The sequence below is a fragment of the Vigna unguiculata genome, chromosome 2, assembly GCF_004118075.2.
Source record: "Vigna unguiculata cultivar IT97K-499-35 chromosome 2, ASM411807v1, whole genome shotgun sequence".
NCBI lineage: Eukaryota > Viridiplantae > Streptophyta > Magnoliopsida > Fabales > Fabaceae > Vigna > Vigna unguiculata.
This window is the reverse complement of record NC_040280.1, coordinates 27,013,045-27,287,285: the sequence shown is the minus strand read 5'-3', so window position 1 is coordinate 27,287,285 and position 274,241 is coordinate 27,013,045. Positions and strand designations below refer to the sequence as shown.

At 30.2% G+C, this 274,241-nt stretch overlaps 28 protein-coding genes, 1 non-coding gene and 1 pseudogene across 46 annotated transcripts; 17 read left to right on the top strand and 13 right to left on the bottom strand.

Annotated features, from left to right (window-relative positions):
* Window positions 1–15,516: 15,516 nt before the first annotated feature.
* Window positions 15,517–17,601, bottom strand: LOC114174740 (40S ribosomal protein S14-like). Its single transcript, XM_028059590.1, has 6 exons — window positions 17,454–17,601; window positions 17,222–17,341; window positions 17,089–17,134; window positions 16,466–16,551; window positions 16,072–16,201; window positions 15,517–15,828 (listed from the first exon to the last, which is right to left on the bottom strand). Exons 1-6 carry the CDS (start codon window positions 17,454–17,456, stop codon window positions 15,761–15,763), a joined length of 453 nt encoding a protein of 150 aa, XP_027915391.1. The 5' UTR covers window positions 17,457–17,601; the 3' UTR covers window positions 15,517–15,760.
* Window positions 17,602–29,994: 12,393 nt separating this feature from the next.
* LOC114174068 (cell number regulator 13-like) lies at window positions 29,995–35,512 on the top strand. 3 transcript variants are annotated; one of them, XM_028058809.1, is made up of 9 exons: window positions 29,995–30,281; window positions 30,621–30,798; window positions 30,999–31,423; window positions 32,076–32,491; window positions 32,756–32,856; window positions 33,900–33,971; window positions 34,423–34,529; window positions 34,906–34,999; window positions 35,189–35,512. In XM_028058809.1, exons 3-9 carry the CDS (start codon window positions 31,016–31,018, stop codon window positions 35,239–35,241), a joined length of 1,251 nt encoding a protein of 416 aa, XP_027914610.1. In that variant the 5' UTR covers window positions 29,995–30,281; window positions 30,621–30,798; window positions 30,999–31,015; the 3' UTR covers window positions 35,242–35,512. The 3 variants fall into 3 exon arrangements, with proteins under 3 accessions (XP_027914610.1, XP_027914613.1, XP_027914612.1); XM_028058812.1 differs by having other exon boundaries at window positions 31,011–31,423; window positions 35,189–35,510; XM_028058811.1 differs by having other exon boundaries at window positions 30,054–30,374; window positions 35,189–35,510.
* A 6,200-nt stretch (window positions 35,513–41,712) lies between these two features.
* Window positions 41,713–44,649, top strand: LOC114174069 (SKP1-like protein 1B). Its single transcript, XM_028058813.1, has 2 exons — window positions 41,713–42,114; window positions 44,215–44,649. The coding sequence occupies exons 1-2, from the start codon at window positions 41,821–41,823 to the stop codon at window positions 44,386–44,388; spliced, it is 468 nt and encodes a 155-aa protein (XP_027914614.1). The 5' UTR covers window positions 41,713–41,820; the 3' UTR covers window positions 44,389–44,649.
* Window positions 44,650–45,726: 1,077 nt separating this feature from the next.
* Window positions 45,727–47,746, bottom strand: LOC114172450 (pentatricopeptide repeat-containing protein At3g51320). The gene has a single exon (XM_028056926.1). The coding sequence runs from the start codon at window positions 47,557–47,559 to the stop codon at window positions 45,838–45,840; it is 1,722 nt and encodes a 573-aa protein (XP_027912727.1). The 5' UTR covers window positions 47,560–47,746; the 3' UTR covers window positions 45,727–45,837.
* Window positions 47,747–49,951: 2,205 nt separating this feature from the next.
* Window positions 49,952–51,618, top strand: LOC114174025 (UPF0434 protein ERGA_CDS_01260). 2 transcript variants are annotated; one of them, XM_028058759.1, is made up of 4 exons: window positions 49,952–50,121; window positions 50,200–50,254; window positions 50,589–50,726; window positions 51,367–51,618. In XM_028058759.1, exons 1-3 carry the CDS (start codon window positions 50,033–50,035, stop codon window positions 50,715–50,717), a joined length of 273 nt encoding a protein of 90 aa, XP_027914560.1. In that variant the 5' UTR covers window positions 49,952–50,032; the 3' UTR covers window positions 50,718–50,726; window positions 51,367–51,618. The 2 variants fall into 2 exon arrangements, with proteins under 2 accessions (XP_027914560.1, XP_027914561.1); XM_028058760.1 differs by lacking the exon at window positions 51,367–51,618 and adding an exon at window positions 50,827–50,950.
* Window positions 51,619–55,047: 3,429 nt separating this feature from the next.
* TRNAE-UUC lies at window positions 55,048–55,119 on the bottom strand. The gene has a single exon. It is a non-coding gene; the product is annotated as a tRNA-Glu (tRNA).
* A 3,492-nt stretch (window positions 55,120–58,611) lies between these two features.
* On the bottom strand, window positions 58,612–60,113 carry LOC114174732 (protein FD). The gene is made up of 3 exons (XM_028059578.1): window positions 59,523–60,113; window positions 59,199–59,279; window positions 58,612–58,988 (listed from the first exon to the last, which is right to left on the bottom strand). The coding sequence occupies exons 1-3, from the start codon at window positions 59,940–59,942 to the stop codon at window positions 58,917–58,919; spliced, it is 573 nt and encodes a 190-aa protein (XP_027915379.1). The 5' UTR covers window positions 59,943–60,113; the 3' UTR covers window positions 58,612–58,916.
* An 11,892-nt stretch (window positions 60,114–72,005) lies between these two features.
* LOC114173505 (la-related protein 1C-like) lies at window positions 72,006–77,042 on the bottom strand. Its single transcript, XM_028057956.1, has 6 exons — window positions 76,311–77,042; window positions 75,463–75,943; window positions 75,229–75,391; window positions 75,033–75,123; window positions 73,218–73,289; window positions 72,006–73,067 (listed from the first exon to the last, which is right to left on the bottom strand). Exons 1-6 carry the CDS (start codon window positions 76,722–76,724, stop codon window positions 72,768–72,770), a joined length of 1,521 nt encoding a protein of 506 aa, XP_027913757.1. The 5' UTR covers window positions 76,725–77,042; the 3' UTR covers window positions 72,006–72,767.
* A 4,491-nt stretch (window positions 77,043–81,533) lies between these two features.
* On the top strand, window positions 81,534–86,923 carry LOC114170446 (methyltransferase-like protein 23). Of its 6 annotated transcripts, none has more exons than XR_003601070.1 (8): window positions 81,534–81,737; window positions 81,829–81,933; window positions 82,009–82,095; window positions 82,686–82,736; window positions 82,977–83,070; window positions 83,162–83,246; window positions 83,344–83,995; window positions 86,612–86,923. XR_003601070.1 is itself a non-coding variant. In XM_028055921.1 (8 exons), exons 1-8 carry the CDS (start codon window positions 81,618–81,620, stop codon window positions 86,671–86,673), a joined length of 711 nt encoding a protein of 236 aa, XP_027911722.1. In that variant the 5' UTR covers window positions 81,534–81,617; the 3' UTR covers window positions 86,674–86,853. The 6 variants fall into 6 exon arrangements, 5 of the variants coding, with proteins under 5 accessions (XP_027911722.1, XP_027911740.1, XP_027911750.1 ...); XM_028055921.1 differs by having other exon boundaries at window positions 83,344–83,450; window positions 86,612–86,853; XM_028055939.1 differs by having other exon boundaries at window positions 83,344–83,501; window positions 86,612–86,853.
* On the bottom strand, window positions 84,242–86,027 carry LOC114170435 (peroxidase 64-like). Its single transcript, XM_028055912.1, has 4 exons — window positions 85,643–86,027; window positions 85,345–85,533; window positions 85,045–85,207; window positions 84,242–84,941 (listed from the first exon to the last, which is right to left on the bottom strand). Exons 1-4 carry the CDS (start codon window positions 85,844–85,846, stop codon window positions 84,547–84,549), a joined length of 951 nt encoding a protein of 316 aa, XP_027911713.1. The 5' UTR covers window positions 85,847–86,027; the 3' UTR covers window positions 84,242–84,546.
* Window positions 86,924–92,416: 5,493 nt separating the features above from the next.
* On the bottom strand, window positions 92,417–96,283 carry LOC114174219 (aspartyl protease family protein 1-like). Its single transcript, XM_028059012.1, has 10 exons — window positions 95,668–96,283; window positions 95,156–95,288; window positions 94,683–94,918; window positions 94,109–94,333; window positions 93,723–93,858; window positions 93,546–93,631; window positions 93,375–93,468; window positions 93,223–93,280; window positions 92,868–92,939; window positions 92,417–92,785 (listed from the first exon to the last, which is right to left on the bottom strand). The coding sequence occupies exons 1-10, from the start codon at window positions 95,991–95,993 to the stop codon at window positions 92,586–92,588; spliced, it is 1,566 nt and encodes a 521-aa protein (XP_027914813.1). The 5' UTR covers window positions 95,994–96,283; the 3' UTR covers window positions 92,417–92,585.
* Window positions 96,284–103,767: 7,484 nt separating this feature from the next.
* Window positions 103,768–106,236, bottom strand: LOC114167240 (NEP1-interacting protein 1-like). The gene is made up of 5 exons (XM_028052266.1): window positions 105,568–106,236; window positions 104,980–105,158; window positions 104,670–104,753; window positions 104,206–104,373; window positions 103,768–104,098 (listed from the first exon to the last, which is right to left on the bottom strand). Exons 1-5 carry the CDS (start codon window positions 105,710–105,712, stop codon window positions 103,976–103,978), a joined length of 699 nt encoding a protein of 232 aa, XP_027908067.1. The 5' UTR covers window positions 105,713–106,236; the 3' UTR covers window positions 103,768–103,975.
* Window positions 106,237–120,761: 14,525 nt separating this feature from the next.
* LOC114172994 (aconitate hydratase, cytoplasmic) lies at window positions 120,762–128,957 on the top strand. Its single transcript, XM_028057176.1, has 20 exons — window positions 120,762–120,931; window positions 121,060–121,167; window positions 121,423–121,583; window positions 121,698–121,790; window positions 121,895–122,080; window positions 122,264–122,425; window positions 122,612–122,756; window positions 122,864–123,006; window positions 123,078–123,134; window positions 123,223–123,302; window positions 123,715–123,790; window positions 124,507–124,692; window positions 125,219–125,286; window positions 125,376–125,494; window positions 125,586–125,707; window positions 125,795–125,893; window positions 127,121–127,600; window positions 127,959–128,057; window positions 128,143–128,385; window positions 128,507–128,957. The coding sequence occupies exons 1-20, from the start codon at window positions 120,928–120,930 to the stop codon at window positions 128,579–128,581; spliced, it is 2,706 nt and encodes a 901-aa protein (XP_027912977.1). The 5' UTR covers window positions 120,762–120,927; the 3' UTR covers window positions 128,582–128,957.
* Window positions 128,958–130,603: 1,646 nt separating this feature from the next.
* LOC114174357 (probable prolyl 4-hydroxylase 10) lies at window positions 130,604–133,988 on the bottom strand. The gene is given in 9 exon segments (XM_028059195.1): window positions 130,604–131,000; window positions 131,537–131,626; window positions 131,732–131,919; window positions 132,014–132,143; window positions 132,430–132,459; window positions 132,462–132,526; window positions 132,643–132,740; window positions 133,413–133,497; window positions 133,579–133,988. Coding segments are annotated over 8 exon segments (870 nt in total). The 5' UTR covers window positions 133,779–133,988; the 3' UTR covers window positions 130,604–131,000; window positions 131,537–131,552.
* A 5,241-nt stretch (window positions 133,989–139,229) lies between these two features.
* On the bottom strand, window positions 139,230–141,693 carry LOC114169146. 2 transcript variants are annotated; one of them, XM_028054188.1, is made up of 4 exons: window positions 141,431–141,693; window positions 141,052–141,346; window positions 140,637–140,785; window positions 139,230–139,663 (listed from the first exon to the last, which is right to left on the bottom strand). In XM_028054188.1, the coding sequence occupies exons 2-4, from the start codon at window positions 141,292–141,294 to the stop codon at window positions 139,519–139,521; spliced, it is 537 nt and encodes a 178-aa protein (XP_027909989.1). In that variant the 5' UTR covers window positions 141,295–141,346; window positions 141,431–141,693; the 3' UTR covers window positions 139,230–139,518. The 2 variants fall into 2 exon arrangements, with proteins under 2 accessions (XP_027909989.1, XP_027909996.1); XM_028054195.1 differs by lacking the exon at window positions 141,431–141,693 and having other exon boundaries at window positions 141,052–141,423.
* Window positions 141,694–149,398: 7,705 nt separating this feature from the next.
* On the top strand, window positions 149,399–150,974 carry LOC114174611 (annotated as a pseudogene).
* A 1,575-nt stretch (window positions 150,975–152,549) lies between these two features.
* LOC114166880 lies at window positions 152,550–162,257 on the bottom strand. The gene is made up of 2 exons (XM_028051758.1): window positions 162,136–162,257; window positions 152,550–153,116 (listed from the first exon to the last, which is right to left on the bottom strand). The coding sequence occupies exons 1-2, from the start codon at window positions 162,254–162,256 to the stop codon at window positions 152,728–152,730; spliced, it is 510 nt and encodes a 169-aa protein (XP_027907559.1). The 5' UTR covers window position 162,257; the 3' UTR covers window positions 152,550–152,727.
* Window positions 162,258–165,226: 2,969 nt separating this feature from the next.
* Window positions 165,227–173,641, top strand: LOC114173362 (DNA-directed RNA polymerase II subunit 1). Its single transcript, XM_028057698.1, has 15 exons — window positions 165,227–165,548; window positions 165,683–165,946; window positions 166,183–166,482; window positions 166,578–166,736; window positions 166,893–167,054; window positions 167,161–167,381; window positions 167,468–167,609; window positions 167,693–168,028; window positions 168,136–168,422; window positions 168,784–169,042; window positions 169,132–172,214; window positions 172,389–172,460; window positions 172,591–172,644; window positions 172,748–172,851; window positions 173,321–173,641. The coding sequence occupies exons 1-14, from the start codon at window positions 165,465–165,467 to the stop codon at window positions 172,848–172,850; spliced, it is 5,526 nt and encodes a 1,841-aa protein (XP_027913499.1). The 5' UTR covers window positions 165,227–165,464; the 3' UTR covers window position 172,851; window positions 173,321–173,641.
* Window positions 173,642–174,789: 1,148 nt separating this feature from the next.
* Window positions 174,790–175,819, top strand: LOC114173136 (uncharacterized protein At1g76070-like). 2 transcript variants are annotated; one of them, XM_028057374.1, is made up of 2 exons: window positions 174,790–175,388; window positions 175,632–175,819. In XM_028057374.1, the coding sequence occupies exons 1-2, from the start codon at window positions 174,910–174,912 to the stop codon at window positions 175,768–175,770; spliced, it is 618 nt and encodes a 205-aa protein (XP_027913175.1). In that variant the 5' UTR covers window positions 174,790–174,909; the 3' UTR covers window positions 175,771–175,819. The 2 variants fall into 2 exon arrangements, with proteins under 2 accessions (XP_027913175.1, XP_027913176.1); XM_028057375.1 differs by lacking the exon at window positions 175,632–175,819 and having other exon boundaries at window positions 174,794–175,465.
* Window positions 175,820–179,866: 4,047 nt separating this feature from the next.
* LOC114173302 (phospholipase D delta) lies at window positions 179,867–188,028 on the top strand. The gene is made up of 10 exons (XM_028057595.1): window positions 179,867–180,817; window positions 180,917–181,033; window positions 181,831–182,025; window positions 183,144–183,446; window positions 183,550–183,618; window positions 183,792–183,939; window positions 184,352–184,500; window positions 185,951–186,103; window positions 186,884–187,084; window positions 187,480–188,028. Exons 1-10 carry the CDS (start codon window positions 179,867–179,869, stop codon window positions 187,774–187,776), a joined length of 2,583 nt encoding a protein of 860 aa, XP_027913396.1. The 3' UTR covers window positions 187,777–188,028.
* A 5,498-nt stretch (window positions 188,029–193,526) lies between these two features.
* On the top strand, window positions 193,527–196,502 carry LOC114173898 (serine/arginine-rich splicing factor SR45a). Its single transcript, XM_028058565.1, has 8 exons — window positions 193,527–193,634; window positions 193,742–193,761; window positions 194,527–194,661; window positions 194,766–194,789; window positions 194,945–195,044; window positions 195,126–195,275; window positions 195,855–195,924; window positions 196,018–196,502. The coding sequence occupies exons 1-8, from the start codon at window positions 193,632–193,634 to the stop codon at window positions 196,251–196,253; spliced, it is 738 nt and encodes a 245-aa protein (XP_027914366.1). The 5' UTR covers window positions 193,527–193,631; the 3' UTR covers window positions 196,254–196,502.
* Window positions 196,503–197,559: 1,057 nt separating this feature from the next.
* LOC114169971 (ankyrin repeat domain-containing protein, chloroplastic-like) lies at window positions 197,560–201,337 on the top strand. The gene is made up of 7 exons (XM_028055399.1): window positions 197,560–198,513; window positions 198,997–199,073; window positions 199,374–199,472; window positions 199,554–199,652; window positions 199,838–199,936; window positions 200,029–200,127; window positions 201,045–201,337. Exons 1-7 carry the CDS (start codon window positions 197,754–197,756, stop codon window positions 201,159–201,161), a joined length of 1,350 nt encoding a protein of 449 aa, XP_027911200.1. The 5' UTR covers window positions 197,560–197,753; the 3' UTR covers window positions 201,162–201,337.
* Window positions 201,338–204,341: 3,004 nt separating this feature from the next.
* LOC114174361 (ankyrin repeat domain-containing protein, chloroplastic-like) lies at window positions 204,342–209,530 on the top strand. Of its 4 annotated transcripts, none has more exons than XM_028059200.1 (9): window positions 204,342–204,521; window positions 204,606–205,343; window positions 205,467–205,549; window positions 205,906–206,004; window positions 206,089–206,184; window positions 206,407–206,505; window positions 206,595–206,693; window positions 208,072–208,429; window positions 208,538–209,530. In XM_028059200.1, exons 2-8 carry the CDS (start codon window positions 204,635–204,637, stop codon window positions 208,168–208,170), a joined length of 1,284 nt encoding a protein of 427 aa, XP_027915001.1. In that variant the 5' UTR covers window positions 204,342–204,521; window positions 204,606–204,634; the 3' UTR covers window positions 208,171–208,429; window positions 208,538–209,530. The 4 variants fall into 4 exon arrangements, with proteins under 4 accessions (XP_027915001.1, XP_027915003.1, XP_027915002.1 ...); XM_028059202.1 differs by having other exon boundaries at window positions 204,342–205,343; window positions 208,538–208,637; window positions 209,298–209,530; XM_028059201.1 differs by having other exon boundaries at window positions 204,342–205,343; window positions 208,538–208,637; window positions 209,264–209,530.
* A 1,557-nt stretch (window positions 209,531–211,087) lies between these two features.
* On the top strand, window positions 211,088–213,967 carry LOC114166785 (bifunctional nuclease 2). Of its 2 annotated transcripts, XM_028051616.1 has the most exons (10): window positions 211,088–211,496; window positions 211,722–211,916; window positions 212,016–212,068; window positions 212,184–212,240; window positions 212,641–212,706; window positions 212,787–212,858; window positions 213,028–213,137; window positions 213,265–213,356; window positions 213,451–213,515; window positions 213,659–213,967. In XM_028051616.1, the coding sequence occupies exons 1-9, from the start codon at window positions 211,223–211,225 to the stop codon at window positions 213,501–213,503; spliced, it is 972 nt and encodes a 323-aa protein (XP_027907417.1). In that variant the 5' UTR covers window positions 211,088–211,222; the 3' UTR covers window positions 213,504–213,515; window positions 213,659–213,967. The 2 variants fall into 2 exon arrangements, with proteins under 2 accessions (XP_027907417.1, XP_027907425.1); XM_028051624.1 differs by lacking the exon at window positions 212,184–212,240.
* Window positions 213,968–231,534: 17,567 nt separating this feature from the next.
* On the top strand, window positions 231,535–240,783 carry LOC114173010 (serine/threonine-protein kinase STY17). Of its 3 annotated transcripts, none has more exons than XR_003602443.1 (16): window positions 231,535–231,983; window positions 232,349–232,463; window positions 232,737–232,837; window positions 233,001–233,120; window positions 233,592–233,646; window positions 234,379–234,489; window positions 236,047–236,097; window positions 236,491–236,666; window positions 236,752–236,859; window positions 237,645–237,718; window positions 238,116–238,291; window positions 238,912–239,007; window positions 239,770–239,872; window positions 239,969–240,022; window positions 240,112–240,246; window positions 240,323–240,783. XR_003602443.1 is itself a non-coding variant. In XM_028057197.1 (16 exons), the coding sequence occupies exons 1-16, from the start codon at window positions 231,784–231,786 to the stop codon at window positions 240,389–240,391; spliced, it is 1,716 nt and encodes a 571-aa protein (XP_027912998.1). In that variant the 5' UTR covers window positions 231,535–231,783; the 3' UTR covers window positions 240,392–240,783. The 3 variants fall into 3 exon arrangements, 2 of the variants coding, with proteins under 2 accessions (XP_027912998.1, XP_027912997.1); XM_028057197.1 differs by having other exon boundaries at window positions 236,047–236,091; window positions 239,770–239,850; XM_028057196.1 differs by having other exon boundaries at window positions 231,536–231,983; window positions 239,770–239,850.
* Window positions 240,784–242,867: 2,084 nt separating this feature from the next.
* LOC114173488 (thiosulfate sulfurtransferase 16, chloroplastic-like) lies at window positions 242,868–245,284 on the bottom strand. Its single transcript, XM_028057930.1, has 7 exons — window positions 245,070–245,284; window positions 244,887–244,964; window positions 244,446–244,553; window positions 244,269–244,342; window positions 243,720–243,790; window positions 243,568–243,621; window positions 242,868–243,167 (listed from the first exon to the last, which is right to left on the bottom strand). Exons 1-7 carry the CDS (start codon window positions 245,159–245,161, stop codon window positions 243,093–243,095), a joined length of 552 nt encoding a protein of 183 aa, XP_027913731.1. The 5' UTR covers window positions 245,162–245,284; the 3' UTR covers window positions 242,868–243,092.
* A 981-nt stretch (window positions 245,285–246,265) lies between these two features.
* LOC114173487 (thiol-disulfide oxidoreductase LTO1) lies at window positions 246,266–250,181 on the top strand. Its single transcript, XM_028057929.1, has 6 exons — window positions 246,266–246,718; window positions 246,819–247,075; window positions 247,168–247,280; window positions 247,886–248,033; window positions 249,714–249,851; window positions 249,942–250,181. Exons 1-6 carry the CDS (start codon window positions 246,403–246,405, stop codon window positions 250,014–250,016), a joined length of 1,047 nt encoding a protein of 348 aa, XP_027913730.1. The 5' UTR covers window positions 246,266–246,402; the 3' UTR covers window positions 250,017–250,181.
* Window positions 250,182–253,837: 3,656 nt separating this feature from the next.
* Window positions 253,838–255,596, top strand: LOC114166815 (protein GDAP2 homolog). Its single transcript, XM_028051658.1, has 3 exons — window positions 253,838–254,125; window positions 254,212–254,476; window positions 255,105–255,596. The coding sequence occupies exons 1-3, from the start codon at window positions 254,002–254,004 to the stop codon at window positions 255,325–255,327; spliced, it is 612 nt and encodes a 203-aa protein (XP_027907459.1). The 5' UTR covers window positions 253,838–254,001; the 3' UTR covers window positions 255,328–255,596.
* A 3,270-nt stretch (window positions 255,597–258,866) lies between these two features.
* Window positions 258,867–263,881, top strand: LOC114173811 (protein S-acyltransferase 10). 2 transcript variants are annotated; one of them, XM_028058436.1, is made up of 11 exons: window positions 258,873–259,247; window positions 259,409–259,523; window positions 259,700–259,774; window positions 259,897–259,968; window positions 260,093–260,230; window positions 260,302–260,335; window positions 261,014–261,123; window positions 262,068–262,154; window positions 262,476–262,559; window positions 263,040–263,105; window positions 263,379–263,881. In XM_028058436.1, exons 1-11 carry the CDS (start codon window positions 259,157–259,159, stop codon window positions 263,551–263,553), a joined length of 1,047 nt encoding a protein of 348 aa, XP_027914237.1. In that variant the 5' UTR covers window positions 258,873–259,156; the 3' UTR covers window positions 263,554–263,881. The 2 variants fall into 2 exon arrangements, with proteins under 2 accessions (XP_027914238.1, XP_027914237.1); XM_028058437.1 differs by lacking the exon at window positions 259,700–259,774 and having other exon boundaries at window positions 258,867–259,247.
* A 2,694-nt stretch (window positions 263,882–266,575) lies between these two features.
* LOC114173535 (lysine histidine transporter-like 8) lies at window positions 266,576–270,684 on the bottom strand. The gene is made up of 5 exons (XM_028058001.1): window positions 270,149–270,684; window positions 269,383–269,519; window positions 268,710–269,137; window positions 267,900–268,031; window positions 266,576–267,334 (listed from the first exon to the last, which is right to left on the bottom strand). Exons 1-5 carry the CDS (start codon window positions 270,586–270,588, stop codon window positions 266,846–266,848), a joined length of 1,626 nt encoding a protein of 541 aa, XP_027913802.1. The 5' UTR covers window positions 270,589–270,684; the 3' UTR covers window positions 266,576–266,845.
* Window positions 270,685–274,241: the final 3,557 nt, after the last annotated feature.

Below are 274,241 nucleotides of genomic sequence, written 5' to 3'. Positions count from 1 at the left end.
CCTGATACGTGGGGATATTTTGAGGTTATTGCTGGATTAAAAGAGATAGGACACGTATCTTTGAAGGAGTTGTGGTATTGTGTAGGAGGTGGGAGTGTGTTAGAAGATAGATTAGAGCTCCTTTGTGATGATAAAGGGGCCACTCATATGGCAAATTTAGCAAGGTTAAATGGTGTCGTTCATTTGTATGTGGTTCATGAAATGACAGAACCTGAGATAATCAACATGCTAGAGGGTGTTGGTATGGGGGAGGTTGGTCCTTCTGAGGTTAATGATGTACTGGAAAAAGAAGGTGGTCCAGGTGAAGTACTGGAAAAAGAAGGTGGTGAGGGTGAGGAAGATGTTGCAACTGAAAAGGAAGCTGAAGTTCATGGCAGTTCTGATGCAGTGGCAGGGGACGAACCTGAAGTTGATGTTTGTAATGATACAGTGGCAGGGGGGGTTACTGAATGTGAAGTTGATGTTGGTACTGATAGAGTGGCAGGGGGGATAATGAAGGTCCATGGAGTACAACAAATTGTAGGAAAGAGAGTGTTATGGGTCATTTCCTACATTTTCAATGCCAAAAAAGATGGATGAATATAGATGGGAAATAGGAACTTATTTCACAGAGAAACATGAATTCATTGAAGCGATTAGGACTTATGCACTTGCAAACGGGAAAAGTTTAAAATTCTTAAAAAATGACAATCAAAGGGTTGCAGTGAAATGTTTGGGAGCAAATGGAGAATGCAAATGGTATGCTTATTGTGGTTATATGGGTGCAGTCAAGTCATGGCAACTTAGGAAAATAATAGATGAACATACATGTTCTAGAGATTTTAATGTGAAATTAATGAATGCAAAGTGGCTTAGCAAGAAGATGGAAAAGACAGTGAGAGAAAACCCTGATATGAAGGTCAGTGAGAGCAAACTGGCCCATCACAGCAACCATCACAGCAAACTGGCCCACCACAGCAACCATCACTGCAAACTGGCCCATCACAGCAAACTGGCCCATCACAACAACCATCACAGCAAACTGGCCCATCACAACAACCATCACTGCAAACTGGCCCATCACAGCAACCTCACCCAACACAACAATCAGGCACAGGAAGAGCAACAGGCCCAACACAGCAATCTGGCCCAGCAACAGCTCAATCAGCACCATCAGGCCATTCAACGCAAACTGGTTCTGCAGCCATTCAGTCCCAACCATGCCAAGGTCAATCTCAACGTGCATCAAGCAACCAATTTGTCCAACCAATGAGGAACAAACTCCAGGCTAGAAGGGGACGTATTTGGAAGCTCTGATGATTTGTATTAAACACGTTCGTTGTGCTTTGTAGTTGTTGTGGATACTTTTGTTAATTTAAGACTCCTACTTATGTAGTCTTTTTGGGTATTTGATAGGAATAGACATTGTCTTTTTGGGTATTTCATAGGAATAAACATTGTCTTTTTGGGGCAGTCCACTTTAATGTATTTTGAACAACTCATGCTCATGCTTTGGCCGTGATCAAATTTGACAGTGGATATGGATATAAATTACCATTTCTTATAATCTGTGTGATGCAGTGGATATGTCCAGATTTATGTTTTATATCACATTTGGTGTGATTTCCTTGTCAATTAAGTTCAACATAGTATATTCCAATATTTGGATTTCATATATTGTGAATGATTACATCATCAAGTTTAATAAATTCCAAACACAATGCTCAAACATTCACATTCATTTCGAATTATTACATCAACAGGTTTACTTCATTGTGAAAAGGAAGATGTTTAACACATACAACAAACAAACCATTACAAACAACACTTTGACCCATTTTTCCAAACTCATAATACATTTCTCGATATTCAGTAATTTTCTTTCTCCATCCCTTTCTACCATCTTCGTCGCAGTGTCATCACTATCATCATCATTCTTCATACTAGGACCACATTTTTGTTCAATTACATTTTCACTGCACCATGAAAAAAAGTTGCAGCCAACAACTTCTTCACTTCCACCCTATCAAACGAAACAAAAAACCCCAATTGCAAAATTAGGTTTTCCAAAACCAAAATACAAAAACAACATCCACCAAAAAACACAACTAAATTCATTTCCATATCTCATACCTTGAACTTTGGGCATCCCCAAAATTTTCTCCCCCTGTTCTTAGCAGTTCTAGCAGTTCTCATGATTGCCTTCTCACCGCAATAGCAAATAGGTGCGAAATCGAACCTCCTCCCCACACCCCCATGAGAAGAAACGGTAGAATTTTTCATTCCCCAAGTGCAGGACGAGCAAGAATGAGAGGGAGACATTACCGGTGCAGGACGAGCAAAACAGAGGAGACCATAAACCTTCCACACCCTCTTTCAAATTCAAACACTTACCCTCTCCCAATATTACCTTCTTAAAAGAGAAGACAACAATGGTTGTTTACAGTGCCAACCAGAACTCATTGACACGTAAGAATGAACATTACAGTCACATCATCACATATAAACGCTGTTTGCCAACAGTTAACGATTGCCCTGATTTAATACTCAATTACAAAAACGAGGACGAAATTGAGACCAATTAAAATACGAAGACCAATTTGAGATTTCTGAACCAAAACGAGGACCAACGGAGTATTTTAACCTTTAATTTTCTTAGGTTCATTGATCGATCTATTTTATGATTGTGTTTTGATGGCGGAGGAAAGGGAGAATGTGTGGGAACTTGGTCTGAGGAAAAAACAGAAAGAAGATTTTACTGTAAACATACTATTTCGTTTAAGAAAAGAGGGAAAATGAATTTTATTAGAAAATCAATCAATTGATTTATCCAAGGAAAAAGATATTTTAAAATATATTTAATTTGACCGGATAATAACCATATGTAAGCTATTAAATGAATGCAACATACTTTTAATATACTTGATTTGTTTTTTGGTTTTCATATATACTTAATAATTCTAATACATATTATATTATATTTGAAAAATAGAAAAGTTAACTTTATTGCACAATTAGTTTTATCATAATGAATTAAGGACAATATTTTTTACTATTTTCAACTTTTAAAGAACCATTAGATAAAACATATTTAAAATAAAACATTATTTATATATTTGGACTAAATTGAGTTATAAAAGTGTCATAATTAATTAACATTGATATCACATTTTCATTTTTTTCTCTTCTTTCATGTGGGTGTCGTGTGAGCTTCCTCACCATGCAATCTCCTTGAACCCAACTAGAAAGGTCCCAACAAATGTGAACTTTGCACGAGTGTATATTACGCGTTCACAAATGAGTGATGAAACACTTTCGGCCGAAGCAATAAGATACTATTTTTAATATCAATTTAACCTTTAATATTTTTGTGTCAATTTTTAATACTTAAAATATTATAAAATATCATAAAAATAAAATAAAAGAAACGATTGAATCGTTAGTATTTTTTTTTTCTTTTTAGTAATAATACTGGTGATTATATCGTATGAAATTGTGAGGATATTTAAACAGTTAAAAATTTCATTTATAACTATTTTTAATTCCTAAAACATATTCACTCTTTTTATAGTATGATACTAATAATATAATAATATTAATATTAATAATATTAATAATATTGCTAATGTTAATTGTAATGCTAATAATAATATTGATAATAATAATAATAAAAATGTTAATATCAATACTATTATTTCTAATATTAATCCTACTAATATTAATTCAAAAAATAATACTAATGATACGAACATTTATAATACATATATTAATATAATACTAATACTACTCATATTAATAACATTATTACTATAATAATGATACTAATAATAATTATACAAGATGTTAAAATTAATATTAATATTAATATTAATAATAAATACTAATTTTAATATTAATATTACTAATAATACTGATATAGTGATATAGTACTAATAAGTGGGAATGAAATGATAAATTTTGACAATTTTCTCTTACAATCTTAGGTGTTATTTTTTAAATGGTTTTTCATTTTTTCATTTTTTGATTTTCAATATTCCAAAATTTCTTAAAAGATATTACCTCATATTATAAGAAAAATTTGTCAAAATTTAGTAGTAAAAATATCATTCTCTTTAAACCTCCAACTTTTAAATGTAGCACACTTTATAATTTAGCCTCTGACATTGGTTCAAATACACCAGGTAACTGTGCACTATTAGCCCTCTTCCTTTTTCTTTTAGTCCTTTCCTTTCGTACCATATAATAAAAAAATAAAATTGGTATAACGAATTGTCCTATGCCAACAATCTAACTCTAATCAAACCAAACCCAATAATGTGTATACCTTCACAAATAAAAAACTTATATAAAATCCAGGTTAGAATAAAATGATCCGGAATAAAAGTTATTGTACTGTATGTTCCATCGGACTATCGGCAACGCACAGTCCTTCGGTCCATCGAACAAGTCTGGGAGGACTTACATATGAAACAGAACCATCAGTCAATCGGCCCACTGAAACCATGTGAACACATTGACCATCGGTCGATCGGTCACTTAAATAAATTACACATGAACGTCACCAGGAACCATCGGTCGATCGGTCCCACTCATGAATCACGCGTCACCTCATAAGGGACCATCGGTCAATCGATCCAAATATAAACCACGCGTTACCCTATAAAGGTTCATCAGTCGATCGGCCCCGTAGGTGATTCGCGTAGTCTTACATATGATCATCAATCGATTAGCCATATAAATTAAGTATTCACTTAAGGTTGTTAAACTCATAGAAGATAACCCACATAGCCAAGCGGCCATTGGTCGATCTGCCAAACAGAACCAGTCAGCTGGATTAATTAACATTAAACAAGTCAGTAATATTGATTAATGGATCATTGGGCCGTGATTAAGGAACCCTAATTATAGGCCCACACAGGAAACTATAAATAGGGCCCAAAAGTAAGTTGGTAAGGATCTTTAATTCGCATTTATTACCGCAGTTATACTTATACACCGATTGGTCCATCAACTTACTTAAGCATGGAGTTTTTTAGACAGGTACCCTGATCGTCTGTTCAACCGATCGAACAAGGAGGAAGATTTCTTGGCGAAGAAGTTACAACAGATTACGAAGAGAGGAGACATAGAGAAGAAATGAGTAAAATTAGAGTGATCTTTAGTAGGTGCCGGTTCGCTACCCCGAAACAGTTATCAACTAACACATAACACAAATCATACAATTTAATCAGCAATTAAACATAATCAATTCTTTCTTTTATCGTTGCTTCCAATTTGGAACACTCCAACTAGTCTCAAAACACCCTGTGAACTTCATCGGGTGGTAGAATTCCAACCTCAATCACAAACACAAACACGAGTTGAACATCAAACAAATGGAGGCCGTGGCATCGTAACCCTTCTCAGTTAAAAGCATAAAGAAAACAAGCATGACAGTTATCCTAGCTCAATCAAATATAAATTCCATATTAGAGAATTCTCACCCAGATTGAACCAAAATAACATAGCATCTAATATTTATATCTTCATAACCAAAAATCAATCGTCCAAAGTTTTATCTGCAATCATTCAAACAGAAGGAATCCAAAATGAATGTAATCATTGAAAATACAACTACATCTCCATTCGAATATCAATCCCGAATCAAACCTCAAATTATCCCAAACGTCCGAAAACATTTTATCATTCAATTACATACCCACACTTCACTCCAATTCGTTTAAACCCACAAACAGATTCAATTCAAAATCAAACAGGACTGAAAAACAAACGATCACATAAATTACATTATTAGTTCAACACCATAATGAATTTCAAACTTCAATCCCAAGGCTAACCAGTAACCTCTGCATCAAATCTTGGTCTCAGCACTCCACAACTCAAATAAACTCACTCATTCTTAATATAAAATTCAAATCTAAAAATAAAGAAGAGATAGAAAACGTGAAATACCTCAATAAATGCGAACACAATCTCGTGTAGCTCCTGCTATCCGAAAAAGAAATCACCGAATCGAAGCACCAGCGATCCTTAATGAAGAAAGATGAATGCTAGAATTTCTCCTAAACAGAGATTTTGGTAGACGCTTGCCCAAGAAACCTCTCCGTTACCTCCCTCTTTTGTTCGCCCCTTTGTTTTTTTCTCTTCCGCTCCCCTTTTCCCCCTTTTTTCCCTTTCTCCTCTTTCTCTTCTTTTTTATATCTTTTTTCTCTTACGCTTATTCTCTCGTCTTTTCACTTCCCGCTCCCTCCTCTCTCTTCTCATTCTCTTCTTTTTAATATCTTTTAGAAGCAACTGGAGCGTCCAATTAATTCAGCCCCATGGGTTTCGTGATGCGTGTGTTTTTTTTTTTGTTAAGTTAGTTAGTATTGTGAGGTTAGTTAGTTAGTTAGTTAGTCGGTTTAGGTTAGCGAGTTAGTGAGTTTAGGTTTTATTTGGTTTAGTTAATGAGTGAAGTTAGCGTGTAGTGAATGGTGAGTGAAGTGTGTGCGTGAACGGTGGGAGAGTTTTGTGTGCAGTGAATGGTGAGAGTGTTTTGTGTGCAGTGCGGTGTGGGTGAGGTGCAGTGGTGCGGTGAGGTGCATTGAAGCGTGAGTGAGGTGAGTGCAGTGGTGCGGTGTAGTGTAGCGTGAGTGAGGTGAGTGCAGTGAAGTGTGAGTGAGAGAGTGTGTTGTGCGGTGATGAGAATGAGTGTTGTGAGGTGAGAGAATTAATGTGAGTGTGATGTGTGCAGTGAGAAAAAAAAAAGAAAGAGTATATGCATGGGAGAAAGTGGGTGTTGGTGAAGGTGTGAGGTTTGTGAGAAGAGTCTTGAGTGCAGTGAGGTGTTGTGTGCGTGATTGTGAGTGAAGTGAGAGAGTGGTGTGTGTGAGTGAATTGTGAGGTGTGTGCAGGGAAGTGAGGATGTGAGGTGTGGTGAGAGAGTGAGTGGAGGGAAGTGAGGTGCGGTAAGAGAGTGTGTTAGTGTTGGTTAGTGGGCCGGTGTAGGTGTTTTGTGAGACGAGTGAATAGGTGAGGGAGTGTGTTAGTGGGCTGTGGGTTGACGTGGGTGCAGTGAGGAGGTGAGGTTAGGGTTGGTTAGGTGATGAAAGTGTGAGGATTAGTGGGCCGTGGGTTGATGTGGATGTTTTGTGAGATGAGTGAATAGGTGAGGGAGTGTGTGCAGCGGGTGCAAAAGAAAAACAAAAGCTTTATAATTTTTAATTTCTAATTAAATAAAACAATTAATTTTCCATTCGAATTTTTAATTATTTTATAAACTTTATTTCAGTTTTTTCTATTAATTTATTATTAATTTTCTATTCATTATATTTTATTTTTGAGAACACATTTTATCTGTCGGGACGAGATTGGGTGTTCACAATCTCTTATCTTGTATATCTTAACTAATATCTCATATTTGATATCTTATCTCTTATCTCTTATCTCAAATCTCTTATCTCATATATCATATTTGATATCTCTTAACTTTTATCTCTTACATCTCATATCTTATCTCTTATCTCTTATCTCCTATCTCTTATCTCTTATCTCTTATCTCTTATCATTTATCTCTTATCATTTATCTCTTATCTTTTATCTCTAAGCTCTTATCTAATATTTCACATATCTTATCCTCTTATCCCCTTACTGTTATGTCTTACCTTTTATCTTTTATATTTTATCTCTTATCTCTTATCTCTTATATCTTAAATCTTATCTATTTTCTTTTATCTCTTATCTCTTATATCTTATAACTTATAACTTATCTCTTGTATTTTATCTCATATCTCAGATCTCGTATGTCTTATGTCTTATGACTTATCTCTTATCTCATATTTAATAACACTTAATTCTTATATTATATTTGATATCTCTTATCCTTATCTCTTATCTCTTACCTCTTACCTCTTACCTCTTACCTCTTACCTCTTACCTCTTACCTCTTACCTCTTACCTCTTACCCCTTACCCCTTACCCCTTACCTTTTATCTCTTGTCTCTTGTCTCTTATCTCTTATCTCTTATCTCTTATCTCTTATCTCTTATCTCTTATCTCTTATCTCTTATCTCTTATCTCTTATCTCTTATCTCTTATCTCTTATATCTTATATCTTATCTCCTATCTTTTAACTTCTATCTCTTATCTCTTATCCCTTATCTCTTATCTCTTATCCCTTATCTCTTATCTCTTATCTATTATTTGATATCTCTTATTTCTTATCTCTTATCTCTTATCTATTAATTGATATAATTATTCTTCGTTACCTATTATCTTTTTTATTCCAACAAAAAAATCAAATGGAATTATCCTAATTTTGAACAAAACATCAATCCATGTTTAATTCGAATCTAAATTCAAATTGGATTTCGAATTTTTAATTTCTATTTTTTTTTCTTAAAGGAGTAATTTTAGCAGTCGACTCGCTTTTTTCAAATTTTTTTTCGTTATTAAGAAAAGGTAACGAAGATAAAATACGAGCTTTTTTTATAGCAACAGTAATTAATCGTTGTTGTTTTAAGGTCAATCTATTTACACGTCTAGATAATATTTTTCCTTATCTCTTATCTCTTATTTCTTATCTGTTATCTCTTATTTGCAATCTCTTATCTCTTACTTGATATCTCTCACCTATTATCTCATATTTCACACCTCTTATCTCATATTTCACATCTTTTATCTCTTATCTCTAATATCTTATCTCTAATATCTTATCTATTATCTCTTGTCGCTTATCTCGTATCCCTAATCTCTTATCTCTATTTTGATATCTCTTATCTCTCATTTGATATCTCTTATCTCATCTTTCATATTTTTTATTTCTTATCTCTTATCACTTATCGCTTATCTCGTTTCTACTATCTATTATTGATTATCACTTATCGCTTCTCACTTACTACTTATCACTTATCGCTTATCCCTTAACACTTATTGCTTAACACTTCTCGTTTAGCACTTATCACTTTTCGATTATCACTTATCACTTATCGATAATCTTTTATCACTTATCAGTTATTGCTTATCGCTTATCACTTATCCCTTATTGCTTATCGCTTATCGTTAATCGCTTATCATTTATCGCTTATCGGTTATCATTTACACTTATCTCTTATCGATTATCACTTATCATTTATCACTTATAGTTTATCTCTTATCGCTTAACACTTATCACTTATAACTTATAACTTGTCATTTATCTTATCCTTTATCCCTTATCACTTATCGTTTATCACTTATCACTTATCACTTATCGCTTATCGTCGATCGCTTATCGCTTATCGTTTATCACTTATCACTTCTCGCTTATCTTATCGCTTATCACTTATCACTTGTCGCTTATCTTATCGCTTATCGCTTATCACTTGTCGCTTATCTTATCGCTTATCGCTTATCACTTATTATTTATCGTTTATCACTTATCGTTATTCGCTTATCACTTATCATTTATCACTTATCGCTTATCACTTATCACTTATCGTTATTCGCTTATCACTTATCACTTATTGCTTATCGCTTATCACTTATCGCTTATCACTTATCACTTATCATTTATCGCTTATCACTTATCGCTTATCGCTTATCCATTATCACTTATCACTTATCGCTTATCGCTTATCACTTATCGCTTATCACTTATCACTTATCACTTATCACTTATCGCTTACCACTTATCACTTATCGCTTATCACTTATCACTTATCACTTATCGTTTATCACTTATGACTTATCACTTATCGCTTATCGCTTATCGCTTATCACTTATCACTTATCGCTTATAACTTTTCGCTTATCACTTATCGCTTATCACTTATCACTTATCGCTTATCATTTATTACTTATCATTTATCGCTTATCCATTATCACTTATCACTTATCGCTTATCGCTTATCGCTTATCGCTTATCACTTATCGCTTATCACTTATCGCTTATCACTTATCACTTATCACTTATCACTTATCGCTTATCACTTATCGCTTATCGCTTATCACTTATCACTTATCACTTATCACTTATCGCTTATCACTTATCTCTTATCACTTATCGCTTATCGCTTATCACTTATCACTTATCACTTATCACTTATCACTTATCACTTATCACTTATCACTTATCACTTATCACTTATCGCTTATCACTTATCACTTATCACTTATCACTTATCACTTATCACTTATCACTTATCACTTATCGCGTATCGCTTATCACTTATCATTTATCATTTATCACTTATCGCTTATCGCTTATCACTTATCAATTATCGCTTATCACTTATCACTTATCACTTATCACTTATCGCTTATCACTTATCACTTATTACTTATCACTTATCGCTTATCACTTATCATTTATCACTTATCATTTATCACTTATCACTTATCGCTTATCACTTATCACTTATCATTTATCACTTATCGTTTCTCACTTATCGCTTATCACTTATCACTTATCGTTTATCACTTATCACTTATCGCTTATCATTTATCATTTTTGACTTATCGCTTATCGCTTATCACTTATCACTTATTGCTTATCACTTATCACTTATCACTTATCACTTATCACTTATCACTTATCACTTATCACTTATCACTTGTCATTTATCACTTATCATTATCACTTATTGCTTATCACTTATCACTTATCACTTATCACTTATCACTTATCACTTATCACTTATCACTTATCACTTATCACTTGTCATTTATCAGTTATCGCTTATCGCTTATCACTCATCGCTTATTGCTTATTGTTTATCACTTATCGATTATCGTTTATCACTTACCCCTTATCACTTATCGCTTATCGCTTATCACTTATCACTTTTGTTTATCACTTATCACTTATCACTTATCACTTATCACTTATCGCTTATCGCTTATCGTTGATCGTTTATCTCTTATCGTTTATCACTTGTCATTTGTCGCTTATCTTGTCGCTTATCACTTATTACTTATCGCTTATCACTTACTTATCATTTATCGTTTATCACTTATCATTTATTGTTTATCCCTTATCATTTATCCCTTATCGCTTATTATTGATCATTAATCTCTTGTCTCTTGTCTCTTGTCTTTTATCTCTTTTCTCTTTTCTCTTTTCTCTTTTCTCTTTTCTCTTTTCTCTTTTCTCTTGTGTCTTGTCTCTTGTGTCTTGTCTCTTGTCTCTTGTCTCTTGTTTCTTGTGTCTTGTCTCTTGTCCCTTGTCCCTTGTCTTATATCTCATATATATTTTATATCTTTTCTCTTTTCTCTGTTTTTTTTTCTCTTATCTTTTATCTCTTATTTCTCATCTCTCATCTTTCATCTCATATCTGTATTCAAACTTCCCTTTTAATAAGAGATAGACTTAGTATGAAACCCCCCCCCCTATGTTTTTTTTTTAAATATTTTCAAATTTATGTATTAGTATTTTTATTTTAGATTCTTTTATATTTTGAAATTATGTGTAGTATATATTCGGAATTGACGAAAATTACATCAAATATTATATAGAATATAATTATTTATTAAAGTTTTTTTCATTGTTTTTTGAGTGTTCTTTTATTATATTCATCTCTCACTTCCATTTTTTTTTTTCAATAAAAAGGTAAGTTTGACACAAACTCATTGTTTTTGTTATCATTTTTCTTGTGTTGTTTTTCATTTTTAAAGAAAAAAATATAATTCAATCTTATATGAGTAATATTAGTTTGATATTAGTCCTCTCGTAAACTTTGAACCAATTTAGTTTCTATCTTTATAAATACATAAATTTAGTTCTTTAAACTAATTTATTTTAAGTTTGTTTAACGTTTCAAACACGATTCTCAGCTAACTTTGAAGCGAACATGTATCAAATGGTGTAAACAAAATAAAATACTATAATGAAATAATTTTGAAAGGTCAAATAAATTTAATAAAATTTAATTAAAGGAACTAAATTCACGTATTTACAGAATTAGAGGACTAGATTAGTTCAAGATTTCCAAGAATGACTAATTTCGATTTTCACTAAAGATTGAAGGATCAAAAACATATTTAATTTTTTTCTCCTGATAACCTCTTATATATATATATATATATATATATATATATTATTTTTTATTAATATAGAAATGTATTATATTTTTTTATAAATAATTTTTAATTATAACTTGATTATTATTAAGTTTGTTTTCTACTTCTTTAAAATCTTAATTAGATTATTAATATTAATGAAGGATTAAATAATTTATTTATTTTCAGAAGTGATTAGAGGAAATTTATCATGAATATTAAAACAAGACAAATTTTTAGTTGTGAAAAATTTAATATTAAATTTTTATAACATGATACGGTAAAATATTCCCAAATACAAATATATTAAATAAAAGAGATAAAACCAAGGGAACTCATTTAAAATAAGATTGATATCAAATACAAATTTAAAATTATATATTTGTAGTGTATTATGTTGACGTTTCTGTATCGCCACTCGTCCTCTTCCTCAAGGGGTGACGCCGGCGGCTTCTTCGCCCTCTGTTGCGTTGCGCGTTAGATGATGAAATGAAACCAGGGGTTGAGGGTTCAGATGCTGAAATGAAATAAGATGCAGAGGATCTGAAAAAAAAAAAAAAGTGCTCAGCGGAGAAGAATGTCTGAAAATGTAAAAGAGTGTGCTTTTGGTAATTTGGCAACTCCAGAGCATTTTGATCGAGTGACAAATGCTTTTCTTTATTCCACATGTTCCTCCACAAGACAAGTTCACAACTAGGGATGGCAACGGGGCGGGGTGAGGACGGGTTTCACTATCCTATACCCATCCTCGTAAAAATAATTCATCCTCATTCTCATACCCAAATCTAATGGGTATTAAAGTTTTATCTCATCCCCATCCCCACCGGGTAACGGGTATAATCTCTTACCCATACCCGTTTCCTTATTACTTCAATATAAATTTTAATTAATTTTTATAAAATAATAAAAAATTACATTAAAGGAAACATAATATTATCAAATATTCAATATTGTTTCTTCGATATCAAATACTTTGAAATAAATTATAATTGTTTACATTTTAGATTGGAATACCAAATAAAATTTCATGAGAACTAAAATATTTATTAAATTTGCAAATTGCAGACATTAATGAAACCTAGTTGATAAAATTTAAAAATATTTTTAAAAAAATTTAAAGGAAAACAAATATTCAAATTAAAATATATTTTAAATATTTGTTTACTTCAATTTTTTAAATTATAATGAATCTCTTTTTTTATACACTAATAAAAATGATAATACATCACTTAATCAAAATGACGCAAATAAGAAATAATAAACATAATAAAAAAAATTTAACATGGATATTGTATCTTTTGAACTCCAATATATGTTGGATGATAATAAAAAAATATTCATGACAATTACATTAAATTTTGATATTGTAATAAATAAAAGAAATTTATACAATTATAATAAAAAAATTACGATATGATTGATATAATGAGTTAGAAAATAAAAAATAATTAGATAAAATATACTGAAATACTATTCTACATGATGAAAACAAATAATAAATAAAAATATTAAAAAATTAACAAATGTTTGTCTTAGAAACAATTTGTGAAACTATTGAAAGAAATTGCACAAAGAAAAAACGAATGTATAATTAAGGGTATGATAAGATGAAAAATACCCTAGACATCTAAGAACACTTTTCAAATATCAACATACTCAATGGTTGAAAAATAATTGTTTTAGCCAAACAAAAGAGTTCTTTAAATGAAACAAAAATTAATAAAAATAAGTATTTTTTTTTATATTACCTAGTAAATGAAAGGTTTATGCTATTAAACACTTAAAGTGAAAGTATTAAACATACTCATGTGAAAGAAAAATATACAATAAATAAAAATATTAAAAAATAATAGAATTATTCAAATATGAGACATAATTTTTTTTTAATCAACATACATCATTTTAACATAATTACATAAGATGAAAAATATATTAGAGATGTGAATGAGTTTCATGACAAATCAAATAATTAGAAGAAATAAATAAATAAATAAATATATATATATATATATATATATATATATATATATATATATACGTATACATATACATATACACATATACATATATATATATATATATATATATATATATATATATATATATGTATATGTATATACATATACATATACATATATATATATATGTATATATATATATATATATATGTATATGTATATATATATGTATATACATATATGTATATGTATATACATATATATATATATATATATACATATACATATATATATATATATATATATATATATATGGTTACTTAATTAATTGTGAATATTTTAATAATTTAAATAATGACGGAGATATGGCGGGGATATGTACATCCCATAACCATCCCCATACCCAATTGAAAAAGTCGGGGATTCCCCATACCCATACCCAGTCAATGCGGGGATTCCCCGTCAAAATGGGGACGGTTCAGACAATACCCACGGAGACGGGTTTATTTGTCATCTCTATTCACAACAATATTAAAATTATTATTAAATAAAAATTGTTGAAAATCAAGTTACTATTGTTAATGTACGTAATTTTTTCAATTAAGATGGATAAGAGGCAATCCAATACAATAAACATGTTTGCAAACAAAACAATAATACAGCAATAGATTATTTGCAAGGTAAACATGGAACAAAATAACATAATCTATATTTACCGAAATAATTCAATTTTCAATTATTTCTTGTATTGGTTAAGGAAATAAAGTAATAATTATTTTTAGTTATTGAGGTAGAATTTTAATATTCTTTTCCAGGTTATGCAGTATCTTTTAATTTGAAAAAATATTATTCATTTTCAATAAGAAGAAAACAAATTTCTTCTTCTAGTTTTATTACATTATTCTATTTTACTTTTATTAATGGTATTAAGAGCCTAAAACTTGTGAAACTTGGTAGTCAAAACACATGAGCAAATGAACTTTTGAGAAACAGGTAAAAACTTTTCATCAATCATCTTCCTTTCCGTGTTAACGTATCAATGGCCACTTATTCAATGCAAAATGTCATATCTCTTGATAATAGTTATTAAAACTATACATCATGTTTGTGTTTTTACAGTAAAAAAATATTGAATAATTGTTAAATCCAGAATTCAATAGCCACCAGCTGCTGAGATATAATAAAAAATGTTATCTTTTTCATTCTATTAATTGTCCAATCTTAGAGATTATATTCAGATATAGATGGACGAACATTTGGGATTTAATGGAAAGAAGATCGCATATTATTGCTAGGGTTAAATTAATAGAACTTCAAATATTGTAGTTGTTGAAATATTCAATTATTTCGATTAATAATTTGGATAAATTATATAATTCAAACAATTTAAAGCTCAACAATAAATTCATCAATTTACACAACCCCACCTAAGCAGCCAATTTTCATTCCCAGCAATGCCATAAAGCAATATTCAACTAATTAGCAATATTCTAATTTCTAACCATTCTTGCACGCTCAAGGGTAGATAAAACACGAAAGGGGGAACCAAATAAACAAACAATAATTAAATAATAAAATACGAATGTTTTATCAAGTAGATAATTAGCAGTTTTCTAAGACACCAAAGTAACATTCAGAACTTTCAAAAGCCTTTAACATTAATGTCAGCATGTAAACTTCAATTATGTTCGAGAAAGCTTAAGAAATACAATAACAGTTTAATATGAAACTAAACCAAAATTTCGAAACAGCACAATTCTACTTGACATGGAAATAAAGCAGAGCAACTCCAGCCATATAGTAGAAGCTTAAAGCCTTCTACCCCTCCTTCCACTCTTTCTACGCGTGCTGTCGGAAGGAATGGGAGTAACATCCTCTGGAAAAAAAGAAACAAGAATTAACATCATACAATACAAATGCAAATAATACAAATGCAAATGTCATACAAAAGAAATCAATCAGAAAAGAAACCAGAAAAAAAATGAATACAAACCTAGTGTAAAAAAACCAGTTAGCTACATACTATTTGACTTAAAACAACAAATGAAAAAGGACAACCAGACATTTGAGTACGAGGCAACCAAATTGAACTTGAGGTTTTTCTTAAAAAGGCAAATACCTATGCGACCAATTTTCATTCCTGAACGAGCAAGGGCTCTAAGAGCTGATTGAGCACCAGGACCAGGAGTCTTTGTTTTGTTTCCACCAGTGGCACGGAGCCTGATATGAAGAGCAGTTATGCCCAGTTCCTGATAAAATGATTTCAAACAACACAAAATTAAGTTTGGCAGCTTCAAACCATCAAAAAATAGAATCATACTCACTATAGATTCACAGAATAAAAACAGTGAAAGAAAGAAAAGGTAGCCAAAGCAATTGACTAGTGATATTGGCTTAGGAAACAGGGTGATCAAATAAGAATTCTATAAAACCATAACAGCATCATGACAATCACAACAGTTAACATGGTCAGAAGAAAAAAAAATGACAGTACTAATGTGAATCTCACTGACCTTGCATCTGGCAGCAACATCCTGTGCTGCAAGCATAGCAGCATAGGGAGATGATTCATCTCTATCAGCTTTAACCTTCATCCCACCTGAAGTTAAAAAGTAAGGATACAAGTAAAGCACATTAGAAAGCAAAGCCATCAAATACGTAAGAACACCCGTTTTCCTATATCTACTAAAAAAGAAAAGACTTCACCAAAAAAATTTTAATGGCAAAGAATGTTAGCATGGTTATAAAGAAATAAATTTCAACAAGTACAGTAAATAAAAACTCAAAACTCTTCAAGATAAAGCCAGACAAAGTTGTAAAAACTGCAGGTCAAATCACAAAGCTCCCTCCATCTTAAGTCATGGGAATACTTAAGTGTCGAATAAGGATCATAGAAGCACATAACAGTCTAACAAGAAAGGTGATCGGGGATTCAAAAACAAAGAGCATATGTATTAACACTAACTTAACATTCGCTGAAATTGGATATGGGCAATTTCATTATCAATAACATGTGAAAAACTGATAAAAAAAAAACAAGAAAAATTTGTAGCAGTTACAAATACCAAATAAATTGGTTATGGAATAATAGCATACAATCAATTCATTACTATAATGTTAACAAAAGCCACCATACCAGTGATGCGGACAAGTGTTTCCCTCCCAGACAAATCAGTAACATGCTGCAACCACAAAAATCAAAAATCAAAAATCAAACTTAAGCACTTGAAAATTGAAACCACAAAATAAAAATAAACGAAAATACTTACAATGAAGGTGTCATTGAAGGAAGCAAAGATGCGAGCGACGCCAAACACGTGTTCACCGTCTCTAACAGCTGGACCCAGAGTCACATTTTCTTCTTTTGGCTCTCTAACCTTTCTCCTCGACTGCAAAATCACAACAACAAAAACCCTATCAGAATAGCTACCGTAACATCCCTGAAAACACCACTGAATCGGAAAATTTAGGGTTTGGAAGACTGATTAATCAAGTACGAACCATGTTTGTTGCAACGCAGCGTAGAGATGTGGAAATTAGATGACCCTTCTCGGTAGTTTAGGGTTGTCTGCTGCAAGGTGAAAGAAAGACACAGACACCGTTTGGTTCGATTTTATATACGAAAGATTAGGGTTTTGCAAAGGTAAGTACTTCAATTTACAATGTTACCCCTTAACCTTTTTTGTTTTATTTTGTCCTTGGAGTTGGGCTTTGGGCCAATACTGCCACTAAGAACAAGAACTCAGGTTTCTTCCTCCACTCCCAATATTTATTTTGCACCCCAGTATTTTCTAAATTTCAAAACTGACCTTTGACCATTTAATAAGCTGTATTAAATTTTTTAAAATTTGAACTTCACCCTCTCTCCTATTTAATGAAAATGAACTCACCTCCAGGATTTTACCCTAACTTAACGATGTCATGCTCACCTCTAAATCCCACCAAACCTCACACTCCTCTTTCTCCCTTACTTTGTGTGCTTTCACTCGGACGTAGTGGTTCATTCTTCCCACCTTGTACTCTTTCCTCTCTTCTCATCTGCGTTATTCCTCATTTTCACCATTTAGAATTCACATAGGTAATATCCCCCTCTTTTTTCTATGTTTGTGCTTTTGACTACCATGTTTATGAATGTTTTGAAATTGACGTTATAGTTTTAGTTTCTATAATATTTGAGAAACACAAATCCACAAATCTGGAAACAAATGTGGAAAAGCAGAACTGGAAGTCGGTATCCGTAAGCGGAAAAGATATTGGAAGAGTGAACTTCGATAAGCAAAAAAATGTACCCAAAACCAACACTGAAAGTCAACCTCCATAAGCTTTAGAATATGTACCGCATGTCCATTTCCGGTGAAGCAAATCCCAGATTTGGACTTCCGATAATGGAGTTTTGTGATTTTCCATAAGTGAACTTTTGTGAATGTAGATTCTAGATGTCGACATCCAGTGAATAGCGCATACCAATATATACTTTTATAGAGGTTTGTAACTTTCGGATGTGAACTTCTAATTAAGATTGGTTTCGGATGTGACTTTGTTGATTTCAGATATCGACTTCCAGTTTTATTGAATTATATTTTTTGTTTATTATTTTTTTTTTAGATTTCTTGAATATTTTATTTATATTTTTTATTTTTGTTGTTATGTTTAATTTTTTTTAGTGTATTTATTTTGTGTTGTAATTTTTAATTGTAATTAATTTTAATATTGATATGTTTTTAAATTATTTTATCATATATATATATATATATATATATATATATGACTAGAACACGATGAGCGTTTATACCTTGTGATGAAAGTTTTTCTACTCGTATAAGAGGTCAAGGTCGTCATGGAAAAATCCATCAACAAGTCATGGAGAATTTGATCAATCATCAACAACTCATGAGGAGCAATTTAATGTCATCCACCATGAGGAGGTTGTTCCAAAGTATGACGATCATGATTAAGGAAGATTTTTCAAAGGACCCGAGGATACTTCTCTATTGACAACTATGTTGATCATGTCGCATGTGTTATTTAGGATGACCATACTTTGATAATATTTGTTGAACTTGGTGGATAAATTTAAAAAGTTTATATAATGTTTTTTACTAGGACCGAGTGGACATAAATTTGGTGTCCCATGGTAAGAGATTAAAAAGATTAAGAGTGTGTCATGAGGTTGGTGAGCCATTTGTTCAAAATTTAAGTTTGATGCTCTTGTGTGGTATATGTTATTAATATCCTGATAAGGACCTCATATTGGATTTTGTTGAGAGGTGGCATAAAGAAACCAACAACTTTCATCTTCCTTTCAAAGAGATGATTGTGACACTAGATGACATCCTCCTCCATTTATCTATAGTGGGACAATTTTGTCCAAATGAAGCATTAGACTTCGATGCTACTTTGGAAAGTGTGATAAATATTTTAAGCATTGAACGATCGAGGTGTCATATGAGATCATGCAATGTTGTGGTCCCCACGTAAAACTAAGTTGGTTGAGAGATATGTACATTGAGTGTTATGAGAACCAGTCATAGGAGTTTGCGGCACAAACGTATATGTTGCATCTTTTGGCTGCACCACTTTTTAGATAAGAGCGGTACCTACATTAGTGTGTCGTACCAACATATGTTTGCAGATCTACAGTCATGTGGGAGGTACAAAAATGTCAGACTCTTTTATAGGTACAAAAATGTCTTTAACTTTTTTCATGATTATTGCTTGATTGTTGAAATACATTTGTATTTGCTTGCTTGGAAATGCATTTGTCTCCTACAGTGATTTAGACGGATATCCCATACATATTGACTCATTATTTTTTTTTCAAATAGATTTATTTGGTTTTCGTCCCATCATAATTTCCACGACAAATATAATTTTGTTTTTGACGAAATTATTGTGCTATTAATGAATAAGCATTTTGACAGAGAAAGATGAAAAAAAAACAATAATAATGATTCCAAATTAACATAAAAATAGAAACATAATGAAAAAAGTATAAAAATAGAAACAAAATATAGAACAAAGGAATTCCATGCAAAAATTTGTAATTTTGAACTTTATTTTTCATAACAACATAATATACTTTTTTTTATTTGTAAATATACGGGGGAAAGACAGATAAAATAAATAATTTAATTATTATTTAATTAAAATAACCAAATGTTTCAATACTTTTAAATTGTTAAGTTAAAAAAATGAACACCAATAAACTAGAAATATTATAATTAACTTTTTAATGGTATTAACATTTGTTATAATTAAAATATTAAATAGATCTAAATGATGTATTCACAACTATTAAATAGTCATTAATTAATTAAAACGTTGGGTAAAAGCAAAGTCTTTGAAATAAATAAATGAATTATTTTTAATTTAAAAAATACATTTGAATTACTTTTAAATTACTAAATAAAATAAAATAAAAAATAACATGATAATAAAATTATAATTGACATTAATATTATTATTATTATTATTATTATTATTATTATTATTATTGCAACTAAACACATTAAATAAAGAAAAATAAAATAAATGAATTAAAATAAAATTTTCATTTAAATTAAATGAAATTTTAAGTATGCATTATTATTAATAATAAAAGCAGACACGTTTTCATAAAGATTTGAATTATTTATTTTTATTCGCGCAACTTTGAAAAGATTATAATATATTTATTATATTAATTTGTGTTTATAAAAATATAATTATAATTTAATATAAATATTATATTTTATAAAATTAAATAATAGTATTTTTATTATTTTTATAATAAAAAATATTTAATTTTTTATTAAGATTGAGTTAATTAAAACTAAATTTTTAAATAAAATATTTGTTAGAAAATATAAAAAATACAAGTAGTATACTTTATAAAAATAGAAGTGATAAACGATACAACAATCATTGAGTAAACTCTATAAAATTAGAAAGGTTAGATGGTAAAAAATATATTATAAAAAATTTGTAATTAATGATTAATTTTAATGAAAAGAAATAATTAGTTATCACAGTGACAAATTTAAAATTTAAAGTTGTTAAGTTGTTATATTATCAGCGTAATTATTCTTTTAATTTTTATTCTCTCCCACCCTTTTAATTTACATGTGATAAAAGTATTATTTTTAATTAAACGTTACGAATACAAGTTATTTATAACTTATTTTTTTCTGTATAGAAGATTTACCGTTAAAGGTTATTTATCTTTAAGAATAACTATTATAAGTAGAAAATATATATGTATATATTATGTATGGTTATAAAAAACATTGAAGTAAAAGTAATTTCTCTCTTTTCATTCAATCTTTATTCTGCATATGTTTACTTAACATGTTGAAAATCATAATAATTAACTATTGTGTTAAAGAAGATTTTTTTCTAAAAAATTAAATGAGCAAGCTTATTTATAAAAAAAAAATGGAAAGAAATTTTTATTAGAGATGTTCTTAATAATGATTAAATTTTTATTTTACCACTAAAATCTAATATTTAAAATTGTAGGCTCTAATTTATATGTCAATTTTTCTTTTTTACGAAAATTTTGGATAAAAACGGAGTTTTTTTATCAGCAGGGAAACACCACATTGAATATCGAACTAAATTAGAGGCATGGACAAAACATAAGGTAGGAAACAACACAATAGAATGCAAACACAGATTTACAAAGATTTTATAATGTGAGGAAATAAAGAGACCTCAATATCACAGTTGGCTCATTCTCCCACTATTTTTCATTCACAGTAATAAATACATTAGTTATCCATATTTTATTTATCAAAATAAATATAATAATGAGAATAACTATTTAATGAAATCATTTTGAAATAAATAAGATGATATAATTAATGACCTTCCAATCATCCTTTATTGTCAAAAAAATCAGTTTGAGTTAAATATATGGTAAAAAAAAAATTAAATTATAATGTACCAAAAGAAGATGCTACGTGTGAAAAAACATTGAAGATGTTAGAAACATTTTAACAAGACAAGTATATAATTATGGAATTCGCAGTTATAATTCATACAACAAATTTGTTTTATGTTTTTAAGTTGAAAATTATAATATAAAGTCATTTTGTTGAAAAATTGAAAAAAATGTAATAAAAAGTTCAATTCAATTTTCTTATTATTGGTGGTAATAGAGGAGGGTAAGATTGACTTTTCACGTTTTTTTTAAATATCACGGGTGAGAAAAGAATAAAAAGAGGTGTGAGTTACAGTCTCAAACAACTTGCAATGAATATAAAGCCCATTTTTCTTCATGTCTCTCTCAATCCAAAACGGTTCAGTGGTGGTGGCCTGATTATATTTACAGCTCAAATCATATAATTGCTTAATTTTTATTTTTTTACAAAACAAGACAATAATGGATAAACATGGGCCTACATAAATTTTGTACTTTAAGGATTTTTTGTTTTTGTTGAATAGGTTGTTGCGAAATTTATGCATCTGTGTTTGTTGGACTTTATGATTGATTCCATTCAAAAATAAAGAAGAATAAAAGTTGGTAATTGATTGTTCCATGGAGAACAATACATTGATTTTGAATGATGGTTTTCAAGTTTACCTTTTTTGTTCACTATTGTATCTACACAATGGTTGCCACTACACAATCTCATGGCTTAATTATAACACTTCAAAAGTTCCTTAGCCATTTCAATCATTTCCCATTCTCAATGTACATGTCAAGTTTTCTCAAGGTTAATCAATGTCAATGAACTATAATCATTGTTTATATGTTCATACGTTTTTACATCTACTTTTCATTTTCACGTTGCATTCGAACATATGAAATATTTTTAATTTATGGCATTTGAATAAAAAATGGTTAAATTACTCTTTTGATCAATCTATTTGTCATGAAATTTCAGTTTGGTCCTCAAATTTTTTCGTTGTCTCAATTTAGTCCTCATTTTCTTAAAAATAACTCAATTTGGTCTTCACTGTTAGTTTGACCAGACGATAGACGGTGTTAAAATCAATACCACATGTCAATTTTTTGTTTTTTTTTGAATTCTTTTTTTAAAAAAATTATTATTATTTTTTTAATTTTACACGTGTCACTTCACAGTTGTGCCACGTGTCACTTCACAATTTGACACATATAAAAAATAAATAGAATTAAAAAAATTCAAAAAATTCAAAAAAAAAATAGAAATTGGCACGTGACGTTGACTTTAACATCGTCTGGTCAAAGTTAACGGTGAGGAACAAATTGAGTCATGTTTAAGAAAATGAGGACCAAATTGAGATAACAAAAAACTTGAAGATCAAACTGAAATTTCATGACAAATAGAGGGACCAAAAGAGTAATTTAACAAAAAAAAATATTATTTTTTAGAATGGTTTAATTACTTAAAATTACAAAAATGTCAAAAATTTCATTTCTGGATACACTCAACAACATTTTTGGGTCATTGGCAGAATTTTAAAACATACAAATAACTAAAACTGTATACAGTAGCATTTTTTTAGTTGTGCCATGTAAACGTAATGTTAACACTTCATAAAAACCTAATGTTTTGAACAAAAACCATCCAATTGATTTACGTTCATCACACTCTTTCTTTGCTTGAGTATTTACAAAAGATATTTTTGTTTATTATAGAAAATAGAAACTTCAGAGTATAGATGAAAGCTAAGGAATATATATATATATATATATATATATATATATATATATATATATACTAAATATAGATTATGATAGTGCAATTTGCAATTATTATACATCATAATAAAGTAGCAAAAAGTTCTTTAACCTCACAAAGAAATTGGAAAAGTACCTTTAAAAACGATTTCACATAAAAAAAAATAGGGAATAATACTACTAATTTAATATTATTTTTGCATCAACTCTCTAGAATTTTATGGTAAATTAAAATGACAGCTTGACTCGTTAACTTTTTTTTATTTAAAAAAACAAAATATAAACTCGCAATGAAGCATTATTCATTTTAGAAAAAAAAATACAACAGTAGAGATAATTACAATTATTTCTTCAATTGTTTTAGCCACATGAACCAACATTATCTTGTGAATTGAGTATTTTTTTTTCTAATAAAAAAAAATGCAGAGGTCCCATGGCACTTTCCATAATGGGATAAGTTAAAACCCACATCTTACATTTCCCATGCATGTCATCCACACATAAAACACTGTCTTAGGTGTAAAAGAATTTCTGATTAAGACATAAAGTTATAACCACTTTGTAATATTGTCTTAAATGTCATAAAAACTAAGTGCCTAACTAAAGGACCATTTGTGGCTTTCTTCTTATACGCTCATATATTTTTATTCATTTTAGAGTTTTCAAGCATTAAATATTGTTTTTTATAGCTATATCATTACTATTAATATCTCACCTTTTTTTATGAATTTTATAATAATTAGAACTGTCAAAACGAATAATTCGATTTGATCTACTACAGGTTGATTACTTAGTGAACCAATCAAACTCAGTTCACTTATTAGCAAGTCAAACAAATTTCAACCCGTATCGATCCACTACGGATTGGTAGGTTAAACGGGTTGACTCACAAGCTCACTTAATTAAATTTTTTTTTAGTCAAAACTAGTTTATAATTCTAATTAAAATCTAAATAAACTTTAATACAATCAAAATACAAACAAAAGTAACAAAAACACAAATTATCTATGTGTTAGCTAAAAAAACAACTCAAATACAAAGTCCAACCTAATAAAAAACTTGTGTGACTCTTTATTTGCAGTTGGTGAGCCAATCCAACTCACAACGGGTTCAACCCGAGTGAGCCAGGTCAGAAATCAATCCGTATTAAAATTTGTAAAAAAATTTCAACTTAACTCAGACCCGAATCTATGGTAAGCCAAGTTGGTTCACGGATTCCGATCTATTTTAACATCTCTATTAATAATTGTTATTTTTTTTACAAGAATATCTCTAAATTATTTTATCATGATGATTATTGTATTTTTAGTGTTATATACATTACATTGTGGATTTGTTTAGAATTCAAAAGTCATATACAACGACGATACGTTCATCCAAGTTGACGACGGTCAACGACCCCAACTTTAATTAAAAAAAGAAAAAATGTGTGTACGGTATAATTTATATAAAATTATCTTCGATAAATAACTGTATTTTCTGACAAAAAAAAAAATCTCTTTCTATGAGCCGAAGAAGCTTTTCTCCCGTGACTAAAAATTAGACTATAGCATGATGGAGTTTTGCCTGCCAACAACATCTTCATTTGTCTCATGTGAAAGATTATGGTCATGGTCATGTCATCAATTAGTGATAATTACTAAACACAAGTTAGAACATGGGACGAAGTTTCTCTATAATCTTTTAAGAAAAATAATATAAAATAAAAACTGAAATTATTTTTTATTTATCTATGTATAATTTTATTTTTTTAATAAACTTATACAACAACACGTGTAAAGATGAGTTAATACAAAACATTTGTGCCTTTATATATTTTAAGATAAAACCCACGTAAAGCACTTCTATGTGCTAATATGAGATGGATGTAATGTAACGGTTCATGTGGAGGCCACCATACAAATAGCAGAATATACGGTTACAATTATTTTTTCTTAAAAGAATATCTTATTAACAAGATGATAAGAATTTAAGTTTGAGTCTGAATTTTATATTGGTTAAAAATGAGAAAGTAAAATACTATATCATAAATTTACTATTTTAAATTTTTGATTGAAAATAGTATCGATGTTTTATATAATTAAATTTAGGTGTCGTTAGTATTTATTCTCTTTAAATCTAACACAAGATTTTTTAAACAAATATTTTATTTTTCGTTTAGTTTTGAAATTTCCCTTATTGATATAAAATATGCAGTTGTAATAAATATTAAAGTTTGGAAATAAACTTATCTAGTTCCTATATTAGTACAACTGACTTAAAAAGAATATTAAAATAATGGTTGTCTCAAGTAGTCAGATAACTGTGTCTGTTTAACATTTTCGATAAGTTTATTTGATTTTCTCTGTAGCAAACAACCATAACTTTTACGGTATCATGGACAATAAATTATTCATAAAGTATATGAAGAAACTGAAGATTGTTAATGGTTTAGGCCATTGTGCCATATAAAATTACAACACAGACATTGTGGGAAATAAAAAGTAGAAAAACACTTCAATTGCATTTTAATTAGTGTCCAAGACATGAAGTGTTGTTGTTGTTGGGTAAGGGATTTACAAAATTAACTTCAAATAAAATCACTCTTCATTTTTTTTTTGTTCATTCTCCTTCAAACACAACCACGAGTTAAACTATTTTTTTTTTCTGTTAATAAAATAGTATTTCTATTTTTTTAATTGAATATACTTAAAAGTTAAAAGGAATGTGATATTTGTATGAATGTTCTTGCTACGCAAATTATTATTAAAAAAAAAAGTTAACTATATAGTTGAACATAAACACCCAACAGTATAAAAGTATAAAAGTACGCAAGTGTTAACTATATCAAGAGTATTGCTATATGATACCGATTAATAATAATTAATAAACATATAATTTTGAGAAGTATGATATTAAATGAATTATAATTTTAATAAGTTTTATTTTATTTTTAGGGAATTGATATACAATTGTTAATTCATAATTTTTGTATGTACAAGAAAAAAAGTTAAAAAATAATTTAATAATAAAATAATTTTAACGTTTGTTGTATTTTTTTTAAACCATTTTTCTTTTATTTTAGTGTTGTAAAAAATAAAATATAATTAAATGTAAAAAATAACAAACAAAGCAACAAATGAAAAAAAAAACCCGGTATATCAATTATCAAGTGATAAATTTTTAAATATTTGAAATGTTTAAAGAAAACAATTAAAATTATTTAAAAAAAGAAAAACGTTTAAAATGTATCTTTCAAACATTTTAAAATTCCACATTTTTAGTCTTTTCATTTCAAATTTTTATTGAAAGACGATTTTCAAATATTAAATATCTTTGCTTGTGATTTTCAAGTGTTTAATATATTTACTTGTTTCTTGGTACATAAGTTAAAAATTATAAAGTATTTATTTTGTATTTAAAAAACAATTATAAGAATAAAATAAAAAAACAAAATATTTATATTTTTAAAAATTTGTTATATAAATTTATATTATTTTAATTAATTGAGTTAATTATTTCAGATGATATAAATATAATAAAATTAAATATTACTAATTATATCTTAATAAAAACTACCTTAAGACATCGTTAACATTTTTTTATTAATTAAATAGTATTTTAAAATTAAATTTAAAGGAAATATAAGTTACAATGGAGTGATTGAACGTTAAAGAAATATACATTGATTATTTAAATCATCAATTCACATTCATTAATATATTTAATGTAATAAATGTATTTCCAACCACATTTAATAGAAAACAGTTTATCAATTACATATCATGTGAGACTTGTTCTTGACTAAGAGAAAATAAAATAAAATATTTTAATTGTATACTACCATATGAATATTGAGTATTGATACATGCTTTTACTATGAATTTTGGATTATGTTTTAAAATGTAGTCTATATGTTTAAGTATGCAGATAGGAGTTGCACAGTAAATAAATATTAATAAAACTAATTTATAATAACACATAAGGAGCATTTTTTTTTCACATTTTATAATACCAAATTTACTTTTAATCATTATTTTAGAATATTTTTTTGTCTTAAATTATTATTTAAAAAAATTATATATATTTTTTTAATACTATATTTAATAATTATTTTAAAAATAAATTATATATTTGTTATTGATTTTAATTTAAATTTTTTAAAAATTAAAAAATATAAACACGCATACACGATATCATCTGTGTGCTAGTATTATATAAAAAAAGACTATAAACCTTTTTTCTTAGGAATTTGAGATATATATAAACCTTTTCGTTAAGTAAATGTTTGAGAATGGTTAGCTGCAACCTTATAAAACAGTTCGGAAAAGGAAAAAAAATTAATATGTGAAATTGGCTAGTAAACATTTATATAATACATGAAATATCATATGAAAAACTTGTTTTTTTATATATAAATATATAAGTGCGAGCCAAAAAGAGAAAAAATCATACAAGTTTACACATCGTTCTGTTGGAAATTACTACCACCCTATTATATTATAATATCTTTAATTTTATTGGAAAAAAGGTTAATGTGTTGTTTCCTACACGAATATTAGTATTACCATTGCTTATTCTTTTTATATTTTTTGTTCTTGTTAAAGAATGAGAAAAAAGAATAATTGATTAGTAATAACATTTTTATCATTTAGTGGAATTGGTACTAGATACATATTTCATTATGGATAATCCACTTAACAATGTCAAGCATGAAAAAACTATATGATACAGAGCACGATGAATAATAGTAATTTATGAAAAGTAAAATAAATAATTAATGAAGATGTATAAAATTAAATTCGAGTATTTAATATTTATAGGTTATAACAGAGGCATGGCAGGATCTGTAATTGGTGATAATTTGGAAGCATGAAGTTGGGAACAGCGAAACATAAAAGAGTGGAGACCACGTGCACCTCACTACATGGTTTCTGTGTTATCCTCTTTCGCCTTGCACTTGCCTCATTTAATATCAATGAATTTATGTTCAGTGTTCACGGTTCCAATGCAGAAGAAAGATGGAATATACTCCTTACCCTTCTTTCGTAATTGCCTTTTTCCTTTAACAATTAATCTCCTTATTAATCCTTAAATCACGTTATTAGCATCTTCCTGTGTTTTTTCTTCAATGCTGTTTGGTACTGATGATACCTCTTTTTTGCTTTTTGCTTTTTCTCTCTTCCTTTTCAACCTCCCAACTTCCTATCTAACCAACCAACAACACCATCTTTTTGTCACCCATCAAGAGATTCCTTTTTTTTTTTCTCTTGGATAATTTTTTTTTATTTTCTTTAGTTCTTAGATATTTAAAAAATTATAGTTTGGGTATATTCTTAGTTTTATATATTAGTCAGTTTTAAATTTATAAAATTAAATATTAATGCTTTTAAAAATAAAATTTAAAAAATTTAAGTGTTTTTTGTCTCAACTTTTATTATAAAAGTTAGAATTACTCCATTTTCAAAACTCGAGTTCCAATTTAGTCTCTCAATCTTAGAATTATGTGAATTTAGTTTTCTTAATCAAATTTATTAAATTTATTTGACGTCTTAAATATGTTTTATGATAATTTTTTTATTAATTTTAAAATAAATATATGTCAAACTGTATAAACAATTCAAATATTATAATGAAATGCATTTGAAAAGTTAAATAAAATAAAACAAAATTTGGTTGTAAAAAATGATTAAATTTATTTAAAATTAAAAGACTAAATTGAATTAAAATTTCAAAAAAAATTTAATTTTAATTTTCATTATAAATTGAAAAAACACATTTAATAAAAAACCTAATCTTTATTATAAATTTTCAGTTAGTCCATTCAATACTTACTTAGAACTGTTATCTTATTCTGCTAATTTTATTAAAAAAATTTAACTTTATCAAATATATTTAATTATTATTTTTATCTTAAACATACAAAATAGTAAAGAGCCCAAACTGTCCCTATGTTACAGTGAAGACACTATACCATCCACAACAGTCATAAGTAATGGTATGAAAATTGTGTTAATAAGTTAATCAGTGAACGAAATAAAATAACATTTACATATTAATAGAAAAGTTTAAGAATATATAGTTAACTAAAAATATAAAAAAAATAACTTTCAATAAAAAAATCTTAATAAACACTCTATTTATAAATATAAAATATAAAACAAAATTACGCCGTGATTAAATATAAAAGATATATTATCATAATTGATCGTAGAATCTTTTCACATAATTTATATATTACTTACTTAATTTTTGTATCCCTACCTATGCTAGGTCCTATTAAACTTTGGTAAGTGGGTTTCATTTGTTGGCAAACTCAGAGGGCAACTGTTCATGCACATTGCTTCAACTACTTACCGGTGCCAGCTGGCACACCATTAAATAACTCTCTTACATTCATTCCCTACTCTCACTCAATACCTTCTACAAAGGCAACATGTCGTGTGACGCCGTTACAGTTTTACAGTCCGTGAAACCGAGGGTGGCATTGTCGTAATAACAGGTTAAGACGGAGGGTACTTTGGTTGTGTGAGGTGGCATCACATGCGGTCAAGCTCTGCACTGCACAAAACAGCACCGAACCGAAACTGTGAGCGATAAGAGCAAGAGAGAGACAAAGAGTGATTCAGAAGCGCTCCTTTGCGCATAGCAATGTCTGTCATCACCTGAATTCTATGCTCCTTTTTTCCTCTCTTCTCTTTCGTGTAAGTAAGGCTCCTCACAAGCCAATGTTAACGAAAACAGTAACCACTCGCTGCATTTGCGTCTGATTGATGCATTCCGTGAGATGAAAATGTGTAATCATGCATACCAACTCGCTTCTCAACTCAGTTGCTTTATTTCCTTCTTTTTATAAAGTTAATCCATACATAAATAGATTGAACAGGATTTGGATGTGTTTACTATTTTAGTTACAGATTTTACGCTGGAATGTAGTGATCTTATCTCATGTTTCTTCAGCTTCAAGATTTTTTTGTTTATTTGTTTTCTTGACTGAGTTAATTGTATTTGCCATTTTTTCCGGCGTGGCTGTGTCTGAATAGTTGAGATCTCAAAGCCAATGCTATTTTTTGAGGAACATTTTCTGCGGAATGCTTGATCCGGCCTGAAACATTCATTTCCTGTTTCGCCTGCCTCGTCTTGGTTTCCTGTTTCGCCTCGTCTTCGACTTTCGCTGTGGGACTGTGTGAGTGGAGCAGTCAATTTTATTATTAGTTAAAGGTATATTCTCTTACAAGGAATAAATAATTTTCGTGCATGTTTTTTTTTTAAATGATGAATATTTATTCCAATTTTTTAATGATCACCGGTATAATTTGTTCCATTTTTTGATATTATTTTTAAGAATTTATTCCGATTGTCATGATGAGATTAAGGATTGAATTGCATGTTCGAAAGGAACTGATGTGACTGGATTTTAGGTTGACTTGCAGAGAGCATGGCGTCATGGGATCAAATAGGGGATCTTGCGAATGTGGCCCAGTTGACTGGTGTAGACGCTGTGAAGCTGATTGGGATGATTGTGAGAGCTGCAAGCACTGCACGGATGCATAAGAAGAACTGCAGGCAGTTTGCACAGCATCTGAAGTTGATTGGGAATTTGCTGGAGCAGCTCAAGATCTCAGAGCTGAAGAGGTACCCAGAAACTAGGGAGCCTCTGGAGCAGTTGGAAGATGCCCTCAGAAGGTCTTATATATTGGTCAATAGTTGTCAGGACCGTAGCTACCTCTATCTGCTGGCTATGGGCTGGAACATTGTTTATCAGTTCAGGAAGGCTCAGAATGAAATTGATAGATACCTGCGTCTTGTTCCTCTCATTACTCTTGTGGATAATGCTAGAGTCAGGGTATCTGCTTCTATTTTTGTTTTTGCTGTGTTCGATTATATGCTATCTCTAGCTGTGAATGATCTTTTTTATTGTTGATCACTCCTAAACTAAAGAACTTGGCTTAAATAACATTTACTTCAATTCTGTTGTTGAAAGTCATATCAAGATTCACACTTTAAGACATTCTTATACAGAAAAGGGCCCCTGTTTCTTCATTAGATGTATCCACACAATTATGTCCCTTGATGCTGTGTCGTACTATTTGGTACGAGGACAACAAAGCATTTCTTGTAAATTATGGTTGAACTCATTAGTCTGGTTCCTTCTGTATTGTGATCCTGTGAATAGAGTCAAGCAATACTTTTGCTTTTACCTTAGTTTCCAATCAGCACCGGCACCACTATAAAATAGGGCACTAGCCCAAGTTGTAAGCCATCAACCAATTAATCAAATCCCTGTTTCTCTACTGTGAGTGTGTATGTGTATATATGTACATGTGTATGCGAGTGTGGCTGTTGTGAAAAATTTTTATTTCTGGATTGTGCGAATCTCAATATTTATGAGGATTATGAACTGCTCTGTCAATGTAATGGTAGCATCTGCTATTATAAATTTGGTATGAAAATATGGTTAACAATCTATTACTTCTCTCATTCTCTGGAATATTCAGGAGAGACTTGAAGTTATTGAGATGGATCAACGTGAATACACATTGGATGATGATGACCAAAAGGCGCAGACAGTTATTTTTAAACCAGAACCTGACATAGATGACACTGCTGTGTTGAAAAAAACACTATCCTGTTCTTATCCCAACTGTTCTTTCACTGAAGCGCTTAAAAAAGAAAATGAAAAGCTTAAATTAGAGCTACAACGGTCACAAGCAAATTTGGATATGAATCAGTGTCAAGTTATTCAACGTTTACTAGATGTCACAGAAGTTGCAGCCTATTCTGTTCCAGAGAAGTCTTCCCCAGAGAAAAATCACAAGAAAGAGGAATACAATTATTCTAAAGACCACAGTGACAATGAGCATTCATCTGATGAAAAACATCATGCAAAAGTTGATAAGCATTCACAGTCAAGGTTATTCATTTCTCTCTTCCTCGACTTCAATGTTTTTGTAGGTTCACTCAGGATAGCTAGTTTACCAAAAGTCAGAATACATATGTGAATTTTTAACCTTACCCCTCTGTCATCTAGGAAGTCAATTTAGTTTTGACTACTCTAAAAGTTCCTGCTTCTTCCATTCCATCCCTTTATTCCAGTCGGATGCTATCAACAATAGCTATTTCTAATAATTTGTATATCTTTACCATTCTTATTACTAACTCATATTGATCCCAACAGATATTCAGTTGCGCAAAAGGATCTAGTATCAGCTGGGGGTTCTTATCAGGAAGAAGATTGGCACACTGATTTACTTGCTTGTTGTTCTGAGCCTTCACTCTGTATGTTCTCTCTTGCTTGATTTTTTTTAGGTTCTGTTTACCATTTACTCTTCTGAGGTTTATTACCTGCATATTATTGCTCAGTGTTTTTGTAGCCTTATCAACGAATGGTAATGCCTTTTCTTGTTCATTTCCAATATGTCAGCGCCACTAGTTTAGTAGTCTGTAACCCTTTATCATGCATGGTGCTACAAAATCCCAGCCACAAATCCGTGTTCCTTTTGCCATCAAATTGAGGTTTATTTTTCAAACTTTTTAAACTATTTAACGTTCAGCATGTCTCTGTTGAGGTAAAATGTTTCGGTGGTCCGCCTTCCTTTGTTTGGGATCTACTCAGTTGAAATACTTGTTTAATTTGACTTTCTTTCTCTTTTACAAAATTTTAATTTTCTCAAGTTACACTAATAGGAATGTGGTTTTGCATGATATGCTGCTCAACACTAATTGGATGAAATAGACAGCTGCATGAGAATTAGAAAATAGGATATATAAGACTGAAGCTTAAGTCAAAAGTTACCGTATAGTTATAAGCATGTTAATGTTTTATACAACTGAGTATTGGGTGGTAAAAGTATAACGACAAAATAGGGTCGATTTAGCATAGAAGAAAATGTTGGGTTAATCGGTGCTCATACTAGACAAGATAGGACTATGAATGAATGAAATATATGGACACTTGGGGTCATACCTACTCAAGAAAAAAATGGTAGAAGCTTCTCTTTGGTAGTTTGGACTTATGTGGGTATGTCTTGAAGAAACATCAATTAGGAGAATAGATTAGATAGAGGTTACACTATCTCTAGTTAGAGTAACCATTTAGAAAGAATTAGAGGTCAATGGTTTGTCAAGGGATAGCGTCATAGAGCTTTGAAAATCTCTTATGTTGTGATTGGATAGAAATTATCGTAAGAACTGGACATCTGTCCTTTGAATGAAAAAAAAAAACGTGGAAATAGTACACATAAAAATAAGTTAGCTCAGGAGAGCATCCAATACCTGTGTACTTCCAATTCCTAATAACAAGTATAACATTTGCACTGCAGGTATGAAGACATTCTTCTATCCATGTGGAACATTTTCAAAGATTGCTTCTGTTGCAAGAAACAGGCCCATATGTAAGTTAGCTATGATATAATGTGTTACTATTAAATGGATCATGAATCTTTCTTATGGGCCTTTAATAGCTGAAGTCTTGTGTGCCCTTTCTTTTGTTGTGGAGACCAAAGATGATAAAGACTCAGACCACCCAGGCCCATGCAGACCCACTATTTGGAAAGCCTTAATTTTAATAAATTTAGTTAAAACATTGTTTTGAGGACAGCCTCTGTAGTATCATGGTGACATCTTGTGCCACATAATCCCATGTTCATCTAATTTGACATAATAATGACATGCTTTTATGTAATTGAGAACTTTTCCATAAGTTAAAAGTTAATGCTAAGGGTTCTCAGTTACAAAACTTTCTCTTTGCTTGTTATTCTTACCTTCAATCTGGTTGGTTTGAAACACTATGAGCATTATTGAGGCTTTGTTACTACGATTTCAGCTTCTTCTTTTTTTTTTCAGCCTCTGGAGAAGCATGTAATGACTTGATGGCATATTCATTAATTTTGTCTTGTTGTTGCTATACTTGCTGCGTAAGGAGGAAACTTCGGAAGATGTTGAACATCACAGTAATACTTCCTTCCTTCTCTGCATAAATATGACATCTCATTCCCTCTTTTTTGGTACAACTAGTGTTTGGGATTTTTGGATATCATAAGCTTTTAAGATGCACATTGCATATTCATTGTAAATGTCTCATATTCTACTGGACATGTTCCATAGTGCCCACCTTTTTTTAAGCATGGTCATATTATTCAGTATTATTAATCCATGTTTATGCAATTCGTACCAACTCTTATTATTAAAAGTAGGTTCTGTTCATCCAATTTTCAAGTCGAGTTAAAATTATAGATGTGTCAAAATTTGAGCACTGGAATTAGTATGATGCATACACATTTGTTGGTTTCTTTGAATTTTTTTACCCACAGCTACTTTCTATGCTAGGGGGGCTTTGTCGATGATTTCCTCTCTCATTTGATGTGTTGCTGCTGTGCCCTTGTGCAAGAATGGAGAGAAGTGGAGATCCGTGGGATCAGTGGTATGTCCTCCTAATTCCTCAAATTGCTTTAATATAATATTGGGAACTTCATCTTGTTCAAAGTGCTAATTCACCTAGTAGGTGTCATGATCGTCCTTCATTTTCTCAGCAAAACCTGTTGAATTTGGATCTGGCTTATTATCAATTTCTCTGTACTGTCTCATTTTCTGATATTAAACCATTTTGCAGGTCCTGAGAAGGCCAAAACAAGCCCTCCACCATCTCAGTACATGGAATATTAACTAAGAAATGAAATCATCATTGGTTTGTTTGCGAATTCAAGGTGACTTGGAGACCATGGTAAATTGTAGAGGCTATCTGTATTAGAATTCACAGGAAGGCAGGAATTATGTATTTTTATTCTCACCGCACCTGGCCTTGTTTTAACTATGTATAGATAGTGACTTTATTTCATTGTTCTCGAGAAAAGTTGTTTCTAGATATAGTTGATGCTGTATCATAAACCTATTTTCCCCCCTGGTTTAATATAGTCCGAGTTAATTTATTGGCATGTTTTCTCATGCGTACAACTGAAACCTTTCATCTATTTATGTCATTACTCATTTGATTAGCTAACCCTAGGTTTTGTTGATATCGATTAATATTTACTTCATACACAAACGAAAAATAAAGTTGAATGCAGAGGTGTTGATTTTTTAAGGTGGTGAGTAAAAATGGATCAGCCTTGACATATTTATTCATCATTTGTTCTCTTTTAACAAGTCATTTCTGTTCAGTTCGGTTAAATGATTTTTGCAGTTCGACCATTTTATTCTGCACCAATCCGAAAAGTTGCTATCTTTCATTTGGTGAATATGAAAAGTTTTCATTCTGGTCAATATTAGTACGTGCACGAACTTATTGCCCTCGTACTCCTCGAACGAACTAGTCGAAACCAAACTGACCAAAACGCCCCACAGCGGATACTATAACTATACGACAGTGGTAGGTAATTGCAATCCCTTGTCTCTGTTGTGTTTGAATTGACCCAAAGAAAACGAAACAGTACAACACATGGTTCCAATCTCATATGTCCATGGCAATTGCACTTCAACTGGTACTGAAATTCAAACCAAGCACCCCTGCAACAGCTTTTAATGAACTCTCCACTCAAGCCATTCTTCCCACACTTTCCATTTTTGCCGTTTTGTGACCCCTTTTCGGTGTCTGGGAATTTCTTCTTCTTTTTTTCTTTAGATTTTAAATTTTTCTTATTTCTCCATATTTCGTTATATTGTTGTGTTACCTGATTGATATTCGTTATTTCTTCAACTAGTATTTTGTTGTGTCCATCCAAAAATATATGAATCAACCCAACCCACCCAGTGAATGTTTTAGAGTGTTTGGATACCTATTTGAGGGCACAGACTTGGATTTGCTCATTCTAATGCACTGATAGGGAAAACAGCCAGACTAGTGAATTTTAAAAAAGGATAAAGATAGTTTAACCCAACTTTTTTGATCCACTTTTAATTCACTTCTTTAATCACTATTAGATCATTTATTTTGATTCTTTCAAGTGATATAATGTGATGATCTAATGGTGATTAAAGTAATAAGTTAAAAATATATCAATAAAATGAATTAAAGTATCATTGTCCTTTAAAGAACTTGACTTGGATCGAACTTTTCAACATTTTAAACCCTAAACATTATTAGGCTTTCTAAAGTTGTATTTTTTCACGTTGAAATAAGTATAGGAAAGAATATTACTTCGAATAAATAAGCTATTTATAACATAATTAAAAGAGAATTCTTTTTCTTGCTGTACACAAATTTTTAACACTTTTATCTTTCAAGTAATCACTAGTTTAAATTTAATTATTTTTTAAATTAAAATTATCATTTTATCATTTTATTCTTCAAATATTTTTTTTAACTAAAATAACTATGTAAAAAAAAAAAACAAAAACGTGTGTTTTCACTACTCAACCATAATTTTCATATTTCATTTTTTTCTGAGGTTAAAGTAACCCCATGTCAGTTGCTAAAAAAAAAATTGGTTTATTAAAAGTTCCAAAAGGTTTACATGGCATTTGAGTTTCTTAACCTTTAAAAAACGGATTTATTGCATCAGAAATAATTTGTTATTATAAAAAAAAATATTAATCCTTAACCTTCGGATCAAGATACTGGGAAAATAAAACTATACTACTAGGTGTTTCATCGATCTACCTGAGTAATTTTTTTTAATTCACAGCGTATATACATTTAAGGACTTATTTATTATTATTTGTATGGTAGGGTGACAATGTGATATGAGTCGTGAAAGCGGACTTGTAAATATAAAAAAGTGTGGGACAAATTAAATTTTTGGATCCATTGGTCCATTTTAACCGGTCTGTATAGCACAAGTAAATTTAAATTATAAAAATAAATTTTGTATTTTTAATATTAAACGGAAAGATAAATACTTTATAATGCAACCATTGTTATTTGTATTAGTTACATATGTATAAATATAAATGTTATTAATTACATATTCAGATAAATGTATGAACCTAACCTGATTAATGATTTTTAGAATTTTAATAGTCATAATTGGAAAATCAACATTCAAAAAGTATAATTGTATAATTGTTATTTTTTTTAACTAATATTCTATTGGTTACGTCTAAAGTACATTTTTGTTTTTTGTTTTTTTGATATATTATATTATACTTGTTAATTCAAAATAAAAAAATAAACAATCCTTATGCATATCATATGTTATGTGGGACAGAAGAAGAGAGAAAAATTAGCGCGCATTTCTTTTGCGATGGGACAACAAAACCTAGTTTAATGTAGGTGACTCACATTACCACCCCTATTTTGTGGTTATTAATTTTCAATGATATTTCTCCTAAGATCAAAAGAGTTCAAGGTTAACTACTAATGTTTGTTAATTGTTAGGTTTGACCTTTAATAATATGTTTAAAAAAAGTTAAAATAATGAAGTTTATTTTGTCTCATTTATGGTGAGTGGATGAGGTTTTCTAGGTTAGGAATGAGTGTAATTTTCGAAACCTTTAAAAGAGAGAAAGGAAAAAAAAATTGGTTGAAATATTTACCAAGTGGTCTCAATGAAATTACGTTTATCGCGTTGTTTATTATTGGATAATTTGAAATTTTGATTACAAGTTTGTGATGATTTTTTATTTTGACCTTTGGAATCGTCAAGTGAAAGTCTATTATTAGAAAAATCAATCTTGTTCTATTTTAGTTTTTTTTTCTTCATAACTAAGAGCATTATTGTTTTGATGCATTGACAGATTGTAAATATTTGTTTGTGTTTTTCGATTTGACACCAAAACCTAGAATAAAATGAAATATTTTGTCAAGACAAAAAAGTCGTATACAATAACAAAAAAAAAACACACACACACATTAATGAAATAAGAGAAAAAAAAAAAAGAATGACCTAATTGCAATCCTGAAGAGAACAAACCTTACTAGACACAAAGAAGAAGAAAATCCTAGAAATTCAAGACAAGAGTACTAAACACTAAAAATTAAAGATCTATTAACCTTGGTTAGGACAAAAACCAATAGGAAGCATGAGAAATCTCAATACATTCCAACAACAAAATATCTTAATAACAACTAATACAAAAAAAGATAATGATACTTTAATCTATTTTTTTGACCCACTTTTAATTCACTACTTCAATCACCATTAGATCATCACATTACATCACATCACTAAAAAAATAAAAATAGATGATCTAATGGTGATTGAAGTAATGAATTAAAAGTGAGTCAAAAAAAGTTGATTAAAATATAATTATCCTATAAAAATAACAGAAACTTCAATAAAACATCATCTAATCCATGGTCACAACATTGACCTTCAAAGAAACCCAACCATTGTTGAGATATACCAAATAAAGGATTTGGAGATTAAGCGCAATGGACATGGGGTTGGAATTATTTTAGTGTGTTATGGAAAACAAAATCCAATGTGGGTAGAAATTTGATGGGTGCAGGAAGCAATAGCTCCATGTAGAAATATGGTGACAAAAGCGTATAATGAAAAAAAAACTTTAAAAGAAAAGCTTAACAATGAGTTAAGATTAGGAAAATTGATTTGGGGTGACTATTAGAGTGAAAAGAAGGTTCCACAGTGAGTTTGAGACAACGAATAAAATATTGGTTAGAAAATGTTACAATTATTGTTAGTCCAAAGAAACATTAACATTTTTCTTCAATTCAAAAAGTTAGTGTTTTGTACCCACAAAAAGGGATAAAATTGAATATGAATATGACACCAATTGATATATAGTTCTACACATAATTTCTCAACTTTTTGTACTATTTATTGTAGATTTTGTAAATTTTTTCTGATGTAAGAGGACAAAGTGGCTCATTTTTTATTCAACGTGTGACAAAGGATGCAATATGAGAACAAAATCGATAAGAATTTAATAGACCCATAACAAATACGAAAATAATAAACAATTAAAAAAAACCTTTATAATTTTTGATAGAATATAATATAAATAGTATTCAGAAACAATTAATCAAAATAAAAGTGAAAGTTAAGAAAAATATGTTATAGACCACACAAATATAATACACATATTTGAAGTTGAACATGTTTAGTTATAACCGATAAATATATGAAGATGACATGTAGAATTTATAGCAACCTTGAAAGGAAAAGATTTTGATACATATTCATTATCTTTAAATCTACACACACAATTGAAGTTGAAAAACATAATAGAAAAAAAAAAACAATTTTTAACAACCTTGATTGAAAAAAACTATAATCATGATAAAAAAATGTAATCAATGAAAAACTAACACTAATTAATGTTTGAGTTCATTATTTTTTTTTACTAAAATAAAATGATATTTTTGTTTCTTATGAATGATATGACGCTATGAGCAACACCAAACACAAATCTAAATCTAAAAGTTTTTATTTTTTTTTAATATTGAAGATGATCTTATAAAAATATTTTATGAAAGTAATAAGAATGTTAGAATTAAATCATGTAAAAAAAAGTTAAAACTTACCGTATTGAAATCTTTTTCATTATCATTACTTAATGTAATTATAAATTACTTTTGATACATATTAATTCTAAATTATATTATACTCTTAAATTGTGTAATTTAATATTGATTCATTATTAAGCATATATTACTTTATAAACATAGTAATATTTTTCTTCTAAGATGAGAAAATATACTTTAATTTTTAGATAGATCATGATAAGATAAAATGTATCACAGTGAGATATAAAAAATGTACTCTTTAAGATAGAATATTATAATAATAAAGTCTCTCTTAGATATATGTGAATTTTTTCTATAAAAAATAAGAGTTGATACAAATTTCAAAGTTTTATATAAAAAATATTCTTTATAGGAATGAAAAAGTATCTATCATTCTAGTAATTTTTCTTTCAATCCAATATTTTTCATATGCTACTATTTTCTTAAATGATTTATGAATTAACAAACATAATTATTATATATTACTACTATATCTTTCGCTAGTTTTCTTTTTAATATCCATAGTTTTTTACTCAATTGTTTTTTTATTGAAATCATAACTATTGCGGTTTCTAATAATATCTACAACAACAAATAGTTTTTTCATTTTTTTCCACCACTTGAAGTTTTCTGTCTATCTTACATGTTTCGTGAATAACAACTTTACAAAAAAAAAAAGCACTACCTTAACAGTGATTTTTAGAATATATCCTTTTTAAAAAAATTTCAAATAGAAGTAATACTTTTTATTTTTTTCTCTTTTATCATTGAAAATTAAATAAAATTCAAAATAAATAAATAAATACTATAAAAGTTTAAAATATCATTTATCGCAAAAATTTGACATTCATTAACCGCTTCACGTAAAAATGCAGAGGAAAAGAGAAAATAATGAGATTTTAAAAATTACATTGAAAATGTACTATAAATGTTAATCTCATAAAAAGTTGAGTTAGTATTAACAGTTGGAGAAAAAATTATTTAATTAACATTCATAAAATATAAAATTGAAAAACATATGAGAGAATATAGTGAAATTAGATAATTAATGTACAAATATGGTTTAAAATTGTTTAAAACTTTAGAAGGAAATTGTTTAAGAAAACTGAATAGTATATTTTTATAGTAATTTAAAAAACACGTGAATATCTATTTTCTCCCTCAAATTTTTGTAAATGAAAGAATGGTGAAGTAAAACAACTATTCGATAAGCTTTATTTAAATAATCGAATTTTGAGTTTTTGTTTAAGCAAATTAAATTCAATTATACTTAGAATTATTCATGCCTTATTAAAAGAAATATAACCCTCGTGACTTCTAGGGGAAGCTAAAACAAAATAAAAAAGCAAGAAAAAAAAAACATATGGCCGAAATAATCAAGCATCTCCACATAAAGAGAAAAATCCATAACTCATTTGGCAATACAAAGTTGAAAAAAAAAATCCGAAAATCATAAGAAATAATTTCATGTACATAGATAAAAAAAATGATAATAAATGTTTACTAATTATTTTTTAAAACATTTTAAACAAACTAACCCATTAGTAAATTTTTTAATAATGTCGTCAATCAATAAAATTATTATTTATATATTTATTAATAACTATTATTTGCGATGAATAACTGTTGGATAGACACGAGGGCGTGATGATGATCTTACGGATAAATCAAACCTAACGTAACCAGAGAGAGAGAGTTGGTCTTCTTGCACTATAAATAAAGCCCGAGTGAGTTATTTGCCTTTTCATCTCAATCAGAGAAAAGTTAGGGTTCGTGACTTTCCCTTTTCTTTCGTTTCTTTCGTTCGGAATCATAATCATCATCGTCGACATATCATCATGTCATCGGCGAGGAAGATCACCCTGAAGAGTTCCGACGGGGAGGCGTTCGAGGTGGACGAGGCGGTGGCGCTGGAGTCGCAGACCATAAAGCACATGATTGAGGACGACTGCGCCGACAGCGGCATCCCTCTCCCAAACGTTACCAGCAAGATCCTCGCCAAAGTTATCGAGTACTGCAAAAAACACGTCGATGCCGCCAATCCCGACGACAAACCTTCTGAGGAAGATCTCAAGGCCTGGGACGCTGATTTCGTCAAGGTCGACCAAGCCACGCTCTTCGATCTCATCCTGGTCAGTTAACCTTTTCCAAAATCTTTTGAATTTTAACCCTAGAATTTTGTTTCAAATCATACTAGATAGTATCTTCAATCTTGAAAACTCTCATATATTAGTCTCTGCATGTATCTTTGTATATTAGTAAAATATATCACATCTCACTAATTAGTATCTGTGTATTCTAGCAAAATATGTCAATGTAAAGACTAAATTGATTGATATTTAATACTCGGGAGACTGTTTCTGCAAATTTGTTACTAAATAATAATTATTTGATTATTTAGGAACTAGGATAGTACTTAGGTATCTAGTTGATGATTTATTCTTCTCGTTTATGCGCTATGGTGCTCTGTAATTTATGGAGCTGGTGTTTAATGTTTGGGAATCTGTTTTTTTTTTTTTTCGTTTTTGCGTGTGGTTGTCATTACTTGCTGTGATCCGTGGTGATGCTGGTAGGTTCTTCGAGTTGTGTGTAGCTGCAAACTTGCTATCGTGCGAATTATGTGACCTGATGTTTTCTATTGACCGTGTCTGAGATTTTAGATGATTTTTGTGGTTGGTTGAGTTTGATGCAGTGTTAGGGGTTGCTGTTTTGTTGTGCTTGTATTGGCTCACATGAAAATGAACGGTTTATTTATTATATCTAAGGGTGTAAGGTTGTCTAATTCTGTAATTGTCTCTTGAACTCTTGCGAGTTTACTATACTGGGTAGAGAAAACTGAGTTAACTCTCTATCAAACCATTTTCTGACAACTTGGGTAAACTTTTGTGAACTTGCTTAAACCCTCGCTTCAAGATGTGAGTACGAGTTTGAAATTAATGTTATTTGTTCCCTTCATCGACTCTATGATGACGGTGTTTTTATTAGTACCCAAAATATTTAAAGAACTTAATTTTTTTTGAAGCATTTTCTCTTTAAGAAATTATGTGCTTATGAAATTATATATGATTTGATCATTTGTGTGTTTAATCTTATTTACCAATAATGTACTATCATACTTATTGTGGTTTGGCACTTTTATTTATCGTGAATTTGAACTATTGAATTATTGTTGTACTAAATGAATTATGTTATGCGTGTGTTTCATTAATAGAGTTTTAATATTATTATCTATAATAGGAAAACTCTTACATTCTGGGAGTCACATTTAAGAGTCATGTTTATGGAATTTCTACGAGTTTATTTATCTTTTCTGAGCGGACTGGTATGTGCTGCTACCTGGAAAAAATTAATTTCTCTAAAACATTATTAGGTAACCCAATTTGCGCGTTTGTAATTAGAGTCTGAACTCGTAGAGGTGAACTGTTTCCTTAAGATTGTTGTGTTCCCATTAAATTTTGGGAATTTTTATTGTGATTCATTCAATGCTGTAGTTTCTTGTGCATCTCATATTCGTCTGTAAATTCTTCACCAATGGCTGAGGTCTCCTGCATTTATTTCTAAAATGAAGATCACTTTAGAGAAATAAAATCTATACCTTTTAATAGTTTGCAAATTGCAATGCCATTCACAGAAAACGACCTGCTTTTGAATCAACTTTCCTTAATTACGCCTGTGCTTTTTCAAGTTGTTCAACGATCTCTACTCCTAATTCTTCTGAGTTTCAAATATTCATTTCATGAAAGTAGTATCTCTTTCCATTCATTTCAAGATGCGTATGATACCTTCCCCAACCAAACACGAATCTCTTGATTCATTTGGCTCGCACTTAATTCTTTATCTGAAATTTCCCATTTTTTATGTAATGTGCCTATCCTCTCATCTCTATTAAGAGTGAAAACAATAACTTGGTAACTTAGAATTGCTATTACATTTCCTTATTCTCCTTCCATGTATGGATGGATCACTTGAGCGAAGGATTGCCTTATCTACTCTATTTCTTTACTAGTTGAAGTCTTGGAATTCCTACTACTTTTCGTTTTTTTTCATGTTTGGATAATTTGTGAAATGGAAAACTAATATAGGACTCCTACAAGGGAAGAAAATTTGAAATGAACTTCTTTTTATTTTAATGTCATAGTAGGTTATGAAGAATCTCGTCCCAATGTATATTCTGTTTATTTAGTAGGCTAAGTCTACACTTTTGCGTATTAATGAGACAATTTTGCTTTTAGGCTGCGAACTACCTGAACATCAAGAGCCTGCTGGATCTTACATGCCAGACTGTAGCAGACATGATCAAGGGGAAGACTCCAGAGGAAATTCGCAAGACCTTTAACATTAAGAATGACTTCACCCCTGAGGAAGAAGAGGAAGTTCGTCGGGAAAATCAATGGGCATTTGAATGATTTTGTTAAGCTCAAAAAATCTGAATCAAAGATCTGCCATGTGGTTTTATGCTATGCTTGTCTGTTTTTCAAAGATCTTCCTTGTAGATTTACCTATGCTATATACTTGTTTGTTTTCTATTTCAGACTAATTATGTTGACTGCGTTCTCGAGTCAGAATTATCTTCCTTCATGAACGTTAAGAGCGCTTGAATTGTAAGTAATAGTTGTGATGAGTGGAAGCGATTATTCTGAAACGAGGGTTATTGAGTTCAATAATGTCCTGCCTTTTGCTCCTAAATTATCATCATCCCGTATGTTACATGATAATAAGTGTAAGCACCTAAAATGGTGCCACAGTGCTAAGACCACACTATATTGGTTATTAATATGTAAAGATGTTGCAGTTGAGCAAAGATTTGGAGACACCATTTACCAAGCAGTTTCTCATACTGCTATTCCTTAGTCCAAAAGGCAACAAAAGTCATTCAGAATATCAAACACTCATGTACGAGTTATAGTTCTTGATCACTACTTTTAAAAACTAGAGCATACCGGTGATGAATTTACCTAGGCACCGCTGTGGAAGAATTGATGTATGTATTTTACTTACCCATTAAGCAAATCGTTTCTCTTGGTTCATCGATCAAATTTCTGCGTTTATAGTGATTTTAGAGGAGGGGTTTACGGTGGAAGAAATTAAATATTCTGATAAACTGTACTGTTGGGATGTTTTATCAAGAGAATTTGGAATTTTGATCAGAAAATTTTAATCAAATCAAAAACGTGATTTCAGTTTTTAACTATAGACAATGAATCTAGAGAACCAATGTAATTACGGACGAAAGTTTATTTTTATGTATTTTATTATGAAAAGAAATAACTGAATTTTCTTAAGTTAGTGACACTGGTTAGTATTTGCCGATAATAGTAGTTTAGCGTCATGGTATCTTCGATGTGTTCATATATTCGAAAATCTTTCCTTTAATATATAACTTTTTTTTTGGGATGAGGTATACAAACTATGTTCCTTACTATTTTAAAATGCACATTTTTTTAATAAATGAGGCCCGGGTTTTAAAAGCGTAATACGAATGTAATTGTTAAACATAACCCAACTAGTTTTTTCGTAAATTTTAAAAGCTTAAATAAATACATGTTTGTCACATTCCTTGGGGAATCATTTTGAATACCATAATGTATGTTCAGCACAAGCGATGTAAGATTATAAGCTTAATCATAAATCCAAAATCTCAATACAAAATTGGGACTTGTGTGAATATGCATGCCCCAAGGAACACACTGGTATCCGTATAAAACTGGGATCCTACGTGATTGTTGAGTGAGTAGATCTCTGGATCAACAAAATTCCTGACAGCTTATAATATAAAAGAATGTGAATTGAAATTCTTACACTACTTGTTGAAGGGTTTCTCTGATAATCTAGCTAGTGTTTTCTTTGTGGCCTACTTATGACCGACTTAAATCCGCACTTGGCAACCTGAATCTATGAGCTAGTTCATCCATCATCGAATTTACTTCTTCAATTCCCTCTCGGTCTTTATTTGATACTTTGAAATTGTGAACTATATTTTTCAAGTCCAAAAGACTGCTTCCAGGTATTATCCCTAACCTTCTTTCCTTAATCAGCTTTTGCACTCCAGAAACATTCTCCCATTGACCAGACACGGCATAAATGATCAGTAGAAACTGGTAACAGACCAGGTTCTTAGGATCCAAGTTAAGAAGAAGCTTAGCAATTCGTTCCCCCAAGTACACATCCCTCTTGAAACGACACAAACCAAGCAAACTTGCCCATAACAATGACTCACATGACATATGCCCATCAAATTTTGCCATGCTTTGCAGAAACCCTTCTGCCTCATCAATAAGCCCCACATTCGCAAGAAGGTTTGCCATGCACCAAAAATGAGCATAATTTGGCTTCAGACCAAACACCTCAGTCATCTGTTTGAAGTAAGACCTGCCCTCAGCCAAAAGCTCCGACCGAGCACAGGCACAAAGAATGCCAATGAAGGTTACTTCATCAGGGAGCAACCTCAAACTCTCTTCTCTCTCATTTCCATCTATCGCAACCATTACGCCAAACAGGCTTAGTCCATCTTCAGGATTCCCCTGAATGCAGTTCCCTAAGATCATTGCATTCCATGAAATCAAATTCCTTTCTGTCATCCTCTCAAACACTCTCCGCGCAGCCTCCACCCTCCTGCACTTAGAGTACATATCAATCAAAGCCGTATCTATAATCAAACTTGACCTCACGAACATCCTAACAATGCTCCCATGAACCGATCTCCCTTCCTTGAGTCTACCAGACCGACCACACGCTGTAGCCAGACAGACCATAGTCCTGGCATTACCCCTCATTCCCAACCCACCCATTGTGCGAAACAGCTTCATCGCATATCCAGGGTTCCTACCCTTCAAATACCCACTAATCATTACGTTCCAAGTAACCAAATTCCTCTCAGGCATTTCATCAAACAGTCGGTGTGCAGCATTCAGCTCCCCAGCCATCATATGCCCGTCGATGATCGAGTTCCACGAGACCAAATCCCTTGTCAAAATGCCATCAAAAACCACCCTAGCAAGCTGAACACTCCCACAACAAGCATACATGTGAATCAAAGAGTTCTGGACAGGCAACACAGAGTCTACACCATTCTTGGTGGCCTGCGCATGGCACTCTTTCCCATAATCAATGCAACCCATCTTCGCACACGAGCCAATGAGTGGAACAAAGGTGTAGCTATTCGGAAAGAACCCACCCATCAAAGCGCGAAAGTAAAAGATAACAGTTTGATGAGGTGCATCGCTATCACAATAGGCGTTGATCACGGTGTTGACGCAGAAGGTGTCGGAGGAGTTAATATGGCGAAAGATCAAAAGGGTGTAAGCGACGTCGCATAAACGGGAGGCTCGGCTCAAAACGGTACGTGCCAAGAAGGGGTTGCGGAAGAGGCTTGAAGTGACGAGGAAGGCTTGAATTTGAAGGAGGTGGCGAGCACTTTGGCACGAGTTTCGAAGAAGCGTTTCGAATTGTGAGAAGAGCGTAAATCCTGGCTTTTTCGCTTCAGTGAGCGAAGAATATGACGTGCGAGTGGTGGTGATGGGGCGCGTAAGAAAGGTGATTCGGAATGGGAACCGTTGGCGCGTGGAGACTCTGGCCATTCATTTGGCGGTTGGGTTTCACAGTTTTTTTCCGATGAGAAAGCTTAATCGCCATTAACGGCGAACATGCCTCTCTTCTCAGCTCGTCCTCTTCTGTGGAGAGACCACAGACGGTACCTTGTGTTGTGTTCACGATGCAAACACTAAACGGTGCGTTTCATCAAAGCATGCCTATAATACACTGTTTCAGGTTATGTTGCTTTCTTGTTAAATTAAACTTGTTATAACGGTTAACAAATTACACATTTGTAACTTTTAAAATACTTTCGTCAAACAAACTTTAAATAACTAGTGTAAAAAATTATAAATTGTGACTCGTAATATTTATAATTAATGATGCATAAAATGTATTTTTAGTATTTTTCATTGCCCATTTTTTCTTTATATACCATCAACCAAAAGTAAAATTGAAAAGTACGAAGAAAATTTAGAAAAAAAAAATACATGAAAGAGTTTTTAAATATGAACTTATATATTAGTTAATTTGAAGTTATGAAAACAATAATTTCTTTTTTTTTCTTTTAAAATAAGACATGAATAAATTTGTGTAAACAAATATTTAATAATTGTATAAATTATTTGTATTCTTAATATATATTTTGTACTAATTGAAAAAAAAAAAAAACTAATATTTAGTTAATTTCATATATCATTAAAAACAATTAATGATTCAAAAGCATATCACTGAGTACTCTTTAAAATTAGGTCAAATCTAAGTGTTTATGAAAGTGCACTTGGTTAAAAGAAGAATGTGTAGCACGTTTTCTCAATGGGCTGGTTTACAAAATTTCTTTCCTGAAAAACATTACTTTTATATACTTAAAATCAAATATCTACAATAAATCTTCCTTTGAATTCACATCCTGATGTTGAGAATTTAATGGGGATTTGATTGCAACACAGACTTATAAAATTTTATAAGTTATATTACGATACAAAATATTAGAAAGGATATAATTATAGTATTAAATATTATATGTATTGAAAAATTTTAAAGACTGTGAAAATATAAAAAATGAGATATAAGAGATTCTGTTCTTTATTCTTTTTCACATGGTCAATCATTAATTATATGTGAGTAAATTAAAAAGAATTATCAAATAACTATGTGATATTTTTCAAAAATAATCATAAAATTATTAATTCGAAAACTTTCGCTTTCCAAATATGGGAGTGTGGACTAAAAAAATATTACGTACTTCATGTCACAAATCTGATTATTTATTTGAAAAAATCGGACCTATCAGTCACACTTTCTCAAAAATTAAAAACTTGCATTCTTTCTTTCTCCCTTATGTAAGGGGTTCCAAACATAATTTTGGTAAAATTTAATGCTTTTTAAATTAATATTATTATTTATAGAAAAATTACTAGTTATTTTTTTTTTGTCAAGTTAAAGTTGAAACTATTTTTATAAAAACGCTATACTTAATTTTAATTGTAAAATTGTTACTTCTATGTTGAGATGGAATAGATAAAAAAATAAGCTGAAGATATTTGATTAAGATTTAGTCGAAAATGATATATTTGAGGCGATGGTAAACATATTATGTTTAAGGTTGAAATGAAGAATTCTAAGAGGAGGTCAGTCGAAAATATTTTGAAATATTGAGTTAAATTTTAAGTAAGATAAAGTTTAAATTATTTTAACCATTAAAAATATCACAATCAAGATATAGTTTATCTAAGTCGAATTAAAAATATCATTATCAATATTGTGTTTAACATACTAAGGACAAGGTTAAAATACTCTATTAAGATGAAGACAATAATGTTGGAGATCAAATAATATTATTTTATTAGGGATCAAAACAAAGATTCTTTAAATAATTAAGAAATTAACATTTATCAAATTGTAAGTTTTTAAAAATTTTAAAACCAATTTTATAGGAGCATTGAGTGTCTATCCCAAAAAAATAAAAAATAAATGGATTAAATGAAATTTGTTAATTTTGTAATTTTAGCTCTTAATTTTAATTACCCATAATCTTGGTTATTATATTTTGTTTTATGCAATTTTGACTTCTTAAGTTTTAACTATTTAAAATTTACTTAATTTTTATTTTAAAAACATGATAAATCTTTCATTTTTATTTTACGAATTTAACATACTTATATTAATTTTTTAATATATATATATATATATGTGAAAATTACTAAAAATTAAACATTACTTACTTATTTTAAATATTAATAATATAAATAAAAATAAAATTATATATTTTAAAATAATATTTATCCACATAACTTATCCAAAAAAATGAGAAAAAAAAAATTAATTTTGCTATTTTTCAGGAAAGTTAGTTCTAAGCATTACGTCCGAAAAACAAAAAGTAATTTCCTGTAAACGTGATGGAGCCTGAGACCTACAATAACGAAAATTCATTAGAGGGCCATTTTGCAATTTAAGAAAATTACTTTGATAGGTGTACCTAGCAATGTAACTTGAAAGAGTGAGTGAAGTTGAAAGAAAATGGTGAGAGGAAGTAAAGAGGTTCTGCAAAAAGCAGCCAAAACCCTAACCGATATCCTCGTTTGCCCTCTCTCTAAGCAACCTCTGAGGTTTCCTCTCTCAATTTCTCCATAACTGTTCATATTTTTCACCATTTTTTTATTAATAATCTTTCTTTGGTTTTGCAGGTATTGTGAGGAATCAAATTCCTTAATCAGTGATGCTATTGGCGTTGCGTTTCCCGTCGGTTCTAATTCCTCTCTTCTCTTTCATTTCAATTTCACTTTCTGTTCCTTTTTTATCCTTTTGGGAATTTTAAGGATCCTTATCAGCTGACAATGTTGTTTTGTTTCCGAAATCCTAATTGCCTCCGCAAGGGTTACCGCATAAGCCCCATTTTCCAGCATTTATGAATCTGTAGTTTGTTCTATCTGTAAATTCAAGAATCTTGAAGAATTATAAAATGTTTGTATTGAAAATGTTTATTACAGGGGAAAATTACCCCTCTCTCCAATAGTGTAACGATGAGTGTTGTTGACTCATGTAGTTATGTTTCTTTTTTCTTTATACTTGATAGATAAAAAATGGGGTACCGTGCTTGGTTCCAACTGATGGGAAGATACTTGAGGAAGAAGATGCGTCAAAACATGACAGCGACACCAATTTATCAGCTCTAAATGAAGAGAGTCATGGAAGAAGTGCCTGAGATTAAGTTGTAAGATTTTTTTTTTTTTTTTTTTTTTATGTTTGGATTTCAATTCCTTAGGGTTGGTTGCTGTTGTTCTTTCTAAGATGATCAACTTTCTGTGACACAGTGTAACGTTGTGTGAGAGAAAGAAGTTACACTGTTTTCACTTGGAGGGAAGATTCGTGTTATTCATATTTTTCTTCAATGAAAAGAATTTGAAAAAATTAATCTCACTTTCCCCTTCCCTTTCATTGTTTGTATAATGGCTGATTTGTATCTCCCTGAGTTTTCTAACTGGATAATTCGAGGTTTATTATTATACTCTTGTGAAAATTAGTAGTAATACACAACTTGGTTAAGAAACAGAAGTTATAATTTTTTTCTGGTTCAGTTAGAAGTGACCTCTGTTAAAGTGATATAAGGCTTTGGAGATCTATAATCAATAGCTTTACATAAAGATGAACCTGGTCTATGGTGTAGGAAATCGAGAGTACTTTCAATAATCTTTTGCTTTGTAATATATAGTACATGGTAATAATCTTTTGCAATAACAAAGTTAGAAACATCTAAGTCTAATGGGTCTTTGGTGATGCACCTCTAATGTGGCAGTCTATAAATCTTTGCTATGTTGGTTTGGTTATAACTCAGTAATTCACATTTTGTGTAGGTACAAGAAGAGCAAGAAATAAAGATAAAAGTTTGCAGTGACACCTATATATAGTAGTGTAACTATCATGTTTTTACGTTCGCTATCCATCATGAGATTTTAGTTTTTACCGATATCAATAAATGTTATTATTCATTGTCATATCTAAAAGAGATAAGAGAAAAAAGTGAGTGTAAATCACAGGACTCTCAGGATTTTGCTTCTTACATCAGATCAAAGAAAGACACACTTTGTGACGTGTCTGTTCAAATATTTGTTTCTTTGCAATATGACTTTAAGTAAATGTTTGCAGTGGTTGCTTCTAAACTCTACTTTATTTTGATGGAGACAGATCCTTCATAGTGCATTTTGCAAGCATGTTTTTGACTAAAAATTCAAGAGTTTTGTTGTTTTAAATAAAAAGCTACATATATGTACTAAACATTATAGAAGTTACCAATGCATTTTGCCTTAAAAAGGCTTCTGCATCACTGAAACAGCTTAAACTTCAAAAGCTATCAACACGTACATGATGTTGAAATTTCTCCAGCCAATTCAACAATAATTCCTTACTTTTCCTAATTGACAATATTTACGAATCTAGTTTAATCTTAATGTCCCGAGTTAGTCTGTACTCACCCGATAATTTAAAACACACCAGTTAGATAAAAAGGATTAATACTGTTTAGATTTTGACTTAACAAAAGGAAGAGAAGAAAAGGACCCAATAGAAATAAAAAGGAATAGAGTAGAAAAAAAAAAGGAATTTTCGCTTTTCTTATTTTGATGAATCAAAAGGAATAGTTTAAAGAAATATATAAAAATATTTTGAAAAAAGGAATTTTCACTTTATTTTGATCATATAAAAATATTTTTTATACAAACTTGAAAAAAGGTTTTTACTTTTTCTCTTAGCAAAAAAAGTATTTTAAAATGTTGTTAAAAAGAGTTAATTAATTTTTAAGAAATAGAAAAAATCTCAATTTTTACTATATTAGTTTTTCAATCATACATCAAATATTTATTAATCTATTTAAAAAAAAAAAAAACCCTTTAAAAAGATACTTCAAGGTATCAATAAGCATCAAAAGTTTTTATTTCTACTCTCATTGATTCCTTTGAAAGCATGTACAACATAGTGTAGTATCCTTACATTTGCAATGTCTGTGCATGTTGATGCAAAACGTGGGGTGGGAACAGTAGAGTATGAGTTTTCATTGACTAAGATAAGTATAAGATTTGGTGAAAATATTCAACATGAGTGCCCTACGACCTATGAGTCTCAAAATACCTCTCTATCTCAATTAACCATGCAAGCCAATGATGCCTTCCCTGAACGCCATTCCAAATGTATGAAAAGAGCAACAAAAAACGAAAACAAAAAAACAATAAATAACGTAAGAATCAACAAGTAGTAGAAAAAATATGTTGAAAAAGCATAATCAAGCACATAGTGGAAGACACAAGGTATTACACTGGAGTTAGGAATCCGATAGTTTATAGTATTATTCTACCTCAAAGGAATGAGGTACTAGGTCAAGTGTAACACTCTGATGTTGGTGTAACCGCTTTTGTGTTTGGACAATAGAAACTGTCACACAAACCTCATCTAACCACCCTTTCAAACCAAGCAAAACATTTAAGGAATTACTATTATTTGTTTATCAGTAAATTAGTTTTTGTTAGTCCATAATCTTTTTCACTCTTTATTTTAAACTCTTCCAACCAATTTTATATTTTCAAAAATTAGCATCAAAGTTGAATCCACGATCTTTTCCACCTTCCATTTGAACTCTTACCCTAAGACCAACCTTCAAACGTATAAGAAACAATAAATGTGACCATTAGTTGCAACTCTTTTTCTTCTAAAGGGTGTTCTTGTTGACATGGTTTGGCAGCAGTAAATGAGATGACTCTGAAAAGCTTGGTCTCACTTGTCTCCAACCTAATTGGCCTAGCCGAGGGACAAAGGAACAAGGATGCCCCTTTACCTTCTTACATCACCAATTTCAACGAAGATTGTTGGTGTTGTGTGTGCTTGTCAAGGTTAAAGGCCAGAGATGAAATCCGTGTTCTTCCTTGCTCTCACAAATTCCATAAGATTTGTGTAAATAGATGGCTTAAGGGTCACCATAAAACATGCCCACTCTGCCGTTTCTCGTTGGTAGCAGAGGACAAGTCTCATCGTGCTGAAATCTTCACCGAAGAGATGTTGATATGGTTTTCTTCTTTCCATGTAGCTGGTATGTGATACTCTAAATTTTTGTTGCTGTTCTTCCTATGATGTTTTGTTGGTGCAAGGCTTCTGAATCTGATATAAACCAAGCTCAAACAAATTGGCTTTGTTGTCTCATATATATATGAATTCAAATCACCATGTCTTCCTTCCTTTTACTTTATTGGGGAATCGATTCTCTTCTATATGCGATTTTTTATAACGAATTACGTAATAGGGAAAAGATTTAAGATATTCATTCTTCTCTCTTTAGGCCATTTCATTCACCATGATACTTTCTGTTTTCTTTAAGAAAACATCATCGTCTTCAGAAGATTCATGCTGAATCTCTCTCAGTGCGCAAGTAATTCGATTGGGTGTTTTACAGATCTACTTGAAGCCTAAAATTATCCAATAATTTGTTGTAAGAAAATGTTGTACCCCATACTTTATCCTTGATTAAAATTATCAAAAATAGATTAAAAATTAATCTCTTCTTACACGCTAATTAGACCAATACATAATTAATTCATCGAAACACGGGACCATCAGGGCCCAATAGGTGAATGCAATAGCTATCCAGCCCAATGTCTTTTTTATTTTTACATTTCTTTTTGAATTTTTTGCTACATTTCTAAATTACTTCGTTAATGAGTGCCTTTTTTTATCACCCTTTATACACATTCTCCCAATTTTTATACTTTTTTCCCATGTTTCTCTTAGTTTTTGCACCCTCTTTCACTTATCTCTCCTTTTATATCTTAGTACTTCCTTTTCTTGTGCAACCTTAACCCCATTTGTGTTTGTCCCATTACGCAAATATTTCATTCATTGTTTTTGGAATATATCTCATCATACTTTGAACGATTAGTTTTCGAAAAGGTTTCTTAAATTAGTACCCCTCTAGAAGCATGTTATTCCACGGAAAACATTGTCATGCTGTGTTCATGAATAATTGGTGATGAGTTTTTAACGTCTCTTCCCACTAAAAACCACCAAGTACCAAAGTTGTGTTTTTTTTCAGCGTGACACTATCACCAAACTTTTGAAATATTATATCCTTAAATTTATGAAAACAAATAATTTATGCAGTCAAAACTTTTAATACATTTCACAATTTGTTTCTCAAAATTTTAAATAAATACAACTAATATAAATAGAATCAGTTCACATATTTGAATATAAGGTTAGATCACATAGCTCTTTAAAACCAAGTGTGAAGTGAAGCGCAATTTGAAGAAGAAAGAAAATCAAAATAAAGAAAAAAGAAAAAAAACATTAAGAAGAAAGAAAATAAAGAAAATCAAAATAAAAAAAAACATTAAGAAGAAAGAAACAAAACAAATTAAAAGAAAGAAAAAAAAAGAAAAAGAGAAAGAAAAAAAAGAAAAAAAAAGAAAGAAAAAAAAGAAAGAAAAAAATAAAGAAAGAAATAAAGAAAAAAATAAAGAAAAAAAAGAGAAAAAAAAAAGAAAAAACTTAAAAATTTCCGTTGCCGGGAATCGAACCCGGGTCTCCTGGGTGAAAGCCAGATATCCTAACCGCTGGACGACAACGGAATTTTGTTTATATTTTAAACTTTTTATTATTTGTAACGTTAATAATTCAAAACGCTCATATGTAGTATGCCTCCTTTTCTTTTAATTTCATGAGTATACATTTTTTTCTGAAATCACTGTAACATAAAACTAACAATGTATCACGTGACTTACAAAAGAGACTTTTTTTTTTTTTTTCTGGACTCACTTTGACAAATGATGTTAGTTACGATAAATAATTTAAACAAATCCTACATGTTATAGATGATGCCATATTGAAATGCATTAAAACTTGAACATCTACAAATGGAACTTAATGTAGAGTTTCTTATATAAACTTATATTTGTTATTGGAGTGCTCAAGTTATCTTTTGTTGATGAATTAATATGATGTATTGTTTACGAATATAAATTTAGAAAAGTGTATACGTGTGCGTGAATAATTTAGAGAATATACATTTGCTTAAAAGTGGGAACAAAAAGTTACGCTAGTAGAGAAAGGTTTGCTTTTACTTTATAAAAAAATTATTAAATAAAAAATCATTTTAAAAACAAAAAAAAAACTTTAAATATCAATCTATAAACTAAAAAATTATTGATGCCAAATACATTATCTATTATAAATAAGAAATTATAGTTAATTTATAAATTTGATTATAAATTGATATCTAACATTAGTCATCAATATATTAATTATCAAATTTCATTTTTACTTGGTGTGAAAGTTAAATTTAAATTTGTGTCTTTCGAATGAGTATTTTTAACCACGAATATAATTTTGTACCATTGACAAATAGATAATAAGAAAATCATAAATTCTTAAAGGAAAAAACTGAATTAAGTGAAAATATGGTATTTTTGTTTTGGGGAATTTGATATTTTTTAGAATGATATGACTAGAGTTGGCGTGGGGGAATTGAGGAGAAAAAGGAAGAAAAACAAATGCTGTGGTTTTAGTCCAGTCAATGGTTGTGTTGTGAGAAGGAACCTAGTGAGCCTAGCTTCATATTCATTCGGTTGAAACATCGACAATAATATTCCCCATTTGTGGTACCACATCATCTTTCGAAAAACCCTTTATGTTATCTGAGACAGACATTGAAAATTGACACCAATAACACCCACGTCAACAAATTTCATAATCATACAACATTCCCACACGAGGAAGTGGAGAAAAGAATTCCTCCACTCTTGACACGACAACAATTCACTCACATCACGGCCATAAAAAAAATATCTATTCAAGAAGACTTTTCCGATTAAATCGAATACTTATCGTTAGATTAAAAACTATAATTATTAATTAAAATTATATAAATATTTTCATTTAAGAGTATAATTATTCAAATATAACGATTCGATCTTGATCTACTTAATCTTTGTCACGTGATAATTAATATCATCTACAACATTCTTGCACACAGAAAAACCATGAAGGACCTGAATTCGATAATTGCCGGGGACCGCAAAAAACAACGTTAATAAATTATGTTCTTAGTAGTAACTTATCTGTTGTTTTTTATGTTGCACCTTGCGACAACCCAGATTCAATATAGACACTGGCCCAATCACACATCACAGGCCTGCTTCAATGGATCACCTTAGTACAACATCCAAAAAGTGCTACAAAAAAACATTTTGTTTCACTTTCACAAATTATACCACATTTTTTACCATGTAGCTGTCGGCACCTCATAGGTTCATATTTTGTTATTATTTCCACTACCTGCATCATCTCTTGCTTTTAAAATCCCCACAATGGTGATAATTGTTTTTAGCTTTCATTCATGAGAAGTTTTATGTTGATCATGTTAGGGTTTGTTTTAGGAGATGCTAAGATATTCAATACTTATCAATATTTTCAACTCAAAATTTTAAAATAATAAATTTATAAATCTTCTATTTGCATTGGTCGTATTATTTATTTTTCTCCAATATATACCTTTCAATTCACCTTAAATTTGTAAAATATCATCCTACCATTATGAAAAAAAAATGATATTAAGAAAAATAATTGTGCTTAGGGACATAACTTTATTATAATTTTGAGAAAATCTTGAAAGTATGACAAGAAACAAAAGTTATGGTCGAATTTACAACTTTATACAAGAATTGGATTTTCGAGTATTACTTGTTTACTTTTATATATTTTTTAAATATATTAAATTTTACAAAAAAAAATAATAGTTTGAAAAAAACAATTATATATATATATATATATATATAATTTAACCGTGGATTTTATTTATGATCGATGTAAAACTTATAATACAATTTTATCAAATAGATATCACATAGGGAAAACACAGTGTTTATGTGGTAAAATAGTTTCAAATTTTGGTTTCATGAAATAAATATGCGCAGTTCGTTTGTAATAAAATATGACAAAAAATTATGACCAAAACTACTAAGATAAACCACCCAATGTGAACATAAATAATGTCGATAACTTGTGGTCAAAGGGTAATTTACACGGTTTTTTTTAATGGAACACTTCACATGGATTGTTATCTATTCAACTCAATTTTTTCTAAAAAAATATATTTTTTAACTTTTTAAAACACATCAAAATAATTTGACATAAGACATGCATAAATTAAAAGAATTATTAAGTATGTAATCATACTCCTATTTGTATTCAGTTTCGGTCTTTAAACAGAAAACTCGATTAACATAAAGTTTTACTGAATTAACTTTATTAAACATTACAACATAAAAAATATTTATTATTAGACTTTTTTTTCCCAGCTTCTTAAATAACTATATTTTTTTTTCTTTAGAAAAAAAAATCCGAATTAATGGGACATAATACTCGTTGTCGCCACGTAGCGAAAGAACAAAACATCTTGTCGTGCAAAATATCCTCCGGCATATAAGACTTTTCTGGTCCCCTCTTCCACTAGCCGGAATCGTTATTCAAGTTATGTACGTTAAAAATTAAGATTTTAGTTAAAATTAAAAAATCTTGTCATATGCATTTTATTATATTTTTTTAAACTTAATATTTTACTAAAAATTCAAAGAATAAGTCTAATACTACTAAACGGGTTAAAAAAGTATCAATGATAAATTCTAAGTTTGATTACTATTTCAAGCATCGTTTTAAAAGTTTAAATTAACTAAATTTTTTAATTCGTAGAACACGTGTATGGTAATTTAACAAATTAACCACTGTTCAAAATGGCTCATCAAATATATTTTCATACCTAGACGGTTGATTAAATGTGTGAAAACTTTAAGTGTTGAAAAATTATTCTCCAAAAAGAAAATAATGGGTACCTAAATGCATGCTACATGAGTGATGAGTTTTGGCGATGCCACCTCAAAAGAGAACAAGAAAATTGGAAATAAAATAAGTTGATGGGATAGAAAGATTAAAAGAAAAACATTAATAGAGAGCTTTTAAAGCGAAATGGTACGGTCACATATGATTACTCATAATTAAAACATACATATAAAGCAATGTTGGATATGCTAGGGCAAGAATGGATATAGTTCAGGAAAGAAACAAGAAACAAGAAACAGGGACATTACATTAGTTTCCGCAAGAAGAAATTTTAGCGATAAAGAGGAAAAACTAAAGAGCAAGACGTTAAAACTGAAAACTAGTTAAGAGTGCAATACCATTCTTGTTTCTTCTCATACATATTCCCCAAATTACTAACTACTACTATTACTATGTAAGGTCAGAAAAGGTTTAAACGTGGAAATTTGGGCACCACAAATCCAGAAATGCATTACATCATTATCACTGAAAAGGGTAAACCGAAGATTGAGGGGCATGTGGGTGAAGTGGGTTAAACCATCGAGAACCCTCCTCAAAATGGAGCCGTAGATGCTCGATATAGGCTACCCTTCTTCTTTTGCTCACTCGCTGCAACTTCACTTAACTGCAATGTAGTCACATAGGGACACAATCACCTTCTATTACCACTACTATACCACCATCAACCACTGTTTTTAGCTATACAATGACGTCGACCACTTTTCGTTTTTTTATAGTATGTTCCCAAATTCTGTCTTTTTTTTACCTCTCTTCTTAGTATTATTATTATTTGTGCAAGCAAACGCAAATGGAAATTCTCCAACCAGAAACATACCTGTTTTTGCTGTCTTTTCAGCCTTGCATTCTCTTCCTTCAATTGCTCAACTTCTACCTCCAATTCATTCGTGTAAGCCTGAAGAGACAAAAACAAAAACAACGGAAAACGGTGTAAGGCGCGTAATACATCCATTTGCCAACAGTGATTAACATTTCTATTTTTGTTTCATTTAACTTAACCTCGTGACGCTGTTTTTTTTTTTTTTAATCCACGACCTAAATTTGCGGAGCTACTAGATTCAGTTAAACCTAGAATTGTGGGAGTTGATCCCACGGTCGGAAAAATTAAGGAGAGCGCAAAGGTGAAGCTAAATTTTTCCTGTTTCCTGGCTCGCGATCGTGCAGCGGACTCGCGGTTCTTGATCATGCGCTTGTTTCTTCTGTCGCCGAGGTTGCAATCGGGTTCTGCGAATCTCTTGGCGCCTAAGGAGGCGGTGGTTGGGGCGGCGAAGCAAGGGTGGTTGGAGGGTGGAGGAGGGTGGTGGTGGGGTTTGTGCGTGTGAGGGTCGAAATGGAGGTGGGGGTGGGAGCTGAGGCTGAGAGCGGTGAGGAGTGGTGGCGCCGGCGAGGAGGGGGCGGCGTAGAGGGAGGGGGTTTGGGAGGAAAGAATGGTGTTTGGTGGTTCGATGGTGAAGGGTCGAGCGAGAAAGTCTTGGAGGATTACTCCTCCGAAGTTGGAGTGCGTTGTAGTGACTTGGTCATTTAAGGTAGCGAGGTTTATGTCTTTCCACACCTCTTCCATTGTTGAAAGGAGAAAGTGATGATGATGATGAGTGTGAGTGTGATAGTGATTTTTTTGGGGAATTTGATGATGACCTTGTTTGGTAGGATTGGGCAATGTTGCAAAGTTTGGTGGGTTATTAAAGAGTGAAAAATGGTTGAAAAGGAGAAGGAGAAAGAGAAAGAAGAGTGAGTGAAGTTTTTTGGAGTGGCGTCACAGTGTGTTTGGTGGTTGTTCTATATTTTTTGCAGATCTCTGTCCACACTCTGTGTGAGTAGTCATGTCGGATTCTCGACACGTGACACGCGCGCCAGCCAAAACCCTAGCCAATGATAAATCATAACCCTCCCCCTCCCAGTTTCAATTTTTTCTCACCTGTTAAATTAATTAAATTAAACTAAACTCTCTTTTTTTTGGTCAGCTTCTTCACTTCTTAATTTCATAAACTACCTATTTTTATCATCATGCTAATTCCCGAATATTTATTTTAAGACACTATCTTATCTTAAGTGGTTTTTGACATCTATAAGTTTTAAAAAAATCACTTGATTAACCATTTAAATATTAATTTATAAATTCAAAATAATGAGTATTGAAAATAATATTTATTATGAATAAAAAATTATAATTTGTTTGTGAATAGGTCAGTAATATGAAACATTAGTTAGGGTTAAATATGTTTTTAGTTCTTCAACTTTTAGTGAAATTTGGAATTAGTTTCTTTTGAAAACGTTGAACCAATCTAGTTATTCAACTTTGTAAATCCGTAGATTTAGTCCTTTTAACCAGATTTTATTAAGTTTATTAAATGTTTCAAATACGTTTCTCAGCTAACATTGAAGTTAACATGTGTCAATAGGTGTAAACAAACTAAAATACTGTAGTGAGATGTGTTTGAAACGTCAAATAAACATCACAAAATTTGGTTAAAGGATTAAATCCACGTATTTACATGATTGAGGGACTAAACTGGTTCAATGTTTTCAGAAAAAACTAATTCTAATTTTAACTAAAAGTTGAAAGACCAACAACATATTTAACCCTATTAGTTATCATCAAATTTTTGGTTATTAATTGATTATTAACTAATTAAAGATTAATTTATACACAAATGTTTAGGGTTATCAAAACTTCGATGATTAATGATATTAATTAATTCATAAATTAATTATAATCTTTTATTTATGATAATTTTAGATATTAATTGATATTTAAATTAATCACAATTAGATTTATTATTTTTTGTTTATAAAATTAGTTATTGTTTAAAGAATTTTTTGTAGTGCATATAAATTTGTCATATTAATATTAATGCAAGTAAGACTTATTTTAGAAGCTCTTGAGGTTGTATTGTAGAGTTTTTTCTAACTTTAAACACTAGTGAAACAACAAAGTGTGGATTGTGAAATTAGGATTATTATGATGGTGTAGAAGAAGAAGGAAGTGATGTTGTGAGAAATGGGACCACTTTAATGGTTGATCCTATGCACAATAGCAACTACGCATATTTTCGAAGCATGATGATGTTAGCTGTTTGCCAATTCAAGAAACTCAATGTGGACCATCAAAGCTTTTCATGTGCCAACCAAACAAAAAGCTTTTCATGTGCATAATAAAGAACAATATCATTCTTTTCTTTTATTATTTGATATTATTTTTCATTACTATTTATTTTCTTTTTTGTCTAAAAATATAAAAATTAATTTTTGTTAAAATTATTTTAGTTTTATACAAATAATATAAAATAATATTTTTCCTTTTTGTATTTATCTTTTCTCCGCTAGTTGTTCATGTTCAGGTTTCTAAATAAAATTGACATTGAGGGTGTGAATATACAACTTCACTTACAATTGAATTTTTAATTTATTAGTTTTATTGAAGAAATGAGATCTCATAAATAGGTGCAAGTACACCTCTACGTGAAAATATTTCATCTATTTAAAATGGCTATTAATATTCATATTAATATATTTATATATTTTCGTTGATAACTATAAAAAAAATTCATACATTGGAGGAAGTTTGAATTTTTTTTTATGTAAAAATAAAATAAAAAAACTATTTCAAATTTTTTTTTAAATATTTATAAATTTTGTTATAAAAACAATTATAAAAAACTACTGTCAATTTTTTTAAAAATATTTTGTAAAAAACATTTTTATAATAAATTATATAAAAAATACTTACAAATTTTATAATTTTATAAAAAATAATTACCTGTTAAGATATTTGAAAAAAATAATAAAAGTTTTTTCTTGTAGACTTTACAAGAAAATTTCATATAATTTTAGAATTTTTAGTGGTGAAATTTAAAAATAACAAAATTTAAATTTGATACATTTAACTATTTTAAAAACGATAAAAAAATTTATCAAACGCAAAGTAAAGGATTTTGTGAATATCGTAAATTTATTGATTAAAACTTACTCTGTTTTAGGCTGTATAATGAAACTATTTTGTAATAATAAAGTTGTTATACATATTCTTCAAACTCTATTACAACAGGATCAAATAATTTTGTTGTAAAACAATCTAACACTTTATTAAACACAAATGTGGATATAAAGTAGTCCAATTTGTATTTGTTAAATCCATATATGGATTAACATATGTACTGACTCACTGGCCTTGTACGGTGACAAAAAAATAAAAATTAAATATATGTTAAATTTACGGTTAAATATGATTTCAGTATTTAAAATTATAATTTATTTATACTTAAAATTTTAATATATTTTGATATCTAAACTTTAAAAATGAGTGAATATCATTATTTTAATTTAATTGTGATAAATTATTTTGACATATCAAATGTATTTTTTAGTAGATATTAAAACATCAATGTGTCAACAACTAAAATGCTAACCTGAAATGAATTTGATACGTCATTAAAAAATTTAATGTAATTATATCAGAAAGATTACATTAATTATTTTTTTAATTTTACAAACTAAAATATATAAAATTTTTGTCCATAGATAAATTTTAGTTTCTAATCAAAATTAATAACTTAAAACATATTTAACTTTAAACTTTAGGTGAGTAGATTGAATTTATTTTTTCTTTTATTTTATATATTTTAATAAAGGGTTATAGATGATTTAAAAGTAGTACCATGCAAGTTGATAGTTTTTACATTTATAAACCTAAACTAAATGTACTTTTTATTGTTTCGTATTAATGTGTAGTTGATCTATAATGAGATATTTGAAAGCAATTTAAGAAACATAAATAATAACTCAACTTATTTGAAAAAAAAGAGTGGTTATATTAATAAAGAAAAAAAAAATTACACGACCTTTATATATTACAGGATTCTTGACTGGCTTGTCTTTACACACAAATTTCAGGGGAACATTGATGTGAACTGTAAACTAATATGACCCTATAAACATGAATAAAATCCTTGACACGTTCCAGAATAATAATAATAATAATAATAATAATAATAATAATAATAATAATAATAATAATAATAATAATAATAATAATAGTAATAATAATAATATATAAAAAATACATTCTTTAAGTAGTATTTAGTGAATAGCACGAAATAGGTATATCATATATGAAATACTTTATCATTTAAATTTTTAAAATCTTATTAAATCCTTTATTTTCAAATGGAAAACAAAAATACAATTACCTTCACTAAAAGAAAAAGAAATTGAGCTATGTGCGTGTTTTATTTATTTATTTCATTTTATAAGAATAGTGCTTCCGTTTATTTTACGGGATTTAATTTATTTGATGCTTTGATAGATATTTTATATTTTTTCTTCAAATGCATCCACTGATGTATTTATCTCGTGTTACTGGTAGATATTAATAATACTTTCAGATAATATATATATATATATATATATATATATATATATATATATATATATATATATATATATATATATATATATATATATAACAATCATAAATTTCATAATTAATAAATGTTAATTGATATTGAAGAATTCAGGTGCAAATGTTCAAATAAGAAATGTTTATTTTAACTTTAAAATAAGGGTCTTGATGACCCGTGTTCAAAAATAAATTAATATATTTTAACTTTTACAAAAGTGTCCATTTAACTGTAATATTAAACAAATGTGATTCAATTATAGTAAATACATTTTTACTCTTTTATTTTAAAGGACAAAAATTTTCATAACCGATATACATTTTTAATTAATAATTTATTTGATATATATTTATACAAATTTTAAAAATAATAAAATAATTATTTTAATATTACTAAAAATTAAAATATAATTAAACATAAAAAAATTAATTTGAAGAAATGACAAAAATTATTATGAAAAAAGGAGAAATAATTTTAACGAATGAGTAATATTTTCATCATACGAAAATTTAAAAAAGATTATAAATTTTAAAGAGAATTTCTTTTTTTGTAAAAATTAAATACAGTACATTTCAAACTCTTTAAATTTCCACTAAGACTTTTTAAGTGTCATATACAGATATATATTTTTCTTGTATTATATTGAGATAATGAAAAATTGAAAAATTTTAATTTTAAAAGACATTTTTATCTTTACAAAATCAATTATATAAATTTATATTAATTTTAATAATATATAAAGAAATTATTTTTTTTGTCTACTTTTCATTTTTTAATTTTACTCTTAATTATTATTTTAAAAATTAATTTTTTTATAATTAATTTATCTTTAACAGTTCTTTTAAATTTTTTTTATTTTGATAATTATTTTAAAAAAAAATTTAACAGCTATTTTAAAATTTATTGGATATACAAATACGACAGCGCTAATTTTAATTAATAAAATTAATTATTTTAAACTTTTAATATAAAAATAATAAAATCAAATATTAACTATTTTAACCGGTGTCCCACTCATCAACATTCTCTTTAAAATAATTAGAATAAGTTACAAATTAAGTTTTCAAAATTCATTTATATACATAAAAATAGCGCAGTACACAGATTTTTTTTCACATAATAATTATTGTTGCATTCGATATTAATTGAATATATGTTTTCTTAGTTTATCTTATTATCTTCGTATTTTGTTCTTTTAATATGAATATTTTTGATTGTTCTTTTCTCTGAAGTATTTTTTGTCAATCATTTCTCTCTTTCTTGTGCAACAATCAAAGAACATGCAGGTTAGAAATTTAATACTAACTATAAATATTTAGTTTTATACAGCGAGTGGGATAAATAATAAATAATTACAAAAATAACATATCTTTATAAATTTATTATGTTAATTTTATCATATGATTATTGTAAAAATATAGTATTTTAAATTAAAAAATATTTTATTATATGAATTTTATCCGTGACTATTGATATCTAGTTTTCTGTGTTACTCTCTTTTCAAAATTCATAAGTGACATCCTTGCTAATTTTAGGTTTTAATTTTGTTTTATTTTTAAAAATTATTAAAAATTATAATAGTATTAAAGAATGTGTTGCTAAGATATTGCTCTGCTTGAAAATACCGTCTCATTGTTTGCTCTGTTTCAGTTCTCAATTACAGCTAAATTAACTATAGAAATAATTAAAAATTGAAACATTTATTTTGCAAGTAGATCCTGAAAAAAGAAATGTAATGTTAAAGAAAAGTATTTTAAGCGACAAAACAAAACCAACCATCCTCTTTAACACATTAACATTTATTTAAATTAAAAATTGGAATATAATAATAAACTTGATAATTTAATAAAAAATTATATAAAAAGTGTTTATTGTAGGTCTGATGATAAAAGAAAAATCGTACACATAGGCATAGCACGATGTTGTACGGACTATCTGTTGAAAAATTAAATTAAATTAAATTAAAAGTATAAAAAGAAAAGAAAAAAGAAAGGCTGATGTTCACCCACTTGTTGAGCCACCAGAAGAGCCGTTCCGTAGTGTTTTAAGGACACGCCGATTTGACACGTGCAGCAGTCTCTCAAGTACACATGTCATATTATATAATGCACTCCTGCATTCACTATTCACACTCCCTTCATCACAACCATCTCTCAACAAACAGAAAGACAAAACCCGATGGAAAGAAACAATATATTGTGGGTAATTTCGTTACATATCAAATGTTTAAAAAATAAATATCATTGATTTTTTACTTTTTAAAAATGTGTGTTTTTTTTATTTACTCTCACACAATTAAAAAAATGTGAGTTTTTAGTTCAATCGAAATTCACCAGAAACATATGTTTATTTGTTAGGTTCTGTAGAGTCTCATAACTTCACCGTGTATTCAAAATGTTTTAAGAAAATCATTTTGTTTTTTCATTAGAACCTCCAAAACAGTAAATATAATAGGGGCAGGGGAAATAAAGAAAACTAAGGTTTACTAAATGTAATTAAAGATAAAAACCGCAAAGTAGTAACGAGGAAGTCATGATAAGATCAGATTTTTAATTAAATTTGCATTTTTCTTTAATTTTTTTTCACTGTGAAATAGTGATTGTTAAGTATTATAAAGATGAAAAATTACAAATAATTGAATATGACCGGACAAAGTATTAATAGTATAATTCTTTTTATGCACAAATATTAATTATAAACATATTAGTTTTTTTTAATGATAATAGACTCAATTTAAACACATTTTATTTTTTCTTTCTATAGTTAATCTTGTTATTATCAAACAAATTTTATAACCCCAGATTTTGTTATGATTTTTACTGTATACACACATGTGGTCGTAGAGGTCATTGGAACTTCGAGTGAACTGAAGCACCGCATAATATTCTTTAAGGCTAGAATAGGTTCCTAGAGGATAGAAGAAAAAAGATAAATGTCTTTAAACGTATTTAAAATTAAAAAAGAAATATAAAGTTTACATTAAACTAATAATACACAATTTAAATCATAGTATAAAGTTTTTTTTTTATTATTCATGATAAAGAAAAACTACTGAAATTGACATGTAAAGGGCGCTTGTGTTTTGTAAAGAAATGACCTTTATATATCTTATTTTCAAAATAAGTTTTTCATTTATTTATCTAAGTAATAAATGAAATTTCTTATCTTTTCCAATTTTCTTATGTTTAAACAAAATCTTGAAGTGTGTCAATATCTTACAATAACACCAACTTCATACGTTTTTCAAACACATGGATTTAAAATATATTTAATATATATCGTAAAATCTAAGTTAAATATACTTTTTTGTCTTTTAATGTTAGATGAAAATTAAAATTAGATTTTTTTAATTTTAATTTTAATTTAATTTTTTATTTTAAAAGTGAGTGAATTTAGTTTTTTTTAACTAAGTTTAATCTTTTTAAAGTTTGGAGGATAAAACTAAAACAAAAATTTGAAAAAAAAAAAATTTTTCACTAAACATTAAAAAATAAAAATATACTTAACCCATGAAATATTTATATGTAAATAATATATATTTTTTAAATGAAAATTTATTAATATTATTAAATAAGGGTTCCTTTGGGTTTGATTGCAGGACCCACCTACTTTTGCTTTTACCCCAATCAATCAGTGTTCCCACACCTCATTTTCCCATAAAAGTTTCTCTATCTTCATGTCACCTTCTTAGTACCCTATTATACCTACAACTACTTCTACTACTATTACTATTACTATTACTACCTCTTTTTTTCTCATCTTTTTCTTTCTTCTTCACCCACTTACCATATGAAGAGTAGACACAACTTTCTTTAAACACCACTCTCTACCTTACTTGGTACCTGCAAAACCAAACCAAAACATATGCAACATGTTTATTTCTCTTTCTACAAACGTTTGGGATCACCAAATTTGTTAAGCATGGGTTGAAAAATGAAGGAAATGAAGGTTGGTAACTAGTAGTAGTGATAATAATAATGCATACATACTAACGAAACCTTTCACATCAAAGAATGGTGTGATTGATTGAGACCCATCGACCCATGCCATGCCACCACTATTAATGCACAGATGCTCAGAATCAATGTCAAGTAAAGACAGGCTCTTGTTTTAGAAAATTATTTTATGTTTATGGAATCAAAAAATATGAAGGGTTAACCATATTTTTCAATTATAATCTAAAATTAAATTTGTTTATATTTTAAATATAACTTTTTAAATTTAATTATATTAATTTTAGTTGACATGTCAAATATTTTTCATGTTAATATTAGTAATGAAGTTATTTATATAATTTTACATATTTTTGATTTAATATTTGTTAAAAAATATGTTCATCACCTTAAAAAAGTTAATTAATTGGATTAAAATATTATATTTATTTATTTTTAAAATTTAGAACTAAAATATATCAAAATTTTGGATAATCACAAATTTAAATTTTAAATCAAAATTCAAATATTAAAAATATACTTAATCTAAAATAAAATATTAGACTTTGTTCGAATTCTATAAAATATTAAACTTTGTTCGAATTCTGGTCCTAACCAGAAATAAAGTAAGATTATGTAATATAAATTTAATTAATCTTTTAGTATTATTTTTTTTAATTTGGTATTTATTTTTTAAATATTAATGTAATTTGACTTTTTTATTACTCTTTTAAAATGATTTTTTATTAAAATTAAAGTTGTTAATAAGGATAATATATTTTATCGGTATAATTAACATAATTTTAGTATTAATTTTAAAATTTTAGTATTAATTTTAATGAGAAATTATTAAACTAATTCACAAAATTTAGCAATAATAAAATTGTATTTCAAATACAAGATGAAATTGAAAAAAAAAACTAAAATATTAATTTGTTATTTTTATCTAAAACAGCATCAACAAAAGGTAATTAAATTTATAATATAATTGAGTCTAACTTGTGTACAATTAATTAGATTTAAAATATATTTTCTAATATAACATTAAAACTATGATTTAAAATACGTAATTTGTTTGTGGTTGAATCCCATCTGCTATTAATATTTAATCCTATATTAAGATATCTCGATGTAAAAAAAATGTCCTAAAAGTTATACGTCAATTAAAAATAAAATTATTCAGTATATAACTTATTTTACTAACTAGTTTTGTAAAATTAAATATAAACTTACAAATCAGATTTGAAAACATACTTTTGAAACAAAAGCAAAAAAAAAAAAAAACTGAGTTGTTTTGTTTGTTTATGGTACCTTAGATTGGATTAGAATCAAATCTTTTGTCACAGCCATGTAATGGATATTTGTCAGGTAGCACAAGGCAATGTGGTATTATCCAGTGGTTAGTAACTGTTGGATGGGTGAAGGAAGAGAATAGAAACTTTAATAAGGGCACGGTGTCCTCCACAGAGGTACTCCCAAAGGACCATTCCGTGTCTTATAACATCATTAAAGACCAACACTTGGCCAAACAACTTTTTTTCATGCTAACACTTTTTACGTGGCAAACTTGGTTCATTTGATTGATTAAAAATCTACAATCTCTGAAATTAGGGTTTCAATTTTTCTTTTATATATTTAATAATCTTATTTTACTTTCTTGAAGTTAATCATTTTAAATATATATTACCATTTCAACATTTTGAATATTTTTAAAAGTAAAATTATGACAGAAAATTCAAAGTTTTGAAATTATAATATATTACGGATATCTTTTATGAAAAACGAAAACGAGTTTTAAAATATAACTTCTCGTTATTTTAACCTTTAAGTGAAGTTTATTTTAATATATTAATGACAACTTCAATTGAAAAATTGATTTTATAATAATGAGTTGATACTATTAATATGATATTACACTCATACAGTTATTATTTATTTTAGTGAAATTTATTATTTTATTTTAATTAAATTATTATAACATTTCTAACGATAATATGAATTCACAATTTATAATAAGTATAAACTTCATTCTACAAATAGATTTTGTAACAATTTGTAATAAGTGTAAACCTCGTTTCACACAAATAGGTTTTGTAAGGTAAGTTGAATTAAATTTTTGATCTATTTTTCATATATTTAACTCAATTTTCTTTTCAAAATTTAAATTATACTACTTTCTTTTAAATCAAAATTATTTATACTTTCTATTCTCTTATGTTGACCATAACTAATAACTCGAATATAAATAAATTAGTATATTTTCAACAATAAAATAAACTATTTCACTACAAAAAATCATTAAGTAATAACCAATCTTATATTAAAAACAAAAAATAATTATTCTCTATATCTGCTAATTCATATATTAATTTATAAACTAAAAAAATACTAGTATCTAAAATAATATATAATTCATATACAAATTATAATTTTTTATTTATAATAAAAATTAGTTTAGATATCAATATTATTTTTTACAAATTGATATATTGTTATTTTCTTATAATATTTAAATATTTAATTAAATTAAATGTCTAAATTTCTCAAATTCAATACCATTAATTAAATTAAAAAAATAAATTGCTATCGATGTACAATGAAAGTGTGACATGATTGATAAACGACATTATTTCTTAATCATGTGGTCGATTGTTTGTTATACAATAAAAGTTTGAAATTAAAAACGTATTTGTCAATAAATACATACAAAAAGTAACACTAGTGATTTTTCTCTCTTCAGTATTTATTTACATCGGTTCATAGGATTTATCTTTTGAGTTCTGTGGTTCTCTTTGAGTGTGATAAGTGGAACATTTTTTGCTTTTTTTATAAATCTAACTAATAATTGACATTTTAAATATTAGAAAAATAATAATGGTAGGAATCTTGTACAATCGTTTGGAAGGTGTTGTTACATAGAGCTAACTTGAGAACTTGCATTATTATTGTTTAATGTTTTTGTGTTTTTTTAATATTAGCTTTTGTTTGTATTACGAATTTGAATTTTTGTTTAACGTTCAGTTATTAAATGTTATATGTGCACATTAATATAAGACTTCTTCACTTTTTAATATTTTTACTTTTTCTTAATGTTTGTTTAATTGTCTAGAAAAAAACATAATATTTTTTATTATTCATCGAATAAAGGTTAAGGGTGAGTCTGATTTAATATTTTTAAACAAATGAATATTTCTTATTTATATCGGAAGATGAATTTGAGACAATGTAAAGAAAATCAAGTGAATAAGAATTGAAGTTTTTTTTTTTTTGAAGAATACTAAAAGACCGACTGAAAAAAATTAGTGTAAATTTAATTAATTTAACTTATTAGAAAAATAAAATAATCTGATAATATTACAACTATAATACTCTTGTATTTTCATTTCAATATTTCTCCCTGCAAGAGCTTACGCTAGTTCTTTCCTCAACAAACTGTGGGACTCAAATAGCCTGAAAGAGAGATGAACTATAGGGGGAAAAAATTTAGAAATATATGATATAATTAATACTAAATATATGAAATAGATACAGAGATATGACATTCCTCTTTTCCAATAAATTTATTTATTTAATGTTCATTTCCTTTCTATCCACCTATTCACCTCCCAACACTTCTCTTGTTTTCGTTGAGCTTGATCTCATTCTAACTTCTGTTCAATCACCAACCTAACCCAAGCTATTTTCCTCCAGCCCAGTTTCAAGAGTGCCACCCTATTGAAACATAAGTCCCAAAACTTTATCATCCAACTCAATAAATTGTTCTCGCAGCACAATTTTGCAATACATTTCATAACTCTTTTTTTTTCTAAATAACATTGCTAAATAAATAACTAACGTTTCTCAAGTGTTATTATGCTACCAAAATCTACTAAATAAACAATGCAAAGTTCATTTAATGTATATAGATATACATATATAAATCCCTCTATTTATGAGTATGCTTCTAACCACCTCAAAATTTATTTAATACAAATTTTGGTGCCACCAACCTCACCCTATAGCTTCCTCCGATCCCTCTACCTAATCAGCAACTGCTTCCTCTAAAGAATAAAAATGGGAGTCGAATACATTGGAATGGAGATTCTTTTAACCACATCATGTCAATTGCTCAATGACGGCTAATATTAAACAAATTTCAAATTTCTTACGGTATGCCAAGAAATTATGTATTAATTTCTATTTCCTTATAATATTTTGAAAAACCGATCATTCACATGTCACAACACTTCATTGAAAACTAACAAAATCAAACCCGGGTATGAGAGGGGAAATGAAGAGGCGGCGTGTTATGAGATATATGTTCAGAATCCATGCAACTTCATATCATAAATCTAAACAGAAATATAATATCTCCTTATACAGCTGTAACCTGTATAATTAAAATCTTAAATGACCCCACAGGGACCACTTACGGGTTCGGAATTTTGGCAGAATTTAAACAGACACAAAAATATAAATACCAATGTCATAGAGCAGATATGATGAAACGGAAGATATTATGGCAAGTGACATAAAGCAATCACACTTAGTAGCAGCTCCAGCGGCAGAAAGCTATATTTGCTCTTCCATCAGCGGCAGCAGGTGGCTATCAAACACATTCAACACACGTGCACATGCTCCCGATACTGGTGGTGGTGGCAAAGCTGACCCAGAGATTTTAAAAAGCAGCTGAGGGGCAGTCGGGAACACAGACAAAAATTCCCCATATTAAAGCAAATATTTCCCCCCGTAAGAGTGACAACATTATACCCATAAAGAAATTTAGTATTCACAAAAGTCGTGCATCTAGCTCCATAAACAAAAATAAACATTAAATAAAAAGAAAAGTCTTTTCTGTACTTTTGCTGAGGGGAGAGGGAGCTGTTACCGTGTTTTCTGTTTTATACGATGTATTTTTCTTCCGTTTCTCAATCATATTTATCCTAAATATGCCTCGAGCAATCATTTCCCATTGTGCCATAAGTAAAGACTTAGACCATTCTTAGAATCCTGCTTCACGTGTCCCTCTTAATATGAGCTCTTCAAAAACACACAAAGTGCTAATGCACGTCTAAAACTCTAATTTCTTGCTGGAATGGAGTGAAGTGAACCTTGAATTCCAACTTGACCAGTACCCTCACCAGTGGAGAGCTGCAATGGACTACTCAAATCCCCAAATGTAGATCTATGTTGTTGTGAAGTATCATGTAGAACCTCTAGTGCTCCTGGACCATCATAGTTACTAGTCTCCAAAGCAATATTGTGTACTTGTTCAGCCAGTATGTCCGGATTCGACTCTCCAGGGGTTGTAGCATTAGAAAACTGAACAGGAGGCATGAGCCATCTCCTCCAATCATTTCGTCTCCTTATTTTGTCACCCTATAATAAAATGACAGTGAGAAATTTTAAAACAGCTTTAATAAATGATAGAATAAAACAAAAAATAAAAATAACTTTTCCCTAAATACTACCAATGAAATCTTGTCAACACTCAAACTCAAATCTGCAGACAGTATTCGAAGAATTTACCTGCACCTCAACAGCAGATGAATTTCGAACAGCCTCTAATATCATCTGGATATTGTCAGTCAAATACATAACCTGACAGATAAAAATATTCATTATTGGATAAACAATATGCTAATGCTACAAATAATTCATCATTGAGTGGTGAGTATCAAATTAATTCCGTAATTGGGTAAAGAAATAATGCTACAACTCAAGTAGGAGAAATTATTAAATTAATGCATCACTTGAACTGCAACGTTACAAATTTTGTATGTTAATTGAGGAACTGCAACACTAAAATAGTGACCATTAAAAAGTACTAAAATTGGAGTCCAAACAGCACCTAACATAATCTGCATATTGCAAGTCAAATGCATAAACCAGAGAGAAAAAAAAAAACCATTCATCATTGGTAACAAATAAGGCCACACTACTCGCATCCAAATAGAAGAGATTTAAATGAATGCATAACTTGAACTGAAGCATTACGAAATTAATTTGATATTCAACACTAAACTAGTCACCAATACAAACTTCAAAACCTGTACACTAAAAGTCGTTATACTCTAAACAATCACACGCATTCACTACCCATTGCCATTTCACCAGTCATAATTAAGATTCTAGATGTTTAGTGAGATCAACTTCTGTATACACCAGAGAGTAAAATGTTTCAAGTTTAGCCAAAAGGGAAAAAAGTCTAAACCAAATATACATTGAACTATAAATAACAAACCATAAAGCCTTATGATCCACCCTTGGTGTATAGGCATAATATCACGTGCTTGACAGTAATTATATCCATTAACTACAACAATTGTAAAGTAACAGTGTCTCCATGTCAACATACATTTCCCACCACTAGACATATATCATTAAGGATGAAAAATAATTCGGAACTAAAGTTTGATTATTTCTTTTTCACCTTTTTTCTGTTCTCTTGGATTTAAAAATCAATACTCTTTCGATGTATTATGCATAACCTCAATTTGACTACCAAACTCAAGCTTTCAGTTCCGCTATCCTTTTTATTTGAGAATAAACACAAGCAATTTGATATAAATGGTGCTGTTAAAAAAATGGATATAAAAGGTTAGGAAAAGACTTGGAATACGGAGAGAATAAGGCTGTAGTAAAAAAATTGAACAACAATAAGTTTTTATTTACTTAACCAGAACCTAACTTAACCTTTAAAACAGATCCAATCCATGTGTTTAAAATTTTCCCTGCAGTAACTTTTTTGTTTTCCAAGTTAATTTTTTAATACAAAACAAAATTATCAAAACATGAGTCCATATTCCTTAAACAGAACATCATTACTACATAATAGAGAAAGTTAGTGTAGGACTGAACTTTGAAAAAAAAAATCAAAGACCAAAACTTGAATCCCCCAAAACTATAAGGACTATCTACCAAATAAAATCAAAGTAGGGTGCGAAAATCGGAGAACTTACAATATACACATTGTTACTTCAATGATTTTAATGCAAAAACTTGATTTAGAGTCATGTTTTTCCCCAGTCGTTGACATGCTTTCTACTGAAATGGTGCAGACTGTGCAGCCATATACATGCTACCAATATTTGTAATCCAATGAATGTATGGAAAGGGCAACTAAGGTAAGACGTAATTTGATCAAAATAAGAACACTCCAGCTGTCTTTTACAGGATTGAAACACGCCAATCAGTCAATCCAGTAGAAGACAAGTGGTCATTAGATACAATTTAATCCATCTCCACTAAAGTAGGTTAATCATTATGCGTTTTTCAAAAGCATATATTTTATGAGTCAGTGAAAAAACAAAACAATCTATCTATTTCTCCTTCATAACTCACTTTGTTGAAGCCTGCAATTAATTTAATGGGAACCCAGCCCTGGTCATCCATGTTCTGCCGCAAGAACGTATCTTTAATTAAATTCTCATTACTGCGATAGACAAGTTGTGGTACAACTACAGTCAGCTTTCGGAACCGATTGAAGACAACAAACTAACAAAAACAAAACACCGAAAGACCAAAGTAAAAACAGTACCTAAAATAGTAGTCAATCTGGGTGACTATCTTATTTTGCAACTGAGGGTCAGGACCTGTAAAGAACAGGGGATGATGTGGCATGGGAGGCACAAAAGGAACACTTCTCAGTGAATCTGGGGGTGGAGGTGGAGCTGCAACAAACACCACCGGAGGTGACAGTTCTGGAAATGAATACAGTCATCAGAGCATGTTCTGTGTTGAAAGAAATCACCATAACATTAATACACCATACCATGGAATCCAATATGGCCACCAAAAGGCCGCATTGGTGATGGATGAAAAAATTGAGTAGAGTTAGGAGGCGGAGGTGGCCGTATAAATCTTGGAACAACTCGTGGAGGGACATTGGTATCTCTACTTCCGAAACTTCTATTATTATTCCATTCTTGGCGCCTGTTCCCATAGTTATGATGGTGAGAACCATCTCCGCGCTGATGTGGACCACCATTTCGATTTCTAAACGAATTACGCTGCTGCGGATGATCATTGGACACAAAACCACCTCTCTGTGTGTGGTCCTTTGGAGAGGAGTTATGGGACCCAGTTGCAGCTACCGAAGCCTGGGGTGACTGGCCACCATTCGAAGACGCATTTGAACTGTGATTTTTCACTGATTTCTGCCGAGTTGACGCCACACTGTTGGTACTCTCGGTGCTTGTATTATCACTGACTTCCCTCTGAAGAGAGGAGGAAGAAGACGCACTTCCCAAAACCTGCAATCAGCAATTAACAATAGCAATGTCGTTGCACATACACACTAACCATATAGGCCAACAAAGTTCACAGTCCATCTAGTTGTTAATACACATAAACTAATCCAGTACCGATTTCCACACACTTTAACAGGCACATACATGCATTTTCCAAATTGTACCACATAACTACCTCCGTATATTAGTATAATCAAGCCACTTAACACCATCAGAACACACGAAAAATCAATTCGACAACGCAAAAAAAAAAAAAAAAAAAAAACTAGCCTCAACCGTATGGAACACTAAAAATTGCAGCAATTTTTTAATCGTCAAACTGATTATTAAAATAACAGAAAAAATAGATTGAATGGCAGAAGAACAAAACCTGCAACTGTGGCACAGAAGATCCATCCAACAAACCCTTCGCCGATTCCGATTTCATTGCAGCTCTTGTTGACACCGACAACGCCGGCCACGAAAGCGCGTCAATCACCGGCTGGGCCTCGGAAGCCGCCGCGCCATTAGGAGAAGGCTTGTTCCAAACAGGCCTCTTCGCTGCGCCGCCATTGTCCGAACTCTCCACGGCGGAGCTAAAATCGTCCGCCGTCGAGACAGTGGAATGGAAAGCCTCCGTCACCTGATACGGCGCGGCGGGAGATGACGACGGAGGCACCGCAACGGGCTCCGATTCGCCGCGCACAACTTGGTTCCACGGCGAAGAAGCAGTCAGGCGCGCGGCGCGGCGCGGTTGGTGGTTATCGGAGGAATGGCGAGGGGAATGGTTACCGGTCATAGCCATAAAAAACGTTTAGGGTTAATATCTCAGTCGACAAGATGATCGACGTGACGACGACGAGGATTCGATTCGCAGAGAGTGTTGGCTGCGATTCTCACGAATGTCCCGAGCGAAATGCAGTAGATTAGGGTTCCAAAAATTGTGCGATCTGATCGCAAGGTAGAAGAACCTTGGTTCGTTTGTGTGCGTGGGAGAAAAGAATGCGTTTCAGACGAAAGATTGTTGCGCAACGCTTCTGATGCCAGGTTTTCTTCTTCTGCAGCGCGCGAGATTACGGAAATGCCCCCGCGTTATTTCCATTCTCTTTCCGTTACGACTTTCGCTTTTGGCGTCCTTGCTCAGTTACTGTGACTGCCGTTAAATTTCCCACTCTCTCTCTGCGTCTTTTTCTGTCCCAAACCCAATTACATTTGCGCGCTCTAATTAAATAATTTTTAGTATCACACCTTCCACTTGCTTGCACAACCATTAAATCAATTAATTAATCACACAGCTAATAATAATATTGTTACTTTTTTTCAACTATGTGTTTTTCTTGGGCCAGAAAAAAGGTGTTTGCATTTTCCACGTAGCTTTAGTCCGAAGAAAAAGCTAAGCCAAATAACATGCTACTGCACTCATAATTTCCCAGTAACATGCAATTAAATTAAATGATGCATTTTTGTTTATTTTAATCAATTCTACTATCGTAATTAAGTGGTAACTTGTCATCATTCTTTGTCATGTTAGTATAATGTATAAAAAGTGAATGAGTTTTTTTAAGGAGATCATAGTAAATTTAAAAGTTTTTTCAATGTGACTTTTGGGTTTTATTTTACTTTGCTATGACTTTTGAAGTATTTATGACACAACGTGGTCCTATGAAATAAACCAACAGCACCATAAATTGTTAACTTTATAATAGGTAGACTGAAAGATGGGCACACAAACCTAACAAAACCACCTTGCGATTCTCACTTAAGAAAAAAAAAATTGTTTAATATTTGTCAGCTATTTGACATTTATGCAATGATAAAATGATTATAAAAAAAATAAACTTTTATACTTGTAAAGGAAAAAATAAGTGAAAAATAGTAAAAGATATTATCAAATAAGAATAAAAAAATTTTGAGTGTGAAAATAGCATTGTCCATCACTGAAATCCTCACCTGTTAATGATTTCTAGAAATTTGGCTTTGGGAAATTGTTTCAAATGAATTATAGCTAGTCTTTCCATAAGGCTACTTCAATAGCAAGGAGAATGAGTAAAGTATGGTGTGAGTCAACAACATTTAATTTTATTAAGTGATGAAATGGTGCAAAACTATTTTAAATTCCACGTCATTTAATTATGAAGTTACAAAATTTAACTAAGAAATTCCGTATTTTATTTTACGATGAATAATTTGTGTTTATATTTTATTAACAAATCAGAAATCATAGGTCATAATATTTATTTGAAAGAAAAGATCTATCCAGAATTTGTTTATCTCTCTTGTATGGCAAATTCATTTTACTAATTTTGTTTTTCATATATAAATTTTGAATCCAAAACTTTGTGACACTAACCAGACAAATTTCATTCTAAAATCTACATTAGAAATATGATACATTAATAAATTTATTTTAAAAATAATAAGATATAATATATGGTATAGATATATTAAAAAATGTACAATAAATATTTAAAATATAATAAATATATGATTGTTATTGTGTGAATCTAAATTAAAATCATATATATCAAAGTTGTCAACCTAAAAAGTTATAAATTATGTTATTATGAAAATATTATTACTTTATAGACTAGATACTTCATTGATATACGAAAATTCTCAATTATAAACAAAAAATAGTTAGTCACTATAATGACTAATTTAGATACCAAATCATAAAAAGAATTATTGGTTACTAAAATATTCATTATTATAAATAAAAAATTATAATTGTCATTAGATTAGTCACTACTTAATTAGAAACTAATTTATTTTGGTAGCCAATAGTTATGTAGCTAATTTTTAGTAACTAATTTTCTTTGGTAGCTAAAACCAATATATATAGTTTTAAAAACCAATTTAGTTACCAGTTATAATTTTTTATTCATAATAATAACTATTTTAGTAACCAATAATTTTAGTTTTGTAAATTAATATCTAAGTTGATAAATGTATTTGTTAATAATTGTTAGTCGCAATTTATAAGTTTTATTCAATAATATATTGATAAAATATCATAAAATATCATATAGAAATATATGTAAAATACTTATACGTTACTTATATTAAAGTATTTGTGCATCACATCTCTTCACAAAATGATGAACCAAATTTTAGTAAAAAAACAAAAAAACAAAAATCCAATTAATTAAGAAATGACACTTGTTAGATTGATGGGGATTTCTTCATGTACTCCATATTTTCTTTCCACACCTTTTTTTTTTATTTCAATTATACTAATGTTTGTAATTGTTGTTGGATCTTGCAATTCATAGATATTTCATATTACATAAACCGACGTGTAAAAATAATAATTTTACACACTATAAATTCCACAATATGTAATGAAATTTTATATTACGGATCGTATAATTTTTACGATAATTTTAAATTATGGATCGTACAATCCTCGATGGATTATGAATTATTTTGGTGTTGAATCCTTGAGATTTTGTTTTGCTGTGAACTACTTGGACGTGGTTTACCAGTTTTGTTTTAATTAGTTAATTGGTGTGTTGTTTACCAGTTTTATTTTAATTATTTAATTGGTGTTTTTTGTCTCTTCTCTTGGAATGTTTAGAAAGGTGTAAATGGTGCGTGTCCCGTATTGACTTTTAACTTTACTTGTGGAGACACAGTAAGAAAATATGGAGGTGCAGGAAGAAGTTCCTATATTGATGGATATTTTTTTCTTCCCAACTTTTTTTTTTCATAAGAATTCAATCTAGCCAATACAAAATCGGGTTTAGTTTTTTTCTTGTCCAATTGCTCCAAGCAGCCCAACGGACTGGCGCAAAACTTGAACTATACCTTTTTAGAAAAATTATTTAAGCCTGATCGACTCCTATATTATTATATATTCTTTATCCAATGTTATATCACTATCAATAAACTTATTTTTTTACCCTAATTTTTTATTTATTCGATCCTTTAGATTTTTAAATAAATTAAATTTTATCTTTTAGTTTAAATTAACTGTTTGAACAAACTTATCCAGAAACATATGAAAAAATCAAATTACTTTCTTATCGGTTAATTTATACAAATTTATTTTTTTTTTTAAAAAGCATGCAGAGAAATTTATAGAAATTAAAGTATACATAATTTAATTTTATCCACGAAATAAACTCACTAAAACATCTATAAAATTGTTAGAGTAGAGCGGTACAGATGTCAAGACGGGTTAGCCTGGCCTGTTTTGACCTGTCTCGTTGGCTCGCCAAAAATGGGGCGGATCAGACTGGTCTATCACAACAAAATAAATTGAATTTTGTAACTCGTTCCGTCTCAAGGTGGGTCAGCAAGTCGGCGGCCGACCTGTCACTTTTTTTTTTAATTTTCTTTTCACTTTTTAAAATTTGTTGTTTACAAATTTTGTTATCTATAAAAACTATTTTGTATAATATAAAAAAATATTTAATAATTTTTTATTTTTAAATATTTAAAAAAAACGGGTTGGTGAATAAGGAGGGTTGGCTCACCACTTTAGCAGGTTAGGCGGGCTAGCCCGGATCACGGCAGGTTGGCAGGTTGAAAATTTCAACTCGTTCACCTTTTACTTGGCAGACTAACGTATTTTACTTACTTTAATGTACTTATATATTGTTGATAATGTCACTAAAATAGTTTGAATAGTCAATGATGGAAGTTATTTTTTGTTCTACAATTAATGTGACGATTAAACAAGAATGTTGTTGATAGAAAACTTCTAAATAAGTGAAGTAACAAAGTTTTTTGTTTTTTTTTAAAAAAACTAAGGAAATGAAAAATTAATAATTATTTATTAAAGTTTTGTAATAAAATCGTTACTTTATTATATTAAAAATAAAAGATGTCAATACTTTTTCGAATTAACTATTTATCGCATCAAATCATATCACATCAAATTTACATTATTGTGACTTTCATTTATATGTTTAACATATTTACGTTATCCTTTACACAACACTTATTCCTATAACTCAACAGAAATTATGCAATTGAATAAAGTTTTTCTTTATAAAAGCTAAAGTATGTATCTTTATAGTAAAATAACTTTTATTTATTTTATCATTTTAAAAGAAAATTGAGATAGTCACAAGTTCTTAAAATGTTGATTAAAGTCATTGTTCACACTTATACATCAAAACACAATAAAAAAACACATCCTATTGTCATGTAAATGTCTTAAACAAATATTTATCACAATCACTTCAATACATATAACACCATAGTAATAATAATCATATAAAACAATAACTACCCTCCCCATATATATACAACCAATATAAAATCCATAACATATTATTTAACAAGTTTTTTTTTTTATTTACAACTTTTTTACTAAACAAACTCCCCACTTATAAAAAATGGATTTACAACCAATAAACCTTTTTCGAAAAATTCCATTATATGCAATAATGATAAGAAAAAAAGGAAAAATACAAGATCAAGAAATGAGAGACCATCCATTCGTATTTTTGACATTTACTTCAATTAAGTTATTAAGTTTATCTCTTATCCACATATATTACATTTTTGTAACTGTAATAAACTCAACACATAGCACTTTTATTATTTATTTTTTTATAATATATGCTTTTAATTTTCTTTTATTTTTGTGAATGTTTGACCTAAATAAACATCATTTACGTAAGAAAGGTTTCGAAGCCCCAAATCCCCTTGAAATTTGGAGGTTTCTTAACTCCTTTTCGTGGGAGCCATGGAAGAGAAAGATTGGGATGACGAGGAGTGCGATGACACTCTCACCATGACCACCGTTTCACGCCACTGTTTCGGCGACGATTCTGAATCTCCGAGCTTCTCCATCTCCATCATCGAGGTTCTTCACTTCAAAACATCTCTCCACAACTTGAATTTTCCAGTCAACTAACGATTACTCTTCTTCTGTTATTTCCGTGGCTTCAACGCAGAACATGAAGGAAGATTATGGCCTATTCGTCTGGCCCTGCAGCGTAGTTCTTGCCGAGTACGTGTGGCAGCAGAAGCATCGGTTTTCAGGCGCCACCGTAGTTGAGGTTCGTCTTATTATTTCAGATTTGTGCTATTGTGTCATTTATTATCGTTTTTTTTTTCTTATTATATTCGTGCAGCTAGGTGCTGGAACTTCCTTGCCTGGCTTGGTTGCTGCAAAACTCGGTGCTCGTGTCACTCTTACAGATAACTCCACCAGATTAGAGGTGTTACATTACTACCATCCAATTATTGTTATCCGAAAAAGAAACATATTTTTGTTCCCTTTATTTCTGTAAATATTGATTTTGATTCCTAGAGTTTCAAATCAATCAATTTAATCTCTTTAACTTGGGAAAATATGGGAATTTGGTAAATTTTTAAACTTTGTAATGATAAAAAAAACTACCACTGAATGTTTAAGTTAGTTTAAGTATGCAAATGAATGAACTAAAGTATCGTATTTTCAATGTAAGAGGATTAATCTTTTCAATTTGAAATTGAGGGTCTAAAGCCTAGTCGGCTAACAGTGTTTGGCTTTTAGTCTGTCTGGATATGCAGATGCGATGTTGATAAATACTTGGAAGGAGAACTTTGTTGTTCATTGGATTCTTATCCAGTTTGAATAAATTGTTTTTCATTTGAAGATATATGTGATCTTTAAAATAAATAAAGTAATTGCCAACATGACTCTGTTCTTCATTAACCGTATTCTTATATGATTATTGTAAGCAAATGATTAAATTATTGACCGGATCCCGAAATTTAGCAGATATACTATCAGTTGACTGCATCATGTTATGTTTTGAACTTGCAGGTGCTTGACAACATGAGAAGAGTTTGTGAGTTGAACAAGCTTGAGTGCAATGTAAGCTATCATTATAGTGATTGTTTCAACATGTTCCAAATAACGAAGTCTGTGGTGAAAATGTGCGTTGAATGTGTTAATGTTTCAGTAGAATATTATGGAAGTCTATGTTTAGCATGGAATTTCCTAAAGGTGGTGACGAGTGGAAGCTTAATGCTTATTTGTGGATGTTCATGATGTTGAAATTTTATATATTGTTAATTGTTTATGTTTTCTGAATGTTTTGGCTTCTATTTATAGGTGTTGGGATTGACGTGGGGTGTTTGGGATGCACCGTTATTCAGTTTACAGCCCACACTTATTCTAGGGGCCGATGTGTTGTACGATTCAAATGGTGAGACGAAAAAGGAGTGCATTACTCATTACCTTATGGGTCGCCTTCCTCTGTGAATTGGACTGAAGTTTGATTTTTGCACTTTATTCAGCCTTTGATGACCTCTTTGCTACTGTGACATTCTTGCTCCAAAATTCTCCTGGGTCGATTTTTATAACGTCATACCATAATCGAAGGTACCTTTCATTCTAATATGATCCTCTGAACTAGTGAGGAAATTTCGTTGTTACTCCATAAGCAGAATATTTAATTTAGCTAATTAATTACTTTCAGTGGGCACCACCTTATTGAGTTTTTGATGGGAAAATGGGGCTTAAAGTGTTTGAAACTTCTTGACGGGTTTTCCTTCCTTCCACCCGACAAAGCATCACTACTAAGCGGTAACATTCAATTGGCAGAGATAGCTCCTATCTCAAAAGATAATGCTTGAGGTAGCTCAAAACTGTGAAAAAAATTAGCAGTTTTTTTGGGTCGGGCGGCTGTTGTTATATAAATTCTTGTTGCTCTCTTGCATCTCATATCTATATGATCAAGAAATTGTTTAGGCCATGATCACGCTACAGAAATGCCTCCTAAAATGGATATCATATCATACTTTTCTGCTATACATTAGATGAAGAAAAAACTATTTCTTTTTATTTTGTGGTTCCTTAATCTTGAGAAATGGTGTAAGGCAATAATCTTTGTGGATGGGGAACTGGGATAGCAATTGTTGATGAAAATTTTAGTGTTTTTAGTACTACATGTTTTTGAAATATATTTGGGCTAGGTTTAATTTACATCTAAGATCACTTGGTGTGTTGTTACTCATTTGTAAAAGGATGTTTACAGGTTGATATTTGCAGTGCTGTCAAGTGGCTAGAGCCTGAAAACCACATATAATTATTGAGTTGATTATTTAAGAAAATTTTCTTTTGCAATGAAGGTAATCACATTCTTCGCAACATTTCATCCTATATCTCAGAAACAACATCTAGCAACCAATAATAGTTTTGGAAGGAAAATGGGAAAGTGAACGCTCAAACATGAACTATGCCTAAAAGTACCGTACGCCCCAATAACGTTGTTTGAGGATACATGATAAGACTTAGTAGCATTATTACAACGGAAGAAAATCATATCTGCCATTTCCAAATCGTAGTCTTTTGTGAGTTAAGTTTGTTTGGCTTGATTGTCACAAAAGTTGAGCTCTTAATTTTTACCTTGACTTTCATCCTTTGATTAAGCAGGGATACCTTCATTTGTCCGGCGGAACCTTGCTTGACTCATTACTCAAGACTACCAAAATGATATTTATAACTACTAAATTAATTTCCCAAGACATGATTTATATATTATTAACTTGAGATAAATATACCAATTTCTTTTTTGTGGAGGAAAAAGATGCAATATTCTTGCCCATATGGGAACTTTGTTCCACCAATTTCGTACTGAATAACTTGTATGCAACATCAACTTTCAAATTGATTTAATTTTTTAATTGACCACTCTGCAGTCCTTCCTAACCTCTTGTCCCCCGTTGATGCTACTCATTTTGATCATGGACTTTGCGAAAGCCTGATTAAATGCCTTTTGTGAGGTGGCAAACTTCGTAACCAGATTCTTGGTGTCTGGGTTATCAAGCAAAGCTTGATCAGAAGAAAACAAGCCTTTATGTTGGAGGATCAACCTGTAATATGTATTGTCGAAAGTTGCTGAAGAAGGGTCCATAGTGGTGCCTGCATTTTTTGCCAGATTTTTTAGTGGACAAATTGATTTCAGTTTTTCTGCAAATGACGGATTTAATGAAGGGTCAATATCATGTGTAGCATTGAAGCTGTGGAGTCTGCTCTTGAAAGATGAGCAATGAGAGAAACCCAGAGTATGCCCCCCTACACGATTTAAAAGATATTTAGTCTAAACTCTATTTAGATATAGATTGGAATAAATGAAAAATGTTAAGTTTTGGTAGTTTTGACTTTAGGGATGACTTACCTGACAGAGCTACCAAGTCTTCCCCAGACAGTCCTCTTTGAGAGAAGCTTTGCCGCAGTTGTGATAAGTTGAAGGTTGGACCTGGTAACTTTATGGTTTCACTGGCCTTAGATGTTCTTCCATCCTTTCTTCCTTTAGGAACATCCCATGTAGGTCCTCCAGACTGTAGAATATATTTGTACCATTAGTCAAGACTTGCACATACAAGTTACCTTAGCTGCATTTATCAATTCTCAAAGACATAACAGCTGTTTAGACTTTAAATGATGAGAAAGTTGGTTCTTTAAGTAGATTGCTTACCAGAAAAACTGCGTCCCTTGCTGCCAGAGCTAGGATATCAGCACAAGAGACCACACCAGGGCATGCAGCTTCTAATGCTTTCTTTGCTGCATCAATGACATAGAATGCATGCAAAGAAACGTTTGGTGGCCCATCTTTTTCTGCTTTATTGTTTCCTTTTGAATTTAACAGCACGGAGGCATCACACCCCTTCAAGAAAACAGGGGAACAAATAAAAAAAAATGATTTTCTTAATGACACATCAAATGAAGCAGAAACAGACACTCAAGATGTAAGGAGGGAGTCAAAATTCTGTTACCCGAATGAAACAATCATGGAAGTGCATTCGAAGAAGTGCTGCTGGAACAGTTTTGTCCTTAGCAGTGGCATCCTTCACTGCCTTCGCAACAATGCACTCCGCTTTAGGGCATGTATTTTCATAGTAGTTTAAGCTCAGTGACTTTCCGGTAGAGACCACTGAAAGCATGATGACCAAGTTCAAGAAAGCAACCATGGTAGCCATGCCAATTTGAGTACTTTGATGATTTTTAGCTTTTAGCCGTGGAAATTAACGATGGGGGAAGTGGTCATTTATAGAGATAAAAAGAGCTGAATCATTGTATGAGATATCGTGGCACAAGAAATCAATTCGTTAAGAAGTACTGTCAATGAAGAGTAGTAATGTTGAAGCATTCTCGTTACAAAAAGACAATCCACTTTATGGTCCGTGGACTAAATGAAGGTTATTAAACTTTTCTAGTAGCTTTCTGTGGCTTATGATATGTGATGGTCCTCTTTTATTACTTTTTTCACGTTACTCTGGATCAGAATAATGTAATTACATATTCATGCTAAATCCAGGCTTAAGCTATAGTTTCATGGTCTCCTCTCATCAAGGGTACGGTTGGTAAGATCACAATTTCATCCCCTACTCCATAATGCACCATTATGATTCATCGATTATGACAATTACACTTGGTCTTCTCATATTTGTGATAGAGCAATTGAGATATCAAGTTTAGACTTTTTGACGGAAATTGAGGACAACAGCCTCATGCCCAATAGTACATGTGCTTTTCTATTTCACTGTAATGTTTGTATCTTTTGTGCTTTTTTTTTTTGTGGTGAAACTCATTTATGATTATTTAAAATTATTTTCATAATTTGTGAGAGAAAAGCACTTCATGTTTCTTTCTTTTGGGTTTTAACTTTTTTTAGAAAGTGTTTATATCAATTCCTTGTAGAGATCTAATTGAAAATAAATCTTTTTTTTTTTTTTAAATGGCAGGACACAGAAGTAACAAGCAAAGGAAACTGCGCCTCAGATATAGGAATGTATGCGGTAGTTAAGGTTGAGCCATCGTAATTTTTGTTTTTTCTTTTTGTGCCAAAGCTTGCATTGCAAGTCTTTGTTAGTTATAATGGTAGCCAGGTCTTATCAAAACAACAATTATTATTGTAGGAGCTTTCCTGCTTATGTAAATCATAGTTCAGAGGAATCTAATTATTAACAGTACTAATTTGTGTCCAGACAGTCCGGTGCATTTGTAAAAAGCAAATAGTAAAATGAGATTTTCTTTATGTTTAAGATGAAAAAAAAGTAGCTTATTCAATCAGTGGTGCTATATTTACGTAATCAAGTGTCTGTAGTGCACTTTTGGCCTCAAAATGCAAGTAAATCAGCTGATTGTTTGTCCAAAGATGAATAGATGATAGATACATAGAGTTGCTGTGGTGTTGCTGGTAATGCGTGTTTGTGCAGTTCCTATGTCTCCTGAAACTGTGTATAAATCTAAGAAATTGTACTCTTAATCTTTTACTAGAATCCCATTACACTTAAATCACAATTAACACAATATGAATATTTATTTGAAGATTTAATCAGTAATTTGGTTTTAATATTTAAGTTTCTGATTAGTGTATTTTATTTTTACGTAATTGAGTATCTAATTTTTAAAAAGATTCAATCAGAGTTTCATTTTTTTGTAAAAAATATCACTATGATCCATTTTATTAAATTGACATTAATATCATTGGAAAGTATTATGTGTCAAAATTTAGATTTGTAATGTATTAAAATTTGAGTCATTTTCTATGTATCAAAAAGTGTCACATTTCAAAATACAAAGATTCTAAGATAGAACATAATTCAGATTTTAATACATGATAAACTTAGATTTTGATATGTTACATGCTAAAATAATATTTACGTCAATTTAGCAAAAGGAACTGCATCAAGTCATTTTACGAAAATAAGAATTTAATTAAGTAAAAAAATAAATATGGAAATTAAAACGAATCAAAAGGATTAAATATCAAAACAAAATTATTAGTTAAATTTTATTTAAATGAAAAATTAAACTATATTTTTACTATTTTGTTGGGACTGATTCTTTTTGGTCAGATTAAATTCCCATAAAGGATGGATGCCAATAATGTCTTTAATCTATAATTTGTCTATAAATTATAGAGGAATTTGGTTATACAATTCCGAACCAAGGACAATGATTACACAGGGAATCCTAACTATTGTATTATTACTTGATTTGAATTGTTTATAAGAAAAAGATGACAATTAATAAGATAAAGAATGTAGTAAGGCTTTTTATAAAGGTAAAGTTGTAAAGCTTTATTTTCCAAAGATCTAAAGAGGATAGCAAAATGTAAGATGATTATGTTGTGATCTTGGCTTATATTGGTGTACGATGTGATTCTAGTCCTAAACAACTCTCCCTAATCGACGTGCTGCTTATGTCAGATCATGTTTTTGGTCAAGTTATTTTACTTAATTGAAATCACGCTAATATTATTATTATTTTAAAGTAGTTGTTAAATGTTAAATTAGAAAAATAAAATATTTACACAAAAGAATTTTTAAAATAATTGTTAAGACAATTTATTTTAAATAACGATTAAAGGTAATAATAATTAAGGATAAAATTGGAATAACAAAATATGGATACAAAATAGAATATCTCTTATATATTATTAACAAAAACACAGACGTTGTCACTTCTGTGTAGTCGTATTTTTAATTTTCATAAAAATTTAAGTTAAGATCAATAAAAAATATATAATTAATTTTTAAAATAATTGTTAAATGTAAAATTAAAAAAGATATATGTACATAAAAGAAGTGTTTAAAATAACGATGTAAGACAAAGAGATTTTTAAAATAACGGTTAAAAATAATTTATTTATAAAAATTAATTTTTAAAATAAATAAAGATAAAGCTGAAATAACGAAATGTGTAAAAAAAAGATATTTTTTTTGTATATTGCTATAGATTATATAAATATATCGTTATAGATATTAATAGCAGGGCATCTTCACTCTGAATAAGTTTTTTCACTAATCTAATCTAGATAGATGTTTCTCTTTTACTTATTTTATACATTTAAATAACACGTTTTATATATTTTTTATTTCTTCTTTTTCAAAATAAAAAAGTAATTGGCAAGCAACCAATAATTGAGACCAGACAAGTTTTCATTAATTTCAAAATGACTAAAAACATATTAAACAAAAACCATTTCCTCTTAATTATCAAGAAGTCTAAACTAAAACTTTATGTTTAATTATGCCAAGCCAAAAGTAGTTAGAATGAAGAGTAATATTTAAGGAAAACTAAAGTGGTAGAGTAGTTGGTTATAACAATACCTATATTCCCTATTATGTTTCCTCCACCTTAAGTTTTTTGTCGGTATGTATTGAAGTTGCAATGAAATAGTTTTCTTATTCTGAACAAAACTTAAATATAGTTTCTATTGGCATGGTAGAAATTTTCGTTAATGATAAGCAAATGCTATCAAAATTTTAATTTTAAACTTCTGTTTCTTTATGAAAAACCTTGCATTGACGAGTGAGACTTGAGCAGAGAGAATGCACCATTTTTGTTACCTCGCTTTTCTGCATTAAAATTAGACTTAAGTATTAAAGTAACTCATAATTCTTAATATTTTCAATTCAATTTTCATTAAAAAAATTTCATATATTGAACATTTAAAATATCTTTATCTTTATCTAAATATTCTGATATTTGTGTCCCGTTAATAGAATATTGTGATTGGTAGTTTTATTTTATCGCCTTTAATTTATATATGAACTTACTTTCTTTCTTTCTGAAAACTTCTTTTATTTTTTTAAAAGTAATTTGATTGAAAATTACAAAAGATTTAAGAGAAAAAAATGTAAGTTGATCGAGAATTTAAAGAAAAACAAAAATAATGACAAAATGCTTCAATAAAAAAATTAAATATATATATATATATATAAAATAAAAATCAGTTGAAAAATATAAATTTATAAATTATTTAAAATTAAGGATGACAATGTAGGTCGGTCTGACCTGTTTAGGCCCGGCCCGCTCAATTTATGCAGGTTGCAATCACCGGCCCACTCCACACATCACTTGGTTCGCAAGCCCGCGGGTGACCCACTTTTTTTTATTTATTTATTTTTAATTCTTAAGATAAAACTTTCAATGTTTAAAAATTGGAAAACTTTAAGAAGTTCACAAAATTAAGTAAAGACTTTGGGAAGTTGGATAATAAATTGATAATTCAACATTTTCGTCATATTTATATTCATACTATGACATACATAATGTATTTTTTAAATTTTAGCACATTAAAACAATGCATAATACTTTTCTTTTCTAGTTATACAAGAATTTGAAACGTTAATGAAAGAGTCCATAGAAAAGTAACTAATATACACATGTGCAAGTTTTTTTTTATACGGACTGAAGATTTATGTGGACCGGATTATAACAGATTTACGGGTTCAACTTCTAAATTCGTCCCGCATATTTTGTGGGAAACTGCAGGCTGACCCTAATTGTCAAACCAGACCCTAATTGTCACCCCTACTTAAAATTTAAATTTATTCAAACCATAAAATTGAGTAAAGTTGTCATATGATTATTAGGTATTTTGTATTCTTTTTTACATACAGACAATACAATACGTATTTATAATTTTTTTATGATTTGGTTCATACTGAAAGTGAATATTTTATCATTTGGTGAAGAACCCATAGTGACACATTGTGATAATTTTTAATAATGTGCGTGTAGATAAGGATGAGAGATGTGATAGTGATGAGGGTGTAACTCAAGAAGAAAATGACATCTTCCTTCAAAAGATGATGCACAAAGTGAAACTGACAAATAACACAAGATCCAAGTCATAGGTGGAGAATTTGGACTTAAACAGAAGATCTTTATAATTAATTCACAAAAGTTAAATTATTATATTTCTAAATGTACTGTTAACTAATTAATGTGTGGAGAAAATAGTAGTGAGTTTTAATTTTCAAAATTAAATTCTTCCATGGTGGTAAGGAGAAAATTATTTATAATATTTATGTTTTTAATTCTTACAAGTATGACTTGACTCATCTGCATTTAGTTCCAGCAAAAACATTTGGTAGTTTTAAATTCCTCAGTCTTTTATCACTCCTTGTTCTTAATCATGGTTATTGTAACACTATCAGTAAAAGCTATTAATATAATTAAGGTAAAAGGGTATTTTAAATTAACATAATTATAAATTTTAGGTACATAATTTAATTAATTAGTATATTTATACTTTATCATAAATAAAACAAATATTTTTTTTCTTTAGAGATATAATTCATGTTTATGATATATTGAAACATTATATGAGAATAATTCAATGGTGTAACATCAAAATTAAGTAAAATATAATATTAGAATGAAAATAAATCACAATATAATAAATAATAGTGTTAAATGTGTTTTTATCCCTTAGTTTTCATCGAAAATTGAATAGATTTTTTTCAAAATATATTAATCCAATTTAATCTTCTAACTTTACAAATGCGTGAATCTAATTCTTTTAATTAAATTTGATTAAGCTTATTTTATATTTAAAACGCATCTTATGAAATTATTGTGACACATTTGATTTGTTTATATCTTTTGATACATTTTTATTTAAATAAAAATTTGTTTAAAAAAATTAAATTCGTACATTTCTAAAGTTGAAAGATTAAATTAGATATAAAATTAAAAAAAAAAACTAATTATATATTTTATTGAAAAGTAAAGAAACTAGAATAACCCTAAATAATTATTCCATTACTTAAATAAATTATACCTCTAAAAATTAGACCTATCTTAATTTAAAATATTTGTTGATATTTTACTTATACTTATTAATATTCTTCATTCGAGGACTAAAAATGACAGAAAAATATCTTTAGTGAGATTTGAAACATATAAATTTGCAGGAAATATATTTAAATATAATATTATTATAGTAGATTAAAATAATTAAAAAATATAGATAAAAAAATCATTAACAAAAAGAAACAATTATCTAGAATGCCAAAGAGGCAAGGGCAAAAAAGGGAAGGGTGCTCTTGGTGAGAGATAAAATATTCAAATAACAGGTGCTAGTGGTCTCCATCTAGCATCAAATTTTGAACCTGTGTAATTGATCTCAACAACTAACAATTTATAAATGTCTGCTGCAACACTTATTTTTCTTACAAACATTTATTGTGAAAGAGAATTAAGACCAAGTTTTCCTTTCTCACAAATTCAACAGGTTTATGGATAAATAACATCCTAAGATGTTGAAAGAAAAACTTGGCACAATTTTTCAACTTTTTGGAAATCATAAATCTTTATAGTCAATATCTGTTCATAACGTGTTGACCTGGTTTAAGCAGTTCCAGCTGGCATGACTTTCTTTCGGAATTAGCACTGTTGAATGACTTGCATTCCAGAGAGAACTCTTGTTTATATCAGTTCTTCATTTTTGCACTTTTGAATAATACTATAATGATGATTTGATTCAAATTTTATAATAGGGTCTCCCTCTGTGATATGATTATTCAAATTGATTTTTATAAGGTGTAAAAAGAAAAGACCTAACTATTGTTAAAAATTAAATGTATAGTCCATTTTCAACTATCTGTGAGGATTTGTAACTAATCTGTCAGTTTTTCTCCTGCACAATTTGATAAGGTCTTGTCTAAGTGGACTTGTCATTAACCTGTAAAGATTTGCTTTGAATGCCTTTGAGACCCAGGAAAAGTGAAGTCACAACCATGCAAACAAAATGTAAGAATGGAAATATATATTTTCTTCATAACTATACTGACATGTTTATACATTATTTACAGACTCATTATCAAATCAATGCTACTAAGTATCCAAAAATGCATAGAAATAATGTAACTCTAGTGTTGCTAAAAAAATACTAATATCAGTAATATAACACTAAATAGCCTAAGGTATGCTCAAAATATGGCCAAAAGCAAAAAAAAGGGCCACCATTAAGACAGAAGAGGGCTTTATCTTAAATGAGAGATTAGGTGAAAGTTCATTAGCCTGATTTGATGTTGCTTGAGGATTCACAGCTATGGCAGGAGGAATAGCAGAGGAGTGTGATCGATTAACAGGTAAAGTAGAGAGTTCATCATCATAACCTGTGAATAACATGTCTAATTAACAATACTAATGGAGAAAAGATGCAGTGCACTGAAGCAGTAGAGAGTGAACTTCACGTACAATTAGATTTTTTCCAACCAAGAACCATGTTGTCGCGGTCAAATACTATATTGTAACCAGTCATGAAGTTCTCTGTGTCAAAATAAATACTATGAATATTCAAGGCATGTATCAAAACATCAGCAATAACAGTGGAAGAAGTTATAGATGTTTTTGTCACATCACAGTATTGATGCAAGATTATTGAACAAAAACAGACAAGCATTGGTGAATGCTACACAATTCCAGAAGAAACAAAAGAAGATCTGATAAGAATGTAGCAGTTGTGTCTTTTTGATAAGAAGCATGAATGAATAGACCAAAATAATTGAAAGCTTTCAGAACATATTTTAGTTTCTTCAATTAAAATACTCACGTCCAATGATATTGACGTTGTTGCTTCTCACCACACCCAAACAAAGTAAGCTAATACCCTGAATCATCAGAATAAGCATTTTGATGTTACAGGCTAAATAATCATAGGATATTAATATGAATGAAAACAAGTGTTGGATTTCATGTGCTCACCTCCCCGGCGACAGTTACTATAGGATCTATGACAGTATAAGTATCTCCACCTTTCATGGTAAAATTGATGGGAACTTCAACAACCTGGTTTGAACTGCAGACAAAGTCAAAATCAATGTCTGAAGGTTTTAAAATGAAAGGGAATAGACTCTTCTTTAAGCTATAAATCACCTTAAGTCATAGCAGTACTCGAATGGGAGCTCGTCAGAAGAACTACTAGAAGATGAATGCCGTTGTAGTTTAACTACTGAATTAAACTGCAAAAATAATGGGAAAAAAATTAAAAAGTCATGTCACATTAAGGCCTAGTTACCTTCTTAACTTAACCAACTATACTACATTACTTACACTGTTAGTAATCTGCGTATAAGCTGGGTCATTTAGGTATGTGAACGAGGTACCAGAGTCAAATATTGCATGAAACTCGGTATCAGCAACATTTCCTCCCAAATTAATTTGGGATACGGTAACGTTGTAAGTAGGACTGCAAAGAAGAAAGAATGTTAAAATAAGCACTAGTTGAGTTAGGCTAAAATACTCAATATTTTTCTTCTATAGTTTCTGTTGTATGTTTCTTTTGCTTTAGCCATAAACGCAACCAGAATGAAACCAAAGACTACCTCGGCCAACATTCATTAATTTTTCTTGGGTATGTTTCGGAGAACATTGAAGTGAAAGTGATAACTTCTTGTTAGACTAAAGGGAAAGAAGAAAAAAGGATTATAACTACTTACTGCGATGCCCTAAGGTTGAATGGTGTTTTTCCTTGAACCAAGCTACTATTATCCCCAAATGTGATTCTTCCAAGACCATCAGCTCCAAAACACATTGAAAAAGAATTTGAAGTGAGGCCTTCTTTGGCTAAGATACTTGGCACAGATACATCACCCATTCCTAGTCCAAGGAGACCATTTGGGGCTGCCCCATCCAAAAAAGCACCAGTCTGAACTTGACCACAACTGCAACATATTGAATTACAAGTACCAATGAGTAGATTGTCAAAAACAAGTAAGCCCAAAAGAAGTTGATTATAACTGAGACCAATAATCAAACAGTTTAACTTCAAGGATTAGATTGGAAACTAATATACTCTTCTGTTCACAAAGGATATGGGTTAATTGGATATGATTATTACTGAGCTTATCATCATTATCAGCCTTCCTAGAACCGAACATTTTGCTACTTGAACTACTCTAAACAATCCTATAGTCCACCTTCCTAATGCAGTATGGTCAGGAATAAATTCTAACACTTCATATGTACATGTATTACCAATAAAATATCACAGTAAGATGTTGACAATTTTACCCAAAAGTAACTCGGGTATCAGCATCTTTTGCTTGATCATCGTCTGTAATTAAGTGCAGCACATCGTCCACCAGGAACCCAGAAGTTGAAGTGCCATTCGACAGATAGTTTACTTCATAAGGACAAACGCTACCAGATGAAGAGCATTGTTTCTGTGGCTCACATAAGCTGCTGTTGCACAAAACCTTTCCACTTGTGGATGATCCTCTAGGATCATAGATACTAAAATCAATTCTCTGCCAAATGAAAGTATTAAGAGAGTGTCATTAATTCAAACTTCTACATCAGTTGTGTACCCTTGTTCACAACTGATCAAGAACCCACAGAAAAACCTAGAGTAACTATCAAGAAATTCTTCAGCAACTAATAATGATGCAAATGAAGTCTCACACCAGCACTCACAAATTGCAAGCATTCAGATAAAGTATAAAATGAAAGAAAAAAGAGTTAAACTGATAAATGAGATTGCATACCTGGTTTGATATCTCTATAGCACGCACACATTTGGTACAATTGCAAGGTAACCAGAACAAGTCACTACCGGTATCCAATGCCACCAGAAACGATGAAGGTGGAGTCCCAACAGAAACATTGGCAAAATGCAAGCTGAAATTCAAATGATAGGAATTACTAAATGAATATACTACTACACACAAACCACCCAGAGCATGCCTCACAAAATTCATTCCAAAATTTCCCTTTTTTTCTTAAAAAGAAAGGACAAAGCTGCAAACAAAAGATTTTCACACAACCCAACAAAAAAAGGATTTTTCTTGGAAACCTCAAAATGTATGGTCACTGAAAAAAAGAAAAGAAGGCATATCCCCTTCAGATTCTCTTCCTGCATCTTTTAAAGCACCAAAATCACAACCCATATTCTATTCCTCTTTGCACAGATCTATATTCTCAAAATTCTAGTAAAATACTATAATCCAGAAAGCATAAAAAGTAACTTAAATTCTGCAAGTGGGTGAAGAAGCCGTACAATCCGAATGTTCCAATCTGATAAGTCTCGTTGCTGGGGACAAAAGTAAGAGGAGTATGGTGACCGCCGGCGAGACGCCGGCCCCGGAACATTCGGTCTCTGTGGGCCATGACAACATAGTACTCGCGAGTTCTCTTGTCGGGTAAGTTACCAACAACGCCGAGAACCTCCTTAACCGGATCCGAAAAGCGGTGGTGTATGTCAAAGGCGAAGGAACGAAGCGCGTGGGAAGTCTGCGAAGCTAAAGTGGTGAACGCCAGCATGAGCAGTGACAGAGAAAGAAAATTGTGTCCGTGATTATGGTGGAAACTGAAAGAAGGAGCCATGAGAGTTGTTGAAGGTGATATGTGAAAGAATGTGATATGAGAGGTTTTGCTTAGCTGAGAGATTGAACATAAGGAAATAATAAGGTTCCGTGTTTTTGTTTGTCGACTTTGGTCGTGGACGCGAAATAGAAAGAATTAAAATAAAGAAAATAAAGAAAGGGGAGAAGGGAGAAGGAAGAAACGTCAAAGGTCGGTTGAGTTTGGTTAAGCATCGTAGTTGCTTTCGGGGGATTCACATTGCCACGCTTTTGCTCCCAAACTCACCTCTTCATTTTCTCAATCAATCTTTCTTTCTACCTCCTCTCTTCATTTTTCACATATCATCTCAATCAATGTTTCTTTCTACTTTCTCTTCATTTTTTCACATCTCATATTCTTGTATAAAGCTTATCTTTACTTCACAAATTATGACTAATTATTCGAACATGAATAATTGTTAGAATGAATGGTCCTGATGATGGGAACACATGTTAAGATCCAATTGCAAAAGATTTTCGGATTTATACCGGCGTATAATTCAATTTTATAAAATAATATTCATAAATGGAGACGCATCTTATTTATATATAATTGTTTTATCGATGTCAAATCTTCCATACACGTCTTTCATCGAAAAATAAACATTTTGAGTATTAAACGAGATAATCCACTTAGAGTTTAGAGTTGAATAACGAGTGATAGACTATGACTAATGACTCGACACTCAGAAATAACAAATCTTGCTAGAATAAATTATAACTAATCATTCTAACACCTACTATGTTAAAAGTAAAATTTAAGTATAATTCAACCTCATAAATTGACTTGTAAGGTGTCACGCCGAAGTATATACATCTTGTGCGTAGAACTAAAAAGGAATAGGACGACTCGTTTAGGCCCGACCCGCATAAGGCCCGCACAACGCGGATTGGCCCGCCCCGTCCCACACTTGGCCCGCGGGCTTGCTCCCTTTTTTTTAATTTTTTTAAAATTTGTATGATAAAACTTTCAATGTTTAAAATTTGGGAAACTTTAAGAAGTTTACAAAATTAAATAAAAACTTTGGGGAGTTGGATAATAAATTTACAATTCAACATTTTCATCATATTCATATTCATACTATGAGATACACGATGTATTCTTTAAATTTTAGCACATTAAAACATACATAATATTTGTTTTGTCCAGTTATACAAGAATTTGAAACGTTAATGCAAGAGTCTATAAAAAAAAGTAATTAATATACACAAGTGCAAGTTTTTCTTTTATTATTATTTTTTTATTTTTATGCGGGCTTGCGGGCTGGCCCACGCAGGCTTGCAGGCTTATGCAGGCCTACAAGATCACTTCCATGGCCCGTCCCGCGTTTTTTTCCCAGGCCTGCAGGCTGGCCCGACGAGTCAGACCCTAATTGCCACCCCTAGAAATAGGTGGTCGGTTAACAAGTGGAACTCTAGAATGTTCAAAAAATCTCACTCAGATAGTTCTTTTTAGACAATGACTCTGATACTAAGTTAGAAATTGAGTTAGAAGTGGAGTTTAAGTCAAACTCAACTCTCACAAAACTGACTTGTAAGATGAAGTTTGCATCTCAATGTTAAAGAGTAAACTTTAAGTTTAACTCAATTCTATAAATTCAACTTGTAAATTAAACTTTATACTCACTTGTATATTATAAATTTCTCTTACGTATTATCCTGACATTTACTGTTTAAAACAACTCTAATTTTAATTTTCCGAATTAAGTAAATATAGTTTCATGCTAATCCATTCGTGGGTATGAAAAAGTTTCTTGTAAATATTAAAATCTTATGACGCACCTTTTTTCAAAACAAATCTTATGAAGTTGATTTTGCTGGCGAAAACGAATACGGGAAGCCAACTACACCTGTTGAACCGTTCCCAAATGTTGTTTATCATTTGTGTCAGCACCATGGGTTTTGATGAAGCAAAAGGAATGTTATTATATGGTCCAATATAATGTTATTTTAGTGTTGTGCCAATGCTTATGTTTATATTTAAACGTTTTGAGGTGACCGAATGAGACTTGGTTTACGCTTGGGACCAGCCGAACATGGTAGAATATAATAGAAGAAACGGTGACACACCTGCAAGTAAAACTTTGAAAAGGAAAAATAATATATAAAAACCAAAAGCCTGCATCAGAGGGAAGTTGAGGTATTGTGCAAGTGAATGTGACTCGGGAAATTCAGGTGAGTTTGTGGCTTTCAATGGCCACATTTTTATGGAAAATTCAGATACTTATATATAGGATGCTTGGTTTTGCATCTTCCTTGATCTAATTAATGGGATTTACAGAAATTTCGTCTAAAGATACAAACATCAATAGATACAACACCAATAAGACATGAGTCTAATTATATAAAATATTTACATTATTCTTAACTTAAAATTTTAAGATAATGAATTTATGAATATTTATTCTTATATAATATTTTACTTCTTTTATTTATAGTCAATATAAAATTTAGATTCACATTTTTCTAACCATTAATGTTTATCTTATTTGTTTTTTTCAATGTAACCGGATATAAATTAATGTGATGGATGGAAAATTTTTATTTTTCTAAATATTAAAATTATTTTCAAAGTAATCGTTAACATAATTTAGTTAAAAAAATTATATTTATTATTTAAAAATAAATAAATAAAAGTTAAAATATACTAAAGTTTCGGTATGAAAAAATCGTAGACTAATAACATAGTTAAAGCTAAAAAACTATTTATAAAGGTGCAACTCCTAAAGGAGATAAAAAGAAAATGGCTGCTAAAGAAGTTGAGATAAAATTTCTATAATTGAATATAAGGTATGAACACCAAGGAAGAGAAATGGTGTTGTAGCGTACTTTCTAAGCACTCTGACTTAAACTATAAGAAGATGTATTTGTCACTTTTTATTGTAAAACTTTAAATTCGTTAAAAATTTCATGTTTATTATAAATAAATCAATTTATAGTATGCAAATTAAGTGAATTTTGTTTTATAAATTGATTTTGTGATAAAGAAATGGGTATTTATGGTTGAGGCAAGTGAGAGTTGAAGTCAAATTAAAAGAAAAGTGAAGTATATTCAAAGGAAAAAGACATCTCAACTAAAAATTTGAACCCAAACCATTGGATTCTGAGTTCAAATTATTTTAAACAAAAAATTGGACCCTTTATTGTGGCTCACTTTCAATCTTTTTCTATTCACCACATTCAACCATCAAGCTTCCTTCCTTTCCAACTAAAAGAAGAAAATGGCTTCTGGTCCAGAAAATTTGGTGATTAAACAAAAAGTTTTTCATAACCTAAAGTTAAATACTAATTTCTCAACGTACTTTTATTTTTTTTAACAAATAATCTTTTATATATAAATAGATTATATTATAAACATTTATCATTTACAGCAACATACATGATAAATGTTTATTTTGAATTTTAATCTCACACATGTTAAAACACTGATACCAATATGATAAAAAAAAATGAAAACAAAATTGATATTATATATATATATATATATATAGAGAGAGAGAGAGAGAATACATGTATATAAACACGTTAGAAAATAGGAAATATTGTAACAACTGTATTTAATAATTCGTTTCCGGTGGTCAAATTTATTTGATTTTTATTTAACTCCAAATATAATATTAACTATAAGAACATGTTTTTATAAACTTAGAGAAAATATTTTAAAATAAATGAAGATTTATATATTATTTTTTTAAAATATAAATAAAATAGATAAATGTTTATTCTTATTTTTTATATTATCACTCTGAAATTATATTATTTGTGATTTTTCTCTAAAAAATTAACTTTTTTATTTTATTTTCATATCTTTCTTTCTTTCCAGAATTTAACTAGAGGCCTGTCTAGACTGAGTTAAGTATATCAAGTTAAAGTATGATTCGTATATTATAAGTTTTATAGATTTTATATTCTTATATTTTCTTTTGGTTTATATCTAAGTCTAGGATAAAGTGAAAATTCACAACCTTAGTTGCAGAGTAGAAGAGTGATTGAGGTTGTTTTGGGTGTTTGAATGCTAGGTTTTTGGGGTTTTTTATTGACATTAAAGAAATTGAGTTCATAAAATGAATTGAAAATTATTACTAATAAATTTTCATGCTTTTTTAGTAACTCTAAAATTTAAAATAAGAGCATAACGAAAATCTTAAAATTAAATATTTATTTATTTTTTCAGATATAAATAGGTGACTAGATTTTGCAGTGAATAGATTGTGTAGAATCATGTAAAATTGTATCACTTCACCTTCTCAATATTTTAATTTCCCAAAATATTAATAATTTCAAGGTTTGATGCGAAATTAAATTACTTTTTCCAAAATTCGATAGACTTTTGTTTTAAAATTAAAACATAAATAAGTATAATCATCTGAACTTAATTTTGTTTTTCTTTTTTACGTGTCAAACTTATTTTAGAACGACATTTAAGTTATTTATGTTATTTTGACATGTTTTAACTTAGATGTCAATCTAAAATATCATTTACAAATATTATTGGGTTGAAAAGATAATATCAATTTATTTTTAAAGTTTAGAGATAAAAATATATTAAAATTTTAGACATGAACGAATTATAATTTTGCAGAACTAAATACACATTAAATTGTATTTTTAATTTATAATGTATAAAAAATTAAGGGTTAAATATAATTTAATTCTTTAACTTTAAAAAAACATTTTAATTAGTCATTATTTATAACTTTTCGTCCAATTTAGTTCTTAACTTTAAAAATATATAGATTTAAACATTTTAATTAAATTTTATTAAATTTATTTGACGTTTTAAACATGTCTCTTGGTTAATATTAAAACAAAAATATATTCGTATAAATAACTCAAATGTTATCGTCAAACGCGTACAAAATGTCAAATAAACTTAATAAAATTGAGGTAAAATAACTAAATTCATACTTTTTTCAATTGAGAGACTAAATTGGATAAAAGTCTTAACAAAAATTATTATTTTTTTCTGAAAATTAAAGAACAAAAAATGTATTTAACCCTTTAATTAAATGTAGATATTGAAACTATTTATTGGCTTGGACTCGTCAGTATTATAAAAGAATAATTTTTAAAATATTATAGGTATTATGAATTAGTCACTAAATTAATAATAAAAATATTTTTTTCCTTAATTAAGAGGTCGAAAAGATGAACATTTTAAAAAAATAACACAAATTATTTCTTCGTTAATTATAATTTTCAAAGATCAAACTACAATAAAAGATATTATATAATTATCCTTTAAACAGAAAGAGTGTGCTTTTTAGAAGAGAACAACAAAATAAATGTTAGAAAAACATAATTTATTGGACATTCTTTTTGTTTGGACATTCTTTTTGTGAGGGATACATTTATGAAAGAACGAGGGAATCTTATATTTTAAGGTTGTGTTTAGAATGTAGAGTGATAATTTATTTATTTTAAAAATTTAATATTTGTTACACTATAATAAGTTATTTGGATAAATAATCAGAAAGGAGCTGAAATTTACAAATTTTTAGTAGATATTTCAAATGAATTAAAAAAAATCAAATATCATAAAAAATAAATCAATTTTAAAATTTTATTCATTTTTACTTTATTTTCAATGCGTTCATGAAGGTCGAGTTGGGTTCGTTTAGACTGAAAGCTTAATAGAATTAGTTTGGACTTAAAGATAAGTCAAGTTAGCTTAGATCGACAACTTAACATAGTTGGCCCAAACTGAAAATTAAATTAATTCGGCCTACACCAAGATTCAAGAGAGGTTGGCCCAAGCCAAATATTAAAACGGGTCAGTTTGAACAAATGGAGAGATGAGTCAATTTAGACTGAAAGTCAAATTAACTCACATAGGTCAAGCTAATTTGATATATGTTGAAATTTGAGTCAATTCGACAAGGTTAAACAAATTTGACTTAGTTCAAAACTCAAACCAAAAATTGAGATAAGTTGATAAAATTGAACATTGAGACAAGTGAATATGAATCAAAGGTCAAGTTGAATCGATTAAGCCAAAAATCAAAAGAAGAGAATATAAGACGTTAAATAAATAAGTTAACTCAAACTAAAAATACAAAAAATCAAACCAAATCTATTTAGACCAAAATTCAAGTTCAACGTATTAATAAATATAACTTGTTTAACTTTTTTTTAAAAACAAAATAATGATGGCTTCTTATAAATTAATGTATTTATAGTTCTGCTTGTTTGAATATATTATATGGACAATTTTCTAATATGTACTAAATTTTGATTGATAGAGAAAGTATTATGAAGATCTTTAATGCGATTGGACTAATAAGAACTTTTATGACTATAAAAGCCTTATGCTTAGCATACGCTAAGTAATTCACACAAATATTGGAATTATAAGGTTGTTAAATTAAAAAAAAATGTACTTTAGTCAAAATAAAAGAAAATGTTTAAGTGTTGTTACATAGTTTTGAATATGGTAAATCAAAAGAGTTTAAAATAGGATTTTTTCCCCAAAATAATACTTTTTTAATTATTTTTATTTAAAATAGATTAGGAACATCATTTTTCCGAATTGATTTATTTGTTTTTTTTTCTGAAAGGAAGAGAAAAATATATTAAAAAAATTAAATTGTAAAAAATAATTTAAAACAAATAATTAAAAATATTGAATTTACATTTTAATTAATTTTAAAAATAAATAAAATATAGCTTACGATTTTTTTAAAATAATTTGAAATTAAATTTTTTATTGTTGATTTTTTGAAAAATAAAATATTATAATAAAAACTATCCCATGATTATTAATAATAACAAAAATGTTCTAAAATTTTAAGTTTTTCTTTTATTTTTCATTCATTCAAATTTAGTTTCAAATTACACTAAAAAAATATACATTATTTTTATTTTATTTTTTCTTTTAAATAATTAAAATTTAAACTCAATATTTTAATTAATTTTTTCAAGTTCTTCATCATAACTTTAATTTTTTAATTTTTCCTTCCCATTGTAGGAAAACAAAAAAAAAATCACAAAACTCTAAGCAGGTCCGTTTGGAGAATAACATTCCAATGGATCAATTTTAAAGAATTTTTCTTTAAAAATGTATTATTTTGGAGAATTTTACAGGTACGAAAGCTTTTTATAATATTAAAAAACCAAAATTAAACATTTAAAAAAAATATAATTTAATGAAAAAACTTAAAGGAACAAACTCTCCTTACATTTATAAAATTAGACCCGAACCCACCAAAACAACATAGTTAGGTTTTGGACCAATTGCAAGTCCTTTTCTTGTGTGTAGCACTTATGTTAGACCTAACTTGTCATTCCATTGGCACCAAAAAAATTATGAACCTCAAATGAAAAACAAAGTTGTACGAACGAGTTATCTGATGCAAAGTGGAACATTTCATTAACATGTTTTTCACATTTATAAATGTAATCTATCAAACGAAGACCAGCGAATCGTGTTTAAAAAACAAATAATTTAAATAACTTTTTAAATCTTTAGATTTCAACAGTTTTATTAAAACAATACAATAATCATAGGAAAAAAAATGATTAAGACAACCCTCTATGAATCAATATTAAATAAGTAATCTTCTTCACTGCAGACGTATTTTCACTTTATACAGATTAAATTCAAATCTCAGTTTAATTGAGATTGAAAAACTCTTGGCCATTTTATTTTCAGCATGGGAAGTTTCAGGGAAGCAATTGTTTATGTAGGAATGCAGAACTTCAACACAAAAACTGTTCCAAAAACTGAAGATAAAATAGAAGAGAAAAACAGTGGACAATGACTGGGAAAAGGGTCAATTACTCATCCATATACAACAAGTGGAAACTGTTTTATCTCAAAATTTTCTTTACACTAATTTAGTACAATGAAACCACTCAAACTGCAATGGCTTCTACTAGATGTAAGTCCTAGAATGAAATGTGCGTATAAACAAAAACGAAAAAAAAAAGGACTTTTTTAGTGGTCTGTGCTATGCATATACAAAATTACAGATCCCTTCTGCATAATGGGCAAGAACCATGTCTGAAGAGCCACTTATCTATGCAAGGAAGGTGAAACATGTGATGGCAATGAGGTAAGCTTCTTACTGTTTCTCCAAGCTGAAAATCCTGCATAGGCACAAATTTAGAAATGTTTACAACATAATCAACAATCATGGAAACCTTTAATTCAAGGTCAGCAACTGATACTGACAAGGGAAAGTGTAAAAACTAACCTGCAGGCAAACTGAACAAGAAACTCTATCACCGGATGCATCAAAATTGTTGTCTGTTGTAATTTTTATTTTTGGGATTTTTTCAACCAAATCTCCAGATAAACCTTTGGCACCACCGGTGTCAAAGATGTTTTGAACCTCATCAAAGCTGGTTTCAACAGCACCCATCTGATAAGAAAGAACAGAGGTGTCAGCAATCAGCAAGAAGAGAAGTTCATAAGCAAATCTCAATCTCATTACTGCAATAAGTGCATGTTTGGATTAAGGTTTACAAACTCAAGTTTTATTGGATTTCATTTAGCTCGCTTAGTTTGCAGAAACAACCTTGATATTGTTCCTTTCAATTGAAAAACTTAGTTTCAGACTAATTATAACCAAACCGAGTGTATGATTCAAAGGCAAAATTGGAAGTGACCAAATGGTGAATCAATCATAGCCTGGTTCCTTTAGGCACAGAAAATTACCTGATTTTGAACAGCACTCAACATGGCTGGACCTATCCTCTCACGCACAAGTCTCCCACTCAGCAAGCTGGCGATAACATCAATCTGCATAGCTCAAAAAGATCAGGCTACGCCACATGCAATTCTAAATTCTAAATGATAAACAATTAAGCACAAAGGTTTTTGTGTTGTTCACATAATAAAAGGTTAGCATTATAGGATTATGCAAACTTATGAAGGAGAGCACCGAAAATCCATTTGAAAAAAAAGGCATCAAAGTTGTATTTAAAATATGTACTTCAACAAGGCCTTGAAAGCTGAGTAAACTCACCAAATATAACACGCAACCAATTCCAGATTCATCAGATTGCCAAAGAACAAGAGAAGATTCAAACACTTCAATGGAAAAAACAGCTCCTGATATGGCTCCAACAGCAGCCCCTCGAATGAAGCCACTCTCAGTTTCTTGTCCTATCAAAGCACCAGTCAAGGCCCCTAACAAAGTGCCCACTGCAGATAAAACAACCCATCAAAAACTCGTTCCACCTTAAACCATATCACACGGTGCATATATGTATGAAAAAACATTAACCACACAACACCCAAATTTGTATGTCTTTGAAGATGAAAATAACAAAACAAGACAACACAAGCAAAACAATCCAACCAAGAAATGGCGCACCCCCACCCCATGTTTCAAGTTCCAATTTTTTAAACATTTCCGTCTCAATCGAAAGCCCCCAACATCACACAACAGCAGACAATGACAACAATCCACCCAAAAAGATTAAAAACACGACAAGAAAGGCAAAACCCATGATGATAGAGGGAAAACAGAGGCAGATCAAGAGTTTGGATTAGATTATAAAATGTAACGAAAGGAGAATGGAAATCAACGGAAGAGAAAGAAGAAGCGAACCTAATGCAAAGCAGAAGGTCAAGATCGCAGAGAAGATGTTCCCAATGACGGCAGAGACGGCGAGGGTACCAAGCTGCTTAACCCTCTCGACGAGATTCCCGAGCGAAGATGAACGCAAAGGACAGGGATTTGGCACAAACTCCATCTGGGTGTCTCAGAAAATTGAAGGGATTGGAGACAAATTGAAACCCACAAAGAAAAAAGAAGAAGAAGCAAAAGGGTAGGGTCTGATGTCACCAGATTTGGGTTTAAGGAGAAGTTAAATTAATATAATATATATGTTAACATTTACAACATCAACAATAATAACGATAGGAATAAAAGACGCGCTCTTGTGCAATGCTTAGTCTATAAGCATGAGAGAAGATTGAGAGAAGATTGAAAGAAGGTGCAATCAACCAACTCGCATTTAAAACTTGGGTGCCTTTAAAGCGATCCTTTCCCTCTCTTTATATCTTTATGGCTAATTTTTGTTGAGCGAAGAAAACATTTTGGGCTTAATCTAAATTAAATGTAAAACGAAAGGAAAAAAAATCGCTTTCAGATGACACGGGACGGTGATAAAAGAGAAGAGCGTGGCAAACCAACCACGAAGAGTCACGAGAATTTAGTTTGGTTTTTTGATTTTTCCATCACTCGTTTTTGTTTCGGGTCAGAGCGCGGTTTGAAGCTTAGACTTGTTGGAGTTGGAGGCTTTGATTGGCTACGGTTTTCTCTGCAACTTGTACGACCGCACTGCTTATTTTTCACATTTTTCAATATCACATTTAATAGTTAATAATGGGTGTTAGTTATTGTTATTTTATTTGTCTGGTCCCTCTCTTCTCAAAATATCTTCATGGGTTGGGTCCAGTGGGTGTGTAGCACCAGACTTTGCTGCGAATGGCTTTGGGATAATGTAAGATATGTCATCCCTCTCTTTCTCTCTCACATAATATTATTGTACTTCTGTGAATAGATGAAAGGCAAGAGATAAAAAAATGGTAAATCATAATAAATAAATAAAAAACATAAACTCACAATGAAGATATTTTGTGAGTAATTTTAAATATGGTAGGTGATATCATAGTTATTGGTCAGGAAATGACACGTAAAACAAACATCTTTTAAATAGATTTTATTCACATTTTGATTTTACAAAGCAGAATTAAATATTTAAAATTTATTATGTGTACAAAATAAAGTCGATTTACATTATAAACGTAAGAAAAAACTTCATCTCGTAAATCAATGTTATGGATTGAGTTATTAGGTTTAAATTTTACTTCTTAATATAATATTATGTTTTTCGATACATTTACGTTTAGATCAAACACAGTTTAAATATTTTTTCTTTCCTTTATTTATTAAAATATTTTTGACAAATCTTTACATTCCAAAATAGACAATATCTCAGGAACACATTGATTTTTACCAACATATCCCATCTTGTAAATTAATTTGGTAAAATTGAGTTTAAGTTTAATTCATTTGTGCACAATTTTACTTTGAAGGTAAAAATTGTCTCTATGTATTAAAATTGGTATTAAATTTAGTTATCTCGATTTGTTTTTTTTCTTTTAGATAATTGATCACCTTTTCTTTGATTTGATTTTTTTTATCGGTAACAGAACGTTAATTGAGTTAGATGTGAGAATAACTTGTGTAGACTTGCAGTGTATATTTTTGGATGTTGTTGTTTTTGTTTGGGAGCTTGATGATGGTTGGTGTAGTTAGTATAAGAAAATGAGCATCAGAAATAAAAGTTCCAGGACTAATTACTCTGTCCCACATGAGTTGGTGCTACCAGATTGACAATATATACAGTAGTCTTAACAACCTAATACACAGAATCTGTAAACCAGATTTCAAGTAATAATGGATTCCTTAGGGTACAACTTAACTCATAATTTCATTTTTAATGATATCAGCTAATAAATGCAGCACTATTCAGTGAACTACAATGGCCTCATCCTCTCTCTTAACAGTAGATTACTCTTTTACACACACACAAAAATATATAAATCTTAAAATTAATATATATATATATATATATATATATATATTGTATTTAATTTTAATTTTATCTAGTGCTTACAAGCAGTCATCCATAATTTTTGTTTAGACAATAATATTTTAACTATTAAATTTTAATAATTTTCTCTCACAACTTGAGTTGTTATCTTTTAAAAAATTTTGAAATATAAGAAAATAAAAAAATGAAAAAATGGATAACTACTTAAAAATGACAACTCATATTATAAAAAAAAAATTCAAAATTAAGTTATTAAAAAAATATTTTTCTTTTTTTTTATCTAATTAGTTTGACCTTGGTTTCGAGTAAATACATCAATTTATTTTCTCAAAATAAACAAGTGATTAAATTCTCATGAGTTGCAATGTAAGTGTAGTGTTTCATAACAATTTTTTACAAATTATTGATACATCAAATTTGAAGGCAAAATCAGATATATACACAGACACGAGCAAAAATGTAGTATAAATTACATATTTGGAATAGATAGATCTAAATTATGTTTAAATACATTATTATATTATCATATAAGTACAAAATTAAGTCTAGGAATAAACATTAGCAAGTTGAGTGACATATAATAAAGAAATTATTCACCTAACATTGAATTAACTTTAAAGCGTTGAATTGGGGTGACATTAATTCGTTAAGTAAATTAGATTCATATTTCATTTCATTGATATTGTGTTTCTCTAAATAAATTTCTCTTGAAAACCTCTCATTGTATGTTTTTCACTAATTATATATATTACCTTTTACTCATGCATGATAATACCTAGTAAAAATTATTTCTTCCTTCAAATTACAAAACTTAGTAGAAAGAAACAGATATTGAAAAATCAACTATCAATTATTGAGTGGTTAAAACAAGCTTTTCTTTTGCATGCACGTGATTCCTATATATACATGTATCTCCAAATTACTAAGTATCATGTTATTTATTACATGCTTGTTGCTTAAGGCATCATTAAAGTCTAAAACAAGTGCACCTAATGTTGGAAGCGAGGGTTTTCTATACACTAATTTTAATTTTCCCGAACGAACACGACTACAATAGTGGGAAGTTGCAACGTCAGTTTCTATATTGCCAATTCCCGTAAACTTAGGTTGCATACTCTTGAGTGACCCAATTTCTAGATTTTGCGAAAAAAACAGCAAATAATACATTACTATTTACGAATGTTCTTCCTAACTTTTTTTCGAGAGGCTCCCGGAAGATAAAATATATAAATTACTTAGTCTTTGCATGCTGATATTGACCAAACATGCATGCATCCATCTCTTGAACAAATCTTCGTGCTACTCCTACAACTTTCTAGATTTCTGGTGTCATCAAATCTAATGTTTTGTCTATGGTGCAATTTCTATCCTTTTCTTTCCACAGCACAGTGACACAGTTAGTAGAATCCATAGTGTATTAGGTCAACTAAAGAATTTTTTTTATACTATACTATGAATTAGTCTTATCTTTAGTCTTATCTTGACTGTGAACTTTAAGTCTAACTCAATCCCATAAAACCGGCTTGTAAGGTGAGGTTTGCACCTCACTTATATATTATGAATTTGCCTTATCTCTAAACGATGTGGGACTTCCAACGTCATATATATTTTTCTTATGTAAAATATCTAAGAAAGTCTAATTTAAGTTTAATCTAAGATGTCAAGAAAAAGTAATGTTACGTTTATTTTAGGTTCCACTCCATCTCACTTTAACAAAAAGGTTATTTAACTTAGATTTCATGAATGAATGTTCTAGAGGAGAACTAAGGGGTTGAAAGAAAAAGCTTACTCTAGAGGAGAAAATAAGGTACTCATTAAATTTGTGGTGAAAGTTTGACCACGTACATTATGAGTTGCATTGGTTGCCATCTTCGACTTGTGCACATATTGAAGAATCAATGAGTCCTAAAGAGCGCACTGGTTGAAGCCAGAGAAGTTGACAAGATCAAAAACATTAATTATTAAATTAAGCATTTATCATTATATCAAAAACCAAATTCATAATCAATTGTTAGGCTGTATTTTGTTTTGGGTTAGTACGTTTTTTGTTCCTCAAGTTTCAGTGAATTTTGGAATTAGTCTATCTTCGAAAATTTATATTAATTTAGTTCTTCATCTTTATAAATGCGTGAATTTAGTCCTTCTTACCAATTTTTGTTAAGTTTATTTGACATTTTAAATGCATTTTATGATAATATTTGAGTTAACATTGAAGCGAAAATATGTCAAACGGTATAAACAATTCAAATACTATTATGAAATACGCTTGAAACGTCAGATAAACTCAATAAAATTTTGTTAAAATCACTAAATTCATGCATTTTTAAATATCAAGGACTACATTGATATAAAGTTTCGAATATGGACTAATTCTAAATTTTACTGAAACTTAAGAGACAAAAACATATTTAACCCATTTTTTGTAAGTGTAGCACATTTGATTGTAATTCGTCTTATTTCATTTTTGTTACGGACCACTTTCACATTAATTAAGAAACTAATTTTTTTCTTTTTGGCTAAGTTCCACTTTTTTTCTTTTTCGTTAAGTTTTTAGAAAACGAACTACCATCCAAAGTACGAAGAATTTCCACTCCCATGTGCTACAACATGAACAATTCTACATCAATCAAAAGTCATAAAGACACTTATTGCAATTAACAACAAATATTTTCATTTAGTTTTTGCATAATTCAATTTTACTGTGGACACGAGAAGAATAGAAAAAAAAAACGAATGATTGTTTGGCTAACTTTTAGTTTTTTTATTTTCATGAAATGTGTTGGATAGAGGATATGTATGCTCCTCTTCAAGTAAGTTATTACGGTTAGAAGAAATCGTGGGAACGTGATTAAATGGGATGAAACATTCAAACATAGAAATGAGGAAGACAATTAATGAAAAAACAAAAAAAGTAGACCAGAGATTCTCTTCATACACCAGTTAAATGGGATGAAAATGAAAATTTTGAAATTCAAAGTTGTTGTCGAAAATGCCGATCTTTCCGCGTGTGGAGAAGAAAATACATAACAAAATTATAAAAACATAAATTCTATATTATTAATAGAGACTTTTTTGTTCTACATATTTTTTCTTCTTCTTTGAAGTAATTATTTTTTTAAATTTCATAATAGAAAAATACACGATAAAATAATTATCTATAATAAGATTATAAAAAATATTTATTTTATAATTATTTTTTTGGTGAAAACTATATTATGTTTTGATAATATTTTCTATTGTAAATATTATAATTTATTTTATAGTTTAATAATTTTTTATTTCAATAATTATTATATTGATAAGTATTTTATTGTAATGGAAAAAGGTGGACATTAATAAATGTAAACGTAGTACATGTGATTGCACCGGTATCCGTGACGTTTAGTATTGCCTATATTTGTGGTTTATTTAATTAAATTAGTTATCTCATATTTTCCGATTTTCACCTCCACTTTATTCATCTTCTTGTTATCTATTCTCATCTTTTTATTTTATACATCTTATGTTTTTTTATTTATTTAATTTTGTAGCCTCTATATATTTAGATACTTATAACTATGTAGAGTTAAGGTAAACTAATTTTTTGAGTTAAGGTAAACTATTTTTTTTTTAAAACAGTTGTAGACTTATTCAAATCTTATCTTAATGAAATTTATTATTTCATTTGTTATTGAATTGTTATAAGACTATTATTAATATTTAATTTTATATTTGAGATATATGTGACTCAAGATGTGATGTGGTGACAATTAATTATAAATAAGACAAAATTATAATATATTAATAAATATAAATTTTATTTTATGAAATTGAATTAAAATTAAACTTTACATATACATATATAGATAATGTTGTGAAAAAAAAATCTTTTATATATAATAATAGATAATTATTTATAACACTTGAATTAAATTATAAAGGAAAATTACTTTTTTAAAACAAAAACAAACTATACTTAAATACTTTTAAAATAAAGGGATGAAATTATATCAGTAATAAAATGTAAAATAAGAAAAAAATTAAAAATTTAATATATATATATATATATATATATATATTTAAATTTAAGAATGTAAAAGTTATAATAACTTTTAATATGCTTATTAAACAAATTATGGATGACAAGATGAATTTGTCATATGAATCGACTCACATGTTTGTCTGAAAAACGTGGAGTTGACTGAGATATTGAATACGTTAGCCCATAAGAGCTCAACCTGCATAACTTGCAATCCGCACAAACCAGAGGCTGGTGTAGTGGACTTAAAAAAATAAGAAATTGCATTTGTGTAGGTTGGTTACTCTCCTTCTAGACTTTTGCATGAATGTGCTAAAATTTGAAAAATTCATCATGCATGTCAAAGTATGAATATGGATACAATGAGAATGTTGGGTTATCTATTATCATTCAACTCCCTATAGTAATTGCTTAATGTTGCAAACTTGTTAAAAAATTTCAATTTGTTGAACATTGAAAGTTTTACCATAAAAAAATAAAAATAAAAAAAGACAAATCAGCCCACGAATCATAACATATGTGAGACAAACTAAACTTTTGAGTCTTCATTCTCAAAACGGAAAAAACCTAAATGGATCGGATAAACCTACGTTACCAACCCTAAGAAAAGAAAAGTGAGTTCAAAAAATTAGGCATTGATTTGTAAATAATTTTATAATGTAAGATCTAAATAAACATTGAAAGAGAATAAAATCTCACAAAAATATCAATTTTATTCCCATCAATTTAACAAAATTATAAGAGCTCTAACATTTTCTATTTGTATATATCATATCATTGATTACGATAAATTAGTCAATGGGTAAAATAGAAGATTTTAAGTAGAAAATGTAAATTTTAGATTAAGACCATGTGTGAAAGGATACGCTAACGAAAGAAAAAAAAACGAGTAATTCCTAAACACTCTTAAAATGAAAATTATGATTTTGTTGGCAGGGTTTTGTACTTATAGGCATCTAATGCAGTTAAAATTAACCTTGAAAATATACATTTTTTTTTATAATTCTCGTAGAAATATTATTCATTATTTCTATTTCTGTATAACATTTCACTCTCTGAATGTATATCTATGGTAGGTAAATCTTATTATTTTGCCAGATGTCATCATCTTTGATCATTGTTCATTGGCATCATTATTGTTAATTTCTTATTGGCCCAATATCTTGATCAACTTATTCTTGAGGTTTAGTATGGACTATATTTTTGGTTTATTAAATTTAAAATAGTTGTCTCATATTTTCCCAATTTCACCTTCACTTTAATTACATGTTTCTTGTTATATATTCTCATTTTTCTTTATTTCATAAATTCAGTGATTATTTCCTCTATTATGCAACTTATATGGTCTATTTAGATATTTGTATGTTTTGTAAAATTAAGTCTAATTTAAAGTTTGTTTTTTAAAATAGTATCATACTCATTCAAATCTTATTATTATCATTAAAATTTGTTGTTTGTTTATTATTTATTTCACCTGGTTATTCGGTTTGGTTTTTAACCATCATTAATATTTAGTTTTAATTGATAAATATAAACTCATCTACAAACTAATTTTGTAGAATTGAATTAAAATTAAAATTTATTTATTAAAAATATAAAAGTAATAGCAAGCCTAAAGTTATAAGAATTCAAGGTTATCAAATGTACAATTCCAAATGCAAAGTTATGCTTTTATATATGATAATTCATAGACATTTAATAGATGACTCGTATTCACTGAACATGAATAAAGATACATTTTTATTTGACTTTGTTAAGTTTTCTTCCTTGCACGCATGTGACTGTGTGTGTTTTCTTGTATACAAATTCATCATATTTATCTAGTACTATGGTGTTGTATTTTAGTTGTTGTCGTTTCATATTTTGTATAATATTTCTTGTACGTATATTTGTTGCATTGTGGAGTCACTTTCTCCGTATGTTTGATTTCTTTTTCCTAGAGGAGCCAAATTTTCAGCAATAGTTTATTAACAAATTTTACTTCTAAAAAAAAAAGAACATTTCGAGTTTGAAAGCAACAATACAATAATTAATTTGTGTATTTTCATGAAAATCTCAACTTAAATCTAACTTCATGATTAAATTTTGTTAGTGATCGGATTTTTAAATTAAATTTAATAATACTTCTAATTATTCTTGTTATTATCTCGAGTTTAATTTAATTTTAATCTTTAAATTTTACATTACTTGTGATGATTTTCATTTTTTTGACATCTTTTTTAAGTTACTTAAGTATCCTTATTTATAAATTAAACAATTTTGGTTCATATATTTTATTTCTAGATTATTTTACGCACAACTAACTATATTTATGATTAAATACATTTTTCACGTTCTAACTTTTTCAGTTAATTAATATTATTTTTAACTTTTTAATTAAAGACTAGTTTCACCTTCGGAAATTGTTACATTAAACAAGAAAAACAAAGGCATGGATTAGGAACCCAACCCTTAGTTAGGGCATGTGAGGAAGGAAAAATAGTAGTTTATGAACACTTCTTATGATAACCAAAACGACTATCATATATGTTAATAAAGGTATTCTTACCATCGTGATGAATTTTGATATAATTTAAGAGAGTATTTTATTTATTTAATAATTTAACAAAATAACATTTATTTTTAACGTTTTTCATTTATACATTCATATGTTTTTTTATGATATCTTAATTCAGAGATTATATTCCTTTTATGCGCAAATCTTAACCCACAAAACACAATTAATCGTTAATTATGAGCTATAGGATAATATATGGAAAAAAATGTTAAATGTCACAATATACTCAAAATAATGCCACACGATAGAGCATTTACTATTGCATTAAATTTCGCAAACATATTGTATGATTAGTTTAGAAAGTCCTTAATTAGAATTCAAATATAGTGAGACATAGTCCACACCCATACAAAAGAATCATTTGTAACTTAATAGACATATTTTAATTAATTTTAACCGAAAATTCTTCAGCTATGATTAACAACTATAATTAATATGTAACTGAAATAATTATCAATATAGATTTTTCATAAAACAAAATTGGTCCTTTTCTGTAATGTTGTTTTAATCATTAACGGAACATTGTACAGGTGGCACGGTTTGTATTAGGGTGTGTTACGTGTAATGTACAGGTGGCTAATTAACGTTAAGTTTTCAATTTAGGAGAAATTTTGCAATTAGAAAAAATTTATTTTTCACGTCTAGAAAAAAAGTATGAATCATTATCTTGAAGAAAAAAAACACCATAATTTATCTTCACAAGAATAACTATTATTTAAATAATATAAGAGATGAATAAATTTATATATATATATATATATATATATATATATATATATATTTTAAAGAGTTGATAATAATTTATCTTCAACAAATCATATAAATTTCTTCTAAATTCAAAGATACTGTGAGCAGATTACTTTGAATCAAGAAAGAGATAATAAATCATGAAGGAGAAATATCATAAAAACTTTATTTTAACTTTGAGGAATAATTTTATAATTATATAAAATATATATATATATATATATATATATATATATTAATTGAATTTAATGATAATATAAGTATTATTCAATATTTAAACGTGAAAAAATTATAACAAAACATGTATTTTTTTAAGTTACACTCTCTTGATTTTCTTTATTCTTTAAACCAATCAATTCCAAAATTTCAGATATCTAAAATGAGATTTAAATAGTTATTACTTTTAAAATAATTCGTAATTTTAAATACAAATTATAACTTGTCTTAAAAAATGTTTTGATTTTAGAAGGTAGCATATTTCTCTCACTTGATATATATTTATTGTGACGCATTGCCAAGAATATAATCTAATTGTTCAATAGCAAACCACTGAATAAATTTTGCAAAAAATATACTTGTTTAACAAACTTTTATTTAAAAATAAAGACAATGATTTTTATTTTTTATTTTAGAAAAGAAAATAAATTTCGGAAGAAAAAATAATAAGGAAATAATTAATCAATTACAATATTGTTCTCTTGTTCAAATAATACAACATAAGAATTGAGATTAAGATATTTTTTATAATTTTTTAAGATGTTTTTTAAAATAAAACTGTATAGAAATTTTAAAATTCAAAATAAATAATACTTTAAATATAATAATTCATCGTAACGATATTAATATGAAATCGAAACATCAGATGTATTTCTTGGATATAATTTAGAGTTGTACGTGGATAAACAAAAATATAAAAGGCTTAAATACCTGTATGATGTCATTTTCGTAGTGTTTGTTGCAGATGGTCTTTATTTTCACATAATGTTTAAAATGGTCCTCATTTTTACAAAATGTTTAGAATGGTCCTCATCTTCGCAATTCGTGTTTTATTTAGTCCTTTTCTGTAACGTCGTTTAAATCATTAACGGAACATTGTACATGTGGCACGGTTTGTAGTAGGGTGTGTTACGTGTATTGTACAGGTGACTAATTAACGTTAATTTTTCAATTTAGGGAAAATTTTGCAATTAGAAAAATTTCTTTATCTTCGTCTTTCTTTAGTTCAGATTTGCAGAGGAAGTAGCTAATATTTGTCATTTCATCATTGGATTGCAGTTGCACTCTTCATTTCAAATTTCTAGTTAATCATCATCAAGGTAAGTGGGTTCAGGGTTTTCTGGGTCGTGTTTGCTCGTGGGTCAGGTTTTCGTAATTCTATTTTTGGGTTTGTTTGTCTTTCGATTATTGTGATGTTCTGCATGGTTTCTAAATTACTTCCATGATTTTGTGTAGTTTGTGTCTGTAGGTGGGGTTCAGTGGGGTATTATTTTAGTTGGTTTGTTTATCGGTTGTCGATGTTGGTGTAATGGTTCCCATTATTTTATTTGTAATTGATTGTAGCAGTGGTCCTCATTGCGTTAAAGTATGCTTAATAATACATCTTTTTTATCTGTTTAATTTACTTTAGGGCAATGAGTGAGGATAGGTTTAATGTTATTGTCCACCACGGTGGTGAAGTATAGGCCCATGAAAGCCCACATTATTAGAACCATCACACTTTGTAAATCAATAAACCAAAAATTAAAACCAATTTATTATTAACACCAAGATAAAAATAGATTGTATCCAAAATTTTATACCAAAATTCTTTGGAGTTCTTGTCATCCTCAAAGCAGCCATCTCTCTGCAACTACAAATCGGGGTTAATTCGTTTCTCGTTGAACCACCAATAGTGCACGAAGTGGTACAACACGGTTGCCTCCAACGATTGATTACAACCAGAGGTAAAGGAAGAAGATTGAGACCGTAACATACCTATATAATGAGATTGCAGGAAGAAGAAGATGACAACAATATCAATTGGGAATGGAGGAACAAGATTGCCAAAACTCACCAACTGCCCAAACATTCCCTACCAAAACCCTAGCTCACTTATTTATCCCCAAATATCTAATTAAGTCACCTGTACAGTACACGTAATACACCCTAATACAAATTGTGTCTGCCACATGTACAATGCTCCGTTAATGATTTAAACGGCGTTACAGAAAATGACCAAATAAAACACGAATTGCGAAAATGATGATCATTCTAAACATTCGGTCAAAATGATTACCATTTTAAACATTATGTGAAAATGAGGACCATTCGCAACAAACATTACGAAAATGATGACCAAAAAGGTATTTAAGCCAAAAGAATTATAGTAGTAAGGGTTAAATATGTTTTTGGTCCCTTAACTTTTAGTAAATTTTGGAATTAGTCCATTTTGAAACTTTAGATCAATTTAGTTTTTCATCTTTCGAAATACGTGAATTTAGTTATTTTAATCAAATTTTGTCAAATTTATTTGACATTTTAAACACGTTTTATAATAGTATTTGACTTAACATTAAATAAAAAATATGTCAAACAATATAAACAACTCAAATACAATTCTGAAATATGTACTAAACATCAAATAAACCTATCAAAATTTGATTAAAATGATTAAATCTATGTATTTTGAAAGATGAATAACTAAATTGGTCTAAAATTTCGAAATGAATTAATTACAAAATTTAATGAAAGTTAAAGGACAAAAACATTGAGTTGTGTGTGAAAAGGATATTGACGCGAAAAAAAAAATAACAAATTTTGGATAATGAGATGTGTATTAGTGTTTGGATTTTAGTTATGGAAAAAGGAAGAAGAAGGAGACAAATAGTGGCATTATAATATAGAAGAAGTTGTGGGGTGAATTACATTTAAATACAATTTGGTTTTTTAATAACCAAGTCAATGATCATACAACATTTAAGTGAATTCAATGTAATACATTTTTTTTGTTGTTGTTTCAAGATTGATAAATAATAGAGGGGTACAATAAAAATAAAAATGATCAAAAGGGGAAATTAAAATTAATTATAAAATATTAGAATAATATAATATAATAATATCAATATACAAAAATAATAGTTATATGTTATAAATGTTGTTTCACTATTTTATTGAAAATAATAGAATAATATATCATATAATATACAAGTAACAATACTTATTTAAAATAGAACTCGTCTTATAACAGGCAAAAGAAAGTAATGACCATGATAATAAAATAAAGCAACAATGACTAAAGAAATGTAAAACAAGTAAAATAAATAATGAAGTAATTTTATTTAATGTAAACGTAACGTAGGTTCTTTTAAAAACTATTTTAAGACGTCATGACAATAAACGATACCGACAAATTTAAATAATATTTTTTTTAAACTGTGATAAATTCTAAAATATAAAATAATTTTTCTCGGTATATAACAGTTATAATATAACTATGAGTATTTACACGATACGTACGTAAGACTTTTTCAATTTTGAAAACATAGAAAGATAACTACTTTTAGTTTTCATAAAATTTGTTAGACATAGTAAACATCATATTAAAATTAGTATATAATAAATCTTTATAGCATTACTTAAACCAACAAGTTAACGGTTTTCGTATTAAATTATAGTATTGTCACTTATAAAATTATAAGAAATTTAATACTTAGTAAATTCCAAATGATTAATATCACAGTAATAAATAACACAGATTCTCACATTTCACAGAACGAAGTTTAGCACACTTTATTATCAATACTCTTTCTATTAGTAGAATAAATCTATTTAAATTATAATTTAGTGAATTTTACTTATAAGTTGAGAAGGAGAATAAGTAGAATTACCAAGAGAAACAAATTATGCTAAATTTCATGAATAGCCATAATTAAAAACTGTAGTGAGCACTTTTTTCATAACATAAGTACAAATTTTAGTCTTGCGAGATAATTTAGTAGAAGAATTAATTTATTTGATGGATATAATATTTTTTTTTATAATAAAACAAGTGTTTTGAATAAAAAAAATTACAAAAATATTGAAATTTTAGAGCACAATTAAAATAATTAAATATAACACTTCAGTATAAAAGAAGGAGAAATAATAAATACACCGTAAATCATTTTTGTTTTTATATACTATGTAAACACAGGTGCGATAGCGTTTGTGTACACATATTTTTTGAATAATATTAATAATTGATGATATTGTAATGTTATTAAATTAATAAACAAAATAAAAATATATTTATAAAAAATAAAGTAAAATGTATGAAGAAAATATGAGAAAAATAACTGTTGATGAATAGTAGAAGAAGAAAGAAGAAGGAGATAAGTAAATAGTTTTATAAAAACTTGGAAAAGTAACCGTTAATTTTTAAAAATTTAATAAATAATTAAATTATAAAGGGTAAAGTTGGAATCGTGAAATGTGGATACAAAAGAGGGAATCCCTTTATATCTATAATCTATAACTATATATAAAGGGGATTCCCTCTTTTGTGTCCACATTTCATAATTCCAACTTTACCCTTTATAATTTAATTATTTATTAAATTTTTAAAAATTAACGGTTACTTTTACAAGTTTTTATAAAATTATTTACTTATCTCCTTTTTCTTTTTTTCTCTTACTATTCATCAACAGTTATTTTTCTCTTATTTTCTCCGTACATTTTATTTTATTTTTTATAAATATACTTTTATTTTGTTTATTAAATTAATAACATTACAATATCATCAATTATTAATATAATTCAAAAAATGCGTACACACAGGCGCGATAGCGCCTGTGTTTACACTAGTAATATATAAAGGGGATTCCCCTTATTGTGTCCACTTTTCAAAATACCGATTTTACCCTTTAAATATAACAATTTATTAAATTTTTAAAAATTGACCGTTATTTTTACAAACTTTTTATAAAATCAAATGTCTCTACTTCTTCTCTTCTTCTTTATTTATCAATGATTATTCTTTTATTTGTTCTGATATATTTCACTTTATTTTTAATAAATATAATTTTAATATATATATATATATTAACTTAATAACATTATAATATTATCACCTACTAATATAATATCACGCATATTTAAAAAATGCTATCGCGCCTGTGTTACGCTAGTATATATAGTTATAGATACAAATTAAATTACTAAGTATTTTTTGAATACTCAAATTTGATTAATATTTTTGAAAAGTTTAAATTTAAAATTTTGTTCTCAAAATAAAATTCATCTTAAAAAAATCAATTTCTCATAAAAAAAATTAAATATTAAATATTTTAAGGATTAAATAAGTTTTTGTCTCTTAAATTTCAGTGAATTTTAAAATTAGTTTATTTTTTAAAATTTTGTATTAATTTAGTCATTTATTTTTAAAAATGAATGAATTTAATCTTTCTTATCAAATTTTTATTAAATTTATTTGATATTTTAAATATAATTATTTTAAAATTATTTATTTTGGCCTCTGCGTAAAAGAATCCTACAGTATTTTATTATTAATTATTAGTTTTTGTAAACTAATTTTCTTATTAAATTACAAAATTAGGAACTACGCTAAATTTAATTTTCTTACTAATGAATAATTAAATCATATTCCAGAAAAAAAACTAAGAAAAGTATTCAACAATGTAGTCGTTCATTTATTTTCCCACTACTAGGGATGGCGTGAGATATTTTTCTTTCTGGCGTAACGTGAAACATTTGGCAGAAAAAAACAGAAAAAATAAGTTGAAGATGCGTTTCCGAAATTGTTGTACAGAAAGAGGTGTGAGGATATACACTGAATCACGTGATTACGATTGGACATAAACCAAAAGATATTTCATTATTTCAGAAGACCATAACCAAAATGGAGCCAATTAAATAATACTACCAACTCGCACTATTGCACCACCAACATTTCCACACTCCTTTCATCTCTCTCTTCACCTAACCACTTTCTTTCTCTCTCTCTATCTCTCTGTTCATCGATCTCATCAATCTCTGAGCTACCATACCATGGGTAATACGATACTGTTTCACTCTCACTTCTTACTTTTTTCATCAATCGAGTTTGATTAGGTTTTTTCGGTTTCATTGTTTGGATTTGATTTTGATTTTGATTTTGAAGTGTTTGGTTCGTTCGTGCAGCGAGTGAGAATCCGTTCAGTAACATTCTGAGGACGCTCGAGAAGCCTGCTGGTGGTGGCGAGTTCGGGAAGTACTATAGCTTGCCTGCTCTTAACGATCCTAGAATTGGTGAGTCACTGATTTTTGTTTTCAAATGGTTGATGAGAGAAAATGTTGAAGGAAGCGCCGTTCAGTTTTGTTTAGTTTTACTTACCACTTGTGTTGATTTGATGGCTCTGTTTTGGTATTGCATTTTTATCTGTTGCTGTTGTGTGTGTCTGGTGAGATCTGCTACTGTTTTTTTTTTTTGGTGATGATTTGCGAGTACATTGAATCTGGAGAAGCTGGGAATTGATGGTGGCATTCATTTGTTTGTCACGACAGATAGACTTCCTTATTCGGTGAGGATACTTTTGGAATCTGCAATCCGTAACTGTGATGAGTTTCAAGTTAAGAAACATGACGTTGAAAAAATTATTGATTGGGAGAATACCTCTCCCAAACAAGTGGAGATTCCGTTCAAGCCAGCTAGGGTGCTTCTGCAGGTGAGTATCATGAAGACGTTGATGCTGAGTGTTATTGCTTTGTGTGAAATTCTTTGAGTGTCTGTTGTATTTGTGGTGTTCAGTTGACTGAGTTTTATTGAATGGTGATGTCAGGATTTTACTGGGGTACCTGCTGTTGTTGATCTTGCTTGCATGCGAGATGCAATGAACAAACTTGGTGGTGATTCTAATAAAATTAACCCCTTGGTAAGCCACGTGTTTGTGAACATTAATGAATTTAGATTGGCATTTTATCATTTTTTTCAATGCAGCGGTTATGTTTTAATGATTTTAAATTTGGTTTCCTTCAGGTACCAGTGGATCTTGTCATTGATCACTCTGTTCAGGTTGATGTGGCAAGATCTGAAAATGCTGTTCAGGCAAACATGGAACTTGAATTCCAAAGAAACAAAGAAAGATTTAGTTTCCTTAAATGGGGTTCAAATGCATTCAATAATATGCTCGTTGTTCCTCCTGGATCAGGGATAGTTCATCAGGTATTTGCATCATTCAATATCCATTGATGATATATGTATGTGTGTGGATACAATACATAATATTTTATTTAATTCTGTAATATTTAATTTCTGAATGTTTTGTGATTCAGGCAAACAATTTTTCTTTCATTTGTCATTCCTACTTGTCTACGGAATCAAGTTTTATGATTTTAATTTTTGCAGGTTAATTTAGAATACCTTGGTAGAGTTGTGTTCAACACAAATGGTGTGCTTTATCCTGACAGTGTTGTTGGAACTGACTCACACACAACTATGATCGATGGCCTGGGTGTCGCTGGATGGGGAGTTGGTGGAATAGAAGCAGAAGCTGCAATGCTTGGCCAGGTAAAACTAACATGCTAATTTGTCATAGAACTCTTAGTTAAAAATTTTAAAATTAGAGAGTGGAATTAATTTATTCATTGAGTATTTGAAAAGTTTCAATTATCTTATTATATTTAGACCTGTGTGGTTTTGACCAATTGAAAAGTTATTTTCAGATAAATTTATTTATCTCTGATATTTTTGCAGCCCATGAGCATGGTCCTGCCAGGTGTTGTTGGGTTTAAATTATTAGGAAAACTACGAGATGGTGTCACGGCTACTGATTTGGTGTTGACTGTCACTCAAATGCTGAGAAAGCATGGGGTTGTTGGCAAGTTTGTGGAGTTTTATGGTAAATACAAATATATGCAAATGATGCAGATGCATCTTCTTTTTGTAGCATCACGTCTAGCTGATTAATCTTTACTAGGATAATTGATTTTTACCTCCCTAATACAGGGGAAGGCATGAGTGAACTGCCATTGGCAGATCGTGCCACCATAGCAAACATGTCCCCTGAGTATGGTGCAACGATGGGCTTCTTTCCTGTGGATCATGTCACTTTGCAATATTTGAGACTGACTGGCAGAAGTGATGAGACTGTAAGTAAACATCCATGTCACTGTCATGCTATTTTATGTTATCTACATGTGCTTAGATGTCTTTCTTTCAGGTTTCTATGATAGAATCCTACTTACGAGCAAATAAGATGTTTGTGGACTATAGTGAGGTATGCTATGCATATATTTTTTTATTGGATATTTATATTATAAATGTCTGGAAGGACCTCTTCTGAGTGGGATTTTTCTTTTGTATAGCCTCAAGTGGAGAGAGTGTACTCATCGTATCTGGAACTTAATCTTGAGGATGTAGTGTCCTGTGTCTCAGGTCCAAAAAGGTAACGAGTTCTTGTGCTTTCCTCTTAAAAGTAAGGGTAAACTATTGTCCTATATTCTTGTATTATGCATTTACACACATGCCCTCCCTCTAAAACTTCCTTGCTTTAGATAAATTAAAACGTTACCATCCTAAATGTTATAAGGGAAGAAAACATTCATTTCGCATAGCACAATTGATGCTAAATTTGACTACAAAACATCTTAAGCTACTTAGTAAACAAATATGTGATGTTTAATAACATTGTCGAGTGTTGCATTTTATATTTTAATGAATATAGTGGAGTTAAGGTTGTAAAATGGAGGGTCTATATAGTAAGCACAGATTAGAAGGGAAGAGGACATATTTTATCGTAGAAGTAAAATTACATTTTCAGCTTTTTAATGGTGTAACCCTTGCTTAAATATTTTCAGGCCTCATGATCGTGTCCCTTTGAAAGAAATGAAGGCAGACTGGGTTGCCTGTCTCAACAACAAAGTTGGATTTAAGGTATTCATTCTATTTTTATTGTTTAAATATATAGTAGTAATGTTGTATAGCTTATCTGTTCAGTCTATGGTGTCTAAGTTTTCATATCGTAAGTATTAAGTATGATTTTTCAAAAGGCATTGCACTCTAAGTATTAGAATATCTGTGTGTGTGCATGCGGGAGGGGGTTTGCTTTGAAATCATCCTTGAAATGTGCCAATCTAAGGCACCAGAAAGGTAAACTGACTAGTTTTAGTGTGCACCTTCGGCACAACTTTAGCACCTTACTGATATATTTATATCTAACAGATTAAAAAGAGTCCAGCCATTTAACATTTGTGACAGTAATGGCCGTAAAATAATCATAAAATAAAAGAGTCCAGCCATTTGATTTTTTTTTTTATAAATGAGATACTTATTCAATCAATTCATATGGCAAATTAATACAAAATACTCTTTTCCTTTTAATTTTTTAATTTAATAGCTATATTGTTTGAAGTGTGCAATGTTTGAACCCTCTTCATGCGTGTCAGCCCCTTTAGCACCTCACAAAATGTCCTTCACTTTTGACTGCTTTGGATGAAATTTGAATTTACAATCCTACAGATATGTGCTGAATGCCTCTTCCAGGAAGTTAAATAGCGCAGTTGACTATATATTTATCTAGTGAAATGATTTTAGAATTTTGGGGTTCGTTGTTTTTGTTGTTTGAATTGTATAAAACTGCATTATTACAGGGTTTTGCTGTACCCGTAGAATCTCAGAATAAGGTTGCAGATTTCAAATTCCATGGTTCACCAGCACATCTTAGGCATGGTGATGTTGTTATAGCTGCTATCACCAGTTGTACCAATACTTCAAATCCTAGTGTTATGCTTGGAGCTGCATTGGTTGCAAAGAAAGCATGTGAATTGGGTTTGCAGGTTAGTAGATGGTTATGCATTTTGTACCTTCACCATTATAATTTTATGATTTAACTTAATAATGATAGGCTTGCACGTATTATATACATAGATCCAACAAGAAGGTTTGCCCCTTGCTATATGCTTTAGTGCCCTAATTGGGCGATATGATAGATTAATGAAAAACATGATCTCAAATTTTCTTTCGGTGTCTGATTGCATTTATATGTTTATATCTTTGTTAAAATGTAATGGGATTACATTTATATTTTTTATATAATTGTTGAAATGCAAGGTAATTGGATTTATATTTATTTAACATTATTGCCTTGGTTAATGTAGCACTTTGTATAGCTTCATATTCTTGCTCCTTTCTCATTTATGAATAATGTTGAAGTTATAGTAGCATTTGTTTTAGGCTTCTTTTTGTTTTTGTCTACTAGTTAGGTATGTATTTGAAACACAATGATATTCATTTTTTTTTCTTTTTCCCAATGTTTGTTGCTAATTGTTTGCATTTGTTTCACAATTTGATATTGAATATTAGGTAAAGCCTTGGATTAAAACAAGTCTTGCTCCAGGTTCTGGTGTTGTAACCAAGTATTTGCAGAGGAGGTAGTCTTTAGTATACAGTCAAGTGTATTGAATCTGTAATATGGTGTACTGAATTGTCTTGATTCCTAAATGGCTCCTGGTGCCTGCAGTGGCTTGCAGAAGTATTTGAATCAGCTAGGTTTCCATATAGTTGGGTACGGATGCACAACTTGCATTGGAAATTCAGGTGATATTGATGAAGCTGTAGCATCTGCAATTACAGAAAATGGTACACACGCTTTTGTAAATAATGTTTTCTTAATACTCACTTAACAATCTCTAAGGTTTTTACCTAAGCATTGGTTTTCTGAATATTCCAGATATAGTAGCTGCAGCTGTATTGTCTGGAAATAGGAACTTCGAGGGCCGAGTTCACCCATTAACAAGAGCTAATTATCTTGCTTCTCCTCCTCTTGTTGTTGCCTATGCCCTTGCTGGCACAGTATGTGACTTGTCAATTGATTTCATTTTGTAAGTATGCATTTCAAAACATGTTGTCACTCTCTAATTTGGACACACTACTCTGTAGGTGAACATTGACTTTGATACTGAACCCATTGGGATAGGCAAGGATGGAACCAAGATCTTCTTCAAGGATATTTGGCCATCCAGTGAAGAAATAGCAAATGTAAGTGGCTGTGGATTTAAATATGACTTTGTCATAAAACCTTATATTAAATTGGAGCCATCACAGTTCAGACCAGGGACTTCTCCGACATCAGACATATCATTTGAACCCCTCAAATACTGTTGTTTAAATTTAGTCAACATCCAATTATCTAGTTAGGAGGAAAAGTTTCTATATTTAAATTTTAGAATTATTTATTTTTAATTCCGGCACATCATATAAAATTTACTCAATTCTAAAAGCCTCATCTCTTAAAATTTATTCTTATATAACTAACAATATCAAAATTCTTTATTTTAATTCACTCATATGATGAGATTTTTCATGATTTGTGTCGATGTTTGGATTGTAGCAAGTTAGAATAAGGGATTTTCGTCGGAGATAGGCTGAGCTTGATTCCTACCAGACCCAAAAGTTTAGTAGGGTCGTTCAGTTGGACCCAAAATTTAGCAGATCGTGTATTGTAGAGAACCTGATCATCTTGATTTGTTTAAAAATAAAATTTTAATATCATGTATAAGCTAAATTATATAATTAAAGTAGCGTAAACCTTAAACAAAGGCATGCTTTAAAAATTATAGTATATATTGTGAAACAATATTGATATAAATATAATATCATGTTATGCATGATATCATCTATTAAGTCTAGAAGTCTTACATAATTATAAAAAAGATATATAATTTCAAAAGAATGAGAGACCTGTTGGAATGACTTGAACCTAAATTTCTCCAAAATGCTATCAAGTACAGTATTCAAAACCAAAACCCGTCAAAGCTAGTTTAGGTCAGGATGTACATTGAACGCCCCTAGTTAGGAATCTCAATCATTCTTTCCATTTATCTTGATTTGCCGTACATGATAGTTATTGTAAGCTTTATTCGTTTTGCTATCTCTTGTATATTCTTTCCAAAACAATGGGATTTTTCTTGTACAGATTTTTCCTGTATAAAGCTGAGAGGATCACTCTCAAGCAATATTCATACAATTCTGAGTTTCCACTCTATAACAAAATAGAACCTTATCTAAATAATGAGGACATTTCTTATCTTATTTTATTCCTTCCTATGACATGTAGTTTTGCCATTCTTTGATAGCAGTAATATTCTATAAATTTATGTTTATAGTTTTTTCCTTAATTTGAATTACCTGTGCTATGCCCCAGAAACTAGCTAGTTTAAATAAAAATATGTTGTCTGTAGATTTTCATAATTGTCCAATTTTCAGGTCGTACAATCAAGTGTGCTGCCTGATATGTTTAAAGATACATACAACGCAATCACCCAAGGCAATCCCATGTGGAATAATTTATCTGTTCCGTCGGGCACTCTTTATGCTTGGGACCCTACATCTACTTATATTCACGAGCCACCTTATTTCAAAAATATGACCATGTCTCCCCCAGGCTCTCATGGTGTGAAGGATGCTTTTTGTTTACTCAACTTTGGAGACAGTATTACAACTGACCACATCTCTCCAGCTGGTAGCATACATAAGGACAGTCCCGCAGCCAGATACCTTATAGAACGTGGAGTTGATAGACGAGACTTCAACTCTTATGGAAGTCGTCGTGGTAATGATGAAGTGATGGCAAGAGGAACATTTGCCAATATTCGCATTGTCAACAAATTTTTGAATGGAGAAGTTGGACCTAAAACTATTCATATTCCTTCCGGGGAGAAATTATCAGTCTTTGATGCTGCTCAGGTAATATTTCTGAACCACGTAATTTGTTGGTGTATTATTCAATGTTTTTACTTTGCATCTGATATCCTTCACTTTCTGAGGAACTGCGTGTTCTATTTAATTTGCTGTTGGTAAGATTCTTCTTGTTGCAGCTGTATCTATAAAATAACAGTGAGCTATATCTGGCCTTTCATTGTTCAATAAGTATCGAATAGCCAGTGAAAAATACTTGAGAAAGATAAACCTTAGTCAAATGATTTATGATTCCCTATCTTTTCATCCAACTATCCCAACGATTGCAAAATGTTCAATCTATAAATCAAACTTCTTACTCATCAACCTTCACTGATCCCTTTTGGTATCAACACTAAATTTTCAGAGATACAAGAGTGAGGGGCATGATATGATTATCTTGGCCGGTGCTGAGTATGGGAGTGGAAGTTCCCGAGATTGGGCTGCAAAGGGGCCAATGCTACTGGTACATTCCGGAGGCCCTTTTGTGCTCTCACCAATTTATTTGTGCATATTTGTTTAATGCTGAATTCGCTTACTATTGTTTCTAGGGTGTGAAAGCTGTCATATCAAAAAGTTTTGAAAGGATTCACCGAAGTAATTTGGTGGGAATGGGTATAATTCCTCTATGTTTTAAACCTGGGGAGGATGCTGATTCTCTCGGATTAACTGGTCGTGAACGTTTCACCATTGATCTACCAAGCAACGTGAATGAAATAAGACCTGGTCAAGATGTCACAGTGGTCACAGATACCGGGAAGACATTTGTATCTATCCTGAGATTTGATACAGAGGTAACATTTTTATCTTCCAATCTCTCATGGTGTTGGTGGTAGTGATGAGTTTCTTGTATCTTACTTGTACTCTTTTGACATTATCCTTTTCCCTGCTGATGTTTTGGTTACTTCATTACAGGTTGAAATAGCGTACTTCAACCATGGAGGCATCTTGCAATATGTCATCAGAAACTTGATTAATGCGAAACATTGAATGAGATATAAAACAAGTATGAAGGCTGAATTGCTAGCTCTCATTGCCACGGATTCTTAATAATCTACTGGTAGTTATGGCTGCTACCAGGAAACCCATGCTATTGTCTTAATAAACCAAGGAACTACATGGCTGCTGCAAGGAAGAGTTGTGACTGTCGTTTGTTGGAGAAATGTGATTTTCTTTTTCAAATTTATGTCATTGGGGATCATAACTCCTTTCATTTTTTACTGGTTTTATTTACTACAGGAAAGTTTTTAGTAAACATTTTCCTTCTATTGCTGCCCCTTGGCTCTTGAGGATTAAGAAAATCAGGAATATTTATTAAAATTAAAAGCATTGTACTGTTCTTTATTTCAAGAATTCTTTTTGAAGATGCATTTTGTCTTTTTTATCAATATATTTAGAAACACTTTGAATTTTTTTACTGAAAACTTGTACAACAAAAAAAGTGAAAAAGAATTCAAGTTGTTTCATTTCTTTTAGATCTTTTAAAATGAAGTCGATTTCGCTCAACTAAAAAAAGACAATTTGACCTTTCCTCAAATGTTAACAAACGAAAAATTCTGTTATTTTTGTCATTGAATATATTTTAACTTTTTGACGGATATACACTGTTCATAAGGATGCTATTACTTCCTCCACCATATTCCTACACTCTTTCTTTCCGGAATTCAGTTTTTGAGACAAATTAAAATAAATTCAGATTTTTTTTTTCAAGTAGAAAATTACCCGACTTCTATTACGAAAATATTTTTTTATTAATTAAATTTTTTTATTTTTTTAATTGAATTCATGTAGTTAAATTGTTATTTGAATGATATGATTATTTTAATTTATACGTGAATGATATTTGGTAGTTAATCATTCTATAATAATTATGAAGGTGTTTATATTTTAAAATTTTAATTTATCTTTTATATAATATAATTATTTTTAAATTTGAAAAATTAACAATAAAAATGATTTTTTTATGTTCATATTTTAAAATTTTAATTTTATCCCTTATCATAAAATTGTTTGTTAAATTTTTAAAAATTAAAAATTATTTTTACATGTTTTTTATTTTTATAATATATTTACTTTTACATCTTATATCTTTTTTTTATTCATCCATAGATATTTTTTCATTTTTTCTTCATTCATTTCATTTTATTACAATATCATATTTATTTTGAAAAATGTTTGTATTTATGCTAATATAAATAATTGCAATAAATATAACGGTAACAATAGTAACAAGGGAAACGATTCTTTAGTAATTGTAGTTGATTAAATAAAAATCAAAGTCAACTGTGCTAAAATCAATTAATCACTTTTGTTAACCCTAACCAAGTGAGATAAACAGCTAGTTATCAGCATCTATAATCTATTTAATTAAGATTAGTATTACTCATAAAAACAAAACAAAAAAGTGTACTTTTTTTTAAACCAATTGATATGATTTACTGCGAAGAAGTTTAGCACTACTTTTAATTCACAAAAGTCATGCCAATTTGGTGTTGTAAGTTTTATCATATTATCAAATTTTCATTCATAAGTTTTATCTGAAATTGTGTTATATTGATATAACGTTTAGATATAAACTGAAATCGTATTAAATTGTGTCAATTTGGTATGATCTCAATGTGTTATAATTTGTTTTAAAATTTTAATTGAAATCATGTTAGCTTAACACAACTTCATTTTAATGGATTTCGTAATTTTTTTAATTGAAATCATATCAAATTGACATAATTTTCTATTTTTATAATTTTTTTAAAACTTGCCATTTCAATAATTTAAAAAAAAAATACACTATTTTGGTATTTTTGCCTACACACAGTATAATAATGAATATTTTCTAGAAACTTCTATAAGCGTCAACTAATTGTCTCATTTCTAAGAATTACATCTTTTAGAGTATATCATTGCACGTAAATACAAATATTTCTTTTTATCTTGTTTTTCTCAAATAAATTTTGCTATTACTACTGGAACTTTCTTTGCTCCAACAAGTTCTCAGTCAAAATGGAACATGCATTTCCTTGCTAGATGGATTCTTTCCACGGGAGTGGAAGATATCTAATTACTACACCATAGGCTTTACCTTGCATATGGCAATGATCACAACCAAAGGTAAAGGAGTTCCGAGTAAAAAAACTGGTATACTTGCTCCGTCTATTGGTTTCATACATTTTCTTGAACATCCCTATTGTAAATTAACCCGTACAAATATTTTTTTATTGTATTTTTGAACATCATAAATGAAAAAAGGTAGGAGAAAAAATGAGTTAGCTTACAACTGAACGTCCAAAACTACAGAATGCCACATCATGATGTAATATTTCCTTCCAGATCTGAAGCATTATCACGCAAAGCTTTAGCTGAGATTCAAATCGTACACAGTTGGCGTGACGAATTCGGAAAAACCTGATAACTAAACATATCAACGGGAAAGATAATTAGCGGAAAAACCTGATAACTAAACATATCAACCGGAAAGATAATTAGCGACAACTAGCATATTAAATTTTATCAAACAAATAGCAAGAACTTCGAATAATCCCAAGCAAGGCACCATCCGGCTGTGAATACAATTTGGTAACAAGTGAAAAATGTAAAGCATACATATATCACTTTTCCCTTTTTAGCAGTCTCATTCCTAAAGAATCGAACAGTTTGCAGAAGATTCTGAGTAACCTTCACAAAAAGATATTTTGGGACTACGTCTATTATGATCTGACTATCTTAACATCAATTGAATCCAAAAACTAGAGAACGAGATATTGCAATACAAATCAACACTAATGGTCACATTTATATAAAGTCCTTCAATGCAAGCAATCTATTGGCCAAGTTTCAGACAGTTAACATAATGTAAAACATCGCCAGATAAGCATGGATGTCTTTCCCCAACTGTAAAGTGTAAATAATACATTTCGAGAGTATCACAAGAAAAGGTGAGATAACTACCTATAGCAATGTATACTCAAGCTTTGTATTCGTTGACACGAATCCATTTGGTACTTGACCACTTATTACCCTTAATCACCGGACAACCACCTGAAAAATAATCAAGAAAACCATTTTGTTAATTTATCTCCTCTATTCACTACTAAAACTGGTTTATGTAGCAGCACCGATACAATAAGAATCAGAGAAACTAACCATGTAAGCTTGATGGATCTAATGCTGCATCTGGCTTCATGCTCCAAAAAAGTAAAGCATCGCCCCGCTTCGGCTTAATTGAAAGTCCTTTTTTCCCACAATCAGAAAGCTCATTCCACCATGGCACAGAACTAAAATTCCCTTTAGCAGCTGGGAACACAGTCTCACCCCCTTCTTCAACATCAGTACTGCATCATCAAAAAAGCGATAGAGTATGAACACCTTCCTCATATACAAGAAAATTTGAAGTTAACAACTAAGAAAACACATGATGTCACTTACAGATACATCAGCACTGTTGCTATTCGCTGACCCCCATTCTTAGTGTTAAAATCATCCAGAAAGTAGTCATAGTGAGGTTCGTACTTTTGTCCAACTTCATAGTGCAGAACTTGAAGTCCTTCACCGTGCTCTGTATATTGTGAGACACAGCTTAAGTAATGCTTTGTGAAGTATATAATGAAAAATAGTCTACTATCCTAGATCATAGACCAGAAAACCAGAAACCAAAGGCGACTGAAAGTATTCCATTAAAGGCACATGCACAACATGTACAACTACACCAAATATCTCGATCATAAAAAAAATGTTCACCAGAGAAAAGCAATTTGTGGCGCACAAATAGAACAGAAACACATCTTTGTCATAATAATATTTCAAAGGTACTATAAACAAGATAAAAAGTGCAAAATACTTACCAACAGGAATGAAAGTAAAGTCAGCAATTTTTTCTCTATTTTCCTGACAATCTTATCACGACCTCTGGCCAGAAAAGTTCCAGAGCTTGTACGTACTCTAAATGTTAAATGAAAACATACAGGTAAAATTTACCATTTTGGCAGTTTAAATAACGCAAAAATAAATCATTATCAATAACAAAGGACTTGAGACAAAATAGGAAATAGTCCAACCTGCTGTCTTTACTCTTTCCTGTTTCACTGTCGACAACCGTTGACTTATGCATATTTGGCTTTGCTATCTCAATTAGATAATCGCATTCCTCCTTCGTCTACCAGATCATTCAGAACAAGCTTTAGTATTTGGAAGGTGGAGACATTATAATGCATCATATTAAATCATTCATGCTCCAAATGAGCAAGAACCTTAACCAAAGCACAATGTCATCCAATCATGCTAAAATCACATCCAAACATTGAAATACACCATTCGAACATTATGCCAAGCATAATTCAGCCAACGAAAACTCAAAAAATTGCCACGATATCATAACCTTTCAATTACAAAGGAAGTAAAAAAAAGTCAAACTCCAAATCGAGAACTACATGAAAACTGAGTCAAGATGAAATCTTAGCACTAAACCCTACATCCATTCCTCTTCAGCACAATCTTCGTAAATCCAACCCTAATTGCACTTGATCATTAACATAAGATCCACCGATAGTAACGTTAAACATCACTTCTCAGAAATTTTTCAACGAGCCAACAATATTCCACAGTAATATGCATTTCCTTTTAATTTTCCAACATTAACCACGACTTTTGAAAAGAGAGACCAGAACAAAAATTGGAAACGGAAGTCAATCAACCACGCATAATCAAGGCAAAATGTCGCGAAAAGGCGAATGGCAACACGAAAAAACTTCGATTAAAATGAACTACAACATCAGCGCACAGCGATTCTACAACCGCGAGTAAGAATTTGGCATAACAGTAAACCTACCAGAAAATTGTGATAAACAAACGCTCTCGGCTCCCACGACACTACTTCAACCCACTGCTCTCCCCTATCGTCGTCAACGTCGGAACTGAAACACACAAAAATAGAAAATAAGAAATAATTAAATAATATATTAATAACGGACAATGAAGAAGGTGAGGTAACGTACGCTTGGATTGTGTTGTGAGCAATGGAAGTTAGATCGTTAGGTTTGGGCAAATCGGAGCGCGAGGATGAAGGAATGGAGAGGATACCAAGCGCGAGAAGAATGAGGACGAGGAAGGTGAAGACGAGGAAGAGAGTTAAGATTAGCGTTGACGAAGACGATGATTTGCGAGGTTGAAGACGAGAGTGCCTCGATTTCGCCATTGTTGGTTACGCTTGAGCTCGGATCCACGAGATCTGAAACTGCGATCAAACTCAACACGTGGAATGGATTTGAAGAGAGTGCGTTATTTTGTTATTATGTCAATAATCCTGTGAGAGTGTGCGTATGTATTGTATCGTGTTGTCTTTGGACCAGAGAAGGTGGAACGAAGAAAAGGTGGAAGAGGGCTTGTCTCTTTCTTCTCCTCTTCCTATTATTATTTCTACACTGCACTCATCATCATCATGCAAGTTTATAAACTTATTAATTCACTCCGTTTAATTTATTTTTATTTAATGCAATTTTGAAATTTTTACACTTTTATTACATTATTTTCATGTAATTTACCACTTTTTCAATAGTTTTTAATTAAATTTGAAAATTAAAACGTACCTTAATTATAAATTTAATATCTTCCACTTTTTCTCACGTTGAGAATAATTTAAGAATTTTCATACGTTGACGTTAGCGTGCGGAAGTGTAGTCTCTGTTTTTTCTCTTCCAATAAGCGTAAACTTAGCTGGCAGAGGTAGAAAAGAAAAGAAAAACTCTGACTAATTATGCTTCTGTGTAAAAATATTGTTAAACTAATGTCTAATGGGGTATACGTTCAATCTTTTCATATTAAAAAAATGGCATGCAAATTCCACTAATCAAACAAATTATTTGCATCCAGCTATATTTGAGAACTTCTGCGAAACTGACCAGTGAACAGAAAATCTTGCAATCATAAAAGTTAGCCAAAAACCACATTACTGACAAATGAAAACTGATTACTTGGCTCACTTTGTAAAAATCTTTCATACTATTCAGCGTTTTGATAATGGCACTAGTTCCTTTGTTTTTCTTCTTACAAACGAGTAAATTTGGAATGAGTATTAATAATTTGAGTTCATCTTTTTTTTCTTTTTTTTTTCAGAGTTGGTATGTTGTGGATTCAGTCAAATTAGGATGGATCAAGTACAGATCATGCAGATGTATAGTTGACCCAGCTCCTTTTTTTTTTCTGGATTATGGGCTTTTTGAATAGTTCGACTAATTTTTATTTTATTTATATGGATTAAATTTTAGAAATTGTCTAACTTATCATTTTTTTAAAATAGATTTAGAAACTTATCTTTAAATACATTTATAGTCATAAACTTAAACTCCTAAATAATATATTTTTAAAATGATATACTTTATATTAGGTATATTATTTCGAGTATGTAAGAGTTTTATAGTACATCTTATTAGATCAATTGAGAATTAAAATTCATTTAATGATCTAAATAAGTGGGAAGATTGTAGGTGTTAAGATTTTTTTTTCTTGTGAAACCAGTTATCTCCGTGTAAGGAAAAGTAAGTGGATATAAAAATACATGAATCTTAATGCTATTCATATATGTATATAAAAAATTATTTGTTCTGGCAATGAGGACAATTTTAACTTTTATGTTGATTAAGTTGGAGAATTGGATATTGAAGTTCTAGAATATCATTTCAGGCTTTGTATGATCAAATAAATGATTGTTTTGATTATGTTACATTTCGGTATAATTTATAATTGTAGTAAAGACGGTGTAAAATGCATAAAAGTCTTAAAATGTTTGAGATGTTTTTTCTTCTATTATATAAATTACAGTTTTTCTATACAATTCGTTTTAACATTGAGTTATTGTTCAAATAATGACAACTATTATATAAATATGGTATTATGGTTCAAAAGTCAAACTTGCCACTCAAACTATAGATAGAGTTTCTCATTCTTGTGGGTGGCAGCAATTGTCCCAGGGCAGCGTTGCGGGTGGCAACAATTGTCCCGTGGCGGAGGTCAGGTGGACCGAGTCACAACTAAATCATGGCGCTTTGACTCATATACTTTTAAGTAGAAAGAGTTGTGAATTGTGCCTTTATTAATAGTTATAACTTTTGATCATATATAAAAAAAATGATGAAAAAATAATGTTTCATCTGAAACTCTCATCATCCAAATGATGAGTGGTTATTCAAACAATGAAGAGTTCGTGATTTGAGAAAAGTTAAAGTTGGTAGCTTGTTGCATTGAGTTCTTTTTCTTCAATGGTGAGATAGTTTTTATTCTCTATCAAAAAATAATTGGACATTCAACCCTTTTAAAGTGTTAAACAAATAAGTTAATTATGAAATCTCTTTCCTCCAAAGTTGTTATCATTCAATTATTGTGAATGTACTTATAAGACACTCAACAAATATATACATAAATAAAAAAACTTATCCTTTGCTAAGAGGGCATGTCACTCAAGAGAAGACATTTCACTCAAATGACATAATATTGGTTACAAGTATATGCTTTTAAGTTTATGAGATTTTTTTTTTGTTATATGTTTATAATTATGAATTTTGTTTGAATTGATATGTTTAGATGGATATTTATATACATAATAAGATATTATAGATTGAGATATGTTTGACATTTGGGATGGTATTAAGACATTTTGTAGATTAGTCATTGAAGACAGTTACTTATTTAAGAAAAATATACCTTCTAACGTGTATTCTAAATCATAGGGGATAAATTAAAAGATGCTTCAGTATTATATTTGTTTTATAATAAAAGAACAAAACTATTATCACATAGTTACGACCTTTACTACTAAAATTCCATAAAACACGTGATAAAGTAAAAGTTTATCAAGTATTTGGTTAAATCAAAAGATGGTCATTTTACAAGTAAAAAAGATTTTACTAATAATAAATAATATAAGAATTCATTAGACTAAAAAGGATATATCATTTCAAAAATATTAAAAATATACCATTTTCTTAAATACAATAAACATATTATTTTACAATTTCCATATCCTTAATACGAATAATAAGTGAAATGTCATATGGAAATGGATGTAGTTAATAATCATCATAGAAGTCTAAAACCAAACGAATGACGTCTTCTTCAATAACAGGAAGGGAGACTAAGAAGAAATTTTTAGTTTAACCCAAGCGAATGCATGAACTTGGATAAAACGTAAAATTTCTAATGTTAAATATTCTTATAATGATTGATATATTTGTCCTCGTGCGTGCTTAAATTCTTTATGAACTGCTAACTTCAATGTGCATTAAGTGTTTATGGTGATCATATTTTGATTTGGCTAAGCAAAGGAAATAAGTACCATTATATGGACACTAGAATACCATATAATAGAGTTTTCAATGTATGAAGGGAATATATGCAAGCATTGAAAAAACTAAGATTCTTCATCGAAGGAAAAATTTATACATCAAGAAGTTGGGGTTTAGATTTTTATGCTAGGAGTATTGGAAGAAAACTCTGATTTGGATAAACTTCATTTATCATATAGAACACTAGTGTAACTAGGGATGATAATATGGGTTTGGCCCGTCGAGTTGACCCGCCGGCCCGCGAAAAAAACGTGGGGTGGGGCAGGATAGTGAACCCGTAATAGCTCAGCCCGTGCAGGCTGGCCCGCGACCCATATAATTTCTTTTTTCACTTGTGTATGTTAGTTACTTTTTTTATGGACTCTTACATTAACGTTCAAATCCTTGTATAACTAGAAAAGACAAGTATTATATATTTTTTAATGTGCTAAAATTTAAAGAATACATTGTGTATGCCATAGTATGAATATGAATATGATGAAACTGTTGAATTATCAATTTATCATCCAACTCCCTAAAGTCTTTACTTAATTTTGTGAATTTCTTAAAAGTTTACCAATTTTTAAACATTGAAAGTTTTATCATAAAAATTTTTAAAAAATAAAAAAGCGGGCCAGCCTGCGGGCAGCGAGCCAAGTGATGTGCGGGGCGAGCCAGTGATTGCAGCCCACATAAATTGTACGGGGCAAGGCGGGCCAGCCCGCGATGTGCGAGCCTTATGCGGGTCAGGCCGAGTCGGCCCGCATTGCCATCCATACGTGTAACCAAGGTTTCTGTTTGGTTAAACTTATGTATCAAAGATGGATAATGACTCATGTTGTGTAGATTTATAGTATTACTTGTCTGTGACGAAGGTTGTTATTTTGATATGATTCATTGTTTTTTTATTATTTTCACCCTTTATGAAGAGGGACACTATATGTTTGAAGTCTCACATCGATTAGAGATAAGACAAATTCACAATATATAAGTGGGCGCAATCCTGTTTTGTGAAATTAAGTTAGGTTTAAAACTCACTTTATATATATATATATATATATATATATATATATATATATATTACCCATAAATACTCTATTATATTTATTTATAATATTCTGATAAAAAAATTATTTTACAGTCAAATGAAGCTATTATTTTTTTAAATGAGTTTTACCTTTTTAAAGAATGTATGTTTAGAACTTGTGTAGATTATTTTGCTATATATACATATTAAATGTAAATACTTATATGTTAGGTTTAATTATACATTTTACCACTCAACTTTATACATTTCATGAATTATGTTATCAATTTTTCTCAATACATTGTATCAAGTAAGTGTAAGATTTAAACGAATTTTACCAATTCACCCGTTGGAAGACAACAATGCTAATGTGACAAATAAAACATGGCAAAAGTTACAAGATGGAAACATGACATGACAAATGGAAACATGAAATACGAATTTAATGTTATAACTTGATATTACATTTTTTTTTGTATTATCAAAGTTTTTAAGGTAATAGTTCATTCTTCAAATTATTAAATTTTTGTTGTGACATCGTACTTTTATATGTGAGTAAATTCTAAGAAAATAAATTATTTACATATATATATATATATATATATATGAGGTAAATAAAATTGTTTTAAATTATTAGAAAGTATGTTAAAGATTTCATATATTTATTAAATATAGACTTAAATATGTTTTTGATCCCTTAACTTTTATTGAAATTTGAAATTAGTCTCTCTTCAAAACTTTAGACCAATTTAATCATTCATAGTTTGAACTACGTGGATTTAGTCATTTTAATCAAATTTTGTTAAGTTTATTTGACGTTTCAAACGCGTTTAATAATAGTATTTGACTTAACATTAAATCCAAAAATATGTCAAACCGTATAAACAACTTAAATATAATATTTTAATGCGTTTTAAACATCATATAAATTGAACAAAATTGAGTTAAAAGAACTAAATCCATGTATTTCTAGATATGAAAGACTAAATTGATTCAAAAATTTAAAGAAAAACTAAATTCAAATTTTACTGAAAGTTAAAGAACCAAAAACATATTTAACCCTTAAATATACTACTAAATTATAGCTTACCGTAACAAAGTTTACCGGTTCTATATTATTATCTGCTATCATGATATCACAATTTACAAATATTTGATCTCATATTTGTGGAATGCAGCACAAAAGCATGGCATGATAAAAAAAAAATTAAATTTATAATTATTAAATATGTTTTACTGAGTATTATTTTACTTGGTGGTTCAATTACTTTAGAAGGCATTGTCCTGTAAAATATAACGTATATGTAACAAGAGTTTCAATATTCATTCAGCAATTCTATCACTGACACATATAATTAACCAGACGGAACAATAGATGATAATAGAAATTACAAAACAGTGACATGTTGTTTAACATGTCAAGCACTGTACATAAAAGGACAAGGACACACATTTGAATGACAAACCAAACACTGGACAAGGGTTCCCCCACAAAAAAATAAAATAAAATAAAATTGACAAATGAAACAAGGACGTGGGAACTACCAGCAATTTTAGATAATTATTAATCAACAAACTGCATGCAATGTGGCTTAAAAGACACCAATAGCAGAAGCATACAAAGGCTTGGGCTTGTAAGAGAGAAAATTGGGAACATAGGTAGAGCTTCGTTTCTTAGGAAGATCCATGGAATCTATGGCCGGTTGATTCAAATACGCATATTTGCTTTTTGTCCACCTGCACGCGTCACAACAAATTATCATATTCTCTAATATTAAATAAATGATTTATAAATTAAAAAATTAGGAAAATAAAAACTTGGTAATATCATTAACTATGATTTTGTTTAGAGCTAGTAATATCATAAATTATATCGTGGGATCATACCAATGGAAATCCAAAGTGTGACGCAATTTTTCTAGTCTAGATACATTATTTTGTCCAATCAGTCATATTTATCCTAAAATCAACATTACTTCCTTTTAACTCCAATTGAATTTGACTTATTAAGGCTTCATATTTAAGTTTTGTAACAAAAATATTAGAAGGAAAATAATTTAAAAAAATAAAAATAAAAATATTTCGTAGTTGTAATTATAAGATGCCTAAAATTCAACCGAAATTATCAATTATGTATGTGCTTTAAACTTTTTTGTGTCACGTCAACGATTGAATAGAAACTGCAACTTGCTGCATCTATCTGGAATAGCAGGGGACCTTGTAGAATAAAAAGTTCTTCTACAGTTGAGAGGACTCAAATATTTCTTCTGTTTTTCTTAACTACTGTTTTGTTGAACCATTTATTTTCTATGAATTACTTTTGAAAAAAAGTCCCCTGAAAGAAGAATAATTAATCCAGGCATTTTGGTAATAAAGTCTGATTAATTGTCAAATCAGAGTTTTTCTCTTAATTTTAACCAAAATTTTCAAATTCTTCAATTATAATACTTAAGTATAAAACTTTAAACAACCATAATATAAAAAAAATAAGTGAAATATTTACAAATTTTCATTAAAAGAGTATCACATTATTAAATTTATTTTTAATATTGAAAATGTTAAATATACTTATATAATTTTTTTATGCTTTAACTTATTTTGTTATAATTAAATTTTCATTGACTACACTACTTCTTCTGAAAAAAATAAATTATTTACACATTACATGTATTATAAATTATAAATATTAATACAAATTAAATATACTGACCAATCCTTGATTCCAACGCGCACTTCTTGCTCCTTAGCAACTTTGCTATGAACATTTGTCTCTGCTTTCCATTTCACAGTCTCTTTCTCGGTTTCATCGTGGTCACTATCGGTGTTCAGGGACAACTCGAATCTCTGATAATCTTGCTCCTGTAAGACATTAATCACAGAATAAAATTATGCAAAACGAAGAATCACAATAATATCACATACATAACACATAATTAATCAACTCCTCAAACAAACATTTTTTTTTGTGGAACAACAAGGCCAGTTAACCTATACATCACTCATGATAGAGGAATGAATTAATAATGGTTAAATGTTAATTAGTAAATGCTTGATTCATATTGAATATAGTGTTTTGCACGTAAACTCTGAATTGATGAAACATAAATGATATAATTAATAACTACCGTGAGATTGCGTGCACGGAGTCTAGCAGCAGCTTTGATAGCAGCAAGGAGGTGGTCCTCTTCCTCGATCCTCTTTTGCCTCCAAAACTTGGCAATTTCTCGGTTTGTTACACTCTCTTCTGGCTTCGGTTTTGAGAATTTCGGAAGTGGAGGTGGCGGCGGCGGCGGAACCGGTGACCTAGGAACCACCTCCGCCATTGATTCATAAACATCACCTTCTGATTCTTCCTTTCTCTGCTTCATCCTCGATCACCAACACACCAATTCAATTGTGAGCTCTGTTTCTGAGCTTGATCTGTTATATGATCACAAGAATTAGTTGAGATGAAAGAAAATGACAATTAATTTCATGAGCTAGCTAACGCACCATCAAACCTACCTTTCCTCTCGCTATTTGAAGAAGAATCGATGGTTGAATTTCTGAGTCACCAGAATATTGAATATGCAATGCCCCCACTATAGTTGCGTGTGGATGGTGAGAAACGATAAAAGGAAATTGGAATGGTGGTTGGTTGCTTCGTTATTTTATTCTAAATTCACTCACTTAACTGTCTTCAGTCTTAACCCGTAAGAATATTTAATTGATAATTACTTACCCTTTTCTCTCCTTCATGCACTCAATTTCACTGGTCTTTCTTTTCGCTATAAAAAGGACTTTCATTTATTTCGATATAAATAAATCTATTTTCCTTTTCATGCATCATGAATGAAGTTTCCCATCTCTATCAAAGAATATTCAATACGGAATTGTGGTGGTCCCTTGATATTTTATTAATTCATTTTTTTTTACTATTAAATCATTTATCACTATTATTCTGATTTGGCTTAAGAGTAATGATTGCTTGTATTTGTTAGATTTGTGGGTATGGAATGGGCCTATGAATATGTCTCTCTAAAAGCAAAGTTAAAATGATTTAGGTTTGAGAAATTAGGTATTTATGACAACTAAAAAGAGGTATTCCTGGGTGAATCATTTTTATAATTTAAAATATAGCAAAAAATTATCTTTTGGTAATGATTCCACTTGTTTGACGAGTGGATTGATCTAATGGACAATTTAAAACCTAAACACATGTATGAAACAATTGTCCTGAAATTGCTAAGTTTACATATCCACTTGATGGTTTTTATTTGACATCTTAAAGAGTTTTGGTATATCTCATTGTTAACATGGGAAGGTCCAAACAATTGTTATTAAGTTTTTTTTTTTCAATTTATTTAGTTTACTCGTTATATTATTCAAATGTTCAAATTGGTTATTTAATTGATAAAATATATTTGGAGTTGTTGTTCCATCAAATGATGCTAATGGAGTAAGCAGAGACGTTTTTTTTTTTAAATAATCGAATAAAGTATTTAAATATTATTTATTTTTACTGGTAGTACTTTTATCGTCTTTCAATTTAGAGGTATAAATAATTACATTTACAAGACTTTTATTACTCCTCATTTAGTATTACTAATTTCATAATATTATTTATTAACCTATCTGGTAAGCCTAATTATCAATATTATATGAATTTTTTCATAGTTTAAGATTATTAACCTAATATTTTGTTTGGACTAATGGGTTGGGAAAGATAAAAAAAATGGTGAAATAGAGTGAGAAGTGAGATCGTTTAAATTGAGAAAGAAGAGAGTGAAAAGTGAGAAAAAGGTTACGTGATAAAATAAATTTGGTAGTATATTAATATATTTAGAGAGTAGTTGATTAAATATTTTTTTAAAATAATTTAATGTAAACTTAAAGATTTGATTAGTTGGATGGAGCTACCTTTGAGAAAATACATTAATTAGGTTCTTTTCAGAAACAATAAACAAATTATTAATGTCTTGAACAATATTGATATTTAAAATGACTTAAAAGATTAAGTATTGATATTTATATTCAAAAGGTTGTGATTTGATTGACACATTTTAAATAACGGTTACCAACACTGACAGATCTTGGCCAAAATTTCTGGGGGAACCAAAATAATATACTTAATTTATATATTTAAGATTTTTGTCACTAATTCAGGAAAAATTAATTTGTAATTTAATATAGCTATAATTATAACAAAAAATACATATATCTAAATAATATTGTTATCATTCATTTTTTTCATATTCTTGAACTTATCAAATAATTGAATCATAACTACATCTTTTAGCTATTTTTATTTTCAATATAAATAATCATATTATCTGCAAAATATTGATTTTCTATTTTACTAATATGCATATATCGATTCAAAAGTCATCACAAGATTTTGTTCTCATCTTCACTTCTTTTTTATCAATTTTTAAAAAATAAATTTATTCTTTAATTCTTTTTATCAATATACTTATCTATAAAACAAGTTTAAGACTAAAAAAATAATTTATTATAATTTAATCAAAACTTGAGAGACATAATTACTAAAAATAATTATGATAATCAAGTTACACTTAAAAATCCTCTATAAAAAATCACATAATACATTATTTGCTTTTCTCTTTTCATAAAAAATGAATATACAAAAGGGTAATGAGATAAAAAAAAAATAGGGCTAAATATTAAACAAGTATTGCACTAGTGAGACAAAAGAATTTTTTTTTCCTTTAAGAATAAGAGAAGATATGAGAAAGATGAGGACAAAAATAATGATTTTCTGTTAAACATTTTTTTTCGGTAACAAAAGAAATTAGGTAAAAGTAAGAAATGAGTACAACATGTGAAAAAACATAAAAAATAATGTGAAAAAAAATAAAAATGATCTCAACAATTTTTTTTTATTATATTTAATTTTATATTGTACTATTTATTAAAATTAAATGATTTACTTTATAAAAAAAATACTTAATTTTTTTTATTAATTTTCAGTATATTACTATCTAATTTAAAATGATACACATAATTTAAAAAAATTAAAAATATACAATTTAAAAAATTTTAAATACATAAAACTTAAAAAAAAAATAAAAAAGTTGGGGGGTCGTGGCTCTCACCCGCTCCTATGTGGCTCTGCCACTGATTACCAAACTGACACATATATAAAAGAGTGGTATCATCTGGCTAATTAAACCAAAATTAAATTTTAAAAAAAAAAGTTAAAGTTAAAATAAATTTAAATTAAAATACAAAATATTGTAAAGTTATAATTGATTTATTATTAGGAAACACATGTATTTAAGATAATTGATTTAACTCCCGGACATTTTCTAACCATCACGTTGTTTTTTTTTATTAAATTAGTTTTTTAAAGTCATTATTTAGATTTATTATAAAAATAAAATATTTAATGGTTTAACATGTACAAATTTAAGAAGCTACTAATATTAATATTTAAGAACAAAAAATATTTTATTATTTACATAGTATTTTTTTTATAAACAGCTTATTTATATTATTTCAGATTCTACATCTTTTTTATGTCATATGTTATTGATATTATTTCTTATACGTAAAAATTATAACAAAACAATGTCTAAATACCTATCTGGGACTGAATTTCACAGATAATGCTGATAAAATATAAAGTTTAAAATATTCACATAAATAAATAATAAATAATATATAATTAATAATTCCAATAAGTTGATGTAATTTTAATAAAAAAATAAATATTAGTATTAGTAACGGTATAGATACTGTATAAGTAAAAAATATTAAATTATAATCTGTAATAAAATTATGTAGTGAAGGTTAAACATATTGGTTTGTTAAAATTAAATATTTTAAACACGAGTGTTTACTGAGTATTTAAAACCACTACACGAAAATTTAACGTTCTTTTTCTTTCTTATTCTTATGTTGTGCCGTATATAGTGCGTGTTTAAATTTATTACTTGATTTATATAATTAAAGATTAAGTTATATATAATTTTGGGTATTCTTTTATACGAATAATACTGATAGTTTCGTAAGAGGAAATATAATGATGATTAGATTTAAGAACTTTATGTAATCAACAGTCCTCTCTGTTGTAACTTAACCATCAAATAATCAATTATTATCACTCCTAAACCAAGATTAATTTATAACATAAGACATTGTAATATTCGACATTTACGAATAAATCTTACACCCAAAAGACTTATACTGTTCTTCCAACCAAAGGAAATAAGAAATTTATTTAAATATTGGTTCCTTATTTAAAATAAAAATAATATTAATTTTCCTAATATTTTCCTAATATAAACTGTGTCTAGTATTAATTAATCATTACAATTTCTAGGATAATCTTCGCCATGTCCGTGTTTAACGGTATATTGAGCCATGACGTACGTAACGTTATTCAAAGTTCTAATTCTTTTAATTTTAATAGGTGATAATGATCCATTGATAAAAAAAAAAAAAAAAAAAAAAAAAAACTATAGTCTAGGTTGTTAGTACCAATCTTATGTCCTTTGACAAAACAAAAAAATAAAAAATAGTTTTTTGTACCATCCATTAGACACTTCCTCGTGGCCCTTCCCCAAATCAAAAGGGTGAAAACTGGTATAGTCAAATATTTTAAGCACAAAACAACTTGTTGAACTTATGATTCATTCAAGAAGGTTAGGTACGTATCATATTTCAAGGTCAATATATTGTATTATAAAAAAAAATGTTTGTTAAACAATTGAAATTGTTAGGATATTGATAAAAGGAATGATTCTTCTCATTTATTTTCTCTAGAAAGAATATTTTGAATTTAATAATAATAATAATATGATTACAATATTTAATGAAAAAAATAATAATTATCATACTATTAAAATTAAAAGTTTAATACACATAAAATGATTTATTAAGTTTTTAATTAAAATTTCTTTTATACACCTTAACATATTTTCAAGCACGAGAAAAAAATAGATAAAGTTTTAGAATTAATTTATGTATTATTTTTCTCTCTCCGTTTGTTGATCTCAGTTATCCATTTACACATATGCATTGACAATAGTACAGGTGGTAGAGTTCAAGGTTTTGGATTAAGTATCTTAAATTAAATGTCAAACAGAAGCAACTTCGGAATAGGTTTATTTTTGTTATTTAAATTAAAAAGAATAGTTTTAGAGAGTTTCAATTTAAATTTTATTAATATTATGTACTTAGTACCATATAGTCATTAAAAAAACACGTGACCATTAGTTATTTAATTGAGCTTATTGATTAAACACTTGTATTAAAAATATTTGATTGATTAGAAATATATTGAAGCAAATATTATATTGTCAATATAATTATTTTCAATTATTAAAAATATTATTGTGACGTATGAAGATTAGTTAAGTAATTCTTGTTTTTTTAATTGTCTTACCATTTGATAGTTCAATATTATCTAGTTTAATAGTTAAAATTTGTTTGATGATTTACTATTATTTCTTTCGGGTGTTCTTTTGAGGGAATGGATATGGGGGGGTGTGAAAATGAATTTGTGTATATTTGGATGGATAAATTTTAGTGTTTTTTTTAGTGAATTTAGAGTAAAGTGAATGGATTTAGAGATAAGTTTTATGAAAGTTAGTGAGAGATTTGATTGATGTAATAGATAAAATTAATTGTAAAAATATATTGAATTAAGAAGTTACCAAAATACCCTTGATGGAAAAAAAGAATAATTTTGTAATTTGATGTTATAAAAATAATTATAATTAAGTAATACGAATTAAAAAATATTAAAATTGTATGAAATTTTAAAATAAAAATATTAAATTTTTATGAATGTAAAAAAATTTATCCAATTAAATTTTAAAAAAAAATTATACAAAGTTATATAAATAAAGTTAAAAAAAAAGTTAATAAAAAAGTTAAACAAAGTAAAAAAAACATACACACACGACACCGGTGTCATAACCCGTGTTATTCCCTTAATGTTAAGGCACCGGTTACATAATCGGTGCCATCAACACAACACACACTTGCACACTTGCAACACCGGTGCATATCACCACCACGCCACCTCGTGCAATCACAGCCCACCCCTTCCTCGCCCACCACACTCAACCAACTCATCTTCTTCCCCCTCCGTGGACTCAACAAGGGCATTTTTGTCATTTGTCTAACTCCACGGTAGTATCATCGTTGTTGTTTTGAGGGGATGAATTAATTCATCTATCCCCCAAATACGCTCTCACATATCTACGAAATCATTGAAAACGAACGCGCTCATACTTGAAAATCCGTTCTCTCAAATAACGTTAAATAATGTCATTCCCATAACGAACGTTGCGTTAATAATTTTAGTCAGATTTTAATATTATGATAAGAAGTAAAATAAAATTGAATTTATTTAATAAACTTAATTTAAAAGGTTGATTTAGGTTTAAAATTTATTTTTTTAACATGGTATAAGAATTATATCAGAGACTATCCTTGCGAATTTTGTTGTTTGATAGGTTTATTATCCACTCATTATCATACTACTCACAAATATACAATCATATATAGTCTCTACTCAAGATGATGTATATGTCTCAGCACGAGAGATGTATATGTCTAAGCATGAAGGGTATATTGGATATGAGACATCAACTAAAAATAAAATCAAATTACACAATATAAATAAATGTAAATTTTACCTTATAAATCAATTTAGTATGATTGATTTTGTATTCTCTACTTGGACCATGTTAAACTCATTATTTTGATCATTAGATTTTGAAGTTAATAATTAATGCTTCAATTGAACCACATTGACATTCTGTATTTTGTTAACCTCTTGTTGACTATTCTTTGTTAATTTACCAGGCTTAAGACATATTTTGGTCATCTTCCTCCTCCATCCATCACCATTTTCCCCCTTTCACCATTTTTTCCCCTTTTTCATCCCCTTTTAGGATTTATTTACCATCCACACTTTGACATTTTTTATTTATTTTTATTCCTATTAATTCCTTCTACCTCAAGGCCCTACATTTTTTTTCATTCTTCTATTTTTTTCCCCTCTTTTTCTTCGGATTCTTTTCACCTTTCAGTGAATCAATAAAATCCCGGATTTTGAGCTTAACTCACGACAAGTTGGGTTTTTCAAAATTAAACTTTTTTATTTTGAGTTGTTATTAAAAGAAGAAAAGAAAGGGGGTAATGAGTGGAATGTGTGATGAAGAAGAGAGGTGGTGATGGAAGGTCGAAGGAAAATAATTAACAACAATAGTAAGAAAAAAAAATCAAAACAGTGAGATATTGAAATTTAAAACAGTGTTAATATAATTTAACATAAGAAATCACATTAAATTATTTTAAAATAAATAGAAAATCGAATTGAAAAAACAAAATTAAAGAATCGCATTTGATAAACTCCATAAATATTAAGAACAAAATACTAACTAAACTTTTACATTATTATTTGTTTGGTTTACCTAATATTTGTTTTATGATGTAGAGTTTAGATTTACATGACATTCCTTTGAGTTATGGGAGTCAAAATTAGTTAACTCCTCCTACCATTGATTTGCTATTAGATATGATCAGGTTAACCTATCATTATATATATATATATATATATATATATATATATATATATATATATATATATATATATAAAATGATATATATATATATATATAAATTAAAATTATATTTAATCATATAAATATTTTTTAATTCATAAATTAATACTTTTAATTAAATAAATTAAATAATAATTACATTTAAATGTTAAATTATTTTATTACAAGTTATAACTTATAATTAAAACTTAATTTATACATGTTAATTATTTATGTTACAATACTATTCATACGTACATATTAAAATAAAAAAATTAAAATTTTAATTATTTTATATTTTAAATTTTAATTAAAAAAATAGGAGATCAATCCATTCCGTCTGATATCCATTTGAAGGGTTAAGAAAGTCGGACTAAAATCAATTGAGGAATTGAAAATTTAAACTTGAGTCATCTAATTTTGGACGGAATGACAAACAAAGCCCGAAGACCATAATCAATTTTGTCATTCCCCGTTTATGATAACATAAAGTGATTTTTACACAATCTAACAATTTTTTTTTTTAGAATAACTTTTACAATCAAGTATTTTTTTTCCTTCTTTATTTTGAGAAGAAGAATAATATTTTGATGCAAATTTTACCCAGATTTGAAAAGGGTTTTAAAATACAATTACGCAATAATTGTTTTAATAAGCTTAAAAAAATGATAAACAAAATAGTTTTAAAACGCGTTTCATGTTGGTGAATCTCGTCGGTGCTTGGGTTGCGACGGAAACACACGATAATAAATTCATTTCTCTTTTCTTCTCCAGAAAAACAATTCTTTTTCCTCTACGTGCACCAGAGCGGTGAAATCCATTCGTTACTTGCAATTATCGTCAGCATCAGCATCACTGTGTTCTCTCTCCATCGTTTATTTATACGTTGCACTGTATCATCAAACTAACTTCGATGCAGAATATGGGTGAAGTTGACGAAGAGTATCTCAAGGAAATAGAGATAGCTCGACGTGAACTTCGTTCCTTCATCGCCAACAACAAATGCGCCCCTCTCATGCTTCAACTAGCGTACGTCACTCCCTAAGAACTTCACGCTTTAATTTCGTCCAAATATGATTCCAAATTGAACTTATATTCGCTCATTTTTGTTTTTTAGATCCAAAATGTAGGTCGATTATCTAAATCTATAGATAAACGCGCACTCGTTCATCTCATCTCTGTTAATTTTCATACTTGTAACGTGTTTGGATGATGATTAATATATGAAGGTGGTTTTAAAATTTAGCTTAAAACCAAACAAGTTTGTGATTACTTAATGTTGCACACAGGTGGAATGATGCTGCAACGTACGATGCCAGAAGCAAAACCGGAGCCCCCAATGGTTCTATTAGATTCAGCACTAAACACGAAGCAATCAAGGAATTGGAAAAAGCAATTCAATATTGTGGTCAATTTAATTTCTTCTCATTTCTTTGGTTTTATTTATGTTGACACTTTATAGCTTTTTTGTTTTTGTTTTGTTTTTAAAATTGGTTAATTTCTTCCCCAAACATATATAGTGAAGCACAAACTTAAACTTAAAAAAGTTTCATACGCAGACCTTTACCAGGTTTTTTGTTTTCAATCTGCTATTGTTTAAATGTATTATGATGATTACGAAAATTAATTATATTACAGTGGATTGAATCACGTTAAGTTTGATTATATTAACTCTTACAATTGGATAATTTGTGTTTCAACTTGCTGGTGTTGTTGCAATAGAGGTCATTCAGGGTTCAACTATTTTGACTTTGTTCCCGGCAGAAAGGTGTACTCATGTGTATATATAGATTTTTGGTTCATACAAAAATTTTAGATAATAAGACACTCTCGAAAAACTAAGCAATATTGTGAATTTATATATATATATATATATATATATATATATATATATATATATATATATATATAAAGTACACCACAGTGCTTAAATTTAGTGAAATAGATTGATTGAACATAATGAAAATTCAACATTTAGGTAGTTAATTATGAATGAACATAGTAAGACAATTGAATCTTTGATTTTGTTTTCTTTAATCACATTTAATGAGGGTGACATTCTTTTCTTATCATAAATCACACATTTTAGGATTTCGTTGAGGTCTCTTGACCTTTAGTTTATTATTAAAATATATGAATGTATTGTAGTAGCTTTGTTTGATTTGAAAGTTATTAATTATTCATGAGTTCATTTTTATATATTACTAATTTTTGTATAATGTATATATTTTCTTTGTTAGGATTCAACTGAATGTCCATGAGTCCAAGCACACTTTCTAAATGGTGAAGAAGGTAATACTTTATGTTGGTTGTTAAGTCTCTAATTTTTACACCCGTTTATGAATGTATCTCCCTTTGGGTTGTCTTCCCAGTTAAAGTTGAAATTGGTTTTTGTTAACAATGATTATCCAACGTATTTATAATCTTGGCTCGCTATTATTATGAAAATTCTTTTTTTAATGGAAAATTTTCAGATGCAAGGAGTTTAAGGAAAAAATTTTGTGGCATGGGACTAAGTGAGGACAAAGACATTGTAGTTCTATGTGGAGACCACGCTTTAATAAGAACTATGCATCCAAAAGTACCAATTGTAAGCACGATATACTCATAATTATTAAAAAAATTGAGTGATATGTCTAGGAATCGCTACTTATATGCATAATTTTTTTTTATTCACTTCAATTGACAAGAAAGAGACACCTAAGGGTGAGACACATGAAGATCGCAATAAGTTTGAAGAAAGAAACTGGACAAATGAACCTTTGAAGTTTGATAACTCCTATTTTAAGTAAGATATTTATTTATACGATTATAATTATTTGTCCATTTGAAAGTATACAATTGAAATTCCCCGCAACACTTAACTATTTTCTTTGAATCGAGGAAACAGGGAACTATTAAGTAAGGGTTCATCCTTTTCGAGGCTTCCCATGGACTATGCTTTAGTAGAGGATCAAAGATTTCTTCACTATGTTGAACGGTATGCAAAGGTAACGACCAAAGCCTTCCTTTTTTTTATCAAATACATTTTTTCCCTTTGGGACAAATAGAAATTTAACGCAGTTACAAATTATACATTAGGACAGTTAGTAAATTACATTTATCAGATAAAATCGAACAGTTCAAATTTCAGTCTCACAAAATCAGATTTAAATCTTGAATTCGCATTCTGAGCCATTTGAGTTTTTTTCAGTGATTACGATGTCTTAACCGGATCAACTGTGTTAACTTTTTATTATATTGATAATATCGATTTAATTTTTAATTTTAACAGGATGATGATATCTTTTTTAAAGAATATACAATTTCACGTAAGAAACTCTTAGAGCTAAGCTTCGATCCCAAGAATCTAAACAAGTCCAAGGGACTATATCAGAAGCTAAATCAGCACAAGGAACTTGTAGGAATTGGTATAATATCACTTGTGGTGGCCGGAATATTAGATTACTTACATAAGAAGAAGAAAATTCAATTGAAAGATTGATTCAAAATTGGAGTTTGAGCTTGAGCTTATTATCATCATCATCTTCTTCTAGAAAATGTTTACAATTTGTAAACTTCAAAAGTCACCACATACTTCTCGAATATAATGTACATTCTATTTAACTCGTCCAGTTTCACTCCTACCACGTTTTTCATCCACCAAATAGCTTTGGTAGCTTGGAGAAGATTGGTTTAATTTTTGTGTTCAATTGTAGCAAGAATATAAAAAATAATGCTACAAGAGGACGCAGATCAGAAAAATTATAGATTTTAGTTCACATCCTCCAAAACAAAAACAAAGAAACTTTTATTTGAAGGAACAGTAATGCTTTTTCTCCCGACCAGAAATTTTACCTGCAGATTCCTAAATCTAGGAGGAGCAGAACTTGGTAACAGAAAGATTATTTTGTAGTTATAATGTTTATTGCAGAGTATAATTATAATAATTAATAGAAAATTTAATTATAGTCTCCATAGAGCAGATTCTAGTTTTCCCTATTTTGTAATTATCATATCAGATATCCCTAGTTGATCTTTCTAAATACCTAAGATACCTGCAACATCCAATTCGCAATTCAATCTCTAATCGAAGTATAAACCAGTGCTCTATTAAGCTTCTAAACACAAAGTACCAATCAAGAACGCAAATTACATATAGTAACAGCAAAAATTGACACACAAATTCAAAGAGAAATGTAGAATATTACAGAAGCTATATAAGCTACGGTGATCCGTATAACAAAAGAAGTGAAATTGAAATTAAGTATAAGCGATTGTGATAGCTTTGGTCTTAAACCTATATCTTGGTTCTCGGGGGATGACTTGGCTGGGTCCCATGTGAAACTGACCGGGAGAATTGGTAAGCGGAGGACCGTCGTCGTAGACATGGCCAAGGAGAGAGGAGCAGTTGCTGCACTTGATCTTGGTCCTCTTCCTCTGAATTCCCCAGTAGTTGACGGTTTCGAAGAAGGGGCGAATCTTGTCCTCCTTCTCGAACTTGAACTTGGCTGCGTCTACGGCGGAGAAGGAGACGGAGTCCTTGTTTCCGGCCTCAAAGTAGAAGTCCGGGGGGAAGGCGTAGGCGGAGTTGAGATTGAGGTTGGAGCCGCACGCCGTGCAGGTGTACGCAGAGGCCATGATCGGCAATGGTGTGAGGAAAGGGGTTTTGAAGGTGCCGGAGGTAGAAGAACAAGGTGTTTGCGAAAAGTCCAAAGCGTGTGGTTGTGGAAAAAGGACACACGATGCGACTGCTTCATTGCTGAGGTGAAATTATTTTTAATTTTTAAATCAAATTTTGCAGATCATATACGACAATATTCAATAACTTACAATAAAAAAAAATGTTTAACCAATGGTAATGGGAAAGTAATAAAGAGACGAAATAACATTCACTTACAAAATAATTATACACTCTATTTTATATTTTATCTAAAATGATACACAAGATGTTATTAATTTGTATTTATTTGTTAAATATACTTTTTGAAAAAAGATTGAGGAGTTGTTTAACTTTCCCAATCACATAATTTGCTTCATAAACTTGTACATCTAGCTCAAATTCTGAATTAGAGAGGGTGGTTGTGGTGTGTTGTGCTATCTTTGTGAAATTGATGAAGTTTTCTATAGAAAAATGGTTTTGGATTGAGCATGATTTGTCAAGTAACCAATCAAACAGATAAATCATGCAACTTTTTTTAGGTACTTACATATATGTTAAAAAAATTCAGCTGTTATTAAACTAGAGAAACTTTATTTTTTTGTGTTGTTTTTTTATTGATATTTCTCTAGTTGTTTGTACAGGGTAAGTCTGTCAGAAAAGTTAGACACAACAGATGAAATCAAGAAACAATTCAACTTTTGAAAGATTTAGAACAACACAAAGACTAGCAGCCGTTGGCAAATTTTGCACCCCTTTTGTGTATGAAAAATTTATGACAAATACAATATTGAACTGTATCTAGTAAAATGTATTTAAATGATAGAAAAATAGGAACATTTTCATGAAAAATAAATGATACCCATCATATTTAATGACTGATTTCAATCTTGAACTATTTGAATGAGATTTATATTGAAATGAAGTTTTATGCTAGGAATTGTCTTATATGGAAACTCTAGGCATGGATGATTTTCTTTTTCTCTATATGCTATGTGCCCAGAAAACCACAACACATTTATTGTTTTTGACTAAAAATATGGATTAAAAAAAATTAAATCTATGCCAGAATACCATATTATAAAACTTTGACTAAACACATGCATAATCGAGGTCTTATTTATACATTTCTTAATAAGCAATTTTAGGAAAAAAAAAATTAGTTTCTTAATACTATAATGTATTTATGCATAAATTAACTTATAGAAGTTGTTTGTTAACAAAATAATTTTAGTTTATGAGAAAATTAAATTTATTTTTTCATTTTTTTCTTATAAAAGTGTGTGGAGAAATTGGTTTTTAAACTGTTTATATAATTTTAAAAAGAGGTTATTAGTGTTTTGATGAAGTTGTTATTTGCTTTTGATGATGCTTTGGTTGTTCCGAAAAACTTATACGAGAGTTGTGGCTAGTGAAGAAATTAGTTAAGGTGTATAAAAAAGAAAAGGAAAAAAATGGCTATCATTCAAAATATGAGTATTCGAAAATTATATATATATATATATATATATATATATATATATATATATAAAAAGATAAATATTGTAATTCAGAGATGACATAGATAGTCTACACAATGAAATTGTGTCTTTTATTAGAACTTTAGCTGTGCTAATTCTCTTATTGAGTAATGTTAAAACTTCTATCATCTAAAAAAAAGAAAAGAGTGACAATTGAAAAATATAATTATATATAAGGACATATACTCTTTTATATTTTATCTTTAATTATATTTAAAAATAAAAAATATAAATAACTCATAAAGTAATTCTACGCCCTTCATTAACATAATACACTACAAATTAATTATATTTCTCAATGATGCAAAACACTAACAATTATTAATTATTTTTAGGTAGCTATTATAACTATTTTTTTTATTAAAAAATATAGAAGTTTATTTTTTGTACTAATATTTAAGAAAACAAGTAAATAAATAAATATTAGACCACATGATTGAATGGGTATGTGATTCTTTACTTTGTTTCAAGATTAAAATATAAAGCTTAGGATTTGGTGACCATTATTCAATATTATTAGTAAAGAATATTTTTTTGATATAAATATTATCTTACAATTTTATATTTTTATATTTTATAATTATTTTTGAAAACATATGTTATTGTTTTTATCCTTCTAAATATAATTAATTTTGCGTGAGTAAAAAAATAACTATTCAATTTTTTTTAACTTTATAATGAAAACATTTTTATTTTTTATTTCATGAGCTTTTTGTATATTTTTTTTATGAATATAGAAAAAAAATAGTGTATTATGTATTAATAATAATGAATATATTTTTCTTTTAATAATTACATGTCTCAATTTTTTATTAGATTATAGTCAATTATTTTTTAGTATTATTTACAAAAAAGGTATATTGATAAATAATGAAATAATAAATTAATCGTTTAAGAGTGATGAAAATGAAATTATGGACTAAAACAAGATAGATTATACTTCTTCACATATTTTGAAGCATTATACTAATGATAAAAAAATGTTCAGTTAAAGAAATCATTTTTTGAAGCATTATACTAATGATTGAATCTAATGATGTCAAAATTATATTATTTTGGTCGTTATTTTAGTCCCTCCAACGCTTTTGGTCAAGATCCGCCACTGCTGATAGTTCAATAATATCTAATTTAATAGTTAAAATATTTTTGGTGATTTATTATTGTTTCCTTTAATAATTTTAGTCCGATTTTAATATTATGATAAGAAATAAAATTTAAATTCAATTTCTTTAATAAAACTAATTTAAAAGATTGATTTAAGTTTAAAGTTCATTTTTTTAATATGGGATGAGAATAATGTTAGAAATTATCCTAACAAATGTTACTATTTGTTAGTCTTAGTATTCATCCATTATCATACTACTCAAAAATATATAGTCTCTCATTCAAGATTATGTATATGTTTTAACATGAGGGATGTGTTGGATATCACACATCGATTAAAGATAAAATCAAATTACATAAATTATATAATATAAATAAATATAAATCTTACTTTATAAATCAATTTTATAAGGATAAATTATGCTTAAATTTTTTTGTTATCAATTATTGTGTCTCTACTGAAAAATTATATCTTTCATTAAATGTTAAACTTATTTTTTTGTCAATAGATTTTGAAATTAATAATTAATGATTCAATTGAACCACATTGACCTTTTGTATTTTGTTAACCTCTTTTTAACTATTCTTTGTTAATTTACTATAGGCTTAAGACATATTTTGGTCATCTTCCTACCCCATTCATCACCATTTTCCCCTTTTCACCATTTTTTGTCCTTTCTCTCCCCCTTTTAGGATTTATTTACCATCTTTGACATTTTCTATTTATTTTTATTCCTATTCGTTCCTTTTACCACAAGCTCCTACACTTTTTTTTTTTCATTCTTCTAATCCTTTTTCCTACTTTTCTTCGGATTCTTTTCACCTTTCAGTGAAACAATAAAATCCCGCATTTTGAGTTTAACTCACGACAAATGGGTTTTTTCAAAATTAAACTTTTTGATTTCGAGTTGTTATTTTATTTTATTTTTTTTAAAAAGGGTAATGAGTGGAATGTGTGATGAAAAAGAGGGGGTGATGGAAGGTAGAAGGAAAATAATTAACAAAAAAAGTAAAAAAACAAAACAAAGCACTGATATTTTGACCTCCAAAATGGTGTTAATATCAATTTAACACAACAAAAACCATATTACATTAATTTTAAATAAAAGGAGCACCGAATTGAAAAAGTAAAATTAAAGAATCACATTAAATAAACTCCATAAATATTAAGATGAAAATACTAACTAAATCTTTACATTGTTATTATTTGTTTGGTTTATCTAGTATTTGATTGATGATGTAGAGTTTAGAATTTATATGATATTCTTTGAATTAGGAACCCAAAACAAGCTGGCTCGTCCCGCCATTGGTTTGCTATTAAATTGGATGAAACTGACTTGCCAAAAAATTTTATTTTATTTTTATATTTTGTTTACATTTACATTTACATTTACATTTATATATATATATATATATATATATATATATTAAAATCATATTTAATCATATAAATAAATTTTAACTTTTAAATTTATTAAGTAATATTTTTAATTGAATAAATTAAATAATAATTATATTTACATCTTAAATTATTTTATTATAAATTATAACCAGTAATTAAAACTTAATTTATAAATATTAATTATTTATGTTACAACTTAAAGGGTTAAGAAAGTCACATTAAAATTGATTGAGGAGTTGAAAATTTAAAACTTGACTCATCTTATTTTTTACGAAAGACCATAACCTATTTTGTCATTCCCAGTGATAACATAAAGTGATTTTTACATAATCCAACATAATTTTTTTTTTCAGAATAAATTTTACAACCAAGTATTTTTCGTCTTCTTCATTTTGAAAGGAGTTTTAAAATACGGAAAATGATATTTTAACATATTTTTTTTTACGTCCTTAAATTATCTATTTTAATTTTTTGTAGTGATGTGATGATATAAGGATGCTGAGAGTAGTGGATTAAAAATGAATAAAAAAATGAATTAATATATCATTATTCTTTAAAATACAATCACTAAACAATTGTTTTAATAAGCTTAAAAAAATGATAATTAAAATAGTTTTAAAACGCGTTTCATGTTGGTGAATCTCGTTGGTGCTTGGGTTGTGATGGAAACACACGACAACAAATTCCTTTCTCCTTTCTTCTCCAGAAAAAACAATTCTTTTTCCTCTGCGTGCACCAGAGCGGTGAAATCCATTCGTTACTTGCAATTATCGTCAACATCAGCATCACTGTGTTCTCTCTCCATCGTTTATTTATACGTTGCACTGTATCATCAAACTAACTTCGATGCAGAATATGGGTGAAGTTGACGAAAAGTATCTCAAGGAAATAGAGATAGCTCGACGTGAACTTCGTTCCTTCGTCGCCAACAACAAATGCGCCCCTCTCATGCTTCAACTAGCGTACGTCACTCCCTAAGAACTTCACGTTTTAATTTCGTCCAAATATGATTCTAAATTGAACTTTTATTCGTTCATTTTTGTTTTTTAGATCCAAAATGTAGGTTGATTATCTAAATCTATGGATAAACGTGCACACGCTCATCTCATCTATGTTAATTTTCATACTTTTAACGTGTTTGGATAATGATTAATATATGAAGATGATTTTAAAAATTTAGCTTAAAATCAAACAAGTATGTGATTACTTAATGTTGCACACAGGTGGAACGATGCTGCAACGTACGATGCCAGAAGCAGAACCGGAGGCCCCAATGGTTCTATTAGATTCAGCACTAAACACGAAGCAATCAAGGAATTGGAAAAAGCAGTTCAATACTGTGGTCAATTTAATTACTTCTCATTTCTTTGGTTTTATTTATGTCGACACTTGTTTAACTTCTTTTTTTTTGTTTTGTTTTTAAAGTTGGTTAATTTCTTCCCCAAACAGATATAGTGAAGCACAAACTTAAACTTAAAAAAGTTTCATACGCAGACCTTTACCAGGTTTTTTGTTTTCAATATGCTACTATTTAAATGTATTATGATGATTACAAAAATTAATTATATTACAGTGGATTCAATCACCTTAAGTTTGATTATATTAACTCTTATAATTGGATAATTTGCGTTTCAGCTTGCTGATGTTGTTGCAATAGAGGTCACTCAGGGTCCAACTATTGACTTTGTTCCCGGCAAAAAGGTGTACTCATGTGTATATATAGATTTTTGGTTCATACAAAAATGTAGATAATAAGACACTCCTAAAAATCTAAGCAATATTGTGAATTTATATATATATATATATAAAAGGTACACCATAGTGCTTATGTTTAGTGAAATAGATTGATTAAACATAATGAAAACTCAACACTTAGGTAGTTAATTATGAATGAACATAGTAAGACAATTGAATCTTTGATTTTTTTTTCTTTAATCACATTTAATGAGGGTGAAATTCTTTTCTTATTATAAATCACGTATTTTAGGATTTCGTTGAGGTCTCTTGACCTTTGATTTATCATTAAAATATATGAATGTATTGTAGTAGCTTTGTTTGAATTGAAAGTTATTAATTATTCATTAGTTCATTTTTATATATCACTAATTTTTGTATAATGTATATATTTTCTTTGTTAGGATTCAAATGAATGTCCACGAGTCCAAGCACACTTTCTAAATGGTGAAGAAGGTAATACTTTATGTTGGTTGTTAAGTCCTAATTTTTACAACCGTTTATGAATGTATCTCCCTTTGGGTTGTCTTCCCAGTTAAAGTTGAAATTGGTTTTTGTTAACAATGATTATCCAACGTATTTATAATCTTGGCTCGCTATTATTATGAAAATTCTTTTTTAAATGGAAAATTTTTAGATGCAAGGAGTTTAAGGAAAAAATTTTGTGGCATGAGACTAAGTGAAGACAAAGACATTGTAGTTCTATGTGGAGGCCATTCTTTAATAAGAGTTATGCATCCAAAAGTACCACTGGTAAGCAATATATTCATAATCATTAAAAAAACTGAGTGATATGTCCAGGAATCGCTACTTATATATATGCATAACTTTTTTTTATTCGCTTCAATTGACAAGAGAGAGACACCTAAGGGTGAGACGCATGAAGATCGCAATAAGTTTGAAGAAAGAAACTGGACAAATGAACCTTTGAAGTTTGATAACTCCTATTTTAAGTAAGATATTTATTTACACGATTATAATTATTTGTCCATTTCAAAGTATACAGTTGAAATTCCCCGCAACACTGAACTATTTTCTTTGAATCAAGGAAACAGGGAACTATTGAGTAAGGGTTCATCCTTTTCGAGGCTTCCCATGGACTATGCTTTAGTAGAGGATCAAAGATTTCGTCACTATGTTGAACGGTATGCAAAAGTAACGACCAAAGCCTTCCTTTTTATGAAATACATTTTTTCCCTTTGGGACAAATAGAAATTTAATGCAGTTACAAATTATACAATGGGACAGTTAGTAAATTACATTTATAAGATAAAATCGAACAGTTCAAATTTCAATCTCACAAAATTAGATTTAAATCTCGAATTCCCATTTTGAGCCATTTGAGTTTTTTTCGGTGATTACGATGTCATAACCGCATCAACTGTGCTAACTTTTTTATTGTATTGATAATATCGATCTAATTTTTAATTTTAACAGGACGAGGATATCTTTTTTAAAGAATATGCAATTTCACATAAGAAACTCTCAGAGCTGGGCTTCGATCCCAAGAATCTAAACAAGTCCAAGGGACTATATCAGAAGCTAAATCAGCACAAGGGACTTGTAGGAATCGGTATAATATCACTCGTGGTGGCCGGAATATTAGGTTACTTACATAAAAAGAAGAAGGGTTAAATATGTTTTTGGTCCCTCAAGTTTCAGTGAATCTTGGAATTAGTCCATCTTTAAAACTTTGATACCAATTTAGTCCTTCATCTTTAGAAATGTGTGGATTTAGTCATTTTTACCAAATTTTATTAAGTTTATCTGACGTTTCAAGCGCATTTCATGATAGTATTTGAATTGTTTACGCTGTTTGACACACTTTTTGCTTCAATATTAACTTAAATACTATCATGAAATGCGCTTGAAACGTTAGATAAACTTAATAAAATTTGGTAATAAGAATTAAATTCACACATTTTTAAAAATGAAGGACTAAATTGATATTTCGAAGAGGTACTAATTCCAAAATTTATTGAAACTTGAGGGACAAAAACATATTTAACCCAAAAAAGAAAAGTCAATTGAAAGATTGATCCAAAATTGGAGTTTGAGCTTGTTAGCATCATACCTTAGAAATGTTTACAATTTGTGAACTTCAAAAGTCACCACACACTTCTCGAATATAATGTACATTCTATTTAACTCGTCCAGTTTCACTCCTACCACGTTCTTTCATCCACCAAATAGCTTTGGTAGCTTGGAGAAGATTGGTTTAATTTTGTGTTCAATTATAGCAAGAAACATAAAAAGAATTTTACAAGAGGACGCGGTTCAGAAAAATTATAGATTTTAGTTCACATCCTGCAAAAAAAAACAAAAGAAACCTTTATTTGAAGCAACAGTTATGCTTTTTCTCCAGATCAGAAATTTTACCTGCAGATCCCTCAATATAGGAGGAGCAGAACTTGGTAACAGAAAGATTCTTTTGTAGTTACAATGTTTATTGCAGAGTATAATTATAATAATTAATAGAAAATTTAAGTATAGTCTCCATAGAGTAGATTCTTAAGCTCTTAAAATTTTCTTTCTCCATTTATTCTTAAACGAAGTGGCATGAATTCCAGTTTTCCCTGTTTGTAATTATCATATCAGATATCCCTAGTTGATCTTTCTAACCATTCTTTCTAAATACCTAAAATACCTGCCATATCCAATTCGCAATTCAATCTGTAATCGAAGTATAAACCAGTGCTCTATTATGTTTCTTAACACAAAGTACCAATCAAGAACGCAAATTACATATAGTAACAGCAAAAATTGACACACACAAATTCAAAGAGAACTGTAGAATATTACAGAAGCTATATAAGCTTCGGTGATCTGTATAACAAAAGAGTTAAATTGAAATTAAGTATAAGCGATTGTGATAGCTTTGGTCTTAAACCTATATCTTGGTTCTCGTGGTATGACTTGGCTGGGTCCCATGTGAAACTGACCGGGAGAATTGGTAAGCGGTGGACCGTCGTCGTAGACATGGCCAAGGAGAGAGGAGCAGTTGCTGCACTTGATCTTGGTCCTCTTCCTCTGAATTCCCCAGTAGTTGACGGTTTCGAAGAAGGGGCGAATCTTGTCCTCCTTCTCGAACTTGAACTTGGCTGCGTCTATGGCGGTGAAGGCGGAGAAGGAGACGGAGTCCTTGTTTCCGGCCTCAAAGTAGAAGTCCGGGGGGAAGGCGTAGACGGAGTTGAGATTCAGGTTGGAGCCGCACGCCGTGCAGGTGTACGCAGAGGCCATGATCGGCAATGGTGTGAAGGCTATGGTGTGGGAGAAGGGTTTTGAAGGTGCCGGAGGTAGAAGTACAAGGTGTTTGCGAAAAGTCCAAAGCGTGTGGTTGTGGAAAAAGGACACACGATGCCACTGCTTCATTGCTGAGGTGAAATTATTTTTAATTTTTAAATCAAATTTTGCAGATCATATACGACAATATTCAATAACTTAAAATAAATAAAAAATGTTTAACCAATGGTAATGGGAAAGTAATAAAGAGACCAAATAACATTCACTTACAAAATAATTATACACTCTATTTTATATTTTATCTAAAATGATACACAAGATTAGGAATGTCAACGGGGCAGGTAGGGTACGGGTAGTAGTTCCCCCGTATCCTACCCGTTGGAAAAATATTTGCCCCGTACCCGTACCCATATCCATCGGGTATCCGTTATGCGGGTACCCGTCTATTTCTTTCATATCTGCGGGTATCCACGGGTATTTACAAAAATATTTAAAAAAATAAATATTTAACCATAATTAGTGTTTAGATCAACAAGTCTCCTTTCTCCGATTGATTCTTGAAAAACAAACAAATAAAAATCACTACCAATTTATATCGTAGTTTATTTTTGAATAAAATATTAAAGAAATTACTAATTTCATCAATGTCCACCTCTTGCAACATTGTATAAAGTTTCATGTTGTCCAATTTTAATCTAGAAAAGCCTTAAAACATAAGAAGTTGAGTAAAAATTTCTAACAATCACTTAATTAAAATATCTAAGTAAAAGTGTTAATTTCATTACCTTCCATGTTGGTCCATAACCAGTCTTAGAGACACATCAATACCTCCACAGTATATGGAAGTAATTTACTCATTTGTGGGGTAAGAATCTGACCACCATTATTGGATGAAGACTCATAATGTTGTTTACTAATATATATATATAAGGTAAAGTTTAGCGGGTACGGGTATCCACGGGTACGGATACTATGATACCCGTACCCGCCGTCCCGTTAACATGCGGGTATCAAAAATATCCATACCTGCGGGTAGCGGGTATCCATTTTTAATATCCATTTCCTACCCGTTGCGGGTTTTATTCACGGATACCCGCGGGTACGGATTTTTTTGAATCAGAGAGGATGGTTTTGGTGTGTTGTGCTATCTTTATGAAATTGATGAAGTTTTCTATAGAAAAAATGGTTTTGGATTGAGCATGATTTGTCAAGTAACCAATCAAGCAGATAAATCATGCAACTTTGTTTTCGGTACTTACATATATGTTAAAAAATTTCAGCTGTTATTAAACTAGAGAAACTTTATTTTTGTGTTGATTTTAGATTGATATTTCTCTAGTTATTTGTGCAGGGTGAGTCTGTCAGTCAAGTTAGACGCAACAGATGAAATCGAGAAACAACTCAATTTTTGAAAGATTTAGAACAACAAAAAGACTAGCTGTTAGCAAATTTTGCAACCCTTTTGTGTATGAAAATTTTAGAACAAATACAATATTGAACTGTATATAATAAAATGTATTTAAATGATAGAAAAATAGGAACATTTACATGAATAAAAAAAAATGATACCCATCATATTTAATGACTGATTTCAATCTTGAACAACTTGAATGGGATTTATATTGAAATGAAGTTTTATGCTAGGAATTGTCTTATATGGAAACTCTAGGCATGGATGATTTTCTTTTTCTCTATCTACTATGTGCCCAGAAAACCACAACACATTTATTGTTTTTGACTAAAAATATGGATTAAAAACAATAAATTCCATGTCAGAATACCATATTATAAAACTTTGACTAAACAAATGCATAATCGAGGTCTTATTTATACATTTTTTAATAAGCAAATTTAGGAAAAAAAAGTTGTTTCTTAAAACTATAATGTATTTATGCATAAATTAATTTATAGAAGTTGTTTGTTAACAAAATAATTTTAGTTTATGAGAAAATGAAATTTATTTTTTCATTTTTTTCTTATAAAAGTGTGTGGAGAAATTGGTTTTTAAACTGTTTATATAATTTTAAAAAGAGGTTATTAGTGTTTTGATGAAGTTGTTATTTGCTTTTATGATGCTTTGGTTGTTCCTAAAAACTTATACCAGAATTGTGGCTAGTGAAGAAATTAGTTAAGGTGTATAAAAAAGAAAAGGAAAAAAATGGCTATCATATTTTGTTTTTTCAATACAATTCAAAATATGAGTATTCGAAAATAATATATATATATATATATATATAAAGATAAATATTGTAATTCAAAAATGACATTCATAGTCTATGCAATGGAATTGTGTCTTTTATTAGAACTTCAGCTATGCTAATTCTCTTCTTAGTGTTAACTTTCCATGAAACTGCATTTATTGGGTTAGACCAAGAATGTATGAAGGGAGGTGGAAACTTCTATCATCTAAAAAAAAGAGAAAAGAGTGACAATTGAAAAATATATATAAGGACATATACTTTTTTATATTTTATCTTTAATTATATTTTAAAAAAAATATATAAATAACTCAAAGTAATTCTACACCCTTCATTAACATAATACACTACAAATTACTTATATTTTTCAATGATGCAAAACACTAACAATTATTAATTATTTTTAGGTAGCTATTATAACTATTATTTATTAAAAAATATAGAAGTTTATTTTTTGTACTAATATTTAAGAAAATAAGTAAATAAACAAATTATTAGACCACATGATTGAATGGGTATGTGATTCTCTACTTTGTTTCAAAGATTAAAATATAAAGCTTAGGATTTGGTGACCACTATTCAATATTATTAGTAAAGAATATTTTTTTGATATACATATTATCTTACAATTTTATATTTTTATATTTTATAATTATTTTTGAAAACATATGTTATTGTTTTTATCCTTCTAAATATAATTTATTTTGCGTGAGTAAAAAAATAACTATTCAATTTTTTTAACTTTTGACATGTATTCACCTTTTAAATTTTTAATATAAATTTTAGTAATTGTTTTTAATAATTATTATGACAATTATTTTTTTATTTTGATAGTAAAGGAAAAGCGATCTTCACTTGTGTTTTCCCTGATATTTAAGAGAACCAAAGAAGAAACAAATACATAATCTCTCACTTTGTTTCAAGTTCTAGGGCTTGGGCTGCCCCTAATACTTCAGAAGACGAATGCAACAACCAATACAAAATCTGTTACTCCCCTCTGGGATTGAAAAATAGAGACTAGGGTTAGCAGAAACCCTTCCCAAAGAGCAAAAATCCTCTGCGGCGAGCAGAAATCTACTCCTCTGACTCGAGAGTTCTTGCGCTAATCTTTGCAGAAATTCTTTCTTGTAATCCTTGACATGGATATTCGATTTCCGTTCTCTCCGGCGGAGGTCGCCAAAGTCCGGATGGTTCAGTTCGGAATACTCAGTCCCGATGAGATCGTAATAAACCCTAAGCCACTATCTAATTCTTTCAATTTGTTTCGAAATTTCTCGAATATAAATGGATTCGAGTGTTTCTTTCCAGTTTTGTGGTGCTATGAAGTTGTTGATTGGTTTATGTGTGTGTGTTTCAGAGGCAAATGTCTGTGGTGCAAATTGAGCACGGTGAGACGACGGAGAGAGGGAAGCCGAAGGTTGGAGGATTGAGTGACCCTCGACTTGGAACTATTGACAGAAAGCTCAAGTGTGACACTTGCACGGCGAGTATGGCTGAATGTCCTGGTCACTTTGGACACTTGGAGCTTGCCAAGCCAATGTTTCACATTGGGTTTCTAAAGACCGTGTTGACTATAATGCGTTGTGTGTGCTTCAACTGCTCTAAAATTCTAGCTGACGAGGTATTTTTGCAAGTGGGCTTTGCATAATACTGACTTGATTAGCTATTGAGGTTGTGGAAAATGAGAAATAGGGGAATCTGAGTTCAATTGGTTGTGAATTGTGGTCAATTGGAGATTTTGTCTGTTTAGTAAGAGGAGAGGGGAATTTGTTGTCCAAATTATTTTTTAATCTTCTATTTTGTAAGTGTAGGAGAGTGGAATCCAATGTTTTTTTATGTTGATTGCCTTTTATGCAGAATGATCACAAATTTAAGCTAGCTTTAAGGATCAGGAATCCCAAGAACAGGCTGAAAAAGATTCTGGATGCTTGCAAAAACAAAGGCAAGTGTGAAGGGGGAGATGAAATTGATATTCCTGGACAAGATACCGATGAGCCAGTTAAAAAGAGTCGCGGTGGCTGTGGTGCTCAGCAACCAAAGATTACGATTGAGGGGATGAAAATGATTGCAGAGTACAAAGCTCAAAGGAAAAAAAGTGATGATCAAGAACAGCTTCCTGAACCTGTAGAGAGGAAACAAACCCTTTCTGCAGAAAGGGTAATTGTTCTTAATTCTGGATATTTAGCATGAGCACTTTTAAGATCACTGTTGCAGGAATTGATGTAGTTGGTGACTTGTTATATCTATTGAAGGTTCTTGGTGTTCTGAAAAGGATAAGCGACGAGGACTGTCAGTTGTTGGGCTTGAACCCTAAGTATGCCCGTCCTGACTGGATGATTTTACAAGTTCTTCCAATTCCTCCTCCACCTGTGAGACCTTCTGTGATGATGGACACATCCTCTAGGAGTGAGGCAAGTTTTTTATGCGCTCTTGGTTATTGCAATTTTTGCAAGTGTATCTTGTTTAATTATAGTTTTCCTTGGTCATTTTGACTGATATCATGTGAAGTAAAACTTTTTTAATCCGTGTGTTACTTGCTAACTTTTTTGGTTCTTCCTTATTTGTAGGATGATTTAACTCATCAGCTGGCTATGATCATCAGGCACAATGAGAATCTTAAGAGACAGGAGAGGAACGGATCTCCTGCACATATTATTTCTGAGTTTGCTCAATTATTGCAGTTCCACATAGCAACATATTTTGATAATGAGTTGCCTGGACTGCCAAGGGTATTACAGGAATTTAGCATTTTCTATGGATATATACTTCCGATAATCTTCAACGGCTTTTTAAATTTTTGATGAAGTATTGATTAGTTCTTATTTATTTTTGTAGGCTACTCAAAGATCCGGAAGGCCTATCAAATCAATATGTAGCAGGCTCAAAGCAAAAGAAGGACGGATTAGAGGTAACTTGATGGGTAAAAGAGTTGATTTTTCTGCTCGAACAGTCATTACACCTGATCCAACAATCAACATTGATCAATTGGGAGTGCCATGGAGTATTGCTTTGAATCTAACATACCCTGAGACCGTGACTCCATACAACATTGAAAGGTTGTATTTTGGTATGCATTTCCTGTTGCAATTGGTGCATTACCTTCCTTTTTTAACAGAAAATATTTGAAATGAAAAAAAATCAGGTTGAAGGAACTTGTGGAGTATGGACCCCATCCTCCGCCTGGAAAAACTGGTGCCAAGTACATCATTCGTGATGATGGACAAAGGCTCGATCTCAGATATTTAAAGAAAAGTAGTGATCACCATTTGGAGCTTGGCTACAAGGTACTGCTTTTAAACAATGATGATATTGTTCATTTTGGTTTTCTCTCATTGCGTTCTAATAGCTTTTAATGTTGTGGTTTTAGGTTGAGCGTCATTTGAATGATGGAGACTTTGTTCTCTTCAATCGTCAGCCTAGTCTTCACAAAATGTCCATCATGGGGCATAGAATCAAAATCATGCCATATTCTACATTCCGGCTTAACTTGTCCGTAACTTCACCATATAATGCCGATTTTGATGGGGATGAAATGAATATGCATGTTCCTCAGTCTTTTGAAACCAGAGCTGAGGTGTTGGAGCTTATGATGGTGCCTAAATGCATTGTGTCACCACAGTCAAACAGGCCAGTGATGGGAATTGTCCAAGATTCACTTTTAGGATGCAGAAAAATCACTAAGAGAGATACTTTTATCCCAAAGGTTATACGAAGTGAATTTTTCTGCTGTTGCAGTTTATTTAAGCCGCATGGTTGTTGTACAGACTTTATATATAATCTGATCAGAACTTTCCTTTTTTTTATAACTAGGATGTTTTCATGAACATATTGATGTGGTGGGAAGATTTTGATGGGAAAGTTCCTACTCCTGCAATATTGAAGCCAGAACCATTATGGACAGGGAAACAAGTTTTCAATCTCATCATTCCTAAGCCTATAAATCTAATTAGATATTCTAGTTGGCACAGTGAGAATGAAAGGGGATCCATAACCCCTGGGGATACCATGGTCAGAATTGAAAAAGGCGAACTACTTACTGGAACACTTTGCAAAAAGACACTTGGAACATCTACTGGAAGTCTCATTCACGTGATTTGGTATGCAGCTTATTGTTATAGTTTTATAAATGTTATTAAATTAGTTTGTCGTATGCTATTTTTAACAAAGTTCTTGTTTTATTGTTTTTTTAGTGTGCATAACTTGTCGGCCACAGTTCTGGCCACCACATCATGTGTGATATTTATAAGGCTGGTTTTGGGCTCAGAGCCAAATGCCATTTTCGCTATTTGATAACATTGCTTAATAGATGAATTGGGTTATGTAATAATCAATCTACCTCTACAAGCTCAGGACAGGGGTTGTGTCTATTGATCTAAAAGTGACTTAGTTGTTCTGGAAACTAGTTCAATCGGTTCCTTTTTTCTATGTTTATATCACTGAATGTCTACTTGAATACAGGGAAGAGGTTGGTCCTGATGCAGCTCGGAAATTTCTTGGGCATACTCAGTGGCTTGTAAACTACTGGCTTTTGCAGCATGCTTTTAGCATTGGAATTGGTGATACAATTGCTGATGCGTCCACTATGGAAACCATAAATCAGACTATATCAGCAGCTAAGGAGAAAGTGAAACAACTTATCAGGGATGCCCAAGAGAAAAAGTTGGAGGCTGAGCCTGGTCGGACAATGATGGATTCATTTGAAAACAGAGTGAATCAGGTTTAATATTGGACTGTTTTTGACATTGTTATAATATTAAAATTTTATTTTGGGTAATTATGACAAACTTCCATATTTGATAATTTCAGACACTAAACAGAGCTCGTGATGATGCTGGAAATAGTGCTCAAAAAAGTTTATCTGAGAGCAACAATCTGAAAGCAATGGTCACAGCTGGTTCCAAAGGAAGTTTTATTAACATATCTCAAATGACTGCTTGTGTGGGCCAACAGAACGTTGAGGGTAAACGAATTCCATATGGGTTCATAGATAGGACATTGCCTCATTTCACAAAAGATGATTATGGGCCTGAAAGTCGTGGCTTTGTGGAGAACTCATATCTGCGAGGGTTGACCCCTCAAGAGTTCTTTTTTCATGCCATGGGTGGTAGGGAAGGTCTTATTGATACTGCCGTGAAGACCTCTGAAACTGGGTACATCCAGAGGCGACTGGTAAAGGCTATGGAGGACATCATGGTTAAATATGATGGGACTGTTAGAAATTCTTTGGGAGACGTTATACAGTTTCTTTACGGGGAAGATGGTATGGACGCCGTTTGGATTGAAACACAGAAGCTGGATTCCCTTAAAATGAAAAAGACAGAATTTGATAGGGTGTTTAGGTATGAATTTGATGATGAAAACTGGAAGCCTACCTACATGCTTGAAGAGCCTGTAGAAGACTTAAAAACCATCCGAGAATTTCGTAATGTGTTTGAGGCCGAGGTTCAGAAACTTGAAGCTGATAGATATCAACTTGCAACTGAGATAGCCCCTAGTGGTGACAGTTCTCTTCCACTACCTGTTAACTTGAAGAGGCTTATCTGGAATGCTCAGAAGACATTTAAGGTTGATTTCCGAAGGCCTTCTGATATGCATCCAATGGAAATTGTGGAAGCCATTGATAAGCTGCAGGAGCGGCTTAAGGTTGTTCCTGGTGAAGATCTTTTAAGTCAAGAAGCTCAAAAGAATGCTACTCTCCTGTTTAACATTCTTCTTCGCAGCACTTTCGCAAGTAAAAGGGTCTTGGAGGAATACAGGCTCTCTCGTGAGGCATTTGAGTGGGTAGTGGGAGAAATAGAATCAAGGTTCTTGCAGTCGCTCGTAGCCTCTGGAGAAATGATTGGTTGTGTAGCTGCCCAATCAATTGGTGAACCTGCTACTCAGATGACTCTTAACACTTTCCATTATGCTGGTGTCAGCGCAAAGAATGTTACTCTTGGTGTTCCTAGGTTAAGGGAAATCATTAATGTGGCAAAGAGAATTAAAACACCTTCTCTGTCTGTGTACTTGAATCCTGAGGTTGGTAAGACTAAAGAGAGAGCCAAGAGTGTGCAGTGTGCTCTAGAATATACCACTCTAAGGAGTGTGACACAAGCTACAGAGGTGTGGTATGATCCGGATCCGATGAGTACAATAATTGAAGAGGATGTTGATTTCGTGAAGTCCTACTATGAAATGCCCGATGAAGAAGTTGCCCTTGAGAAAATCTCACCTTGGTTGCTTCGCATAGAGCTGAATCGTGAAATGATGGTGGATAAGAAGTTGAGTATGGCTGACATTGCAGAGAAGATTAACCTTGAATTTGACGATGATTTGACTTGTATATTTAATGATGATAATGCGGAAAAACTTATACTTCGTATCCGTATTATGAATGATGAGGCACCCAAGGGTGAGATTCAGGATGAATCCGCTGAAGATGATGTTTTCTTAAAGAAGATAGAAAGCAACATGCTGACTGAAATGACCCTGCGCGGTATCGCTGACATCAACAAAGTTTTTATAAAGAATACTAAAACTCAGAAGTTTGATGAGAGTGAAGGTTTTAAGCCTAATGAGGAATGGATGCTTGATACTGAAGGTGTCAACCTTCTGGCTGTGATGTGCCATGAAGATGTTGATGCGACCAGGACCACAAGCAACCACTTAATTGAAGTTATTGAAGTTCTTGGTATTGAGGCAGTTCGGCGAGCTCTTTTGGATGAATTGCGTGTCGTAATTTCGTTTGATGGTTCCTATGTCAATTACAGGCATTTGGCTATTCTTTGTGATACAATGACTTATCGGGGGCATCTGATGGCCATTACCCGTCATGGTATCAACCGGAATGATACTGGGCCAATGATGAGATGCTCATTTGAAGAGACAGTTGATATTCTGCTTGATGCTGCAGTATATGCGGAGACTGATTACTTAAGGGGTGTCACTGAAAACATTATGCTAGGTCAGCTTGCCCCCATTGGCACAGGTGAATGTGCATTGTATCTTAATGATGAGATGCTGAAGAATGCCATTGAGCTCCAACTGCCTAGTTATATGGATGGTCTTGATTTTGGCATGACTCCTGCTCGCTCTCCAATATCTGGAACTCCGTATCATGACACCGTGATGTCTCCTAGTTATTTGTTGAGTCCAAATTTGCGTCTGTCTCCTACGTCGGATGCCCAGTTTTCACCTTATGTTGGTGGGATGGCATTTTCTCCCACCTCATCTCCCGGGTACAGTCCATCATCTCCAGGCTATAGTCCATCATCGCCTGGGTACAGCCCCACATCACCTGGGTACAGTCCTACATCTCCGGGCTACAGTCCCACATCACCAGGTTACAGTCCGACCTCTCCCACGTATAGCCCTAGTTCTCCAGGATATAGTCCTACAAGTCCGGCTTATTCGCCAACCAGTCCATCCTACTCTCCCACATCACCCAGCTATAGCCCAACATCACCCAGCTACAGTCCTACATCACCCAGCTACAGCCCCACATCACCCAGTTATAGCCCAACTTCTCCCAGCTACAGCCCGACTTCACCTGCATACAGTCCCACTTCACCTGCCTATAGCCCCACTTCACCTGCATATAGTCCCACTTCACCTTCCTACAGCCCTACGTCACCTTCATATAGTCCTACCTCACCTTCATACAGCCCCACTTCACCCTCTTACAGCCCTACCTCCCCATCATATAGCCCTGCATCCCCTGCTTACAGCCCCACTTCACCTGGATACAGCCCTACGTCACCCTCATATAGCCCAACATCCCCATCGTATAGTCCTACTTCCCCAAGTTACAATCCCCAGTCAGCAAAGTACAGTCCTTCATTGGCATATTCTCCAAGCAGTCCAAGATTGTCTCCATCAAGTCCATATAGTCCCACATCCCCAAACTACAGGTGAGTTATTCTCTGGACTTCTTTAATATTTATTTTTGGTATTGTTTACAAAACCTTCAAAGTTCAAACACAATGAGTTCCCTTGATTTTTTAGCCAAAAACTTTGGTTTGACTGCATATTTATTTTTAGATAATTTTGTACTCCAAGCATATGTCTAATTTATCTTTTTCCAGCCCCACGTCCCCATCATATTCACCGACATCACCGTCTTATTCACCATCAAGCCCAACATACAGTCCCAGCAGGTAAGATAAATTCATTTATTGTCTTGTCAAACGTTTAAACAGTTCATCTGTTGTCCGTGATAAGGACAGTGGCAGCATTGGAGATTGTGTCTATACATATGTGACTTGTTCATTCTTTCTTTTTTTGTAGCCCATTTAATTCTGGCGTGAGCCCAGACTATAGCCCAAGTTCACCCCAATATAGGTATGAGTTTGTACACTGATAATTCTTTGACTTCTAAGTTGTATGAAAGTCATATTCCTGAGCACGGTCTGTTTTTGTTCTTTTTCCGTTTGATTATTTGCAGTCCCAGTACTGGTTACTCACCAAGTCAACCTGGTTACTCACCATCGTCAACCAGCCAGTACACTCCTCAAACTAGTGACAAGGATGATAGAGGCACTCGCTGAGGTAAACTAACAGCTTTGCTGAAGCGCGGATATATTGGCTTAAATTTTTTTATCTTATTGGATGGAGAATCTACGATATAAATAGTTCAGAAATTCTACAACTAGAGGCGTAGACTGTAAAAATTTCTTGATTCTGCAATTTCCTCTCCTTTTGTTTCAAAATTGTGAAAAAGGAATTTGACAACGAGGTTTTGAGGAAGATTTGAAATTGATGTCCAATAATTGGAAGTGTGAACTAAGGGTTTTTAATGATTATATTTCTTGAAATCCCCTAACTTGAGGAAACAATTGTCGTTAACTAGGGATGTTGTAAAGAAGTAATGCGTATTTGGCATTTTCATCGAAGTATTATTGTGCATATGTGAAAACAAATTCTCATTCTCTCCTAAGTTTGAATGTAAGCCTTATTCTCTCCTAAGTTTGAATGTAAGCCTTATTGAAAAAGTACCTATGTCCGGTAAAATGTTCAGGACAACTTGAGGCTGGACAGAGGAGGACTTTGTGTTCTGCAGGGATCAGACATTGAGATACTCGAAGTCTATTCTTTGCATTGTATTAATCCTCTATATCATCATCAGTCGCTGTTGACAATAACTTCTTAGCAGTGCATCGTAGTGTCGAACTATGAATTCAAATTATGCTTTTATAGTTTGAACATTCTTTGAGGAATGGGTTGTGAACTGTGAGATTGTTCATCCTCTTAATGCATTTATCCATACATGCCCCAAATATTGAGGATGGTATATATCACTGTACAATATTAATTTGTAAAAAGTGTATGGTTATCGGAACGGACGTTGAACAAAGGATATTCGGATCTACTCTTAAAATAATGATACATTTTGGTTTATCTTAAATGCGTTCTTTTTCTTTAAATATGATATGGATTCGGCTTCTCTAGGTTATTTTAAGGGTATGGTGCAATTATATCAATTTTGGTATGAAAAATAAAATTATTTGTACGTCTTTTCCTATACCTTTTAAAACCTTTTTATCGCTATGAAAATGTTTTCTCATTACGTAAATTGAACAATTTAATATGATTTGGTATTTTTGTTTAATTTTGTAAAAAAATAGAAATGTAATCTACAATATAATTTTTTAATTTTGGTAAACTTAATATCAATGGAATGCATCTAAATACTTTTCTTAGGAATCTCGAATAAATTAATAATTATTGAGCGCGATTATTTGTATTAAAGGGGTTGAAAAATATTGATTCTGCATCAGGAACCTGTTTGCACAAGCCGTAGACGTTTGTCATATTCACCAGATAACATCATTTTCTTATTCATCGATTTGTCGTTTTCTTTTATCCTCCTTGAATAATGAAATCTTTGAAACTTGCTTTATATGTTTAATATGTTGAAACTTTATTTATTTGCCACTAGATAGTCGAAGACCGGCTAAGCAATAGTTAATTGCGGCAGGGGTTCAAACCTAAATCTTAAATTTTCCGTTACCACCACTACCATCACCTCATTACTCACTACTCTTACCTAAGTTTTTTTTTTTTTCATTGAGACGATCTGAAAATATTTTTTCCAAATACATATTTTTCACAGATATCACGACAAAAGAAAACATTGCCTAATATTGTACTATGATCATATGTAAAATGCTGTAACTTTCGGATAGAGGATGAGTAATTGATACCTCAACACTTTCCTCAATCACTAAAATCACTTCTTAGCTTACTCCAAAACTTGGATTCTTATACCAGAACTGAACAATACATACCTCTGAAAAGACAAGAAAACAAGAAAAGAAGCAACAAATAATCATACTCTAAAGTCAGTGTCACAATGACACGCACCAATCTGTGAAACCACGACCAAATCCAATCCGTGTAATTTTATAATGCGCCGGCAACGACAGCGTATTGCAACAAAACTTTTCTTCCTCTCCAAAAGCACGCCACACCATATGAATGTCAACCATAGTGCTTTTTTAATCGCCCCCTGCTTTTGTTTTTTTCTGATTAAACGATTTATAACAATGACTCACCCCTTTCATACGCTCCGCTCTGTATCACAATTACACCGTGGTTGATATCAACATGGAGAAACTGTTTCAGATGAGAAACAATTTCCTCAAGTTTCTGACAAAACAACCTGCGACTTTGGTAGTAGCGTTTCAGAACCCAACTCCTAGTCCTTGTCGATCGCCGGCACGAATGGTTTCGATAATTCCCCGGGAAGCCCGAAGGAAGCGCCGAGGCGAGAGCTTTAGCACGAGAGAGCCCACTTCTCCCAAAGTATCGTGCATGGGCCAAGTTCAGTGCAAGAAGAAGAGGAAGGCCCGGAAACAGAAACAGGCCCAGACCCAGACCCAGGCCCAGAAGGATTCAACAAAAACCGTTGACTCTGTTGGTGAATTGAAGAAGATTGTGCTTTGGATTCGGAAGGGAAGTGATGAGGGGCAAAAGCAAAAGGTTTTGGAAGAGAAGAGAGTGGAAGCTCCATCGTTGAATACAATGAAGAAATTTGCCAGTGGGAGAGGATCCTTGTATGATTTTGATGTTACAATTGCAGAAAGGTGAACGTTTCACTTTCATTCGCCCGAAACAAAAATCATAATAAATCCTTTCTCTTTATCACTCACTTTTTGCTTCATCTCACTGTGTTTATGTGTTGGTTTATGGTTGAATGATGAAAGCTTTATCTGTTAAAACAAAGATATATTTAATTCAATTATCTGTTAAATAGCTGATACATGTAAGGTGATGTAAAAGATCATATAGTTTGTGATTTATTTTATTTTTTATTTTTTTGTTTTCAGCTTGAAACAAATAAGAAGGATTGCAATCGATAATAATGGAAGATCAAGAGTTCAGAAGTCAAGTTTTTTCTTTTCATTTCTTTTACATTCATTAAGTGGATTAAATTTTAAGATATTTCTAGAGAATGGATTTTATTAGTTTTTTTTTCATAGGAAAGTAAATACATAAAAATAATACTACTTACACATAAGTTACTTATAGTGCATTACTTAACTTAAAAGCGTGAAGTTATAAAGTTTAACCTAAATAAATTTTACAAATGTTATTCCAAACACACACATAAAAGGTTATTCTCGCATAATGATACAAATATAGACAAATTGTAAAGCAATGGGTTAATAATTAATATCATAAATATTAACGTGGGTGCATGCCACCGGCAGTAGTTTTAAGAGTTAAAATAGATATTTCTTATATTTGTGAGTGGTCTATATTACATTTTATTTATTATTAATGTGATATTTCTTCTATTTTCTAGAGTAAAATATAATTTTAGTCTTTGAATTTTGATATAAAATTAAAATTTATTTTTAATTGAAACTTTGATACAATTTAATTTTAAATTTTAAAAATAAATGTATATAATTTTTTTAATTTAATTATATTAAATTTTTTAACGTGTTAAATAGATTATATAAAAATATATTAAATTTTATAAATAATTAAAATACTAACATGAAACATGATTAAAACATAAAAAAATTCAATCTAATTAAAGTTTAAAATAAAAATATATTGAAATTTTAAATAATGACAAATTTTAATTTTAGTTCCATAAAAAATATACATAACACATATTTTTTTATCACAAGACAGCTTCTGTAATGTGCATGTAAAGTGGTAGATAAATTTTTGTTATTGTGTATAAGTTCATATAATGTTTCGATTGGTGTAATTCATCTAGTGAACTACAAAAACGACACAGCAGAATGTAATTTAAAGAAGTGTTACATTACCAATCACAAAAATTATTCGTTGGATTGAACTTTTAATGTTTAAGGTTATTAAATAAATACGATGCTTCAGGAACATGAAGTACTTTGTACTTTTTAACTGCAACATATCACTATGTTGTACTTGGATCTTGCAATGTTAATATATAAGTACAGTTAATGGAAAAACAAGTATTCGTACCGAAAAAAAAACTAGAAATTTAAGACCGAATTTAGGAAATCTCTTACAAATACATATATTCATTAGATTCTATTTAGGAACAAAAATATTTGAAAATTTGTGCTAGCCTTAATTCTTATTTGGAGAACATGTACAAAGATAATTATTTATAATATAAGTAATATATATATATATATATATATATATATATATATATATATATATATATATATATATATATAATATGACGTATAATTAATTAGAATTGATTTTTAAATGTAAAATATATATATATATATATATATATGTTTAGTTTCCAAAATTAGTTAAAGGATAAAATATTTACGTTGAACATAAAATAATTAAATAATTGATTATTGTTTCTACGTTTTTTTTTGGGTGAAATACTATTTTTTTTTCTCAATTCTCATTTGATCTTAAATCAATTATATCACGACTCACAAATTATCTCCAAAGAAATAAAATTTGAAGAATTTGAAATATTTTTTAATTAAATTGAAGCTATCACAGATGATAAAGAGATAAATTGTCATATTACAAAACATAAGCTTAGAACTTTTTAAGAAGACATTTGAGATAAAACTCACGATATTTAAGATAATCAAACATAAGTGAGCGTTGATTTTTCTTGCCAACGTTTTGAGAAGCATCACGGTCTTGGCTATTGTATCAATCTCAGAATCATGGTTGGCGGAGAAAGAATTGATGAGTGTGGGTTCTTTTGTTTCATCCATGGTGGATACCATGTTTCGAATAAAATTCCTCCGTTGTGTGGTTCATTTTATGGCAAAATGAACATTGTTTGCCAAAGTTCTTTCCTCTTCATCTTCTTGAATGTGATATTTGTTTTGTTGCCCAACATTATTTAGCAAGGCTCTTTCTTCATTTTGTATTAGCCCATTGAGGTTTATTTCTTGTTGCAAAACCAAGGAGAAAACGCGATTGATATTAGGTAAAAATGGTCCATCATAAGGATTTGAGTTTTTATAAGTATAGATCATGTAATAGAAAAATGACATATATTTTACTTTCTCTGATATTAAAATATAAATAATAAATTATAGTTATATAAGTTTTAAAATAATTTTTTTATGAGTAAATTTGGTAGATATTGCATAGGTTAAGTTATTGAGAAAGAATGAGAATGTATGTAATAAAAAAATGTTTTTTGAATTAAAAAAATTAAGAACCAAACGAAAAAGTATAATAAATTTAAAAATAATTATTTAAAATTGTGATAAAAAATATATTTGGAATTCAAAGTGAACTATGATGGTTGGATTCCTAATAAATTGATGGATATTGAATTAATTAGCAATCTCTAAGATAGTTAAAAATTTTGTATATCAGGACTTGTCAAATAAAATTAAATAAAATACAAGATAATAATAAAACTAAACTTATAACATTTTCATTAAATTAAAAATATAATAATAATTTAAAATGGAGATAATAGAGAAGGAGTGTATACCCATCTTCTTATTTATTGTCTTCTTCTATCTAATTTAAAAAGTTGTTATATCCATTCCAATTCCTTTGAGAATCCTATCTATAATTTATTTTTCTTTTGTGCAGTTGACAGATTTGATATTCTTACATTTATTATTATTATTATTATTATTACTATTATTATTATATTGTGATAAATATATACAGGGAGGTTTTGAGACCGTGGAATCTGGTTTTGGTATCTTTCCACGATGAAAGTTTTCACATGCCAAGACATCAAAGCGATTCTACTTCTCAATTTCAAACACCTCAATATTCCATTACATAATTATTTCTAACTTGTCGTAACACCTTTTCTCCCTCATTTTCTCTTTATTTCAATTAATAAAATTTAGTTAAATAAATTAAATTCACGTAATTCCAAAATTAAAGAATTTAATTAGATTAAAATTTCAAAAAAAAAATTAAAATTTTCATTAAAAATTAAAAAATCAAATACATATTTAACCTAACTTTAAATTACCTACCACTTTAACTTTAGTCATCATCAAAAACCTTTCTATTCCTCCCTAAGAAAACTTCTCTTTATTGCGCATCCTTTATTTCCACATATGCCCAATGGACAAAGAAACACACATAAAAATCAAATGTTGCAATAATTATGAAAACCAAACTAACTCAGAAGTCGTAGTTACCAACGTAAGTTTGTCTTTAGTGATGGACCCACTTTGAATCACGCTTATGATTTACCCTAATGGCTTATGACACCAACCATTTGCAAAAACTATTAAGTATCACACACACACAAAAAAAAACCCTAAAAGAGTAGCTTTTTCTTTTAAATTCCATGGAAAAAAGAAATGCATAATTTATTTATTCCAGTAGTCTATTTCCATGCAAAAACAAAGAGATCAAAAAGAAAAAGAACAACTTTTTATTCTTTAATCTCATAAAAAAAAATGTAAAAAGCTTTAAAGTAACGAATGATGAGCCTTACCATTTCCGCTAGTAGGGACACGGTTTGGTCACAGTAAATCCAAACACAAGGTTGGGCCCACCGAGTAGTTGAAAATGGTCCATAAGGCCCACTGACGTGCCACCATGACCTAATCCGGAGGCCCACAAACAACGCAGCGAAAAACGATTTGTGATGTAATTTCAATTTCTCACAATCCCACCATCCAGCAGAGCATCGTGCAAAGATCTGATGAAGAATTAATAATTTATTGCGTCGTGAGTAATTAAAATAACACGACGTTGAAAAAATACAGTACCTAGCAATATTTAAACGGCGATTCCAAATCGGGTGTCGTCGTGCACTCTCCGCGTGCAATGCGTTCATTACTGTTACCACCAGATTAAATTCAAACAAATTTTTTATTAACAAAAATGGTGGTAAAATTGAGAATGACATGGAATACTGTGAATACGCCAGCAGAGAAACACGCACACTGTCCCCCCGCCACGCAACGCAAATCCAAAACCAGAAGCTAACAAAAACGTTCTCTAATTCAAACCAAGCAACCACGTGACTTCACTCTCTTCGTTACAAGCTATTCCAAAATCTTTTTTCTGGTTTCGACTTCTACACTAAAAACCCTCGTTAGCCGCGGAGTGTAAATTCAAAACTATACACTCGGCGTACGGGAACATGGCGGACTCTGGCGGCGACGACAATGGCGTCACCTACCTTCATGGTGACCTGGATTTGAAAATTATTGAGGCGAGGCACTTGCCGAACATGGACATCTTCTCGGAGCGTCTCCGCCGCTGCGTAACCGGCTGCGACACTATCAAATTCCACTCCGAGGACCCCGCCGACGGTGGAAGCCAGCGGACGCGGCAGCAGCGCCACCACCGGAGGATCATCACGAGTGACCCGTACGTGACGGTTTCGGTGCCGCAGGCGACGGTGGCGCGCACGCGCGTGCTGAAGAACTCGTCGAACCCGGCGTGGAACGAGCGGTTTCACATCCCGCTCGCGCATCCGGTTGTGGATTTGGAGTTCCGCGTGAAGGACGACGACGTTTTCGGCGCGCAGATTATTGGAACCGTGAAGATTCCGGCGCAGCTGATTGCCACAGGCCAGTTGATTTCCGACTGGTACCCTATCGTCGGGCCGTCTGGGAAGCCGGCGAAGCCGGACACGGCGCTGCACCTGGAGATGAAATTCATGTCGGTGGAGAAGAATTTGCTTTACCAACGAGGCATTGCGGCGGATCCGGAGCGCCGCGGAGTGAGGAACACGTATTTTCCGGTGAGAAAGGGGAGTTCGGTGAGGTTGTACCAGGATGCGCAGTGTCCTGAAAGTGGCGGAGCGAAGTTACCGGAGGTTAAGCTTGAGAATGGAGAGGTTTACAGGCACGGGAAGTGTTGGGAGGATATTTGTTATGCTATATCTGAGGCTCATCACATGGTGTATTTGGTGGGCTGGTCGATTTACCATAAGGTGAGGCTTGTTAGAGAGCCTACTAGGCCGTTGCCACGAGGTGGCGATTTGACGCTTGGCGATTTGCTGAAGTATAAGTCTGAGGAAGGGGTGAGAGTGTTGTTGCTGGTTTGGGATGATAAAACTTCGCACGACAAGGTTTTCCTCAAGACGGTTAGTGTTTTTCTCTAATTGGCATTTCACAGTATTTCTTTTTTGTAATCTTTGAGAATGCTTGATTGGTTGCTGATTGCTTTGATGCTTTTTGTGCAGACTGGTGTGATGCAGACTCATGATGAGGAAACCAGGAGGTTTTTTAAACATTCTTCAGTAATGTGTGTTCTGTCGCCTCGTTATGCCAGCAGCAAGATGAGCTTCTTGAAGCAACAGGCAAGTGTTTGGATCATTCAGGGTTTGATCCACTTTTCAATCTAGAACAATTCCACACTATCCAGGGATCAATTTCTCATATAAAATCTGTTAAGTTCTGAAAATTGTTTCCAAAACAAGTTTTTTAAAAACCAAAAACAGGCACAGCTGGGAAATGTTCTCTCGTTCTCTTCAGTTTTCTTCAAGTGCTCCAACACCGAGACGAACTCTTTGTAAACAGAAATGTACTCTGGGAAAATGTACTCAGGGAACGGACTCTTTCAAATGTACTAACTAGGGGAACAATCAAACGTTAGAGAACAGAAAACTCTTTTTCAAAACAGTAAGCCAACTTGGTTTCAGTAATGTGGTACCAGTTTTGAGTTTGGCAACCTGCCAATGATGATTTGATGGTTGCTGTGTTAAATGATAATAATGTAGTCAACTTTTGTTGTCTTATGATTTTGTATATTGCTCTCTTGTTGTTTGCGTTTTGTTGTCTCATAGAGTTGATACGTCCCTCCTGTATGTTGTCAGGAGATAGGATTCTTTGTGAGCTAGTTTTCAGTGGAGTCAAATATGAAATGCCCTGTGTTTTGTGGCCTAAGCTCTAAACAGTGGGTATGTATTTTGTAGACGCAAAATTCAGCATGGGAAATATACCTTCGCATGTTAATTTAACTGTTTGAAGTTACAAGATATGTTTCTGTTTATTCAATTTCCCCTCACCTTTCCGCCTGCAACTTTAGTCGTAGTTGTTAAGTTGTGTTGTCTTTTGAGATAGTGTCATGGAGTTGTTTTTATATGCTATCATACAGGTTGTTGGGACGGTCTTCACACACCACCAAAAATGTGTAATTGTGGACACACAGGCCACAGGGAATAATCGGAAGATAACTGCTTTTCTTGGAGGTCTTGATCTATGTGATGGTCGCTATGACACACCAGAGCATCGTCTGTTTCGTGATCTTGACACTGTATTTTCTGGTGATTTCCACAATCCTACATTTCCTGTAAGTTTCAGCCCACTTGTTTGTTTCACTTGTTCTTTCATTTTTTTAGGAATCAGGACAGACCAGTTTTTAACTATTTTCAGCAGAACAATTTTTGGTTATATTATCCGTTGTGTCTGGATTGAACCCATGGTGGGAATGAAGACTGTTGTGTGGTCCCTCTATTAATCCTTATTTCCGCCAAGTACATAGTAGCTTCTGAATGTAAATTGTATTATATATTATCATTGATAATACCTTAGCAAAAACCCCAAGTTACAGGGTTGAGTTAGATAGATACACCATTATATTCTATGTGGGTCCCTGCTTAGATACTCTGATTTCGTTTTTTGGTCACCAAGTATATTGAAATTTCACCACAAAATTTGTATTTTGTAATATTGCTCATAAGCACCTGTAGGGTGGGATTAGAAGAGCTATACCATTTCTATAGTTGGGGTTTATTGCCAAAACTTAAGATCCCTTTCCAAATGCCCACCTACTCCCGACCATTGATTGCAAATTTGCACTACTCAGAAAAGAAAGAATTATTTTGCGGCAAAGATGGTATAGTATCTGTGGTTGTTGGCTGTTGAGGGATGTTAGTCCTCCAGCACTGAGTCTAGGTTCTTGAATCGGCTTATAGGTTATGCCTTAATGCCATCACTACAATATTTTCTTGCCTTTCTAAAGTGACAAAGTCTCATTTGTGATATTTGCTTCCAGATAACGTTCTAGAACAATCTTAGATATGAAATTTATGGTACTCAATTTGATAATCAAATTCTAAGGAGCCGATTGTAATTGTTAGCTCCAAACATCTAATTCCTTTTTCTATGCTGCCCGCAGTGGCCTTGTTTGTAGGACCAAGTTAAAGATTGGTAATAAGTAACAGTTTTTTATTGTCTTTGGCCATACTGTAGAATAGTATAATTGTAGAATAAGTTAATATTATTGAGTGTGGAAGTCAATTATCTTTTCCTATTTTTACATTGTAGGAAGTATTGTCTTGTTTGATTACAATGTGGTTACACTTTGCCTTTACTTTCTCTCTCATGTTTTTCCAACAAAAGAAATGGAATCATTATCTGATTTGTTGTTAGTTCTCTGCTCTCACCCCTCTTATGTATTGTGTGTAGGCTGGAACAAGGGTTCCTAGACAACCATGGCATGATTTACACTGCAGAGTAGATGGACCTGCTGCATACGATGTTCTTATTAATTTCGAGCAGCGATGGAAAAAGGCAACCAAGTGGAAAGAATTTGCAATCCTATTTAAAAAATCCTCTCAATGGCATGATGATGCTTTGATAAGAATAGAACGCATCTCATGGATATTAAGTCCTTCTGTTACCACAAAGGAAAATTATACAGTTGTTCCAGAGGATGACCCTTTAGTGTGGGTTTCTAGCGAAGATGATCCTGAAAACTGGCATGTTCAGGTTGGACAATGCAAGCTTAGTTCTGAGTAACGTTACTTGACTGCTATTCTTTCTTGACTTTGGATATAATTCGTTTCATTACGTTTTTTTCCAACTCTTACAGATCTTCCGCTCCATTGACTCAGGGTCCCTCAAAGGATTTCCCAAACATGTTGATGTTGCTCTGTCCCAGGTTTATGTACCCTCTTGTTCATCCTATTTTCAGAAAATTCCAAATATATTAAGTGAAACTCTATACAACATATTTGCAACTCAAATATATATATATATATATATATATATATATATATATACACACACACACACACACACACACACTTTCTAATCAACATATTTTGTATGCAGAATCTTATTTGTGCTAAAAGTTTGGTCATAGACAAAAGCATTCAAACAGCGTACATTGAAGCAATCAGATCTGCTCAACACTTTATTTATATTGAAAACCAGTACTTCATTGGATCATCGTATGCATGGCCTTCTTATAAAGATGCAGGTTAGGCTTAAATTCTAGGTTTTTAAAAGCAGGATAATTTTCTGTATTTTATCAGTTGCTTTACTCTGTATGCGGAGAAGGGACATCCTGTAAGATTTGATTCATTGATCTTGAAGGCAAAAGAAGACAAAGTTGAATGCACAGAAAATAATGTGATTATATTATTTTAATTTAGTCAGAAAGAACTCTTCCTCCCAAGTCTTTCGAATTTTCTTCTCTTTGACTTAAGAAAAATTCTGTTATTAATAAATTAATGGTATTATGTTATTTGCTTTTAGTAACTATTTGACTTGTTTCTACCCTTGTTCATAAGACATACTTTCAAAATCGTTGGTTTGTTTCTTTTGTCTGCAAAAGAAAAAGAAGAAAAAAATTAAGGACGACAGATGTCTCATGTGTCTTCTGATGTCAGGGGCTGATAATCTCATCCCAATGGAGTTGGCGCTGAAAATTGCTAGTAAAATCAGAGCTAAGGAAAGGTTTGCTGTCTATGTTGTTTTACCAATGTGGCCAGAAGGTGATCCAAAAACTGGGGCTATGCAAGAAATCCTCTTTTGGCAGGTATTAGACTGTGTCTATTGTTTTGAAGTTTATTTTCCAATGGTGGAAATTTAGAATTTATGAATATTAAGAATTTGCTTCTCTAAGTGCACTTTATAGAGTACGGTTTAATTGTTGGCGAGCAAATCAAGGGAGTGAGTTCTCACAAATTCTGATTGGACCCTGAAAAGGAATGGTAAAACAAAAGTAATATTAATACTGAATTAGAACTATATCAGAGGTATAAGCCTTTGCTACAAGGCTGCATGCTGGGAAATATGAAAATGAAACTGGGGTAATGGCTGGAGACAAGGTAGTTAAAATCAACATTATCAGTACAATCATCTGTAAATATTATAAACTATTTAGTGCATGAGATATTAGGGACATAAGCAGGAACCCATACGTTAGTATGGACAAGATAAAATGGGACAAACCTCCTCTTATTGTTAATGGGAAAATTTGCACATTCGTGTTTAACAAACTCACATCTTATAGTGGAGACTTCCCACCTTTAAATATGAAGGGAAAAATCAATTTTACAACTTGAAATAAAGGATTTCCCAACTGACAATGGTATATTGAATTTTCTCTTTACTAGTCGTGGTGGACTCATATATCAGGGAGTGGCTATTGACAAGTTGATTCCACGAAGTAAGGGTCATTCCATTCTCTAGCATGTATAATTGTGCTCACGACTTCTTGTCATGTAAAAGACAAGAGTTGCTGTGAAAAACAACATTATGTGAAAGATTTTGAGTTTTTGTACAAAATTTAGATTAGTGGACAATTTAGAACATAAAAGACACCTTTTAAGGTTATGATGAGCTTAGTTAGACCTCTCCTTGTCCTGTTGCTGTTACAAGATTTCCATCTGCTGTGGAAATTTTCTTGTTGTTAGGGAGATGGAGAAGATGTGGAGAAGTATTTGGCTAGTGGGGTCATATGGTTAGAGGCTCCAAAGTCTAGTATCCAATAGTGAGAAAAAGACCTATCTGAAGCATTAAGCATTATGAGGACATTGAGCATGGGAATAGAGGGGGACCTTACATTGGGTGGCATAATAAGCCCAATAAACTTGATCTAGGATAGACTTTAAATGATTTTGGTACCATCTCAAATTTTGAATGAATAATATATTTCTTTTATATTATAATAATGAGGTCACCGAACCTATAAATACATGTGACTGTTGTTTATTTTAGGAAATACAGAGAACTAATTCTAAAGAAACAAATCTCGGTAATTATGGGATTGACTTTAAATACATAACCCTAGTATTAATGACATGATGCTACTGTAATAAAGAATAAAGTTATAGAAAGCTAAAATAAAAGACTTCCTACAATACATAAATCAACCATTTAGTTTTGTCAATGATTATCAAACCCTCACTTTACTCTCTAATGTGCCCTCACTTTACTCCAAAAAAATATATATTTACTTTATTTTCTGTGTTTTTGGTGTACAGGGCCAAACAATGCAAGCAATGTATAACGTAGTTGCTAGAGAGTTGAAAGCAATGCAACTTTCTCATATAAGCCCACAAGATTACCTCAATTTTTATTGCCTTGGTAATCGGGAAGACTTCAATGACGAAAGTACAAGCACGAATGGTGCACAGGTGATTTTCTAAAATAATATTATATCAGTCTTGTTTATACCTTCAGTACAACATAATTATTTTCTTTTAAGCTTTTTCCAAATGTAGTTTATTAACATATTAGACCATACAACCTTGACTTTATATCCTAGATCGTTATACGCCACTGTCCATGATGAAATTTTCTGTATACCACTTCTCTCACAAAGGATGTATTTTAAATTATTGTTCTTTGCCCTAAGCTTCGTAGTATAGTGAAAATCATTGGTTACTTTATTTCATCCTTCAGGACTCATATAGGCAGCATCTTCTAAATCAGTGTTGTCTTTTATTTGTCAATGGTAATATACAACATTTTGGTAAGGCTTTGGCCATTTTTTGAGTGAACATAACGCTATAATCTTCTAGTTTATCCCTTTACGTGATACTGGGACTCTAAATGAAAATAGCAAGCGATATGCAATTGTGTGTAGATGTTCACCCAGGCCCCATTTGCAGTTCTTCACTTTGCTCATAGTTAAAAATCCATTAGCGTTTGCTTTCACTATACTTATATGATACGATATGATATCCTTGACAAATGAATATGCCAGTCTTGTAATGGGCTTGGCTACTAATATACTTACGTTCTATGATCAAATAGTGCAAAATGTTGTTGTTGGAATCCCTCTTTTCCCAATTGTACACTGTTCTAATCAGATGATATCTTTTTATTCCATTTTGATAGTAGAAACTGTAGATGCATTTTTCCCTTGTTATATATCTCCAATATCTCAGCTTATGGAATATTTTTCTTGTCAGGTATCAGGAGCATATAAACATCGCAGATTTATGATTTATGTGCATGCTAAGGGAATGATCGTTGATGATGAGTATGTTATAATTGGATCTGCTAATATAAACCAAAGATCTATGGCTGGTACTAAAGATACTGAGATAGCTATGGGTGCATATCAACCGCATTACACATGGTCAGCAAAGCAAAGACATCCATATGGTCAGGTTTGTATTTCTCCCAAAGCTTTTATTCTTGAAGCAGATTTTCTAGCTGTAAATCTTTCTATCCAGCCACAGATGTAATGTTGTGTCATTTTACCTAAATGGTTATAAATCAAATATATCAAATTACTGGATGATTTCTAGGCATAGATAGACCTGAAAATCACTCTTATCTTCTACTGAATAAAAATCTCCTAAATTATTTAATCACTAAATGGTGTCATGGATAAGTAACCAAATAGAAAACATTGCTAGTTGTTCTACCTATGTATCTCTAGTACCTTGTCTGTTTGGAGAAAATTAACTGATGCCTTAATGTCTGAACCTCTTGGCTTTTTTTGTGCCAATATGATATGTGAGATTATATTTATCAAATTCAACGGTTTTTGTTCTTGCAGATTTATGGTTACAGAATGTCACTTTGGGGAGAGCATCTTGGCATGTTAGATGAAACTTTTAAGGAGCCAGAGAGTTTGGAGTGTGTGCATAAAGTGAATGAAATTGCTGAAAACAATTGGAAATTATTCGCTTCTGAAGATTTCTCACTATTGCAAGGACATCTTCTTAAGTATCCTGTAAAGGTAGATTCTGATGGAAAGGTTAGATCCCTACCCGACTGTGAGAATTTTCCCGATGCTGGCGGTAAGATATTAGGTGCTCACTCCACAGCAATACCAGATATTCTAACAACTTAAACTCCTGAATTCATGTTGTGAAGATTGTCTGACGTGTTGTTGTCTGTCCCTTCCTAATAAAGATGATAGAAAAAGAAGTTGGGGTGAAGTTATGTAGCTTTCTGTACTTAATTTATTGTTCAGTTCATTTGTAAATCTTTCACACAGTATTGATTCATATCTTCAAAAGGATCACCTGTTTATAGATAGTTTTGTATATCTAAACTTCATTCATAGATTGCATCCCCGAATGAAATACACTTTTTTTAAGTAGCAACATCTTGGGTATCAGGTGGTACATACATGATACATACATAGATAATATTAGTATTAGAAGTTTTTTCCTGTATGATGGATTACCTGATTTTTTTTATTATCATTTATAGTTAAAATAAATTGTTTCTTATAACAAGAGAAGATGAATAGTTTAATAGTTCGAGTAAACGTGAGGACTTTCAGAGATTTGTAAAAGCAACTCTTAAGGTTCATTTTGTGTTGAGTGAGTTTGTTGTGATTGTGAAAGAGTAAAAAAGTTAGGAGTTCCCTTTGCTCATACTTCAAAAAGAAAAACCACAATAAAGTTTTTTGTTGCTTTAAACCAGACACTAGATGTATAGTTTGTAACCAACTTGGTCACAAAGAAAGTTTGTAAGAATTAGAGATGGCAAATAAACCCGTGCCCGTGGGTATCATCCGAATCCGTCCCCGTTTTGACGTGGAATCCCCGCTTTGATTGGGTATGGGGATGGGTATGGGTAATACCCGAAATTTTCAACTGGAGATGAGGATGGGGATATATGTATACCCGCCCAAATACCCGTCCCCCTTAAATTACTAAACTATTTATAATTTATTAAATAATCTAAAAAATATATATAAATAAATAATATATTTACACATAAAATATAATATACATATAATATATATACATAATAATATAATATAATATATATATATATATAATATATACGTATAAAACAAATTAATCATTTAACTAGTGAGATCTTTTATAAACAAATTTATAACATTACAAATTTATAAAAATTTAAAAGAAATATATATATATATATATATATATATATAAAAGCATAAAATATCTACGCATATACATATAATATATATACATAATAATATAATATATAATATAATATATATAAATAATTATATATATATATATATAAACATAAGATATCCACACATATAATATATATATACATAGTAATATAATATAATATATAATATAATATAATATAATATATATATATATATATATATATATATATATATATAACATATTTCTCATTCTCTTTGTTTTTTGTTATATAACATATTGGCAATTGCTTCAGTTTTAGATCCAAGGTACAAGATGGACATGTTAGAATATTATTTTTATAAATTGTATGGTAATGATTTTGATCTGAAACTTAGTAGGATTCGTCAAATGTGCTATGATTTGGTTTTGGAATATCAATCAAAAAAGAATGAAACTTCTTCTTATAGAGCTACATCATTGGAGTTGGGAAAGGATGTTGATAATGATGCGAATGAATTTTTAGAGTTTATGGCAAAAAAGAAAAAATCTAGAACTACAGTTATGAAAACAGAGTTGGATTATTACTTGGAAGAAGATAATTTGCCGGTTACACAAGAATTTGATATCCTATCATGGTGGAAAACAAATGGGTTAAAGTTTCCAACCCTTCAAGCAATTGCAAGGGATGTTTTAGCTATTCCAATAACAACTGTAGCTTCTGAATCTGCTTTTAGTACTGGTGGTCAGATATTAACTTCTCACCGTAGTCGACTTCATCATATTACTATAGAGGCTTTGATGTGTACAAGAAGTTGGATATGGAACTCAAACCATCTAGGTAAGTTACTCAAATTTATTAATATTTTTTGTTAGTATTTTTTGTGAATTCTCATCTAATATTCTACATTTGGTGTTTGTAGGTGTTAAAAAATTAAAAGGAAAAGATATTCTCATGAGTGAAAATGAATCTGATGAAGAAGGTACATTATATTCTAGTAATTAAAATTTTCAATTTCAATTATTATATCATATCTAATTTTTCATTTTTTTTCTATGTGTAGGTGGATCGAATGCAAATGAAACCACTAATCATTTGTAAAATTAATAAATATTTTGGTTATTATAAAATTTTAGTAATGTGTAATTTTTTAGCTTTTATATAATTATTTGAATTTTATTTAGTTGTTATTTGATACTTTAATTTGAGATTTATACTATTATAATATTTTTCTTAATATTTGACATCATGAAAATCAAAAAGAGTATGTTATTTTAATATTGAATATTTTGATAGTATCATGATTCCGTTGGTGTGATTTTTAAATTTTTTTTATAAAAAATATTTAATTGATATATGGAACAATAAAAAAATGGGTATGGGTATGGGTATAAGAAAATACCCGATACCCGGTGGGGATGGGGATGGGTCAAAAGTTGTATACCCGTTGGGTTTGGGGATGGGGATGGGGATGAATTTTTATTATGGGGATGGGGATGGGATCATGATACCCGTACCCGCCTCGCTCCGTTGCCATCCCTAGTAAGAATAGACAAAACCAAAAAGGATAAATACTTAAACTTTCCAACAGTAATGTCAGACACGAGAGCAACTCTTGTTACAAGTTGTTACTCAACAAGAAAGAGCAAAGAAGCTTGGATGATAGACTGAGATGCACAAATCACAAAACTCATAATGCTAGCATCTTCAAAGAGTTAGACAATGCATAAATATCCAAAGTTATTGTAGTCAATGGAAAACATGTAGTAGTGAAAGACAAAGAAGTTTGTGTTTGTTGAGATTTCCTCAAGTACAAAATATATTTCAAATTGTTTTATAAGTACTTGAACTCAGTTAGGTTGAGTGTGGGAAATATGTTAAAAAAATGATTTCCTAGTTTTTGAAAAAATAAAGTTTAAAATATTTTATCTATGTGGAGGTCAGATAATACTTGTCTTACAAATTTCCTAGTTGAGTGGAAGAAAAAAGAGGAACAAACCTTTACTAGAAAAGCAAACAACTCAAATTTGTGGCAAAGGAGAGACTTTGTCACTCGAATTTTTCTACTTTGAAAAATATGAGCTCAGTGTTACAACAATTGAAGGTCATGAACTGAAGTCCTGACGTGCAATATACAAAGATAGAGCATGAGAAGTTCAACAAGGATTTGAAAGAGGATAAAGCTCTTCATGATTTGTACTAAAAGAATTTTCTTATGACATTGCAAAAGGACATCATGAAAATTACCTCTCTTCGATTTGGTTCTTTGAAACAACAAAATTGAATACAAAAGCCTGTTGCTTTGAAACACAAATTGATTACAAAAACTTGTTATATCTTACCAAAGGTCTGAAGAAGCAAAACAAACAACTCAATGGTAAAATCATTCACCTTAAGAAGAAAATCAAAGGATAAAGAAAAGAGAGCTAAAAGCTGCGGAGTAGCACCAGTTCAAGGAGACTACAATAATTAACGAGTATATTCTAATTAGTTTGATGAAGTACAAGCAGTTTAGAATCATATACCTTGCAAAGACATTACAACGAATACGACAATGATGTCTAGATTAACACAAAAATTAAAGGATATAATGCTTAGTCAAATTCATGCACCCATTGTCATTTGTTGGAGCAACATGATTATAGGCTATTCCCAAAGTGGAAGAATGAATGAAGCTCTCGATTTATTTAGACAAATGTCAATTAAGAATGTTGTTTCATGGAACACTATGATTTGTTGATGTGCTAAGACAGGGTATATGGATAGAGCAACAAAGCTCTTTTAGGCCATGGGAGAGAAGAATTTCGTTTTCTAGAATTCCCTTCGTACATGTTTCCTACAAAATAATCTATACTCGGATGCTCTTTTTAAGACTTTGGTTATGATAGTGCAAGAGGGGAAAAAAATGGTTAATCAAAGTTAACACCTATCTCAAGTGCATGTGTTGTGCTTGTTGCTTTGCAAGTACGTAGGAAACTTCATGAAAACATTTTGAAGAGTTGTTATATGAATGATTTATTTGCCAACAATGCCTTGGCCACTATGTATGCAAAATGTGAAAGGGTATAAAATGTTAAACAAGTGTTCAAGGACATTGGATGTGTTGATCTTATTTCTTGGAATTGATTTGTGGTTATGCTTTGAATGGATGTGCAAATAAGGCATTCATAGCCTTTGGCCAAGTGTTATAAGAGATCGTTCTTAATAAGGTTACTTTTATCGGGATACTGTTAGAATGTAGTCATGTCGATTAAACGATTGAGAGTTTGGATTTTTTTTTTTCTAATGTATGGTTGGGGGTTTTGTTATTGAATCCTTGGTTGAGCATTACAATTCCTCAAGTGAAAAAGTTGGAGGCAGAGTCTGGTCGGACAATGATGGATTCATTCGAACAATGCTATAATCTTAAAACTTTCTCAAACAAATATGACAACTTTCATATTTATCATTTAAGGTATTTTGATATTGTTATAGAGAAGTTTGAATTAAGAATATTTAATGTATATCACTTTTCTAGTGATGATATAGAGGTAGATCTATATATTTAGAAAAGTTTATTGTCCATCCTATTATTTAGGAATAATGGATCTAATTAAACAAGATGAAAAAAAAAATAGTACTTTTTATCTTAAGTTAGTCTCAAGTTTGATATCAAGATAAAAAAAAATTAGGAAGGACAAAATAGACCAATCCGATCCATTTTGGTCTGATCCGCTAAAAATTGATTAAGCCGGATTGACTTGCCATAAAAAAATAGGCTAAAAATTGCAAGCCACTCTGTGCACCACTTTTTTTTTCTATTTTGTAAATTTTTTTTATATTACTTCTAAATAAATTTTTAAAGCATATTTAATCATATAAATATTTTTTAAACTTTTAATTGATTAGTTAATATTTTTAATTGGATTAATCAAATTAAAATAATTATTACTTTTACATGTTAAATTATTCTATTATAAACAATATTGGAACTTACTTAGTAAGAGTTGATAATTTAAATTATAATAATATTACATATTTACATCTTTATAAAATATAATATAAAAAATATAATTATTTTAATTTTAATTAAAAAAAAACTAAAAAACGAAAAATAAAACACTAATTCCCGTTAGCCTACTAATATGATGGGTTAGGCAAGTTGGATTAAAATGGACTAATAGTCTAAAAATTTCAATCCAACCCGTTCTATTTTGGTGGCCTAATGAACTAGTCTGCAGGGTACAACCCATTTTAATATTCTAAAAAAAATCAATATCTCACCGTAAGATTGAGATTCGATATCCTAAACATATTATAAAAATTTATTTGTAATTTTAATTGTTGTAGAATATTTTGTATTTTTATATAAATACTTTACTTTTATAACTATTTTTTTACATACTTTTTATAACTTTAATATAAATTTTAATAATACTTTTCATTTTAATATTATTATAACAATTATTTTTTAATTAAATTTTTTATTGTCATATAAATATGACACATACTTCGACTAATATTTAGAATATAAATATTAATTATTTAGGAATATCATTGAAAAGAATTGTTATAAACTTTTTATTTTCTCAATAATCGGTATTAATATGTGTGAGATCTAAATAATGAACCCTGTAGTGCCATTTTTGGGCCTCTTTTTTAAATCGCTCACCAAAAAAGCAATGGATCCAGTCCGATTAAAAAGGACCGACCTAGTGACCCGACCCTTATAACAGCTGGCTATATGAATCGAAGGTCAATTCGTTGCTTTGCGATTGACAAAACAAAACCCTTACCCTTCGTTGTCTCATTCGTGATTCTTCTTCATCTCCGTTCAAGAGGTCTACGCTTGAAGATCTTGTTGAAATGGCATGTTCCCTTCTTAATCCATTCCAATGACTCAGATTCTTCTCTATGGCATGCTGAAGATATTCTATTCTAACGCTTTTTTTTTTCATTTTTCAATTATTTTGCAGGCCGATTCTCCGCCACGAAGGTAAACTCCGTAATTCTCTTAGATTATGATGACAGTGATTATCCTATAATTTTGATGCACTGCGTGGCATTTCACAACGAGAATTTGTATGTGTCTGTGTTTGTAACCCTAATGCACAACGAAGTAAAACATTGAAAATTATTTATTGACGAATTTGTTCATGGCAAAGTTTAACGTAGGAGGTAGGTCCGGAACCTAGGTTATTACTATGGCGATAGCTACGGCTGAAGCATTTGTTGTGCCGTGTTCGGTGTTTAGGGCTTGCCTTAGGTATTCAACGTTGTTCTAGTATTGACCTAGGACTTCGTTTTGGGATTGATCTCCTCGCTATCGGCGAGAATCTGAGATGATAATTGAGATCCACTAAGAACCCTCACATTCGGGTTGGTTTATTCGTGCACAGCGCTGCCATTCCCAAACTGTGGATGGAAGGACTGTCTATAGAGAAAACTTGAGTTACACATAGTTGGCTACTAGTTTTTGCCTTTGTCCAGTTTCAAGTGGGGTCCTCAACCGAGTTTTTCTCAAATTCTCTGCCAAAATCCTAGAGGGTCCAGAATTACTTTCTTGGTCCAGAATTACTTTCTTGATTCGGGTATTGTGAACAAGTTTAATACTAGAGTTCAGCTGTCACCAAGGTGAACGCATTCAATTTTGTGAGATTTTAATTCTAAGGTCATTGTTAAAGGATGGATTTGAAGGACACTCTGAGATTACTGGTTGATGAAACTATTTGTCCTTTTGTGTTATAATTGAATATTTCAGGAATTCAAGGTCCCCTTCCCCTTGGAGGGCTCAGTCAAGATCGAGGTCAAGGTCTAGATCCAGGCCAAGGTCTAGGTCCCGGTCAAGATCATTTGAAAAACAAAGGCCAAGGTCTCGCTCCAGAAGTCGTGGAAGGTTAGTGCCAAGCCTTTATCTTTCATGAGTTATGGCTATTGTCTTGATGTGTTTAATACTTTTTCGTTTTCGTGGCTGTGCTGTGGACTACTTGTCTCGTTCAGATCAAGATCAAGAAGTCCTGAAAGGTTAGTCATTTTCCGATTTATTTGTATCTCGTCATAATGCTTCCATTAGAAGATAAATCTTAAATTGTTAAGTACTTCTGAATTAAGTACGATTGTGCTTTTTTGATATGGTTTAATGGCCTGTTAAGAGCTTATATGTTTGATTTATGTTTCAGGACGGAGACTAAAAATACAGGGAATACACTTTATGTCACTGGCCTATCGTCAAGGGTCACTGAGAGAGACCTGGAGGAGCATTTCTCTAAAGAGGGAAAGGTGAGTGTTGTTTGATTTACAGTTTCTCCCCAGTGAACTCCATGTTTTGGAGCGGGTGTTAATAGTTGTCTTCTTTGTTAGGTTGCTTCGTGCTTTCTTGTGGTGGAGCCTCGTACTCGTATTTCTCGAGGTTTTGCTTTTATTACAATGGATACTGTTGAGGATGCAAACCGCTGCATCAAATATCTCAATCAATCAGTTTTAGAGGGTCGCTATATCACTGTTGAGCGGGTATTGTGTTCTTCAATTAACTTGTAGTTGCTAAAGAATACTTGTGCTCTTGTTTCTTCTTAACTTGAAGGTTTTGTGGTCATATTCAGAATACATTGCTTCAGCTATTTTGGCAGCAATCAAAGATGATCAGTTCATCCATGTCAACTTTAGTGATACAGCTTGATCAATGGCAAGCTTAAACAGCTCTAATCAAATGCCTCTGATCCACTAAACACATAGCAACTATATTGTCCAACAACTTTACAACATCAGCATTCACTTTCAACTCAACTAATCAACGGACATTATCAACAACTTTCTAATCAGGCTTTTATGGTATCTCACACCTGGCATTAATCATGTGTGTAGATATACATTTTTTTTCCTTATAAGCTAGCTAGCCTGTTTACGTTGTAGAAACTTACTCTTAAAGGTCAAACATAGATATAGTGTGCAAGTGTTAGCACATTTTCCTTAGGCAACAAGGACACCACGATATTCTACGTCTTTTTCTTCCATTGGCGCTTGGATGATTTATTTATGCAGTTCTTAGCCAAATAAACTCCAGGGATTGTGAGCCTCTATGTTTTATTTCAGTCCCGAAGAAAGCGTGCAAGAACTCCTACACCTGGACACTATCTTGGCCTGAAAAGTACTCGAGACTATGGTAAGTTAGAGACAGCGTCTTTTGAATGGTTAGTTTAGTCTTCATTGTTTGCTTTATGTAAACTTTTACTGAATCCCACCTGTTTGTCTGAAGGATATCGCGGTGACCGTGGAAGATATAGAGGAGGTGGCTCTGGTCGTGATGATTATGCATATCGTGGAGAGCGTGGAAGGTCTCCAAGGCGCTCACCTTATCGTGGTGGTAGAGATTATTCTCCGAGGCATTCACCGCCACCTTATGGCGGAAGAACTAGGAGGGATAGGTCCCGATCACTTCCATACTCTCCATATGGTAGCCCAGACAGGAGGTATGCTCGTGGATCTAGGTGATGTCTTTTGAAGCTTTTTTTCCATCTTTAAATTTCAAGATGGAAAGGAAAAAAACTGTTTTATGAACATCAGTTTGTATCCATGTTTTGGAAACAGTTTGCACTTATTAATACTTTCTTTCCTACTTCTGTTTGTTTAAACTTAACTAGTTTGTATAATTCGTAATTATTGGCCCAATGGATCTAAAAGACCCACTACTTTGTAAAGCTCCATTTTGTCTGATATTTTTCGGTTCGTTATTCGTACCAACAAGCTTGTCTAAATTTTGAGTGGGGTGTGTGGCGTGGCCAAGTGGAAATTAGTTGAGTATGTCAGTAATTGATGGACATTTATTAGATTAGTAAGAAGTTTGGTTTTGTTAATTTGTATGCTTGTGATTTTTATGATTTGTCTTTTTGCGGAAACATTTTCAAAATTTATGGTCGCTCAAAGTATATTATTTTAAAGTTGGCAAATGGTGTATTAACGACAGTTATTAATAGTGTAATAAAAAGTTGCCATGATATTGGAAAAGTAATAAAGTTTAAGAGAATAATAAAAATGATTTTGGAGTGTTTCAATAGTAAATGTATTTTAAAAAATTTTATTTGTCTGTGTATTAAGAGTCGTCCGGAGAAGAATAAACGCATTTTCGATGTCATGTCTAAAGAATTATCGCGTTCTTTTTTCCTTTATTTTTCACATATTTTCTTAGAAACCACTCATCAACAACCTCGTGAAAAGAGAAGCAAGGTTGTATACGAGACATTGTTAACATCGTACGAGACTCTAATTGTTTATTGATGCTATACTCGTGTGGTTAAAATCAACACATGGTGCCGGTGACCAATTTCATTATTTTGATTCTTGATGGTAAAAGTGTAAAGAGAAAAAAAAGGTGGAGAGAAAAAGAAAATAGAGAGAGATAAGTATAAACAAATAAAAAGAGATAAGAATTTTTTTTGGCTTATCAATTCAAAAAAATAATATATAATAATAGATATAATAAATAAGATTACATTTCAAGGTAAATATTATGTTCTTAAATGCATTGAAAAAATCCTTGAAAGAATAATCTTTTTGTTCTGTATGTAACTAATCATTTAATATCCTTTTAATCCCCGAAAATAATTTGAAACATCAATAAGTAGGAGTAATTGCTTAAATTTAAAAAATAGACTACAAGTAAATGATTAAATTTGAGAACTTAATTAAAAGTAATTTTTTAATTTAAGAAAAAAATATATATAAAATAATTAAGTTCAAATATTAAAATCCCATGAAGTGATAAAGTTGAAGGGACAAATAAAATTCGTGGATAGAATGGATGTTTACAAACCATGATACATGATTCAATCACTATTAGTGAAAGAAAGAGGAAATGCTAACAATTTTTGTGCATGTAAGTGTGTAGGATTCAGAATTGAAATACACAGTTCGAAATTAAAGACACAGACACAAAAATGTGCAAATTTATGAGCTGAAAAAAGAGACAGGGTTCAGGAACAGCAACAACCTGGTATGGTAATGGAAGCGACCATGTTTCATGTTTCTGCGATTGTGCTCAATCCTCAACCTCACACTTTCCTCTTTCCCTTACCCGTTTCCACCTCACGCAACTTCAAACTGTCACAAACTCTCCACTTCCCCAGAAACTCCATTCTCCGCTCTCTCTCGCCGTCGCTGCACCCAACTCCCCAATACGACGATTCCGAAGAACACGTCATTGGCGACTGCATCGTATTCGAGGAAGGCGTTTTCGATGACCCCCTTTTGCACAGCTCCGACACTCTCACCGTCGATATGCCCAAGCCCAAGCCCAAGCCCAAGCCCGGTTGGAGGAAAAAGGAGGAGGAGAACGTGGGCGAGAATTTGGTTCCGGGAAAATGGCGAGAGGTTCAGGCGGAGATAAACATCACGAAGAGGGATAGGCGCAGGATAGCGCGGGAAATGGAGTTCAACAGCAAGGTTGAAAAGAAGAGAAGAGGGTTGATTCCTCTTAGGGATATGAACTTGGATGACTATAAGGCTTATAAGGAGGCCAAACTGGCGCAGATGAAGTTTCTCGATAACGCTTCTAGTTCTCAGGTGAAAGAAGAGGTTCCTCAACCTGAACCGGAGTTGAATCGTGGTGAAGAGGACCACCCTGAACCTGAATTCAACGGAGGCGAACGTGTGGAGCCCAAGAATCCTAGATGGCTTGTTTATGGGAGGGGTTTGGAGGATGTCACTGAGTTTTTCAATAGTGAAAACTATGACCCTGATGCTAAAACCCTTCAAGGTATATAAATGAGTTGTTCTTTTCTATGCTTTTCTCTGTCGGCTACATTTTGGTGTCTTTGGTTTTTGTTTGCTCTTGTTTTGCTACTTGTGTTGGATATGCTTATTCTTGTTTGGGATATGATATGAACTAATCCAGTGAAAACTAATGTTTTGGTTTATATGTGCTTTCGAATAACAGTTTCGTGAGAAGAGTTAAAATTTGTTGCTTCCATGAGTTAAATTTAACTTACCTTCCAAGCTTGATTCATTTTATCTTCTTTTTCTTCTTCTTCTGATGAGTGTTTATTTAGATGTTCACTCAAAGAGGGTCTAACTGGTTAGTCGTTAGTGCATGTTGCTGCATTTCATGGTTGTTAACAAATGACAATGTGGGCTGAGAAATTGCACTGTGATCAAATGAATGATTTTTTTCTTGTCACATGTCTGGATTTCTTCAAGTGTTGGGATCGTTGTTCTAATTCTTTCGTGCCTGCATGAATAGGTAAGCGGAAGCTGTTTACCAAGGACGAGAAGGTTTTATTGAATAAGCGGGTGCCAGACTTGGAAACTGCTACTTCAGTAAGTTTTATGATAGAAGGAAAAAAATGACTGTTTTTTACTGTCGTTATATTTTTGCTGATGTTGGAAAAAAAAAATCCTTTGTTCTTTTTTAGTGGAAGTTGTTGTCATTTTTTGTTCAGCTAATGATGTTGCTGAGTATTCCATCTCACTAATGATGTTGTCAGTCCTGTTGGACTGGATACTCTGGTCATAGAAACCTTGTTGCAATGTTTTTTTGAGTGTGAAAAAGGTCAAAGGAGGAAAAATGGTTCTGATTCACTTGTAGCCTTTGGTGAATATTCTCAATATTATTTTCAGGATAAATGGCATCCCCTGCACACTCTTGCTGCTTGTGGAGAATTTGAACTTTTAGATTCTCTGTTGAAGCACAATGTTGATATCAATGCTGTGGATAAGGTATTGCAGTTCTAACTTTTCACAGTGGGAATTGGAATGCACAAGTCCTCTATTTACTTTACTGATTTACTTTATTTCCAGGATGGTTTCACTGCTCTTCAGAGAGCAGTAATTGGAAAAAAGCAGGCCATAACCAATTATCTCCTGAGAAACTCAGCTAACCCTTTTGTACTAGATAAAGTGAGTAAAATTTTACTAAGTTATAGTTGCATAAGCCTTTACTAGCCAATTTTTTTAGGTCTTCTGCCATCATTCAAAAACCATTACTGTTGTTGTTCCATCTTAATCTAACAGCATATTGTTCTTGTAAGCCTTAGTTGTCTGTTACTGATATGTGTATGTATCTGTTTTGTTATTTATGTTAGGAGGGAGCCACATTGATGCACTATGCGGTACTAACAGCTTCTACCCAATCAATTAAAGTACTCTTGCTGTATAATGTGGATATAAATCTTCAGGACAATGTATGATTAATTTTTCTCTTGGTTATTTTATCTACCTTTTGTTTTTTATGCTGAGCTGTTTGAGAACATAATTCATTTTCCTCGTGCGTTAGTATGGCTGGACACCATTACATCTTGCTGTCCAAGCTCAGAGAACAGATTTAGTGAGGCTTCTGCTGATTAAAGGTGCTGACAAGACATCAAAAAACAAGGTAATAATTTGTTATTGATTTCCTGCTTCAATCTGTCAATGTTAAAAAACCTCGGTGTCTTCCATAATTTTTGCTGAATGTAGATGCTTCAAATGGGTCATTGGTACGATTATCAGCTTTTGTTGGTAAAGGTCTGTCAGTGAAATATATAACAATCTGAATATAGAGAATGGATATCCAATCCATAAAACATATAAAATGTAGATCTGATTGAAATCCAAATCTTATAAAATGGATTGAATTTTTTAATAAAATAGATCTTAAATGGATTGGATCAGAACAGAAGTAGATCGGATAAAGAAAATTGGATTTTTTGTCCACTCCTATCTCTGGCATATGTGGTTAGGTGATTTTAATGAAAGGTCATTCTGATATCCAAATCTTGATTAACAATTTTGAATTTTAGATATTAACACCAGATTCACCCTTCAACCAAAGAAACCAACCTCTCGGATGTCATTAAGTTTTTTAGTTATTGAAGATATTTTTTTCAAAAATGATTGAGGATATTTAACTTTGCCAACAACATAATTGTTTGAAAAACTTATATATCGACAATCACAAGTAACAAAAAGTTGTGCTATGTCTTTGACATTGATTAACTTTTTTATGGAAAAACTGGTTTTGGATGGAGCATGATGTGTCAAGTAGCCAACCTACTTAGGATAGATCATATTAATGTTGTTGTTACAGTAACTGAGGAATTGTTAATTCATGCCTAATGTCTCTTCGAAGTCCTGTGTTTCATGCAGCTTTGTTTCTGCTGTTAGAATCTTCAAAAGTTTCTACTGTTACTAAACTAGAGAAACCTTGGAATAGGGATTGAGTGTTCGGTTTGTTTTTGTAGGTGCTTAATTCTGGTAATTTATTTCTTTTTTGTTGATCTTACATTTCAATTTCTCTGTTTTTTTGTGCAGGATGGTTTAACTCCACTTGACCTTTGCCTTTACTCTGGACAAAGTGCCAGAACGTATGAGCTAATCAAGTTGTTTAAGCAGCCTCTAAGGCGAGTTAGACATGTATCAAAACGATGATTAACCTTTGAGAAATTTTGCAAGAGAATTAGCACCCTTCAGCATATGGAGATTTTAGGACAAGTACAACATTGTACTATATTGAATAAAATGTATTTAAATGATAGGAAAATGGAACATTTTCATGGAAAAGAAAAGAAAAATGACTTGCCATTTTTTAAAATTTGATTCTCATACAATACACCAAGCATACCTAAAATCTCAGTTTTAATTCTAAATAACTTGTTTGTGCTAAACTTATGTTAACATAATTATAAAAACTCCTATGGGAAATGCTATAAACTATCTTTTATTGAAAATCTAGGCAGTGATAGTTTTTTCTCTATCAGCTTGTTGCCAGTAGAGATGGCAAATAAACCCGTCCCCGTGGGTATTGTCCGAACCCGTCCCCGTTTTGACGGGGAATCCCCGCATTGACTGGGTATGGGTATGGGGAATCCCCGACTTTTTCAGTTGGGTATGGGGATGGGGATGGGTATGGGGATGTACATATACCCGCCATAATACCCGTCCCCGCCATATCTCCATTCTCGTTTAAATTATTAAAATATTCACAATTAATCAAGTAACCCCTATATATATATATTTTTTTTTTCTATTTTTTATTTCTTTTAATTATTTCATTTGTCATGAAACTCATTCTCATCTCCAATATATTTTTTATCTTATCATAACCTTTATGTAATTATGTTAAAATGATGTATGTTAATTAAAAAAAATTATGCCTCACATTTGAATATTTATATTATTTTTTAATATTTTTATTTATTATAAATTTTTCTTTCACATGAGAATGTTTATACTCTCAATTTAAGATAATATAAAAAAAATTCTTTACTTATTATTATTATTAATTTTTGTTTAATTTGAAGAACTCTTTTGTTTCATTAAAATAATTTTCGTTATTTTTCAACCATTAATTATATGTTAATATTTGAAAAGTTTTCTTAATTCTCTAAGATATTTTTCGTCTTATCATACCTTAGTTATACATTTGATTTCCTTTGTGTGATTTTTTTCGATAGTCTCTCAAATTATTTCTAAAACACACATTTGTTAGTTTTTTAATATTTTTATTTATTTTTTTTATTTTCATCATGTAGAATAATATTTCGATATATTCTATCTAATTATTTTTTATTTTATAACTCATTATTAATCATAATGTAATTTTTTCACTTTAAATTCTGTTTGAAGTGATTAAAATTTTATATATATATATATATATATATATATATATATATATATATATATATATATATATATATATATATATATATATATAATGATATTTAGGAATAGTATATGATAATTCACTACAAGAAAAACATGAAATGGTGACTGATTTAGTCAGTAACCCATATCAGTCACTATTTTTCGTCATTGGTGGTAGTAGTTGATTTATTGTCTGAATCAATGACTAAATTAGTGACCGATTCAATGATCGAATCTGTACTTGATTTAGTGACCAATTTAATTACTAATTTATATGTAATTTAATGACAAATTTTTTGGTCACTAATGATATTTCTATTTAATTTTAACCACTTCAAACATAATTTAATAATTAGTTCTGTAAGGTATTTTTCATTTTATCATACCTTAATTATACATTTGATTTCCTTTGTGCGATTTCTTTCGATAGTCTCTCAAATTATTTCTAAAACACACATTTGTTAGTCTTTTAATATTTTTATTTACTGTTTATTTTCATCATGTAGAATAATATTTCGATATATTCTATCTAATTATTTGTTATTTTATAACTCACTATTAATCATACTGTAATTTTTTCCACTTTAATTGTATAAATAACTTTTATTTACTACAATATAAAAATTTAATGTAATTGCTATGAATATTTTTTTGTCACTATCCAACATATATTGAAGTTCAAAAGATACAAAATCTATGTCAAAATTTTATTATTATGTTTATTATTTGTTCTTTGTGTCATTTTGATCAAGTGATGTATTATAACTTTTATTAGTGTATAAAAAAGAGATTCATTATAATTTAAAAAATTGAAGTAAACAAACATTTAAAATATATTTTAATTTGAATATTTGTTTTCCTTTTATTATTATGTTTATTATTTATTCTTTGTGTCATTTTGATCAAGTGATATATTATAACTTTTATTAGTGTATAAAAAAGATATTCATTAGAATTTAAAAAATTGAAGTAAACAAACATTTAAAATATATTTTAATTTAAATATTTGTTTTCCTTTTATATTTTTTGAAATATTTTTTAATTTTATCAACTAAGTTCATCAATGTTGTAGTTTGCAAATTTAACAAATGTTTTGGTTCACATGAAATTTTATTTGGTATTCTAATATAAAATGTAAACAATTATAATTTATTTTAAGGTATTTGGCATCGAAGAAAATCCTCCTAATATTGAATATTTCATAATATTATGTTTTCTTTACCGTAATTTTTTTTCTTTTATAAAAATTAATATTGAAGTAGTTAGAACACGGGCACGGGTATGGGTACGAGATTATACCCGTTACCCGGTGGGGATGGGGATGGGGATGGGAAAAAAGTTTGATACCCGTTGGGTTTGGGTATGGGGATGGGGATGAATTTTTTATGCGGGGATGGTTATGGGATAACGAAACCCGTCCCCGTCCCGCCCCGTTGCCATCCCTAGATGCGAGGAAACCGCATTTATTAAATTTGGCTAAAAATATGGATTGAACAATTTAAATTGTAAGCTACCACACCATCGGTATAAAACTTTGATCAAACACATTGCATAATTGATGTCTTCTTTGGGTAAATTTTATTATAAACACCTTTTAGGAGGAAAAATATGAAATCAGTTTTTTTTACATGTTAAAATTCGTCTAATCATAAGTTTAACTTGCACAGATTGTCTTTTTCTCTAAATTTATATTTTAGTTTTTCCTTAAAAAATAATTTTAGTTTATGAAAAAAGTTAAACGTTTTTTCTTAAAATCACTGGTGAAAAAAGCTTTTTTTTTTATATATAATTTTGAATCTTAAACACGTTATTAGTGATTAGTTGTTTAATCTATTCTCTGTCTGTATGAAAAAATTTTAAATGTACATTTTGAGATGAATATTAGTGTCTGATGAACTACTCATTAGCTTTTGATTTTAGGTTTTCGCCAAAGACCTGAACCAGAATTATGGGTTGTGAAGTAATTGGTTAAATCATATGAGAATAAAGAAAAAGAAAAAAAGGAATAAAAATGGTTGCCATGTTTTTTTCTTCAATGTGATTCAAAATTTGAGGTTCGAACTCAAGAAGTATATATAAATCCAATGTTATGGTTGATGATTGAGAAATGGCATACCAAGCATATGATATATCCAATGAAATTTGGTACAGAATCATCAACACCTATTTGATTTTTTCTGATTTTAAGGATTTTGTTTAGATCCAATGTTGTTTGTTGTTTTATCCTAGTATTTGCAGCAGTAGCATAGGAACCGGAAATGGAAGCCGCCATGTTCAACTTTTCCACTGTTTTGTTCAATGCTCAACCTCACAATCTCTTCTCTCACCATATCAATTTTCCTTTAGCCATCTCTCCCCTCCGGTTCCAATCTCTACAATCCCTTCAATTTCCCGCCAAATGGAATGCCCACTCCCAAAAGAACCGCAACTACGTCATCTTCGAAGACGGCATATTCGAAAACGGCGCCGTTTTCCTAAACGACAACAACAACCCCAAACCTAAAACGGGTTCAGGGAAGAAAGTAACGCCGATTAACCGCGAGAATTTGGTTCCGGACAAGTGGAGAGAGGCTCAGGCGGAGACGAAAATCACCATTAACAAACGGCGCAAGAAGAAGAATCGAAGAGGGGTGGTTCCATTCAGTGGTGCCGAGAAAATTAGGTTCAACGGAACGGTGGAGAAGAAGAGAAAGGAAAATGGAAAAGTGTCGTCGAGTCCCTACAGGGATGTGAATTGGAACGAGTACAAGGCTTCTAAGAAGGAAATATTGAAAAAGCTGAATCCTCTGGTTCTCAAAAACCCTTCTAGATTTCCCGTCGATGAGAAGGTTCCAGGACCTGACTTCAATGGTGAGCGTGTAGAGCCTAAGAATCCGAGAGGGGTTGTTCAGGGGAAGAGTTTGGAGGATGTCTTACAGTTTTTCAGTAGTGGGAGCTACAACCCTCGAGCTAACACAACCCGTGACGGTAATAATTTATGTTAAGATCAAAATCAGTTTTCTGGAGAAGCTAAAATCACTTAGTATTGGATGTGTATCTTTTTTGTGTGTTGGGAATGTGGTATTGATATTTTCGTGGCTGAATGAATAGGTTGTCGGAATTTGTTTGTTATTAGTAAGGAGGAGATGTTCTTGTTGAACAAGCGAATGCCGGACTTGGCTACTGCTACTTCAGTGAGTTTTCTGTGTCTGACGAACAAATTACAATGACCTGTGTTTTGTTCTCATTATGCATGTATTATTGCCAAGATGAAATTCTATCGTTTTCCTGCATTGTCATGGCTTACTAGGCTTAGTGATCATTTGTTCCACGACTGGATGTTATTGAGCAATCTTAGTAGTTGTTGATGTCTTGTTGCTGTTTATCTGTCTTCTTTGGACTGGTGAATTGGGGCTACAATAACGTTGTAGGATGTTGTATTTTCTTCTTTTCAGAACCATGATTGATCGAAAGGGTTCTGATTCTTATTGGGAAAGAGTTTGGTGAATAATGCATTTTTTTTTTTGGCTAATGCTGACATTATTTTCAGGGTAAATGGCTTCCTCTGCATACATTTGCTGCATGTGGAGAATCTTTCCTTTTAGATTCTTTGTTGAAGCATAATGTTGATATCAATGCAGTTGATAAGGTATATAAATTCTAACTTTTCATATGGGAGAATAAAAATTATGAAGTCGTTGATTTAAATAATGGTGATTTACTTTGTTTCCAGGATGGTTTGACTGTCCTTCACAAGGCCATTGGCAAAAAGCAGGCCATAACCAACTATCTTCTGAGAAACTCAGCTAACCCTTTTGTAAAGGATAAAGTGAGTAAACACTTACGTAATTGTTGTTGTTGCAAATGTGAGCCTTTGCTTCCTAATTTTCCTCTTTAAATTTTTATTTTGTGTCTTTGCGTCCCCCATTCCATTGAGAAATTGTTACTCTTATCGTTCCATCTTAATCTAACAGCATAGTAGTATCATAGGACTAGTTGCTTGCTGATGGTAATTTTATGCATCTACCTTATTGTTTATGTATGGGAACAGGAGGGGGCCACCTTGATGCACTATGCTGTACAAACAGGTTCTACCGAGACAATTGAGTTACTCTTATTCTATAATGTGGATATAAATCTTCAGGACAAGGTATGGTCAATTGTTCTCGTACTTAGCATACCTACATTGTAATCTTTTTCAGTTCGTATTGAGAACTTAATTTGTTTACCCTGTTTCAGGATGGCTGGACACCATTACATCTTGCAGTTCAAACTCAGAAACCCAATGTAGTGAGGCTTCTGCTGCTTAAAGGTGCAGATAAGACATTAAGAAACAAGGTATTGTTATTGATTTCCTGCATTAATATATAAATATTAAAGGACCTTGATATTGTGCATAATGTTACCTGAATATGGATGTTATTGCTGGATAATCCGTAAAATGTAACTGTCATTGCTATATAGACTGTTTCTCTCTGCCATACCAACTAGTTAGGTCATCTGAAAGAAAGGCCATTTTCATATCCAAACCCTGCGTCACAATGTAGAAACTGAGTTTAGATTTTCCTGTAAACCAGGGAAACATTTTCAGAGTCATTATAAATTTATTAGTTGTTGAAGAAAAAGGTTCACAATTTATTGAGAAATTGTTAAACTTTGCCAATCTAATGTTTGTTTGCTAAATTTTATGGGTCAAGGACATTAAGTTTTGTCAAATCTTTATGACATGATGGAATATAGTTTTATTTGAAATTTGGTTTTTATTTGAGCATGATCCTTTAAATAGCTGACCTAAGATAAGGCATGAATGGTTCTGTTGCTTCTGTATTGTGGAATTTCTTATTCTTCCAAAATATACATTCCACTTCACATCTAATCAAAGTCTTTCAAATCTATCCAAAGTCTTTCAAAGTGTATAGTACATTTTAAATATACATTCAAAACAATCTTCGTGTTTAAGATTGGTTGTTGCATAAAAACTTGTAACATACATTAGTTGTTCATCTTGCAAATTCGTTTTAACCAACATGTCGCACACATCTAACTCTGATAGTGTATTTTGGAACTTTTCCTCAAGATTATAGGTTGTTCATGCATCAATTCATTGCGTTTTTCTATAGCCACAATTTGCCGCTGTGCAACCTGTGACATATTTTCAGTCAACACATTCCTGTTCACAATTGCCTCAACCACTCTATCTAACCCAGTTGTTAGTTTATCAAATTATGTATCAATTACAACAAGCATTGGTGTTTTACGCTTTGTGCAACTGGAAGTGGGTGTTCCAGTAAAGGGATTGAATTGAGTCATATATGATTGACCAAAAACTATCACCTTCTTTTCTTACAAACTAAACACAAACATTTACAAACTTCTTCCATTTCCTCTCTTTTCCACTTCAACTAACAACACTTTTCTCCACTCTATTTCTTTTCAATTCTTTTTCTTTTCGTTTCCACACTTTTCTCTTCCCTCAACAAAATGCAGCATTATAATGTCCTCCATGTATGGAATGTCATGTTACTTGTCATTTTACATACTTGTATCTTCAAATATATCAGCTGGTGCTCACTAAACGAGAGAGAGAGAGAGAGAGAGAGAGAGAGAGAAACTTGGGAATAGTGATTGGGTGTCAATTTCTTTGTTTACCTGGTTAGTGCTGATCATTTCTTTAATGTTGATTTTCAAATTGCAATTTCTCTGTTGTATATTTCAGGATGGTTTAACTCCACTTGACCTTTGTCTTTACTCGGGTCAAAGTTTCCAAACGTATGTGATAATTAAGTTGTTAAAGCAACCTCAGGAGTATCTTTGATATGTATGACAAATGGCGTCTCTCTACCCATTTTGTCCGTGGTTAAATCTATTTGCCTTTTCATACTGATCAAGTAAGAAGGATTTTAATCCACCGGTGTTTCCATTATTACTTTCTGTCATTGATTCTTGCGATATTGGAACTGAATGTGTAAATGAGTTGATAGAGATTAAGACCTCCAGTCGAAGTGATGTGACTTAACGAGGCAATCACATTTTGTTGTCATTTTGTGTTCAAATTTCAACAGACGCCAAAAGCAGTGAGTACTTCGTTTTCATTCCCAGTGTTGTTATGGGTTTTTCTTTTTTGTGTTTTTGGTTTGCGCATTGAATCGTTTTTGTGATGCTCTGGGTGAATTTTATTGTAGGTCAATTGTGGTTGAATTCCATGCCAGGGACTTGGGCAGCTACTTTTGGAAACGCTAACTGCAGTGTAAATCAATCAGATATGAATTTGATCGGTACTTGGTATTGTACTATGCCTTTTCTACTTTGTGTCACTGCCTATTATAAGGAGATAAAAGTAGAAGAAAAAATATATATGCATACTGCGTTTTGAGGTCGATAGTGTACAGAAACAAATGCCTCATACACTATATTATCCTGAGCTCTGGTTCTGGTAGTGATATTATTTGAAGTTAATGATTATCTTATCTGTGCCAAAATAATGTGTTGTTACCCGGTTTGTGATTATTCAATAGAAAAAAATAGGTAAGGATAATCAATTCCACAGAAGGAGTAGATCATGGATGGAAGTTGCATCATCATATTCTGATTTGTTCTGGATGATGACTAAATTTATTATAGCAAGATTTCATTCATGTTGTCTTAGCTGATATCATTCTTCATCCTGTCAGTGAAACTAAATATAACAGAACCTTGAATCTCCATCATTGACATTTTTTTTCTTATGAATTAATTTAAATTCACTAACACTTTAGTTCGAGAATCTTTATCATCTAATCTTGTGTGCTATGGATGATAAAATTGTTGGCTTCTTTGAACACTTAAACAATTTGAAGGTGATTTTAAACTGGCTGGTAGTGAAAATCTTTACATTGATTATTTGATTAAACTCGTTTTTATTTGATTAGTCCCACTGCTGGCTTTCATTGTTTAATGTCTAAGGTGTTTGATGGATTCGAAGCTTTCGGTCATGTTCTCTGCCTCTGCAATCATCCCTACAGTGGTTTTTGCCAAACATCAACCATAGGTTTTGTAGATAGTGGATTGAGCTAGACTTTATGTACATATAGTTATCTTTCTTTAAAGTAGCTTTAAAAGTTCTGATGATTATGACTAAGACCTTATGTACGTATAATTATTTTTTTCTTTAATTTCAAAAATTCTGATTTAGTTGACGCTATGAACATAATTTGCTTTTATTCACTTGATTACGTGGGCACAGTTGATGATGTTCTCAGACTAAGAGATTAGTTGTTCTATGTTCCATTTACGTGAGAAAATAATAATAATTTGTTATGAATCAATAGTTTTGATTAAAACCTAATTTAATTTAGAAGAGAAATTACTCTTATTTCATCAATTTATTGTGAATGTAGTATTTTGTTCACAAATCATTTTAAGAATATTGGTTGGGAATTATGGGTGTTCTTCTATAAGAATATTATCTTGAGAAAAAAGAAAGAAAAATGGCATTTAATTTCTTTGTGTGTGAAGTGATATTGATTTTTTTTTTCTGAGAATAAGTAGTATTCTAAAAATATATATTATGCATTGAGATAAACACAAGTGGTAATGTTATATTTATGTATAATACTGCTAGTACATAATATAAAATTTTAGTATTAACATTTGTTTTTCAATATATGATAATACTGCAAAAAAACAAAAATCAGAAATTCTTATTTAGTTTAATTGAAAAAAAAATAAAAGATATTTCTTTCTCGTTTGCTAAATTGTGAAATGAAGCAGAGAACAAAAATATCAGCATCACAACTAGGTCAAAATATCTTTGTTGTCCAAGGGACACTTGTTAGAACGAGATCCAATTTGGTGACAGCTAAATTTTAAAGTAGATATCGAAAAAAAATAGAAAGATAGACATTGATGTTACAAAGAGAGAGAATATTCATAACATAATACTTAAGAGGAACCAATGCCCATGACTAACCTCTTATCCACATCCAACATTAAGAATGATAGATAGAAGATAACTTTTTTTTCTCTCAAAAAGTAAGTCATGCATTATTTGATCAAAAACTAAGATTACATATATATTTGTTGCAGCAAAAGAAGTATAATCATTTTTAGTTAACACTTAATTCATGTTTAAAATATCTTATAAATTTAGACATTTTAATTAAAAAATATATTGTTAAACATTTAAAATTTTATATTTTCAATTGAGTATTTCAAACCTTTTTGTTAAAATGACCCTTTCATTAAAAATTTGGATAAGAAGGATAATTTTATCAATAATAATAGTAACGAAATGATAAGTAATGATTGGTAAGTCGTTGAAAAATGCATTTTTTTAATTAAACTAATAAAAATACTCGTCATATATTATATATTTTATAAGAAAATGTAACAATCACATAACATAATTAAAAACGAAATTAAACTTAATTATAAAAATATTGAATACTATTTTAAAAACTAATCAACTTAATTAAAAATATCTACATTATAGAAAAACTTAAAATTTAATTAAGTTTTGAATCAATTAGCCGTTTAAACCCAAATTTATCTTTTTCAGTTGTAACAGAAAGAGGTACAAGTGTGCATGAGTGTGATAAAAGCAAAGCAAAGCATATTAGTTAGCAATGCCAGGAGAAGAATCTCATCCGCAACAAAGGGCATAAAGCACACGCAATTAAAACGGGTTTAATTTAATTAATTGTGATTAAATAAAACTAAGCATATAATTAAGTATTACCATAATAGCATCAACTCCAGTCTCTCCAACAACCTGTTCCCTTCCTAATCCATTTCACCTCAACCACCCTCTCTCTCTCTCTCTCTCTCTCTCTCTCTCTCTCTCTCTCTCTCTTCTCTTCCCAGCATCTGCGTCGTCGTTTCGATACAAAATGCTGGGTTCAAGATTCTGCGTCCGCACCGTATCTGGCGTGGGCTCCGCCGCCGCAGATCACACGAATGCCGCCGCGGCCACCGCGGCCACCGCCCGCGCCGCTCCCAACTCTGTCGCCGTCGATTTCTCACCGCTCCACCTCCTGCCGCTCCGGTCCCGCCGCTTAGGCTGCCGCCGATCCGTCCTCATTTCCTGCAATTCCTCTCGCAGCAGATCCAGCTCCGACGGTTCTCTCGGCAACGATTATCTCGAAGCTTCTCTCCTTCTCTCAGGTTACTCACTCTCATCATTGATCGCGATGGTAGAAATAAATAAACGCAATGCTTCCTTGTGTTTGTTCACTTTTTCTGCTTTCTCAAAAACGAAAAAAGTGATTACGAATTATAATGGATTAATTGTATTACAGTAGAGTGTTGTAGTAACTCTGGTTGTTTTCATCCTTTAGGTCTATCCATGTGTATGATTGCCTGAAATTTTAATTACTTAAACTAGTGCAGAAACGTTATCGCACTATCATATGTGGAAGAATAGATTCCAAGCGGAGTCTCAATGGAAATCGTCTGCGCCGTCAATTCCCTTGTCCAGAACGGATAGTAGTTTATTGAGACATAGCTTTCTACAGCGTTTCCAGAACCCTACGATTTTTCTCAGGATTTCTTGTGATGGAGACTATATACTGCCAATTGTTGTAGGTAGGTGTCACTTGTAGACGTGCTTTTTAGTTTGTTTGACTTTTTCTGAATTTTTTGGAAAGTTCAAGTTTTATTAACTTTGTATCTTTGTTGGTTCAGGACAGATTGCTATTGAGAACCTTATGGACGCGGAATTTCAACGAGAAAGTGAGGTAATTTTAAAACTGGTCCAAGTGGTTACTCAAGTTGTGTTTATTATTATTATTATTATTATTATTATTATTATTTATTATTATGATTGATGCTTAGCATATGGTGATATTACAGGATTGTCGTGATCAGTTCCAGTTTGTGAAAAATCTAGTTGGAAGATTAGATCATGAAGTATGAAGCTGAGCATTTCCACTTACATTGATGCCTGTGGACATATTATCAATTACTGTTTTTTTGTTTTCTTTTCATTTAAGTTTTGTTTATTCTGATGCTTGCATTTTAGGTGTAGTGAAATTGCTGCAACGACTAGTATTCCACATCATTCTTTTAGCTTCATTATTTTACCTTGCATTCATGGGATTCCGCCTGTATGTAGGAGGATCACTGTGTCATTTGCCTTGGAACTTTCCGTTGTTATGCATTCTTCCTGATCATATGTATCTCTATGTGCCTAAAATATGGCATTGATCTTGAACTTATTTTGCTTATTAAACACCCATTTCAGTTCAATTCAATTTTCAAATATACATTTGGTATTAAATAAATAATTCAATTCAATTTACACTTTCAGGTGATAATGGTGAGAATTACAGAGAGAGTGGTCAGCACTTACTTTGCTAGATTGTACATTAGCCAGGTTTTGAAAACTATTCAACTCAAATGATAAAACACCTCTCTTTTATGCTCTTTCATTATAAAACTTAATAATTCCTTCAGCCAGGGAAAAGTGATCTTATCAGTGTGGATGCACGTCCCTCAGATGCTATTAACGTTGCAAATAGATGCAAGGTATGAATTCTATGTTGACCTTGCCAATATTTGTTATCAAAACTTATGTTGAGCAAGAATCAACAGAAACTATAGTTCATCTCTTCTTATGCAAAACTCCTAGTAGAATGCATTCTGTGCATAGATGATGGAAAATCCACTTGTATGATTTTAAAGTTGATTTGTGCAGGCTCCAATATATGTAAGTAAAGAAATTGTTTTCACAGATGCCATCCGGATTGGTTATGGAATGGGCAGAGTACGTAATAAAAAGACTATTTATGATATATTGCTTGACAGGTATTACATAGTTACTTTGTTATGTGCCAATTTTGCTGCCATAGATTTTGTGAATGAGATACTGCAAGACCGAACTCCTTTACATATTTGTTTGTCATATAAGTTAAACTTTACATGATTTCTACAGCCCCGTAGATGGTCCAGATTTGGTAGCTCAAGAACTAAGTATGATGCATAATATGCATATAGCTATCAAACAGGAAAGATTTAAAGATGCAGGTGAAATATCTTGTGTATATGATTATACTTAGTATGTGTGTTTTTTTTTATTGTGTTATGGAATGCCTAAAGCACTATAGTGTGGCTTTTGCAGCTACATGGAGAGACAAACTTGCAAATCTTCGTAAATCAGCCCATGAACACTAATTAGCTTGTTAGGTAACTGTGCCCATAATTGGTTTCGTATATTTAAACACTTGGAATTTGATGTTTTAAAAAAATTATACATTTGGAATTTGAAGTTTTAAAGGATAAAGTTGTCTTTTGTAGTTTGACTGTTGAAATTTTTTATGTGATGACAGGGTGAGTTCTGACGAAGAATGTGGGGGAATGTATGAGTAATGTGTTATTCCTGTTAATTTTTCGACGGGGATTTATTGAGGTATTGGTTACAGAAATGAAGGAAACTAGCAAAATCTTGTACAGCTATGTATTATAGTTTTCGACCCCACTTTATGTACATAAATTATTGAAATGCCAATACCTTGTAGAAGATTGTCAAGCTTCTGCCAATACCCAGAAATGACAATGATAATCTTGTATGTATTCGCTGTTCAATCCTGGACATGGGTCATGGGTATCAATGAGAATTGGCTTCTGTTTGCTTTAAATTCACAGTCAATTTTCATACTTTCCAAAAAAAGCAAGCTAATCTATACGGGTACTTCTTAATTGAGGCACCGTACAAATACAAATATGTTTAACTTACAAAATTTATTCTATTCCCCTTTAAATCAAGGGCTTTTCTATCATGCAAACTTGAATAGATTACTCTATATCCAAACAGTGTAAGTTTGTGCAAGATAAAATAAACTCTTAAATAAAATGTATACTTGATGACTTGGGTATGAACTTAGACACTATAATGAATAAATATAGCATTTTTTAAGTTGTTGATATTGATGATTTTAAATTTTTGCTTATAGTATTGATATTGATCTATGGTACTGTCTTTCCTATTGTTATTTCCAAACAAACTAAAGGTGTCTGTAACATTTTATGACAATAGTAGAATTTAAGTTATATTCAGAAAGAAATAATGTATGATGTAAATGATACATATGATTCAACAGTCAAAATTCGTCCAGAAGACTTCTTGTTGGGCTGGTTCTAGAGTTGCCTACTTGGATCAACCCATTTTTTTTGGTTGGAGGAATGTTTAGAGTGTGAAATTTGTCTTCTAAAGGTATATTTTGATATATTTTTTCCCATTATTAAAAATTACTTACTTATTTTGTGATCTTAATATTCATATAAAATAGATAAAAATATATATATTCAAAGTATTTTAAAATTAAACATGCTGATAAAATATATTAGCCTTTCATTTTTATTTTCATAGAAATTGTAGCTATCACCGAATATTTTAGAAATATTCAATCCATATCAATAAGATTTAAATAAACGTTTTAGAATAACTAAGATTTCATTTAAATAAATTACTTTTTAAATAATTTTTTATTAAAGTTAAATTATTTTTTTGGTTCTAATTTTAATTAAAATAGTTAAAGTATGTAAAAACTATTAGATTTATTAATATAGATAAAATTTTAGACATATAAAAATTTAGATCTATAATTATTAATTAAAAAAGTTAGAAAATATACAAATTTATTTTAATTAATAAAAATATTTGTATATATAATTTATAAACATTATTATATTATTAAATAATTTAACTTTCATTTAAAAAAAGAGTAAAGAACTAGTATATTATTATATTGAAATGGAATTTAATAATAATATATTAGAGTTGGTTTAAAATTAATTTTATAAATATTTAATAAAAATATCAATATAACATTATATATAAAAAATAAGATTGGTCTAATATAGAGATAACATTGTTTAATTCAGAAAAAAAAATGTGATAACGTAATTTGAAAAAAAAATAAATAAAAATAAGGACTTCATCGAAAATAAGACAATGACACTTAATATCAATATTGACACATGTTACTTTCATATTACATTGATAGTATCATGTGGTACGACACTAACTTAACATGTTGATAAAAAATAAAAATAATTAAGAAAAAACTAACATGTAACATGTAATTAATGCACTATTAAACTTATTATACATGTTAGAAGAAAAATTATTTTTTTCTTCTATGTCTAATATAAGAAATAAATTATATTGTATAAATATTAAATTATAATATCAAATAAATAAATATAAAGGTAAAAAAATTATATAAAATATTAAAATGATCATTTGTGAAACTTCAAAGTAAGTTATGAAACTAAAGAAAAAAAATCATACAAAATTTTTGGATGATCTAATAAATTAAAGGTGTGTTAGCAACTGTTTAGATGCAGCAATGGAAAATGAAGAAGCTACTTTTCGAAAGTTTATAATAACTTATATTTATATTAATTAAACAAATAAATTAATTACTTAAAATTGAATAAATATAATAAAATATTTATTCTTTATTTTAATATAATAAATACTTAAATTATATTAATAAAAATTATTATTAAAATAAAATAATTAATTTATATTTTGATGCCTTTAATATATCTTTATTTTTAGATTTTGATACTTTCAAAACATTTATTGAAAATTTATAATATAATAAATAATTAATATTATAATAATAATAATAAATATAATGTAATATCTAATGATAAATATAATTTAATAATTAATAATTAATTTAAAATATATTTAGTTAACTAATTTTATAAAAACTATTTTTTATTTATCGATCATCAAATCATTCGTACACTTTATTAAATTTTTCTTTTATTTCTTCAAATCTTTCTCTTAATCCAAACAATTTTATTTTCACCTCTTTTTATATCCATGCTCGAATAACAACAAAACAAATATGAGGACGGAAGGAATATACACAACACAAATTTATCATATTTATCATAGTCTCCATATTCAATTAAAAAATTAAATATTACTAGTATTTATACTTATATCCAAAATATATTATGAAAAGTTCATTTATCATCCATAATGAAATCACATGGTTCAACATCTAGTTTTATTATGATACTAGCATGTCACTTGCTCATGATCCCAATAGACATTTTATGATTAAACCTTTTATACAAAGTTCTGTATAAGCATGTCTCCCAAATTTATATGGACGTAGTCACAAGTTTAACAAATTTGTGTTCAACGAGTTCATATTTTTTATTAGTTTTTTAGTGCGATTCTCTTATCACCATTAAATATTTTTTTAATATATTTTAAAATATTAAAATTAGTAATATTAATAGGTGTATTATAAAAGTACAGTAGAAAAAGAGAAAAAGAATTCAGCAAATAATCCAAATCCATATTTAAATCTCTTTTTCAAATTTTCTAGGAAGCGCAATACTTATGTAAACGCACTTGTGTCCTGTGATGAAATTTCTGATGCAGTTTATTATATGAATATGTCTCACATTTCCATAGACACCATCAAGCTTTTGTCATTCAACCTCTTCTGCATTTTCTTTGCCAGCAAGTCTTCATTACCCATACGTATTTTAAACACAACACTAAACTTTTTTTAGACACAATCTAAGTTTTTTTTAACAGATGTTTTGTGTCAAATTGATGTATTTTCATACTGTTTATTATATTATATATCGTTATCATTGAAATTTAACATTTGTCAGGGAAGTTATAATCACAATAACAAAAAATAAAGTAATACTAAATGTATTTAGATTAAATTAATTAATTTATAGTGAAATACATAACCATAATGAAAGAGTTGTTTAGCAGTGTAATAGGAATGAAAAATGGTGTAGAGAGAAGATAGCATAGCATAGCACTAGCATAAGGAGATAAGCATGGTGGTGGTGTCATAAATTTGATGGGAGATTCGATGTGAGAAATAAAGGTGATAGTATTAAGTGTTGTCATAAATAGACAATGAAGCTACGATGAAAGGGGTTTTAATAGATTATGCAAAACAGAAAATGGAGAGAGCCAAATGGTTGTAACAGTTTGGAGGCAGTGTGAGGAGTCTTCTATCTTTGGAAGCTTATTAATGGATTTAGATTCCCTCATTTAATGTTTCTGCTCTTTCCACTCTCTGCAAGACACCTCGTGTCTCCTCTATGGCTTTCTTTACACCTTCATCATAACCAAAAAGTTCAAAACCCATTCCTTTCTTAGTTTACAACTCAAACAAATAAAATAAAAAATATATATATTCTACTGTATATTTATTTATTTCTTGAGATCGATAATCGATGAAAAATTAGGTAGACTATTTTATTATTTGATGAAAATATAAAAAGATGAATAATAAGTTATGAAATTGATCATCACATGTTATTATGATAATATCAAAGTTGAGTTTTTATAACTCGTAACTCCAATAAGTTCTTGCATATATATATATATATATATATATATATATATATATATATATATATATATAATTATGGGTCTTGTTAACCATTGTTTACTGGTTAAGAATAATTAATATATATTAGATTCTATAAAAATATATAAATAAGTGTAATATTAAATAAAATTTGACCTATAACTATTAATACAACTTTATTTTCTTTAAAGGACAAAAATGCCCATAAATATTGTATATGTATATTTAATATTTTAATTTTATTTAATATTCACAAATAAAAGTTAAAAACTAATTAAATAATAAAATAATTATATTTTAATGTTGCTAAAAATTAAATATAATTAAATATAAAGTTTAATTAAAAATCAACAAAAAATAGCGTTAAACATCTAAAAATTAAAAAAAGACGACATAAGAAAGTATAAAATAAAAAAAATAATAAAAAACTAGTGTTAAACATCTAAAAATATTACAAAAAAAAACAATTAAAGTGTCAATTTGAGACTTAATTGATTTTTTTTTCTTTCTAATAGAGACTTTAAAAATTTCAAGGTCTTCGTTTTGTAAAAATTTAAAAGGGTAATTTTGTCTTTATAAAATTTATTATGTTCATTTATACTATTTTAATTATTGTATTTAATTATTTGAGCTTTCAATGTAAAAATGATGATACTAAGGCACATTTATTATTCCTTAACCAGTGTCCTTAGGGAACTGGTTAGCATTCTCATATATATATACATATATATATATATATATATATATATATATATATATATATATATATATATATATATATATATATATATATATACACGAAGATTATATTTGTTTATTTCTTGTGATCAAGAATCGATGAGAAATTAGGTACATTGTTTTGATATTCGATGAAAATATAAAAAGATGAATAATAAGTTATGAGATTAATCATCATAAGTTATCATGATAATATCAAAGTTGAGTTCTTATAACTCATAACTCAAATAACTCAAAAAAGTTCTCACACAGAGAAATCTCATTTTTTTATCAAATTCATACATATATATATATATATATATATATATATATATATATATATATTTTGTCCTGCAAAGTGTATTTGTTCTTATTGGACGAAGATTATCCTTGATCCTCAAACTTCTCTTAATGTCTATTATGTGTAGATTGTCATCCTCAGTAATCTTTTATTCATTCTCCTTGTTTTTGTTTGGTCGGGTACATGGTATCCTCTTCTTAGTCTAATGGTTGGCCATCTGATCTACATCTACTAGGTACACTCCGATCGTTGACCATTTAATCCATTGGGTATAATATCCTTTTGTAGGATAAATTAGACAATACCCTCTACATTCAACATTAATTCTCAATAACTAATATTTAATATACATTAATATTGCATTTAATCTTTATCATATGAATCATTATCTCCTATATTTAATTAAAATATGAAAATTTATAAAGAAAATAAAAGAAGACTCCCTCATGCAATTTGGGATCCTCATTTTGGTCAACCAGCTATAGAAGCTTTTACTTTAGGGGGTGCTCTAGGCTTTGTTAATATAGCCTATTCTGGTGTTTATCAGTGGTGGTATATAATCGGTTTACGTACTAATGGGGATCTTTATACTGAAGCTATTTTTCTATTAATACTTTCTATTATATCTTTAATAGCAGGTTGGTTACAACCAAAATGGAAACCAAGTCTTTAGTGGTTTAAAAATGTTGAATCCCGCCTCAATCATCATTTGTCAGGACTATTCGGAGTAAGTTCCTTGGCTTGGATAAGGCATTTAGTTCATGTTGCAGTTTTGGGATCCGGGGGAGATGGAATAATTTATTAGATCTTTGGCCACACCTCGAGGGATTAGATCCATTTTTTACATGTCAGGAAAATCTTTATACTCAAAACCCAGATTCCAATAATCATATATTTGGTACTCCTCAAGGAGCAAAAACTGCTATGCTAACACTTCTCAATTATTAATTTATCCGCAAACTCAAAGTTTATGGTTAACTGATATTGCATTATATCAATAATTATTAAGGAGGGATATTATTTATGGAACATAAACTCAATCTATATCAACAAAGAATAACACTTTAATTACAAATCTTAAAATAAGATAATAATTTTGATCCTTATACGAAATTTAATTTTCTTATAAGTCAATGTAAAATTTACACCTACATCTTGATTCCCTACAATTTCATATATATTACATCATGTATATCATAAGTACATTAAGAATTTATTTTATACACATATACATACCATGAGTTTAGAATGTTAAAATGATTCAACCGATTCATTGTAATTTAGTTAAAAAATAAGTTAATTCAATTAGTCTTACTTTTTAGTTGATATAAATATAAAGATAACAATTAAAAGTTAAAGTGTCAATCACTTAAAGCATTCCGACTATTCAAAAATATTAAAAAACATTTCAATCCTTACAAAGAATCTAATTATCAACTTATGTAATTAAAAATAATAAATAATTACAATATATAAATGAAAAAGCAAAATAAAGAATTACTGTTAATAAGTAAACTGAATTTAATTTAATCCATCTAAAACGAATTGACTGTTTTTCAGTGAATTGCATTGACTCGCAAGTTTAACAACTAGAGGAAAAATTAATGAATTAAATAAATTTAAAAATTATTATGTTTTAAAGTTAAAATACTCTATTGTAATTAATAATTAAAATTTGATTTATAAGTGTTATTAATTTATATTATAGTAATATTTATATTTATATTTATATTTATATTAAGATCTAATATTTGAAATTATTTATTATTTTAATTTGTAATTTACAAAAAAAAAAAATCGTCGAAGGAAAGAAAAGTAAATAAATATCAACTTGCTCACCAAATTAATGAGAAAATCCTTATTTTGCCAACTATAATTTTTTTAAGGAAAGTTGCTAACCATGTAATTCCTTATCTGTATATTTTAAGACTTCGATCTATATTTTTTATCCAATAAAATAAACAAATTTAACCTTACTTATGAGAAAATGACGTCCTCATATTTTAAATAGGCAAAAAAAATATGGGTTTGAATTAATTTTATATTTAGTCCAATTTTGAAAGATACATTTTTTAAATTTAGATTTCAAAAAATTATATAAAAATACTTTTCAAACTTTATTACATGTAAATGCTACAATTAAGATAAAAAATCATTCTTCAAAATAAAAACTTTAATTCAAAATTTTTAATTAGCTGAATTTACAATTTTACATTTTTATTACCTGAATTTCATGACTTTTAAATATATTTTTTCAACACCACATGTTACATCTTAAAATCATTAACTAATTAACAACATCTATAGTTTTTGTTTAATGTTTGATGTTTATTGATTAATTAGTTAATATATTTACAAGAGTGGGAATTTGTTTACCCTATACTTCCTTATTTTCATAAGATATTTTAGAAAAGATGTTGTTTAAAAGATAAATCAATCTAAAGTTTTGTCTTGAGTAAGGATGACTAATGCTAAGTATTAATTTATCAATATGATCTTTTTGATGTTTAGATTGATGACTTAAATTAAAATAATTCATAATTGTTAAGTTATTAATAGAAACATATGCATATGCATATATGTTTGTTCTTTTTTCTATTAATGAATAAAATTATTATGATTGTTATATTATAATTATATAATTAAATATAAATAATTTTTATAATTTTTTAAGTAGTTTTTATTTATTTTGTAGTTAACTTTTTAAGAATTAAAATAACAGTAAAGTTAAAAAAAAAATATCAAATCGAAGAAATAGTTACATTTAAACGAACGTTTACTTAAAAATAGAATATTAATAAAACAATTAATTTAATTTTAAAATAAAAAATAATATTAATAAATTAATTATTTTAATTTAAAAATAAAATTGAAAAAATAAATATGAACATAAAAGAGAATATTCTTTTTTATGTGTATATAGATATTGATTATAATAAAAATAATTAATTAAACAAAATTAAATATTTGTTGAAGTATTTTTGTTTTCCTAAAGGTTAAATACGTCTATAATCATCTTAAAATTAGAAATATTTTAAATTTAAAATTTTCTCTGTCATTGTAGAATGACGATAACGACTATTCCCTCTATATAATAAACAAGGCATTTAAGGTTGTCTCCCCTAAACAAGAAAAAAATTTAATTATTTAATTCTCAATCCAATTTTACTCACTTTATACATAGTCTACTCTTTTCATTTTTGTATATATTGATTAAATTAAATTGAACTCATAATATTTAAGAAGCAACTTGATATAGGCTTCTTACTCTCTGTAATTATTTTCTTAATTATCGAATTATACTACATTAATAGTCATTTTACAAATTATACATTTATTTTTTTAAATTGAAAGATAATTCAATTACTTTTTCTTAATGTAATCAATAAATGAACTGCATGTTATATTTATTCATTATTAAGTGATTTCTTCTTTTACTTCTTCAATTGCATTTACTACAAGCATTCTCTTAATTATTTTAATTACCAAATTATTATTACACGTGACAATCAAGTTGGTAAACTCAAATATTGTTAGCGATTTTTTGTCACAAATTTCACAATTTGATTTATTTGTGAAAGTATCAAATTGTAATATTTGTTGAAAATATCACTGATAAATTATAAGATATTTTTGTCGATAACTTATCATTATAATTATCGAGGAAAAAAATTAATATCGTCTATCGATAAATTACAATTCATATTATCAATGAATGTTTTCTTCAATAACTTAACATTACAAGTACTAGTAGTCTCAATTTGTTGGTAAATTTGTCAGCAATTTGGGCGACAATTTTATCGTTCAATTTGATGAAGTTTTTTATATATTAAAGGGAGATGGGTAAGAAGAAGAGGAGAAGAAAAATAAGATAAGTGGAGGAGAAGGTGGTGTGACATGGGGATGACTATATGTGAAGCGATGGTGGCTTGATGGTGACATGAAGGCACGACGATGACATGGTGGTGGTTGTTGGAGATAGAAAATGAGGTGGAGGAAGAGGAAGACAAATTGGAATGAGAGAAGAAGGAGTTGGAGGTGGCAGTGGTGACATTACAGTGACGAGGAGGAAGAAGATGAAGAAATGAAGAAAAAACATAAGAGAGGGAAGGAGGAGACTCATTCGCATATTTTATCAACAGATGTTACTAACGGTCAAAATCTGATAGTAATTGATGTATATTTATCGACGGATTCATGGTCATCAATAATTATCAATCAATTTCTCCAACTGCCATAAAAGTTTACCGACAACCACTTCATTGACGAATTTTTAACCATCATTTGGTTCGTGAACATAATTTTATGACAAATTTACGTTGTTAATAATGGATTATACATGTTAATAATATGCAATTTTCTTGTTTTATTTATCTTTAACTAATAAAGTTTATTTTTTTATTTTCAAAAATAAAATTTTGATAATAATAATGGATTTAATAAAAAAAAATCGGATGCACTGATATTTTAAACCTAATCACATTAAATTATATAGTAACCAATACTTAAATAATATTGGATAAAGAATATATAACGATATTCGATAAAAAAAAACTTATTTAACCATTTTATAATTATCAGTACCTTTGTTTTTCATCGTCATGTATAATTGTATTGTTCCTGGAGAAAAGTCTTTTCATTTATTTTACTATAGTACTTGTAATAATCCAAAAAATTGTGAGAAGCAAAGTGTTTAATTATTATATTGTCTATGCAACATTAATAATTATATGTGAAAGTGAAAATGTCCTTCTTGGTTAGTTAAATATTTTCACCATTATCATATACTTAATGCTAAATGTTATGATGACAAAAGATATTTACATGATAAAATGAATTAAAAGTTATATATATATATATATATATATATATATATATATATATATATATATATATATATATATATATATATCATAAAAGAGTGTTCTTCTTCGTCACTCAAATATTCTCATCAATATCATAAATTTTTTGTTTGAATAAAATGAATTTTGACTTTAAAATAATTTAAAAAGTTAAACATGTTTTAGTCTTTTAAAATTTAGTAAAAATTAAAATTATTTTATTTTCAAAATTTTGACTCAATTTAGTGTCTCAATTTTAAAAATGTGTGGATTTATCTTTTTAACCAATCCTTGTCAAGTTTATTTAATATTTTAAATGTGTTTCATGATACATTTGAGTTGTTTACACCATTTGATACATTTCTGCTTTAATGGTAGTCGATCGAGAACTGCGTTTGAAATATCAAATAAACTTAGTAAAATTTTGTTAAAAGAAAAATTTTGTTGAGAAAAACTAAATTTACACATTTCTAAAGTCGAGTCACTAAATTTGACCAAGATTTTGAAGAGAGAATGCTAATTCCAATTTGCATTGAAAGTGAAAGAACAAAAAATTTATATTGAAAAAAATATTAATACTAGTATATCAGAAATTAAATATTAACTATTTTGAGATAAACTATAAATATTACTTATTTTTTACGGTAAAAAGATTATAATAAAAGAATAATTATAAAAATAAAACCGTTTATGTTATCAAAATTTACATTAAAATTGTACAAAATTGTATATGTAACTATACAGTTATCTGTAGTTATTTTTTATAATGTTATAATTATATGATAAAAAACACGTAATTTTTAAATAAAATACAAATTAGTTATTAAATATTTTAATTTTTATTAACAATTACATAACAATAGGAACTAAAAATTTATTAAGAAGATAAAGATAAAAAAAGAAAAAGAAAAAGAAAATTGTATAAAAATTAGTTAATAAATCTAATCTTACTATTAATTGTTATAGATAAATTAAATAAAAGTTGGATTGGAGGTTATTTTAGAGAAAAAAATAAATAAAAAACTATCTGGATAAGCATTAGGGTCTAGATAATAAAGAAATTAAATAAAATTATTGTTTTCAGTATAAATATTAGTTTTTTTAAAGGGAAGAAAGGTAGATAGAAAGAAAAAAATGCTTAGGTTCTGACAAAACAGTTGAGACGGTGGAAGAAAAAAGTTCGGATAAAATCAAGAATTCAATCTGAAGTTGAAAACAACGGTTGTGAAACAACATTAAAAGCGTTATGTTTTGGGTTAAGAAATGGAAAACAACGGTAAGGCGTTTTAATGCTCTGTCGCTGCTTTTTGCTTTGGTAGTCGGGGCCTTTAAATGCCATTTTCAGAGTCTCTTAAACACTCTCCCCACACATTCTACTATAAAACCCTCCTTCGATCGAACGATTTCATCGAACAAACATAATTACTTTTCTATGATGTAGCTATTGTGCTATTGTCTCGGCTCATTCAAACCTTAAATTTTTTTTTTATTTTGAGGTTTTGATTGAGCCGTGCCAATATCTCAATGCTATTTCATCTTTTCTTGTCTGGTACAAGGTCAAACACAAATACGGAGGTAGTTAACTCCCTTTCGCTGCTTTCAATTCTTTGTTTGTTACATGTGAATCCGCTACATATCAATGTTGGCTTAATAGACAGAGAAAAATTCATTTTATAGTGGAAAAGTATTTGTTTAAATGATCACTACCATTTCTTTTGCTAATTTTACATTTTGTTTACGATAATGTATTGTTACGATAATGTATTGTTACGGAGGGAGTAACTTTTTGTCATTTGTATTTTTTTTTGTTTTCTGTGTTTTGTATTGTACTGTTTTTCTTATTTTTTCATTCCTGGTTCTTAACCGTAACCAGCTTCAAAAGGCTTTTTTTTTCTTCAGATTTTTATAAATTTGTTGTTGTTGGATACTGTGATCCTCTCATTATATTGACGCAACTCCACATCAAACTGGTTTAAAAAATTTATTTTTATTACATTTCAACTATTATATGTCAATCTAGATTTATTTTATAGAAGCTAAAAACAAACTGATGAATGGACAAAAGAGTTTTTTATTTTAATTAATGTTATCCTTATTAAAATTTTTATAATTTTGGTTGTTTATTATTTGTTTTATTGAAAGTAATTAATATTATATTAAAAGATAACATAGTTATTTCACTTCTCGACGTTTATGTTTTTAAAACATTAAATATTTCTGTGTTTAATTTTTGTTATTTATTGTATCATTTTATTGAAAGTATAAATAGATAAAAGTAATTAATATTACATTAAAAGCTAACATATTTATTTCACTTTTCGACGTTTATGCTTTTAAAACATTAAATGTTTTTGTGTTAATTTTTGTTATTTATTATCTCATTTTATTGAAAGTATAAATGGATAAAAGTAATTAATATTATATTAAAAGCTACAATATAACTTATTTCACTTCTCAATGTTTCTAAAACATTTAATGCATTAATTTATTTTTTCATTTAAAATTCAATTTATGATGTTAGCAATGGAGGGTTTAACATAAATGTAATTTTTTTACTCATATTACGATGTTACATTTATGTATCATAAATAGTGATATTTTTTCTTTTATAAAAGAGAAAAAGGTGGGACTAATCTATATATATACACGTACGGGTGTATTTTAACAAATATTTCACTGTGTTGTGTATTTTCTTTCAACTGTACACCTATAATGAAAAAAACAAAAAATCACATAAATTTTATTGAAAGAGAATTACTTTATCCGCAGAACTTTTTTTAGCTAATATTATAACGGTGTTATAGAATAATACAAGTTGTTTCTGAATATCTTTATAACATTTCACTATTCATGATTAAAGTGTATTGTATTTTATATTTGAGAATGAACATTTGTGTACAGGATAATTGTTTTGAGATCGGATGGATATTATTTGTAACTGATTTACACTGTACTTTTTATATTTTAAAATAATTTTTTGGTAAAAAAAGTATATATTTATATTCTATAATAAACTCAATATGTATTTTTTTTAAATTGTATTTACTTTTACTTTGTATTATTATCTTTGGTAGTTGTTACAATAACTGTTATTTCTATTTTTTTTTTCATGAAATTTTATTTGTATTAATTTTTTATTTTTTCTGAATATAATAATGTTATTTTTTCTTTGGTGTGATTCGTGTTATCTTTGCAATATTATTCATTAATTATTTTATATTATGTTTTTATATTTTAGGTAGAATATATATTGTTTAATTATATTCTATAAATCAATTCAAATATCAATGATATAAATATATTTTGATGTTCGAGAAATATAAATGAAATTCTAAAATTAAATGCACAGTAAGTTTGGATTTTAGATTGTTTATCATAAAAAAAGTGTGTGAAAACTTTTATGAGGTGAAAGAAGAACCGTGCTTCATTGATTTTAGTATAGTTGCAGAGTCTATGCAGATTATTAATTTCTTTTTTAGTTTTTTCTTTTAAGTTAAGATGATGGACAATGCCATATACGGAAAATGCAAGGTGTTTGTCAAAGTTTTTAATATAAATTGACTAACCCGGTAGATGTAATTGAAACAATTAAAAAGAATTCAAATTATACATGTAAATTAATGGATATTTGTAATAGCTAAAACTAATCCTAATTAGATATTAATCGTTCTTAACTGTTTTAAGAGTTATAAATTATATATTATAAAATGTCATAATATTTAGGATTTAGATAAATTGGAATTATTGAATGATTGAATTGTTAAATTATTGAATTGCGTTATGTAGATAGTAATGGTCAGTTTATCAACTTTCTTGGTGTTAATCAGAACAAGACTATAGTTCTGGGTCTAAGTTGTTTCTTCATCGACTTCATTCTTCTTTTTGTACCTCCATAGTTTGATGTGGACCAGAGGTGTAGGCCCAATTGAACCCAACACAATTTTTGTACTTGTTCTAAATTATATGTAAAAAAATCCCACCAATAAAAAAAATTAAACAAAAAAAATTACTATTGAAGAGATCAAATCATATATTAATAATTATAATAAGGCCATATATGAAAAGATTTTCTATAATAATATATATTAAAAAAATGAGGGGTGATCCTAGTAGTGGACATTAGTTGTTGGTGTTGAAATTGTTGGTTGGTGAGACTAGGATCCAAATGGACATTCACATGATACATGCCTTTCAATTAATAAAGTTTCTGCTCCAATATTGTAGTAGAAGGATATTGCTGAAGGACCTTTGCGATAAGATCACAGTCACGAAAATGATAAAAAAATGAAAGATCACGATCACGTTATCTTTTCTTTTTGAACCACATATTGTAGAAAAATAATTTATTTTTATAGTACCTATTGGGTGTAAATAGTATGCATGCACTTATTGGGTTTAAATATAAAACTCCCATAATACCTATTATTGGGTTTAAATAGTATGTATGTACTTATTGTTATCGTGACAAGAGAGAAAATCTTAAGTTTATATTAATACATTTGCAATGTGATAAGTGTGAGGATAATTAGCGAATAAATAACTCTGAAAAATGTTTGTTGGTGGCAGATTAATAAAATGGGGTCAAACGAAAACACGAAGTGAACGCACTTTAAAATATAGATAATAATATACTTAATTAATTCTTAGATTTTTTATAAATTTAAGTGTTTTTTAAATTTTATTACTTTTTTTTATTAGATAAATATTTAAAAGTTATATATTTTTTAATTAAGTTTTTACTTTTTTATTTTTTAATTAATTGATGTGATTACTTTCTTTAATTTGTGAATACAAATAAATAAGATGATAGAATGACATGTAATAGTTATATCACTTGAAAAAATAAATGAAAAAATTAATTAAAAAGTGTATTTTTCTTTTAATACTCAATAGAATTTTAACAAAAACTATTTTAAAATATATTTAATTAAGTTTTAAGCATTTTATGTTAAATTCAAGTTTTTCTCATTAAGTCCTTAATAAATATTTTGATCTATTTAACACTCAATTTTTATATTTTTAAGTTGTGTCCCTTTTATCTTTTTCTGTTAACCAATTGAAAGACGTTAATATTATTGTATCTCATCATTAAGATATTAATTGAAAGACGTTAATTAATAGTTGTGTAGAAATTTTCAGCTCCTCATTAAGATATATACAGAAAAACTCTCAAAATTCGTAAAATTAAAAATACCAAAAAACAAAATTGAGTAATTTGAATCCTAATGTAAATTCAACAAGCAAAATAAAAATCATAGAATTGAACTACAATCCCAAGAAAATGGGTGTACTGTATAAGGATAAATATTGGTAGACATAGACAATATGAGATTCAATAAATGTAATATGTTAACACCTTCAACAAAAGGACTATAGAATAGAAGAAAGTAATGAGATATGAGAGAAGTCACAAAGAGATATAAGTATAAAACGTAATCATAATTAATTATAAAAACCTACTAACCATAAATGAGGATAAATATTGGTAGACATAGACAATATGAGATTCAATAAATGTAATATGTCAATACCCTCAACAAAGGACTATATAATAGAATAAAGTAATGAGATATGAGAGAAGTCACAAAGAGATATAAATATAAAACATAATCATAATTAATTATAAAAGAATAAAAATGACTAATAATTATCTTATTTATAAACAAAATTATAATTCAATATTATTACTATATTTTTTCTTAAACATAATTTTATAATTAATTTAAAAAATAAATAATAATACTATTTTTTTTAAGCTTTATTTTGTTGGAAACCTTATTCGGTTTACTTTTGAGCCGGTGCTTATGAAATGCTTGAAACTTAAACTAATTTCTAACCATTTTTTAAAATTTTGATTTCAGTACAATTATAATAAAAAACTGGTTCAGAATTATAAATTTTAATCGATTATCAAAATTTCGTTTCAATTCTATTGTGTAGAGATATTCTGACCTTCCCCTCCCTCCCCATCTGCATTATTTTTTGTTCCACCTTTGATGGCTTCATAGTTTTTCAGTTAAAAACTATTGTTGCCAACCCTGTAATTTGCTCAGCATGCATGCATGCAGACAGAGCTGACTTTTATTTTCAATGTTTTTTCCCCATTTCTACACCTGAATTTGGCTCCTACCATGTGTGTAGAGTCATTTTTGACCATGTCAAACCTACCCTCTCTCTATATACACTCAAATTCTCACCAACAAAATTTTCAATATTCTTCTACTGCACCAAACATGCCCCATGCATAACAATGATGATAGCTACAAATGTTTCAAACCTAATTTTCTGTCCTTTTTCAATTAAATACAAATTATCAGCCATCGCTCAATACAAATGAAATGTTGCTGCAAGTAAAAAACTTGTTTAACAACCATTTGAAAGTCGTATAAAAGTAAAATAATTATATATATATAAAAAAAAGAATAGTAAAATAATAAGGGTTAAATATGTTTTTAGTCTCTCAAGTTAGTGAAATTTAGAATTAGTCCATTCTCAAAACTTTCGACCAATTTAGTCATTCATCTCTAAAAATGCGTGAATTTAGTCCTTTTAATCAAATTTTGTTAAATTTATCTGACGTTTCAAGCCCATTTCATGATAGTATTTGAATTGTTTATACCATTTAACACATTTTCACTTTAATGTTAACTCAAATATTATCATAAGATGTGTTTAAAATATTAAATAAATTTGTCAAAATTCGATAAGAAAGACTAAATCTACACATTTCTAAAGATAAATGACTAAATTAATATAAAATTTAGAAAAAAAATTGATTCCAAAATTCACTTAATGAAAATTTTTTTTTAACCCAAATAATAATTCATTTCGGAAGTGGACTTTCCTTCTAGAAGAAGCATGGTAAGAAAAGAAGTTTTCTTTGAAGTGTTTTTTCTGATCAAGGAATGAATGTAAAGTATGTTCATTTCAAAGCTTCGAAAAGTTATTCTTAGATTTTTTTATATCAGCAGTTATTCTTAGACAGGTGAATTATGTGATTTGACAATGTCTTTTACAGATATATTTTATTCTTCAGGGAGCATTTTGTTAGTGTGCTATGAAGTTTAATCTCACTGTAAAGTTATAATAAAGGTTAGTTTAAGGTCTAAAATAGAAAATATTTCAGATGTAATAACCCTAACAACATAAGAAAGTTGTGGTGGTTGGAAAACATATAAGGTAATGTACATAAGCAAAACATTATCTTCAATTATTTAAATTTTTTAACTTTTTTTCCAGAAGTGCTAAACTCTAATATTACTAAAAATGTTTATTAATTAGTTTACCTATAAAAAGCATTGCTAATTGTCACCTTCTCGATTTCATTCCAAAAACATCCTTTCCGATTTTATTTTTCAGGAATATATAGTAACTTCTTGGTATATATTTGATTATTTTAATAAATTTATGATTTATGTTTTTTTAAAGAAAATTATCCAGATAAAAAACACTTAAATTAAAAGAAAAATCCCTCCGAGAAAGGTACATTACATCAGATTCCTAACCTCTTGTTATTTAATTTTGTTTGCTTTTATTCTTCCCATTATACAGATCGTGCTCTCTCAACGACCCTAAGCTAATAGTAGTGCAATAAAAAAAGAAGCTTCTATGGTTTGGTAGGCCCAGAATTTTTAATCCGAGAGGATAAGGATTAAGGATTACAAAAAAAGCCCATATTCCCGAATAAACCATAGACAGAGTCCCTGTGGGCCCATTATTTTATTTTTTAATTTACTTATTTTTCACCCCATTTTATAAATTTGATTGTGTTTATTATTATTTTATTTAGTCCACAATAAAAGAGAAAAAAAAGCATCTTGATTTATTCGGAGAGGAGATGCGGGAAAGAAATATTTAATTATCCAATGAGCAAAGTTTCAATTTGCTGTGTGTGCCCACTTTGGGCGGAATGCGGGGCCCACTCTGACGTGGATAGCTGGGAACAAACACTCAGCGCCGAAGCAAAAACACTCATTAGTACCTGGAAAGAGAACCCAACAAGATTAAAATAAAAGAGACTCAAAAAGAGTTTTCCGTCAACTGAATCTCCATCGTCTTTCCCCTTCCCTTCCCTTTCTCGCGTTTTCCTTCTCCGCTTCTTCTTCGATTCACGATCCCCTTTCTCTCTCTCTCTCTCTCTCTCTCGGTTATTCTTCTTCTTCTTCTTCTTCTTATTCTTGTTCTTGTTGTTGAGTGTTTGTGTGTGGTGTTGATCGCGTGTGTTCATGGTGATCGAGCATGACATTGAGAGCTGCGGGAGCAGAGCGGTGCAGTTGTCGCATGCTAACCACCCTCGACACCACCGCCAGAAACTGGAGGTGTACAATGAGGTGTTGCGGCGGATTCAGGATTCCGATTGCGAGGAGGCGCACGTTCCCGGCTTCGATGATCAGCTATGGCTACACTTCAATCGACTTCCTGCTAGGTCTTTCACGCTGTTTCCTTATTAATTAACTAACTAGCTAATTGACTTCTGTTCTCACGTTCTCCTCTATATTTGATTTTTTTTTCTTTTGTAAAGCGGTGAAAATGATTGGTAGGGGAATTTGTGGCCAGTGATTTTGCATATTCCTGATTGCTTGTGTTTTTTTAACTGATTCATGCAATTCGAGTGTTTTTCGTGTTATTTTGATTTCTGATGAGATTTGAGAAAAACAAAATGAAGAAAGAAGAAGATAGCTGAGTGATTTTTTTTTGCCTTTTTTTTTTTACTTTACTTTTGTAAGTGGATTTGCCAGAGTGGTTTTTGTCCGAGTCTCCTGGTTGGTCACTCTGATTGCTACTACATAGGTACGCGTTGGATGTAAATGTTGAGAGGGCAGAAGATGTTTTGGCTCATAAAAGATTGCTCAAGTTGGCGGAGGATCCCGCATCTCGACCTGCATTTCAAGTTCGGTTAGTACAGGTAATTAAAACACATTTCATAAAGGCTATTGAAGTTCTTTACTCTGTATTTTCACTAGTTTTTACTAAGGCTAGATGTTTTCTCATCTAACGGAGAATTCAGTTTTTTAAACGTTGTGGAGGATACATCATGGAATTGTATGTTCCTTGACTGCATTGTTAGCTGGTAGCAAATTTGGAACTATGTTATATCATTTACTTTATGAGCTTTGAATCCAAGTACAGAGACGTCCTACATACAAATTAGTTTATAACAGTTTCGTCCTTAATGCAGGTATATCCTTTTGGTGGTGCAAATTATACTGATTCCACACATTCAGATCCTTCTGAAATAGAGGATGCACAGAGTTCTCTTAACTATTCTTTAAAGCAGGGGTACGGGTTGTGTGATTTTGTTATCGGTTTTATTTCCATCCCTGCTGTTGCTCAATAAGTGCAGTCCTTTCTTATTATCTATGCACTTGTTTTTATGTTTTCGTTTGTGCCAATTATTTATTTTTTTATTGTCATTTCTTTGTCTCTCTCTTGGGCAAAACAGAATTCATCCACCACCCACATTTGGTTCATCCTCTAATCTTGAAGCTCTTGCTCTTCAAACAACCAAAAATAACATTGAAGATGGGGGAAGTGCTATGAGTGTAACACCATATTTTCACAGGTAATGGATTGCTCACTTCAGCTTTAGTTAGTATCGCTAAAATTTGTCTTATGTTGATAAAGTAGAAACATGTATTATATGATAAGTTTGATATATAGGCTAAGGTAAAATCTCACACTTTGAAGATAATATTTTCGAAGTGCAAGTCTCTTGGTTTATTATTTTTGTCCAACTTTTTAGAGAGAGAGATGTTGCAGAATATTTAACTTTCGTATCATGCATTTTCATCTTTTCATGAATACGTGATAAGCACTGACGTATGTACAGAAAGAATAAATTGTAGAATCAGTCATTAGGTATGTGTTGTTTAGGGTATTGCCAAGGTTGTGAATGCCAACACTCTCGATTACACACTCTCCATATTGAGTTTCTCTAGGGATAGCATGTTGTTTCCATTAGGTTATAGCAGTTAATAAATGTACTAATGTTTTAAAGTTTAACTAGAACTAATCTTTTACTTACTAATTTTAGGCCCATGCACGAGATTACCTTTTCAACAGTTGACAAGCCTAAACTCCTTAGTCAGGTGGTTAATTCTGACTTTATTTTAAAAGTGTTTTTATGCTTTTGTAAACGGTTCTTTAAAATTACTCTGTTATTTTATTTCATACAATCCTTGTTATGTTTTCTTTTCTACTGTATTATTCAGCTTTTGACATGATAGCAAGGAATGTGTCTTGCATTTCTGGGCCGTCAATTGGGTTAGGGAACTTATTGCAACGTAATTCTATGCAGGAGATAGTTATGACTGTAGTTTCTTTTGTATTGATTATGGGCAAATGGTCTGCCAATTGCTGTCAAACTAAAATTATATGTTAAGAGTTTTCATCATAAAGTACTACAAGTTTTAACTTTGCCCAAATATTCTTTTTTCACGCAGTTTAGATTGAGAATTTATGAAGGTACAACTGTAAAAAGCTAAGAAAATCATTCCGCACATCATAATCTTTTCAATTGTCATCTCTTTAACATTTTCTCTTACAAATCTTTGGAGTTCTTAAGCAAGTTTAATTATCAATGTAAAAAGTTTTTCATTGACATCTAATGATATGATTTATCACATCATTAGATGAATTTGACAGTGGTAACGCTTGCGTGAGGTGTCAAATTCATTGCACGATTTAACAGGGTTATTGGATGTCAATGTAATTTTTTTCACATGAAGAGTGGATGAAAATTAAGTTCTTCATTTGTAAGATAGAATATAACAAATGTATTTAATATCATGGCTGTCTGTCAACCTTTACTTGCGTTTCAGTTAACATCAATACTTGGTGAGATGGGACTGAATATTCAAGAAGCTCATGCATTCTCCACTACTGATGGATTTTCTCTGGATGTCTTTGTTGTTGAGGGATGGCCCAATGAGGTAGGATGAAAGTAGCCGAATAATGATCCCATAAAACTACTAGCAAGTATTTTGGGAAATAGAAAGATTTTATGCATCTCTTGATCATCATCTTGCCATGAGTATTACATTATGCATGTCTTGGTCAGCATCTTGCCATGAGTATTTGCACTTTTGATTTTGTAAAAGGATATATAATACCTTTAACTTTTCGTCTCTTTGTGTTATGTTTACCTTTTCATTTCAGTAGATAATGTGTTATTACATCTGTTGTCTGTGACATTTCTAACAAACTTGTTTTACAGATATAAACTGATAATAAATATGGTGGTTTTTGACAAATTAAGAACATTGTGGGGTATGTTATTGAGTATATGTCATTAATTTTTTTCCTTTATTAACAAACAGTTTATGCAAACGATATCTTCAGCCAACAAAATGTGAAACTTTCCAATTTAAACAATTTTGGAGGATGAAGAATTATTTTAAATCATAGCTAATGAAGAAAATTTCTCTTCCTCTATTAAAAAGAGAAACATGAAGAGAGGGAGAAAGAGGGTTGGTCAGGAGAGGTATGCTGCTACCTGATGTCCCTCCTAATAATAGCCAAAGCATGATTGCTGCTGTTGGTGTTGGAGCCAAATTACAAGGCACCTGTTAAGTAGAACAGGGAAGGAGGATTTCATTTCATCTTTGACCGATAGATAAAAATGGAGCATGGTTCAATTATAAGGAATATTATTGCTGCCATTATTTTTTGGATCTTCTGGTGCGTTGTGGCCCATTTTAAATCTCTGTTTCAATTGTTCTTGATAAAATCAACATAGAAAAAGATACTTATACCTCAAACATTCACTGAGTTTCACTTGCTAACAGGTACATACCTAGTAGAGGTGCTATGTCAAAATGATGTATAAGATGGCCTAGAGTATCAGTACAAATATACCTAGACATGCTGTATAAATTACAGTTTCTTGTTTTAACTCTTGTGAAAGACTCGCCCCACAGTTTTTTTAATCATAGATAACTATTTATATGATATTTCTTCTGTTAATGTCATCCATGTGTTCGCAATGCATTGGCTGGTTAAAAAGTCTTAGTAGCTGTGTCTCTTGTACAAAATTTGAGACTTCCTGTTTCAAGTTCTAATTAAATTTATTTCAAAACTAATATAGGCACATTCTGCACAAGCTTCCTTAATGATCATGCAGTTGACTTCCACAACATAATGGAATTGTTATAGCAATAAAATTTTAAAGGAAGATTTGGGGACTCCTTTTGTGTACATCCAAATTGAGGAATAACATTTTGTTGAGTTGTCTTTTTATCTGCAAGCTTTTCTCTTTTTCACTTCTTTTTGTTTACTAATGTAACGGCTCCTTGCAAGAGAGCTGAGCCGTCATGTAATTTATCAGGATTTTGCCTCTCTTACCTTTCTATACATTGATTGTTTTACTTGCAGTTCTTACATGTCCATGAATTCTCTATTTTTATCTAATATTTAATTATTTGCTTTTTCAATTATGTTTTCTATATCCAAACTTATTGAATCTATTGTATATATGTTTTGGCCATTAGGAAACTGAGGAGCTGAAAGGTGTGTTAGAAAAGGAAATTTACAAGGTTAAGGTATATTCTCCTTTTTTATTTTTTCTGTTAGAGATGTAATATAACAACCATTCACGAGTTTTCACTTAACACCTTAATATTTGGGATTGAGAGCTCATGACAATTTCAAAATACTGGGTGCTATATATTTTTGGAAATATCTTAATTTTTTATAGTTGCCATGAACTTTTGATAAAATGACATGTTCATGATTAAGCAGGGAAGATGAGATTATTATTGTTTGAATTTTATTAGAAAGGATTGACATTAATTTGAAGTTTGAACTACATTTGAGTAATGGGAACGTCTGTTAAAATAATTTGTTCTTTACATACATGCACTTCATATAGACAACTGTAATTCATTTCTCCTTTTGTTAAATACTTAATGATATAAACTTTCTTTGATTTGCAGGAGCAGAATATGTCAAATCAGGGCATACATTGTGCTGCCAATGATCATTACCAGCCAAGGATAGAGCAATCCCCTCACTGCATTCAAATACCAACGGATGGAGCTGATGTCTGGGAACTTGATACCAACCAGCTGAAATATGAAAACAAAGTTGGCTCTGGGTCATTTGGTGACTTGTAAGTTATTTTTGCTTGATTATATTTGAACTCAACTAATCCTTGTAGCTGAGGTTTCTCTCTGCATTTCTTTGATATTCCTTAGGTACAGAGGTACATATTGCAGTCAAGATGTTGCTATCAAAGTTCTCAAGCCTGAGCGCATAAGTACAGATATGCTGAAGGAGTTTGCACAAGAAGTTTATATCATGAGGTTTGTTTGCATGATTGATTGTAGTCGTGGAGATTATATTTACCATTACTGAGATATTTATTTCTCATGCTTTCCTGCCTTGTGCTGTAGCTTCCACTTGCTTGTTTATATTCATTTTGTTGCACAACCTAACTACAACAGAGGAATGGAAGTGATGGAGGAATCAATGTTCTTTGATATATTATGCTATTAGTTTCTTATTTTCTATTTAGGATCATGCCTTTAATACTATTCCTGTAAAATATGAACTGTTCCGGCATTATACGTATGGCTAGATCTTTAATGTCTTATTTTTATTTCAGTTTCAAAATCAACAACCCCGGGTAGCTTGATTCACATGCACAGATGTAAAGTTGTGCTACCAATAGTGCTGTTTGATTAAAGTGAAGCATGCTGTAATTTATTTTGTTTCTTAAAGTACTAACATTTCTGTTACATGATTTCAATTCCATGAAATTGGCATCATAGATAGACTGTCAAAATGCATGTATCAAAAGTTCATGAACTTTGACTGAATTACAGTTATGGCATTAACTTCCTTATTTGTCTGACTTAGACCATTCTGGAAAGAATTATATTAACTAAAAATAATATCTCAATTTCAGATATTCACTACATCAAATGCTTCTGAAAACATCTAATAATATTTTAATCCTGACAACTTCACTTGTTTGTGAATCTGTCTTTTTATCCTAGGAAGTGAGTATTAGTGGTTGGTGTGTGGTATCTTTGTAGTCCCGAGTAATCATTTTTCCTTTACTAACTACGATATATCTTGGTTGCAGGAAGATTCGACACAAGAATGTTGTTCAGTTCATCGGCGCATGTACCAGGCCCCCGAATCTTTGTATTGTTACGGGTAAATAGGAAAGAATCCTGAGAATTTATGATGTTGCATGATTCTATTTCAAGAAGTTTGTTTGTTTAGAGGGTGTGCTTTGGTTTAATGATAATGTTACTGCTTTGTGGTGATCATCAATTTTAGTTGTGGAAACAACCTCTCTGCTTATGGCAGAGGCTGCATACATTTCGACCCTCCCCACATCCCTTAATGCTGGAAGCATTGTGCACATGCCTTCCTTTCATATTCATATTGCTGCTTTATTTTTTACTTTATCTAGTTTTAGAATTGGTATAATATCTGTGCTTACCTATGTATGCTTTATCTAGGAATTGTAAGATGGTTTGGGTGCCTTTTTCAGTCCACTGGTAATGCAATTTTAATGCTTATGTGCTCATGTTTATGACTTTATCAGAGTTTATGTCTAGGGGAAGCTTATATGACTTTCTGCACAAACAAAGAGGTGTATTTAAGCTTCCATCTTTGCTAAAAGTAGCAATTGATGTTTCCAAGGGAATGAACTATTTGCACCAAAATAATATAATTCACAGGGACCTCAAGACTGCCAATCTTCTGATGGATGAAAATGAAGTAAGAGGATTCCATGAATATTGAATGCACGCATTGATACTGTCTGTTGCATTTTCAGTGTTATTATGGTCCATGTTTCTATGTTCTCTGCATAATATTTTGGTTTTGTAATATAATTTCTGTACTTTTATGTTCTCTATTACCAAATATCATCATACTAATCTTTTGTGTTGTGACAAAACAAAAAGAGATTTGTTTACGTATTGGAGTACGCTTTACTGAATAAAGAACAGCTATAATCATTGATTAAAAAATCAATGGTTGAAATTGTGATAAAATACATGCACATATCTCAATCAACGTTTTCCAAATGAACAAATATAACTGCACTTTAACCCATCACTTGGAGGAGTCAAATGCTTGAATCTAAAAGGCTACTAGCCTTGTGGGTATCTGTCCCCTTTCTTCTTCATACTAGTATTTGGTCCTATATTTATCAATGAATGAAAATTGTTTGTCATCTTGACTCACAATAATCACCATAGTCTATTATTTGTAGATTAAGTTTAAGATGGGTAACTTTGTGATGCTGGGCTCTTGTTAGAATACAGTAACATATGAGTTGTGAACACAGACCTGAGATGAAAACATCACTAAAATAGCATGTTGTTCTTCAACAGGTGGTAAAGGTTGCTGATTTTGGGGTTGCTAGAGTGCAAACTCAGTCTGGTGTGATGACAGCTGAAACTGGAACATACCGTTGGATGGCTCCTGAGGTATGAATTTTCTTGGATTTCATGGTACTTTCTGTTTGATTTTTTTATGACATCATTGATCATGGTGAAATACCAATTCAGTATCAGTATTTATTTGTTGTTGCTAGGCATTTATGTTCTGCCTGCTTGAAAAGTGAGAAATATGGTGGTGGGCAGGGAAGAAAAAGATGTTATTTTATTATTTTTATTTTGGGTTGTGTGGTTAGGGCAAGGTGAGCATGAATGTAAGAAAACATCCTAGGTGGAATCTGGCAATCTGGCAAAGTCGACCCACTTGAGTTATTGCTCTTGGTTATGATTGAAATGTCTTTGCCCATAGTGAAGGAGAATTTTAAACTACTAAAAAATATACTCGTTTGGATTCTCTTATATTAGTCATATTGATATTGAATTTATTTGTTGATGTGAATATTGTGTCATATAGATATTAAATTTATTGTATTTGGGCATTGAACTTAGGATTTTATTTCAAAATTTTCTTTTATTTTTGAAATTTCAAACGAAGATTAGAAAAATACATGAAATGGTTGCCTTGTTTTTATTCTTTCTTGACTATTTCCTTACAAAGTATGCAGTGGTTTGATATTTATTCCTCAGTTCCATTCTTGTTTTCATCTTCATAAGTGGATGCCTTAATGCTTGGACTATAAGGCATTTACGATTTAGGGCATGTGCTTTGGTTTGCTGATTTCTTTTTTTTTTTAAGAATTCAGCTGTTAATGATACCTTAGATCTCTTTATTAATTTGACTTTTATTTGAAGGTCATTGAACACAAACCATATGACCAGAAGGCAGATGTTTTCAGTTTTGGAATAGCTCTCTGGGAGCTTTTAACTGGAGAAGTGAGTACTTTCATGCCAGACAGTGGGTCTTCTGCATTGTGTTCTGTTCTCTTTTTTTCTCAAATAATCAGTCTTGTACCACTCTTATCTCATTGTATATACTATTTTTGTTAATCAGCTACCCTACTCTTGCTTGACCCCATTACAAGCAGCAGTCGGCGTTGTGCAGAAGGTTTTTATTATTTTTCTTTTGTAAATAATTTCATCGGAAACAATTTCTTGTTTATGCATAATGATTCTATGTGCTTAAATTGCTATTAGGGCCTAAGGCCTACAATTCCAAAAACAACACACCCAAGACTTTCTGAACTGCTACAGCGCTGCTGGCAACAAGATCCGACTCTCAGACCAGATTTCTCTGAAATAATAGAAATTCTTCAGCACATAGCAAAAGAGGTAAAATTAATTCTTAAATTTAAAAACCAACACAGAGTTGGACCTGCTGAGTAATTGGGTTTTATTTTTCTACCAGGTCAATGATCACAAGGATAAATCATCATCCCATGGCTTTCTCTCAGCTCTTAGACGGGTCCATCACTGATATTACACGACAGTATAGCCTTTTTGTCCTGTATAGTAGCCAGACTCTGACCAAATATCTATTCAGTTGGTTGTTTCTACTCTTGAAAGATTCGGTGGTATTGTGCTTGCCTTAAATTTCTTTTAGAATCTTCGTCTTTCTCCAATTTATCTATTCAACTTGTTCACCTAGGATGGATACAAGATTAGTGAAGGTCGAAAATTCCATGTATCATTTACAATTAATTTTTTGCTAATTGTATTCTATGTGTTTTGACTGGGAGTTTTTTCGATGCACTCCCTTGTATCCAAACCCTTGAAGTTGACTCAGAGGCGTTACGTGTTGATACTTGAGATGTACCAACTTTAACTGTAATAAAATCGGCATATGTAATGCAATTTTATTCAAAGGCACGAATTGTCATAATTTTCTTAATGACAATGTATATTTGTATTAAGATTGTGCTTGTCAATCTGGTTAAAGATCTGGCAAACTATTTTATTGGCAGTTTAGTAATTTAAGATTATCGATCAATAATTAAAAAAAATATCGTTGTTCTTTTAAAGGTAGTTATTGTAAAAGTAAATAAAGGTATTTTATATATAACAGTTTGTGATTCGATGATTGTAACAGACTATTTACTCAAGCCATTCTCTCTTCACCCTAAGAAGTCGTGAATTATTTTTCTTCAGACATGTTTCCTTTGCAAATCAAAAGCTTATATTATATGCTTTTTATAGTCTTCTAGCGCTTATGCTACCAAGCATACGCATAACGAACAATTGTTGTCGGTTATGCACCAGATGATTTTCACATCGGAGAAGATAACAAATTTGTTAAATACGATGGCTTATATTATGTTTTAGATGGTTTATACTGTAAGTGAGTGATCAGTTTCTCCTTAATGCTTTGAAATTAGTTTTATTTATTTTTAGCCGATGGAGTGTATATAAGTTTGATTGAATGGAGTGCATGAGTTTTAAATTTTTTTATATGCACTAAATTCCAATGATTACTTTTTTTTTTCTTTTAAATAAATGGATCCTTGAGGAGACAGAATTATGTTCAATTTTCTATGTATCATTTTTCTCAGGTTACTTTTAATAAATGAATTATCAAATTTACTTGACTAAAAGTTTACCAATAATTAATGAAGATTTTTTGCAATTGGAATTGTGTCGATAAAAAGGAAGAAAGAAATAAAAACAGCTAAATGAATAAAAATTGTTCTTATCGGGTCCAATATTACTCGTACAATTCTTCAAGATCTCCTATATTCATTGTAATTATTCGTTCATTTGTTTTTAGTTGCTTGGTCTCCTTCTATTGCGTCGTGCGGTTGAGATACTTGCAAAAGATATCCTCACGTTCAAGTAAATGTTTGATTCCTAATAATGCAATAAATGTAGAGATAAAAAAGTGTCAATTACTTCACTTACGCTCTATTTACAGTGTCTTTAGTGGATTTTTATCTTTTGTGAAGTCTAATTGTGACCAATGATATCATACCCTTGCTGAAAAGGTTAAGTCGTGAATTACATCTTTAATCTTGCTATTCCTTTAATCTTTCGGTTATAATTTCAGTGTTGACAACCCTATCGTTCGATAGAGCAAGCGTTCTTATCTCGAACAACCGTTCTTATCATCGAGATAGTAGTTTATGATCGATCGTCTTGGTATCAACAACACCATCCGATCGACTGCAACAGTGTCCAAAGTATAATGTACATTGACCCCAAACCCAAGTATTGGATGGGAATTCAAACGAGAATTTTTGAAAAAAATTTCACAATTTGAAATGTCGGATTTTTCTTTTCGACCGATTCCTTATGTACAAAAATGAATACAGTAAAAAATGTCTTAATAGAATCGACAAGAATAATAATGATGCAATAGTATACAATAATTCTTCACTTTTTAAATTGTATTTTATAAAAATTATATTGATAAAAAAAAATTATTTAACTAAAATTACCACAATCATAACTCTTTCTTAAAGATAACCTCTTTTTTCATTTTTGTTCTATAAATTCTATTACCCTTCGCAAAAGTTTCAGCATGTCTCTTGATGCGTGTGGGTCAGGAAAACAGCGCTTGGCCGAAAAGAAAAAAATGTTCCGTGCCGTCTTCAAATATGTATCATCATCATTCTCAAATCTGTAGTCCACTAACCAATATTTACGATGTGCACATGGAATGATCCTAAGAAAATTTACCACGTGCTTCTAACTTTCGAAATTATAACTATCGGGTGCTGAAACTGAGAGCCGAATCCTATTATCTTGGATGAATCCAATGTTTTACCCAATACCTGTTCCTTACCATAAAATTTTTCTAACTTGCTAGGAATCATAATAACGTTATCTTTTGGAAAGCAAAAACGAAACTTGTTATCACGTTGTATTAAGTTTTGGCCTCAATTTTTCATCCATAAATATATCATGGTTTGAATTAATTGGAAGTAGTGGAAGACGAACACCACGTCAAGGCACAAGAGTTTCTTTGCAAAGTTCGAAAAATATTAACCTTTTTTTATTGTCTATGTCGACAAATTCACAACCCTCTTTTTCCACATTTACATGAACTTTTCTGGTATCAGATTTCATTTTGTTTTCACTGTGTCAGATTCTCACCGTCTTGGTGTGATATTTCCGCATTTTCATGCATGCGACTCCTCCCAAAACTTATTCTTATATACAGCTGCAGATCCAACAGGAACACTTCATCGTTCTGTTGGAAGTCCATTTTGTGTCCAAGCTGCAAAGCCACCAGCCATGTCTGTGAGTCCTGTGAACCCCTGCAGAATGAAGAAATTTTAGTCACTCACTCTATGTACAATCTTTGAGCTCAATTTTTGCAACATGGTTGTTACCAATCAGAATATTCTTAAGAAAACCGAATGACACAAAAAACCAATATCAAATTTTCCTAAATATGTCTGTCTTTGAAACAAGGTTGTGCTAATCTATAAATATCAATGGTTAAGATCATTTTTGCAGTACAACATTAAATAACAAAATTAACTTCAGAGTAACCTTATTCCATAGTAAATCTAGTTTGTATACAGCTAGACATGAAAGATGCCTTGATGTGGAGAAACAAAAACTTGATTCAGACATTCAGACATTCAAACAAACTAGGATGTTTTTTTTCAAGCTTAAAATTAAGGCGTTGAAGAAAAAAAAAAAGATGCTTACAGCAGCTAGCAAGTCACTCGCAGCCATGATAGATCTTTTACCAAGCTGGCACCCCTGTGAAACCACAAGTCAAAATCTTAATTAAGCTGGAGTGCTAAAACTAACATAGAACTTAATCACTCAACAAGAGTTTTAAGAAGATATGCACTCACAACTATAATTTCATCATCTTTTCTAAAATGTGAGGACACCTCTCTAATGAAGTTGCTGTTCTTCGTCATCCCTGAATACATGAATGGAGAATCTAAATTGAGATCATAGAATATAATAATACAAGAAAAAGAAGAGTTTTTCAGATCATAGGGTAAATTTTTCATAACAAAAATGCTTGCATTTCAAGGATGGACAAAATTGAGTGTGATAACTGACATAATCTTGATATATACTATCAATCGGGTTAAAGCCCTTGAGAACAAACCTTAGCAAGGGGTTAAAAAGTTAATAGAAGAATCCAAATCTAAAGAACAATAAGCTATTGGATCAGGTGGATTTCTTTTCTGAGTTGCATAAAAACTTTTACTCTGTCAGCCAATTAGCAAGTTAATGTCAGTTTGTGATGAAAATACAGTGAAAAAAAATACTTTATATAGCTATTTCGTATATCACTCTTTTTCTTTTTGTATTCAGAACAAAGTTTAGGAATCAACAAAGTAGTTACTACCACTAGTTCACTATCACTTGAGAATAGAAATGGAACCAACCTGATCCAACTCTGAACATATAAGGAATATTAATTGCGCCAGGAACGTGCCCTTCATCAAACTCTTCTGGGGTCCTGCAACAAAACATGAGAAAGAATTGATGAGATTTGGGTTGATTAAACACTATGATTCCGAAAAAGTTCTGTTAGTTGTTGTAATTAATATTCAATCGCTTACCTCACATCTAAATATCGATGACCAGCTAGAAGAAGTTCATACGCTACACGCACAGGCACAGAAGTTGGAACAACAGCCTCCAAATCCCCCTTCAGTGCAACTTCCCTCCTTCAATTACCCAAAAACCACGTTTTTTCATTTGATGAAAAGATCAAATAAAATAAGTGAAACGAAATTTAATAATATTTACATTCTATTTCGTCTTTAGCACGCTATCTGCCAAATATAAACATGATCCTATTTTATTCAATATTGTGCTCATCGGTTTCTTCTATTTATGAGTGAGGTACAAGTGACTCTGCACCTTTTTTCACTCAAAAATATTCAGACCAAAACTTCTCCTTTCCATCCAATAATTCGATTCCACTCACTCAAGTAGAAAAAACAAAACAAAACAAAACACATTTTTTTCGCAGATTAACACTTTGTTTTCACACTTACCGGAAGTTTGGAAACTTGGGTGGAACGTTCACGCTTATCCGTCCCCTGTGAGGATTCAAGGAGTTCAGAACTGAAAACCTGCAACAACACTTTCAAGTTTTAGAAAAAGTACAAAGAAAATAAAATAAAAAAAGAAGAGAAAATTATGACTTTTGGTATGAAAGAATGGAGAAAATATTTCACCTGGTGTGGCATGGATTGCGTGAGAAACGAGGAGGAACACGGAAACAAGCGGCGGAGACATCAAAGGTGGTTGTTGTCGTCGTCGTCGTCATTGTTTTGCAGATACTATTTTGGAATGGAATATGCTACCAAATGCAAAATAAGTGGTTAGCTTTGATATTGATGCAATGCAATGGTTGCCGCTTCCAACCTTCATATTTGAAAGGAAGCTCCAGAACCATTGGCCCCACATCTTTTATATTTATTTTATTAAACATTAACATAATTATTATAATATAATGTTGAAAAACCGATATTTTCTTTTTTGCAAAGTTCAAGAGATCATGAAGAACTTTGGTGTGAAATAAAGTTATTATACGAAAATAGTGTAAAATTTTGTTATAAATAAAATAATGTATCTCTTGAGAATATTAGAGGAGTTAGAATGTCACGTAAAAGAGACAATGACATTCTGTGATAATTTTGTGACGACCAATAATATGCGACCACGTTAACGTTCTCTTCAAGATTCCTCTTTTGTTGTTTTTTGAGGTTAATCCATCTCCACTATTTGGTCTTTGATTTTTCTTCTGGACTTGCTCGTTTTTGTAGGATACTATGCATTACAATATATCTCCATCAGGAGAAAATTTTATGCAGAAATGGATTATTTGGAAGTGATATTGTGAGTGTTCATAATTTGTTGTAGGAGTTGAATATCTGGTGACACGTGTTACGTGAATGTATAATGTATATGAATTATTGATTGTTTTATGTTATGGAAATTTGTGTGGGAAAATATAAATGAGAGTTATTGTTTTGGATAAAATGTTGGGAGATGACACGTAATGTGTGGTATTTTGGATAAAGAAGGAAGTGGTGCTGACCCACCACCAGGACTATGGATAAGTATCCACCTCACAAAGCCCATCGGATTTGGGTGGAGAGATTCTTCTACACGTGGCACCACGTCCTCTACCCACCTTATGGACCTTCTTTGTTGGGCCTACGTATTTTCACACCGACATAAGGCCCGTTACACACTTTAATGGCCTTTCTCCACCTTCATTTTCACCAAAATAAGGCTTTTTTTTTATGTTCCCCGCAATTTCTTTGCGCACCTCCAAAATTTTCAAAATGACTATTCTGCCCTATGTAAAATTGAGTTTTGGATTACATGTTTTGAAAGTTTTCCATAACAAGTTTATTTGATTGAAATTCCTTCAAACATGTTCTAAAAAGAGGATAAGTGAATAATAATTACCGTTGACCATTTTGTTTTGATTCTCTCTTTTGAGATTGTGAAGGAAAGGAATGGTGCGGGAAGTAGCCAGAGACTGTTAAAGCTTCCTGAATGGCTACTACCTTCGCCTTCGCCGCGCCGTCGCTATCCTCATCTTCTCGCGCTTTCGTTCGCCGCGCTCCGATTCCCTACCACCGTTCTCCCAATCACCTCAGGTTGCCGCCTCTCAAATGCTCCTCTTCCGAGCCGGAAACCGCCATGTCTCCCGCCGACTGGACTCACAAGTTGATCGCCAGGGCTGCCGGACTCGGATTCCTCGAAACCTCCTACCTCACTTACCTTAAGCTCACCGGCGGCGACGCCTTTTGTCCCGTCGGCGGTGGCACCTGCTCCGACGTACTCAACAGTGATTACGCAATTGTTTTCGGTATTGTTTTTTAACGTCAAATGCGCCGTAACTACTGAGTTGTAAGTAAGTGCTATTGGAATTTGCGTTATGAACGGTATGGTCGTTTTGCAATTTTCAGGTATTCCTCTTCCGTTGATTGGGATGGCTGCGTATGGCTTGGTTGCTGCGCTAGGTCTTCAATTGGCTTCGAATAAGTTGCGTTTTGGGATTAGCAAATCGACTGCACAAGCAGTGTTGCTTGGAGCCACGACCTCTATGGCAGCTGCTAGTGCGTATTTTTTGTACACTCTAATTACGAGATTCTCTGATTCCTCTTGCTCCTACTGCTTACTTTCGGCTTTCTTGTCCTTCACCTTATTTTTTGTTACACTCAAGGTCCGTTGTGTTAATCTTTTATCAATGTGTTTTTGCTTCTTTCCTGTGTTGTTGCTTGATTGGTACTTTCTCTTTTGGAATTTAAATAATAGGACCTTGGATTACAAGAGGTGTCTAAAACACTGGGCCTACAACTGCTTGTTGCTAGCATAGTTATTCTCACGCTGAACACCTCGTATAACAGTTCTAAGTCTGGATCCTCAAGGTGAATTTATCACTTGCTTAGGATCTTTAGATCACTTCAATTTCTCTATTCCATGTGGTGCATATGTGCAATTTTACTATCATATCAATCAATCCCATTGCCATGTCTAAAGCTTAAAGCAGATGAAAAAGTAATCCCTAATCGTCATTTTCTTCTGCATTTGCTTACTGTCTGCCAACATTTTCTTGTTCTGGGCATACCTTTATTTCCCGTAAAATTATACTGTCTGGCTTTTAGGACGTGGGCTATATTTCCTTATCTGGTGTTTCTTTTTGTTCGATGTTTCAATTTTAATTGTCCTTCGTTTTTCATCTGCCCCAAACCCACATATTAGGGTTTAAGCATATATAGATAGCAAAATGGAAGTTGAGCCCCTGTCTGTGACATTTTAATTTATTTAATGTTATAACATCATAATGCGAACTGTAAGAAAAGGGGATGTATTTACTAATAGAATTTTCCTCTGAAGGTTAGGTTTATTCTTTCAAATAAACTTCGCCTGGCTCTATGTTTGTTTTTACCTATTGAAACCAAAGTGAATGTTTGTGCTTGCAATGAACAATTTGAAACGCTCAAAATTTTCCGTTATCTACTAATTTTAACAGCCTGGCTGAAATTGAACTTCCATATTATGCAACTGAGATTACAACTCCGTCAAGCCCTTTTGCGCTATCTCTTGCAAGGCACTTGCATTCCATAGGAGCTAAAATGTATGGTGCTTTCTGGTGTTCACATTGTCAGGAACAAAAACAGGTATGTGGTCACTTATAATTCCTTTCAAAGCTTTTATACACTAAATGGATCCTAAACCATCGCAATCTGTGTTATGCGTTTCTCTACCTTAAAAAGCTTAAATTGTCGTGAATTTAATGAGAAGTGCATGTCTTGTGTAAGTAGTAAAATAATTAGTTTTAGTTACTTAGTCTGTTAGTATGTTACTTATTTAGTGAATCAAGTGGCTTATTATGCATATAGATAGGAAGAGGGATTTGAGATGGGAGTCATTCTTTGTATAGAAAATTGTAGATGAATTGGGTGGGAGGGACTTGGACCTCTGGAAAAGTGCAGGAGTGTTCATTTCATTGCCTTTTCCATATTCTTAATTCTGAAACGACATTGGGGCAAGTACTGGGGATTAGTGATCTTAAAATGTATTTCTTGTGTGTTTTTTCTAAATCAGTTTCTATAAATGGGAATAAGGGTTTTTGATAAAATTTATCTATACGTGTTTCTATCAAAGCTCTGATCTTGAAGCTGTGGGAGGAGTTTTAGTCTGAAACATTGATTTGATTATTGATTAAAGGGAAAACTGTCAGCCACTTATCAAGGTAAAACAGTATTTTTACACCAACCAAGTTCATGAAGTTATTAAACTATCATGGGCTATGATGGCAACTTGGCGTTGGAAGGAGAGTTTCTCAAATGATGGGTTTCTTGGAAATAGAACAATCTAAATGCAATCTGGTGGACTAGTGGCCCAAGGGCAAGAAATGAATACAAAAGAGGTACTACAACCGAGAGAAACCCAACAAAATCACCAACTACCCAACAACATTAAAGAATGAGAATAGACGCAAAAATGAAGTTTTTAAAAAGCAAGAATTACTGGGAAAGAAATTAATCAGACTCATTTGTGACTTGCAAAGAGGTGACAATATTTGGGGGAACCAAGGACTGATCCAGTGGCCGCGATATAGTTTTTAATTTGGGTAGTACCACCAACCTACCACAGAGGCAAAATAAGGTGGAGGATCATGATAATCGTCCGTTACAACCATGTGCAGTAGTTCATTGACAGAGCCATGGTTCCTTCTCGACGAATGTACACACAGAGGCTCGAGTACTATAGGTACTGGCATTCACATATATGTTCGACCTGAGAGGACTGCAAGGTGGAACGGGTTTAGTCTTCATTGTTCAATCAAGTAAATAGCTTGTAACTTCTGGAATGAAGTTACTTCTATTATGCAGTCCATTCTAGCCTTTTAGCACCTGGAATTGGCCATACTGAATGGAACAAAAATCATCATGATCTGTGCTTTGCATTTCTCTACCTTGAAAAGATGGATTGTTGTCATTGTATTCGGAAGTGAATAACATGTAAAAGATATCTTATTAGTTTGTAGAATTCAACTTCGGTAATGTAATTTTCAATCCAGAACTCAACCATATGACTACCTCTACCCGTGAGGATCTTGACCCTGGTTTTAGAATTAGTTGTCAATGGATTCATAAATATCATGGTTTATGCTTCATGAACAATTTTCCTATTTTTGCTAGTGTTATTAGATTCATGTGCTTTGGATCTAACCCACTCGACTTTTAACTATGCTTGATAATGTCCAGAACTTAACAGTTCACAAATCTAGTTTGCTGCAGTTTATTGCATAACTGTCTGGAAGCCTAAATATTTACTTTAACCTACTGATACAGATGTTTGGGCGTGAGGCCGCCAAGGAGTTGGATTACGTGGAATGCTTTCCCGAAGGATATCGTACAGGAACTAAAATGATCAAGGCATGCATAGACGCCAAACTTGACGGTTTCCCTACGTGGATTATTAATGGCCAGGTAAAAAGACCATAAACTGTGATTATAGCTATGCATCTCTATTTGTTCTACCCCAATTTAAGTGCATATGGCTTGCCATTCCTCCTTCAGGTTCTAAGTGGTGAGCAAGAATTGTCGGAGCTGGCTCAAGTGTCTGGTTATAACGAATCTGTTCAACCTAGTTAAGGCTTGGACTAAAAGAAACAAAGGTACCATTGTAGAATTCTTAGTTGCACATTGTACAGCTTATAGATGAATAGTTTGTCCTTTGTAGGTACAAATTCCTTCCCATTGCGCTATGATACTTCCTGCCATGTTATAAATTATAAATTATTAGATGTTTTTTAATTACTATATGTCCATTATGATATCAATATGATATTTGACGTTGAAAATTGTAAAATGTGATGGTAAAATTGTTGAAAATTTAGATGGTGAAATTAGTAAAAATATATTTTTATTTTTGGTTTCTAAGTTATGTAAGAATGCAATAGTTAGCATTTACAATTTTTTGGTCAAATCTTTAGTGTGGGTAGTTGTTTGTTGACATTTATTTTTAATTGATGAAATTTCATATTAGTCAATGAAGGTGAGAATCAGAAGCAAGTGATCTAGAGCTCGCATAATACCAACTCATTCAATTAAGTCATGCTACTGCTGGGAGGAAGCTAAATTTTCCTCTATTTTAATTCATATGGTAAAAATTATTAGAATCCGTATTTGTACTTTTATGTTTCAATAACGATGTCAAAAATGCTGTTGAAATCATTAATTCTAAACAAAAAAAAATGTGTAAAAATTTGACAAATAGTAATTTAGCAATACTTTATATTGGGTGAAAGTTCAGATTTTGCAGATGCAAAATTACTTATAATCTATTAGAGGAATGAATTATAGAGCTAACGGTAACCGTATAATATAATGAAAAATAATCTTCAAAAAAGTATTTGTATCTAATGAAAAAAGTTGTTTGGTTATATAATCATCGATTTCTCTTCTTCCTAAACATTAGATAAACATTTAGAGTTTCTAACCTTCTTAAATTGTCTCACATGGCTGCGGACTATATAAAACATTTAACTATTATATTACTTATAACGCCAAACAAAGTTATTACTTTTTTATATCAACAAGTCCTCGTCGGTTTTGAAGATAAGGATATATAAATAAACAATATTTTATTTTTCACGTGTAGAAAAAAATATGAATCATTATCTTAAAAAAAACAGCACAATTTATCTTCACAAGAATAACTATTATTTAAATAATATAAGAGATGAATAAATTTAAAATATATATATATATATATATATATATATATATATATATATATATTTAAAGAGTTGATAACAATTTATCTTCAACAAATCATATAAATTTCTTGTAAATTCAAAGATACTGTGAGCAGATTAATTTGAATCAAGAAATAGATAATAAATCAGGAAGGGGAAATATCATAAAAACTTTATTTTAACTTGAGGAATAATTTTATAATTATATAAAAAATGTATATTAATTCAATTTAATGATAATATAAGTATTATTCAATATTTAAACGTGAAAAAATTATAACAAAACATGTATTTTTTTTAAGTTACACTCTTGATTTTCTTTTCTCTTTAAACCAATCAATTCTAAAATTTCAGATATATAAAATGAGATTAAAATAGTTATTACTTTTAAAATAATTCGTAATTTTTAAATATAAATTATAATTTTTCTTAAAAAATAAATGTTATTAAAAAAATGTTTTGAACTAGCATATTTCTCTCACTTAATATATATTTGATTGTGACACATTGCCAAGAATATAATCTTATTGTTCAATAGGAAACCATTGAATAAATTTTGCAAAAAATATACTTAACAAACATTTATTTAAACATAAAAACAATGATTTTATTTTTTATTTTAAAAAAGAAAATAAATTTCGGAAGAAAAAATGATAAGGATTATGAAATAATTAATCAATTACAATATTGTTCTCTTGTTCAAATAATTCCGATCTAAGAATTGAGATTAAGATATTTTTTATAATTTTTTAAGATGATTTTTAAAATAAAACTGTATATAAAATTTTAAAATTCAAAATAAACAATATTTTAAATATAATAATTCATCATAACGATATTAATATGAAATCGAAACATCAGGTGGATAAACAAAAATATAAAAATATAATTATCACTCTCGGAATTAGGAAGATGACAAGAAAAAAAAACACACACACATCACGTAGCGGTTGAATCAAGATTTGAGAATGGAACATTGTTTATTTAAAAAAAAGTTAAATATATTTTTCGTCCTCATTTCCGTCGTGTTTGTTGCGGATAGTCCTTATTTTGACAAAATGTAAAATGATCATCATTTTTACCGAATGTTTAAAATAATTCTCATTTTTATTTAGTCATTTTCTATAACGTCGTTTAAATCAATAACAGTACTCTACAGGTGTCACTGTTTTTGTATTATCTTGAATTGGGAGATGTGTTACGTTATATTACTGATTTAAACGGTATCATAACAAAGAACCAAATAAAACACAAATTACGTAAATGAGAACTATTTTAAACATTCGGTCAAAATAAAATAAAAAAATAAAAATCAATTTAAAATTATGTTAAAATAGTGATCATTCGCAACAAACACTATAAAGATGAGGAATGAAAAATGTATTTAATCCTTAAAAAACTACATGTTAATTGAAAAAATATCAAAAACTGAATATTAAATATAATAGTATAAAAAGGATAAGATATTTTAATGTACCTTATTTGGAAACAAAACTTCCCTCCTTACACGAGCCAATGACACCAAAGGCAATAATTGCGATCACTAAAACCGCTACGAAATCGACCACAGTTTCATTAACAGAGTAATTGTTTCCCCTCCTCATCTTTAATTAATTATAAAATTACTAGTTAAAACGTCTTAATGGAGTTTAACAATGAGTATTATTTTTATATTGTGATTTCATATATATATATATATATATAATATTTTATGAGTAATTAATTATAAAATGAAAAAATAATATAACCATTATTTTAAATTTTTTATATAACCATTATTTTAAAAGATAAATAAATTATAATTATCCATTAAAGGATAGAATTATATAATTAAAATATCAGGCTAGATGAATTTTACCACATAATCTATCCTGTATAGATTTACAAGCTAAAATAAAGATTCTTCTTGTTCTTTTTTAATTAAATAATTCACTATTTGTTCTAGATTAAAATCATTTTAATATTTGAAAAGTATATAATTTGTCTACATCAAAAAATAACTGCATATTCCCCATTAAAAAATAACTGAACAGAATTTTCTTTATATTTTACTTTTCAAAAATTATTTTCTTACATACAAAAATACAAATATACACGAACAGTGCATTTTTATTTCATTTATATTTTTCAACAATTTTATCTTTACTTTTACAATAGTTTAATAAGTTTTCTTTTTTATATGTAAACAGTTATGCATACTTTATGACAATTGTTTTAATAACAATTAACCTGTGTGTCTTCTGCATGTACTAATAAAAAAATTTCATTTATTTTCAATAATTTTCTAAAGTAACGACGAAGAAATGGTAAAAGATACATTTATCTAAATTATTTAATATCTAGATTTTAAAAATAGCACGGAACAAAAATAAATCAAAAAGAAAAGTATTTTACCCAATTTAAAATATTTGTCAAGTAACACGTTCAACACTATCCCATTTTTGTCTCGTTGTACGAACAATAAGTTAATTAAGCAACGATAATTACGGATAAAGCTTGGATCCTCCACGAATCATGATGAAGAAACCTACGGCTGAGATTGTGTGTGGGCAGTGTGGGCCCAAGTACTCTGAAAAAGGAAGATGCCTTCGAATATTCCTAGTGGCCGCGAAACTGCAACATGGTCGCGTTGCTTTCAATTTATATTTTCAATTTTATTTATAATTTATAATTTTTCAATCCCTTATTTTCTCTTTCCTAACACTCTTTATTTCTGTTTTTTTATCCATAATCAAATAATTAAGTTCTGTTTGTTCCTTATCTCGCACCCCTTATAATGCCTTCCCTCATTCTGCACCATCACAATCGATTTTTCTTATCCATTCTCTAATTTTTTTCTTCTTCCACTCCGTTTTTCTCTCTTTCTCTATAAACCAAACATGTGCGCGCCCATATCAGAACTCGAACAGGAAGAACTGCTCGAAAAACTAGAGGTTTTCAAGATCAAAGGCCGTGACAAGCATGGCCGCAAGATCCTTCGCATTATCGGAAAATTCTTCCCAGGTCAATTCAGTTCCTAATTTTTCTCGTACCTTTTATTTTATGGATTTCAATTGTGACTCACAGGATTGTGATGGATTTTGTTTCAGCGCGGTTGATCACTGTTGAGGTGCTGAAGAAGTACCTGGAAGAGAGGGTTTTTCCAAAGTTAGGGAAGAGAAAATTTGCCGTGCTCTATGTGCACACCGACGTGCAGAGAAGCGAGAATCTGCCCGGAATATCTGCTCTCCGGTCAATCTACGACGCAATTCCGACCAACGTGAAGGAGAATCTCGAAGCTTTCTATTTTATTCACCCGGGCTTACAGGCACGTCTTTTCCTTGCCACCTTGGGCCGCTTCCTCTTCAACGCTGGGTATGTCTGGTGTTATCTTAATTAATTCGTTATTAATTTTACTTTTGTTTAAATTATACATAGATCCATTTTCATCTTTCAATAATACTTCACACATGCATCATGCATCTCTCACAATTTTTAATTCATTACCCAGTTTCTTCATTTTTTTCTCAATCAAAAATCCTGGTACCATGCAACTACTAGTTTTTTTAGTAGAAAAATAAAAACAAAATTTTCTGTATGTTGATTTTTTTTTATTAGATTATAATGAAAGAAAATGTAAAACTGAAAAGAATTCTTCAGTCTCTTTCTATTTAATTGGATATTTTAATTTTATTTTCTGTAAATACGATTTCTTTCTCACTTGTCAAATCTTTGAAAGATATCTTGAATTATTGATTCTATCTTTTTCTTTTTCTCTTCATTATTTAACATTTTAAAAGAATTTTTTGAATTGAAGTTTAAAGTTTAAAATATAATAAAATAGGAAAGGTAGGTTTAACTATGCAATGAGAAACAGTAACTATAATCAATAAATTGTTATTGTAGTGTCTGTTATTAATTGGGTGAGTTTCATTAGTGTGCCTGAATGTGAGGTTTCATTATTGCGATGATGCTGATGTTGCGGGTTTTGATTGTGTGATAGGCTGTATGGAAAGTTGAAGTACATTAGCAGGGTTGATTTTCTATGGGAGCACGTGAGGAGGAACGAGGTAGAGATTCCGGAATTTGTGTTTGATCATGACGAGGATCTGGAATACCGTCCGATGATGGATTACGGGTTAGAGAGTGATCACGCTAGATTGTACGGTGGTGCTCCCACAATGGATTCACCAGTCACCACCTATTCCATGAGGTGCATCTCATAGGATCCCACCCCAGGAGATTGAATAACCCGTGGTGTCTTGTTTTGTGTGTTAGGTAGACTGGGCCTGGCTGTTAGTTAAATAGGCCCATAGCTACGTGGATGTTGATATTGTGTAGAAAAAGAAAAAGGAAAAAGAAAAATGAAAAGAATAGTGCTTTTTTAGGTTTTGCTAATGTGGTAATACTTATCCAATAGCATTTTCAGTTTTGGTTGGATGATTCAGATCAATGATATTAAAAAGAATTCCACCGACTAATTTTGGTTTTGCTCTTTCACATTCTCCAATTCATTTTTTTTGGTCCAATTGAAGCTTCTCAATCTCACCCAAATCTATCCACTATAAACTATACTACATATATTTTACATAAAACAAAAAAGTGTATCGTGATTCGTGTTTTTATATTATTGATTATGTTGACAACACACATATGTAAAAGCTAATAAAAGTTATTTATGAGAAATAAATATTTTCTTTAAAAGATACCATATTAGGACTAAAGTATTAAATAAGTAAATAAGACAAATCACATCCAGTGTTGGAGTCAGTCTTGTGGGAATTAATTATCATCTTTCTTTAGATTGTGCAGGGTCATAAACCGATAAAAGTAGATAAAGTGCAGGGTCAAAAACTAATAAAAGTAGACAAAATACAGGGTCAAAGAGCTATAAATTAAGGAGATCAAATAAAACACGGGATAAGTGAAAAATGAAAAAGTAAATACAAGACTTTGAGGAATTATTTTTAGAATGTATATTTACAAATAATTAGTTTGGAGTGGTAACTATGTCAAATCGAAGATGTAATAGATTTTAATAAATTTGAAAGTTTAAGTATTATTTTTAAGAAATTTATAAAACAATTCACAACAATTATATTTATAGCTTCACAACAATTTTTTTTTTGTAATAATTAAGTTTTATGATCCGAGCAACAAAATTAAACAATACTCTTCTGATTCTTATATTAGTGTCTACATGCATAATCAATTATTTGTTTAGTCTAGGTTCGATCATGCGATGACAGAACTATTCAGACCGTTTATTTCTAGAAAATTAGATGATATGGTGAGATAAAAATTGACGGAAAATCAGAACTTGGTTGTAGCTACTATGTGTTAAGTATTTTAGTTGGATGTGATGTTGAGTATTATTTGAAATGTCTTATTTTGTTAAATTTAATTTATATATCATTATTAATGGTTAACTTACACCTATTTATTTGTTACTATGACGCGTGTTATACGGGAGCAATGATTTTTTTGAACTACTATATCACTTACTCCTTCTCGCGTATAACACGCATATCATACTATCATCGTACACACACAACAAATAAATAGGGATAAATTAATCATAAATAATGATATATAAACAAAATTCATAAAAAGTTAAGAATATATTACACCCAACCTTATGATATATATTACATATTTTTTCCCTCTCTCCCAAAGATGGTTTTTTATTCCAAAGAGAATTTTTTTTTTCCACAAAAGGGTTTCTTTTATGAAGGATTGTTCCTTTCACCTTTCTTAGGTCCCTTATTTATAAATTTTTCGAATTGAATTGAACTTTATACTTGATTTTATGTTCAGATATATTAAATATATGTTTGTTAATCTTTTGAAGCTCATTATCTTTAAGATATTCTTTAAATATTTGACCGGGTAATTGAAGTAATCAACTTTATGAATGATTTTTTTAATATTTTTGTAATAATCAATATACTCTATTGATTTTGTTATGAAATTTTCACTTATTTTTAAAATATGAATCAAATGTTTATCTTTTTTAAATTTATTAAATAAAATTTGAAATATATGAAAAGGTAATAATGAAATAACAATAAAAATTAGAAAAAAAATGATAAATTATTAATTAAAAGGTAGAAAGAAAAAACTCGGTTAGTGACGTACTTAATTCAGTGGTTGAGCTTCTAAATTAATTTTCTACTAGCAAGCTTGAAGAGGAAAATAAATATCAACTAGCTTATTTAATATTAGAAAAGCCAAAGAAAAAAATTATTGAATTGAAACAGACCAAACAGTTAACAGTAAAAATAAATTAATTTCGTGCTTTTTATTTATTTTAGAATGAACAACAGTTTGAATAAAAAGAACCTTTTAACCCAATGTACAGTAATTAAACAGTGAAGATTTAACCAAGAAAAGGGAGAAAAACAAACTAGTATTGAGTCAATTCTTCCATCTCTTAGATACATGCTAATAGTATAAAGCAACTCCTTTTGAAATTCACCAAGTTCTACTAAAAATAAAATAAAAAATGATAAAAGAAAGTTGAATGTGCCAAGGGCATCTTTACCAGAAATTAGGCTCTGGTACTTATTTGGATTTTACAAATGTAACTTTTGGGCCACTAATTTGTCTTACATTACTCTTCAAAAATATTATTAATATTATGTAACAAACCTCACCTCAAATAGAAACCACGTGTTTTAAATCAATAATAAACACACAACTCTGTTAAAGGATTCTTTTAGAGAGAAAAAAAAACTACTGAAAAGTTGTTATTTAAGAATATGAATATTTTAAGATTTATTATTATTATTATTATTATTATTTTTATATAGAGATTGTCATATTTGGTGCAGAGTCACGTATAATGAATTATTTTACACTTTTAACTATTTTAAACATAACTTGCCAATTTCACTCAAATAGTAACAATAACTATTTTTAAGCAGGTGATCCAAATTTGAATGTGATGTTATTTTGAAACACGTTCCCAATCGGTATAAACAAATCTTAAAAATCTATAACAATATCATAAAAATCTATAACAATATATAGGTCGTTCACATTTTTTTTTTCAGTTTTATTTTTATTTATGTTTTTAAAAATTAATTATTTTATAAATAATTTATTTTTTACTGTTATTCTAAAAACTTCTTTTATTTTTAACTGTTATTCTAATTTTTTTTTTATTTTTAACTATTATTCTAATTTTTTTTAATAATTATTTTATTTAACAACTATTTTAAAAATTAATTATATATTTTAAGTAAATATTATTAATTTTAACTCAAATTTTTATAAAAATTTAAAAATACAAACACATAGCACTACTGCACCTATGTTTTCAATAGTTTTATATTGTTTAAATTTTTGGATTTTTTTCTAAATCGACTGTATTCTTTAATATAATAACTGTAATTTTATTCATTAAACATGCGAGAGAAACTATTGCTTAGCCATCAATAGTGCATTTACAAACTAATTGACAAGAAAAAAAATTAATATGTAATTATTTACATAAAAGAGTATAAACAGATTTTAGTAAAACAAATTTATTTAGCTAACTTATTTATTGGGTAAAAAAACTTTAAACTGGTTTCTATTATTTTTTACGTTATATTACGAAGTGCAACATAATTACTTTCTTCTTTAACATTCTTCTTCAGTCTTCTGACGTTGAAGAATCGTTGTGATCCAGATTAACTGTCCTCGATAAATTCCTTGAATTAATAACAAATTGGTTGCAAATTTTTTCGTTGCGTAATAATGACAACAACTAACAGTCTCACCCAGATTTCGCTTTGGCCCTAGAGCGCGCTAAGTTACACCAAGGATGCGCGATGCGCACCCTCCCTTTATCGTCTCTTCTTCTTCAGAGTTGGCTTAGTTAAAGTAGCATACGCTTCTTATAAATTCCAATCGTCATCACTCCCAACACCTTTCGCTCTCTCCCACTCTCACCTGTCGTTTTCTCGGGAAAGCTCGATTCAGTGAGAAAATTGATTTTCCCGGAAACACACTCGCGAATCTTCGATGTCGATCGTTTGCTGGATTGCTTCCGCGGTTTCGCTTTAATTCATGACGATCGCCAGGATGTGCTCCCCTATGCGTACGTGGGAACGACCGATAGATCGTTGCTTCCGAACTTTTCCATGTCTCGCCGATCCTGGTAGCTCTCTCTGGTTCATGAGAAAGCAACGCTGAATTTTAATTTATGTTGATTTTGAACTTTAATGTGTGTTTTATCGGAATTTAATTGCGTTTTCCTGGAAATGTTTTTGTGGTAGCTTAATTGTTTCCTCATTGTAAATGTCTGTTGCTGAATTTAAGGTCGAAGGTCTTCGTTGTGCTTGAAGTTGGCCTTGGTGACGATTCACATCATTTATGCTGGCGTGCTCTTCTTGTTTGACGGGGATTTGATAGAAAGCACTAAGACGGAACCGTGGTGAGTTGTTCTCCCTAGTATTGTTTTGTCTTTTTGTGATATAAATTGAAGTTGCATTTTCTGCGTTGTGTATTATGCACGATTAATTCACTATACAAGTCAGTGTTTCCTAGCAGTTTTGGATTGTTGCGGCAGTGTTTCTGATTTTCATTTTTTTTACTTGCTTTTTCTGTCAGGTACACTGCTTTATACTTACTGCTGTTCGTTGTTACTTTAATTCAATACTTTGCCACCTCAATTTCTTCTCCAGGGTAATAAAACATTTGCTTACCTGTGATGAACTGAATAATGAGTGTTATCAGGAATTGAAGTATTTTCGCTTCTATGTCTACCTGATGGGATTTGATTTCCTTTGCTAATTTTCTGTGCGCAGCTACGTTGTTGATGCCATGATGTCTGTTCACGATAGAAATGTAGCATACAAAAAGACACCAGATACATCCAGGTAGGCAGCCCTACTTTCCTGTATAAAATTTATTGTTAGGAAAAGGGATTTAATAAGATGTGAAGCAAACTTATCTTTCTGGTCTCGCCTAACTATTTTTCAATTTTATATTGCTTAAGCAAAGTCAATCAGCTTCAAGCAGAAATGGTAGTTTCGTTGTTTCCATGGAGGGAAATCTATTAGGAAGAAGTCTTTCAGGAAGCAGTAAAACAGCTTGGTCAAAGTTAGTGGCGGACTTGTATCCTTTGGGATCATCAATCAGGTAGATAGGACCGTTGTCACTGCTGGTTAAATTTTTATAAACTGTTATTTATGGCTTACTTCTCATTGCAGAACATGGACATGCACCTATTGCAATGCGGAGCAGGTATCTCAAATGACATTCTAATACTCTATAATCTGTATTATATTTCTGTGTATGCTATTTCATATTGTATTGCTTCTTCAGTTCATCTTTAGGTGATGGTTTTGCATTCAGTTGATGGTTGTAGTTGTCCACATTTATTTTGTACAGCATCATGAGAATTCACTGTAAGGATGTGAGAAACCAAGTGTTGACGCTGCCATGTCTTGAAGCATCTTTTTTAATAATTAAGTACAATTTTAATAATGTTGTCAGGCTTTCCCAGATGCTACTCTACATCTTGTTTCTGTGAAAAGCGTTTTTTGGGTTTTTGGTAGACATTTGTGATCTGAATTTTGCTTGCCTTGTGGCAGAAAGAAGTCAGCATGATGCGAATGCTTTTTTTTATTTTATTGGTTCATGACAAAAAAAGTAATTTATACTCAGTATAAATGCTGGAATATATTTTTTCACTCTGGATTTGATGCCTGTTTTTGAAGCACGAGAAAACAATATTTCTACGGATAATGAAAAGATAGGTTGAGCTACACTTTATAAACTACTTTTTCCTCGTGTTATATACATGAATTTTAACGTTTTTAGCACGTTAGGAGTTCCTTCTATGCACAATGACTTTCAGGCTCTAATAGTTTAACATCTAGATTTTGATGGTCAATTATTTTCTTGGTGACCATTATGCAGCCTCCACGAGCGAAGCATTGTCATGATTGTGACAAGTGTGTTCTTCAATTTGATCATCATTGTGTTTGGCTTGGTAACTGCATTGGACAGGGCAATCACTGTAAATTTTGGTGAGTTATTATATTGGATGTGAAATTCATAATTTACATTTGCCAAGATTTTGTATGTTAGACTTTATCTAAGCTATCCGTTTTATAGATGAAAAAATTCATAATGGATTTGTTTGCTTGATGATATTATTTCATTTGTAATTAGTCTTGATATTCATACGAAGGATCAGTGGCCTGGAAATTCAATCACTGCTAATCAACAGTGGAATGCCATTTTTGTTTGTTTCATTATGATGACATTGTACAAGACTTTTAGTTTCAATGTGCACTCAGTCTTCTTTTTTCAATATTATTTAAAGGGCAAGGGATGAGTGGATAAAGCCAGAAACATATTTAGAAACTTAATTAGTTTGTTATCCTTACGTTATATATTTACTTTTTCTTCATATCTACTGTTATTTTTACATTTAGTCATATGTCCTACTAAGGACTATGTGAATTTAATAATTATAGATGGCTTTATGTAAATTATTGATAGTTTTAAACTTTTTTTTTCTCTCACTTTATGTAGAGAAGGGATATTAAGTGAGAATTGTTCTGACTTAAGAGAACAATAAATCTTGACCATACAATTGTACATAGATGGCTAAGACTAAGATAATACCCAACTGAGCTAGGGTCCCTTGATATTGTATGATCATGATTCGTTTTTCAAATGAGAACAATTCTCATTGGACATGCTTCTATATATATGTTAGTGTAAGTACTGTAGTTTACTACGGTTGGATACTTGTCGTGTGAAATTTGTGAATGGGATTATTTTTATGGTTTATTTAAGGAAGTGCTATGTATACATCTTTGTGAAGATTTTGCCATGTTTTCCTTGTAATCAATAATATGTCAGCATTGTTCAAGGTACTTATTTTATTATTTTGTATATATCTTAGTTTAAATATATTTCTCTCACTATGATTTTTTTTTTCATCCTGTCTAAACACACTTAGGTGGTACCTTTTTGAAGAGACAGCTTTGTGCCTTTGGACTGGTGTCTTGTATATTTCATACCTGAAAGCTCACATCACGAGGGTTTGGTATGATATCTTGATTATTGAAGCTCCCAGATTTCTAAAATCTTCATTTGCAAAATCCTCCCTTGGGGAAAGTTACGCACATGAATATTTGGGTGGGGGTGAGGGTTTTACTAGCTTGTGTATGCCAATAATTATATTTTTATGCCAAAGATCACCCTGTCTAGTATTAGGTGACTCTTGACATAAAGTTAAGGCTAATTGTTCAATTTACACTTTAAATTTATCTTGAGGTCTTCCATAACGAAAGGAAAAGAATCCAATGCTCTTTTTTTCTTTATTTCTGTACTCTGACATTAGGTCGTTACTTTTTTATGCTCTCAGGTGGCAGGGTGCAATCTTGATACTACTCTTGATCACTCTGTCAGTTTGTCTCATCTTTCTTCTCCTCCTACTGCTATTTCATAGGTAACTTCTGTATGTAGCATAAGATTTCTTTTTATATAGGCCTTTCTTCTGTTCCTTGTTGTAAGTTTTGTTTGTCGAGAGCGTTGTTCAATGTCAGAATACTAGCTTTACTACTTATTTAATTTTATGTATCTGAAACATCAAATACTAACTGGAGATTTCATTATGACAAATATTTCCTGTAATAACTTAAACTTAAATCTGATACTCCTGATCTCAGAACCCCTTTTATGATATTTACTTTAATAAAGAATGCATAGCGAAATTTCTTAGTGGTTTGTATTCGGTGAGTTTGCTACTATATTTTCATTTCGCATCTAATCTAATCTTAGCAGCTCTGTTTTGCCAATATAACCATACGTAAAATGAAATCTTGAACTTGTTCTTCATCTTTTACTCTCTGGCCCTTTCTCTCCTTTACGTTGAATTGTATAGTTGAGTATTCTATTCAGAATGACAGCTGTTTTGTCTTTTCCGCAGTTATCTTATTTTAACCAATCAGACTACCTTTGAACTTGTAAGGAGAAGACGGATTCACTATCTCAGGTTAGATAAGTTATTTTCCTGATGCTTTTGTATGATTTCATATTTCAACCTTACATCAATAAATAAAACATTTTGCTAGAATATGATTCTTCTTTTGGGTTCAATTTATTAGCAACGTATATATATGTGTGTGCGTGTGTTTTTGTTTGTATCAGCATCAGTAACATGTATATGTTGGTGTTAAATGGTTAAACACTGATTTTGGGAATCTTTTTTACTTGCCAACTATGTTTCTGGGATATCTATGATAAACGCATCCAATTAATCTTTCAGGGGAATTCCGGAAAGAGTGCATCCATTCAGTGGAGGAGTTCGAAAAAATTTATACTACTTCTGCTGTGCAAGGAGCTCCGTATACAGATTCGAACCAATGCCTACCGCTCAAGAAATAGAGGAAAAATCAAGGCCGTACACATGCTCAGATGTTTTAACATGTCGATGTTGCTAATGGTTTTTGTATAAGTAATAGTCTTTTCGTCCAACAGTTTAATTGGGAAAACTCAGAAGTATGTCGATGCGCGTAGATGGATAGGTGTTATCTTTGGGCAGTTTGCTTTATGATTTATCTTCTGCTATTCATTCTTTGTCTAATTTTTGGAGGTAGAGTTCCAAGTTTGATGTACAGTTGCAGTGGTAGTGTGCTGTTTGTCTTTACTTGTTAGTTTTTAGGCCTGGATACCTAGCTATTATGAAACTGACTATTGCTGTTGCCGTTGAACATCAGAGAAAATACACTATTCATTCATCTTAGTTGCATGCAAAGTGTGCGGCATCCTTCATTTCATGGTGGGCGTTGGCTTCCCTCAACCTCAACACATGTTTAATACTCTTCTGAGTTCTGTTACTTTTACCCCCCAAATACCTAGTTTTGATCTTATCTAGCCTCACCCTTGGTTGCTAGAATTCGCAGCATGTTACACTATTATTACCTATTAGGAGGTACAAAGTCTTTAACACTTAACACTCTTCTGGAGCATGTGTTGAAATATGTCCGGCTACTATTTCCATTTCCAAATTTAGTGGAACTGAATTGTTTGAGAACTAAACTACAAAACAGGTTCATCTGAACATTGAAAAGGTTTTAAATTAAACTTTTTCTTAGTTTGATAAATTCTTTTATCAAATTCAAACTGAACTGTGTCTTGAGCTGAATTAGACTGTTCTGAATTCGATCATATTCATCAATATTGGAAGGAAGATAACTTTTTTATTCCTTTTAAAAGAAAAATTAATTTTTATAGTTTGATTCATACGTGTTCTTAAACAGTTTAGTTAATTTTTGGGTATGGAAACAGTTGTTTGATTTAGATTTTTTAGCAACGAAATTTAAGAAATGTTGATAAAATTATGTACTTCCCACTACAATAGTTAATATTATATGACAGCTTAAATCAGTTAAGTTTTTCTCTCCTAAAATGTGAAAAAGGTCAAAATAGAGAAAATAGTTACCTAGCTGGCGTCTTTGTTTGTGTTATATTGTCTTTGGTCTATTTTGCTAACTAAACAGAGGTACATGATGAACGAAGTTTCAATTAATGAAAAGTATTAAATTTTACTATATTTTCTATTAAGACAAGGCTTTGTGAAATATTGTTAGTTATATAATAACAATATTTAACTTTTTTTCTGTTATTGTGAAATCTACTTGTCATGACTTTTCTTTGGATTATACACAGAAGCTGAATAGTACTGTGGTGTGGGGTTTAATTGATAAACTAGAAAGCTCTCCATAGTAAACATTCCCCAAGGTCTGAATAACACATTTATTGCTTTCTTAAACATTAAAAAAGCTTGATAAATTAATAAACTTATAATCAGAATGCTAAAAAATGTAATAGAACACACTGTATCAGTAATTCTGTAATTCCCTCAAGCTGATCGTGAAAAAAAATTCTAAATTTTTATTTGGATAAATTTTTATGATTCTATTATTTTATTGAAGCAGTAAAACTTATGTCTAATTGAATCTTATTAGATTGGTTTGATGAAGTGAAATTTGTTTCGATTTGTATATTATAATTTAGTCTTGGTATCAAACATACCAAAGAGGTATAATTGTGCAACGAACGGTTATTAGTAAATTTGAAATATAGGGTCCCACATCTGCAAGAAAAAAGGATACTTCAAAGGGGCAACGTCATACTTGGTCCAAGTTCTAACTTCTAAAGCGCTGATGGCGGCCAATAGTATCACATACGTGTTTATACACATTTGGTTCACATTGAATTTCTTGACTAGTTTGATAACAAGATAAATGATAAGATAGGGGAATAAAATAAATATAGTTTTTCTTATATGCTTGTTGTATTTAATGATAAGTATTGACTATTAATATTAAAGGTAGTAATAATAGTAAACATAATCAAATAACATTTATTTATTTATCATGATGATTATAATAATATTGTTTAGAAATAAAGTGATGAAAACATATTAGAAGTGGTGATAAAAGTTTTGACTAAAATTCGTATAATTAACAGTGATTTGTTAACCCCTACTGGTATTAAAAATAATAAAAGTAGCAATGACAAGTACATAAATGATGATATTAATGATAATTGGAGTAGTACCAATTGTAATAGAAGTGAAATGATTAAATAAGTAAAATGATAAAGAGTAAGATCAATTTAATAAACTATTTTATCATCTTCTAATATATTTTTGTCACTATGTAAAATAAATTATACTCTTATGACATCATAAAATAAGGTAATATAATAATATAATTTTGGGAGACCAAATAATTGACTACAATCCAATCTTGATTATATATATATATATATATATATTACTTAATTATTTAGAATCAATTAATCAAAATAAAATTAAGATAAAGAAAATATTAGCAATTAAATAATTATTCATAATCTGTTTTCATAAATTTATATTATGAAATAAAAATATTTTTCAAAGACATCAATTTTATTTAAATTCACACACTTTGTACTATGGAATTTGTACTTTTAGAAAGATCAATTTTGTTTGTTTTAATAATTTTTAACGCAATTTTATTTAAATTGTATTTTAAACTCGCCTTTTGAATTTAAGTTTATATTTTAAAAATAATATTTTAATAATATAATTTAAAATTTAATACATATATTTTTGTAAGACGTAACAAGATTGATAACAAGACAAATAGTGGATAACTGCTATCTGTATTTGCGCAGTCACGTTCCCATCTAGACTTGACTCAGACCCTAACTTTTAGATATCCAAATTCTTATCTTATGCAATACTCGTTTTTTTTTTTTTTTAAATCAAATATAATAATGTATAGGGTGCTGCTTCCCACACCATACCCTTATATTATGTAATGCATAGTCTTTTATTTTATGTAACAAAAAGCATCGTATAATATTGAAAAATACAATTAATTTTTCCACAGTCAATTTTTAGGGTAAAAACATGTTTTAGTCCTTAAAATATATCAGTTTCTAAAAGCAAACAAAAATAAAAGAAGCCCAATCTTTCAAGCTCTATTAAAATATTTTTCAATTTCCAAACAAGAAATTTATACAACCTTGATTTACCTTCCTCTCCCCTCATGCAGTTAATGATATTTATTATACAAATATCATTACTAGGACAAATCAGTCCACAACTACAAAGTGGGGTACAAATTTGAATTTATAAAAAAAAAACAAAAAAAAACAAAGAAAAAAAACACAAATATTCTTCACTAATTACCTCCCAACATAATCTTCCTAGTACTTTTTCTTTCTCCTTAATGTTTTCCACTACTGAGGATTGAAAAAGCTGACATTAACACCAGTATCAATGATAACATACAAACTAGATACAACCAAAATCACACTCAAACACACCCCCAATGTTCCCAAGAACCAATTCAAGCCCCACATCGCACTGTACTTCTTTGGCTTCTTGGTCTTGAGCCACATAAAACAAGGGTACGCGAACGTCACCGGCAATGCCACTCCTCCGATTAACCCTGCCAACTGAGACAAAAATGGAACAGCCACTCCTATGAAGAAACACATAAACCCAAAGAACACACGAATGCATGCTCGTAGCCACCATGGACATGGCTTCTTCATCCTTGTAGTGTACTGTGACTCCATGTCATCAAATGCTGGCATGCCATAGATTTGAAATGAGCACAAAGCATTCGCCACCACAAAGAAACTCGTCAATCCCAGCACAAATCTTGACACATCATGGGAATGGAACATGTACAGAGCTGTCAACATTCCTCCGTTTGATGGAATCTGTAAATTTTCATCCCAAAATCAGAATATGTTTCTACTTTTGCACAAAATTGAGATTTTTTGTTAGAAACTTTCGTATAATTTCATCGATTAAAACTAAATGAATATAGTTCTTCTAACCTAATCGTGTAAAAAACTTTTACGTGTAAGATGATGTTTTTATTAATGTGTGAATTATTTATCTCAGACAGACTCTAATTCAAATGACAACTTAAAAGACCATTTAAAACACGGTTAAAAAACTATATTTATTCATTTTCAAAATTTAAAGATCAAAATATATTAAAGTTTTAGATAATAATAAATTTCAATTTTGTATCTGAGACCGAAAACATGTTTAAGTATATAAATTATAGGAAAATAATTTTTTGACTACTAAATTTTGACAACTTTCTCTTACAACTTTAAGTGTTATTTTCTAAGTGGTTTTTCATTTTTCCTTTTTCTCATTCTCAATATTCAAAAACCACTTACAAGATGACATCTCATATTATAAAAAAAAGTTAAAATTTAGTAGTTAAAATATCATTATCCTAAATTATAATAAAAGACTATGTATGCTTACCAATTGGCCATAAGCCCAGTAGCCACCAATGGTTAAGGGAAACAAACATGCTGCAATGAGGGCATAAGAAACCTTAACTCCTTTCCACATTGGCACGTGTGATGGGTGCTTCTCACTTGAAGGCATAGTGGACTGCAAGAAAAAAAAAATAGAAATTTTTTAATGATGTTTTATTTCTACATTGATGGCTTAACAAGAAATGTTTTTTTTTTTATTTGATCGGTTAATGCGAAGAAAACTCCACTTATCTACAGTGATGGTGACTTTCTTAACCTTAACTCAATTCATTGAAATAATAATTGAGATTTGTATGGTAGAGGTAATGGAAGCCACTTTCAAATAATTATTAAACTATGAAGCCACCAACTCAACTAACTGTTATCTTATCTATTAAATATTTAATAAGATTGATTATACTTCATACTTATCTTGATATCATGACTTTCTTCTATGTTGGAACATTATTAATTACTCCAAAAAACAAAGTCCTCAGCTAACTTCAATAATGTATGCTTGACCAGTTCTACACTAGTTTTTCAACAACTTTGATCTCTACTTTGAAAGCAGCTCTAATGTCAACTAAGCAATGTAAAAACATATTTCATTCTACCAAGTCAAAAGATAAAAGGTAAATAAATTTCAAATTCTTTCTGCTTATGTAAACTCTATGAATGATATAGAAAGTCCTACGTCGATTATAAAATTTCATAATATAAAAAAAGTGGATGTAATTTTTATTTTACAAGTTGGTTTTGCGGATTTAAATTAAGTTTAAAAATTCACTTCTTAATTCAATTCTTAATTCTTTACCTGAATTTCAAGGATGAGATTGTGGCCCCTGAAAGCAAAGGCAACGATACCTAAGGCATTGAGAACACTAAAGGCATTTTCAACACTGCTTCCACCCCTTATAGGATCATAGTTGACACCAGCTAGGGCACCCTGTGCTACAGAGGTAATCCAAATGGAGGTACAGTACCCTACAGCAGTGACTGCTCCAATGAGTGATATCCCAGCAATGGAATTCAAGTTTGGCAACTGAGACAGCACCACTGCTGCACATGTAAACACCAAGTACCATTCCACAGTAGTCATGGGTTTTGCAGTGCATGAATCACCACACACCACTTCATAGAATGTCCTTGCAGTAGATCCTCCTATGATGATCAATGTCGTGCATGTTCCTGCTGATAGGTACAATATTGGAAACAGTGCTAGCAATTTCCCTAGTTTCTCCCCTGCAACAACAAAATTCTCCTTTAGCTTCCACCAAAACTGGTTTAGTTAATTTATCAGTTAATAAGTTAGAACAATTCTAAATCTAAAGAAGTGGATTATAAGTGTAACTCAACTTCGTAAAATGGTAGCGGTTTGTAAAATAAGATTTATATTTTATTTATATATTATGAAATAGTCTTATTTTTAGTCGATATGAAATTTTTATGCATAAAAAATATAGAGTAAACGGATGCAGAAATCATACCAAAGGTAGCACCACAAAGTTGAAGGTATCGACAGTAGCGTACACCTTGCTCCACTGACTCGTGAAGATTGACCAGAAGCCATAAGGTGTAAAGTTGCCAAATGAAAGCCAGAGTCAAACTTATGATACCCCATGTCCTGCAAACACCAAATAAATAAAAAAATGTTACTTCAAAATTATACAGTTGAAGCAAAAATCACAGTGGGCCATGGAACACATCAGTTTTTTGTATTGTGTTTGAAACCAAATAATTGAGCACAGAAAGAAACATTGAATAATGACACAACAGAAGAAAAAGAGAAACATCCACGAAGATTACATGGAACGTGCATCGTTTACTATTATAATATAGAATGTTGTCATTTTATATATCGTACAAGTTGACAAGTTGTTTTTATGATTGTCTTTTAATAATAATTCCAGCTATACTTTTTACCTACCAAGTACATACATATCCTAACTGTAATTTGATACATTCTCTTATATATATGAAGGGAAGGAAAATAACAAAAAGAGGAAAAAGACCACAGATATTCAAAAAAATTATCGATTCTAACTTAATTTTGATATTACGGTAGAAATGAGTTTTAAACCTAACTCAATCTTACAAAATTGATTTGGTTTATAAGATAAAATTTACACCTAACTTACATATTGTGAATTGGTCTTATCTATAGTCGACGTGGGAAGTCCAACAATTAATATCGTAAAAGAAACATGTTGTATTATCATTCGAAAATCAAAGATGAATATATTGAAAACTTACCATCCAAGAACAGTTAAGGCAACAGGGAGAACAAGAGCCTGAGTTCCAATTCCAGAACAAAGGGTATGAAAAGCAGCATAATACTTGTTACCATTTCTGGACTCAGTGATTGGAAGCCAAGCATCTTGAGGATCAAGTTTGGTGAACCTAAGAGCTTTTCTGACAGGGCTTCCCAAAGGGGTGATGAACCTTGGAGTTAAGTTAGAGAGCCTAAGTGGGGTTCTTGGGGTTCTTGGTGTTCTAGGAGTCTTAGTTTTAGGACGTGGTGCCTCTCCATTCTCTGGGTGAAGAAGGGGTGACCTAGTTAGAGAAGGTGAATGAAGCTGAGAGGGTGGACATGACACAGGTGGAGATGCCACAACAGGTGTTCCCATCACTGAAGCTGTTCTAGGGGTTATTGGTGCAGACCATATTTCCTTAGCTTCACCGGCACCAGCCATTTTTTTCCGACCAAGCAAAAACCTAGTTTTTAGTTTTTGTTCTGCACTTGATGTGTGCTGTGTTGTGTTCTCTCCTCCACCTTCTGTGTGCTTTCAAACATTTGGACGTATATATATAGTGTGGTGTGGAGGGGCCATTCATATATCATAATTCAACATTACTTTTTTGACTGATTTCAACATATATGATTTTTTTTTTTTCATTTGCACGGTCATTGTTGTGCATGTATATAATAAAACAAACCTTTGGGTAGGATTTTTAATTTAATAATATGATTCACTTTCAGAACATTATATGGTCAATCCATTTTAGCATGCCAATTATGGCTCAAAATAAGCATGTAGAAACGTGGGTGGAATAATATTAGTGCACCATAACATGCATTATTTTTGAGACTTTTTTTTTGTGTGACCGTCTTAAATGTTAAAGTAGCCACCTAGGTTGGCCAAGAATTTTCAGTATTGTTTTTTTGACGGCAACATTTTCAGAATTGTTTAAGCACCAAGTTGTTTCTCAACTCAATCCTGTTTATTTTCAAGGACGAATTTGACCAATAAATATGGCTGCCAATCTGTCATACTTCTAAAATACTGTCACATAATTAATATATATAATATAATATAATATAATTAGCCGCTGTAATGGACACAATAAATAAACAATGTTTGTTCATATAACTTAAACTTCACATAATTACTATCTGTGAAATCCTATGGTGAAATGATTTTACCTCTAGTAATTACTTATAACCGCTGTAATACAGAAGATAAATGCTTATTTTATATAAGTAAATTATTTTAATATGTGTTTATTTTTTCTTATGATAAAAATAATAAAATATTTATTATTATAAAAGTAAATATAAATAAATTTTACAATTTTGTTATGAATAGTTTTTGTTCTTTTATAGGTAAATTTTTTGTAAGATAGTTATTTTAGTTTAAAAAATATTCAAGTTTAGAAGAAAAAAATAGAAAAGAACAGTTGAACTTAAACAAAACAGGATAAAATTATAAAATTGAAAGTAAATATGTAAATTAAAAAGGAAAATCTCCTTTATATAGTACTATAAATGAAGGATTGTACTTTGATGATAAAAATTGTTTTAAGTTAGTAATGGATTCTTTTAAAAATTGATTTAAAAAAACAATATAGATTGAAACAAACAGGTGATTAATGAAGGTCTAAAACCATTCTCGTTGAAAAAAAAATCCAAAAAATTTCACATGATAATTATTCTAAATTTTATGCACAAGTAAATTAATATATTATACTCTTCTTCCAGCACATACAATTTTAGAATGAATATTTTCTAGCTATTGGTTTAAAATGGATGGAAGTTGTTACATTGTTGAATATAGTAATAGAAATGGTCCCACATTTAGCACTAAGATATATATGCATATACTATGTAAAAAATAAATGAGAAGTTGGTCAACAAAATGCATCTCATGTCAAATGAGACTTTCAACTCAACTACCGTGTGTGCTGGTGAAGCTTCTTGTTATGTTCATAAACACGTCACCATTGCACCACAAAGTTAAAAATAACGATCACATGGTCACTTTGTTTTACGACAAACAGTATTTGACAAAACCAGAAAAACATCTTAGTCAAACTGTTTTCTTTACAAATTTTTGTCCCATTAACCGATTTCCTTTCTGTCAATTTAATATATCTTAGTATAAGGTTGAGAAACCAATAAACACATACTATCACTTTTAATCCAAAATTATTTCCTATTTAAACACGAGTCTCTCATAGATCACAATACTTTCTCTTATGCACAAATATTTTAACGCCGATCATTTCTTTTTACGTCATTTAGACATGTTTTTGTTTTTTGTTTTTTTTAAATAAAAGACTTTATGAAACCTGTTGTTATATATTTTTCACATATAAGTTATATCTTTTTGTAATAGTTATACGATCAATCAATTTGATACAATTATTGAACTGTTGAATTATGTATTTCTCATATGGATTATATATATATATATATATATATATATATATATATATATATATATATATTATACATATATAAAGTATTTGATATTATTTTTAATCTGAAAACCTTAAAGCAATAGTGTTATAAATTTTTCTTTATATAATATATAACTTTATATATTCTTTAGATAAACCATTAATACTACTGTTAGACTTTCTGAGGAGAAATATAAAAAATATTTAACACAACCAATAAATATGAACAAGTATTTGTCTAAAAAAATTAGGATATCATTTTCAACAATAAAATTTTAAAATGATAAATTTATATATTTTTCATTTGCTCCTAACACCCCTTAAATTTTTAAGATTTAAATATGTTTTTAGTTCTTGATACGAAATTGAAATTTATCTTTGTCCGAAATTTTAATATATTTTGATTCCCAAATTTTAAAATTAAATAAATATAATTCTTTTAACGTAATTATGTTAAATTTTTTAACGTGTCAAACACACTTCATACTATAATTTGAGTTATTTACACTATTTGACACGTTTTCACTTTAGTATTAATCGGAAATCATGTTTGACATGTTAACAAAAATTTAACTTAAATGGATTAAAATAATTGTATCAATTAATTTTTAATGTTTTGGAACTAAAATATATCAAAATTTTGTATATAAAAACAAACTTCAATTTTGTATTAAAATTCAAAGACAAAAACCTTTTTAACTCAATTCTTAATATCAGTGCAAAATTGTCTCCCTTCGTGTCAAAAGACTTTTGGTTGTATTTTGAGGAGGAAACCCAAATTGGCGTCACGTATATATTAATTAATTTCATAGCAGAAGCCTCACACGACAAAAAAAAAGTTTGGTCCGATATCTTGATTATTCATAGGAATGTCGAAACTAAGAGACTTTTTGAAAGGAAAATTATGTTAAAATCTTCATTTGTCAAATGTCTTTTTTGGAAAGTTGCACCATGTTTGTGCAATTACATAAGACGATTTGATTATTGTGTGGTAGAACTTTTCTAGGGCGTAGAAACAGAGTTTGAACAAGGTGTGTGCTGTGGTCGTCGTTGATTTTTTTTTTTTTGGGAAATATATATAAATTAAAAGCACCATTTTATTTTATACAAATTATAAAGTAGGTTAGTCTTGCAAGGAAGGTAAAAGTTATTGGCTTGTCTTGGTGGTCAATGTACACACATACACTAAGACATTATCAGTTCAACAAAACTGGTAGCTATTAATTAACTTTTAATCTGTTAGGGTTTTCAATAAACAAAGTCTTAGTCCAATCTTCTCATCTGTATTTTTTTAATAAGAAACTTGATAGTGATTTTTAATTTTTAGTAATATTAGATATATGACTATGATACTCGATTTTTGTGTATACATATGAGTTTCATTTTTACGTGAATCATCTTCGTAAGAATAAATTATGGATGGTTAGGAATAGTTCAAATGTGAGCCAAAAATTTCACTAGATAAAATAAACAAAGTTTAACAATATATAAAAATAAAGATTCATAATTTTGTTATTTTAAAATTTTAGAATAAAAATGTGTCAAACAACTTATATATGTGTAAGACTAATATAGAACTACAATTTTTTTATAATTATAATATGAAAAATACAAATCTAACATGGACTGTAACCTATATGAAAAATATAAACCTAACATGGACTAC

Coding starts and splice junctions, on each gene's coding strand:
- LOC114174740 (XM_028059590.1), bottom strand. Junction 17,135..17,221: donor CCTTCAATGACACCTTCATT/GTAAGTATTTTC, acceptor TTGTGGTTGCAG/CATGTTACTGATTTGTCTGG. Junction 15,829..16,071: donor AATGAAAATTGGTCGCATAG/GTATTTGCCTTT, acceptor CTTTTTTTCCAG/AGGATGTTACTCCCATTCCT.
- LOC114174068 (XM_028058809.1), top strand. CDS start 31,016: ATGGCGTCATGGGATCAAATAGGGGATCTTGCGAATGTGGCCCAGTTG. Junction 33,972..34,422: donor TGCAAGAAACAGGCCCATAT/GTAAGTTAGCTA, acceptor TTTTTTTTTCAG/CCTCTGGAGAAGCATGTAAT. Junction 34,530..34,905: donor GGAAGATGTTGAACATCACA/GTAATACTTCCT, acceptor TTTCTATGCTAG/GGGGGCTTTGTCGATGATTT.
- LOC114174069 (XM_028058813.1), top strand. CDS start 41,821: ATGTCATCGGCGAGGAAGATCACCCTGAAGAGTTCCGACGGGGAGGCG. Junction 42,115..44,214: donor CGCTCTTCGATCTCATCCTG/GTCAGTTAACCT, acceptor TTTTGCTTTTAG/GCTGCGAACTACCTGAACAT.
- LOC114172450 (XM_028056926.1), bottom strand. CDS start 47,559: ATGGCCAGAGTCTCCACGCGCCAACGGTTCCCATTCCGAATCACCTTT.
- LOC114174025 (XM_028058759.1), top strand. CDS start 50,033: ATGGTGAGAGGAAGTAAAGAGGTTCTGCAAAAAGCAGCCAAAACCCTA. Junction 50,122..50,199: donor CTCTCTAAGCAACCTCTGAG/GTTTCCTCTCTC, acceptor TTGGTTTTGCAG/GTATTGTGAGGAATCAAATT. Junction 50,255..50,588: donor CTATTGGCGTTGCGTTTCCC/GTCGGTTCTAAT, acceptor TATACTTGATAG/ATAAAAAATGGGGTACCGTG.
- LOC114174732 (XM_028059578.1), bottom strand. CDS start 59,942: ATGGAAGAGGTGTGGAAAGACATAAACCTCGCTACCTTAAATGACCAA. Junction 59,280..59,522: donor CACGATCGCGAGCCAGGAAA/CAGGAAAAATTT, acceptor TTTTTGTCTCTT/CAGGCTTACACGAATGAATT. Junction 58,989..59,198: donor TGAAAAGACAGCAAAAACAG/GTATGTTTCTGG, acceptor ACTACATTGCAG/TTAAGTGAAGTTGCAGCGAG.
- LOC114173505 (XM_028057956.1), bottom strand. CDS start 76,724: ATGGCTATGACCGGTAACCATTCCCCTCGCCATTCCTCCGATAACCAC. Junction 75,124..75,228: donor CAGATTGACTACTATTTTAG/GTACTGTTTTTA, acceptor TGTCTATCGCAG/TAATGAGAATTTAATTAAAG. Junction 73,068..73,217: donor CATCTGCTGTTGAGGTGCAG/GTAAATTCTTCG, acceptor ATTTTATTATAG/GGTGACAAAATAAGGAGACG.
- LOC114170446 (XM_028055921.1), top strand. CDS start 81,618: ATGGAAGAGAAAGATTGGGATGACGAGGAGTGCGATGACACTCTCACC. Junction 81,934..82,008: donor CAGGCGCCACCGTAGTTGAG/GTTCGTCTTATT, acceptor ATATTCGTGCAG/CTAGGTGCTGGAACTTCCTT. Junction 83,451..86,611: donor CAAAGCATCACTACTAAGCG/GTAACATTCAAT, acceptor TTTAAATGGCAG/GACACAGAAGTAACAAGCAA.
- LOC114170435 (XM_028055912.1), bottom strand. CDS start 85,846: ATGGCTACCATGGTTGCTTTCTTGAACTTGGTCATCATGCTTTCAGTG. Junction 85,534..85,642: donor TCCATGATTGTTTCATTCGG/GTAACAGAATTT, acceptor GTTTTCTTGAAG/GGGTGTGATGCCTCCGTGCT. Junction 85,208..85,344: donor CAAGGGACGCAGTTTTTCTG/GTAAGCAATCTA, acceptor TATATTCTACAG/TCTGGAGGACCTACATGGGA.
- LOC114174219 (XM_028059012.1), bottom strand. CDS start 95,993: ATGGCTCCTTCTTTCAGTTTCCACCATAATCACGGACACAATTTTCTT. Junction 93,632..93,722: donor ATACGCAGATTACTAACAGT/GTAAGTAATGTA, acceptor TTATTTTTGCAG/TTTAATTCAGTAGTTAAACT. Junction 92,940..93,222: donor CAACGTCAATATCATTGGAC/GTGAGTATTTTA, acceptor ATTTTGACACAG/AGAACTTCATGACTGGTTAC.
- LOC114167240 (XM_028052266.1), bottom strand. CDS start 105,712: ATGGAGTTTGTGCCAAATCCCTGTCCTTTGCGTTCATCTTCGCTCGGG. Junction 105,159..105,567: donor GACCTTCTGCTTTGCATTAG/GTTCGCTTCTTC, acceptor TTTTATCTGCAG/TGGGCACTTTGTTAGGGGCC. Junction 104,099..104,205: donor CTTGTTCAGTTTGCCTGCAG/GTTAGTTTTTAC, acceptor GTGCCTATGCAG/GATTTTCAGCTTGGAGAAAC.
- LOC114172994 (XM_028057176.1), top strand. Junction 125,708..125,794: donor CCTATGCCCTTGCTGGCACA/GTATGTGACTTG, acceptor ACTACTCTGTAG/GTGAACATTGACTTTGATAC. Junction 127,601..127,958: donor CAGTCTTTGATGCTGCTCAG/GTAATATTTCTG, acceptor CTAAATTTTCAG/AGATACAAGAGTGAGGGGCA.
- LOC114169146 (XM_028054188.1), bottom strand. CDS start 141,294: ATGAAGCAGAGAAAGGAAGAATCAGAAGGTGATGTTTATGAATCAATG. Junction 140,786..141,051: donor TCCGTGCACGCAATCTCACG/GTAGTTATTAAT, acceptor AATGTCTTACAG/GAGCAAGATTATCAGAGATT. Junction 139,664..140,636: donor CGCGTTGGAATCAAGGATTG/GTCAGTATATTT, acceptor TGACGCGTGCAG/GTGGACAAAAAGCAAATATG.
- LOC114166880 (XM_028051758.1), bottom strand. CDS start 162,256: ATGAAGCAGTGGCATCGTGTGTCCTTTTTCCACAACCACACGCTTTGG. Junction 153,117..162,135: donor CCACACCATAGCCTTCACAC/CATTGCCGATCA, acceptor CTTTCCTCACAC/CATTGCCGATCATGGCCTCT.
- LOC114173362 (XM_028057698.1), top strand. CDS start 165,465: ATGGATATTCGATTTCCGTTCTCTCCGGCGGAGGTCGCCAAAGTCCGG. Junction 167,610..167,692: donor ATTTGGAGCTTGGCTACAAG/GTACTGCTTTTA, acceptor TTGTGGTTTTAG/GTTGAGCGTCATTTGAATGA. Junction 172,645..172,747: donor CCAAGTTCACCCCAATATAG/GTATGAGTTTGT, acceptor GATTATTTGCAG/TCCCAGTACTGGTTACTCAC.
- LOC114173136 (XM_028057374.1), top strand. CDS start 174,910: ATGGAGAAACTGTTTCAGATGAGAAACAATTTCCTCAAGTTTCTGACA. Junction 175,389..175,631: donor GATGTTACAATTGCAGAAAG/GTGAACGTTTCA, acceptor TTTTGTTTTCAG/CTTGAAACAAATAAGAAGGA.
- LOC114173302 (XM_028057595.1), top strand. CDS start 179,867: ATGGCGGACTCTGGCGGCGACGACAATGGCGTCACCTACCTTCATGGT. Junction 180,818..180,916: donor ACAAGGTTTTCCTCAAGACG/GTTAGTGTTTTT, acceptor CTTTTTGTGCAG/ACTGGTGTGATGCAGACTCA. Junction 182,026..183,143: donor TCCACAATCCTACATTTCCT/GTAAGTTTCAGC, acceptor TATTGTGTGTAG/GCTGGAACAAGGGTTCCTAG.
- LOC114173898 (XM_028058565.1), top strand. Junction 194,790..194,944: donor AGATCAAGAAGTCCTGAAAG/GTTAGTCATTTT, acceptor TTTATGTTTCAG/GACGGAGACTAAAAATACAG. Junction 195,276..195,854: donor GCTATATCACTGTTGAGCGG/GTATTGTGTTCT, acceptor GTTTTATTTCAG/TCCCGAAGAAAGCGTGCAAG.
- LOC114169971 (XM_028055399.1), top strand. CDS start 197,754: ATGGTAATGGAAGCGACCATGTTTCATGTTTCTGCGATTGTGCTCAAT. Junction 199,074..199,373: donor ACTTGGAAACTGCTACTTCA/GTAAGTTTTATG, acceptor TATTATTTTCAG/GATAAATGGCATCCCCTGCA. Junction 199,473..199,553: donor ATATCAATGCTGTGGATAAG/GTATTGCAGTTC, acceptor CTTTATTTCCAG/GATGGTTTCACTGCTCTTCA.
- LOC114174361 (XM_028059200.1), top strand. CDS start 204,635: ATGGAAGCCGCCATGTTCAACTTTTCCACTGTTTTGTTCAATGCTCAA. Junction 206,185..206,406: donor ACCCTTTTGTAAAGGATAAA/GTGAGTAAACAC, acceptor GTATGGGAACAG/GAGGGGGCCACCTTGATGCA. Junction 206,506..206,594: donor ATATAAATCTTCAGGACAAG/GTATGGTCAATT, acceptor ACCCTGTTTCAG/GATGGCTGGACACCATTACA.
- LOC114166785 (XM_028051616.1), top strand. CDS start 211,223: ATGCTGGGTTCAAGATTCTGCGTCCGCACCGTATCTGGCGTGGGCTCC. Junction 212,859..213,027: donor ACGTTGCAAATAGATGCAAG/GTATGAATTCTA, acceptor TGATTTGTGCAG/GCTCCAATATATGTAAGTAA. Junction 213,138..213,264: donor TATGATATATTGCTTGACAG/GTATTACATAGT, acceptor TGATTTCTACAG/CCCCGTAGATGGTCCAGATT.
- LOC114173010 (XM_028057196.1), top strand. CDS start 231,784: ATGGTGATCGAGCATGACATTGAGAGCTGCGGGAGCAGAGCGGTGCAG. Junction 236,667..236,751: donor TCTGGGTCATTTGGTGACTT/GTAAGTTATTTT, acceptor GATATTCCTTAG/GTACAGAGGTACATATTGCA. Junction 238,292..238,911: donor TTCTGATGGATGAAAATGAA/GTAAGAGGATTC, acceptor GTTCTTCAACAG/GTGGTAAAGGTTGCTGATTT.
- LOC114173488 (XM_028057930.1), bottom strand. CDS start 245,161: ATGACGACGACGACGACAACAACCACCTTTGATGTCTCCGCCGCTTGT. Junction 244,554..244,886: donor CCCAAGTTTCCAAACTTCCG/GTAAGTGTGAAA, acceptor GGGTAATTGAAG/GAGGGAAGTTGCACTGAAGG. Junction 243,791..244,268: donor TATGTTCAGAGTTGGATCAG/GTTGGTTCCATT, acceptor TCATGTATTCAG/GGATGACGAAGAACAGCAAC.
- LOC114173487 (XM_028057929.1), top strand. CDS start 246,403: ATGGCTACTACCTTCGCCTTCGCCGCGCCGTCGCTATCCTCATCTTCT. Junction 246,719..246,818: donor TGATTACGCAATTGTTTTCG/GTATTGTTTTTT, acceptor TGCAATTTTCAG/GTATTCCTCTTCCGTTGATT. Junction 248,034..249,713: donor ATTGTCAGGAACAAAAACAG/GTATGTGGTCAC, acceptor CTACTGATACAG/ATGTTTGGGCGTGAGGCCGC.
- LOC114166815 (XM_028051658.1), top strand. CDS start 254,002: ATGTGCGCGCCCATATCAGAACTCGAACAGGAAGAACTGCTCGAAAAA. Junction 254,126..254,211: donor TATCGGAAAATTCTTCCCAG/GTCAATTCAGTT, acceptor ATTTTGTTTCAG/CGCGGTTGATCACTGTTGAG. Junction 254,477..255,104: donor CGCTTCCTCTTCAACGCTGG/GTATGTCTGGTG, acceptor ATTGTGTGATAG/GCTGTATGGAAAGTTGAAGT.
- LOC114173811 (XM_028058436.1), top strand. CDS start 259,157: ATGACGATCGCCAGGATGTGCTCCCCTATGCGTACGTGGGAACGACCG. Junction 259,248..259,408: donor TCCATGTCTCGCCGATCCTG/GTAGCTCTCTCT, acceptor GCTGAATTTAAG/GTCGAAGGTCTTCGTTGTGC. Junction 259,524..259,699: donor AGCACTAAGACGGAACCGTG/GTGAGTTGTTCT, acceptor TTTTTCTGTCAG/GTACACTGCTTTATACTTAC.
- LOC114173535 (XM_028058001.1), bottom strand. CDS start 270,588: ATGGCTGGTGCCGGTGAAGCTAAGGAAATATGGTCTGCACCAATAACC. Junction 269,520..270,148: donor GCCTTAACTGTTCTTGGATG/GTAAGTTTTCAA, acceptor TGGTGTTTGCAG/GACATGGGGTATCATAAGTT. Junction 267,335..267,899: donor ACTGGGCTTATGGCCAATTG/GTAAGCATACAT, acceptor GAAAATTTACAG/ATTCCATCAAACGGAGGAAT.